Source organism: Crotalus tigris, unplaced genomic scaffold (assembly GCF_016545835.1).
Source record: "Crotalus tigris isolate CLP2741 ecotype Arizona unplaced genomic scaffold, ASM1654583v1 scf7180000024119.3904262, whole genome shotgun sequence".
Taxonomy (NCBI): Eukaryota; Metazoa; Chordata; class Lepidosauria; order Squamata; family Viperidae; genus Crotalus; species Crotalus tigris.
In genome coordinates this window covers 2973687-3217479 of record NW_024100396.1, presented here as the reverse complement: position 1 = coordinate 3217479, position 243793 = coordinate 2973687, and the positions used below count along the sequence as shown (strand labels likewise).

Sequence of the window (243793 nt, the reverse complement as noted above, 5' to 3'; positions counted from 1 at the left end):
GGTTGTTTTTTCCTTCTCCTTTTCCTTCTCCTTCTTCTCCTCTTCTCCCCCTCTCCCTCCCCCCTCCTCCTTCTCCTCCTCCTCCTTTCTTTTAAAATATTCATATGCTTGCTCCTGCAGGCTAATTAAATTGGCCAAGGGGTTATTGGGCTCATGGTTAAGGGAAGCCATTAATGTCTCCTTGATGTGGGATATGTACAGCCATGATAAGAAAGGATTTTATGTCCAAGCAACAGTGAGAATATGCAATGAGCTTGCTTAAATCAACTAGGCTGGCCATCTTTTCCCAGATGCTACTTGATTAATCAGCTGGGACAGTTCCTACCTCAACCTTTGCAGTCTGAGAAAATGCCATTTTCTAGGACCAGAAAGAATGGCTGCCAGTTGTTTCTGCTTCTCAGGAAACATTCTCCTGCAGTTCTTCCTTAATGATTCCTGTGATTCCTCAGTCTTTCATTGGTCCTGGATCTGAAGAGGCAACAATCTCTCTCTTTTTGGTATCAGAAGACACTTGGGGAACAATCCTGACCATGGGGTCTTTCTAGGACATCTGAAGCATTGGAACTTGAGGGCACCTTTCTTTCTCTTCCTGTTGGGCCATCGACAAATGATGATTTCGGGGATGAGAATAGTCAGTGGATCATATTGTGTTAGCGACACAACTGGCATTCCTACTGAGTCAGATTTGTCTTCCATGTGGAGACTCTGCTACAGACAGAGATCTAAAGTATCTAATGGGAGGGCAATGATGATCTTTAGTATGTGTTTAGGACCTGAGGACCTGATAGTTATATTCTGCTGTGATTCCATGCTAAATAATGAATTCTCTATGAACAAACTTATATGTTACTTTATGTTTGTGAATACCTTATGGTCATTTCCTCCCTCTTTGGGAGCTGATAAGAAAATTAGCAGAGGTAAACAGATCCTACAAATGTACTGTAATCTGTTATTTTTATATCAAGCTGAGATTCCCCCCCTGTCTTTCATGTCCTAGATGATGGATGCATAAAAATAGAATACATTCATTAATCTTATAATCTCATAGGCAGAAACTTGAGCAAGAGAATAAAGAAGACATATTGTTTGTAGCTTCCGTGTAATTTTGAGTGTATAGCTTGATTCCCAAGTATTTGTTTGATGCATTTCCATCCTCAGGGGGGATGACTCTGTCATTTGGCAGTTTGAGGCAATTGCCTCAGGCTCAGATGCTAGGAGATGGCAGCAACTGTGGTAAGAGAGAGCTAAGTGCAACAACTGTCTTGCACACTCAGCTATTTTGTTTTCTTCAAGTTCAGTGACAGATGTTATCCCATCCCAACTGTGGAAAAAAGGTTTAGTCATCAATCCACTTATAGAGTTCATTTTCACTGGAGGCATCCCAATGTCTTCATCAGGCCCTGTTTTTCAGACACATTGGTACTGTAATAGAGAAGTCAAAGAACATGAATAGCATTGTGGACCTAATTGCAGAACAATGCTGAAAAGGAAATTATTATTACCGGTTGGCAATATAATCTATAGAAGATGTTCTCCAATGTCTGGTAAAAATGGAAAAGACAGTAGCATTTATATCTTTATATTTTTCATCAAGCTGAATGTTTACTGTTGGATCAACAGCAATAAATATTGATATCAACTAAAGTTCAGGTAGTTCTCTTTTAGTGGCTGCTTGCAGTTACAACAGTGGTGAAAAGATAACTTTATGATCAATCTTCACATATACTACCTTCATAGATCTGTAAAGGAAAGCTGATATAAGATCATAAGCACATTCATGTTTTCACTTAGCAAGTTACTTGGCTTAACAACTGAGTTGCCAGTCCCAGTTGTGATTGCTAAACAAAGACTACCTGTAGAGTTGTGAGGAAAGCTTTGGAAACATTACATCTATGCAAGGATTAACACAGACTTCTCTAAACTTGTACTTCCCAAATGTGTGGGTTGTACTCAGCCTAGAATAATTATTTCTGAAAACTGTTTCTTTCCCAAAGAATAGTTTTGGTTGATTGTTTTAGTACTGTATGTTTATCCAAATTCCTCCAGTCACTAGCACTCTTTGAGTAGATATAATAAACATGGAGTTAACAATCAACACAATATTAACAATAATTTGGAAATACTTTTTTATAAGTAGCATTTGGAACCTCTCTGGATAAGGAGAGTACAGGAGATCAGTTACTTGTGCTCTGGAGACACTGTCTAAAAGATGTTATGAAAGATGATCATGTTCTACCTGAGACTGAGTTGAAAGATGTACAAATGACAGGCTATAAATATAACATGGAAAAAAATGTTACACTGGACATACAAAAGAAACCAACATACTTAATTATTAAATTAAAAGAGACATGCAAACAACAAACCAAGAGAGTCACCTGGATAATTTTCCTATATTGGATTTACAAAAGAGGCTTGCCAAGGTTTCAACAGTGTATTTTTTCTGTTGTATTTTTTTTCTTTCTTCACTTTTTAAAGCAGTTTTTATGTATTGTTTTCCTCTTTTTGAAAATACATGTATCTGCATTATAATTATTTTTGTTTTTATTCATTTTTCTGTTAGTATTTTAGAAGCAATAAAAAATAAAAAAGATTAAGATTGTTAGTAGTAAAAGAAAGGAATACAAAGTTAGTTTATCTGATCAAGATTAAAATAGATATGTTGTTATTTCTGGTAACCCTTAATGGACTTTTGCTGACATCAGAACTGAAATAATGTTTTATGGATTTATTTATAGATTAGAAATGAAATATGGAAGAAATCATTTGTTAGATTTAAAGAGAAGGCAATAAGTTACTAAAAGTATTTCTATTTGTAGTGAAGATGGAAAGTCCTTCATATATTTCTTTTCTTTTTCTTTACTATATTCTTATTTTCTTTTCTTTCACTATTTTTCCCTTTCTTTCTTTTTATTCTATATTTTTCAATTTGCATTAGTTTTTACTGTTGTAATTATAATCTTTAATAAAATTACCAAAAAGAACCATCTGATTAGCAGGTTAGTTTTACAGAGACATCTAACTTAGGTTATCAGCAGGATAAGAATGAATTTTTTCCCCCTATTTCTGTGATACTTTCTTTTATTTCTGTGATTCTTTTTTCAATAAGTTGGAGATCCTGCTGGTTCTAGTATGAGGAAGTTTGGCTGGATTAATCTATTGTGTTTAGGCTACAATTATTTATTGAATAAACATAATTGGGTGGGAACATTCAACTGAATAAAAACGAAACAAAACATAACATGTGAAGTAGTCCAGAGAGAATGAGAATCAAAATTTTACCTATGGCGAAATGTGTGATTTGGATTACAATCTTTTCTACTTGTCAGCTTAAAAAATCCCTTTTCCCCATTTTTTTCCCTGGAATATCACATTTGTTTTTGAGATAGGAAAAAGGAAGGAGCTACTTCAAAGGCAATTTCACCTGTGTTCATTTTCAAATATTTGTTTTGGCATGGGTAGGAATGTGTTTAATCTTGTTCTTTTCTGGCAGGCTACTTTGTAAAACCTGTCTGAGTAGTTCCCCCCCCCCCTCTCCTTCAGCTAAAATTATTCAATTACATCCAGCTTTACTAATGACATGGTAGCAAGTAGCAGTTTACAGTTGGCACTGGGGAAATCCAGTTTCAAGTCATGAAGCTCACAGCGTGACTTTGGGCTAGGCACATTCAATCTGCTGAAACTGGCTGTTGAGGTGGGAAAAATAAGGAGGAAGTGCTTTGTGAAATATCCTCAGTTCTTGAAAGAAAGGTGGGCTATGCATCTCTTTGTTCTTCACCAGAAACGTAAACATTATCTGTAACTTTCAAGAACTGATGATTATAACCAGCAAAATCACAGCAACCTCTGTTGATAGAAGAGTGGTAGAAGAGTGATAGAAGACTCTTGCACCATCCAAAATTGCCTGCCTCTGCACTTAAGCCATGAATCATGATTTACTAATTCCCGTGGCTGTGTTTTGGTGGCTGCTAAGAGTTACTGGTATCAAAAATGCACAAAGCCATTGCTTGGTGTATGTACCATTAATTGTTGACTACAGTTTTTGTATGTTATTTCCTAAGTAACTGCAAGCTTTCTCATTTTATGCTCCTTCCGACTCGTGCTTGGTAGAGGGAATCCAGTAACCACCACTGATTACTCGATTTCTTCATCTTTTCATTTCAACAATATTTACTCAGACTTTCCTAAGAGAATAATATCTGCATTCCCTTTGCTTTATTTGCACAGCAAAGTAGCCTATTTAATTACAAACCCTTGTATAAACTAGTCCTACAATGTATTTATTCAGTGAAAATAATAAATTCAAAAAATAGGAAAATATGCTCTGGCTTCAATGTGGTCAAATACAAATGTATAAATTCTATAAACAGAATTCTATAAATAAATATAATCTCCAATTCAAGGTGTTAGTTATTACTTTAGAGTCTGGGTCCAAATTATCAGAAGAATTTGGTTTGCCATCCCACTTGCACTGGCAGAAGGAGCATGCTGTGGACCCCATTGGCCAAGCAATTTCAGCTAACAGTGTCCAAGAAAAGCCTTTCCTGCGATGGCACCTGCCCTCTGGAACATCATACCCCCATCCTTCCTGAGTCTGCCAGATGACTTGTGGACCAGGTAGGGGAGTGTTATCCTAGTAGTGGTTACTGGATTAACTAGAAAATCTCACCTCTGCTCTATTATGTATCCCTCCTCCCAGCTATCTTGGTTATTTCTTGTTAATTTTGATATTTTGGTTTATTGCTTTACTGTTTTAATTTTTATAAGAGAGAGCATGATATCTCAGCGGCTAAAGATCCTGACTTTATCTGCTGAAAAGCTGACACCCTGAGTTTGAGACCTGAGTGCTGCACAATGGGGTGAGCTTCCGTTATCTGCCCCAGCTCCTCCCCATCTACCAGTCTGAAAGCATGCAAATGTGAGTAGATAAATAGGTATCACTTCGGTGGGAAGGTAACAGTGTTCCTTGCACCTTGGCATGTAGTCATGCTGGCCACATGACCACAGAAATGTCTTTGGACAATGCTGGCTCCCTCAGCTGAGAAATGGAGATGAGCACCACCCTCTAAAGTCAACACGACTGGAAAGGGGAACTCTTTACATCTACCTTTTTAATTTTTATACTATAGTTTTATCAGATTGTAAGTTGCCCAGAGTTATGCAACAGTGAGATGGGAGGTGAATAAATTTAACAAGTAAATGAATAAATAAGAACTGTCTGGGTTGAAAGGATTAAAAGTTTTTCTCAGTGTCTTTCTCTCACATAGACCATGAAGTCCGGGTTGTAGAACTGTGGACTGTAACATTGCATCAATAGGAATGGGTACATTCTGCAATTGAACAACCTGCTTCCTTGTAGGGATATTGCAGGTACAAACCCTTCAGAACATGGCAATCCACATGCATTCTGCAGATGAAGGATTGTGTTCTCATAGGGGATGAGCTATTAAGGTTGCTGCCTCTGTTCCCATTATGATAAGCCACTAACCTTGGCTTGTTGGCTAAGGCATAACTTCACGTATCACTCTAAGCCATAAAACAGCACTTACAAACATTCACATATACATTAAAGTCAAATCATCCAAAAGTGGGTCTAGGTCTAGGACAACTTGCCCCAGCTGCCTTGCCCCAGTCAACTCGCCATGGGACAACTCAACGCAGGATAGCTGAAGAGAGGGACAAGTGAATTGCAGTGACCTTGTCTTGATTTAGGTTTGAACCTTCTCAAGTTAGAAGTCTTTGAGGCTGTGGTGAGCTGCAATTCTACTTGAGTTTATCCTGCACTGAATTGTACCACGGCAAGTTGTCCTGTGGTGAGTTGGCCATGGCAAGTCAGCTGGGGTGAATTGGCTGGGGCGAATTGTCCCATTCCATCCAAAAGTTATGCTTAGTTTGGAGACCCCTGGAATAGACCCAATGGACATTTCCACCTCTATGATTTGATGAACCCACAACATATACATACTCATTTTAAAACATATTGAACATTTGGTATACAGGTTTTTTTTTAAAGACCTTTATTCTACTACTGGATACTATAGTACCAAATGCAGCTCTTTCTAATTCAGGGCAGAGGCAAAGGCTAATAAAATTAATGCCTTTGGAATATAGAATTTCACAACCGCTCTCTGACTACTGCATTCCTAAATTGTTATCCTAAATTGTACAGTAGATACAAAATTGGAATGGTGGGTAGAATTCTATTTTCACTAGCACTAAAATAATGTGGGTCTTTCCTTTGGTTTGAGAGGCCACCACTTTTCTTTGATTCAAGTTGCATTCTTTGTCAATTCTCTGCTCACTTTTGAAACAACTACAACCTTGGAGTAAATATCAGTCACCATCTGGCCTAGACAGCACCAATAGATTACAGTAAAAAAAAAAAAAATCCATGGCACTGTACTGAAAAAAGTGGAAATTGTTGCTTAGAAAAACAGGTGATGAATCTTCATTCACAGAATCCTAAGCTTCCCGTTTTCCACATCATTAGCAATCTACTTGATAAAAGGACCTTCACCTGCTTCTCTGATCAATGACAGGGATTTCATTCTGAGTAGCTCCGGACCTCTAGAAGAAGCAATATGCTTGCACTGTCATTATAATAAAAAGCACTGTAATATTTGCACAAATTTATGTCAAATCCAAACATTACACTTAGCATCTGTCTACTAATTGTTTCTACAATTTGATTTTATCTGTAAAAGAGGTCAGGGTTTTTTAAATCAAGGGTTGGTGTCTCATAGAATGAATCAACTGAGGACCTTTCACAATTATTAATCTAATTTTGTTGCATCATATTTTCTTTATAGTTTAAATTTGTGCTGCTCTGGTCTTTGACTGTAATAAACACACACTGACTGGGGAATTCTGGAAGTTGAAATCCACAACTCTTACAGTTGCCACATTTGGCATTCCCTAGTCTATTCTATTGCTTGGGGCAAGAATCCAAATTAAAAACTGCCATGACAGATAATTATATAGCCTCTGCTTAAGCATATCCAGGGAAAGGAAGCCTATCTCATTCTGGATAATTGCCCTATAGCAGGGGTGTCAAACTGCCAGCCTACGGGCCGGTTTCATCATACCGAAGCTGTGCCCACCCCATTGCTGGCAATGCAAAAAGAGTTGCAATACGTCGCGACACTTCACGTGACGTGGCGAGTTTGACACCCGTGCCCTATAGGAATCTGCCTTCCTATAATTGAAATGTATTATTCCATGTCCTGCACTCTGGAAATGAGAGAATTCCTATTGAAAAAAAGCAAGTATTGATCATTCTGTGTGATCTCATTTAGTTGTTTGAATAATGAGTAATATACTCCATTATTCTCTTCTCAAAGCTAAACATCCCCATTTGTTCATTTTCTTTTTAAGGTTTAATTTCTAATTCCCTAATCACCCTATTGGCTTTCTCTGAACCTATTCCAATTTATCTGGATCCTTCTCAAAACATGCCCAGCATTCTCAAAGTCAATTCTAACCGTTTCAGAACAAAACTGGCCTTGTGGCTTCTTTTGATTTATATGGTCTTACCACTTTGCCACCAAAAACAGAAAACAATGAAACAAATCAAATCAAAATGATATCTCTCAGTTCTTCAAAGCCATTCAAAAGGCAGTCACCTAGCCATGGCTGCCACCTGCTCTTTGAACAAGAGACAGGAGTCTAGGATGATGAACAAATTTCACGTTGATTGTATCTGGGGCAGTGCAAATCCCAAACCAAAATAAGGCTGGATCTCTCCCTCCTACCAACAACTGGAACAGGTCCTGGAGAAAGGAGAGCAATCTTAACACGGTGCTTCCCACTCCCGACTCCTTATGTAGAACTAGAACACTGTTTCCCAAACTTGACAATTTTAAGGCATGAGGACTTCAACTTCCAGAATTCCACAGCCAGCAACGCTGGCTGTGGAATTCTGGGAGTTGAAGTCCTCATGCCTTAAAATTGTCAAGTTTGGGAAACACTGAACTAGAAGAATGCCATGATTGATGGTATATCATGGTGTTGAAAAATTAAGGAGGGCCAGAATGGATGCACAGCTCCCATCCTGACCCTGCCATAGGATGTCACTAAGTGTGATTAACACCAGTTCAGTTAGGACACAAATGCAGCTGGACGGGATCCAAAGAATCATCTTCCTCTAGGGCCCTCTTAGTCTCCAGCCTGACTACCTTCTCAACAATCTTTTTCAGAAAGGGGAGCTTGATTAGAAATTATTCGGCTCATTCTTGGATCCAACCATGGCTTGTTGAGGAAGAGACAAACTCTGCTGGAACCATCTCACTTAAAGATGAATTCAACATTGCTTGTCCGCAATGACTCTTCATCTTCCAATGTGCCTTATCTTCCAAAAGGAACTTGAATCTAATAGTGGCTCTTTTCAGAGTCTGGGGGGGGGGGAGAGTTAATCCATTTCCCTAGGATTGATTGGCTGAAAATCCTACCTAGGCAAGCTATATCTAGGATCATTCTGAGTCTTCAGATTCAGAAGTTAAAGAGACTCCAAATTTTAGCACGCATCACAGAAATCAGTTGAAGAGAGGACAACTGAGGAGATGCAGGGGCAAGCAGAGTCACCTGATCCAGAACCTGAGCTAGGAGAGACCCCAAACACATCACCAATTGCAAATGAAGAAGGGGAGAACAAACATCTATGGAGATTCTCAGTCATCTACTGTAGTTCATGGTTGTCCCAAGGTGCTTTTTCCAAATTGAAAAAAAGCAGACTTTCTTGGCTTTTTTCTTTGAAAACGTTTTGCTTCTCATCCAAGAAGCTTCCTCTTCTGAGGAATTGAACTGAACTGAAGAAGCTTCTTGGATGAGAAGTGAAACTTCCAAAAGTCCAGTTGCCTTTTGGAAAAAAACACTTTGAGGACAAAGGAAGAAAGAGCAAGGAAATGAAGCCATCCACCACCTGATGGAAGTGTGATTCAGCTTGTTATAAGGGCTATATAAAGAAAACTGTGTCTTGATTGGTTCTTTATGGCAATAAACATTCAATTCCCTGACTGCTTGTAACTCTGTTAGTATATGTTTTGGATTTCTTAGCTTACCCTACTGAACTCTGGACTAGAATCTGGATACTCTTGGATCGTTTCTGAAATGGCGTTTTGTCTTTCTGGACTATCTGAAAAGTAAGATTTGTATTTGAATTGTCCAAGCAAAGAATATGCATTTTTAATGTTTTTATGTTATTATAGTTAAAGTTGTAAGACTATAATAAACAGAGAATATATCAGAAAATGATTGCATGTATGCTTAGTAGCATAGAAGACACCATACCTCAATCAACTCAATAGATACCTGCACAGCCAAAGTTCTATAGAAAGTAGCTATGAACACTCAGTCTTGAATAATTCTCCCAACAGACCTTCTTCTCAAATGATCCTATAATTGATCCTTCCCTTGGAGGGACTTGGGTTCTAAACAGGGCTGCCAAAGGGCAACCCATGGATGTAATCATAGAAGATAAGTAGTTACGTTTTGCTGTTATAAGCTCAGCTCATGGGCCGACATCTGGATTGTTTAATAACCGGGCTGGTTTTAAACACCAGATCTGTAATCTGATGAAATTGTGTATAAGAAGACGTGTCATGTTGAACACAAAGCCTGTTCTAAAAGAATATGTTACTTGAGAAAATAGCTGTTCAATACCATTTTCAGTATATTAGATAACGGAAACCAGAGAGTGTGTAAAATATTGTTCTAAAATTACATATATTGTCCAGTTAATTGACATGAAGTGGAGAATCTCTCCACTCCAAGACTGAATGGTGTCCACCTTCCGGAGAACTCGTCATTTTAAAGATGCATTATGTATCTTGAAGCAGTGGGGCTCAGTTGATTTTGCTTCTGCCTGGCCTTTCCCAACAGGAACTGTGAGAGGAATTACATTTCTTAGACATTTCAAGTTTCTAACAGTTCCTTGAAATGGTGGCTCTATAATACCAACTTTCCCAGTCCCTCACTTTTCCAGGTGAAAGGAAAAAAGATATAACTTCAGGAAGGATGAGGCACGTCACCTAAGACCTTTATACTCAGAGATCTTCTGTGTTTCTATACACCATTTCTGTGGTCAACTTGAACTCATGAATATGAAAAAGCAATCCTGCTTCCTGCTTCCCATGCATTCAACTGACTCTACAAAGAAGCTACAGAGTTGTCATTGTACCTAGTTAAAGTTCTCTCTCTACTTGGAAATTCTGATTTTTTTCATGATTTCCTGTCAAATAGAAAAATATAAATACATTCTTTGCTAATTTTTATACCAATGTTAGTTGTAAAAGAAAAGAGAAAAATCAATCACCTACAAGTTCAGTGTAAAACAGTGGTTCTCAACCTGTGGGTCGGGACCCCATTTGGGGTCGAACGACCATTTCACGGGAGTCGCCAAACAACGCAGTCCGCCATTTTTTTCCCCTTTTCCTTAGCTGTGCTACTCCCTTTTATTCTATTGGCTTTTGAAAGCCAATAGAATAGACTCTCTTGAATAGAGTCTAATTCTATTGGCTTTCAAAAGCCAATAGGAATTGTCCAGGCTGTCTCTGTCCTGCTGAGCCTGCCAAAAGTCCCATTCTGCAAACGGTGCTGCACCAGTTGAGTAGTCCTCGACTTACGACCGGTTGGGGGTCGCGGCATTAAAAAGGTTGAGAACCACTGGTGTAAAAGGTCTTACACATTTTGCTAGATGCTGTTATAACTCTATAGAAGTAGCTCAGACCTAGTGAACATGGTATGGGAAGCATTTAACATTTTGTTTTGTTGTAACTTGTGATTAAATAACAATTACTCTACAATACTGCTACGTGTATTCAGGAAGAATGTCCAATAAACACAGCCTATTATTAAGAAACAATAATAGAATTAGGCTGCATAAAATTAAGGTTGGGCTGTTTATATAATAGATTATATAATGTTTTGCAGATTTGCATGGTCCGTATTTATATAAATAGATGCTTTGGCGTTTGCATGCCAAAAATGATACTATCTATTGAAGTCTGATGTGTAGCAGTTCTAGGTGGTCATGTTACACTGCAGTGAAGATCTGAAAGACACTCAGTGTTGGTAAATGGATAGTTTTCCCAGTAAGGGACATCAGACTCATAATTAGAAAAAGAATATCTCAGATTTTTTAATGGCTTATCGCAAAAATCCAGTTATAAGTGACTTAGAACACACACTCCATCTTAGTGCAGTCATCTATGCTCCAATTTCTCTTTTAGCTTATGCTTTGTTTTTTTTCTTCCTGCTCTGAAACCAACTGAACAATGATCGCTAGTAAACTGCTGGAAAAGTTTAGGGTAGCTTTTGACACTTTTTCAGACTTCCAAGGCAGGACAAATTTCATGCTGATTCAAAGAGGAGAGGAGAGATGGCATGTCTGTCTGCCTGCCTGCCTGCCTGCCTGTCATCATTATATTTCTATCCTCCCTTTAATTTGTAGAACTCAAAGAGATGTAATATAATATGTCTGGGCCCTACTTTCCCCACAAAAACAGCTCTATGAGGTGAGTTGGCCTGAGAGAGGGTGCCTTGTCCAAAGTCATCCAGTCAGATTTCATGCCTAAGGGAGAACTCAAACTCAGTCTCCCAGTTTCTAATTCAGCATCTTAACCACCTCACCAATTTAATGTTGCTTTTGTGTATTACATTCAGTGAAGTTTCTCTACAATGCCTAAACCAGGGGTAGTCAACCTTGGCTCTTTTATGACTCGTGGACTTTAATTCCCAGAATTCCTGAGCCAGCTTAGCTGGCTCAGGAATTCTGGGAGTTGAAGTCCACGAGTCATAAAAGAGCCAAGGTTGACTATCCCTGGCCTAAACTTTGAGGTGCTGTGTAAGACAACAGAAGACTGAATTCTGAACAGCGTAACACACACATACATTGGCTGTCCCATTAATAAATATGTATAACGTAAAGAAATTCAGTGGATGCAGCCCTTATGATACCCTTTGTTGTGTTTCTGCTTCTCTCACAACAGTTAAAGACCAAGAAGTCTGGAGGAAATAAAAAGCAGCAGCTCAAATCAAAAGCTTATGATGCTTTTGTCTGTCTGTGTGTGTGTGTGTGTGTGTGTGTGTGTGTGTGCGCGCTCCGAATCAATTGTGATCCAGCTCTTTAATTACAGCCTGAACAGAATGTTTTGATAGCTTTCCTGGACTACCCAGTTGGAATTCAGGAAGAATTTGTTCTTCATTAAATAAAAAATAAAAAAAGCAAGTTAGGCATCAGCCAGCCTCTGGGAGGGTTAAAAATAATCACCTGCAGTTGAAATGGGACTTGGGAACTAGGAAGTGCTGTGGCTCGAGTTTCCTGTATAAATAAGTACAGCTTTCACACAGCTCTTGCATATGTGTGGTGACATGTGCTTTAAGAGATAATGATAACATACTTCTAATAGCAGGGAGGAGATTATTTCTCGTAGTGACGGGAGGGAGGGAGATGAGTGCACTTTCAAGCCTATAACATGTAAAGCTTTCCCATGCAGCAAGGAAGAAAGACGGAAAGGGGGAAATTGTTTTATTTTTCAGTCTCTGAGCTCTTGCTGGCTGTAACATGTCTTGGAATTACTGAAATGTGAGTGAAGCTGTTGAAAAGTCCAGCAATGAAGAGGGAATTCTCCTCTCCGTTTGTGAGGTATGTCAGAAAGATCTGCATTTCTTAAGAGCAAGGACTGTGGATTCAGGGGGCTATGTAGTTCTTTCATTTTCAGATGTGGGGGATCTTAAACAGAAATCATGCTTGCTATCTAATTTAACTTAAACTGTTGGTAGTGCAATTCTAAGAAAACTGAGGCAAAAAATTACTGTTTTTAGATGCTCAGTGCCAGGGCTCAAACTATAAACACAGCCGTGTGTCTGTAAATGTATGTGTGTTTTGTGCATGGGTATCTCTCTCAAAAAATGATGCTGACTTGATCAGTGCAGCACTTAAAAAGAGTAATTTTATCTGTAGGGAAGATGAAACTCAAATGGCTAAGGTTACAGGCTCATCCATTTGAAATGGAAACTTAACAGCTTATCAAAAAGATAATATAAAAGGGACGAAATGAGAGAGTCTGTCTGAAAACATACCCATTTATTGTAGATTGTGGATATAATTGGCAGTACAGTTTATCTGTAACTTGTATGTGAAAAAAACACCAGGTTATAAGGATATTTTATTTGTTCAGTAATTTAGAAAGTACAGTGGCAGATAGGCTGGCAAATATTGAAAGAGTAATATATGGAAGTCTGTCTTTTAACACAGATTACCATTTTCTAAGCAGAAAATGAAATGTGTGTTTACATATTTATAGACCTCTTGGAAACCAAATCCTTGTGTAGTGGTCTTAGTACAAAGCAGTTGTTTCTGCCTTTGAAATATTATTGTGTGTCACAAAGGAGCTAATAAACCCCCAGAATTTGAATTCCAGTTAAATACTTTGAATTATTTTTTTTAAAAAAAGTACTTGTATAAAATGTGTTTTCTGCAACATACATTGGTTTGCAATTGTGGTGAATATCTGTAGCTCGAGTGTAGGATGAGGGCAAAGGTTTGTCCTCCGAGCTTGTGGGCTGGTTTCCGAGTTTCAACTTCAATTCCGCTGAAGATGTTGCCTAGCCTGGTAACGAAATGTTCAGAAACCAACCCCCAAGCTTGGAGAACAAACCTTTACCCTCATATATTGGTTTACTTCTGGAAACATGGTTCCAGAGACTTCGAACAGCCTCTGCTTGTGGAATTTTGGTTCTCTCACTTTTATCTTAACCTTGTTGAGATGATCCAAACTGGATTTATGCACAAGTCAGAGGGATTTAGTATCATACCTTCTGGCATTTTCACAACCTTCAGGCATTAATTGTAACCCTTGCTACCTGCCGTTTCTGCACAGTGTACAATCTGTATTCAGTGTTTATCTTCATGGGATGAATGTTTGCATAGACTACTGTAATACTGGGAGAAACTGAGGGTCAGAGGTAGGGTTTCAGGTAAGGTCCTCACCCCACTATAGTGTCCTCACCCACTATTGTACAGAATAACAGAAATGAAAGGGATCTTGGAGGTCTTCTAGTCCAACCTCATGCTCAAGCAGGAAACATTTCAGACAAATGTTTGTCCAGTCTCTTTTTAAAAACCGCCAATGATGGAGCATCCACAAATACTGAAGGCAAGCTCTTCAACCCATTGATTATTCTAACTGTCAGGAAATTTCTCCATAGTACTAGGTTGATTCTCTCTTTGATTAGTTTCCATCCATCGCTTCTTGCCCTGCCTTTAGGTACTTTGGAGAATAGGGTTGACGCCCCCCTCTTCTTTGTGGCAGCTCCTTAGATATTGAAACACTACTAACATGTCACCCCTAGTCTTTCTTATTTTTTCTTGAAAATCAGCAATGCGGTTAAAGCTTAATTTATATCCATTTTTCCTCCGCAAGCAGCCGTAAGAATATAGTAGGATAGGACAGGTCTCATTATTCGGCAAATAAGAGGACTGGAGAGGCAAAAAACTACATTGTATTAAAACCACTGGAGTTAGAAAAAGGTGAAATGGATGGCTAGAAGGACTAGTTCTACCTGGCAGTTCAGTCAAGGTTCATGATATTCTCCCAATAAAACCTTGTTTCTCATCTTTTTTTTTTCTGCTTTGAAAGCAGCTGAATGTCCATCACTGGTAAATAGCTGGAAGAGTTAATGTAGTTTCTGGCATTTCTTCAGGTTTCCAAGGCAAGCTGAATATTTAAGTTCTATCTGAGAACCCTTTGTAAATATTACTATTAACCTTGAAACTTGGAACTTTCTTGACTCCTATCTTCCTCACCCAGGCAGAGCTGGATTTTTTTTTTTTTTTTGAGCTTTCCTATTAATCCATTGCTTTCAGTAGAGGTATGCTAACATGAGTAAGTTCCACATTGCATAGTAATGACCAAAGATAAAATTACACAGTGGAGTCATTAATTCAGTCTGCACACATGTTAAGGACTTTGGAATATTGAGATATGAAGAGCACAGACTTTTTCTGTTAAATTGTGGCTAATAGCCTGCAATCAGTAAACTCGACTGAGCTCATTTTCATTCAGGTGCAACGCTGAAAACTGGATCAGCTTTGCCAATTGTTTTGAATAACAGATGGAGTCTTTTTTCTTTCTTTCATTTTGCATGTGATTCAGATCTTTGTTTATTTTGGTAATGCTAAGGGAAGAAAGCCTGAACTGGAAGAAGACTAAAGCCTGCATGAACTAAGGGAGACATTGTTACGGATGATAATAGAATCATTAAAAGAGGCTAACAACTCCAGTATCGGAATACAAATTAAAGCATTCCCAGCAAATTATTGTTTAGTCTCTGCTTCAACACATCCATAACGGACTACAGAAAAACCTTTTGCCTTTGAATAAGCCAAAAAACAGCCTGGAATTTTCTCAAAAAGGATTCCCCCCCCCCCCAGCCATGTGAATTAGAAATTATCATAGCTGACTTTTCTCAATGTGCTAGGCTAGAATGCTTCAGGTCCCTAATTTATTGATTATAAACAAGAATTCCAGTGCACACTGCCTTATCACTACCACTTGCCTCCTCCTCCAAGTGGGAGGCACTAAATTAATTAGGACTTCAGGTCTTAAAAAGCCATAATTCTATGGCTCAAATCTGGACATTGGCTACATTCTCCTTAAGATTTGGTGAGTAGAAACAACAGTCCTTAACTGACTGAAATAAGATACAAAATATCTAACTGAGGCAAAGGCAAATATTCCTAAACAATAAACCCAGGAGTAATATGATATTTATTTTATTCTCTGCTGACATTTCTGAACATAAAAGTTTGGGGATCCCCTGTACTTTCAGTCTCATTAAGAGACAATTCTGCGTATTGTTCAGTAGTAGGTAAAATTAGCAAGATTCCAAATATTGACTTAGTTGTCTGTGTCAAATTACTCTGTGCTCAGAATTTGCTGTCTTTGTTTTTTTTATAGAAAAGGGTCTTTCAGGAGGGACCTAACTGGTCTTTATTATATAGTAACAAGAAAGTATGAAACTAAATTTTAATTTGAAAATGATATGGCCAAGTGTAGTGGTGAAGTTCCTGTCTTGATACACTCATTTGTTTGAATGCCAAAGCATAAAATGTATGATTAAACTGGCTTAGCTGTGATACTTCCAAATTCTCATATGATGAATAATAGGCTAAATTTTCCATTGGTGTTGTGAAAGCAGCCTATAGCTGAGTAGTGTAGGAAATACTATGTGACCAGAAAAGGTTTTAAGCTACAGACCAAGCTTTAGCAACTTTTGGGCTAAATGTATCTTCCTACAGTTTCAGGACCCCCCCCCCTCTTCATTTTATTGTGAAAATTGGTGAAAATAAAGTTTGTCCCTGATTTTTAGTGGGAAGCTACATCATCATCATCTAATTATTCTGCACGTTTAGTCTGGTCGATTTCATTCTAATGCTAACGAAAGGGATGGGACTAGAGTGTTTTGATCTTATCGGTTTTTCTTTTGTTTTTCTTTGTCTTTAGTTGATTTATATTAATCTACCAAGCCCACTTTCACTGTTGGGGAATTTAATTAGGGTTTTACCTCTCATCGATGTACTGTGGAATGGGACAGGATAAAACTTCGGTGTAATTTGAATAAATGAGTGATTAATCAGCTAGAAAAATTAGCACTGGGGGATATTTGTGCCCCTATTACCTCTTTCTCTTTGGGCCCTGCCCACTCTTTGACATTCCGTACAAGACTGAATGTGCCTCTTGGCACAAAGGAGCCTTGCAGTTTCTGCTTTGATAAATGCTGTTCTTTTGTTCCATGAGTTTCGATTCTGGAAATCAGTTAGTGAACCTTAACAGTGTTGTTGACCTTTATCTGGAGACACTAGCATTTATGATATCCACAAGACTTGGCAGAGATAATGCCACATTCCTTTTCAATACCACAGTGCCCTGACTTTCTTACAAAGATTTTCAAGGTTTGGTCACAGACTGGGTGCAATATTTTTGTTGCCTACCTTGGTTTTCCTCCACTTGTTACCACACTAAAAACTAATGGAAATGCTTCCACTGAATTTTGTGAGAAGAAAATTAAGCCATAGCAGCCTCGGACATGGATTCTGGGAGGACCAGGACCTCTGCTCTTGCTTCCTGCTGATGCTTTACAAAAGTAAAACTATGTGGCTCATTGAACCAAGCTTTTCATTTACTGCAAGGATCCTTGTAGAAGTAGCCCTCCCCTTACGATTATAAGCGAACCAAAAATGTGTATTTCTCAGTTGATAAGTGAGTTTTGCCCCCTTTTTAGGACCTTTCTTGCCAGCGTTGTTAAATGAAGCACTGCAGTTGTTAGGTTGTTAAGTGAATCTGGCTTCCCCATTGATTTTGCTTGTCAGAAGGTCTCAGAAGGTGATCACGTGACCCTGGGGCACACTGCAACCATCATCAATATGAACCAATTGCCAAACGTCCAAAATTTGATCACGTGACCATTGGGGGACGCTGCAGTGGTTGTAAGTATGGAAAATGGTTGTAAGTTCGAACAGTCCCTAAATGAATGATTGCAAGTCGAGGACTACCTGTATTGTTTTTGGAGCTGTTATGGTTACTTATTGGGCCTCGAGGAAAAAGGGGAAGACTATCACAAGGAGGCATGATGGGATGGTAGCCTTATTTTTATAAGTTTTTTGACTTTTGGACCCAAGCTTACTCCCACTTATAAATATTGACATTTCAATATTGGAAAGGTGAGGAATGATCTATTGTTTTGTCTCTCTTCCTCTACTGTAATCGTGGAGTTTGTGAGGCAGCATTTAGAAATATACAAGTGTGAGTCATCCATTAAGAAGATTGTTCTTCCTGGGAAGCAGCGGCAGAATGTTGCTTGAGTACATGGACAATGTATTATTCCCACTTTAGGAAGACGTTAGTGACTTGAGACTGCTTTTGGTATCCAGCGCCTGCTCTTTTGAAGTTAATTTAACAGCTTTTATGTATAGCTGCTTTTATCCTGTCAGACTAATATAATTTCATTTCCTTGAATGGAGCAAAACAGTGTTAGACCATCTGTAAAACCTGCATTACTTGGTCGCCTTGAAGATGTAGTTACAATTGTATGCTTATATTTTATTTCATTTGAAATGGAATTCATTTATTTTATTAACCTGCCGATTCCGGCCCATAGGTATAATAAAAAAAACCTATACTTCTGCTCTTGGCTAGGCTGAACCAGGTGGCAATGGTGGCTGGAAATACTTTTTTTTCCAACATATGTTAGTGTACCAGTTGCATCTTTTTATGAACAGGAGTGATCTTTGTATTGTCAGTCTTGCCCTATTTACCTTCAGACGAATGGATTTTCACTGCAATGACACAGTGCCTTTGAAAAGAACTTGGAGGCCTCTACACTCCGGGAGAGAAAATTTCAGGAGGCATAGGATACGTGCACATCCATTTTTCTTTATCCCCAAATCAGATAACTGCTGATACAATTCAAAGGGAAGAATGTATGAAAGGCTGTTCTCCAGCGTGGTTGGATGGAGAATCCACGGATGGGTTGTCTTAATCTATCTGCTCCAATTAGACTAAGTCTGAATCTTAGTACCGCCCCCGCTGTGCCAATTGCACCCCAGTTTTAGACTTAGTCTCTTTGCTCTAAAGACGCGTATTTTCTTCGCTCCTGGAGCAGAAGACTGCAGTAATTTCTCATTCACTTTGATTTAGACTAATTATTTCATTATTGATTATTTTATATATTTAACCTTTTTTCCAATTATCTGGAGTTCACTCCTCCTCAAGCCTGGCTGCCCGGCTGGGCTGACAGGCTCGGCACCTTCCTGCATGCCCTTCTCTTTCAACTCATTTCAGAGAACTTTCACTTCGTGAATTAAACAGCTTTAAACAGCCGTTTTCATGATCCCCACCATGAAAGGCTGTTTTTGACTAGAAATTCTAACTATGAACTTGTCGGATCTGATTTAGTTTTAAATCCAGTTCTAAATTCTGAAACAGGCCTCCGGTGCTGAATTATTGCTTCAGTAAAATTGTATTGAAGACTGCTAACTTCCCTTTAAACCAGTGGTTCTCAACCTTTCTAATGCCGCGACCCCATAATACAGTTCCACCTGTTGTGGTGACCACCAACCACTTATACATCACCAGGTGCCAGGGACATGGCCAAAGAAAAGGGGGAAAAAATGGCGTACAGCCTTGTTTGGTGACCCCCGTGAAATGGTCGTTCGATCCCAAATGGGGTCCCGACCCACAGGTTGAGAACCACTGCTTTAAACTTTTCCAGGCCTCTGAATAATCCTGGAGAACTTGTTTCATCTATTTTCATCACTCTGGGAAACTGAGAAGTTGTGAAATGTTATTTCTAGGGAAATTGATTTCTTCATTTACAGTGTAAAGGACGAGCCTATCAATTATAGACTAATTAGCCTCCTCAACACAATCAGCAAACTTTATGCAGGACACTACAATTGAAATTCCAGTACTGTCTGGAACTAACAACAACAACAACAGCAACAACAATAATAATAAAGTTGGAAGGGACCTTGGAGGTCCAACTCCCTGCTCAGGCAGGAAATCCAATACCATTTCAGACAAATGGTTGTCCAGTTTCTTCTTTAAAACTTCTAGTGTTGGAGCATTCACAACTTCTGGAAGCAGGTTGTTCCACTGCTTAATTGTTCTAACTGTCAGGAAAATTTTCCTTAGATCTGGGATGCTTCTCTATTTGGTTAGTTTCCATCCATTGCTTCTTGTCCTGCCTTCAGGTATTTTGAAGAATAGCTTGACTCACTCTTCTTTGTGGCAACCCCTGAGATATCAGAACACTGCTATCGTATCACCCCTAGTCCTTCTCTTCATTAAACTAGACATAGCCAATTCCAGCAACCATTGTTTATATATTTTAGCCTCCAGTCCTCTAATCATCTCTGTTGCTCTTCTCTGTACTTTTTCTAGAGTCTCAACATCTTTTTTACATCATGGTGACCAAAACTGGATGCAGTATTCCATGTATGGCCTTACCAAAGCATTATAAAGTGGTATTAACACTTCACATGATCTTGATTCTATTCCTCTGTTAATGTAGCCCAGCACTGTGTTGGCTTTTTTGGCAGCTGCAGCACACTGCTGACTCATATTTAAGTGATTGTCCACTAGGACTCCAAAGTACCTCTCACAGTTATTACTATTGAGTAAGGTACCCCCTATGCTATACCTATACATTTGGTTTTTCTTGCCTAAATGTAGAACCTTACTTTTTTCACCATTGAATTTCATTTTGTTATATAGCGCCCAGTGTTCAAGTCTGTCCAGATCCTCCTGTATCCTAAGCCTGTCTTCTGGAGTGTTGGCTATTCCTGCCAACTTGGTGTTGTTTGCAAATTTGAGAAGCAGTCTGCTTTAGGAAAGGCTGATTTACTATTGATCAATGCCTCGTATTACATCATCTCATTGAAAAATGCTTCTTCCCTCAACACAACTTCCCTACATGCTGCTTTCATAGACTTCAAAGCAACTTTTGATTCAATATCCCAAGCTAAATTGTGAGAAAAACTAGAAGCCTCCTTGATTGATCTACTTCTATTTCATTTAATACGTGTGTACATGAAGGGACTTCACTCAAAATAAGATGTAACTCCAAGGAGCACCTCACCAGTGCCATTGGAACTGAGTAAGGCATAAAGCAAGGCTATACTGACCCCACTGTTATTCAATTTCTGTATTAACTCCATGGTGGGCCATCTTCTCAACACGAACTTTCACACCTTCCCAAACCAACACTCAAAACTTGCTGGAAGACATACATCTCTGTTTTAATCTATACAGATGATGTAGTAACATTTTCAAGAGCCTCTATTGGCCTTAAAAAAATCTTGAGAGAACTAACACAGTAATGCAAGGATGCCAGTTGTTGTTGTTAATTGCGAAGTCGTGTCCAACCATCGCGACCCCATGGACAACCTTCCACCAGGCCTTCCTGTCCTCTACCATCTTCTGTAGTCCATTTAGGTTCACGCCTACAGCTTCAGTGACTCCATCCAGCCACCTCATTCTCTGTCATCCCATTCTTCTATTGCCCTCAATTTTTTCCAGCATTAGGCCCTTCTCCAGTGAGTCCTTCCTTCTCATTAGGTGGCCAAAGTATTTGAGTTTCAACTTCAGGATCTGGCCTTCTAAAGAGCAGTCAGGGTTGATCTCTTCTAGGACTGACTGGTTTGAATGCCTTGCAGTCCAAGTTAGTACTCAAATATCAGAAAACCAAAATCGTAACATTTGCCAAAAGATCCAAGAGCCATTCCTGGAGGATAGTGACAAGGTTGAGCAGATCACCTGTTTCAATACCTTCATTCTGGTAACCATAGGGATCTCCATGGAGACTACACTGCTGAAAATGTTATCCTCAAACAAGAGGTGGCTACTATAACCTGCTGCACTCAAACTATTTGAAGCTAAGCCAATAACACAACTACTTTATGGTGCTCTTGAGCCTCTTCCCCAATTTTGTGTCAATACAACTTGTTCAATCTAAATTTCGAAGATCAGCCTTTCTTTCAAGTCCCAAAATGGGTCTCTAATGCCATCCTGAGACTGGAGACAGGCCTCATGAAAGTGGCATCTAGAGTGAGGGTGACATACTCAACTATTAGCTCAGACTATCCTTTTTGTCACAAATGAAGGCAAATATATGTATCCCAGGATAATGTTGCAGGATCCAATCTGGGTCAATCACTGAGACCAGTGGCTTTATCTTCTAAGTTTTTGGACTTGTACTGGAGCCCATCTTCAGGGAACGTCTCTCTAGCAGAGTGTGTTCACTGAAGATGGGCTCTAGTCCAAAAGCTCAGAAGACAAAACCATTGGTCCTGGTGACCGAGCCAAACTGGATCCTATCTTTTTCCCCCCCTTTTGGTCTTGCCTCACTAACTATGATGGATGACTTTTAGTCCACTGTGAAAAAAACAGTGGCAACTAAAATCTCATCCTTGGGCTTCTCTCCAGGTTTTCCATTCAGCATGGGTTGTGATGCTCAGGCCAAGGCTCCCGTTAAACAGTGTGTAACAGACACAGAGCACTAATTGGAGCTAGCCAGGTCCCTAAACTTTATTGCCAATGAATCCAATAGATACTCTGCCTCCCCTGTGACATATTTGACTAAAAATACCTAACCACCAGAGGCCTTTACTCTGATACAATGTCATGTCCTCAGCTGTCCTTGAGGGCCGATAACAGGAAAATTCCTTACCCAGAGAGACAATGCCCTTGTGACTTTGGACACATAGAAGCAACATAGCATGTACTTTTCCAGTGCCTGTATTACAGAGAGGTTCATAATAGTTGTCATCTCGCCATTACAATATAAATACCTAGAGTGCATAGGACAATTCCACACCTTCCTGTTGTTTGCAGATACTAATCTTGTTACAACATATAATGTTTCCAGGTTCTGGACAGCAGTTCTTAAAATCAGTTGTGGTATTCAAATATGTGAACAACCGGTTCTCTGTGTGGATGCTGCTTCCGGAAGTCCATTCTGGGCCTGGGCAACTAAAAATTAGCTACCAGTTCTGCCGAAGTGGTATGAACTGGCTGAATCCCACCACTGCTTAAAATCCATCATTGAGGACCAGTGTCATAAACTAATCTTAACGAGCATCTAATTGGTTATTTGCAAATTCCTTGCATTGTGATAGATTTAGTCTGCCATATACTGGTTTTTAAGTTCCCCTATATCCATCTAATGTTCTTACCTCTCCCTTTAGATTTTTAAAGACTCTTTTTAAAACATTTTTTTTTTTTAAATTAGACTTTTATCTTTTATACTTCTTCAATCCTGTGAACACCACCCTCCTTATGCTGGTGTGTGTGGGTGCTTGCGTAGGTATATAATATTTTTAGCCTTTTAAAATTTATTGTTTATATTCCACTCTTCTCATGCTGGCCTGTGACCTTAATAAAGGTCTGATTGGTATCTACAACAAGAAAAGGGAGTTAGCCTTGAATCTATTGCTGCTCTGAGTCAGGATTGTATGAGCTCTTTGACAACAACAACCGCCACATGACCATTCCAGGAATTTGCAGGGCAAAGCAAGGGGCCTGAAGGGAAACAACTGAAAGCTAGGATAGACAAAATAGGGTTTCTGTGGCTAAAGCTAGATGTATCTGCCCTTCAGATGTACTTTCAGACTCAAAAGGCTGACAAATAGCCTTCTCCAATCCCAGAACATTTCAAACTGCTGCCACTTCAATTCCTTGAATTTTTTCACCTAATATAGTCTGGGAATTCTGGAAAATATTGTTATAATGCATGTGGAAGGCTGACCTCAGAGAGGTGGTGTCAGTTACAACTTGGAGAAAATGAGTAAAGAAATAATGGATAGGTAATGCAGGTAGCCCTCAAGTTTCCATAGTTCATTTAGTGACCATTCAAAGTTACACTGAAAAAATTGACTTAGGACTGTTTTCACACTTAAGACCACTGCAGCATCCCCATGGTCATTTGATCAAAATTCAAAGGCTTGGCAACTGGTTCATATTTATGAGGGTTGCAGTGTCCCAGGGTTACGTGATCACCTTTTGTGACCTTCTTACAAACAAGGTCAATAGGGAAGCCTGATTCACTTAAACAACCATGTCACTAACTTAACAATTGCAGCGATTCACTGAACAACTGTGGCAAGAAAGGTGGGTAAAGTGAGGACAACATTTACTTAGCTAATGTTTCGCTTAGCAACAGAAATTTTGGGCTCAGTTGTGATTGTAAGTCGGGGACCTGTAATGGGGTTGAAATTGCAGCAAACTAAAACAAAATAGCTTTCTAAAAATTTTGCTTTCCATACGGCATGGGCTTTGTGTATACAGTTAGCCCTCGACTTACGACCAAAATTTTGAAGCCAAAATTTCTGTTGCTAAGCGAGACAGTTGTGAAGTGAGTTTTGTCCCATTTTACAACCTTTTCTTGCCACAAGTTAGTAACACAGTTATAAAGTAGAACTGGGTTCCCCATTGGCTTTGCTTGTCGGAAGGTCGCAAAAGGTGACCCCGGGACACTGCAACCGTCATAAATACATGCCAGTTGCCAAGCGGCCAAATTTTGATTACGTGACCATGGGGATGCTGCAACGGTTCTGAGTGGGAAAACAGCCATAAGTCACTTTTTCAGTGCCATTTTAACTTCAAATAGTTACTAAACGAATGGTTGTAAGTCAAGGACTACCTGTAGATAGTAATGATTCCCCCCCCCCCCCGTAGTCCTGTTATTCAATATGGTGGAGAAGAGTTTGCTTTAATTTTTCTCCCAAATTCTATCTTCCTTCATTACCGCTGTTACAAGATTGTCAAGGCATGTAAGGGTCCTGACTCCACACAATCATTTTTAACTGGTAGGCAGGCTCCACTTCTTCGCATAAACCTCAGTATAAAACTTTCTCCTGGAATGTCTCCCAAGGATCTTTTGCTGGCAAAGAAAGTAGGGTCACCGTCAGCCAAGGAAGTCATACAATAATGAAGAGCTGGGCAAAGGAAGCAAAATTGACATCCTCTGCTATTTGCAACCATAAAATATGCCAAATAACATTAACTATTTCTTTAGTAAAGTACATTTGACAGCAAGGGAGAAAATGGGAGCTTTTTCACACAGGAAAAAGATGATTTGGGAAAATGGGCAGCAGGTTTCAGCCCAATAGGGCTTTTGGATGTAGATCTAAGTGTTGGCAATGCTGTGATGTATTTACCGCCTGACATATTTTCTTTATTTTCAGTAGCTGTGGGCGTGGCATATAACTCCTGCTTCTGCCAACCTTCATTAGATCTGTAAATATCTCAACATTGCTTGTGCAAAACTGGCCTCCTTACTTTAAAAAAAAAAAAGTGTGTCATTTGGAAAATTGTACACAGTTTTGGGACTGTCATGAGTTTAGGATGCTATTTGTTTTGGGTTTGCGTTAGTTTATGTTACTGTTGGTGGCCAGAGTCAGTTGGAGTCAGGCACTGTCCAAGTTGAATTAAATAATAAATAAATAATAAAATGGGATTAAAAATTATAAAGAAATAATGAAAGAAATGACAACACTTGACTTTAGGGGTTTGGTTTCCTTCCTTCCTTCCTTCCTTCCTTCCTTCCTTCCTTCCTTCCTTCCTTCCTTCCTTCCTTCCTTCCTTCCTGTCTTTCTGTCTTTTGTGTATGTAGGATGATTTCAATCAAAGACATTACTTTTGTCTAATACAATCTTTCTCAACTCTGGAACTTTAGGTTGTGTGGTCTTCAGCTCCCAGACTACTACAGGATCATCTTCCTTTCTGCCATCCTCAAAAGCATGTTTCTTAACCTTGTCAACTTAACCATATGTGGACTTGAACTCACAGGATTCCTCAGCCAGCCATGCTACCTGAGGAATTCTGGGAATTGAAGTCCACACATCTTAAACCTGCCAAGGTTGAGAAACCCTGTTTAAATGAAAAGCAAAATGAGAAGTTCATATGTGGGATCAGAATTAGTGCTTGTCAAAGGTTGGATCATTATTACATAATCGGACAAATGCTTATTCAAGTTTTTGTTTAGTGTTGGAAAATCAATTAAACTGAATACAAGTCGGGATAATAGATTTTGTTTAATTCCTTTTTCATAGTTGGTGCTGTAGACCTCTCAAACAAAAATTCTTTTTTGTTTGAGGGGTCTACACTTTGTTTCACTTTTTTATATCATTTCTTAACTATGCATTTGATTCCATTGTGCATCTATTATGATACAGTTATTATGATGTTCTAAAATCTTTTTTCGACTTATTTATTCTTAGTTGGTAAGGGAAGCTGACATCTTTGATAGATTGTTTTCTGCTTTCATTGTAGCTAATGTATATAAAATTCATGAATGTAGCTAGTACCCAGTAAAGAAATCAGGGAATATACAATTAAAGAACTGTATCAGCTCTTAACGTTGTCTTATATTTTAATTGCTCAGCTTTGAAATGTCATACAGCATTCTCTTACATGGTGCCCTAAAATGTTTGGCATTTTAATCTGCATTATCTCTCCAGAGGGTGAACCAATACTTCTGTGGGACAACCAAGTTGAGAAAAGCTGCTTTAATAAAGTGTTGGCCTTTGGAAAGTAACACATTTTGTGCATAACAAGGGTCTTGATGGTATTTTGAATACCTGCACCATAGCTACCACTCAATGTTTTTCCTTTTTCCTGTTAGTGGGTTTTATTGCTTCCAAGCAACATAAAATATTCTGCACATTGGGTGCTTTTAAATGGATGAAGTATTAGCATTTGCTTATCTCTTCTAGTCTTTCCCAATATTCTGTGGGGAAATTAATTTTTAAATAGACTTTGTTATAATCTATACACATAATGTTCTTGAAAGATTAGAAACAAAAACACTGTGTTGCAGTGTTGAAGATAAAACTTCCCGAAGCCAATAAAAAAAATGATTGCTTTAGCATACATTAAGGACTCAGATTTTTAGACTAACAGGTTTCAAATTAAGTGTAAGTTCTTAATAAAACTTTGATTTTCTCAAAACGTAGGCTGCTGTTTTAACCTTAAGAGTTGTAGTACTTAGAATCCCACTCAGTGTGCTGAGTATTTTTATACACTTTAGTTGTGAAGTTGAGCAGGTTTGATTCTGGCCAATCCCTGGGAGAAAATCATAAAAGAGAATTCCCATGGGCATATGGAGAAAGAATATACAATAATGTTCCAAATAAAGAATTTCAGTGGACAATTCTAATTTAATTCTATTTTCTGAGGAAAAATCTACTATTTTCAACCATGAATGCCATGATTAGCTAATAAAAAACTCAGTGACAGTCAACTAGTTAATCCTGGCAAATCTATTTTATATATGACTGCATCAAGTCATGTCATTCTGCTGATGGAACAGCAATTACCAGCAAAACAAAGACACATTGTATACATTGATGCGTACCAGATATCTAAGGACATTCAACAACACCAGAGATCAACAGGATAAATAGCTTTCTGCTAAGCAGAAAGAAATGCTGATGCTATTGTAGATAAGTGCTGAGAGTCTATGAAATGAAGCGATGGCAACTCTCCTACTGGAAGCTGACGCCATGCTCTCTTTGAAAGTATTTTTACACTGATTAAGATTTCCGGGACACAAATGTGTCTTATGTCATATGGTCCCTCTTACTACAATAATACTGGAAATAGAATTTCACAATGTTCCGATTTTAACTTGCTGCTTATTGTAGGTTAGGAAGAACAAACTTCATGTAGCGAAGCATGGACTAGGATTGCTGGTTCAATAATTTCATCCAGATCATTCTGTTCTCCCTTACTCATGAGCCTATGGGTTATCTCTGTAGGGTTGCCAATCCCCCCCCCCCCCGTATAGACTTGCTCTTGATGTCATCAGGAGTCATGGCTGACTTAAGGGAAATGTTACTTTTATCTGTATATTAATAAAACATTAGCAAATATGCACATGTTTTTACAAGGCATAGAATAAGGGAGGCACAGCCAGGAAGAGAGTCCAAAGAAGGCAGGAGGAATATGTATGGATGGATCAAATGGAAAATAAATTGTCAACCCAAATAAATGAAACCTTTGATGTATTGTTGTTTCACTGATACGAATAGCTGCAGCAGCTATAGAACAGTAGCTTGGGGATTGTGAGTTTGCTAAAAAATGTTGCCAAAACTTCTGACAATGTTTGAAAGGGAATAGTTTGTTGTATAAAAGAGTTGTTATTATATGCAGTTAGAGGAAGACAATTACTTTTATAGAAAAGGATTCTGTAATTCAATGAGCCTTCATTGTGTAATTTCATTTGAAAGTAGGCACAATTATTAGTTTTTTTTGTGTGCAGAAAGATGAATATCTGGTAGTACATACATATACAAAATTTAAGTAGCTGACTGATGCAACACAAACAGCAATTACTCTTTGGTACTTTGATGAATAGTGAGAGACCTGTGACACAGATTGCATGTTGTTAATATGAAAAAGCCTGTATGTAGGAAGAACACATTCAGACAAATATAATTTGCAGGTCAAGTTCTTACTTTGCACAAAGTTTAAAAGCAATATATATTCTAGCTTCCAGTGTTCATGAACAAAGAATATAATAGGTGAAAACAAACCAGCTAAACTATTGGATAAAACTCATTTACTCAAAGTGTCTGTATAGCAGAAATCATTAAATGATTCTGCTTTATAGTAGCATTATTCTGTCTGGGTACTTTCCTAGACTCTTGCCTGTAACTAGCAGGCTTGTAAAACCTTGATGAACTTCAAAGTTGGTTTGCTATTAACAGTACACAAGTTTGCTGGCAAGTCAGACCTATGAATTATTTAATTTGATTAGGTTTGCAAATGCTTATGAGGTCTTTAGGCCACCATAAAATCTATGGTTCTAGAAACTCACCATGTACAGAGTATAAAGCAGCAGCATTAATAGATTTCAAACCAAGGTACCAGCTTTTCAGTAAATCAGGCTTTCTCATTCTGGCACTTGGCAAACCATTTGGATTCGCAGTCCTCCAAAACTCCCAACCAGGATTGCCAAAATATTTGCTGTGTATTATTTATGTGTTTATGCTTCTTTATAATTTTGATTTATAAGGCTGCCCCAACTCGAAACTGATTAGGAGGAGTGGGAATTAAAAACTCAAGATGTTTTTATGCTAAAAAAGCAAACAAAATGAACCCAAAGTAAACTCAAGTATCAGGAAACACATAACACAAAACAATTAATATGTAACAGATTGACCTATTGTGACCTGCTCCAGTGTTTGTGGGAAAAGAGGTTTTTACAGGCCTTCTGATGGCTGGCAGGTTTGATATAGTCTGAACTCTGGGGAAAGCTATTTTAAAGGGCAGGAGCCCTGATAGAATAAACTGTTTACCTCAACAGATGACATTGCTTAATTGTCAGGATATAAAGACACCCACTCTGTCAGATTTTACCGGCCTGGCAGAAATGTCAGAAGAAAAATCCTGACCCTCAGAATGTGAGGGTCTTTGCCATGAAGAGATATATAGGTGATCCCCTAGGACTTAGAACATATTGGTAACCAATGCAGTTTGTGTAACAGAGATGTTACATGAGTGCACCAAGATGCAAGCACAACTGCTTGCGCCACTTCATTTTGACCAGCCTTACTTCCAAATGGTCTTCAAGAACAGACCTAGGTACAGCGTACTGCACTAGTCCACACATGAAACAGGGCCTCTACTCAGAAGTCTGCAGATACAATCGGCATGGAGAAGAACGGACATTTTGCCATTCTTATCACCAATGTGTAGGCTGAGACTTGTGCTCTTAACAGTACTTGGTGGTGTCCACTTTGAGTTTTATGTCAACATCTCTTCAGGCACTTTGTTTCCCTCAAATTTCCTCAGGCATATAGACCAGGCATTTCTTTTTTATTAGTGACTGGAGAGAAGTTGCGCTGGGGCAATTTTATCAAATGCTCTGTCCATATTACATAGGTCAACCAAACATAAGGTGAACGGTCTACCAGACTGGGTAAGCTGGATCTTTCTGGGAAATGCTTCACTAGATATACAGGTTGAAGTTGTTGGTTCCTTAGGGGTATACAATCTGGGATGGATGCCAGTTGGACAGAGTCCATAGCAGATCTGCAGAATTAGTACACAGGAAAGTGTCACATTGATAAATTAAAAATCATTGGAGGCCACAAAGGAATACCTGATATATCTTGCAGCTAACAGAATTGCAGCATTGTTGGAGCTGGTGGTGGCAATGTGGCCTGGGAAGTTTTGTAGGTTCTTGACAGTGCATCTTTTGGGGGCAACAATGGTGAATTTATTAACTTTTAAAAAACATCTGTGGGCTGCGCAGGTCTGCTTGGAAAGCTACATATTGGCAGGGTTGGTCTAAAGTGATAAGCAGGGCAAAGTTTTGTGGAATCATCAGGAATTATTTTGAGTTTGTAGAATCTGAGGAAGTGGCTCATTTTGTCTAGTTGTGGACCAAACCATAGCTTTTATGGCATATTATGAACATTTCTGATAGAAAATATTTCTGGTAAGCTTATATTGTTGATTTATCTGACTGTGTTTCCTCTACCTGAATTGATGAAGGCTGCTGTAGAATTAGGTTAGCCTAATCCGTGTATTTGACAGTCTATATTGATGAGTAAAAGAACAGTTAAAAAATGGAGCTGTAGAAGATGTCACCTATACATTGCTTAAAATTCCGTTATGTTAAATTTTAGCTTGCAAAATAATTCTCATTGGCACATTCTGATTTATATCTTGCAGAATTGCTGGGTGTGTTTAAACTGATGTCCTCTGCTACTAAAAACTGCTTCAGCACCATGACAACCAGAGTAGCAGAAGTCGGGGAATTACCCTTGGAGTCTTTGGTGACTTGCAAAATGTGCTTATATGAATATTCACTGGATAAGATGACTGCTCTTCAGGACTGCAATTGCATCTTTTGTACCTCAGTAAGTATGGACAGCAATGTATCTATCGTTGAAAGAAAAGAATGAGCTAAAAAACATCTTTGTAACATTAACTAATAGATTAATGCAATAATTAAGAATTATATTTTCAATATTATATTCTAGAGTAGGGTAGACAACATAATATTCATGGTCATTTATGCACCAGGTTCTAAACATCTTATTTTATTTTTTTAGATACTTTTTTTCCCCAGATACTTTAATTTAAAAAAAAAAAGAGGAAGAAAACTAGCATCTGCAAAGCCCTGACCTTTCCCATCAGTAATAAATATACAGCTTGTATTCTTCTGATTGTTATAATGCTTTATTACATTGAACATTTTAGGCTCAGGGTTGTCTATTATACTTGAGTAGCAGCACTGCAGTGCCTCTATAACCGAGCATCCCTTATCCGTTGCTGACATTTTGTAGATGCGAGAGATTACACCTAAAATACAGCCATACAGATCATGTCCTTGTCTGCCAAGCTATGGGTCCTCTTTTTATTCCTACTAACCCAGCAAAATGATGGGTAAAAATCATGTAAAGGAGTGCAAAACTATCTGTCCCTCTATCTGTCACTAGGACAATTGTCTGAAAATAGAACAGGTCCAAATGTGGTGTGGCAGAAGAAATCAATGAAAAAAAAAAAGATTGACTTTGAAAATGGGCAAAATTTGGACTGAGGTGAAAAAAAGTATAGAAGTATAGAAAAAAAATCCTTATGGGATGGGCAGTGATGGAAGTGACTCAGAATGGTAGCTCCTGCTCCATTCTAAACCCTATTCTAAAGCCTATCCAACTCCCTCCTCATTCGTGCTTCTTAGTGTACATACTCGCACAAAAGCACACAGATGGAAGTGGAATAGAGAGACATAGATGAGGTGCAATGCATTGTTTTGTTACACATAAGAAAATACAGGGTTCCTATGGCAGGTGTTGACAAAAAAATTAGAAAGAGCTCCAGAAATTATACTCTTCATGCTTTCCTTAACTAATTTTGGAATTTAGTTCTTTAATTAAAATTCTGCAATAGTGATAGAGGTAAGGAATTAATAGTGTTCAGGTCTGTATTTTGTCAGATGTGAAAAAGATTTACCACTCAGCTAACATATCAATTGTAATAGTAAATATATAAGGAAATATAAGTGATTTTTAGAAACCTTTTTTTTTCTATCAGTTGTTAAGGATTTAAATGGAAGCTGCTAGAGTCCTTCTTGTGAGCTTGTGATGGGCTACTTTCTGCTTGTGAACTTGTGATGGGCCTTGTGATGGGCTACTTTCTGCTTGTGAACTGGTGATGGGCCTTGTGATGGGCTACTCCCTGCCTCCATGATCATTTATTTGATCCATCACTGCTTTATTTAATGTTTTTCTACTAGCTGTACGTATACAGAGCTTTTCATAACCTGTATTAGGTTGGTTTCCCATATGAAAATAAAAGTATCAACATAACCCCAGTGTTCCTAATGCTTCAAGTTTTTGGTTTAGGAACTTTCAGATCCAAAAACTTTTTCAATAAAGTAAAATCCATATTCCAATATTCCATCAAAGGACTCAAACAGATGAATGAAGAGTGCAGTTTAATGGAACTAGTAAACTGAAGATTCCTGACATATTTCTACAGACAGCCACAACTAAGAAGATACTCTGGTTATTGTCCAGAGATCGTGAGATATTAAGGTCTAGACGTGTCGCGACGTGTCTTGACTTTTTTTCCATTGCCGGCAATGGGATGGGCACGGTTTCGCCCTGATGCATCCGGCCCGCAGGCCAGCAGTTTGACACCCCTGGTCTAGACAATCCTAGACCAGAAAGAGCATCTCAATAGTTATTGATATACACCTGCCCATGTATGTATGTATGTATGTATGTATGTCATTTAAAAAATACTAAGTTTCAGTATTCACACAGATATAATAGGTTCCTTTTAAGTACGGGTCTTAATATCAGTAGCAATTTGTAACAAATATATTCCTGTTGCTCTCCAGGCCTATATTATCTATTTCTTATGCAGTAAAATATCTCAAAAAGCTATATGTGTATGGTTTTATATTTATTTTGCATGCATATGTATAAATATATATGTGCATGTGACTGGAACAGCACATACATCTGAATGAATACGTAAATAAAAAATAATTTGCGTGCTGAAGCTCCTAGTAATCTTATTTGCTAGGAATAGGAATGGGGGCATAGACTTCGTATTTCACAAAATGCTTGCTTACATGACCTCTTACAACATTTGTGTGAACTCTTAACAAGTTCATTGGGGTGAGTTTGATAATGTATGCTTTATTTTGAAACCTGAGTAGTATTTCAGCATTTTGTTCATGTAAATTAGAATTCAAGAGAAGATCTTGGGTGTTGTCTCAGTGTCTTTTAGTCTTAATAGCTGTTCTTACAACATCTAATCTTACAATTGAGTTGATAATATCTATAGATTGTTAATTATATTTTTGTAAGTTTCATTTCAAGAGAAGTATTTTCATTACAATCATAGAATGTAGAGGTTAGGATTACTTTTATTGTAACAGCTATGGCAGCAGAACTTTAGAAGTCTGAATAAGCATTTCCCTCCCCCATTTTATATTTCTGTGCACAAGGGAGGGGCCTATTTGAGATGTTTATTGAAACTAATTTTTTGGCCCAGGTTAAAGCCCCACTTAATATGATTATTGCCCTGGTAGTGCTTCATTTTCCTGTCCTATAAAATCATTCCATAGGTTCTCTATACCTAGTGATATATCAGACATTGACAACCACAAGACAGTGTAATAGTTGTAATAACTGGTGTATGATTTTCCTGGTATTCTTAAAAAAGAATCTGTCTGAACCAGTTGTGGACCTATTTTGTCTAATATACTGTAAGACAGAGATCTAGACCCTGTATTTGTTTGAGGCTGCACATATTAAACAATTTACCTGTGTAACACGTCCAATATATTAAACAACCCACACAAATAACTGTTAGGATACAGATAATCCTTGATTTATGACCACAACTGAGCCCAAAATTTCTGTTGCTAAGCGAAAATGAAGGAAAAGAAGAGTCAAATATGATCAGACACCATATGTTTAATAAACCATGTTTTGCTCTCCATATTAACAAGAGATATGTCTAATAACAAGGGCAATATAATGTACTGGGACTGGCAACACATTTTTCATATCCAAGAGATTTTCTATACTAAATTAGCTGTCTATAGAAGATCTAGTAATTTCAAGAGCCACCACTGATTTCTCAAAACTCTGCTATAATATTTGAAAAAGCAATTTGGGGCTCACAAGGACCCAATTTGTTTTTATTAAAATTCCATGATTCAGATGTAAGATAGGATCCTCTATTGAAACTAAATAGATGGTGATTTAGTACAAAATATACTTAACTGCTGAACTCACCGCCATCAGCCTATGGTGACATTCACCAATACAGATAGTTTTAAAAGAGTACAAAATAAACTCAAGCAATAGAGAACTTCCATAGTCATGAGTCTTGAAGTAGTGTACTACCTTCTGAATTACAGACAGCATATGGAGTATTATTATCGTCACATCTGACTTTGGATAGTTATCTAGCCGGCTTCTGTACATATTGATTTAATAGGCTTTTGGTCTGATTCAAAAGAACTGTTTTTAAGCAGGGATAAAGTTAGTTACTTGAAATTTCAGTGCTTTTTGTTTTGGGATGGCTTGAAGAAAAACACAAATTTACATTTGATTTGCTATAAATTAGCAATACTAACATTTTTAAAATGTTATATACAATGTGAAGTATTATACTATATCTCTGACTATAGAGAATTCTGCATTGGTATGAGAAGTTCATCCACACTAAGACTAGTTCTATTATAATGTTTTAAATTAGAACAATGGCTACAAATTTGTCTTTAATAAAAGTATTGTAAGTGACCTTTGCCACTTCCCCTCTCTTGTGGGAGAATGTGGCCTCCACAAAAGGTTAACAACATTATAAACCTACTTTATCTTGTATACTGTATAGTACAGTGAAGATTTGTATCCAGTTTCTGTTTTGAATATGTCTCTTGAAAACTGGCAGGTAAACTCATTTGTCGCTTCCTTTCTTTGTTTTAGGTTAAATTCTTTTGCAGAAGTAGATATATGCAGCAACATGTGGTTTCAGTTGTTTATCCTGTTTCTCAGTGCCCTATTCTTGAGACCTATGCAGAGAAGAAGAATACGAATTAAGGATGAATGGATTTTTTGTGGAATTTGGTTTTGTGCTTCTAGAAATGGTATTCTGAGAGATCTATTTCAGTTAGATGCACATCTCATTCTATTCCTATTTGATCCCTTTGAACCGAGCCCTGTCATTTAAAATGCTTGTATTCACTTTTCATTTAACAGCCAACCCTTTTTGAAACAGTACCTCAATTTCTGTATTGTCAGATAACTGACAGTTGATCTCAGAAAGCTAAGCAAGATCAGACTTGGTTAGCACCTGGATGGGAGAGCACCCAGAACTGTCAAGACTAGAGGTGAGACTGGGAAGCTGAAAAAAAATGTTGAAAAACGGCAATAGCAAACATTTATCTATTTTTCTTAAGAAAATAACTTGCTTGTATCCATGACATCAGAAGAAGCTGGGCTTGATTTGAAAGATACGTTATTTTTTTATTTGTGTTTTATTCCTAAAATTGTTGAAAAGAGCCAGGAAATATGCTACTCTGCTGAATAGCAGATCAAGTGTAATGGATTTTGTGCATCACACACTAATTACTGCTTAACATGCAGTACATGAGCCTGCTTTAAAAGGGGATTGATTATGGGAACCACACTGAGAACCATTTTAAAGTTGTATGTTGGCAACTCCCTTTATAGCAGTGGTTCTCAACCTGTGGGTCGGGACCCCATTTGGGGTCGAACGACCATTTCACGGGAGTCGCCAAACAACGCAGTCTGCCATTTTTTCCCCCTTTTCCTTAGCTGTGCTACTCCCTTTTATTCTATTGGCTTTTGAAAGCCATTAGAATAGACTCTCTTGAATAGAGTCTAATTCTATTGGCTTTCAAAAGCCAATAGGAATTGTCCAGGCTGTCTCTGCCCTGCTGAGCCCGCCAAAAGCCCCATTCTGCAAATGGTGCTGCACCAGTTGAGTAGTCCTCAACTTATGACCGATTGAGTAGTCCTCGATTTATGACCGGTTGGGGGTCGCGGCATTAAAAAGGTTGAGAACCACTGCTTTATAGAATTACATCAAGATCCTAATGCCAATTGTAAGGGTACTTTTTACAGTTGTTAGGCTCCAGATCTCTACATGTATAGTATTTTATTTAAAAATAAAACAGCAAAACATATTACAAATTTAGTCAGATCATTAAAATGGAATAAGAGAATCTGGTGTTTTACCACCTTTAGCTGTATAAAGAGCAAATAGTATGATTGCTGAAACCCAAGTGGGGTTGGTGGTTGTGATTATTTGGATGCAGCTTCTCTGCAAATATAGCTCTAAGACAGCATGCCAAGACAGATTTGCGGAAGATGCAAAATAATTGCAGTGGAAAATATAGCAAAGGAGCGGTAAGGTCGAATTAGTGGATATATACATCTAGATAAATAAATGGGACTTTTCTAGTTTTGAGAGGTTGATAAATTAAGTCTGCCTTCCTATGAGTTTATCTAGAAGTAAACACCATTGCCAGAAGGTCTGACTTATATGTGCATTTTTATTAAAATGTTTTAAGTTTAATATATCATATGGAGAAATGAAGAAGGGTGCCTGAACGGAGTAGTATAACCGAATTTGGTTGAATCTTGTAAGTTATTAGTGAAAATCTGTAAATGAATATTATAAGCTGCTATAAATTACTGGACAAAAAACTAAATATAGCTAGAGAATGTTGCATAGCCTTACTTTACAAATAGCAATTGCAAGTTTTTATTTGCCTTAGCTGCGACCTTCATCCAAATTGAGAAATCAGTTACCATTAAAAAGCTCGTGGCAATAATCCTACCAGACTAATCCTTTTGCTAGGAAAATTACCATGTAAAGGGTCAATGGCCGGGAAAATGTTTTTATGAGGGAGCTAAAGTTTGCTTGATATAGTCATCATGCTCTACCACGATTGTCTGTATCATAAGGCACACTAGGCCAAAGCCCAGAAAATGTACGCTGTAGCTTAGCCTGCTTGGAGAATAAGTTTACATGAGAAATAAAAGCTCTATTTCCAGTTGCTGCTAAAATATAGAACATAATAAGAATAATTTATTCAATGTATATGCTACCAGACTCTCTGTGACTGGGCCGTTTACAATTTGCCAAAATATTTAAAAGCAACTTTCTTCCTGTTAATTATTTTATTATTAATATAGCATATAGAGACAGATCATTAATTTGCAAATAGATTTACTAGTTGTTTTTTTAAAAAAATGGGGGGGATGTTTTACAATTACAATATTAATTTACAATTAATATTGTAGTGATGTATTGTTCAGTATTCAATTAGGGGGGATAACATGTATATATGGGTTGGTTTTTTAATGCACCTTTTTCATGTCTTAAATGTTTTGTGTTTAGTGTTCATTTTTTATTCTTTTGGGGGGATTTTTTTAGAGTTTTGTATTTTAACTTACTTTTGAATAAAATAAAAATTTTGAAGAAAAAAAAAACATTTAAAAGCAAGTAACATTACAAGAAACACAAAGCCAAGGAACAAAGATGGCAGAAAAAGCAAATCTTGGTGTATTTGTGTTTGGGGAACCTCATTCCAGAGCACACATGCTACCACAGGGAAGATATACTTCCTAGGACTTGATACATGGCATTGTTTGGTCAAGGGAACCCAGAGCGTGCCAACCTTGCCAGATTGAACCAAGTAGACAGATGTTATGGGAGAGAGGTGATATCTCAAGTAATACGATCTGATGCCACATAAGGCTTTATACGTAAATGTCTGTGGAGATTCTCAGTCATCTCTAGGTCATAGTTGACTCTGCTTTTTCAAAAGGCGACCGGACTGTTTTTTCCTTAAGGAGGAAGAAAATGTTTCATTTCACTCCAAGAGACTTCATTTCTTCATCATTTCTGATGATCAATCAGAACTGATAAAGCTTCTTGGATGAGAAGTGAAACGTTTTCTTCTTCCTCAAGGAAAAAACAGTCCAGTGCCTTTTGAAAAAGCTCCTCTGAGGCTTTATATAGGGAGTGACCAGCAACTTGAATCATACCTGGAACCAAAAATGACAGTTAGTGCAGTTTGTGAAGCAGAGTGTTACATGGACATAACATGCATGTCTCTTACTGCCTACATTCTGGAATAGATGAAGCTTCCAAGAGGTCTTCAAGGACAGCTCCATGTACTGTGCATTACAGTAGTCAAGCTCTATAAGTAATACTAACAGAAGCCAGTTTGGAGACTGTAAAGTGCAGAAATGCTGGCTTAGTGTATGGAATGAGAAACAACATCCAAGAGCCGTTTGGAAGCAGCCTGCAAATGTCCTTATAATTGAAGTGTCAGAAATGCTATAAATAAGGAGCAATTAAAGCTCTCTGGCACCTGTGCAGGTGGCTCTTCTATTGACAAGGAGGAGGAAAGTTCACAGAGTGTTGTCAATTTTCTTTGGTTATTTTGCCTGGCTTTTAGAGGGGCTTGCAAATGTTTGCATTTTCTTGAGCAAACCCAGAAACCCAGCATAAAAGCTTTCCAAAGAAAAAAGGCTATCTTGCAAATAAGAAAGATCATGGCAAAAATATTTCCTTTTTAAAAACAATGTGACAAAAAGCCTAAGTACAAAAAAAGTGTTTGACAGACAGAGAACATAAACTTTAATGTTTGGTTGGTAATAATCATTTAGAGAATTTTAAATAATTTTAATAATATCTTACGTAAGATAAGAAAGTGATCTGGTTTATATGTTAATGCTTGAACAAAATTAGAGACTAGATTGTATTGCAGAAAAAATGGTCCAAGAAAGAAAGATTACCTCAGGGTTATCTTTATAAAAATCCAAAATGGTGAGTAAAATGTCACTATCTGAGGGAATATCTTCATCTTCTTAGTGGAGTCAGACTGTTATTTTGTCCAATGATGTGATATTTTCCATAAATGATATCAAAGATTTAGCCAACAAATTAGAAGCTCACTTATTTGTTAGGTGACTTAATTAACAAATCTGTACTTTAATTATACAAGATATAACAGGTCTAAGTGAACAAATTGTTGTACAATGAAATTTAAGATTTGCATACATTTTCACAGTATTGTTAAAATCAGTAAAACTCACCCTGCATCTCCATCAAGTAAAAAGTAAAAGGACTGTTTTGTAATGAAGCGTGGAGAAGTTATGCAGGTAGTCCTTGGCTTAAGACTACAACTAAGCCTTTAAGCGAGACAGTTGTTAAATGAATTTTGCCCCATTTTATGACCTTTCTTGCCACAGTTGTTAAGCAAATCACTGTATTTGTTAAGTTAGTAACATGGTTGTTAAGTGAATCTGGCTTCCTCATTGATTTGCTTGTCGGAGGATCGCAAAAGGTGATCACATGATCCTGGGACACTGCAACCATGGTAAATATGAACCAGTTGCTAAGCAACTGAATTGTGAGCACATGACCTTGGGGGTGCTGCAATGGTTGTAACTTTGAAAAAAAAATCACGTCACTTTTTTCAGTACTGTTGTAACTCCGAATGCTCACTAAATGAATGGCTGTAAGGGCCAAGGTGGCGCAGCAGTTAGGGTGCAGTACTGCAGGCCACTTTAGCTGACTGTGTTCAGCAGGTCAGCGGTTCAAATCTCACCGGCTCAAGGTTGACTCAGCCTTCCATCCTTCCGGGGTAGGTAAAATGAGGACCCAGATTGTTGGGGGCAATGTAAATATATATATATACATTGCTTACTGGTGTACACCGCTTAGAGAGTGCTTGCACTTAAAGCGGTATATAAGTCTCATAAATAAATAAATAATAATAAATACCTGTATGGCCCTCACCAGATTACATGGGTAGCTTCTTGCCCCGAATAGACTAAGTATGTTTGTTTATACAGGCATATAGTCCTATGTTCTGTATAAACTTCATCTTCCATACTAACATTTGCCATATTGCTATAGCATTTTTCCTTTTTCCATTTGCTTTCTGAAAATTTGTAAGAGTTGAAGTTAATCAGCTGGAAGCCTTTTAAAGTGTTGAATCACAGGGATAGTTAATGTAACAGGCTAAAATGGCAACCTGAAAAAGCCAGCCCTTTGTTTGTGAATGCCGAGGAAGATTATCTAAAAGTGGCCTTGATGGATTTGAGGTGAGAGGAAGTACAAAATGCCTTCTTAAGCCATTAGTTAGCACTATGAGATCTGAACACATTGCCTGATGGGTTGAGCTACATACTGAGTGCAAATAAATCCCTAAAGGTTTTTGAAATGAAAATTTTGAGCAGACGCTTGGCAGCAAATGGTGCACTTAAATCTTTCCTCATCGTCATCAAATGCAAGTTATTTGTGCTTCTCCCGTCACTTGTCCCATGGATGTCAGTTTCTTTATAGACATGGTGGACAAGGCACTCAGAACTCTCGGGCGGGGGTGGGGGTTAGAAAAAAGCACAGGTTTGAACAGACCAACATGGAAAGGGTGAAGCCAAAACTGTGTGGAATGACCATTGGATGTTAGGCAGCTAGAAAGATAGAGAACTCCTTTGTGAGGCACAGAGGAGAACCTTCCTTCATACATTATACCTTTGTCTGCAATGCAATTCCTAGTTCCCTACACAGAACAGAACAGAATTCTTTATTGACCAAATATGATTGGACACGCAAGGAGTATGATTGAGTTACTGCTTAAACTCGGCTGAATTAAACATGACTTCTCCCTTCTCTCCCATTCCTTCACTCGGACTGGGAGGATGTCAAAGAGCAACTTTGCCAGATTACCTTCTAGTTAACAGATTTTTTCTGATGGGCCACTTCTAACAGCCATTTTGTGAATAGGCAACAAGTCCTAAACCTTGGCAACCCTGACCTGTTTTCAAAGTGTTCTTTTGTGCACAACAGTTGCCTGCCTCTTGCCTAGACTATTTCTGATCGGGATGGGCTGCCAAGTGATATTGATTATTTAGTATTTAGCTGAAAAAGACAATTTGTGGTAGAGATGCTGCTTAAATTTCCTGTGAAATTCTGGAAATGTGGGAAGTCCCTGATGTGTCCCTTTTACTCCAGAAGATTAAAATCCTAGTTTGCAGTAGCACTTCTGTGGGAGGATATACCGTAATGTTTAGAAGTCTTTTGTATGGTAGCATTTGTGATACTTGATGAAGCAGTTTTTAGTCAGGTTATAAGATCAGAACACCTTATGTGAGGGAGATTGGCAGTTCTTAACCATGACAAAATAAGTAAATAACATTTCATAACACCACCTATTGTAGTAATACAAAATACTTAACATTGAATATGTACTTAATACAATGGATTAGGTGTAATTTCCACAAAATAGGGATGGACTTGTGGGATATAAATTCCCCAGCTCACATTTACCAGCTCATCTTAAACCTCAACCTACATTTATATCTCTGATAGTCATAATTATATTGCAAGAGAATGTTTAAATGCTTTAGAAAGCTTTAAAAAAATTAGAATTCAGTTCATTTACTTATGGGAATCCAGAACCCTTATTCAGAGAATTATCTAACTTTAATTAAAAATTGCAAGCATGGCACTTCCTTGACATGAATGCATTAACAAATTAGCATTAACGTATGTGAATGATTTTTTTAAAGGGAAATTATCAAAAGGGTAAATAAAACATGAGAAACCCTTTTCTTTTCAACGTTATAGACCAGTTTTCCCAATCTTGACAACTTAACCAAGATTAATGCTAAGTGGGGAATTCTGGGAGATGAAGTGCGCATGTCTTAAAGTTGCCAAGATAGGGAACCCCTGCATAGACCTTCATCTTTAATTTCATGTGTTTGCTTCAGAGTTATTACTAAATAACGTTTTTATACTGCTAAGTATATCCATGCATCAATTCATGCAAATTATATCCATGCCATTAAAGGAAAACTACCACAAATGAAAACTAAGAAAATACATCCTGCCCTGGGCCACCTGAACCTCCAGGGTCATGTTCCACCAAGCAGGCCCAGCAACAGGTGAACTATAGTAGCTGGCTGGGGAAATCTGGGCATTGAAGTCCACAAATCTTAAAGTTGCCAGGTTTGGAGACCTCTGACCTAGACTATGCAAAGCCCTAAAATAACTAATCTGTGCCTAGATTAATACGTGTAATTGAACTGAATTGAACTGAAAGTATAACTTAAATGATTTAGCTCTTGGGTAGTGAGAATTGCCTTATCAGTGGATGTTTCCAGAGAAGTCCTGGGTCTCAATTCCATTCCTCATGTAATGTTATTAGGGAAGTCTAGAGCTCCCATCCAATCTTAACAATATAGTCCAGTGATGGTGAACGTTTTAGAGACTGAGTGCCCAAACTGCAACCCAAAATCCACTTATGCATCGTCGAGTGCCAGGTGGGTGTGGCCCATTGGATGGGTGTGGCCCAGACTGGGTGGGACTAAAAAGTTTAATCAATCACTTCCAACTCTGCAAGATCTTTTTTTCCCCATGAGAAGTTGAAATTGACTGATTGAATCTTTTTTTTTTTGCACATGGCAGTGGAGGCCTAAAGCGAAAAGGTTTTATAAAACCCAGCTGAAGGCCTAGGACTGGGGTGACGGCGCGCGTGCCCACAGAGAGGGCTCTGAGTGCCACCTCTGGCACCCGTGCCATAGGTTCGCCACCACTGATATAGTCGTTTTCTGATGTTTCAGTTTGTCAGCTATGCAGTCCTTATCTATAGCTTGATTATATGAATTTGTATGACCATTAGATGGCAACCAATAAATATAAAGTCTAATTTTGTCCTCCTCTAAAGTCTAACTCTTTGTGTGATTAATCAAAAAGTCTAACAATCCTCCCATAGTAACCCAGAGAAAGTTCCTGACTTATGACTATTTGATTAACGACAGTTCAAAGTTACAATGATGCTGAAAAAGGTGAGTTAGCTCCAATACTAGTTTAGGTGCCTTTTGCCATTTTATGGCAAACTTAGAATACAGAATATAGAATAAAAGAGTTGGAAGGGACTTCAGAAGTCATCTAGTCCAACTCCCTGCACGAGCAGGAGAGTCTATACCATTTCAGACAGATGACTGTCTAGTGTCTTCTTGAAAGCCTACAGTGATGGGGCACCCACAACCTCTGAAGGCAAGCCATTCCACTGGTTGATTGTTCTCACTGCTAGGAAATTTCTCCTTAGTTCTAGGTTGCTTCTTCCCTTGATTAGTTTCCATCCACTGGAATATAATGCTTATTATAATTTACATATGATTTATAACTTACATATTTCTTCTTCCTTAGTGTCTAAAACAATACATACAATTGGCCATCCGTGAAGGGTGTGGTTCTCCCATCACTTGTCCAGACATGGTCTGTTTAGGCCATGGGATGCTACAAGAAACAGAGGTATTTATATTTAGTCCTCTCTCATTGCTTTTAATCTTTGTCATTCATTTACATAATGAATATATTAGATTGTTTTCCCCCTTAATTACCCTAATGACTACTTGGCAGAAAGCCACTTCAAGGAGAAATTAGAAACAAGCAGATGGTTTTTCTCTTGTTTTCCCTTTCCTGGGGAAATGTTTACTTGGCATCCAGACAGTCTCAGAATTGCTTGCTTGCAACAAGAACATTCTCAATTTGAATATCCCTAGTTCTTTGTTAGTGATGGATTCTGGAAGATGTACTATGGCATTCAGAATTGTAAAACACAAATGGTAGAAATGTTACATGTCGCTTGAGAAGGATTTTTTTTTTTTGGGATGGAGAAAATGGTGCTTGTACAGTATATACTTGGAAGGATATATATGAACCCCAAGTGCAATTCATTGGATGTCCGAAGTGTTATGTATACCCCAACTATGCAGTTCTTTCTAATAAAAACTCAGGATAAAAAAATATCACATGGCCAATTTATATTAAATCTCTTCATGGAACATTAATGTCCATGGTTCTTATCATATCTATTGTCATTATACGAATTACTTGTATGTTGCCATTCCAAACAGAATTTTCTTAGGATAACTTACCACAGGGGTGTCAAACTGCCAGCCCACGGGCCGGATACGTCACGAAACCACACCCACCCCATTGCCGGCAATGGGGAAAAAGTTCCAATACGTCGTGCAACGTCACTTGACGTCGCAAGTTTGACATGTCTGACTTACCAGATGGCAAAATTTGCTAATTTTAAATTAAGATGATATATAATAGGATTAAAAATGTCCAAGGATTATCAGTTGGTTAAAAGGTTAGGAGCAGTCTAAACATTTCATGTTAATATAATTCATTAAAAGGTTTGATAAAATAATGCAAATGAGATATCCTTTCTTGGAAGGTGTTGCAATGGAATATGTGGATGACCTTGGGGAACAAAGAGAACAAAGACCTAAAATAATAATAAGCTTTCGGCATTTTGAATGTAGAGAAAATGCAGTGCTAAAGTATGCATGAAATCATAGTAGAGTGTTCCAAGATTATTGTTTGTAAAGCTCCTGAAATCTAAGCTTCATTTCAGTTAGCCAGGCAAGAGGGCACTTGAGGGTGTACAACTAATGGGCCATTAATGTTTTCTTTTGTATGCAACCCTAAATATTGAATGAATAAACAATGAGAAAGACATTTAATGGGCCATGCATGATGGGAAATGCTGGAGTTTGTTATGGGTTTTGTTCTTTATGTATCTACACTGATATATTATAGTGACGAGTAATCATTCTGACCAGAATAGATGCTCTTAAAAGCAGCGAATGATCTATGCTGGGCCAAAGCTTTAGTAAGCTTTTACCTCTTTTAATGAATAAACAGTATGGGTATATTACTCTTTGCTACTATAGAGTACTTCATATGCTGTTCTGATTATATCTCTATCTCAGCTATATCTCAGCTTTATCTTGTTGCCCACCAAACATGTTACATTGATAGCCTTGATGGCTTTTGATCATAGCTGCTCGGAAATACTATATGTTATTTGTTAAACAGGTTTGTTTATTACATCACCATCAAAGCTGACACCAGCCAGAGCATAGAACAACTGAAAGAAATAATGCAAGATCAGAACTGACATGGAGAGACGTGGTCCATACAATTTCCAAGAGTTTGACACAACTGAATGGATAATATCATCACAATCATATATGAGAGAGAGAGAAAGACATTATAACACATGGCGTGGGCAAGGAGGTATTCTAGGGTGCAGAGGTTTAAGAGGGAAGGACATCCACTCTTGTCCCTGTCCTTTTGGTATAAAATGTTCAAGATCTGAAAAAGGCCTGTTAGAATAATTAGCAGGACTTTCAAGATACTTTCTTGTCAGGGTCCTCAATTAAAGGCAGATGCTAAGCATACTCACTTGAATGTACACTTCATTTCAGATTTTCATGCTAAGAACCTGAAGATCTCCAAGAAAACCTGTCAAATAAAGATATTTGGAGTGGATACATACATGGTACCCATATCTCTTCCCTAGAGGTCTTGACCTATCTTTAAAAGTTTGCCTCAAACTGTTCTCCTTTTTAATAGTCAGGGGCTTGCCACCTAGAAATTATCCAAGTCTTTATACGCTGATACATGCAGTTACATGTTTATGTTATTTGGCCATTAGACTAATAAGGTGCACTGAAATTCAGTAGTATTTCTTGGCTTAGAAATCAGGGGTCTTCAAACCTGGCCCTTTTATGACTTGTGGACCAACTCCCAGAATTCCTCAGCCAGGCATGCTGGCTGAGGAATTCTGGGAGTTGCACAAGTCATAAAAGGGCCAAGTTTGAAGACTCCTTGCTTAGATGGTAAAACCAATTTTTTACTTTAAAAGATCTAGATTAAAACAGCCTAGAGATCAACAAAAAGAGGTACAGTCTGATGACTTGCATTAGAACTAAGAAGAATGAGACTGCTATGAAAACTTTAGTTGACAAAGACCTCTTTTTATTGCATATGTGAATGTACTATAACGGTGGCTCAGTGACTGAGAGAATATAAACCATTTAATTTACTTTCTAGTTAACTCCAGAAAGAATAGCCCAAGACTGTAAATGACTAGGAATGATGGAAGCGGTCAAACTAGTTGTAGCTTCTAATCTGTTGTATGGTTATTATCCTTAGGGTCTTTTAATGATATATTTTTTTAAAAAGTCATCTCTGCATATTCCACTAAAAAGGCACTATGCAGTGCCCAAATGATAAATACAAATTACTATGGGAAAGTATGCAGTGCAGCTTTATGGTGTGGGTCTTCAAACCCCAGATTTCCACTTGAAAATCTAAGCTTTTAAAATTCCTTCTTTGCTGACGTAATTTGTTGGCTGCAGAGACCTACAAGAAGTTCTAATATATGCACTCCAACTATTGTGAGGAGTCAATTGGAAGTAGTCCATTTGAAGTACATCTACAAGCCCCATTTAATGTCCTAGAGTAAGTTGGTCAACAAGAATAACATTGTTTTGAGTGTCTTTCCAAAGTCTACATTACCCACTAGAGCAGAAAAATAATTTCCACTCCATATCCATTTTCCTGAAACTTGAAATAGCATTAATTGGTTACATAGGTTTTCTTGAAATAAATTCTGTTCAAAAACAACTATAATAAGCCTTTGGAACACTTCCATGGCAACTGAACAGGATTTGGGTGCCTAAAAATAGTAACATAACTCCTATTTAGTTTGCTTATCCTGTCTTTTCATAGAATATAGCCGGGTGATTAAGGCTCCTCCTGAGCGCTATTCATTTTCTTTTAAATTTGAGGGGAATAATAGGAATTTGAAGTAGATGGAGGATAATTGTTTGGAGGGGAAATGAGACAGCAAGTGAATGATGAGTGACATTTAAAAGACAAGCCAGATTGTTTTTTTCTACCTTTATTTTTGAGTACATTTTTAAAAAATTTGTTGGCAGTGCTAGGAAGGGATAAAGTATCTTTGTGATGACGCTGCAATACCTCCTGAGCATTTATTTTGGTGCTGCCTCACTTGAGCAGCAGGCAAAGAGGTGGCAGCTGTAAGGACAGGTAGTCCTCTACTTGCGACCACAATTGAGTCCAAAATTTATGTTGCTAAGTGAAACATTTGTTAAGTGAGTTTTGCCCCATTTTACAACTTTTCTTGCCACAGTTGTTAAGTGAATCATTTAGTGGTTAAGTTAGCAAAGCAGTTGTTAGATGAATTTGGCTTCCCCATCAACTTTGCTTGTCAAAAGTTTGCAAAAGGGGATCACATGACCTAGGACACTGCAGCCATCATAATTATGAACCAATTGCCAAGCCTCTGAATTTTGATCATGTGACATGGGGTTGCTGCAACAGTCACAAGTGTGAAAAACAGTCATAAGTCACATTTTTTAGTGCAGCTGTAACTTTGAAAAATCACTAAATGACCTGTTGCAAATCAAGGATTACCTGTATAAAACAGGGGCGCTGGTTCTCACAGGACTTGTTGCCTTCAACCCATCTGAATACAACTTTATTTGGCAAGTTGCATTGCACTGATAGGTATGTGAATCGGTGTGAAGCAACAGAAAAGTTAAGGTTGAACTATTCAAATAATTCAAGGAACCTGCTGAAGAAAGAAAAAAAAACAGGATGAAAATTATTTTGTTTATATATTCTGGTAAACCAGAACTGGCTTCATCATGATTTGAAGAAGACCCCCTGATTGGCTTGGTTCTCACATTGTACTAATCCCTAAAACCAAGGTATATAAACCACAATAGCTGAGTTCACAAAACATGCTGAGCTGAAAATCTGCCAATTTATCAGATGCCACCTGCCTTCTCCTCTAGCATCTTATCTTATCTCTAACCTTTTTCTGAGCCAGTCTATATATTTTGGGGAAGAACAGGACTACAGGTGCACATTATTTCTATTTTCTATGAAAACCTTATGGGTACATTTTTGGAAATAAAGCTGATGAAGGAGACTGGGACTTTGCTTTGCAGGCAAGGACCATGGCAAGTATCAAGGGACAATATTAGTACAGCAACAGATCACTTTGGAGAACCCAGCCTTAGAGGAACATATGAATCCAACTATGATATTGATTGAAGTGTGTAACATTTAGCAAATATGGACAACCAATTACTAAATACTAATACATATAATTAAGAGATAGGCCCAATCAATAATATAAAGCCTAATGGACATCTAGATTCCATGATATAAATCCAGAATAATAGTGTAGTAGTGCATATTTTATGAAGAATTGCTACAAAGCTATCACACAACCGTTTGTATTTCAAGTACAAAGATACTGCTGCTGTTTTTCTAGCAAATATACAAATCATTTAAACATTCACTAAGGAACTTTTTCTTTTCCTGTCCGTGTATATGCTCCTTTGCCAGATAGAACTCATTTGCACCATACCAAAGGTGTGGAATGGCAGTCAGGAATGGATATCTTTTATCATCATTTCAGTGTCATGTATAAAAGTGTTGACCTAGAGAAAACAACATTAGCCACCTATCTTTATTTTAAAACATTAAACACTTAAAAAAAACCCCTTCATTCAGAAACTGATTCTAGCCTTGCCAATGTTTCATAATGTTTCTAAAACAGAAATCTATCTTCAAATTACAGTTGTTCCATATCCTCTGTTTGTATTGAGTAAAAGCAGAAATAGTAGATGCACTGCAAAACTAATGCTTCTGTAGAAAAATCACGATAATTTATAATGGAACTTTGATGGATGCTGAAATTGAAAGATGAAAATCTTACAGAAAACTCTCTATGGGTTGCCAGATAGGTATCATTCAGCACATTTTGCTGCCTGAAGTATAACAAATAGTATTTAACTTCCTAAGTCAGATTTTGAATATCTAACATGGACAACCAGGAAAAATGTCTTCATGGTGCTTAACCCAAATGTTATGCTATTGCCTAACTTGATTTGAATGTGTGCTTCTTTTTTCAAGAGTTCTGTAATTCAAAGGAAACACAAAATGCATATTTGTGGAAACAAAATATTTGACTTGAATTTATTAGATAACAGTTGTTGCCATCACAGAAGGAAACTGAAGGCAATGAAACAACTACCTCCTAATGAGAATGAACATAAGTAATTTAAAATAGTATTTCCCTGAAATCTTATTCAGTGAGCTTGGTGCTTGATGAATATAGGGTCATTTTAAACTGGGGAAAAACTGCTTTTGTCAGATGTGTGGTATAGATTTTGCCCCAAATTAGGATATTGCAGTACAAGTTTTCCGCTACTTCAGCCAACAAGGGCTTTTGTATAGCTATACTTTATCCTGTTTTTATTGTTTGCAGGTGGGGAGAACTTCATTTTAGTTAAGGCACCAGGCTAGAAAGCAGGAGACTGTGAGTTCTAGTCCTACCTTAGCCATGAAAGCTGGCTAAGTGACCGTGGACCACTCATTCTCAACCCAGCTCACCTCACAGGGTTGTTGCTGTGGGGAAAATAAAAGGAAGGTGTATTGTATATGTTTGCTGCCTTGAGTTATCTGTGAAAATAATAAAGGTGGAATAAAAAATAGACAAATAAATCAATTTGGCCATTCCATTTTACATACTGTCTTACACCCATACATTTTACATTCTTCATAGGATACTTCGAGATGCTGCCTTCTACAACTATTCATTTCCCTTAGTGCCTTTGGAACACTGGGAAGTTGGGATTAACTGTGGGGGTCCTTGGTTCTGAGACCAAAGTTGGCAAACTTGGAAACAAGCAGCAGTTAGGTTTCTGGAAAGATGTGTATTGCTAGTAAGATAATATAACAGGATCTTGAAAGCCTGTCAAAGCAATTCTCTTGCTTAGGTTATACCCAGCATAATTAAGCCAGAGTTACTCTGTGTCTGTTTCTCACGCTTTCCCCTCCCCTTGCTATGGTGTCCCTTGTGCAAAGTCCTGTTTCCTCTTCCGCTTTCCCAGGGTCAGTTAGCCATGCCCTCACAGCCTGTGACCTATTATTCAGGCTATTACTGAAAGGAAAGTATCTTCTCTGGAAGATTGGTAAAATTCTGTCAAAAATTAGTCCATCTGATAAGAGGAAAGGGGCAGAGGAAAAGGAGACAGACCCAGGGTGAAGCATGAGAAGCACTCTTAATGTGCTGGGTGAATTTTCTCCAGTTTTAGAATTGTTCTTTGCCCCACCAACCTATCAGTTGGGTTATTTTTGGAGATAGGTTGACTGGTTTTCCAGAAGACCAGTAGACCCCTGTTTACAAAACAGTTCAAGCGTTAATTATTTCATGAAACAGTTTTGCTGTGACAACTTCTCTCACAGGCAGCTTGAAAGGTGGCTGGGATGAAAACTACTACTTGTTGAGAAACTCCACTGTTTCTCAACAAGCTGGCTGGAGAATCCTGGGAGTTGAGAAACATTGACTTAATCATTCTGCTCAGACCTGCCTCTGACTTCAATTGCTGATGGTTTTTTTTTTCCTGTCAGCTTGTGATGTTGGGTGAGAAAGCAATTGAAGCTTGGGAAGTTTACCCATCATTTCCCTTGAATTGTCCTGCAGTAAACGTCTAAAAGAGAACAATTCACAAGCTTTGTTAGCAAGTAAAATTTGTGCTCATCAGTTGGAGCAGTGCAGATTGTGCTGGGATTTATTTATTTATTTTTTATTTGGCTGATTCAAGGACTGGAGAAATGTACATTAGCAAAGTTGTGAGACAGAGCCCTAAAAGTGCAAGTAATTCTTTAGTGCAGATTCAAGAGGGAAGCTTGAGACAATGAAAAGCTTTTGTCCTAGGATAGCAAGGAAATACCATCTTAATTTAGTTATATATTTACTTTATTCCACACAGGCTGTTTTGCTGTGCTTAAATCCATGTCTCTTATTTGTTGCCTTCTGCTTCTCCATGACCTGTCATTAGCTGTCTTTTTTCTGAGATCCCTTCTTAATGGTATCTTAACAAGAGAGCGTTGGGAGATAAATGGCTTTGTTTGGGAGAGTTGTGCATTTATTTTCTATCACAACAAATATGATCTGATAATAAACATCTGCTTTCCATTGACTGCTATAAAATTTTGCATTATATAATCTCATTGTCTAGGGAAGACAAATCTCTGTCTCTGGGTACGTACTTCACCAAACTCTTTATTATTAATAACAACACAACGCTGTCTTGTGTAATAGCTTTTCACTATTCCATTGTTTTAATATGGGCCTGTTTTATTTTTATATTCCATAGCAAAAAGGAGAAACACTGCCCAAAGGTGTTTGCTTTCCTATATCCAATTATTTCATTTTCTTTCTGCTGCTCCTAACAAATCCTCAGTCTTGTTTGCGATGGCGAGGGAGGTATTTAATGAACAGAAATGAATATTTTATGATAGGAGTAATGTGCACTCTCTTGCTAGAGTAGGGATAGCAACAAACTGACATCCATTGGAAATCTAAAATAGGAATGATGAAAGAAAGAGTAAGAGAAAAAGCACATTAAATCTTATCATTTGTAGAAATACGATTCTGAAATCACAGTGTCAATAGCATTCATTACCTTGCATCCATTACTTATTACTGGCATTTAAATAAGGATTGCTCTAGGTGACTTACTGGTAGACAGTTATGTTGTCTACTATATATTAACATTAAAGAGAAACTGAATGCCCCTGAGAAATTATTTTGAAGTTGCTTCTGTAATAAAACAGTAAAAGAGTAAGATAATAATATTACTATTTATCATTATTTGCTGGAGAGAAGCAATTTGATGAGGCACTTTTATTAGCTGCAGAGCTAGAATTTCTGAAACAGCAAGAATTTACACATTAGCTATTCTTGTGAGAGTCAAAGAAGTTAATGGCATGTATATGTGGGTAGGGGTTGAGGCAGTTTTAGCATATCCTGTTCCCTTTTGAAGTATATGGTGGCAGATAACAGCAGGGTTTCTACCACAATAGTATCTTGTAATTGAAGGAGGAGAGGGGGTGAGTGAAGAAAAAGAGGGAAAGAAGTAAGTTGGTTTGAGGTGGGATGCGGTTTGGGGGGAAATGGGCGGGCAAGACCGAATGTGGTGTGTATCAATTTGTTTTATTTTTTATCTGAAGTATTTGTAAGATTGTTATGTATTGTAAACTTGAAAATAAAAATTTTTACAAAAAAAAAATAGTATCTTGTAATCTTTGTCCCATTTCCTTCTCTGGTTTGGTTTTTTTTTTTTTGGATCTGTGTATGTATAGATATGTTTTTATTGTTACATCAAATTATTCACATGAAGTAATTCTAACTATCGGATTCTTAAATTATACCCACTTTGTGACTGCACCACTACAATATATATATTTAATTTAAAAGGGCGGAATCCTTTGTTTGAACATATGCTTCTTCTCATAATGGGCAGTATAGAAATAAATAAAATAAATAAAATTCCTGATTCTCAGATGTCAGAATCAAAGGGTATATTTTAGAACAGTGTTTCAATTTAGGATAATCACAGATGTTACATTACTGCTGCCATGGAAAGCAGAATAGAATCCAAATGATTAATATCAGTGGGAGATGCTAACAGGGCCCTTTCTGTCTGATAATAAATCCATTTTGTCTAGGGATGCATTTGCTCCGGTAGGAAGTGAGCTGAGGGATGGAATGATTATAATGTTGCACAGGGGAATAATCTGAGTATATTCAGCAAGTGATGCTTTAGTTATTATGATCATTATCATGTGACAGTTCTGGTCATTTGAATCTTCCATACTGGCACACAGTCAATCATCATCTTAGAGGTGTTACTGTCGCCAGTAAAAAACAACAACCCCAAAGCCATGAAAAACATGGCTCATCCTTAAAAGCCTTCATTTAGAGATTGTACATAGCTAGACCTGAAGTAGTTGTTTTAATATTATTTAAATGTGAATGACCTAGAGATTTGTTTGCATTTCCATACACATTTTGAGATATATAATTCCTTCAGATATTATGGTCTTTCTACTTTTTGATTGCAGGTTGATATCGAATGGTTAATCTCTCTTCCAGTGTTCCCAAATCGTCAGTCGCACATGTTTTATTAAAGCAAACTAATGAAAAAAAATTATTGACTTAATTATCCCTAGACTTTGCAATCAGTGTCCATAATACATAAACATGATAATGTGGCATGATTATATAACAATGTGTGATGAAAATACCTAAACTGGATCCTCCTCTCTCCCCATCTGGATTATAGATCAAATTCCTAGTGTTACCATTTTTGGCTTAATATAGATAGCAGCGTCTGGCTGACTGAATATCTTTAAAAAGCAAAATCTGGTTAGTTTTTGGATAATCATTAAAAATACCCAATCATGGCAGGAGACTAGATGTGAAAGTCAAATATTTCCATATTTTGGCTAAGAAAACAATATAATAAATCCATGTGGTCCTCGGAAGTGAGTTTAACAAAGAGAAACTTTTTAAAAATATATTATTTACAGAGATTTTGAGAATATTTACTAATAATTGCATTCAGACAATTTTCTTTTTTAAATTCACCTCAATCACTAGTGTTGCAATTTCTCTGTGAGTGAATGGGGGGGGGGAATCTTGACTGAGCTATTTTTAGAAAAGAATGATTATAATCCACATTTTCTTTTTAACATCTTGTTATTGTGTTCTTCATTCCAGATAGCCAGCTTGGTTTCTGCGGACCAATTTCAATTGTACCAGAAGTTGAAATTTGAAAGAGGTGAATTTTTTTACCTTAAGACTGCATTGTTAAATTCACAAAATAGCAAAGAAGTTGTAGGAAAAGTTACTTGACTGATTGTACAGTCTTACTAATGTCTACTCAAAAATAAGTCTCATTTAATTCAGTGACACTTAACCTCAGGTAAATAGCTAAAGAATTGTAGCCTAATATATTATAAAAACAAGCAAACACGAACACCAGGAAAAACGTTTAATCTAGTGCCAAGCTTTCGTCAGCCAACTGCCGACATCATCAGGGCTTAAAACCAGTCGATGGGAGTCTCCTTTATAGTGCTAGTCAGTTTGTGCACACGGCTCCTGGACCTCAATCCTACTTGATTTGGTTGCGTGTTGATTATATTCTTGATGCTGATTGATGCTACCACTCCGTTACTTGCTCTACTTCCTCCACGCTCCTTCTTTGTGCATGTGTTGTTATCTATCTCCTTACTACAGGCTCCTGAGTTCGGCGTATCCCTTCCCCCCCCTTTTTTGGCTATTCGTTTCCTCTGTGTTTTCCCAGTTACTCCTTCTCGCTCCATTGGGGCGTGCGCTGGGTATTCTCCTCTCATCTTTCCCTGGTGTTTTCTGGTGTTCATGTTTGCTTGTTTTTATAATATGACTATACTCAGGAGTCATGTTTTTAACGAAATTAGCAATATATATATGGGTATAGGTATGCAGGGGTGTATTCAGGTCTTTTCCTGTGTAAGATTGAGAGTATCTTGGTGATGTTTCGATGAGGTCCCACTCATCATCTTCAGGCTGGGTCTTCGGCTTGCTCACACAAGCACGAAGCCGAAGACCTGAGCCTGAAGATGATGAGTGGGACCTCGTCAAAATGTTGCCAAGATACTCTCTATCTTACACGGGAAAAGACCCAAATACACCAAGACCTGCATATATATAGATGAGGCACGACCACGAACGCGAAGCCAAACAATAGCAATGCAGCTCACCATCTCACATTCCTGTGCAACTCAGACTAACCTGAGCACAACAAAGCCCCCACCCAAACAGAACACTCCCCCAACCAATCAGAGCACAGCCAACCTCCCATCCAATCAGAGCACAGCAAACCTCCATCCAATCAGAACACAGCCAAGCTCTCATCCAATCAGTTCATATCCCCACTGGCAGTTAAAAGGAAGAAACAGCTACAATCACACATTGCTCCTAGAAGCACGAAGCCGAAAACACCAACCTGAAGATGACGAATGAGATTTCATCGAAACGTCACCAAGACACTTCCAATTTGACACGGGAGAAAACCCAAATAACCAAAGACCTACATACAAATACCCGCGAAAACCTCAGAAAACACACACACACACACACACACACACACACACACACACACAAATGTAATAATAAATTGCTAGCAGAGAAAATCAGAGAAAAGGGGGAAGAAAAAGAGAAAAAAGTCAGCTGATCCCCCGAGCTCAGAATCTCCGAACTTAACATAGTCCAGATCTCAGCCCTAAACCAAAGAGTCTTTACTGGTATAAATTTACAATTATAAAGATTTTTTAAATAATTTATAATATAATTTATATACTTTACTGGTATAGATTTATAATTATAAAGTTTTACAATCCTTAATGAACCAATGGGACTCATTCTGAGAAAAGGTTTTTAGTGCACACAGTTTGCAGGTCAGGCTACGGAAGGTGGTTGCCACTTATCTTCTGATCAGAAACCACACTTCCTACTTACACGTGTGTGGTTTTTTTTGCCATAGGAAAAAATTAACCCTTGTTGTCCGTTCTTCATGGTATTCTTTCATTGTCCGGTGTCCATTGGAGGTGGGAGGCAATACATTTAAATAAATTAATAACAATAAGCCATTTGAAAAATTAAGGCATAAACTGGCAGTGGTGGTCCCAGTGGTTATCAGCATACCAGATGCCATACAAAAGGTCTTGGACGACACTTAGAAAATCTGCACCTTGACAAAATTACAAAAGGCCATACTGCTTGAATTTGTGCGTGTACTACACCAATTCATTAGGCTCTTGGGAAGATGAAGGCCAACACTGGCTAAAGAACTGGCAATAGTGACTTCATTTTGTTGTGTTTATAATAATAACCTTTTACTGTAAATGTTTAAAAATCAGAAAATTGCATTCTTTCCTTTCTTGGTCAAATTGGGCTAGAAGTAGAATTTCCTGTTGCAGGTTTTACCAAGCTAGAATAACTATGATGCTCTAGTTCTTCTTCATGTAAAATGAATTATATTATTAGGTTTTTTTTAGGATTCTTGCAAGATTCAGACAACAGGTGGGTGGGTTCTGATGTAATGAAAGAACAATCCCTTTTGCATAATGATTGGTTCTCTGTAGGGTGCTGGATGTTCATTTACTTTTCAGAAGCGATCTCACATTTCCTAACGTACTGTACAATAAGGAAACTCATGCTAGGGAAATCATCCATTTTTCATCTTGCACTGAGAGTATGCTGGTATATGATATAAACCATATCATATCCTATGTTTATAACTTTGGTTTCTCTTCTGATTGTATAAACCTTTCACCTTTTTCTTAACTTACGTTTTGATCTGTAACATTCTCAGAAGTGCATTTGGATCCATTGAGGACCTGGTGTCCCTCTGCTAATTGTCAGACTGTGTGCCAAATTGAACCAAGTGACTCTGGATTACCAGTGTCTATAAAATGTCAGAAGTGTTACTTGACATTCTGTTCATCATGCAAAGAGCCTTGGCATGTGGAGGGATCATGTTTGGAAAGCCATATCATGGGGCTTGCAAGTGAGCAAGGGTAAGAAAAGAAATTTGTCTAGCTGTTGCAAAATCTTTATATTATTCAAGTTGCTATAAATACTATATTTCTTTATCTAGAAAAAAAACATTTCTGACACTGGTTAAATAATATAATTAATTGTTTGATAGCTGAAGGGAAGACATTCTGGACTTTGATTGAGGCACCTCAGGTATTTGATGTGCTGCTTCAGCATTCTTGATTCTGGAAGGTCAGTTCCCTTCAGCTAGACTGACTTTTTGTCAGCCCAAATGGCAGATTTGGGGATCAGGATTAGTAGACAATATGACAATTTCTCTGTGGATAAGTGCAATGGAACCTGTTGCCTGGGTATAACTTCAACAGAGTAAATAAAGGGAATTAGTTAAGGGCTGTTTTGTACATTAAGAGGAAGCATGGAAGGAGAGATGCATTTTACTTTCATATCAACTTGTTAAGGCAGAATACTAAAGCAGAAATAAGATGAACTTACCTGCTCATTTTCCCAATGGAAAAAAATATTTGAATGCCAACATTGTCCAACCATTAAAAACATCAACAGAGCACCTGGGTGACCATCTGTTATTTTTGTATGTGTTTGCAAAGGTTGCAGTAAATAACTGTTGCATAAGGGAAGTACTTTTCTCCAGTTGAAGCACATTTACGGGGTCAATATTCTTGTAGGCAACTGAAGTCTGGATGATTAGAGAAATAACCATGGTATCCTTAAGACTGTTTCAGAGTTTTTCCTCCCTTTCTTTCCCCTAGAACACTTATTAAAAGCAACTCAGAAGCTCCAATTAAGCAGTGTCCAGTTTGTCGGATCCATATTGAGCGGAATGAAGGCTGTGCTCAAATGATGTGTAAAAATTGCAAGCACACATTTTGCTGGTACTGCCTACAAAATCTGGATGTAAGTAGACTCTGGCAAAAAGGTTTTTCTCTATAGTTGTTTAACACTTCTAGCTAGGAAGACTTATGCATAAAAGATTAACATTCCATGATTGCATCTCATGATTTTCCTTCTGTTTCCTTTCAAGTTCTGCATCCAAATCCTATGGTAGCAGATCTCTGACATATAACACTTGATGAGATTAAATGGAGTTTTGCAAATGATACATCTCCCTTTTTGTTCAGCTTTACTAGATCTTGCTCCTCATTTACCAGTGATTTTTTTCCTGCTTCTGCTGTATGCTTTATAAAGCCTAACTTTATAAAACATGCAGTAAGTAATTACTTCACAGAAGGTTAATTGGTGTCAAAGTGTGGGTGACACTAATTTTTGTGAAATTCCAAGTTTATAAAATAGAGCTGGAGGAAGCCTAAAGCCTCCTGTTACCACTTTGTTATCCAAGAAGGTTGAACCTATTCATGACGGAGTACTATTTTGCCTTTCAGAATGACATCTTCTTAAGGCATTATGACAAAGGTCCCTGTCGAAATAAACTGGGCCATTCACGAGCCTCAGTTATGTGGAACAGAACACAGGTATGTCAATAACATGGATTTGTGTTTATTCTAAGGCAGTTTGGTCTAGAATAGAATAGACTTAAAGGGCTAATCAGCCTTCCCCTATGGTTCTTTCTAGTGGCTTTAAAGCACCAGGCCGGAAATTGGGAGACTGTGAGTTCTAGTCCCACCTTAGGCATGAAAACTGGCTGGTTGACTTTGGGCCAGTCACTCTCTCTCTCAGCCCAATTCACCTCACAAGATTGTGTGGAAAATAGGCGGAGGAAGGAGTATTAGATATGTTTACTACCTTGAGTTATTTATAAAAGTAATAAAGGCAGGATAAAAATAATCTAAAAATAAGCTTTGATGGTGTACAGCTTCATATATATATAAGGTTTTCCTTCTTATTTCTTCTTTTCAACTTCCAGGTTGTTGGCATCCTAGTGGGCCTGGGAATCGTCGCATTGGTAACATCTCCATTACTGCTCTTAGCTTCGCCATGCATCATTTGTTGTGTCTGCAAATCCTGCCAAAGCAAGAAAAAGAAACATGGCCCACCACCAACATAAAAATTTCTGCCTATTTTGGATGTGAATGTGTTTATCGTCTTTGTCAGGGAGAAGACTAATGGTGGACGTCTTTCACTGTGCTTTACTAACCAATTCTCCTTTGTTTTGCCAACTTCTGTAAAAAGTGCCTACTGGTTCACAGGTTGCCACTTTTATTTACAAGCTGCAGTTCAGGGGGATGGAGTTGGGAGGGCTATTTGTTGTGATCTGGGTAAACTCTGGTTTTTTTTTCCATTTTTTTTTAATGGAGCCGGACTTGTAAGATATTTTAAGTTGTTTCAAAATGACTGCTTTGTTGAAATAGGCAGATGAAACTGCAATTATGCACCAGATTCTGAATGACTATTGATTTTCAGAGCACCTTGATGCTGTATTTCCTGAAGTTATACAGTTGAGTAAGAAAATAAAATGTGTAATTCAGCACTTTTTAAAGAAAATATTGGTTACTTTAAATTTTACATTTCTAGTGCAGACTTAGTGACAGTTGAAAAAAAAACAATTCTCTAAGTTATCACTTTTTAATATTTTTTTAAAAAATCCATAGCTGAAAAGGGGGAAACAAGAAAACTCAAGTATTGAACATAATTGATAGATCATCTTGCCAATCTACATTTTCTTCAAAGGCAAGTCAGGTCAAATAAATTATTTAAAATATATTCTACCTTACTATGGCAGCAAAGCAAATAATATGAGTCTTCCCTTACATAGTAAGCATAAAATGCTGAGCAGATCACCCTATTTGTATCACCCTGGCCTATACATTAATTATTTCCAAGCAGTCGATAAATCCTGAGTGCTAATTGAGATACTAACTTTGGTCTAGAAATTGGACGTACAGCATAACTGACCTGAATATGACATAACTGGGGCTTTATTTATTTTTCTCTAGATTTCATTATTACTATCTTATTCCTCATGGTTGAAGTTTAGCAGGAGAGTGAAAATGATATTGAGACATAAGGAGTTTGTCATCAGTGGAAACAACTGAACTTGCCAAACGATTTGCTTTTGTAGATATACTATTCAGTAAACAATAGAAAATATTTTAAAAACCAAGAACATGATCTTAATAAATATTGTTGCAATAAATAACAGCCATTTTGTCGAGCTAGGGAGAAGCTGTGAAAATAACACAGTTATCTAAACAAATGTTTGTAAGTTGTGGACTACCTGTATATCTACAACAAAACTGGGAAGATAACACATAGCAGCAACCTCAAAACAAGTTCCATGTGTAAGCATAGTTAATAAATCTAGTTTTCAGATTAAATAACTACTTACCTGTGTTGGAGTATCTACTGTCTCAAAACAGATCCTCAGCTAGTGTGAAATCAAAAGAAGAAACACCTTGAAAATATTGGAAAAGAACAAAGGATGATGAAGAATGTACAGTGCTGCAATCTTGGTTACAAGAAAACCATTCTCTATTCGGATCATGTCTTCATCTACACCACCCCATTCTATAGGTGACGTTACATAAACAAGACACTCAACCGTTTCTTGAACAATTAAGTTTATGTATGTATGTATGTAGTCTAATACATCGAAGAAAGCCATGTATGTTTCATAATGCTCAAAATGTAGTCTAATGTGATAAAATTGTCTGGACTTCTACAAGTAAATGCTTTTAATAAGCTTAAATTATTGGATCATTTGCTGTAGAAATAAATTGCCATATTATCAAGGAATGTTTTAGTTAACAGAATACTTTGTGATTATATTATCTTACATATTCTTTATGAAACAGCAATATTCTATCTATCTAGCATGATGGCTGGGGAATTCTGGGAGTTGATATCCACATATCTTAAGGCTGAGGTTGAGAAACACTGAACTAGGACTGCCTGATTTATATGCATCTAATTTTCTGTTATCTAGCTTGATAGTAAAATATAAACCTTAGGAACCTTGGCCAGTGTAAAAATTTAATGAGTAATAATTAGGAATCTTTAGTACAATATCAGAATGAAAAGGGGGAGGGCGTAAGAACCACAATGAAGGACCAGTTCTCCTACTGTAAATTTCACTACTCCCCCCCCAAAAAAACTCTCCACGTCCCCAGTTCTTTTTAGAATTAAAATTGATGAAATTTATAGGAAATTTATAAGACAGAATGTTTAGCAGAAAATGGTAGCCCATCAGATTAAGGATGTATATTTCTTTTTTTTTCTTTTTGCAAAACTTGTTAACATGAATAAATAAAACTTACTTTGACAAAAAGCTCTTGACTTGCTACAGGAAAGGGGTTTTTAATGTTTTAAAGTCTACTGCTATTTTCAATAGACGTCTCAATAATTTTTCTATACGTTCAACATTAAGTGGAAAAGAGCAGGAAACAATGGGCAAAAGTGTGTGCTTTCATTTCTACCATGCATTCTCTCGGGTGAATGGCAAATGGATATTATAGAAAATATATTTAGGTTTAGAAAAAAAAAATAGACATCCTGTGTGGTTCACAGAAGTTATCATGCTAATCAAGGATTTCAAAAAGAAGGTACCATAATTATTCAATGTTTGTTTAAGCTAGTACAATTTTATTACTCTCTCAGTGTAATGAAGGTGCAAGGCTATAATTTTTTAAATTCATTAATTTTCATTAGAAAATTAGAGACTGTGCGGGAAGAAAGTGCAAATGTTCTCTCTAAGTTACTTAATGATTCGGCATTAGGAGCTTTTAAAAATAGAAATGTTCAGTCTTCATTTTCTTTCTTTCCCCCTGCAATATGTGCAAAATCAGAAATTCAGCAAAGCTCATCTTCAGCAAGCTGCTTTTAAAAGAGACTGCAAATATTTAATTTTGTTACTAGAAGACATTTCAGTATGGTCACATATAAGTATTGCCAAGAGAGGAATACAGAAAAGATGGAAAGTAACATTTGTCTTGCTGTGGATTTAACAGCATACTTCAATACTTCAAAAAGCATTGAGACCCAACTCTATAATCTCTAGTCAAGTCAACCAGCAAAAGGAACCTATTTATGGTTTCTTGACTGAGTAATCATCTCCATTGGTGGAATGAAAGACAGCTATCTGATGTGCTTTAGGCACAGAGAGTCCTTGACTTAAGACCTTTTGTTACGTTCAAACTTAAGAGTGGCACTTAAAAAAGTTATTTATGGTCAGTCCTTGCACTTACAACTGTTGCAGCATCCCTATGGTCACGCGATCACAATTTGGATGCTTTGGTAATTGGCACATATTTGTGATGGTTGCAGAATCCTGGGGTCATGTGATTGCCATTTGCCACCTTCCCAATGGGCTTCCAACAAGCCAGGTCAATTGTGGAATCCAGATTCGCTTAACAGCTGTGCAATGCTCTTAACAACTGCAGTGATTCACTTAACACCAGAAGCAAAAATTGGGTGTGACTCACTTAAGAACCACCATGTATAGCAACAGAAATTCTGGTCTCAATTGTGGTTGTAAGTTGAGGACTACCTTTTGACAACTGTCCTATTTTAGGAAACGGAGCTAACATGTTACCACCATTACGTCCTTCTTGTCTTAGTTGATTTTCCATTCCAAAGAAACTAAATATGCTGTCACTGGTCTTTATTACTGGCGAAAGAGAATGCATTCCTACACCGTATAGGTAATTTTCTATTTACCACCACAACAGAGCCCTAAATTTCTGTTGTTAAACAAGACAGTTGCTGAGTTTTGCTCCATTTTACAATCTTTCTCGTCACAGTTGTTAAGTGAACCATTGCAATTGTTAAGTGAATCTGGCTTCCCCAATGACTTTGCTTGTCAGAAGGTCACAAAAGGTAATTACATGACCCCAGGACACTGCAACTGTCATAATATGAACCAGCCTAGAACTAAGGAGAAACTTCCTGACAGTTAGAACAATTAACTAGTGGAACAACCTGCCTCCAGAAATGGTGAATGCTCCAACACTGGAAGTTTTTAAGAAGAGACTGGACAGCAATTTCTCCGAAATGGTATAGGGTTTCCTGCCTGAGCAGGGGGATGGACTAGATGACCTCCAAGGTCCCTTCCAACTTTTTTTAATTATTATTATTATTATTTTTCAGTGCCGTTGTAACTTCAGTCACTAAACAAATGTTTGTAAGCTGAGGACTACCTGTACAACAAAACATGTCCAATACTGTCCACCCTGTGTAACATCTGCTGACTCAGCAGTGGGTATGGTTGTGAGGTATCTACATTCGTGATAGAATACCCATTTTTCTAACTTTGTATTGCTGACAAGTTGAATTACAATTCACAGCCAACATATTTAGCTGATATATGGGTACAAAATGAAAAAAACAACAACAACCCGAAACACTTCATACCATATTGAGAAACGCAGGCCCAGTTTTTCTATCCCTTTGTGCATGCAGTACAAAGTCCAAATTATTTCAAAAACAGAATTTTAATTTATGTTTTAAGATAATTAAAACCTGTCACTAATATTAATGGTTGGCACTTCTAGTTCAAGTGAAACAAGCAATGTAGTTCTGTCTCCTGAGAGAGGTGACAGATTCAAAATACAGATCAAAAGCCAAGCTATAAAATGGAAAGAAAATGTGATGTTGGGCTAATTATGCATCTGATCCTTTTAAAATATTTCCTCCATCAAGGAAAGATGTTTGAATCCAAGGTCACTGAAGCTTTGATTTGTTTTATTATTGGCATACAAACTCCAAACAATATGGCCATTAGCTTTAAGTTGTGGTCATCTCAACACAGCTGTATAAGCTAGATTATCTTTTTAAAAATAATGTTGATGAGTAACCCTCTAACTCAAGTTCTTTCTCCCTGAGAATGTTGAATTGTTGGGAAACTCTACTTTGAGAACAAGGGTTCTTACCTTTTCCCGAATAAGTCTTTCCTGCCTTTAGAAACTGTGCTCCCAGAAAAGATCCCGTGTCTTCACCCCTCCCCAATTATAAACTTATCAATCAATCAGACTAGAGCTGGAAGGGAACTTGGGGATCTTCTAGTTCAGGGTAGGCAACCTTGGCTCTTTTATCACTCGTGGACTTCAACTCCCAGAATTCCTGAGCCAGCCATGCTGGCTCAGGAATTCTGGGAGTTGAAGTCCATGGGTCATAAAAGAGCCTAGATTGCCTACCACTGTTTTAGTTCAACCCTCTGCTCAAGTAGGAGAACCTATACTATTTCAGATGGGTCAGATCCAGTCTTTTCTTAAAAACTTCCAGTGATGAAGAACCTACAACTTTTGAAGGCAAGCTGTTCCACTGGTTAATTGTCCTCACTGTTAGGAAGTTTCTCCTTAGTTCTAGGTTGCTTCTCTTCTTATTGTTCTTCATGTTTTTGTCTCCAGGCCCTTAATCATCTTAGTTGCTCTTCTTTGCACTTTTTCCTCAAAGCCTCAACATCTTTTTTGTAATGTGGTGACCAAAACTGGGTGCAGTATTCCAGGTGTGGCCTTATTAAGGATTTATAAAGCAGTACTAACACTTCACGTGATTTTGATTCTGTGCCTCTGTTTATACAACCAAGGATTGTATTAGCTTTTTTGGCTGCTGCTGCACACTGTTTGCTCATGTTTAAGTGATCATCCACTTAAAGATGCCTCTCACAGTTACTGTACTTGTACCTTTGGTTTTTCCTGCCTATGTGTAAAACCTTGCTTTTCTCCACATTAAATTTCACGTTGTTGGATAGGGCTTCCTATCAAATGCTTATAATGCTTTCCACAAATGCTTATAAGTGTATAGGGCTTCTGCCAGGAGAAAACATTGAGTAGCTAACTGCTATTGCTTAGTAAGAAAAAAGTCATACGAACCATGTATTTTAATATTTTTTTTAATATAGCATTCCTTATTTCTATTTGCAAATAGATGAGTAAAAAAAAAAAGGATTGAGAAAAAAGTATGTATGCCAAATCCCCCAGCCAGTAATATAACTTTCCTCCTCTAAAGCAAACAAGCAAAACTTGTAATTCTTTTCCTTTTGGAAATGGCCATGGAATCCATTTGGACTCTCCAGCCACAGAACACAATAGAGTCTAGAACACGGGTGTCAAACTTGATCATGTCAGGTGACATATTGTGACATGTCACAACGTTTTTGCATTTGCAGAGCTGGGGTACGCATGGCCTCCATGTGATGCATCTGGTCCGCAGGCAACCAGTTTGATGCCCCTGATCTAGAAACTACTAGGTCAGGGGTAGGCAGCCTTGGCTCTTTTATGACTCGTGGACTTCAACTCCCAGAATTCCTGAGCCAGCACAGGTAATCACAGGTAGTCCTGTAAATTGTGAGCCCAAAATTTATGTTGCTAAGTGAGAAATTGAGTTTTGCCCCATTTTATGACTTTTTTTGCCACATTTGTTAAGTGAATCACTGCAGTTGTTAAATGTAACACGATTGTTAAGTAAATCTGGTTTCCCAATTGACTTTGCTTGTCAGAAGGTTGCAAAAGGTGATCACATGGTCCTGGGACACCTGCAACCATCATAAATGTGAGTCGGTTGTCAAGCATCCAAATGTAAATCGGGTGACCATAGGGATGCTGTAAGGGTGAAAAGTATAAAAAATTGTCATAAATCTAAACTCTTTTTTAATAAACTTTTTTTTCAATGCCATTGCAACTTTGAACGGTCACTAAGCGAACTGTTGTTAAGTCGAGGATTACCTGTATACTGGGGAGTGGAAATGACTGAGGAATGAATCTGTACCAAACCTTTCACCACTGCTGCTAGATTTTTTTTTTTTTTTTAGTTTACAAATTTTGTATTTTTACCTTTATTTTCCCCATTTTGGCTGCCTGGCAAACGTGTGCATGAATTTCATTATTCAGTATTCTGGGAGATGAAATCCATACGTGTGAAGGATATCCATCCTGGGGAAGATTTTATACCAGGGGTGTCAAACTGCTGGCCCGTGGGCTGGATGCATCATAGCAAAACCGTGCCCAGCCCATTGCCAGCAATGGCAAAAAAGTCACGATACGTCATGACATGTCACGTGATGTTGTGAGTTTGACACCCCTATTTTATACGGTTTCCAATTCCCCTGGTCATTTTGTGTCTTATCAAACTTCCTGCACAAGTGGATTATCTTTGTTGAGAATTATTATGGAATTATAGGAATAATCCATTAGGATATCTGAGGTTCCCCTGCAATTATATGAGGGAGAAGAAAGATAATTTAACTTTCTTTGAGCGATGATGTAGATCAGTGGTTCTCAACCTGTGGGTCGGGACCCCATTTGGGGTCAAATGACCATTTCACGGGGGTCACCAAACCATGCTGTCCGCCATTTTTTTCCCTTTTCCCTAGCTGTCCTACTCCCTCTTATTGGTGGCCACACCCACTTGGGGGTCACCGCAACATGGGGAACTGTATTATGGGGTCACGGCATTAGAAAGGTTGAGAATCACTGATGTAGATAGAGACAGAGGGCAGAAGTGCATTCATTTTTTTATTATTATGTAGCCTTTGCAATTTTACTGAAAAATCATGCCTCGTGACCTAAAAAAATTGCCCTTCTCTAGATTAGTGAATGAAAAGTACACAGCGCAAAACCTCTAAATTTGAGAAATGGGCATAAAAATGCTAATGAAGCACACTGATTCTCAGTATTAGAGCTGATACTTTATGCACCAGCATTGCAGGCCAGTATTGATGATATATACTATATGCTATATTCTTCCTGTATAACTATTACAATCTTAACTTACAAATATTAGCAGTTTTCTATCAGATGAAATCAATTTATGCTTCGTAAGTTAATGCATATAGAAATTTATTGTTAATTATGAGCACAACAAGCTTCTAATGGTGTGAACAGTATCTTGGTTGATTTTAAAATATGCCAGAAGCGTGAACATTCAGCTGAACAATCTGGCTATTCTGACTCACAACAAACCAGTTATGGAATATTTTTGCAAATTCTATTTGCGCAAGGTGATCATTTTCTTGATTTATAGAAGTGGAACAGCTACAACAGGCTGTAAGGGCAGTATTTGTGCACCACCTAGTGGTACTATGGTCTCAGTAATTTTGCTTTGTGTTTTGTATTTTATAAATATAAATAAATATAAATAATATATGTATAATATATGTATGAAACATATATGTTTTTTCTTGTAAGCATATAATTAGTAGCAATTAGTAATAAGTTTATAGTTAAGCTATAAAACTTTTATAACTATATGGATAAAATAAACTATACAAAACTAACTAAAAAAATCAAATCAGAGAAAGAAAAAATATTAAAAAAACAAAAAGAAAATAACATCAAAAAGAAAAAGTCCAATAATATAACACAAAATTTTAAATTTTGCTACTGTGTATTTTGAAATTTCAATTTTATATTTAAACAAATCATTGCAATTCAGTTTTTAAACAGCAAACTGTCCACCTGCCATATAACCAATTTTACCTATCCATCTAAATTTACCTAATTTTAAAGTTTAAATTTAAAACTGTGCCAGTTTTCAGAGTCTGGATACATAAATGTCTTTTCAGGAATGCACAATCATGCTCTTCACCATAATGCAGGCATAAAAGATCTTAAGTTCTTATAAATTGATCAGTTTCATGTTTTTGTAGTGTATGTTAATGGCACATTGGATCTTTAATCTTCAAGAACCTGGTTTACCATAGCAGTAATATTTAACTGATAGGAAACTAGAAATGGACATTTTTCTTAGCATGTCACTAAAGAGCCCTCAAACTTTAAATGAGAGCCAGTCACATGCTTTTAGGTGCCCAATTAACACAAATACAATTTTTTATTTTTGTTAGATTAACTCTGTTTTAAACATAACAAAACTCACTTTACATTTCTTAAAAGCTGAAATCATTGGCTTTGCAATGTACTCTAACTGCAGGATCCAATCTGGGTTGGTTGGTGGAATCAGAGATTTAATCTTCTGGGAATTTGGACTTGGGCTGGGGCCCATCCTCAGGGAACTTCTCTCTCACCAGAATGTGGTCACAGAGAAATTCACCAGCCTTCAAACTTTCCTCAACGGAGCTTTGCCATGTCCCTGCTCTTGGTACTCTCACCACATTCTGATGAGAGAGACGTTCCCTGAGGATGGGCTTTAGCATGAATCTGAAAGCTCGGAAGGCTAAATCTGTGATCCCGGTGACTGACCCAGATTAGATCCTGCAACATTATCCTGGGACTCATATATTTGCCTTCATGCATGAATATTCTCATGTTCTGTTCCAAATTCCCAATATATTATCTAAATTTATTCTCTTAATTTTTAATTTTTTAATATAGCATGAGCACTTAGACTTGTATACTGCTTCATAGCACTCTACTGAGTGGTTTACAAATGTCAGCATCTGGGTCTGGGTCCTCATTTTATCAACTTCAGAAGGACAGAAGGCTGAGTCGACCTTGAGCAGGACAGGATTGAACTCCTAGCAGTGGGCAGAGTTAGCCTGAAATACTGCATTCGAACCACTGTGCCCCATGACTGTTATATTATATACAATAACAGATTCTTGGTTTAGTCTCTGTCTGATAGCCTTCACCAATAAATTCAATGTTTCCAGAATTTTGATGACTGCTAGGATATCAGGGTCAAACACTGAACTTACCAGACGTTTTCAGTGCATGTATCGCTGTTCAGTGTTTTAGCTAAGGTATACTTCTTTTTTATATTTAAGAAAGTTTAATGAGGGGCACTAATATGCTAAGAGTAACTCTATCACAGAATGTTATTACTTAAATATTAGTATTCAAGAGGATTCATATTGTTTGGTGAAGATTAAAAATTATCATGTACATGCAGTTACATATACCCATTAGAGTTTAGTGTATTGAAATATACAGTCACTGACCAAACACTCAGAAGTTTAAAAAAATACATTGTGTGATGATCCAATAAAATCCTATTTATGCTTGAGAAACTGCTGGGAAGCAATCAGATCCAGGGCCTGCTAATTATGATGTAATGATGATTTTATCCATTTAGTTGTGTCAGACTCTTGGTGATTCTATGGACCAGATCTCTCCACATCTTCCAATTTTGTACTACTACTTTGAATTTTTCTATGCTCTTCCTGGTGTCAGCTTTGGTGGAGGCCTGGTTTCCTCTTACCGCTAACTCTTTCCAACATAAATGCTTTCTCCAGTGAATTCCTCCCCATAATATATGAGACACAGTTTTGTGATTTTACACTAAAGTTACATTTGGCTCAATTCTAGAGATTTTACATAAAAGCATTCTGAATAGTCTGTAATTAGAAGGGAGATTAACTCTGCCCTCCAAAACTGATAAATAGAAGTGTAAAAAGAGGATACACGAACTCATTGTAGCATAGATAAATTTTGGTTCCATCTCTTTATAAATAATAACTAAATGTCTCTACTTGAACTCTTTTCTGGTTTTACCCAACCCTAGCAAAGATATAGACTGGCAGGTGATCCCACATTAGCCAAACCATCCATTCCAAGAAGAGTGGTATCTGTTAAAACTAGTTCAGCCAAAAATGTAATTCCTGCCCCTCCCAACCTTTCTGAGCCAATACCGGTACTTCCACTGGCAGAATTGTAATTAAGCTTTGACTGAAATACAGCCAAATTCTAGATGGAGAAATGCATTAGTGACAGAGCAGGAAACTTGAAGGACTCAGAAATTTAGATTGTACAGCTTCTAATGCATGAGTGCTCTTGTAAGTGGAACATTAAGTGCCATGCATTAAAACACTTAGCATTTTGGCTTTAAAATCTTTAATTGAGCATGTGGGCATGTATTTTTTACTCCTATGGGTTGAATCTCTAATGAGTGCATTAGAGGCTCTTTGGGCTCACAAAGAAAGATTTGAAGAGTAAAGCTTTCGGGAAGATGATGATTGGACATAGATGCCAAGGTATTTGAAAGTCTTCTCTTGCTCAGGTTGATAGTTATCCATATTCCTAATGTGGGGGATGATTACTGCTTGGTGAATATGCCTACCTTGGTTTTGTGCAATTGATTTCTAGCATTACCAATTGACAGCCGGATGCTAAAGCATGAAGGAATTGCAGTCCTGCTTGAGAAAGAGGCAAGATTAAGCATGTCACCAGAATACATGGAGATTGGTTTACTGACCAGAGAAGGGGGATGAAATTCAGCGCTGATGTAAAAATTGAATAATAAAGGGGTCCCTATAACATAATCTTATTTAATTATTATGCAACTATCAAATTTCATAGCTAATCCAAAATGTGTATATATTATTAATAAAATATATATCAAAACCCCAAAACATTCATATACCACAAAATAAATGATGGCAAGTGTTTTATCAGGTGTGGGTTATTGACCTTGTAGGGCAGAAAACTCATCCTCAGCAATGCATCAAATGGAACATGTCCAGGTCAATGTTTCATGGCCAATGAATTCCTTGGTCATATATGTGAACCTCAACCATAGTTCCATAATCTGATCTAGCCTCCCCCTTACTATCTGCCAGTTTAGTAAAAAGCAGGGCAGCACTTTGCTATTAAATTGCTGCCTATAAATTACTTCTGCTATCAAGGCAGCCACCTGCAACCAGGTGTTTTGGCTGGGGTAGTTGGAGATGTTTTGCCACCTCTGGTGTCTCCTCTCCTGTGGCTCTAACAAGCAAAGACACAATTCTAACCTGGGTTTCTTGACTCTGGAAATACTGATGTTGTAAAGATTTTTGGAAAGGCAGCAGTACTGAAATTCCTTCCTTCCTGCCTTCCTTCCTTTCTCCCTCCCTCCCTCCTTCCCTCTCTCCCTAGAAATTGGCCATTTGAAAAGGGAAAGGTAAAATTTAGAGGAAACCTGACTTATAAAAACTGACCTTGTACAAACTTCTAATTTTTGTGAAATTTACAGAAAATGTACTAAGGTTCATTTTTATCCTATACTTCATATTCATTGAAACAGCTGCAGAGAACAAATCCCTTAAAAACAATTATTAACAAATATACAAATAAAACGTATATATCTATTTGTCTGAAATGTGATTGTCTTCATCTCACCATATTCTTTATTATTGCTATAAAAAAAGAACATGAAATTATAAAGATTACTTACAGGTATTCATTTACTATAATAAATAGAGGTGATGTCCAAAGTTCAGAAAACAATGTATGCTACACTCCCGTTTAAAGATGAAGCCAACTGTTATTCTTAGTCCAGACAATAAAATATCTAAGAGGCCAAGATGCATCAGAGATTTTTTTAAAAGTATTATTATTTTAATCTATCGTTAAAACCCTTGTAATACAATCAACAAAAAGTATCAAGATAATATGCTAGGAGGCCTATTACTGAAATGGGATCTAGATTTGCTGAGAAGGTCATGTAATCTGTTGGGCAAATTATCCTTGTATCCCATAAGCAGGCTTCAGGATCTTATATGATAAAGATGATCATACAAGCTCTTTTGAGAGAAATTAATTCTACAGAACCTAGTTCTATAGAACTAGTTTAAAACCAGTCATCTAAAAATCAAGACTTTCTATCAGCTTAAAAACAAAGAGTTGAACATCAAGTCAAACATTTTATCATAAAAAAAACCTCATAGTTTTTTTTATGGAATGTGCACTCATTTGTGTTATTAACTTACTTATTTATCCAAATACAACTGCTAGATGCTATTAATCCAATCTTCTATTTTAGAAAGGTAATTGTTCTAAGTGACACTAAATCTTGTGTTTGGATCTCCCCCTATGTAGACAAGTGTACGCCCCCCATTTTGGATCTTCTTACCCAGTTCAGTCCTACCTCTTTAATTTAACCGGAGTGATTACAGGAAGCTGCATTGCAGTATTTTGCTATCATATTGAAACAAGGTCATAGAACTTGCTTTAAAACAATATGCAGGATTTTAATTTTTTTTTAAAAAAAGCATTATTGCCAGATCAACATTAGTCCCTTCGGAGAACTGGGCACTAGGGGGTATTTTTTCACATATGCTAGACACATGCCTGTTTCTTGAGGGAATTTATAAGACACTTCAGTGGATTTGAGAGTCATGAATCAGGAATATTCTTTGAGTGAATAACTTCAAAACAAGACATTAAAAGCATTTCTGAGGGTCTCTAAAGGTGTATCCATCTTCTTCATGAGGGATTTCTAGAAGAATTTGGATCCTGGGAATATGCAACACTTTTAATATATTCTCAAAGTCAAACTTTTCTGTACAATTTTCAAATTCCCCTAGGTGGTTAAAGCAGAGTTGGTTGACATGCACAATCCCTAAAGTCTAATATGGCTCCCTCATGGTTATTATCATTTATATTATTCTTCATTCTGGATCTATTTGCTTTTTGTTAGGTAGAGTCAATGTGTCCTTGTTCTCTCCTGTGGATGATATCCATCCAGTCAAAGCAAAATACAAGTAGGCAAGGATGTTCTCGATGAATTCTCACATTGCTCTGGTCTGTCCACCTTTCTGAGAAACAAAGCAGGACATGATAACCAGTCCCTCCTTTTCATGTAGTCAATAACATTAAAATCAGTAATCATTTGGGACAGCCATTTGGCAAAGAATCTGCAGTCTCCTCTTCATGCATCACTTAAAAGGCATGTTGTGCTTGTTGAGAATTTTGGGAGATGGCAATATACTGCTGGAGAAACCATATTGAAAAAAGGCTTTTTAAAAATGTTTTGGAGAGAGATACTATCTATTCTGTATTTACTTTAAAGCAGAAGTGTGCAGCCAGAAGGCTCTGGGCTGCATAGAGCCCTTAAGCCCCTTTTCACAGACAATAAAAGTTCTGCTAACTATTACTGCTGAGAATCAGTGCCATTTTTTGCTGTATATGGACAAGCTATTATGTATGCGATAAAATATGCCTAACACATTTTGAAAAGTACAATTGGTCCTCGGCTTATGACCACAATTGAGCCCAACATTTCTGTTGCTAAGCGAGACAGTTGATAAGTGAGTTTTGCCCCACTTTGCAACTTTTCTTGCCACAATTGCTAAGTGAATCACTGCAGTTGCTACATTAGTAACACGGTTGTAAAGTGAATCTGACTTCGCTTGTCAGAAGGCCGCAAAAGATGATCGCATGACCCCAGGACACTGCAACCATCATAAATACATGCCAAGTGGGGATAAGATGGCTTAGTGGCTTAATGACGCTGGAACTGCCAGCCAAAAATGGTCTGCACTGCAGCGGTTCAAACCCCTGCTCCATGAGATGGAGTGAGTTCCCCAATCTCAATCTCTAGCTCCTGCTCACCCAGAAGTTCGAAAGCATTCAGTGTTGTGAGTAGATAAATGGGTACTACTTCTGTGGGAAAAACCTAGCTGCGTTTGTGTGCATGTAGAGGGAAGCCAATGCTAGACCTGGCTGGATGTGAGGCATTGCGACACGAGGTGAGGTGAGAGCACCAAAGGAGCCTGGATGAGCCAGCAACCCAAGCACTGCTAGCTAATGTAAGGCTAGTTTACTCCCCCATGATGCACCAAGGATTGGCATGCAAGTGCTGAACAGAACGAACTAGCAATCTAGGCTGTGAGGGCTGCATTGTGTCTAGTATGTGTAGATTTCCCTGACATTGTATGCCATATGATAAGTAAGTAAGTAAGTAAGTAAGTAAGTAAGTAAGTAAGTAAGTAAGTAAGTAAGTAAGTAAGTAAGCAAGCAAGCAAGCGTCTGAATTTTGATCACATGACTGCAGGAATGCTGCAATAGCTGTAAGTTTGAAAAATGGTCATAAGTCACTTTTTTCAGTGCTGTTGTAACCTTGAACGGTTGCTAAATGAATTATTGGATGTTGAGGGACTACCTGTAAAGGAATCACCAATCACCCCACACTAAAGAATCAGAAGGGGGAAAAATCATAATCTTGGACCCATTCACGTATAGAGTACAGTTCTGCCCATGCTGCATCCTTGCTCAGTCATCTAAATATGAGCTCCATCTCTCCTTAAAGGAATGCTAATTTTACCAAGCATGGCTGTATAAAAGCCAATCTTATTAGATCAGATTTATCACAGTCAAACTTCTGTCCTGAATAAAACAGCACATCTAAGTAAATCAGTTCCTCGCTTCCAGCTGTTAATTCAGACAATTATGAAATGGTTAAAATAAGTGTAAATCAGTGAACGATGGACACTCTTCTCCTCTTCTCTCCCTATCCTCAACAAGAGCAAAATATATTTTAACCCTCAAATTAAACCCTGGAAAAGGAAAGGGCATCCCTGGGATAATTTAATGAGCTATCCATCTGGATTAAATAAGCCTGATTTGGCTGCTGAGCAGCTCTGAAAACCTACGAACATGTTAGATGTTGATGAGGAAAGAATGCCCAGGAATTCTTTCTGGCACAAAGCCTAATGACTTCGAAAACAAGGACTTGACAGCTGTAACAACATTAATACACTCCACAGTAATGAAGGTGACTTATTTGGACTAAGAGATAGTTCAGCTCAGAATGACTATGCCTGATGAGCCTAAACCCTCATGATCAGTGAGTTATGGTGCTGACATGTTAGTTGACTCATATATTCTCAGAGCCCCTTCTGACAAAGGGAAAACAGACGTATTTTTAATGGAAGGCTGTCTTTCTTGGTTCCGACAAGCCTTGAACATTAAGTGCTTTGCCAAGCACAGTTGATTGAACGTGTATGGTGTCCCCAAAGGGGCCCAATTAAGCAAGTAGAATCTGAATGTTGCCATTTGGAGATGGCTGAGAAAGACGAGAGATGGGTACGAGGAGAAAGGACACTGGGAGGAGAGTGCAATAACAGTAATTCTCTCTGCTGGATTTAGACATTCCGATCTAAAAGGCAGTTGTTACCGTACAGCCTGCAAGCTGTATGTATTTTGAGAACATTACAATCCTGTAATAGTGTGTCTAGCAAAGGAGTGGGCAATAAGGGAACTGTAGAGGGGTCGTTGAGCGATGTTGAAAAAGTACTACAGGTAGTCCTTGACTTAGGACAGGGGTGTCAAATTCGCAACGTCACATGACGTGTCGTGATATATTGGGACTTTTTTTGCCATTGCCAGTAATGGGATGGGCGCGGTTTTGCTGTGATGCATCCAGCCCGCAGGCCAGCAGTTTGACACCCCTGACTTAGGACCACAACTGAGCCCAAAATTCCTGTTGTTAAGCAAGATATTTGTTAAGTGAATGTTGCCCCCATTTTACGACCTTTCTTGCCACAGTGGTTAAGTGAACCACTGTAGTTGTTAAGTTAGTTACACTGTTGTTAAATGCATCTGGCTTCCCCATTGACTTTGCTTGTCATAAGGTTGCAAAAGGTGATCACGTCACCCTGGATCATTGCAACTGTCATAAATACATGCCATTTGCCAAGCGCCCAAAGTTTGTTCCCATGACCATGGGGATGCTGCAATAGTCGTGTAAAAAACGGACATAAGTCACTTTTTTCAGTGCCGTTGTAACTTTGAACAGTCATTAAATGAACTGTTGTAAATCGAGGACTAGCTGTACTGCACTTGTTCTCTGGGTGGATTAGCAAAGCCTAGAGGATGCCATGATTTCTTAGAAAATATTAACCATCTCTTGAGCACATCACTAGTTCCTGGACTGTCACTCCCCAACTCTCATTCTTGTTTTTGATATAACTTTGTAGAGTCCTTCTAGGATCCACAAAGCCAAATGTTTTCTTCCAGCTACTGGTGCTGAGCAGGGCTAAGCAATCAAGCAAGTTCTTGAAGCAAGGACTAGTTTTTAGGCATTCTTTCTCCTTCAAGAAGGACAAGACAGAGCCAGATTACTTGGAAATCTGGGACAAATTCTATTGTTGGTGTGAATCAAGGAGAACTGTTCGGTTTTTAAGTTAGTGTTAAGATAGAGATATATAAAACTGTATGTTAGTATATAGAGAAACAAATTAGAGACTGTATTGTATAGAAAAAAATATATATAGAGAGATTAAGAATTATATCTATGACGAGGAACAAATTGTTAGGAATATATACACTGGAATGTTACGTTATGTCCATCTTTGTTTTAACTGTTTTATAAATAAAAAACTTTTTTAAAAAAGGAGTCCCACGGTGTCTTATAACAAAAACTGACAGGAAACTGCAGCCTTATGATTTGTTGGAAACGTGCCTAAAGAAAGAGTAAAACTGGTGTGGCAGACAGCCACCTGGGAACCTCAAGCAAGATGTAATCTCACCAGTTTGTTTACTGGTAAATATGGTTGTTGACTGGCTTTGTTTACTCTGGAAGTAATACAGTAATTCCTTAAGCCCCCAATGTTTTGTTTTGGTTTTTTTTGTAAGCTGCCACTATATATTCTCCAAAGTTCAAAGGTGACGGTCATCAGCTCTAAAATATTTTCAGCTCTAGTAATGTGAGTTGAAAATCTGAAAAAGGTGATTTAAAAACATTTGAAAGATTAGTCTTGGTATAAGATTAAATTCTACAACAGTACAAATATATATCTTGTGTATCACCCAACAGTAAAGGAAGAAAGCAGGGATAAAATCTGTCATGATTGAACTATTCATCCTTATATAACAAGACATCTTCAAAAAACACTTTAAATCGTTGCGGTACTTGATGCAAAAAGAGGTACTGTATATGTTTGCATGGTTTATCTATTAGTGTATGAGAGAGACTAATTTATGGTTGCTTTTCCATACAAAAATGATTTTTTTTCTAGAGGAAAAAAACAAACAAAAATATATTCAGTGTGGAATTTATTGTACATTTCCAAATTTGTTCATTAGTTGATCAAATAAGAGGGCAAGGATTTTACTATTTGGTTTTATGATAGCACAAATTCCTGCTGTTTTCTCAATAAATTTTAGGTTTGCCAGTGGCTTCTTCCGAGGGTTGAAAGAGAGTGACTGGTTCAAGGTCACCCAGCTGCCTTTGGGTCCAAGGCAGGACCAGAACTCACCATCTCCCAGTTTCTAGCCTGGTATCTTTATCAACATCCCTCTCATGATCTTTCTGGTAACCCTAAAAATATGAGGATGAGAGGCCCAAAGCTCTGAGATTTAAATGCCAGCCCAGAATATACTGTTTGCTTATTTTGTAATGGAATAAAATAGTAGAATTCCTTAAAGAACATTTTTTAACATTAAAGATTCTTAGAAGGCAGAGACAGATCAATGCATGAAATCAATTTCAGGGTTGCGGTCAGTGATTATATTGATTTGTATCACTTTATTAATTTGTATAGCTCAAAAGGGCTGGCTGTGTGCTATATCACTGAGATATTATTTTCTAGTTCAGAATACCAGGTGAGATTCTATTTGTGTATGATTAGTTTTCAACAAAAAAAGTACCTAAAGTCTGTTGCTTTTATGGACACTGTGCACAATGTGTGAAATTGGGTTATCGGTTGTGGTGGTTGAGGAATTAGAGTAATCCCAGAGAAATCTAGAAAGTGTGTTGGGTTATTATGGGCCAAACACTATTTCTTTGTCTAGTCTACTGATGGATTATTGGAGCAGAGCATTTCATATAGAAATGCTTTTGAAAAAAAGTTGGGGATATAAATTAGCAAATAAATAATCTATGTTGAAATTCAGGGGATTTATTCTTCAGTGATTCTTACCATCTAACAATACATCTATAGAATATCTTTCTTGTAACAATATTGATGCCCTTGAAACTCTTCACCTGCTCAGCCTCAGAATGATCAGTATATCAATTTTATTTGGAGCAGTTCATTCTTGGTAAAAATTATGTTATTGATCCCAGGGCCAATATTTGATAAGAACAATCTTTCCCAAGCCTGATTGGGTAGAACAACCATTTCTACAGTTGACTGGGAATTATTTTCTTTCATCCCCCTTGCAAGATATCTGGATGGCATGGGATTTTGGAAAGTCATGATGGATATTTTGCACCTTGAACAGTCTTTGCAAGCCAACTGTGCAGGCCACATGAAACTCAAGGGTTAGACAAGGACCTTGATAGACTGTATCACATGCTGACTTAAAACTATAGCCTTTCCTGCTACAACATTTTCCATACAATGTTGTACTTTTCAACTACAAGATTTTCCTCTTTACCTGGCTGTATTATTCTCTTCTTATCTTTTGCTGTTTTGTAATATGCCATTGCCAGGGGTGGTACTTTAAATTCAAAATAGTAGTAGTAATAATCAGATGAGTATAAGAAACAAAAAAAAATATCTTGCTTAAGTAGTGATAACTCTGAACTCTCATTCAACATACATTCTGCATCCCTTTGTGGAGCTTCTGCAATGGCCTCTGCAGAGGAAGAATATGCCTTTTCTACCTTGTACAGGAAAGAGCTCATTATTTCTTATTAATTAGGCTTTCAGTCCCTAATCTGTTTATGTGTATCTCCAACAACTGTTTACAGATAACTGTTGTAGGATCTAATTGATGAGAGATAATTAGCTCCTCCCTAATTAGAGTGAAATATGTTCTCTTCACTCTGTGGATTATCACTTACGGATGAAGGGCCATGGAGGGAAAGCCAAAGAGATGCTATCTCTTTGCATCATTTGTTTCAGCTATGTCCAAAAGCCATATTAAATGATTAATCCAATACCAAGCTTTTCATGGGGTCCCGTCCCCTCTCTCTGCTTGCTATGAGTCAGAACCAATGACTGATGTTGCAGATTATTCTATGGTATTATTGCACCTTGCATTTGTTTCCTCAAACTATTTTGCAGCTTATTTACATTAAAAGGTATGGTTGCTAGATTAAAAACAGTTTGGGATAGAATGGAGGCATTCATGTTATAGAGAATCTATCCCTTCTCCAAAATCTGATCTATACTTCCTTTTCAACATTGTCTCTACCCCCTCAAAACAGTACACAACAATTATGACCTTTTTAAATAAGGAAGGCTGCATGCTGGTTCAATTCTGGGAGCTGAAATCCTCAGATTGTAAAGGGACCATAGTTGCCTACCCCTGGGTTATGGTCAAAGGTGGGATACAGCCGGTTTGAACCACTTTGGCAGAACCGGTAGCTACTTTTTTGTTGCCCAGGCCCAGAATGGACTTCCGGAAGCAGCATCCACACAGAGAACCGGTTGTTCACATATTTGAATCCCGCCACTGCTTACAGCCTCTTTTTTATATACAAACAACACCATATATAAAAGGATTTTAGCAGGATTTAAAGATGCTAAAAGTAGTTGTGCTTTTTTTTTGCTCATTTGTAGATCCTGGTTAAAAAGGGGCAGGCCTCACAGCCACCATCTTTACTTTTTTTTAAAACCTCCTCTGTGGACACAAGTTTGATTTCTACTGGGAATACAGTAATCAACACCCCTTTAAGGTTTTTTTTGGGGGGGGGGTGTTGCTAAAAAAGAACTTGGGGAAAGAAAGGTTTGGATTGACAAAAGAGGGTTTCTGAAGCCTTGAAGAAATGTTTGAAATGGAAGAAAGAAAGTCTGAATGGAGATTTACTCCTGTGACAGCAATTTGATGAATTAAACATTCAGACTGTCAGAAGCATAAGAAAGGAAAGTTGATTTTTTAAAAGTTTTTTTTATCCCTCCCTTATTATTTTTATAAATAACTTCAGGTGGCAAACATATCTTATACATTTTCCTCTTTCTATTTTCACCATAATGAAAACTCTGTGAGGTGGGTTGGACAAGAGACAGTGACTGGCCCAAAGTCACCCGATTGACTTTTATTTTTAAAATAAGACTAGAATTCAAGGTCTCCTGGTTTCTAGCCACTCCTGCCAATTTTGTTTGATCAGGGCTAAAATAAGAAATATTTTTATAAAATTCTGGAAATCCTTTATGGACATTTTGCTGACTCTTGGACAAAAATGGCAATGGTTGTTGGGTTTGCGAATGGATAAATGTGTGTGTGGGGGCTGGGTTCTATAGGAAGAAATGTCATCGATGGCAGGGAACTATTAATTTTCCTGTACTTGTTGCAAGGAAGATTGAAAGTTGCTTTAAATATTCTTTTTTTCCCCTACTGTGTTTCCCCCAAAATAAGGCCTGGTCTTGTTTATTTATTTATTTTTGCCTCCAAAAGAGGCACCAGGTCTTATTTTTGGAAGGGCGTCTTTTCTACTCAGCTCGTGGCAGCGACACTGACAGTCCCACCAAGCCGGCCCATTTTTTCTGAAGCCGAAGCTGCAGCTGAGAATGGAGCTCCGGCTTGCATTTTGCAGTCAGAGGCTTTTCCCGAAGGCCTCTGCAGTCGAAAATCGAGCTACAGATTGAATCCATAGCTCAGTTCTCAGCTGCAGGGGCCTTCTGGAAAGGCCTCTGACTGTGAAATGCAGGCTGGAGTTCCATACTCAGTTGCAAAATGAAGCTGCTCCTTTGGCCGGCGAGTCAAGTGTCAATCCATGGGAGGCCTGGCTACAATGATAAGCTCCACCCCTCCACTCCTGCCCTAGCTTAATTTTTAGGCATGCACCTCGCCCCAAAACTAGGGCTTATTTTTGGAGTAGGGCTTATATTAGGCCCACCCCCCAAAAATCAAACTAGGGCTTATTTTCAGGGTAGGTCTTACTTTTTGGGAAACACGGTGCCTGCTTTCATTTTTTTATTTTTCTTCTGATTTTAGTCTGTATTATCTTTTAGTTTTGTAAAACTCTTTAATAAAAAGTATTTTTTTTAAAAAAGATATAACTTTGTTAGGACAAAGGTGCTTTTTCAAAGAGCAATTGAACTTAGTTTTTTCCTTAAAGATGTTTCACTTCACGTCTAAAAAGCTTCTTCAGTTCTGACTGAATGATGTTTGTATGTGTGTGTGGAAATGGAAGGATTTATATTTCTTGCAGTCATCTGATTGTTAGCATTCTCTCTGAGAATCACTGAGGCCACTTGGGGGTTTATCTGTGTTCTCAGGATCACCTGAACCAGAATGCAAATGGGTGTGGAATCTTCTTGGAACTGGACTGCAACGACTAGATGACTGCAAGGAATATAAGTCCTTCCATCCCCCCCCCCCACCGCCACCATTCAGTCAGAACTGAAGAAGCTTCTTGGATGAGAAGCAAAATGTCTTCAAGTAAAAAAAAAAACAAAGTCCAGTTGCCTTTTGAAAAGCATCTTTGGGACAACCATGACCTCTAGGACTGAAAATCTCCATAGAAACTTTATTAGGATTTTCAAAAAAATTACAAAATTAAATGATAAACAGAAAAAGAAGAAAAAGAATGACTTCTAATTTTCTTTAGTACAGATAACATGTGAAACCATTACTCTAAGATGAATATTTCTCTACATTATTTCCATAATAAAAAATAGGACTAGGAGTTCCTTAAAAGAAGGAGTATCCATAATATATGCTGAAAATCTCAAAGGATACACCTTGAACCAAACCTCTTGATGATGTGGTTTGGAAGGAATATTTATACAGTCCATCACCTAAACAAATCTTTTTAAATATGCTCTCTGTGCTTTCTTCCTGAATGTAGCAATTTTAGAAGCGGCAAACATTTAAGATGCTTCCTGGGTCCCAATCACTCAGCTCTCTCATTTTGATTTCTGACCTAACATTTCCTTGTACTCTCTTCAATCTCTGCTCTGTGACACAGAGTTCTGTTAATAAGTTACAGCATGCAAGTTTCTGGTAACAAGATATGCCATCGGGGAGATAACATAAATTTCCTGTCTCCTTCATGCCATTAAAAAGAGGAACATTTTCCCCTGACAGGTTACTCTTGGCTTGTGGACACAAATCTTGCCAGTAGCAAGAGGAAAATCCAAGTGAGAATTCCAGATTTTTCCCCTTTCTCTCCTTTTGTAGTATTAAACAACTTCACGCTCTTTAAAGAACCTTTGGGAGTCTCTGAAGTGAAAGATAACACATCCAGGTACTTTATTCATTCCTTGTCAGTGAAAAGAACACATTTTTTTTAAAGCCTTCCATCTTAGTTATCCATGTAACTTTATTAATTGGTAAGGATTTTGAATTCAGCAATTGTTGAAGAGGCTACTAATGTCACAGATTTCCTCTAGAGCAAAGGAATTTAATTCACAGGATATAATTATCTGGATTAAATTAGGGTACCTTTTTTCTTTAATAACAGTGAAAAATAGTTTTAAGTCTGAAATTATCAGGGCATGCATGGAGGAACAAAATTTCTCTAAATGCAGCAGAACTTGTTAAATAAGCATGCATTATTTAGGAAAAAAACCCTAGCTTGTAGTTTTTTGTGGTCATTCATAGGCTTTATATGATAAGATTTTGGGATCAATTCTTCCTGATGGCCTCCAATTGTGTTAGGCATTAATATTCCTAATTTCCTAGCCAACATGTCTGAAAATGCCTTTTTCATTATATTTTGTAGGATTCTACAAAAGAGGGAGGGAAGGAGGGGGGAGGGGAGAGAGAGAGAGAGAAATAGAGAGAGAGAGAGAGTTAGTTCTCAGTGTTTTGCAATAACTCAATAAGCAGAAATTTAGCAGATGGAGTTCTAACTACAGATGGAGTGATGTTAAGTTTCGCCAGGGGAGTTTTCCAATTCACATAGATAATAAATTCTCAGAAGCGTTGCAAAAAAAGAAAGAAAGATAGGTGGGGAATATCAGCCTTGAATACCATGTTTTGCAGACGTAGGATTGGAAATGAAAATTGAATAAAAAAATGGTTGACTATGAAAGACATTTCCACGGGCATGTGACTATATGACTATATGCTGAGGCACACGGAATGCTGTTACTTCCCACCAAAGTGGAACCTATTTATCTACTCGCATTTGCATGCTTTCGAACTGCTAGGTGGGCTGGAGCTGGGGCACGGATGGAAGTTCATCATCACATGGTACTTGGGTCTCAAACCTGGGCAGTTGGAGCCACTTTCCCAGCTCAGGAGTCAGTCCCAAGTGCTCCTATCGCCACCGGTACCACTTTGGCCTGTACTTTCCATATATATGATTTTTTAAATCCCACTTTTATTATTTTTATAATAACTCAAGGCAGCAAATATATATTTTCCCCACAACATCCTGGACACTTCTGCTCAGAAGCAAACCCAACACACAAGTTTATGCCAAGACAATTAGCGCTAAATTCACATACTGTGCTTAAATAAAATACAGTTTATTTGGTGTTGCCTCAGTGTATTGTGGGAAGCCGGCATATGGTGACTTATTCATTTGACTCTTTGCAGTTTAGCATATTCTATGACCCCAATCTGGATATTCTGAACAGGCTTCAATATGAGTTTTATATTTTGAGGTAGACCTTTCCAAGATCCATTTTACGGTTGAAGTTCAAACATATTCTGATAGCAAAACAAATCAGTGAGGTCTGAGCCACAGTGATTTTTAATAAGTTAATTCTTTCAGGATTATACAGTTAAATACCTCTCCTGGGTGTTGGGCAAGTTAATTGACTCCTGTTTCTTTGTCTCTAAACTTTTCAATACTGTAATTCAGAATGGCATCTTTAATGGAAGACAAAGTCAGTGGGTAGGTGTTGCCATCTGGGATAATTAGCAGATGGAATTCCCTGGCTGGCTCTGGGAACAAGAGTGATGGGGACACTGCCAGGTGGGTTGCCTCACCAGAACAGGAAAAACAAGATGGCTGCAGTGACGGGATCTATTGAACCACAAAGTTGTCAAACTTATTTTGTCTTAACGTGTTATGTGGACACAGTCCCACATCTGGGCTATTGATTTAGTGGAAACCACAGGTTATTTCATTGCAGTGGTAAGCTCAAACATAATCTTAAGATTGCAGTGGCTGGAGTGTGTGTGTGTGTGTGTGTGTGATTTTATTTTACATTTTAAAAAGAAGCCAATATGTGGGTTTCAACATGCATAAACCACATACAGTCTTCGTCTTACAACCACAATTGAGCCCCAAATTTCTACTGTTAAGCAAGACAGTTGTTAACTGAGTTTTGACCCATTTTATGACTTTTTTTTGCCACAGATATTAAGTGAATCACTACAGTTGTTAAATGAGCCATGCAAGTGTTAAGCGAATTTGACTTCCCCTTTCGATTTTGCTTGTCAGAAGCCAGCTGGGAAGATTACAAATGTGATTATATGACATGGAGACAGTGCACCTGTCATAAGTACATGCCAGTTTTGATCATGTGATGGGGATGCTGCAATGGTCATAAGTGTGAAAACTGGCCAAAAGTCACTTTTATCAGTGCCTTTGTAACTTTAAATGGTCAGTAAATGAATTGTTGTAAGTCAAGGACTTCCTGTACTTTGCAGTCCAAAAATTACATTCATTAGCTGAAAGTGCAAAGGACAGTTAGCTGTCACAAGCCATGCAAGTGGTCTGCCGCCACAATCTATTTCTTTAAACCATGGGGTATCATTTTTATTAGCTTTAACGTAAAGGTTATCTGGAAGCTTGCCCCGGCATTTGTTAATGGCTGCTGCATGCTGATGCAAAGCCTCTTTGGAAGACCTGGCTCCTCTGATTGTGCATTTGTTGCTTTATTATCATCATTTCTTAAAATGAATAAATATATGTGTTTGTGTGTGTAGGATTTTATTCCCCCCCCCCGCCCCGGGGACAGAGGAATTTCCCTGCCCAAGCACGCAACAAGAATCCCCATAACTGCTTGCCCTTCAATAGTTAAAGAGACAGATGTGCCCCTTTTCTCTCTCTCTAACCCAATGTCACATTGAGTTTGAAACAGGGAACTTTTTATATCTCCCCTCCCCAATTGTGTTGGCACCTGGCAGATGCCTATTTACCAGAGGCATCAATACACATAGTAATCAAAGGAAATCAGAGGCACAGATTAGCAACAGCTGCAAGTCATTAGTGGCAGACATGGGAAAGCACAGCTCTGCACCCAACTTTGAAATAACTAATATGAGCATTTCGGAGCACAAGGGTTACCGCAGGGCACATCTGAACACGTGGGGAAACAATTGCTTAGCTTGTCTGTAAGAGATCTTTCCCTCCCTTCTTAAAAAATAAAAATAAAAAAATAACATCAGAAAACCATCCCAGAGCGATTTGCCGTCTATTGTGGGGGATGCCAAACTGACTAAAAAGAATAAAGATTTAAAAGGGTGTACTGTGCAACTGATGATCAGATGCTTGGATATCAGGATAGCACAACACAGAAGCCTTGGAAGTTTGTTAAGCATGTTGTCCTACACATTTCTAACTGCGTTGGTTAAAGAAGACCTTGGGAGGATGTTATCAGAGGTTAACAGGAGGGAAAAGCCCTTATCCTGCAGTTTGGCTGAACTTCTATCGTATCTTTAAAGCAGTGGTTCTCAACCTTTTTAATGCCGCGACCCCAACCGGTCGTAAGTCGAGGACTACCCAACCAGTCGTAAGTCGAGGACTACCCAACCGGTCATAAGTCAAGGTCTTTCCCTGCCCGGGAGCCCTGTGCATGCGTGGTGCCACCCCCTGTGCTGGCCAAGGCGTAGCTGGCAAGGGGCAGCGATGGCGCAGGGCGACCACCGGCTGGGCCACCAGCTGGCCCAGCCCAAGGGAGGTAAGGCACCTGCTGGGCCCCACGCACATCAGCAACCCTCCCTGCACCCGCCAGCCTCCCACCTCCCACCCCTGGCCCTCTTTTACTTACATTTTTATTGGTTGCTCAGCAGGGAGGGGTGGAAGCTTCCAGACAGCTCTCTTTCGCTGCAGGCAATTTGTAGCACCGTTTGCAGAATGGGACTTTTGGTGGGCTCAGCAGGGCAGAGACAGCCTGGACAATTCCTATTGGCTTTTGAAAGCCAATAGAATTAGATTCTATTCAAGAGAGTCTATTCTATTGGCTTTCAAAAGCCAATAGAATAAAAGGGAGTAGCACAGCTAAGGAAAAGGGGAAAAAAATGGTGGACTGCGTTGTTTGGCGACCCCCGTGAAATGGTCGTTCGATCCCAAATGGGGTCCTGACCCACAGGTTGAGAACCGCTGCTTTAAAGCTTCAGAAATGCCTTCTTTAAAAAGAAACTCCCTCAAAGCCATCCTTGAAGGCATGAAGAAGTTGAAACTGAACCTTAACTCTCAGAATGCAGTCGTACTGTGTTTGTATCTAAGATTTATATTTTGTTCCTTCTAAGTCTGAAGTTATGGGACAGAAATGGTATGGGCATTTCTTCCAAGGTCTTTGAGTTGCTCCTGCCTAGCTTAGCATCAAACGTCAAGATCACCTTGCTTCACAAAGGACGAGTTCGCCAAACATCCAAGCTAAAGCCAAGCATTCATACTTAGTTTTAGTGCAGTTACGTGAATCCAACCATTAGAAACCATCATGGTTTAGATAACCAATTACAATTTAAAGTATTGTCTGGAGACAATTGATGGTGGTGGTGGTGGGGTGGACACAAAAGCTTGTTACAGTGAATCTGTGATGTTTTTAAGTTGCAATTCCCAGTTATTTTCACAGGGACTAGGCTCTTTCACATACAGGATTCGTACCATTAATGAAGATGCTGTAGTCATATTATCCCAAGTACAATGTAACTTACCCATCCCTAGTGTAAATGTCTTCCAGGTGTGTTGGCTTTAGTCTCCAAGTTCCCAAGCCAGTATGGCATCACTGAGACTTTGGGGATTAGGGAAGGCCGGCATTGTTCTTTCCTGCCAAGTTGTTGCTGTTATTATTATTAGATTCTATCTTATATAATATTCCTGACTTCTATTTTCCTCACAACAAGAATTCTTTAAGGTGGGTTGGGCTGAATGAGTGAGTGAGTCAAAATCACCCAGACTATGTCCATGCCTAAGAGAGGACTAGAAATTCCAGTTTCTAGTCCAACCCATCATTTACTACACCAAATTGGCTGCTTGTTTCCTAAATGGTAGCCTGATTTTATGCTACCACATGAAATGGAGATGGTTGCTTTCCCTCATGAGTTATTCCAGTGTAGAAGAATCTCTTTGCAGGTCTAGGGCACTACAGGTTTGGTTTGCGAGATCAGCAGCTCCATCATAATTTTTCTGAATCCAAGGCTGTGCTTGCTTCATAAGCCATACTCTATTCAAAGTGTGTAGACCCTTAAAAAGAGGCCCTCAAGAGACCTCATTAAATTATGAAGTGTAGTGTCAGTTTTCAAGCCTTGGCAGGTTTCTGTTGTCCTTGTTTAGACCATATACATTTGCCTTAAATAGGCCCTGAGAACTTTTTTTTTGACATTTTTGGAATGCATCTAAATCATCAACCATTATCAAATAATGTTATGATTATAGTATATTCTGTTTAGCTGGATACATGCTTTATTTCCCCTCCACCAATCCATTTATGTATTTGTACATTAAGAAGAAAAATAAATCTGGTGTCAACAAGGAGTGCTGTTAATAAGTAATAATGCCTTATCTTCAACATTTTATTTATATCAGCCATCAAAAAGGAAGAATACTTTGTGTCATTATGATTCTGTTGTGAATACTCTCTAAAGCACCTGAAGGCAGGACAAGAAGCAATGGATGGAAACTAATCAAAGAGAGAAGCAACCTAGAATTAAGGAGAAATTTCCTGACAGTCAGAACAATGAATCAGTGGAGCAACCTGCCTCCAGAAGCTATGAATGCTCCAACACTGGAAGTTTTTAAGAAGAGACTGGACAATCATTTGTCTGAAATGGTATAGGATTTCCTGCCTGAGCAGGGGGTTGGACTAGAAGACCTCCAAGGCCCCTTCCAACTCTTTTATCATCATCATCATCATCATCATCATCATCATCATCAGACTTAATATTGAGAGAATAATAATATAATAAGAATGAATTATGGACTACATTGTCTATTGCAGTACAGCGAACTATGGTTATGATTTATTAAAACAGCTCATATATGCATATATCTCCATCCTTGTATCACACACACATAAATGTGTGACTCCTTCCTTCCTCCCTCCCTCCCTCCCTCCCTCCCTCCCTCCCTCCCTCCCTCCCTCCCTTCCTCTGCCCCTTCCTCTCTCTCTTTCTCCCTCTTTTTCTCTCTTTCTCCCTCTCTTTCCCTCTGTTCTGTATTAAATCAAAAATGCCTTCTAATACCTCTGTCCTTTCAAAGTCCCAATTGCACTTAGAGCAAGATGGCTATTCCATTATATACAGTACCAGAGCTCTAAAGTGCTGTCTTGAAGATTTATGAGCAATCTCAAGTCCTCTCCTTGTCTGAATGATCAAAGAGCTGGTCTTTGCTGGCTCTTCATTGCACCACAGTCATTGGCTTTTTTGCAGAGCTATCCACAGTCCACTATTTATTTCCCAGAATTGTGAATTTGAGGAAGAGGATGGAAAGGATGCAACACTTGTGATCCTGTCCCTAAGGCTCAATCCATAGGAATGGCTCATATATTTTGCTGTGACTGAGAACATCAAGGTTGAGAAGCAAACTGGATACATGATGGTATTGTCTCTCAGCTGCAAACAACTGGCCTTTATTTCTTTTAAAGATTCCTTTTTAAAACTCCTATATGTGAGCAATTCCACATTCATTAGATCTGAGAGAGGATAAATACTGTATTGAAGCGATTTCTTCAACTATGTCAGTACCTGCTGAAAGGCTATTATCTGAGGTTTGGGCCTTGGACTGGTACACTCTAAATTCTGTTTCTAATTATACCTGAAGTCTGAGCAGCTCCTTCTTTTACTTTCTGGCTAGGGAATTCTGGGAATTGAAGTTCATCTCAAAGTTGCCAAGGTTGAGAGATACTGTACTGGTTTAGTGGGATATGTGAATCCAGGGTAGATGGTTCTATTCTTTAATCAAAGTAAACATTTTAGTATTTTATTGGAACGTCAGACAGAGCAAGATAATTAAGTCAGTTATAATTAAGTTCCTGCCATGCCAAACATGTATTTGGAATACTGTTTTTAATGGTTTGGTTTTTGTTTTTTTGTCACATTCATGTATGCTGTTAATTTTAAATTTACTGACAAAAAATTAAAGGGATACTGGTATAGCTATTTCGAGCTATTTAGCTCTCATCAGCCAAAGTCAAAGTCAAAAGCGGAAGCAGTATGCTCTGTACCATATTTGGGGTAGACTAGGTGGCCCTGATAGAACGGTCTCACTGGAAAACATTTATTCAGGTATGTTCTTTCTAAAAAAAAAAAAAGTTTTTTTTTTTAAAAAAAGAAAGTTATTGGACCCCCAGTTTGGCCACCATGCAGCAATTTTTGCAAGCCTGTGTCTTTCAAAAGTGTTAAGTATTTCTAAATTATAAACAATATTTTCCTATTTCTTTTTTAATTTAAATTTTACTGGAGAGAAAACGTCTGTTTTCTCCAGGATAATCTTGCTGTGAAGAGACTGCTAAATTTGAGTTCTGTTTTTCTCATTAGTCAACACTTTCTCCAGCTCTTGAGAATCACTGCTAATTGATACTTTTTTCCATTTTAATTACATATAATTTTTCTGTTTTGCTATTCAGGGAACAAGGAGGAGAAAACAATACTCTGCATGCAAATACTCCAATCAACAGTTTAAAACCTTTTTGCTCTTGAATTTGCTCTTTTTATTTTTCGGAAAGAATAAATTGTTTATACACGCCCTTTACAACTTTTCCACATTTAGGATTATTTTTATTTTGTTGGTTTTTGCTTTGTCTTCACAGGCAAAATGAATGTTAAAATGTGTAGGTAAGGATAACTGCTGTTCTCTGTTTAATGGGGAAAATCCATTACAAAAATGCATGCTTCTTTCAACAATTTACTATGTTTTCTTCAGGAAGCAGGACATTTTCATGAAATTGGCCTTACATCCTTTGTAGAATTAATTAACTGGCTTCTGCTGTGGAATCTATTTGAAGTATAATTATTTCTTAGCATATTAGAGCAGCAATCACCAACCTTTCTCGCCTTGCAGACTGGTGGAGCGGGGATGGTTCTGTGGGAGTGGTGGGTGAGTGCACATGCGCAGCTCCACTTGTGCAAGCGGCTGGCATTTGCCCGCAAATGGAGCTGTGCACGCACGCACGCTCACCCATTGCTTCTGTGGCTCCATTCTGGATGGGCTGTGACCCAATAGTGGGTCGCGGCCTGGGGTTTGAGGACCCCTGTATTAGAGCCCTTTCTATGACCGATCAGGCAATCAAAAGGCACATATAGGATAGGCAAAGTAGTTGACTCTGTGTATGATATGTCCCTGCATAGGTTTTTTTTTGGGGGGTGGGGGTGTAAAATGGATGAATTCATACTACAATGACATAAATCCACAAATGTATGAAAGCATTTTCTTTTTCTGTTCTCAGTTAAGAACAAAACATTCCTACTCTGTTCAGATGGCCAGTGCAGATGGCCAGTTGACTGAAGCTAAAATGTCAGTGTCAGTGATCTGGTGATGAGTCACTGTCTACAACTTATTTAGGACTCTTCTAATTCTGTCACTAACTAACCTTTTGTACTTCTCTGTCATGCACAACGTGAGCACAGAGATGCGGTCAGTAGAGGGAGCAAGTGGTCGGGGAATCCAAATACACATAGCAAATATAACATTAATTAAAATACTATTCTATAAAATAATTAAGCTTAACATTAACCAATTGCATTAATCAATTGGGAGGAATTTTTGAAGCCAACATGCACAGTTTTGTCTACACTGGCTATGAAGTTAATGCTATTTAATTTTTTTAAAGAAGCGGAAGCAGATAAAGGATGTTGAATCATAGCGGAATGCAAAATCAATTTATATTTACAAGAAGCCTGAAGGCTTTTTTGAATACATTTTGGGTACATTTTTGTGTATGGGCTACAGGTGCATCATATTTAATGGTTTGTTAGTGTATTTACTGATTCAGTCCTTTCTAAACCAAAGGTATGCGAATCTGGGTGGAAAGGAAAATAGAGCAAATATATTACTACCTGGAAGGGTTCTTTAAGTGTCTGGCTGGGTAGAAACAAGTTGAGATTCAACCCTACCAAAATGAAGGGGCTACAGGTTCAGAAACCAAATGATTCTGGGATGATACCAACTTTAGTTGTGGATGGGGTTGTGCTCTGTGAGAAAGAGCTGGTGCACACTCTAGTGATGCTTCTGTATTCTCATCTCAAAGCAGGTGGGAACTGTGGCCAGCAAAGCCATCCCCCAGCTTTGGCTGCTAGTCAGGTGCAACCTTTTCTGGAATAGAAGGCAACGGCAAAATTACTACTGCCCTTGTTGCCTCATGGATGGACTACTATAAATTTCTCCATTGGGAAGAACACCCAGATGCAACAAATACATGCAATAGCCTACATGTTAAGCAAGACAAATCAGTACTGACATATAACATTAACATGATGGGAATTGCATAAGTTGCTGATTTGTTTTTGGGTGCAGTTGAAGGTGCTATTGATCAGGATTATTTATTATTATTTATTATTTAGATTTTATGAAGGCTTTCTATCCCACTTCTCTAATGCTGTAATGCAGGGGCCTCCAACCACCAGTCCGTGGACCAGTACCGGTCCATGGCATGCCAGCAACTAGTCTGCACAAACAAAGAAAACCCCATCCACAGGATGCAGGCAGCACACAAGGCCACGCCCCCTCCAGTCCATGGTACTCAAAGGTTGGGGACCTTTGCCGTAGTGTCTCTCAAATAAAAAAAGGTATATAACCAGCAGTATTCTCTCTATTGTTTAAATACATGCCACACCACTGGATATTGGATATGTATCTTTGGCTATTTCATTTTAGAAAGACTAAAATGTATGGTGGCACTGATCTTTTTGACAATTTTTCCTTTCAAATATTAGTTTAAATCTCCTACTCCAAAATAATCTACACTATAATCAATAGGAGTGATTCTCAGGTCAGTGTTGATGTTATCGTTTCCTGATCTGATGTTTTCCAGAAATCTTGTTGAATAACTCCATAATTACAGACTTAACCATAGTTTCAACAGTGAAACTGTCACCATCCTAAACCAATCAAAGTCCAAAAAGCTAGGGAATTTCTAGAAGCCTGGCATTCTGACAAATTAGTCATCAGTAGACACATAGACAAACAATTTCTACATGCTAGGCAAAAGGGACAAGCCAAAAAGGGAACAAAAGCACCTCCCCACCAGAAATCAGTGCCCAGATGAGCATAGATTAATTCCAAGATTAAAATCAGACCAACAATCAAGAATTAAACAATATCCCAATCAAGGAACTGCCAAGCAAGCCAACAGTAAACAGTAAACAACTAAAGAACCTCTAAGACCACCCCTACCAACACTGACAGGGCAAGCCAGTAGAATATAAATTGAGAGCACACCCCACTCCTTAACTAGTACTGATGGATGTTACTAGTTTGGATAATGAAACGTCGGCAAGAAAACAATCAAGCTGGCAGAGCACCTAGGACCCCTCAACTCTATAATTTTCACCTTGCGTGGCCAGTGGACAAAGGAACTGACAATTAGAAAGTTGTTCTCCAACATCTTGAGAGGTGCTAAGTTAGAAAAGCTTGGTGAATCAATGTCTGCCTTAATCCAATCTTGTCACCAGTTTCATTGAACAGATAATTCTTTTTCTACTTTCCCACCTCCCAATTTCTGTATATTTTCTTTCAGCTTGGAAATTCTGAAAAACGAACAATTTCTCACTAAACTCTTGCAGAGCATTGGTTCCTATCCAGAATCCCTTTGATTACCAAAATGAGCTTCTCTGAACATTCTTGTATTCTTCCAGGGAAACCAAACACAGGCTGATAAACCTAAAGATGAAATAATAACATTATAAACTTCAGAGATGAGGAAGGTATTTTTCTGTCAGATATGGAGGGGTTTTTTTTTTTGACAAGCATATTAAAGAGCATCCTTGAAAAGACAGCTAGATTGTCCTTGAAAAACAAATTGAGGCACAATTCTGCCAGTTTTAGTCCAAGCTTGCTGGGGTGATAAACATATCACATTATAGTTGTCTTGGTGCTATAAGAATGAGGTGGAGTGAACATATTTGGCACTGGTTTTCTTCTACTCTTGCTGAGAAGCACTACCCCAACCCCATTTTCCCAGTCCAGCCATCTTTTTCAGCTTATTCAGGGACACGCTTTCTCTGAAGGTCTATCTCAGGGCTTTTCAATCTTTTCACCCATTGTACCACTTTTAGAATATGGCAATATCCGAGTACCACCAGTTGCCTAGCAAGGTGTCAAAAACTTGATGACCAAAAAATAAATAAAAAGGAAAAAAGTGATAAAGTACAGGTAGTCCTTGACTTACAACAGTTCGCTTAATGACTGTTCGCAATTACAATGACACTAAAAAAGTGCCCCCCCCAAGCCACAGCCGAGCAAGACACCTGCCTGCCCACCCAGCAGCGCTCTTCCTCCTGTTCAAGGTTTTCATTGTTGTGAGCATTTCTGTTGGGGATTGGCAGCGGGGGTGAGGTGGGGTGGGGGGTGTTTGGTTTTTATTCCACCCATCTGCTGGGTGGTTGCAGCAGGTTTTGGTCACTTCACATGACCTGGGACACTATGACCATCATAAATATGAATCAGTTGCCAAACATCTGAATGTAAATCACAAGACCCTGGAGATGCTGCAACATTCCAGCTGATCCGCGCTTCTTCTCAGCTCACTGGAAGTGCCAGGATCAGCGCCGAGCTCCAGTTGGAGTTTGGTGCTTCCACTGAGCCCTGACAGCCCCGAAGAAGCACCGATCAGCTGGAAAGCACCACTGATCCTGGTGCTTCTGCTGAACCCTGACAGCCCTGCAACTCTAGCCATCTCTCGCTCAGGCTTGTGCAGTGCTGTCATTGGTTCAGCTCATTCCCCTCCCCCTCTACCACTTTTCTAGGATGGTTGCGTACCACCTGCCAGGTGCCAGTGTACCACAGGTGGTACCCGTACCACTGGTTGAAAAGCCCTAGTCTATCTAGTCTGAGATTTTTGAAATATAATGCTGAGAGTGGAGAACCCATTAACTGTCTATCTCTGAACAGGACAGTATAGACACACAGGTCACAAATCACAGGAAAACTTACTGCCAATACCTTATTGGGGAGATGGTGACATAGGAATGTAACAAACAAATAAACAAAAAATATATGTAGCTCAGAGTTGAACTGCTGGGTCCTTGGTGCTCTCTGAGCTTGGTTGTTTTCTTGCAGACATTTCATTACCAAACTAGGTAAGATCATCAGTGTTAGTAGGGAGTGGGCTTTACTCTCATTTTCTATACTAGTGGCTTGCCCTGTCAGTGTTGATAGAACCACAAGATCACTCCCACTAACACTGATAGGGAGCCACTAGTATATAAAATAAGAGAAAACCTCACTCCCCACTAGCACTGATAATCTTACCTAGTTTGTTAATGAAACATCTTCAAGAAAACAATAAGCCCAGGGAGCATTGAGGATGCCACAAGTTTAAATCAGTATTTCTACATATTAATTATGATATGCTGATTTTATTACATTATATCCTTTTTGTAATGCCTTCTGCTTTTTTTGGCAAAAGACACAACAATACTAGATCAATTTCTTGATTTATTTGTTTTGATCCTTTCCAAGAACTTGCACTTATTGAATACTTGGCAGACATCTTGTACTTTTTTCCTTTTAATGACTACAACACCAACCTGCTTCATTGCTGGAGCTTTGCCTTCAAACAAACAAACAAACAAAATGCTGAATCTATTCTATTCCCTTATTTTTGTATTTTAGGAGCTAAGTTGGCTGTATGTCAAAATATTAATGCTTTCCCTACAGACATGGATATCTCTGGAATCAGGTACGTAAGTGAAATATGCAGGTTCAGTATTATTTCAGACAAAACAGAAGCCAAAATGAGTCTGGAATTCTGGAAAAGAGAAAAAAATAATCAGAATTTAGGATTACAAGGGAAGGAAATGAGTGCTGATCTCATTTTGTGAGTTCTTATCAGACTTTCACTATGCTATTTTCCTGGATTAAAATTGGAGGGGAAAAAAATAACATGTGGTGATCTGCCTAAAGAAACCCCCAAAAATATAGAAAAATAAAAATAAATCAAGCTTAGCATACAGCTTTCATCAGAGTTTGACAGCAGTAGGATGTATTTCAGAGTATAATGTATCAGTTATATCTTTTTTTTACATGTGTAAAATTGTATAAAATCACAGAATATGCAATAGCTGGTGTTTGTTCCAGCAAACAGTAGAATAGGCAAAAGAAACTGAACCTCTAGTATTTTCTAAGGAAACATGCATTACTGCATTGTTATAGATTCTATATATATCATTATTTAAAAAAAAAAAAACTTTTGACTTCCTGAGACAGAGAATTAGCCTGGTTGGTACCTGCACTGGTGAGAGATAGAAAATCCCTAAACTTGCATATTTAAGCAATGACATGAAGCACATTATAAATAGTTTTTAATCATTTTTATCAGCCTATTCAGAAAAGAGACATGCAATACTGGTTTTGTCAAACAACAACTGCAGCAACAGCAATATTAAGGTTAGCCTGATTCATTTTGCTGCTTTAATCAGGACAGAATAGGGCATTTCCTCTCAAATTCAGTGTATAATATCAAAGAGCAGCCAAGTTATCTGAGCATCAGGCGAAAACCCCAAAGCATATCTTCTTCCAGAGAAGATACAACAATATCTGAATGGGCTTTTGCCCTTTAAAGACACTTTAAAGATTTCTGTCTATCGGACCAGATCTTACAGTGTTGGTCCCCTCTATTAAACAATGAAGAGTTGTGTTTTCTCAGTTGTGACCTTTGCTTCTGAGATCTGGAGGGCCTTGTGAAGAGGCTGTGAAGAGTCAGGATGCTAGATGAGCCCATTATCAGTTTGGTTTGTTTGTTGAGTCTGTTTATATAGCGCCTTGACCGTGGAAAGGTCTTTGGACAACAGTGGCTCCCTCAGCTAGGATCCAGAGATGAGAATCAGACACGATTGGAAGGGGAAACCTTTATCTTTTACTTTTATTTTTGGCTATTGTATTGTGATTATTTTGATCCCTGTTTTTTAGCTTGATTTCTGGAGGTTTTATTATTCTGTTGATTTTGTCAACTGTTGTTAGCCAACCAGAATTCATACGGAAGAATATGCAGCCATATCAAATTTCATAAATAAAAAAAAATGACAGGTCTCTTTGATGCACTCTTCACATGTCTGGACCTTCCTCTGTTTTTGTTTTGAACAAGTGTGTTTGCTCTTTTCCCCATTCTCTGCTTATCGTGTCTACTCAAATGTAACCTCCTTATTTAATCTACTGATGTTTCTTGTATTCTAACAAGATGGTTAGTTTTGTGTATGGAACTGGAACATTGCATTCTAGATTAGGGCAATAGTAGGTTTGGATGCAAAAGCAAGCAGACAAATCTAATGGTAAATACAGTTATTGTTCCAAGGCTTCGGTCTATCGCCGCAGGCAAAAAGGGGATATATGCCCCAATGAGCTATAGTTAAATATAATTTACTTACATATCTTTGAAAATCCTTATCATTAAGTCTCCTTCGAGTTAAAGCTGATTCCTGGTGACTTAATGGACATGTGCACTTAGATTTTGTGGTGACAACATAAAAGTAGATTGTGATATCTTCTTCTAGACTTTTTAAAAACTTCCCAGTCTAACCTGTATTAGAGTTCTTTCTTAGCTTTCGACCCCAAACAAGGACATCCAGATGATATTATTTCTTGAGGTCCTTCTTACAGTATCCAATCCCAAAGAAGAATATATAGCAGGATATCAGTGGGCAAATTTGTTCACATCTGAACTGAGCTCCCTTTCCTTGGAAGCAATATAATAAATATAAATAGGATCCACAAGCAGATGAATATTTTCACATGCATTGGGCCTTTGAGTAGCTCAGTCCTAGTACTAGCCTCAACCTTGGAATAAAAATATAAAATGCTTTCATTTACTGTAATGTTCACATCTGTCGCTAGAGGGAGGGCAACTACATAGAATTAAGAATTTATCTTCTATGTAAAGCAAAATCACGGAAGACTTTTTATTCTTGTCTTGTCTGAATGCTGTACAAAAAGCAGAGTTTAGTAGCTGAGCAACACCCTATTATAAAAGGGAAATTCCTGCTTCTAACTTGGAATGTGATGGGAAATTTAAACTCATTTAGGGTTAAATGCTTTCAGCTATATAGCTCCCCCACACTGTCAATCAAAAGTTATTAGTGTGATTATCCTAGCTTCCCTTCCTTAAATGAAAAAAAAAAAATAGTAGAGACTGAAGAAAACAAAAGAAACATTTCATTTTTCTGCACCACCCATAGAATTCCATCAATGAGATGAGATAATAAGAATTTTATCTGGAAACATCTAAGACGATCATAACTGGTCTTTGAAGGAGGACAGACTTTTAAACTCCTTTTCAAGCATGGAGAAACGGTCATGTCAGATTGTACATGATGGCATTCCTAAGGAGGCTAAAAAATATCTCATTGTATAAAGCACTGCAAGTTATCAAATATACCTTAATTTGAAACACCAATATTCACAATGAGAAAAGGTTCATGAGAAGAATTGAATAAAATCATCTGTGCTCTGATAGTATTTCCTAGAGCAGCTTCTACTTGTTCTTCCGCTTGGTGGTCATTTCTTAAGTTTTATCTTCAGATGCAAATTTCATAATTTAAATATGTGCCATAGGAAAAAATACTTCTTTTCATCTGTCCTGAATTTCTCAGCAACATACTTACTCTGATCAATAAGCCATTAAAAAAAACATTGGTATGCTAATACCATGCAAATATCAGTTACTACAATTAAAAAAGAGCTTATTTCTTGGAAGATTTGCATTTTAAATACTTATATCAAGGAAATTTACAGTTCTAAGAATAAGAGCAGAGAGTTAATGCATTTTAAATGTAAAGGGAAAGATGATTAGAAAATCTCCATTATATTGCAAAATATAAATAATATTTTTTCTGCAATTGCTAGCAAACTGGAATATTGCTCTAAAAATATAGCAGTATAGAAGACAGGATATTTAGTGATTCATATGTATAAGACTATCAGCTCACTGATTTAAATGGTAAGTTGCTATTATTTTAATCTTAAGTATGTTATTTTACATGACACTTGCTTACATTTTAATGTCACTGTTCTTGTTTAGGTAGATCATTTCTAAAGCTTTCCTTTTTTAGTTTTTAACCATTCTAAACAGTGTAGCATTCTTATCAAATGTAGTTCTTTCGTTCCAAGGATTGTTCATTTAATATTTCTTTTTTGTTCAGTTACTGAGGTATAAGGAAACTTCTCTTATCTTATGATTACCAAATTTTCTGGGCACTTTGACAAATTATTTTATCAAAAGCTTTTCAGAATGTTTGCTGGATTATTCCTAAAACTGGCTTATTTGTTGTCTACTTCTACTACCGCTAAATGTTTCAGAGAAATAAAACTTAGTTTTGATGAAGTTGTGATTATTCATTTCTATATCTGATGGTTTTATTTAAAACAGCACTCTTCCTATATTTATCTCTAGATAGAACATATGCTGAACAAGTTGATCTTTAATTTTCTAAAAATCCCTATTTCAGAATTAATGCGATGTGCTTTGGTTATAGAGGACGATGCTAAAGATATGTTGCAGAAGGATTTTTAAAAAAACCCACAGAAACGATACAAGCTTATTTATGTTTGTCTGAAACTTATTATGGAGTCATATCCAGGAAGACAGAAGGCTGCAAATCTCAGTATACCTATTAGAGTATAAGTGATGTAGAACTCAATAAACAAACATGCCTAGCACTGCAGTAATGCTATGCTTGGATTATATATTGAAGCCATCTACTTTCTCATGCTTGGAAGTAAATTATCTAATAAAGTAAACAGAGCAAGACAGGAACTGTGCTACATTCATGCTGCCATTCACCTCGTGTGCAACTCCTGAAAGAGCTTACATATCAGTAATCCGCTCTATGATAAAAGGTATATACTGTAGGACTTGCAGGCTTTTTCACAGTTAAGTAAATGGGCACTTCTTCTATTAGTGAGACGTATAAAGTGAGAATTGGCTTTGGGACTGGTGTTTTTTTAATTTGTATCAATGGACTCTGGACAGATGAGTGAAGGGATGTTGATGATTTAAAGCCTGTCAGGGTGGTAAAGTCACAAAGTTCTAGAAGGACCTCTCCAAACTTGAAGAAGAACACCCTTATACAAATCTGTGGTAAGACCTCACCAGAAGGAATGCCGACAGTATTTGTTTTCAGATTCTTCAAAAGAATACTGCAAGCTTGACAAGATGCCACGACAAAGTGGTGGTGAGGGGGGACAACCAATGGTTAGAGACCTACCATAGAACATTCTCCTGTGGCATGCCAGCTGGATAATTCTAGGAGTCCACACATCTTAAAGCTGCTGAAGTTGAGAAACTGCCCTATGGAATAAAAAAAAGAAGAACCTGAAATGAAGAAGGATAACTAGAGTAAGGTGAAGCAGCAGATTCCCAGGAAAGAGAGAGCATATAATAAGGAGAAGGGTAAGATAAGAGGCAATACAGCCCACAGCTAAGATAGCAACTCCCTAGAATGTCCCAGGGTAGAGTAGTATTAGTTTAGTCTTGCAAGTTTCTGTCTATTGGGTATGAGCAAATAAAGAAATGAACTTTGGCTGTGGCTGCCAGCAAGGAGAGACATAGTAGAAGTATATAAAATCATGTGTATGGAGATTCTCAGTCATCCAGGTCATGGTTGTCCCAAAGGTGCTTTTTCAAGAGGCAACTGGAGTTTCTTGTTTTTCTTTGAAGATGTTTCGCTTCTCATCTATATATAAAATCATGCATAACCTGGAGAGAGAAGCTTCCCCACAATGGCAAATGTCTCAGAAGGGACCCTCATTAGTTTCTTGCATTGTAAAGGTGAGGGTGGGAGAGAGATGTACTTTTAGACTTGCAAGATTCTGTTAATGTCACACTACCATAAAATTAGTACTAGTACTTTTGGATGTGGTTCTTGTCTGGTTGTCTGGCCACAAAGTGGAAGGACTGGACAGTCTCACTGAAGATCAGGTCAGCTAGGGCTACTAATACTGACAACTCTTTTCTACTTACTGTATCAAAGGCAGCAGGCCTTAAATACTGATGGACTGAGATGTGCTAATGGAAGGGACTATTGCTTTCTAATCCCAGAAGGTGAGGTTTTTTTAAAAATGCTTTCAGCTTTAGATAATGCAGAATGCAGGATTAGATGGTCCTACAACCTTGGGCTCTACTTATAATCTTACATTCCTATGTTCAAAGTTCTGTATTGCCTAGACCACTGGTTCTCAACCTTTTTAATGCTGCGACCCTCAACCGGTCGTAAGTCGAGGACTACTCAACTGGTGCAGCACTGTTTGCAGAATGGGACTTTTGGCGGGCTCAGCAGGGCAGAGACAGACTGGACAATTCCTATTGGCTTTTGAAAGCCAATAGAATTAGACTCTATTCAAGAGAGTCTATTCTATTGGCTTTCAAAAGCCAATAGAATAAAAGGGAGTAGCACAGCTAAGGAAAAGGGGGGAAAATGGCGGACTGTGTTGTTTGGCGACCCCCGTGAAATAGCCATTCGACCCCAAATGGGGTCCCGACCCACAGGTTGAGAACCACTGGCCTAGACACAGGTATTATTTGTATTTGTACATATCTACTCAGAAGTTATGTATAAGGTAAGAGACACCCCAAACAAGACTGCAGGTCTTCCTGGATAAGCATTCAATCAACATAGTTAGGTTGTCTAAACAGGCCTAATGTGTGTTTCACAGTTTCAAAATTAAAATGGAAAGTTTTATGTTTTCAATTTTCTTCAGATATATTTTTATATTTTCATCCTTAGCACAAATGAAGCAATTAATTTTTTTTTAAAAAAATCAAAATGCACATGTAAGATTGTTTCCAAACATGATGTAGTAATAAATCCATAATAGAAAATATAGCAGATTCCTTCATGATTTAAAAAAAAAATAAAGAAAACTGTCCACAGGCTTGAATTTGATAATAAGATGATGCATGGATTAATTTCCAAGAGAAAATGGAACAATAAGCAGAGAATCTGAAGAATATGTATCATCTATATGAAGATGAAGGTTAACACAAGAAGAGCTTAGATGGAGCCTAAAGGATGGTACATTCCCCATGGAAGCTCGTAAACAGCTGTTTCCTCAGAGACAACAGGAGGGAAAGAAAAACTAACAGTGAGGATGCTTGGAGGATGAATTTCCATTTTCAGAGCCTGAAGTACAGGCTGTGGTCCGAATCACAGGTGGCACTTAAAAAGAATTGCTTGAGTGAATCAAGTCTGTAGTTGGGAAAGGTGGTGTAGCTGGCCAGAGGCTTAGAGGAATAAAGGCAGTGGTCTGGAAAAGGAGATGGATTCCAGGAAGGACAAGTGCCTCCAAGGAAGGTATGCCAAGATGTTTCTGGCTATGGAGCAGCTGGCATCAAGGGCTGATACAGACTGGGCAGCCCATGAGGATCCTAATTGCAGGACAACTGCTGCCTTCATAATCACTGCGACAGAAGCAGTGCAGACCAGAAGGCACGGAGAGGGCCTGGCTGAGGCTTCTGCGGATATTGGATCCACTGCAGTTTGGCTTTTAAGAAGTATATAAGCTGACAGATGCAAGGATGAAGGACGCCTTCATAAGCAAGAAAGGACAGAAGTTAGACTGATTCAGGCAGAGCAATGGCACTGGAGGGGCAGAATTCATACTGGCAGATAAAGGTGTGTAACAAAGGCTGATGGAATGTCATAATTTACAGGTGGCTTTCTATATTGTTTATGGTCTCTATAGCCAGTTATATGCAAAAAGCGTATTCAAATAAGAATGGGAACAAGACTTGAATGTCCATGCATATAGACCTTTCAGCCATGTAGGAATCAATGAAACCAATATGACCAGAACTATTAGTAGGCAATAGCCAGGATCTTCAAATGCTAACTTAAAAGCAAAATCCCTGTTAAACATTGTGGCCAACGTGACAGCTGAGATCTTTAGAATTATAACATCATTAGTGGGTTTTTTTTTGGCAGAACATGTACATCATAGATCAATAAGATGACAAGGATGCTAAATTTTGGGGTAAAGGGTATGTGAAGACTTGCTTGGCACAAAGATTGGCATTGCTCCTATTACTTTTGATTATTGTAACTTTTACTACATACATACATATATACAGTGCTTTTTTTGTAAAGAAGAAAGGTGCCAGAACTCACACACTTCATACAACCCACCTTGCCTACTTTACAAGGTTCCATCCAAAAAAGGTTCTGGAACTCCATTCTGGGCGTTCTATGACAAAAAAGCCCTGCATATATAATATTGCTATTTGTTAGCATAATGTCATGTGACAGGTGGCACTGTGACAGATGGCAATGCCAACCATCTCCATTGTTGGGGTAATCTCAGGAGCACACGGATGGTTGAGAAGAAAGAGGCAGGAGTTCCAGGGAAGGAGTGTGGTGGGAAACTATGGGCAAGCGCTTGGAAACATGGGAAGCTGGCAAGGGCAGTGCTGGGAAACTTGGTGGGTGAGAGGGATTCTTCGGAATATTAGATCCCTGGGACCTCATACTCCATAATCGGGTTTCTTGGGAGAAAAAAACGGCGAGAGTGACTTATGAGTCAGTTACAATTACAAATGCGTTTTGGGACCTTCCATGCTGGCTTCTTCATTGATTTTGCTTGTAGGAAGCTGGCAGGGAAGGTCGCAAAAGGAATCATGTGACTGTGGGGATGCTATAGCGGCCTCAACTTCGTACACCAGTTGCAAGTCCATTTCCTTTGATGTTATTGCAATTTAGAATGATTGCTGACTATGTGGTTGTAAGTCAAGGACTACCTGTAAAAAGCATATCTATAGCATGATCATTAGCAGATTTTTTTTTACAAAAGTTAACAAAATAAATAGGTAGATAGTAAAAGTTTTTTTTTTAAAAAAAGTTAAACTGGTAGATTTATCTATGAGTACATTACTGTCATCCCCTTTCCTAAATTGCCTTTTTCCCCCTTGGAAGCCTGATTCAAGGAGTGAAATTCTAATAAATCATTGATTATGTTACTGTGGGAAAAAATATTGGAACTTATGTGAACACAACCACATGACTTCTTTACTATCTTTGCTTCAAAGAAGTAGCATCCATTTCAGCTCCCAAGGAAACCTGAAAAGGGATATGGCTGCTTTAATGAACAGTTGAGAAATGTACATTTTCCAGGTAATTTTTGAAAAAGTACATAATTCATTGTACATAATTCATTGCGTGCTCCTGATAATAAGAATGCTTCCAGGTTTCAGCACTAGGAGTCATCATCAAAAGGCATTTCAGAACTATTCTGTTTCCCCCCCCTTTGAAAGTTTTTTCTAAAAAGGTCAGAACAGTGGAAAAACCTGAGAGAGTTACAAATAGAAGATAAGGCCATTTGCATTGTGATGAATAAAGCAGGGTGCTTGTTTGATAACAGCTTCAACTGAAGAGTTCCCTAAGATTAAAAACAAGGTTTATGATGTACAATTACAATTCATATAAATATGAAATTAAACTGCATATTAAGTGATTATGTTTGTCTCTTTCTTTTTAAATTAAGAGTCCCATCAGGACAACCGCCCCCCTCTACTTTCCTGTAAATTGCCAGATCCCATAAGAATCTCTCAACAGGCAAGAGTGTGATACTCTTTCTTTCTAGTAGACCTTCATAGCTAAAAATATCTTCCATTTGATTGGTAAAAGCCCCCTTCAATCTGCCTCATATATCAAAGTACGTGAAATCATCCAATAGCATTCACACTAACAACAGCGTATGGTGCAACCCTATTGTACACAATAGGGTTTGGAAATCTCATGAGATTTTCAAGTCTTGAGTAATGTTGGTGATATTTCCCATATTAAATCAGATTTTGAAATTTACATATGAAATTGAATGCAAAGCTGCTGAAATCAGATTTGGTACTCTCATCAAATCTGAGGCATTTAATTAAAAAGATACCCATTTTCAATAACATTGTAATGCTGGATGCCAACAACTGTTATTGTAGATGTCCTGGTGCCCATAGGGATTATTTTGCCAGTCCTGCATTAAAAAAAATCATATTTTTTTTCCAGAGAAAGACAAGCCTATATGATGCATGTACTGTTTGGAAACTACTTAAAGTATATTAAATCACACTGTTCTAAAAACTGTATTGGTTATGTCTACTACTCATGTTTCTTCTGGTATTTTTGCATTTCATGAATATCCAGAAATAAATAAACCACTTGTAAAATTGAAGATATCTAATGGAGCTGAACATTGATTCACCCATTCTTCTGAATTCCTGATTTCTTTCTTCTTGGTGGTTGCACAGATGAAGATGACAAATGAGATGTTTCCATTGACTCAAAGCAAATCTGAATTTGAGAAGATATGACCATTTCGTGTAAAGCAACCTTTCCCCAACCTGATACCTTCCAGATACATTAGGACTTCAATTCCCAGAATTCTTCAACTCAACTCCCCCAAAAGGTGTTGCATCACTGGAGGCTTTTAAGAAGAGATTGGGCATCTATTTGTCTGAAATGGTATAGAGCACAGCTGTCAAACTCAATTGCGTCACATGACATATCGTGACGTATCATGAGGGGTTTTTGCCTTTGTGGAGCTGGGGTGGGCGTGGCCTGCATGTGACACATCTGCCCTGTGGGCCGCCAGTTTGATGCCCCTGGTATAGAATTTCCTGCTTGAGCAGGGGGTTGGACTAGAAGACCTCCAATGTTCCTTCCAATTCTGATGATGATGATGAATTCCCAGGGTGTGTCCTGATTCTGGAAGTTTAAATCCCAACAACAATAGCTGCAGATCAGTACATCCCTATGTGGATATAGCCACTCTTTTGTAGAAGAAAGAAATCGTACTTCATATTGCTGCAATGTGTTTGTCCTTTGATGTTCATGTTCTTTTATAAGAAAACCGTTCTGTCAGGAGCACATGCAGTTTACCACTTGCTTTTTTGACAAGACTGACTTATCTTGTGGCACTGACTTTGCTCTTAATCAAGATATTCCCCTGTGGTGTAGCCTGTCTGATAGCCGGGCCAATAATATTGATTTTTAAGTACTGCAGCATGGCTAACATTTTGCTTTATGTCGACATTTTCTCACTGTTGAGGCTTTCTTTGCCAGAGAAAGCAGGCAGAGATTCATAAAAAAGAAAATGCATGGTAATATGCCAAGATAGCGAGCTTTTTGGCATTTCCATTCGATGCTGTTGAGGTATAATGACACATATTAGTAGGTCTCCTTTTGTAATGCGGTTCTCATATTTCATAAACTGGGGCATATAATTTATGTAAGGATTACAACCAAATCTATTTAAGGCACTTCTGGTTTCTGACCCAGGGCAGCTCTGGAATCAGCATGGATCTATTCTTGCTGCTTAATCTCTGAGACCACCAATTTAAAGGCAGAGGGGTTCCACCACCCCCACCCCTGGCTTTTATCTATTCCAAAGATATTTGTGGTTCATTCTCTCACCCCATCCCTTTTCTTTCTTCCCAAGGAAAATGGTAAAGTCTGTGCCTATATGCATGTGTGTGTGTGTGTGTGTGTGTGTGTGTGTGTGTGGCATATATATGGAAATATGCAGGTAGTCCTTGCCTTACGACCATAATTGAGCTCAAAATTTATCTTGTTATGTGAGACATTTGTTAAATGAGTTTTGCCTTATTTTACACAGTTGTTAAGAGAATCATTGCAGTGGTTAATAACTCAGTTGTTACGTGAATCTGGCTTGTCTCTTGACTTTGCTTGTCAGAAGGTGCAAAATGACTTTGGGACCCAGCAACGGTCATAAATATGAACCAGTTGCCAAGCTGTCTGAATTTGGATTATGTGACCATGAGGATGTTGCAATGGTCTTAAGTGTGAAAAATTGTCGTAAGTCACTTTTTTCAGTGACATTGTAACAACGAACGGTCACTAAATGAACTGTCGTAAATCAAAGACTACCTGTAGTGACAACATTGCACAAAGCCAGAGAGAGACCTGATTGGGCAACTAGTTGAGGGCAGTAGATTTGCAGAACTAATGAATAGTTTAACATGCTAGGAGTAACATTTTAAAACGAATGTGCCTTGAACTTATTTGAAGATAACTCCCACTGACTTCAATATGGTAAACGGAAGGATTGCAAGAACCTTACTTTCAAATCTGTCAGTGTCCATTCCATAAATTGAATCTCTTTGTATTATTTCTGTTTGTATTATTACCTGTTTCATTAGGGAACAGTTAAACCTCTACAGTGTATAAGGATATTGCAAGTAGTTGCATGTTTCATTCGGAGAAAGAATGACCCATTTCTTAGTCAGGGCGATTGCAGGTGCAAGATTTTCAAAGCTCTTTTTTGAAACATTGAATTTTTAAACATTTCTTAAATATCTAAACATTTAAAGATCTGAATTCTGCTGAAAGAAGATTCTTTTTTCAAATGTACAATTGTGCTGAAGTTCTGAAATGCGGATACAGGTTTTCAAAATATGCATTTTCAACCGTGTTACAGCTGTGATAGCTTTCCCCTTCACAACATTCAAATATATCCTGAAATTTTGCTGAATGTTACAATAATGTTTTTGTTATTGATCAGTTGCTAAGTTATGTCCGATTCTTTGTAACCCCATGGACCACAGCATGCCAGGCTCCCCTATCCTCTATTGTCTCCCAGAGACAATGTCTGCCAAAATTCATGTTGGTTGCATTGATGACACTATCTAACCATCTCATCCTCTGCCATTTCCTTCTCCTTTTGCCTTCAGTCTTTCCCAACATCAGGGTCTTTTCCAATGAATCCTCTCTTCACATTTGGTGGCCAAAGTATTTAGCTTCAACTTCAGAATGTTTCTATCAAGACCATTTATTTCCCAGTCCACTTAGACAATTCACTCCTCAGATTTTTTTAATGTAGTCATAAGGAACGGAAAAGACGTGTGTGAGAGAGCAGCGCTGTTTATGAAATTCTAATTTCTACTGAAACATAATTGGGGAAAACTATGCATACATAAAAAAGATCAGCTCTGAGCAGAAATGATTGTAGATATTTAAAAATAGTATTTTTTTTCTGCAGAAACCTTTTTGGAATTTGGCCAATTGGTTAGGATGTGTGAGAAAGGTATAGATGCATTCACACACAAAGACATGGAGCATATAAAGCAGCTTTCATCTATAGGCTCCTCATTTAGTATGTGTTCCTACATACACTACCAAATCACCACTGATAAGTTTACTTTGCCAAAGTTCATAAGTAGATATCAGTTTGAATTAGCTTCGGTTTTCCTCGGAGATATGATAAATAGCAAAATTAGTAGTTTAGTAATACATTAACTTTTAATGAGAAAAACAAGTGCAAAGAATGTCTGTACTAAAAAGATTTTTAAAAAGGAGATAAGGTTTTTCATCCTTCCTCAAAAGCTTCTTTCCAGTTTTGAACTTGGAGAAAATTCCCCTGGATACTAATGAAGTTACTGCTTAAGCAGCCTTAATACTACCTAGTGCATGCTACAAAGCAGCTGAGTGAACATATGAAAACCTATGGGATTTCTTTTTCTAGAGGTAAGCAATGAAAATGACACTCAAAACCTAACTAGGAAAAATTCAAATAAATGTGTATGATGCTTTTTCTAAGTAAGGTAAATGATGAAAGGTGGGAAATTACGTTTGAAGAAGACAAGTCTTTTTGCAAGAGTGTGAGAAACAAGGCCCACACTAAATTGTTGGAAATAACAAAGTTTATATTAACAAAGCATTTGCAAAGGCTGGTGGACCTCAAAGATACAAGCAAGAGACCACATTATATCTCACAAGAGGAACACAACCTGCCGCCAGCAGTTCGTACAGGTCATAAAAATTTAAGAGCAAAAAAGTCCTTCATGAGCACAAACTTTACTAAGGAGGAAAAATCTTAGGATATTAGTCAATATTTTTGTTCCCCTGCCAAAACCAAAAACTTTTGCAGTATCTAATTAGCTCCAACTCTACTCGTGAAGTTGCCCTATGATTTCTGCTTGATGTCCAAATGTTGTGGTCAACTATTGAGTCCTTCAGTTAAAATGGTTTGTTCATTTGTTTAAAGCACACATTTAAATGTATTTTAATTTTCCTGAAATCTAAAGTGATTCCTCTCTTACTGATATTTGTGCTTGTAGCCTTTGCTGGAGAAATCACTGTATTTCTCAGATTCAGAACCAAGCCAGGGTTATCTAGGGCCAAAATGTTTGTAGTGGCAAGCAATGACTATGTCAGTGATGGTGAACCTTTTAGAGACCGAGTGCCCAAACTGCAACCCCAAACCCACATGTATCGTCGAGTGCCGGGTGGGTGTGGCCAATTGGGAGGGCATGGCCTGTTGGGTGGGCATGGCTGCAGTGGTAACAGCAGACTGGGTGGGACTAAAAATTTCAATCAATCAATTCCAACTTTGCAAGATCTTTTTTTTCCTGCGAGAAGTTGAAATTGATTGATTGATTGAATTTATTTTTTTTTTGCACACGGCGGCAGAGGCCTAAAGTGAAAAGGTTTTATAAAACCCAGCTGAAGGCCTAGAACTGGGGCGACAGCGCGCATGCCTACAGAAAGGGCTCTGAGTGCCGCCTCTGGCACACGTGCCATAGATTCGCCACCACGGGAGTATGTAAATTAACAGCAGTGAAAGGGAGTGGGGGGGGAAATAGACCTTTAATTTGTTCAGCATACCATTTTTAGGTACAAATTAGTTAGCCACATTTTAGCTTAGGGCTGTATCACTCTAGCCCAGGTGGTTCACTGGTTCATGCAAAGACAGAAGATTTGATCTATTCAAAAAAATACCCTGGTTCAGGAAAGGAGGCAGAAGTAAAACTTTCCCAGATTTCTCTTTGTCCAACCTCTTTATTTTTTGACTAATTGGATTCCATAATTAGATGCCCTTCTGTTCATCAGAAGACCTCACTAGCTCTACTACCTCCCAGTTTCTCACAATGCTGGGATTAGGCTTAACCAAAAGCCTGCCCATGTTTATTTATTTATTACATTTCTTACTTACCATAATCAAAAGACTTTTGGCAGCTTTCCATAGCTCCCAAAGCATGCCATTAAAACATTAATAAAAGTAAAATAAAAATAAAGATGCATATAACCAAATTCAGAACAAGTTCTATAAAGTAAAAATAAATAAATAAAACCCATTAAATACAATAAAGAAATGGATGTTGACTGTCACAATTCAAATGTTCTGTTAATAATAATTCTGTTTAAAGAAGTTTGCAAAATGCAGCTAAAATAGGAGATGAACACATCTTAGGAAAGACATATAGCAAGTGCTGCAACAGAAAAACAGCCTGCAAATTTTGATCTCCTTTACATAAATAACCAACCAACCAACCAACCAAATAAACAAATAAATAGGACTAACTAACTAACTAAATAAATAAGACTAACTAACTAAATAAATAGGACTAAATAAATAAATAAGACCACCAGAAGGATTTTCCGGGATGTCGACAGTGGGCAGGTTGAAGTTGCTTGGAAAACAGGAACTTGGACAGACCTTGCAAGCAAGCCATACAATGCTTTAAAATTAAAAGCAGTTCTTGGAATTCTACTTGGCAGCTGATAAGAAGGAGTGCAGGATTAGAAGGATAAGGGTAATGTGTTCATGTCAGAGTACACCAGTCAGCAGCCTGACTGTTGTATTCTGAACTAAGTGAAACTTGCAGGTATTTTGTAAGGCATGTGATAGTCCAGACAATTGATGGTAAGGATATAAGTCACTGTTACAAGTCCTCACATTCCAGGTGAAATTGCAACTGATGTACCTGCCAAAGGCGGGCAAAGCTCCCCTGGCCACAGTCTCTACCTGGCTCTCTACTCCATCCAGAGACAACACTGGAGAGATCAGAAACCTGTGATGAACAACGGTAATGCTTGCTTGGGTTCAGCTTGTTTCATCTGATCCAAATTCTCACAGTCTCACTGGACCAAGATATTGGTAGCATCATCTGCGTGGCCTGGGCAGTGATTACCTGTAGCTATCATCATTATATTGAACAACTAATGAAGCTTCTTAGATGAGAAGCAACACATTTTCTTCTTCCTCAAGGAAAAAAAACCAGTCCAGTTGCCTTTTGAAAAAGCACCTTTGAGACCACTATACTGAAGGTATTGCATCCTAAACTGATACCCCAAACTGCACTTCCCCAGTGGCTTTATAGAGATATTAAAAGGTAGAAGAGAGAATGCCAAGCTCTGTGCCATTTCACAAAGTGACCCCTTGGCTGGCGTCTTCTTTGCAAAACAACCATACAAAAAAGGAGCAGAACTATTACAAAAAGCGTGCCTCCAATCCAGTGGTGGGATTCAGCCAGTTCGCACAGGTTCAGCAGAACCGATAGCTAATTTTTTGTTGTCCAGGCCCAGAATGGACTTCCAGAACTGGCAGAGAACCGGTTGTTCACGTATTTGAATCCCACCATTGCTCCAATCCCCAACTCCTGCAAGTGGTCCAGAAATATACCACGTTTGACGGTACTGAAGGCCACTGAGAAAATCCGAAAGAACTCGGAAAGGCACATTTCCTCCATCCAAGCTACAACATAGGTCATCCAAAAGACTTAGCAATGTATTTTTCTATTTTTCGTCAACTTCTTTCTTTTCTTGCACTTTTTGCTTGCTTTCTTTTTCTTGTTTCTTCTTTACTTTATATTAGTTTGTATTAGTTTTGATCTTTTTTAAAAAACAAAAATAATGCAGCCTTGGTTCCATGCCCAGACCTGAATTCTTATGGAAAAGGGTTGAGGAAGTCTAGAATGCTCTAGAGCTTAACATATTGTGTTGGGATTAGTCTTGACTCAAATTCTGCCTTTTGACCTTTCAAGGTTGATGGCAGAAATCTCACTGGTTATACCTGTTTATAAATGAAGACAGGTATACCTGAAGAAGGGGCATGGTAAAGACAAGAACAGTTTCTTGTTCTGTTACGTTCAGAATCATCTTCTCCCATGTCTTACTGTCTGTGGATTAAGCAGAACCTAGATTGGAATACACAATATGACACTACAAAATAAAAACAAAATCCCTATGGCTGCAGTCAAAATGAGATTTAAATGAATCATAGCAGACGTTTGCAAAGGATATAACAGACGGCTGCATCACCAAGCAGAACAAGAGTTACTAAAATAACTATGGCACCACATGGTTACACAAAATAGCCACATGCATAAGCGGCAGGTTTCAAAAGGAGTGCTTTCTATTGTAATGAATAAATGAAATTTAATGAATATTTAACAAGCCACCTGCTTAGCTATGGTAATTAAGTAGTTTATTGTAGGCACGATGGTACAGCTGGATCGTGAAAGGTGACCAGGTAGTGATACTACATCTTGAAATGGGTATACAGGGTGCTATTATACTGAAATCTGAATCAAGAACTGCAGAACAGCATTTGGGGGTAGGAAACACTTTGGGAACTAAGTTTAAGAAGAATATGATGTGATACCCTCAACTTGAATCCTCTTGAGTAAAGTCTAAGATTCTATTTATGTCGTCAAATAAAATGGATGGTTTTTAGACACGGTACTCCCAAATACCTAATCTTATTACTTGTAATAAGTTTATAAGTTTGTGTTGTGTGCAAATATGTCTGATACACACCTGTATCTGTAAAACACAATTTGGGATCTCCTTCTGTCCTAAAGCATTTCTTTTCAGCATTTCTATGAGGCTTTTTAGTCCAAAATAATCATGCTATTAATGCAGGACACTGGCAGGAACTAATCTACATTAAGAGAATGCAGGTCTGATAGGATACATTTGATTTCTTTAAAAGTTCAAAAAAAAAAAGACTTTTCTGGAATGTAAGTAAATAGAGCCCTGTTTCATATCTTTATTAGAAAGGGGAAAAATAGAAATAAAATTTTCTTTTGAGATCCATGCAATGCATTTATTTTTAAAGCACTGTATAAGTTAAACTATTTTATATTTAAATCAGTGTGTGCAAAGTAACTAATCTTGTACAGTTGGATATGATGCTTGGTTGTATTCATTGTATTGAGCTGCAGTTCTACAAACAGTGTGTGTGTATGTATGTATGTATGTATGTATGTATGTATGTATAGATAAATATATATAAATATATAGATGTGTATATGTAAATATACACTCTTACTTATCCTTACACACCACAGAAATATGTATGCCATCTCACACCTAACAACAGAGACTATCTGTTGTGCTCAGGGATGAATTGTAAAGTTCTTGGGTTCTCTGACTTAACTGGTTTGCTTGTAGACTTTTCATGATCCAACCAGGTCATTACTAGGTATTTTATTGACTCTCATCAAAGGCCTGGGAGAAAAACCAGGACATCCAGCTCTTCTGAAACACCAGTAGGATGAGGGCCATCTTGATCTTGGGAAGAATCTCATTCCTCATTTTCAGCTATTAATCAGAATAACTACTGTGACTGCAATGAACAGATGTATGCAGATGCACCTACTATTTCTCTACAATTTCATTCAAAAATTCACCTTGCGGATCAAACATTCCATAATTTTTGACACCTGATAAAGTTCTACTAATGTTTTAGATTCAAGCACAGCGCATAAGAATGTGTTTTATAGTAAACATTATCCATCCCTTCCCTTCCCTTCATCCTCAAAAGAGTAATTTTGATGTGATTATTTCATGCAAATAAAAATGATAAATTCTTTCTTGTGTCAAGCTCAAATGTTGTGACTAAATAGAGCTGCTTATAGTTTTCTTGGCAGCAGTGTTGAAACAGTTGGCCATTGTCTTCTTTCAGAATTTTTTTTTTTTAAATTTCCTAGTCTTGCCTATAACCACACTGCTGCTATTTTTTCCTAGGATAGTAAAAATATTTTTAACTTACTAAACCAAAAATATGAATAAGATAGTGTCCTGAGCTTTGTGCTATATGGCTAATCAATTTCGCCACACAATTGCTTAAGGCAGTTCAAAGTGAGTAGATTTTACTGGATTACATAGATCCTTATTTTCATAGATATAACTCATATAAATTTATTTTTCCTGAATTAATTAAATGGATCCAATGAGTCAGTAATTACACAGTGAGTTGAACATCATAACAGCATAGACAAAGAAGTACAGTTAAGAGTGTGAATAATTTATGCAAAAATGAATATTTATGCTGTGGTCCACCCAGATTATTTTTCTATATAGTTTTTTCCAGGAAAGAAATTGTGTCTCTATGGATATTTGGACCTTGTGACAGAACTGACTTACAAACATAGTTTATGAATTATCAATGCTCAGTGGGAAGACAATTTTAACAGCATTATGAAAAGAATTAATTTGATTATAAATAAATTTTAAAAAATCGCCAGGAAGCTTATGGGTTTGGAAAAAGCAGAATATGAGTTGCTTACTCTGTGGATTGATGTATTATCATTCTACATTGTCTGTATTTATGACTGTTGGACTGTTACGATGTAGCATATTTGAAAGTACATCAAAGAGAAAGCCATAGTGGTGTCATGGAGAGAGATAGATCTTGTTCTTAAAATATGGTAAACCCATTTACCTGTTTTTATTAGTTTTTTTTTTGGAGGGGCAGGATGATGTTTCTATTTGACCTTAATGAATGAAACTAGAACTGGAACCAATACAACTAGGAAAAGTAACATTTAGAGTTTATTGAGTTTATGGTAAAGGAAAACTATTAAAACATTAATTTCTTCTCCATGTGCCTTATAACTCTAACCAGGATTCTCCCCTTCTCCTCCCAGTGTGGCTTCTGGATGACTCAGTGTGGAACAGAGCCTTCTCTGGAGATCCAAAAGACTGAGGATAAATATATTCCTTATAGCAGAGTATTTAGGGGAAAAAAGAGAACCCCAAAGTTGTGAAAATGAAGAGTTTGAATCAATAATGATTTGTGCAATGCTGCTTAATGACATGGGGAACAATTGTGGAAGAAAGCAAAATTAAATGGTTGGATGGATGGATAGATGATAGCTAGCTAGCTAGCTAGATAACAATGGGCACAGTTTTAGTGAAAAAATTATAAAACATTTGGCATAAATTTTGTATAGGACAGAGATTTATTAACAAATCATCCCTCCTGCTGGCTGATCCTTCCCTATGTCTCTACAGTATAATTTGGGAGATTTTGTGTCTTTTTGAACATAAATGAATCACACATTTCTATCTTTGTTCCACTATGCAGCTTATTTCTTGAGATCCAAAATGGGCTGGAGTCTTAAGATCCCATTCATGTCTTTTATGGGATCTCCTGTTCTTGAATTGATCAGCTGTTGTTACACTGTCAAAACTGATTGGCCTTAAAACAGATTTTAAGAAAACATGACACAATTTTTCTTCTTCTTTTTAAAGAAGCTTCAATATTTTTTTTAGAGATTCGTAAACAGATAAAGCTAGCTCTAATTAAATATACATATATATGCCCTACCTATCTGGGATTCAGAGCAATATTCAGAAAAACACATTCAATCTTGTGCCAATTTCAACCTATTACTGGAAAACTCATTTTGGTATCTAAGCAATTGTTATTTGGGATCTTGACTTCTCACTGTAATTGGAAATGGATGAAGAAAAAGAAATTAAGCTAAACATAAGTGGAGAATCTAGAACAAACTTGTGGTACGACCAGAGATCAGTCTGTTTAAGAATAAGACTTCAGTGTTTTTAAGTTTTATTCTGGAGAAGATTGTGTTTTTAGTTTTGCATCTTCCTTTGATACCTTTATTTATTTATTTACCTAATTGTTGCTATGGTAATTCAATATTTAAAGAGTTAATTATTGCTGATCTTGTTGCATGTGTCCATTGCTGATGTCCAGCTGTTAGCTCTTTAGCTCTAGTCTAGCAGATTAATTACTGCTATTGATTACTTTGAGCTACTCTCTTCACACCTGCAGTTTGTGTAATTAGCCAGTGGCCTCCTTTGAAAATTAGGAGCAGTTTTATTCTGGCACTATGCCATTTCCCAGCCATGTGCTCTGTTCTCATGAACAAAAGCAAATCTCTTTTAAATAAAGATATCTAGATTCTAGGGGATGAACTCTTTGGTGTTATACTTGTAGAGTGCAGATCCTCACATTTTATAAAACATCTTTTACTTCCAAATTCCTAAGATCTGATCCTCCAGGATCTTACATATTCAAAGCATGTTTTTAACTTTTAAAATATTAATTATGCCTTTAAGATTACATTTACCCCCCATAGTGATTATGAGGGACTTCTATCCAACTGCATGAATGACAAATTCTGTTTCTTTACCATAAATATTTTTTTTGTGCCAATCCAAAGTTGCATTTTTGACAGCTTATTTACAAAACTGAATGTAAATATGCATTCCCCTATATAACATACTTCTTTCAGTCAGCTCAAGTTAGATTTCTTTCAAAATCACCTCTGAGATATCCTAGCTTCCAGGATGAAGGAATTCCCTAAAGTTCAGGATTGGGTTTGGAGAACTTGAGCAGACACTCTCTTTTCTTTAAAAAAGGGGATGATATCTGCAGAAAAAAATAAGATTTGTCAACAAATGTTTACATTGCAACTGACAACAGATTCTTTAAATAAAAAAACCCTGTTTTAGATTTCCCAGAAGGTATTTACTAGGTCAGAATTTAAAGGAGAAGCAAAATCTCAGCTCTTGCCAGAAGAGGCAGCTGAAATATATCCTCAGTAGGAATTGGAGCTACCATGGAGGATTTTTCAAGAATGCTGTGCTTTTGTTGCCACTTCTTGCAGCCAAAGATTGCCCTATGTTGTCTTTGACACATGGTGGTTAGTATTTTGATTTGTCATATCCAACCAAAATATGTGATTTTGACCCCTTATCTCTGCACACTTCCATGCTATTGCAGTCTCTGGGGTTACTGCTTATGATTTCTTTCTTTCTTTCTTTCTTTCTTTCTTTCTTTCTTTCTTTCTTTCTTTCTTTCTTTCTTTCTTTCTTTCTTTCTTTCTTTCTTTCTTTCTTTCTCAATCAATATTATTTATTTGATTTATAAAGCCACCAATCTTATATGTAACTCTGGGCAGCTTCCTATAAAATAGATACCAGTAAAAACCCAATAAAATACATAATATAAAATCAAACACATAGCAGTCGAACATCGTACAATAACGGTCAATGATAACTTACTTTTAAAAAAATTAGAAAATGATCTGTTTCAGCAATGCAGATATTAAGGATCCTCTATTTCACTGCATAGCTCTGACTGGTTAATTCTGAGAGTTGAAGTTCGCAAGGCTTAAAGTTGCCAATTTTGGAGATCCTTGATCTACAGCAGGGGTCTTCAAGCTTGGCCTTTTTATGACTTGTGGACTTCAACTCCCAGAATTCCTCAGCCAGGCATGCTGGCTGAGGAATTCTGGGAACTGAAGTCCACAAGTCATAAAAGGGCCAAGTTTGAAGACCCCTGATCTACAGGAAAAAGCAGAGCTGAAGGTAGCCTCTATTTTAGGGGCTCTGTGGGATCTGACTTACAGAAGTGGATTCGTCACCATTTACTTAAATCTTCCTATCTGAGAAGCAGTAGAGATACAAGGCCCCCATTTGCTGTCTATTTACGAGTAGGTGAATATCAATATGTTGAAGGAATGAAAAAATTAGCAAGGAGGAATCAGAAAGAATTTGTTTTAAACATAATAAAGTTAGAGAAGAGATAAATGGAGTTTGGTGTGTGTGTGTGGGGGAACAGAGGTAGGTTTGATTACTCAGATGATGGTTGTGACAAACTTTTATCTTTAGGAGTTTTATTAATTTATGATGTTTTTTTCCCTGAAGAATGGAGAGTTGGACTGAGTTGCTTGAACTGAATTATCACAATGTTTGGGGGATGTCTTTAAAGATTAGTATGAAATATAGCATCTGAATAATAATCTGGACTAAAGTATCAAGCAATTGTACTTTGAGTTTAACTTTTGTTCACTTTTGTTCTATTTTTGGAATCCTAGAAAGCTTTCACTACCTCATGCTTTTGATCCTACCTAATATGTGATGTGATGGTTTATTAAAGCTATATAGTGGTGATACTAATATTTAGAAAAATCTGAGGACTCTCTCTTAGAAATATAGAATATCTTTCTTCTTGCCTTCCCCCTCTGATGCAATTTTGTTCTGTCAATCAACTGTCAATCTCTTTTGAATCTCATTTTTTTTGTAAATGAACTGCTTTGATACTTCCATTCTTCTTTCTCTTCACTTTCTGTTTATTTCTTCATTTCAATCATTTTGATCTTTATAAAGTCACACTTTGCCTAACTGAGAATAAATTGAGAATGATAATAGATTAAATATTATTTTTATTTATTAGTAATAACACTCCTAATTAGATATTTTTCTTATGGCTAAATACTATATTTTGTTTAACACTGATACTTATGAGGACCAAATCTGAGACAAGATTTTCTGGTACTAAATCTGTAGTTTTATTAATGTGCACTCAGATCCATAAAAACATGTTTCCTTGTCTATTTGCCTACATGTTTGATGCACAACCCACAGCTCCAATGCCTGATGCAGCTGTCAAATGTTTTTATATTATCTGCTGCCTCCTCTTCAGCTGCTATGAATTTTCAGCAACTTAAAATTAAAGCTGTTTTGAGGTAGAAGAAAATGGCAGGATGTGGAGTTGGAGGAAATCAACATATAGATTCGGAGGGGAGTGGGGTTAATGGGATTCTTCTCTGGGACAGATTCATTTTTTGATTGCCTCCCCTCCCAATGTGTTCTTGAAGATTTCCATGTTGCTCTCAATCTGATAAAATATGTAGACCCTGGCTTATATAATATGTAGAAGGTCTTAAAGTCAGCAAGGTTGGACATCTCTGATGTAGAACCTGGCCTATATAATTCTGCACATAGATAAGCACAACACATCTAGCACTGATTCATAGTTGAGAACATTCTTTACCAACTTAATTAATCCTGTTTTATATCTGATAGATAAAACAGTCCAGTGTATTACTATTTTATAGATTTTAACACTTACTAAAGTGGCATTCACAATTTTGGATTTTAAATAGTCTATACCATTCTTCATCTGCTTTGAAGCAAAACTTATATCCATTGAGATCATCCAGTTTCGTTCCTTGGTGTCTTCATGGATCAGGCCACAACCAGAGGTGCAGTAAGAGTTAGAAATCTAATAAAGAAGAATATTTGTATCTCAGGGTTGAAATGAGGGCTCTTTGGTGCTCTTTGAGCTTGGGTGTTTTCTTGCAGACATTTCATTACCTAAACTAGGTAACATCATGCTAGTTTTGATTCTGGGATTGAGTTTGAAGAGTTTGGTTTGAAGTTTAGTTTTTTTTTTCCCCTGGCATGTCTCTGGAAAGTATTCATGACAATGGTGGCCAACCTCTCCTAGCACTAGCACTGATTATGTTATCTAGTTTGGGTAATGAAACTTCTGCAAGAAAACAACCAAGCTCAGAGAGTACCAAGGACCCTTCAATTAGACATCTAGACACTAATATAGGGCCCTATGATCCGAGTGGAGCTCTCTAGTGATCCCCAATTCTAAGAGAAGCAGTGCATACCATGAAAGTATTGTTTAGCTAGCCAATGCACAACATTTTAAAATAAGAATTTTATGAGGAGTAGATCAATCAGAGGTCACCATTCTGGGTATAGAATTCAGGAAGACTTTGAAGCAACAATAATCCCACTCCTAATGATTGCTTCAGTTCTTACAATTTACTCTTCTAAAATTCTGCTTTACAAAATATTGTGCATTGGTGGCATAATCCTCTCCTTGAATTGAAGAGGAATAAGGAAATAAAAGAAGCAGACTTGATCCTACGAGAATAGTGCTGTGATAATCTGAATCAGTGGTCAGCAAAACAAGACACCTTTCTTCAGGCTCCTTAAGATCTGAACTACCGATTATGATAACTTTTACCATCATCCTGAAAATTAGCTGACAATTTTATACACCATGGTTGCCCCCAAATCTAGTGCTGAAGAAGGTTGCCAGATAATCAAGACATAAACGTTTTCCTCATGAAGAAAAATGGGCCGAGTTTTTCTACTCTCTCTCTCTCTCTCTCTCTCTCTCTCTCTCTCTCTCTCTCTCTCTCTCTCTCTCTCTCTCTCTCTCTCTCTCTCACACACACACACACACACACACACACACATAAAATGTAATAATCTACATAGAATCAGAAGCTTCAGTCAAGCTCCCAAGGATATGAGCACTATTTAGATATGTCTATTCTATTTTGTTTTTGTGTTAGTTTGAGTGTACATTTTAAAAAATGCTCTCTTTATTGTGTAGGAAGATATTTCTCTTTGTAACCCTCAATCAATCAATCAATCAATCAATCAATTTTATTATGACCTTTATCAACAAATAAAAAGCCACAAAAACTAGAGGTTTTCTGCAGGCATATGAAACTTTTTGGGCGCTTCCATTATTGACTTTAAATGCACCTGCTTTTTTAAAAAAATATTGTTTTACTGGTTTTAAAATACAGGTAGTCCTCAACTTACGATCACAGTCGAGCCCAAAATTTTCTAATGCTAAGCAAGGCAGTGGTTAAATGAGTTGTGCCCCATTTTGCAATCTTTCTTGCCACAGTTGTTAAGCAAATCACTGGTGTTGTTGTTAAATGAATCATGTGGTCGTTAAGCAAATCTGGCTTTGACATTGACTCCATTGACTTTGCTTGTAGGAAACCTGCTGAGAAGGTGATCAGTGGTGATGACATGATCATAAATACATGCCATTTGCCCCGTGCCCAAATTTTAATCACGTGACGACAGGGACGCTGCTACTGTCCTAAGTGTGAAAAATGATCATAAGACATTTTTGTCAGTGCCATTGTAACTTTGAACAGTTATTAAACAGATGGTTGTAATGCTACCTGTAGAGACAGAAAAATGGAAAACAGTCACATGAAGTCATGGGCATCGCATTGTCAAAGGAAAAAAAACCCAAACACCAAGAAATGCTTTGAATGCACCTATTTAAATATCTTTGTAGTTTATTAAGTAGAAACATATTTTATGCCCAGGACCGAGAAGAAGAAAGCAATTCAAGGTTTTTTCCAAATAGAGAAAATGAGCAGAATCTCTCTCTTTTACTGACTCATGGATATAGGAAAGTAGCACCTTTATCCCAACTGGAATTGTATCAGTGTCGGTATTTCCAAATTAAATTCTAAATTGTGCACAGTTGTTTGGAGACTTTTGATGACTTGTATTATAGCAATTTCAAGAGCTATTTGAACAGAAGCCCAATGTGACTCTGGTTTCCAAGTCCCATTAGCCATTATTGCCACTCTGTGAATAAGAGAGCTAAACCCATGTTGCTTTTACAGAGAGATTCAGGTCCTCATAGCAGCTAGAGGAGCTGAATTGTATAGTTTTGTTTTACAAAACATTCAGTGTTGACCTTTTCTTAAAGAACAGCTCTGTCTATATTTGAAAACAATTATTCTGTGCTGCTTAGACAAGAGGAAAAAAAAAACCCCAAAGTGAAATGTGATTTAACATAATTAGAATTAATGAGGAATGTAAGAAAAATGTATTGCATTTTCTTGGCTCCAGTACAGTGTATTTCAAAGATCAATGTATCAGCCCAGAGGTCCCCAACCCCTGGTCCGTGGACCAGTCCCAGGCTGCATGCCAGCAACTGGGCCTCACAAACAGGCAAGGCCCCATCCGCGGGATGCAGGCAGCACACAAAACCACACACCCTCCCGTCCGTGGAAAATCCTCTCTCCACAAAACTGGTCTCTGGTGCCCAAAAGGTTGGGGACCTCTATATTAACCCACCAGAGAACCTCAGCCCTCAGGAAAAAAAATGGAAGGATTAAACAGCATCTACTAGAAGAGGTATATTTCCATTTATGGAGCAAATGTTTCAAGAAGGTTTGGTAAACTGATGATAAGTAAGTGATAAGTGTTCAAACATAGGATATCCTCAGTTATCTAGGTACTGGGAAAAGGGACAGCTACTGACTTTTCTGAAAGGATTTAACTAGTTTCTGTTGGCAATGGGCAGGTGGATTAAACAGAAATTTCCACTAATTGCTTCACCACAGACATATATGTGATGCTTTTCCTAGTAACAGACTGGTTAGTGGAATGGAGATGATTATCAGAAGCACCCACTAAATGCCATTTTATTAAAATTAGCAACATTAATGGGATTTATTTTCTGAAAGTACCATTATACTGTGCTTGATTTCCTAACCAAAACTGAAATACATTTTAGCACATGTCCTTACAGATTTTGCAGAAAGGAATTTGATCTTTAAAAAACAAAACAAAAAAACAGATGTTTTTCTAACAGTACAAACCATTGCATTTCTATTCAGAAATACCTTGAGATTTAATGGACCCAAGCCATTGTGTATCAGAATGTAGCCTTAAGAAAACTGCAATTTCTCCAGTGAGTTTGGTAAATTCTACGTGCATAATATGTCTACCTAATTTTAAAATCCAATTTTGTTTTCTCCCCCCCCTCTCTCCCTCCCTCCCTCCCTCCCTCCCTCCCTCTCTCTCTCTCTCTCTCCCTCTCTCTCTCTCTCTTTCTCTCTCTGTAAAAGTACTATCATTTTTATTGTGCTTGTATAATCCAGCATAATTGAAAACTGGTTTTGCCACATTGCCAAAATCTTAGGCATAGGAATTGACTACAGATGTGGCTTGTTGATCCTACTAAGAACAGATTCAGTTAATTCTATTTGCTACAATTCTATTTATGAATAAGAGATTACTAAAAAGAAAAACACTGAATACACAAACCAGTGGGAGATCAAGGTAATGAATAATACTGTTGTCTTATCTTGTGCTATACTAAAATGAGACTGGCACAGAGAATATGAAAGGAGTGACTTTTTGATGTATGAAATGTGGGTATTTCCTCAAACCAAGCAGGGCTTGATTCAGATAAACACATAATCAAACCCACTAGGAAGTGTGTAATTAGTGAAATAAATACTAGTTTATTAACTGTTGTTACCTTTGTTCTTATTTTCTACATGAAAACTGGACTGATTCTAGATTTTAGAAGTTTAATTTCTGTTTGCAACATCTCATGGAAATGCGTCTGATAAAAATCAAAGGATTTTAGGAGAAGCTTGTGCATTATTTTGTAACTGAGTTTTACTAAGAATGAATGTACTAGAAAAGCATCAGTTTAAAGGCAAACAAATCCAGTCTGGTTAGATTGGGGCCATTGTGTTCAGTTGAATTAATCTATTTTGGGCCAGTAAAGTGATAGAAACAAAAGCATTGTTGAGAAGAAGCTATAACCTAGCAATTTCCTTTTTCTACTTTCCTGTTTTCTTACTACAAAATCAATACCATCACTTTCCTGTATCTAAATTTGACCTATAATGATCCTCTTTTCTATTGCCTGTGAAGATGTAGATCTATGGCAATAATAATAAAAGTTTAACCCTGTTGCTTATCTGTGTTGGTTGGATGGGAAAAACACAAGCAAGCAGAGATGCTCTCGGAGTAGAAGTAAAACAGCCTGAAGATATTTTTTGTTTCTAATTAAGACCTGTACTTTAAGAGAGTGCTTACCTGTGCATCTAAAGGAATACGGATGTTGTTTAGTTCTCACGTGTGTGGTATGATACTAACTTTATCACCAATTTGCATTTATGACTTTTGCAGGTGTCTAAAGGAAAGCTGAAATAAAATCATAAGCAGAGGTGTATGTCCACTCAGTGACTGCTTCATTTAATTGGCTTGTACGCTTAAAAATATGACCCTAGACTGGTATAAAATATTGTGATTATTGACATATGCCCAATTTTGTTCTTGCCTTTGTTTCCATCTTGAAGTGCAACTGATGAAAGTCATTTCAAGGCCGTATTGCTGCACATTGTAACAATATATATACTACTGATTAACCATCTTGATATAACTGAGTCACAGCCTTATGGTTTCAGAATGGTGCCTTGTATGTAGAAGTCCCTTATGTCTAAGAACAATATATTATAAAAAAAGGTTTTCAAATAGTATTACCAAGTGTATGTACTATGTACATTGCTATTTCAGTATAAGGAAGCCATAATAAGCCCCAAAAGAAGTAAATGAAACATTTGCCCTGGCTGGAATGCCTTGATTATTTCTACAAAGGTTCTGGTATTCCATTCGGTTTGAACTCATTTGCTGTAGATCAGATGTTTACAGACTTGATTCCATGTCAGTATATATGGGCTTAAGGCAGCGGTTCTCAACATTTGTGTGACGGCGACCCCTGTCACACAAACGTTATGCGCATGCGCGCCTCCGCCCCCGGAGGCGCGGCGGTGCCCCCATGCGTGGCGCGCATGCGCGGCGGCGCGGATCGCCGCCTTTGGCGACCCCCGAAAAATGGTCGATCGATCCCAAATGGGGTCGCGACCCATAGGTTGAGAACCGCTGGTTTAAGGGATTATTTTTGAGTCAAGCAGTAGGCATAGGCAATACAAGAAGCTCTAACAATAGTATTAGTACATTTGTATGGTTATTTTGTTGTTATTAAAAGTTTTAATTTTCAATTTACAACTGCATATTGTAATGGCTTATTTGCTAGTCACACTCAGATTTTTATACATTTGTGTGTGGTCCAGGCTGGTAACTTACCTTAATTCTCACTAATTTGTTTTTGGATATGTTCAGGTTACTGGCTGGGTGTGATTCAGGGTACTGATCTATTCAGCATACGGCCTGATTACTTGAAAGACCCCTATTTCGCTTAGAATCTGCCTGGCCGATTTGATCCTGCAGGATGCTCTGGGTTCTTTCAATTAAGCAATGCCATCTGTCAGGACCCCAGAATTATGCCTTCTCTATTGCTGCACCTGCCCTCTGCAAGAAGGCTTCACCTGAGATCTGGATGACTCCCACTCTGCTGTTATTAAGAAGAGCTATGAAGACCAAAGGAGAGTGATACCCCTTGCTTCATCATGCTGACCATCTTTTTATCTTTATCTTTTATTGGTTTTAGTGTAATTTATTTGTTTGATTGTTGTGAGCCACCCAAAAGTCATTGAGAAACCGGGGTGAGGGGGGCATACAAATGTAATAATTTAGCATTAGAGCTATCCTCTCATCAGATATTGGTTTAGTGGCTCAAATCTAGTGATGAGGAAAGCTGCCAGAAGATCAGGACAAGCAATGTTTTCCTCATGTAGAAAAATAGGCTCAATTTTTGGTATTTGTATTTTGGGTTTGATGTTGCAATAGCCTTTTCCCATGACTAAGAAAGGAACATTTTAATTCCTGGATTCCATTCCTGGAGTGAGGAGTTGCAGGCGATCTTCTGCCAGGAGTTTGAGGTATACAAATGTGACGGATAGACAGATAAATAGAACAGAAATATTTGGCCTTTTCATCTTTGTTTTACAATAGAACAGCCTCTGAAGCTAGACAAGGCTGAGAAAATTATCGTGGCTGACAGCATTTGTGACCCAAGAGAGCATGAATCCCTGTCATTGGAGACAAAGCTACATATATACTACCTGCCCCAAGGAAAAAAACAAGGATGGGAGATTGGTCATAAGTCATATGTTAGAATAGCCATATAAATGCACTCCAATTTTCATGCCTCATTGCTGACATTTTTTCACCTTTGCTCTCTGACAATATATTTCTTGCCATGGGGGTCTTAGTTTTGTTTAGTGATGTACTAGGAGACCACTAAGAATGGTACATGATTTCCTTCTTGGGGATCTCAGGCAATGCAAATAAACCCATCTGAGAGATTATCACTGGTATGAATGACAAGTCCTGTCTTTATTTGAAGGATGTATATTACTCATTTGTTTATGTACGAAATCTGGAATCCAGCCCAAGGACTGATTTATTGAGGCACGGCAGATTGACAGTATCCATCAGTAGAAACAGCAAGTACATTTTCATTACATTTTCCTATTATGCTTCCTTCATACTGCATTATTAGGAAAATAATTTGATTGATGGGGATGAGGTTGTCTTATGACCAGACACTTAGCAGCCATTCAAAATTACAACACACCTCTTCAGGGCTACTTATAACCTGGAGTCAATGTTCCAATAGCTACGTCCATCTTGGACCATATGATTGCATTTTGGGCATTTTAGATGCCCTTCTCAATGCTACTCTCTCAATACCAGTTCCCTCTCACTGGACTGGCAGAGTGCACACACATCTAGCAACCAAGTTTTGTTTTTCTTTATCTCTGAATTCACTTCTTTTTGTTTTTTCCCTCAATTCAATATTGTATGCATGTCTTCTAACATCACTATATATGATATGTGCTCTCAATTGATATAAATTGATTAGGGGACTGAAAGCTAAAACATATGAAGACGATTGCAGGAACTGGGTATGTCTAGTCCAATGAAGAGAAGGACTCAGGGTTACATGATAACAGTCTTCCGATATTTAAGGGGTTGCCATAAAGAAGAGGGCGTGTGTGTGTCAACCTATTCTCCAAAGTGCCTGAAGGCAAAACAAGAAGCAACAAAGGGAAAATTATTAAAGAGAGATCCAGCGTAGAACTAAAGAGAAATTTCCTGACAATGAGGAGAACAATTAATCAGTGGAATGGTTTGCTTTCAGAAGTTGTGGATGCCCCAACACTGGAGGTTTTTAAGAAGAGACTGGACAGCCATTTGTCTGACATGGTATAGAGCTGTAGTGGCGAACCTATGGCACGCGTGTCACAGGTGGCACGCAGAGCCCTCTCTGTGAGCACGCGCGCCATCGCCACAGTCCTAGGCCTTCAGCTGGGTTTTATAAAACCTTTTCACTTTAGGCCGCCGCCGTGTGCAAAAAAAAAAAAAGGTTCAATCAATCAATCAATTTCAACTTCTTGTGGGGAAAAAAAAGATCTCGCAAAGTTGGAACTGATTGATTGAACTTTTTAGTCCCACCCAGGCTGCTGTTACCACCGCAGCCATGCCCACCCAATGGGCCACACCCACCCGGTACCCGACAATACATAAGTGGATTTTGGCTTGCAGTTTGGGCACTCGGTCTCTAAAAGGTTTGCCATCCTTTGGAAGAGTTCTCCAGGGGCGAAAAGGAGTGAGGCCTCTTTAAGGAAAAGGTGGAAGAGACAAGGTCAGAAAAAAGAAAAGGAGGTGAGGTTGTCGTGCAGGAATACAAGCTAATTTGAGGGATAATCCACATGGAGCTCCATTTCCATCTGTCCTGTTTGCCATCATTCACTCCCTAGAGACTAAAATGGAAATCTGTAACTTGAGCTGGCCACGAACAAGGAGTGTATATCGGAGGTGGTGACCCTTTGAGAGCTGTATGCAATGAAATTTCATTTTGATGTATGCTGATTGGTGTACTTTCAAAGTGACAATAAAATTATCATCATCATCATCATCATCATCATCATCATCATCATCATCATCATCATCATCATCATCGGTATAGTTTCCTGCTTAGTCCCTTCCAACTCTGTTATTCCGTTACTCTGTTAAATATAATCTTCCTTCCTTCCTTCCTTCCTTCCTTCCTTCCTTCCTTCCTTCCTTCCTTCCTTCCTTCCTTCCTTCCTTCCTTCCTTCCTTCTTTTTCTTACCATTTAAAGGAGATGGAGCAACATCCATGCTTTCACATTTATTGGTTTGTGCTGCATTTTGCTGCAGAAATATAGCATTGGGTAGATTTTAAGCTTTTGTACATGACTGTAAAACCGAAAAAGGAAAAGAGCACGTCTTAAGAGACCTACTCTATCTATGCAAAATCCATTTGAATGACTTGTCCCTTATTTAACTGGGTGGGCTCTGTGTTTTCCATCTGCGGACGGAGTGATTACGCCATTTCAGGCCTCCTGACTCCTATGAAGCCATCTGTGGTATGCTAATGTGCTCAAAAAGGTGAGTAGGATTTCTGCTCCACAGCAGTTTCCACTGAATGACATCCTTGGTATTTAACACTTGGTTTCATATCTGTATGGAGACATAGAACAAAGCCCCAACCCTTCCAAATTATGATGTAAATGAAAATTCATTTGTTTTGGAAAAACAGATGGAATAAAAGAATAATACTAATTCAGTAGCATGAGGCAACCCCCCCCCCCAAACAAACCATTCACCACATTGTTATTTAAAGCTATTCACCAGTACCAGCAATTTCAGTGTGATTATGATGCTGTGAAATTAATTTATCTGCATCTTTCTCAGGGACAGGAGTATGGTTTTTGTGCTGATCTGGTAAGAAAGCATTTGGCAGGTCTGGTCTCTATAAATAATCCAACTTAGATTGACATACATAGGTACGTACAGTTTGGAATCTTTGTTTCTTTATTGTGGGATTCAATTTTTGGAGTCTTAAAGTACTCATTTTGCCTTGTATTTGGCTAGCAGCTTATGGAGAGATGATACGGGGTTGCTTGCCCATCTCTGATTCTTTGGGAGGACAGAAGTCTAAATATTGATTTCAAACTTCCTGTATGAAGAATCAGTTTAACTTGCAGCAAGAGTGATTTGTTTGCCCAGTGGGGAGAAAAGGAGAGGAAAAAGCGATGGGGAGGGGAGAGAGAGAGAGCAGGTAAAAGGTGTGTTTCTATTCCTTTTGCCTTTGGCCACCATTTACAGGTAGTCTTTAGTGGCCATACAAAGTTAGAATGGCACATGGCACAATGATGTATGACCATTTTTCACACTTAAAACCTTTGCAATTTGTCCAAAATTCGGACATTGGGCAATTGGCTCATATTTACGACAGCTGCAGTGTCCTGGGGTCAATTGGTCAACTTTTGTGACCTTCTAACAATGGGGAAGCCAGATTCATTTAACAGTTGCAGTGACTTACTTAACAACTGGGGTAAGAAAAGTCATAAAATGGGGCAAAACTCACTTAACAACTGTCTTGCTTAACAGAAATGTTAGGCTCAATTGTGGTCATAGGTTGAGGACTACCTGTATGTGGTCCTTGGTAGAGAGAAGAATGGGTCATTATTTTTTAGGTGATATCCCTTCATCTCCAGTAATGTGACGTCTTATGGTACTAAAAACTGTTGCTTGAAAAATTAAAATGTTTTAACTCTCATTAAAGCATTTTGGAAATGATGCTTTGAAATAATTTTCTAAACGATCCAGGAATGAGCATTAAGCACTAGTAATTCATAATGTAAGTTATAATTTACACTGTTTGCTGTTACTGCATTTGTGCACACTGTGGGAATGTGCGCTGTGCCACTTTATTTTTTAGATACAATAGATTATTGGTTGTAGCAAAGAAGAATCTCTTATAACATTAGGAACAGCTGAAATAAATTGAAAGCAGTTCATTTGGTCTGGTTGGGACTTTTTGCTTAAGAGAAATGCTGGTGGCATCTGATTTACTAGCTGAAACAGGCTAATGGCCCTGCAATTTGGGGGCTGAGGGCCTTGATTGTGGATTGTATATACAGACTATATGTTCTTAATAGATCCCTTTGTCTTGAAGGACCGCAAGGGTATTTTCAGACTGTGATGCAGTCCAGTATATATCACAGACAAGCTTAGGCTGAAATACCAATTTTTTTGAAGCTAGAACCATGAAATGCAACACTGTTGATTTAGCTGGGGCAGCAAAACTTGCAATATTAATGGGGTCTGAGAGATACAAAGATTTAAGTTCAGACATCACCAGAAGGGCGTTTGATTAATGTGGTCCAAATCTATTTCTGAAGCCTGGGAAGATTCCCTATGTGTTGAACAATCTTGACAATTTCCAGGACACTAGATAATGGAATCCTGTGAAGCTTGGAGCTACATCCTGTTTGAGGGCAGCAGAGAACATTTAAATCCAAAGGTGCTCATATGAAAAGGCGTTAATTTTCATATAAAATTGTTGTTTTTCAAATAGCATACTGACTGAGGCTTTCTAGGAGTTTAAGTCCACACATCTTAAAGTTGCCAAGTTTGAAACATACTAACTTCGGTTCCGCACACATGGAGTGCTGAATGGTGCTGGAGGCAATGGGTGCTATTGCTCCGGGTACTTTTTATGAATGGGAAATAATCTAGTGTATGATGCAGTGTTGGAAATGATTAAATGATCAATAGTTTTATAACATAAATGATAAAATTAATAAACTTTATAAATTTATAAATTAATACATTTTAATTCAAGGCAATTCAACTAATGGGTAAAAGTACGTTTCCAGGAGCTCTTAGAAGATGAACCTTCCTCACAGACTTCAATTTTTGGACTATTGGATTCAGTGAACTAAAACAATATAAAAAAATAGAGTGCAGTTAAAGTACAAAGAGAAGCAATGAGTGAGGGCTTAATTATAAATTCAGTTAATTATTGCCTGGGCATCCTGTCTTAAATAGGTTTTATATAACAAAAATAATCTAAGGTCTTTTAGATGAGAGCCTCGTTCTGCTGGCCTCTTTAGGTACAAAATGTGAGAGAAAATGAATAAAGATCACCCTGGCTGTCTCTGTTCCTAGCCTCCATGTGTTAATCTACACCTTCTTAATTCTGAAATTAAATATTGTTGTGGATATAAAAGATCAAGTGCAACTATGTGGAGGAACATAATACTTTATTGAAAAAAGATAATTGGGTTCCACTTCCAAAGGAAGATGAATATGGAACAACAGGAAGGAGCACCTTTTATAAGGATATTGAATTTTAGGGTGGGAAATTTTAAAGTTCTGATTTTCTGTTAGGATCTTGGGACCCTATAGGGAAAAAAAGGGTAAGTTTGATTGGGTAAAGAGAGATGTTTTATTGTTAAGAAGCACTATACTTTTAAGAGGCAGCAGGGGTGATGGAAACAGCCATTCTTTCTTGTTAGCAAATAGAGAAATGTTGATGAGATTAGGTGCCTATCACCCCATTATTTTGGGCAATGTCCTTATTAAGGTTGCCTTAGTCCAGCGGTTCTCAACCTGTGGGTCGCGACCCCATTTGGGGTCGAACGACCATTTTACGGGGGTCGCCAAACAACGCGATCCGCCATTTTTCCCCCTCAGGGGGCGCCACCGCGCATGCGCGCTGTGCATGGGGGTGGCGGTGCGCATGGGGGTGGCGCGTCCATGTGACCGGGGGTCGCCGTATAAAAAGGTTGAAAACCGCTGCCTTAGTCAATCACAGAAGGCTGGATCTTTGCTGCCCTTAGTCAATTTCATTCTGCCTTTCTTAATGGGGAGCAATACTCCTTTCCTTTCCACAAGGAAAGGATTAGTGGGTGGTAGGGAGCTTTGTTTAGGGGCAGGAATAGTACATTTGGGTCTGGCAGGATTACTTAAAATGGGAAACTGAATCTGGTTCCTGTCACGTTTGCATGAACCAGGAAATGTCTCCTGGAAATAAACTCTTATTTCAGTCATAATAGCATAATTCCAACGCTGGAAAAATAGTGTGGATCAAGCATAAAAGCAACAATGTGCATGTTGTTATACATACAAATGGACTATGTAATTAGGGCATTGAAAGGAGACAGTAATTTAATTTAAGGCATCCATATACTGCCCTTTAAAAATATATCCCAGGGTGTTCACATTATACTAAATACATAATAAAGTAGTTAAAATCAGCAATCAATCTATTTAATTTTAGAACAGAAAACAATATTGCCAGTAGTTAAAACTTCAATTAATTAAAATGCTTGAGATAACAAAAACACTTTAACCTGATGCCTAAAGCATAACCATGTGGGTGAATAGACAGATTTCTCGTGGAAATCTCTTCCATAAAGAAGCAAGTTTGAAAAAGATTTCTTTGTTACTTATCTCCAAACAAAGGTAGAATTCTGAAAAGGTGCTCAGTAAAACTCTTGTCTGTTTGTAAGCTTCAATTAGCCAAAATGGTTCATCATAGGGCACAAATTTTTGAATCAAGGCACTTCAAATCCACTAAAGTAAAGAATGCATAGAATATTCGAGATCCATTACTTCCATATAATTGAAATTTCAAGGATCTTCACACCAGTTGTATTTGCAAACTTGTGGCTGCTGCAGTGTTGTGTGGTCAGCCATGGTCACATGATTGTGATTTCTGACATTCTCTGCCAGCTTCTCACAAGCAAGGTCAATGGGGAAGCTGGCAGGAAATTGCAAGTTGCTCCTGTTCCCACTGCTTTTTTACCCGCCTGATTATCTGTTTAAGTAAGTAAATATTGATAAAGGAAAACCCAAAAGATTATAGGCTTTCCAGTTCTTTGACAAATTGTTATCAAAGATAGTGGACTTAAAAATAAATGATCATCAGACACAAGGTAAATAAAAAGCATTTTTAGCTGGCTTCACAAGTACACGAATAGCTTGTGTATAATGCGAATCTTAAAAGTGGCAATATATCTTCCTAACTAAGAAAGTCATATTAAAAACTTGATCTGAATCATCTGCAGCCTTATATAAGATGCATTACAGTAATCTAAATGGAAAGTTACCACAACAGGAGTACAAATCCATAATATATTGGCTTCCTATTATTCTAATATATTTAAATTTGTGTTGAAGGACTAGGCACATCTCTGCAGTTTACAAAACCCATATTTTTCCTACTTATTTTTTAAAAATATTTTTATATTTTGCTTTTTATGCAAAACCTATTTTTAAAAAGCAGTAGCAGTTGAAAGAAAAAAGCAAGCTAGAACAGTAGATGAACAATTGACAATATTTTACAGTAGTACCTCAGTATTCAACTGCTTCAAGACTCATCAGATTTGGTCTTCGACACATTTTGATGCAAAAATGTTGTCCCTGTACTCATAGTTTCTTTGGTATTCAGCACACTACAAAAGGAAGATGGGGACGGCCGCTGAGGTGGGAAGGTCGGCCATGTTGGGAAGGTCACTGATAGAGGAAAAAGGATGGACAGAAAGTTTTTCCTGTCACATTCCTGTTTCCAGGTCACCTGGTTTGTTTGGAACTTGTAATTTTTAGTACCTGTCATGCCTCCCAGAACCAATTAACATCAAGTACCAAGGTACTATAATGCCACAGAATGTTATTCAGCTCAATATTATCCTCCAGTTGTCCAACCATTGCATTTCTTCATAGCCTGTATGTGTATACTTTGGTGAGCATAGATACACTCTCTTTTTATCAATATCATTTTACAGAGCTCTTCATTTTGCCTCTGTGTATTTTCTTGTTCATTGGAACCACTTGGAAAATTTTCTCTGCACCCTCCACTTTATTGCAGAGTAAAAAAACCAATGCCCCAAAATATCCCAGGTTATTGTGTCATGGGTATTGTGCCAGATCATCTCCTAACTGAAACTAGGATTTAGCATTGCTCTTATGCCAGTATAATGCATTGGTTAAAATGGCAGATTAGGGCTAGAAGATTCAGATTCTAGTTTAACCTCAGTTACAAAAACCCATTGGGTGACTTTGGAGTCATTATGTTTCAGATGAATCTACCCCACAGGATTGTTTTTGGGGGGGGGGGAGCGAAATGGAGGAATGAATTGTCTATGCTGCCTTGAGCTCTTGAATGAAAGTTGAGATATGCAATAAATCTAGTTCAGACATAAGTAAATAAAGATGCATTCTTCTATAACCTCAGTCTGTTTTTTTTTTCCAAATTTAGACTTAAATTTTACTTTTAGGTGAGATCAGCGCTTTAAGTATTTTCTATAAAAATTTACAAAATAAGTTTTTCAGTGAAATGGTTGAATGTTAATTGTTTGCTTTCTTTGCAAATCTAAGCTTGTATTTTCTGCATAATGGCAGTTTGTCTCCTTCCCCAAAATCTTGTGAGGTTTGAAACAGCCTTTCTCGTTTCAAACACTGCAAGGTTTGATGTACGTATTTCTTTGGTTGCACTTCTATGTCAAAACAATGCTAATCAGAATGCATGGCATTAAGTCTAATAATATTAAACTAAATGGAAAAATTCTGTTTAACAAAAGCTAGCTTGAGTTTCCTATATAATGCAGAAAATAGAAGTTGAAAACTCTTTTCCTCATAACATTCTGCTCCTACTGTGAGAAAAAAAGTGACTTATGACCATTTTTCACACTTATGACCATTGCAGCATCCCCATGGTCATGTGATCAAAATTTGGATGCTTAGTAACTGGCACATATTTATGACAATCTCAGTGTCCCGGGGTCATGTGATCACCTTTCGCCACCTTCCAAGAGGCAAAGTCAATGGGAAAGTCAGATTCATTTAATTACCATGTTACCTACAACTGCAGTGATTCATTTAACAACGGTGGCAAGAAAAGTCATAAAATGGGAAAAAAGGTATTTAACAAATGTTTCACTTACCACCAGAAATGTTGGACTCAATTGTGGCTGTAAGTCAAGGACTACCAGTTCTGCTCTTGTCTACTTTTTTGGCCCATGGAAGTGAACTAGAAGGGGCAAAAAGTCAATTGTTAATGAACATCTGGTTACAGATGTGATGTAAAGGTATGTTTCATCAGGAGGGCTCCTACAGAGACAAATCAAGTTGAAATCCCTATATTGTATGGCTCAAAATGGAAGTGACAAAGAAACTAACTATGTAATTCTTGTACAAAGTTGAAGAATAGTGTATAATTTAATGAATTAAATTAATGAATTAATTTAATTTAATGAATTAATAATTTAATGAATTAAATTATACCACAGTGCTGAACAAGTGGTAGTTACAATCAGTCCTCAAAATTGATCATGTAGCTCCTCATGGTCACATGATTGAAATCCAAGCACCAAGTATCTGGATCACAATTACATGGCAGCAAGTTGCAGTCATCTGATTGCAATTTCCAATGTTCCCTGCTGACTTCCCACAAGCAAAATCAATGGGGAATCTGGCAGGAAATTGGAAGTCATAGTCACGTGAGGTCCTTGCTTAATGACCCTCAGTTTACACTGGCAACTGGAAATGTCATCACTAATCAACATGGTCATGTGACACTGCATAGCAAAGGTTAGCATAAGACACTAATAAGAAAGTATGTTCAAGGCAGGTGGAAATTTCTGAGAGAAGAGATAAAAGTCAGGTGATGTGCTCTATGATTAATTAGAAGCCATTGAGTTGAGTCCAATTTCTTTTGATTGCATAGACACAGTCTCATCAGTGTGACCAATTTCTCACCAATGTGATCAACAACAATGTGAATAATAACTCACCAACAATTTGTATTTCTCCCAAAGATGTCACAGTAATTTCTTTGAAACCATACATCTACTTTACCCATAATCTCTCCCTTTCGCTCTCTTCAGCCTTGCCAAACATATTGTAAGGAGTCAAATGTTGTCTACAGCTGTGCAAAGCTGAAAGGATTCTTTGCTTCCTGGAGGCTTTGATTGAAGCACCTCTTTGAAAGGAAAGCCAAAAAGTGAAGTGGTGCTTCACTTCTCTTTGTTAAAATGGAGCAACCCACTTCATTTTATCTGATTAGTGGCTTCTGCTGCTAATGAACCAGACTGGCTGATTGAAGCAGAGTAGCTCTGCTTTGGTTTTTAATAGGAGTTGATCAACATGCGTTGGTAGAATGCCTACACAAAGCAAATGGTGGGTAATTGTAATGGAATGTGTGGGTTACCTTGGGGAATAAGGGGGAAGAGATGCTGCCTAGGAAACAATCGGGAGAGGGAGGAGCCTCCCAGGTTTTAATGGTCGGAGAAATAAATTTAGGAAGGCCCTGTCCTATGTGACCAGTCAGTTAAAAATGGTGGTGAGTTGTTTGTTCTTCAGACTTGCGAGATTCTGTTACTGTAGCCTTACAAGAATGTAGAATTAGATCATCTAGTCTTGTTTCCTGATGTCTTTCTGGTTTACCTGGGAGGGCTGACAGTAATCTGAAAACTATTAATTTTTTTCTTCAGAAAGGAAAAAAGAATATCAGTATTTGAGAAGATTTCAGAACATATTTGAACCTATAAGAACCTTGAAAACAAAGTAACAATTACTAGAACTCACAATGAATTTACCCAGAACAAATATTTTTAGTTATTTTTTTCAGTTAACTTTCTTCCTGGACTATGGGAATGCTCTGGACATAATATATCTTGATTCCATTAAAATATTGGAAAGGTATTCCATGTTGTTTTAATTTACAGGTTATCTAATTGTGGGCTGGATGGCATATCTGTTAGGTACTGTACTTAAAATGTGCCTGCAGTGTTTTCTTCAAGGAACTGACGAAAAATGAGCAAGGTACTACAATCCTGGGGTTAATTTTGGAGTTTCTTTAAGACTTGGGTGAATAGGTAAAATGAAGATTTAGGAAATGTACAGATGATACAAAAATGAGAGATTGCAAAACTGAAACAAATCCAAATACCTTTTGGAGGTCATTTTTGCTGGGTGCATTCAAGCAGAGGTATGATAGTCATTTGTTAGTGATAATTTAATTTGGATTTTTCTACTAATTGGGGGGATAAATGTGTTACTATAAAGGCCCCTTCCACTGCTATGAAACTCCAATTCTATAATATGATACAGAAGGCTGGTCTTAAATAGGAGAGTAATTCTCTACTCTCATATAACCATGTTTTAATTGTGCTGTAATATTATTGAATTGGAATAATAGTTATTTTTCAAAACAGTAACAAGCAGTTCCACGATAAGGACAATTTTAAGAAATGTGTAGTCTCTGTAGTAACATGCATGTAGCTTGACTCTTCTAATCCTGCAGTTTCTTTATATTGCTATAATCAAGAAAAATAGTTTTTTTTTCTCTGCCTAGATCACATTATATGCAGCTCAGAATATTTTGTTGTTCAGCATTATTAGGTACCTTATAAAATGTTATCAAGAGTAGGCTTAATAGGCTGCTTCTAAGTGACTAATAAATCTGATTCACCCTCACTCCCTACAGGGAACCCCCCCATTAATGTTTGACATTTTACATTTTAATTAAGAACACCCTCCAAGCAGAGAATCACTAAGAAAATGCCAGGATATTTTTTTTCTAGATTACGATTTTAACAAAAAGGCATTTCACCATCCAGCTACCGGTACAATATATTTGTGAGATACATTGCTTCCCTTTTATGCAGGGGTCTCCAAACCTGGCAACTTTAAGACTTGTGAACTTTAACTCCCAGAATTCCCCAGCCAGTAAGTGAAGAGGAATCAACATGTACAGGTAGTCCTTGATTTACAACCATTCATTTAGTGACTGTTTGAAGTTACAATGGACTGACAATAGTGACTTATAACCATTTTTCACACTTACAACTTGCCGTGTCCCCACAGACATGTGATCAAAATTTGGACACTTGGCAACTGGCATATATTTATGTCTAAATCTAAATATACAATCATTCAGAGGAAGTGATTGTCTACATTTATCAGAGCAAAATGGAAACATACAGACACATACCAGAGGATATGCTGGGTGCTGGGATATATGCATTATTGCCCCTAGTCTATGGGTAATAATCATTCATTCTTCTGATTAACTTGGCCTAGGGATTCATGAAGATGGCATCCACCTCTGCCTTCTTCTTTTTTTTCTAATCCCAAACTGTGAAACGAGAGAACATTAAAACACACATACAAACCTCAGCTAATTAGAGAGAAACCAGGAGAAAAGTAACAGTGAGAGACAGTCCTGAGCATTAATGAGACTTGTTTGGAGAGAGGATATGACAAGCACTTCAAAAGCATTATTGTCAAATGTGTCACTGTTTCATAGATGGCTAGAACTATCTTTTAAGCTTCATGCTGATAGCTAATGATTTAAAAAATATAAAAAGATTGAAAAAGGAAAATGTCAGCCTCAAATGGATTTTAATGAGGGCGTCCCCCACTCTCGTGCCAATCTTGGAAAGTCTTAGTAGCAAAAGTTCATTTTCGTTTTCTTTAACTTTCACCCACTGCTTTTTCTCACCACATTGGTCTCCTTATAACAGTTTACAAAGGAGCGGTAGGAGAAAAAGCAAATCAAAGCTCCATCTTGTCTGAACTGCTGGAAGAAAGCCTTCAGCCCTGTTGATTTTACTTTTGTGAGGATGCTTTGGTGGCGAGTGAGGGGCAGGGAGATGTCACTGACAAAAATCAGCCAAGATGGATGGGGGAAGCAGCAATCGTTCATGTTTGTTGGCGTATGTCATGCTGAGCGAACGCCATCTTCCCACTGTGAAATGTAACAAAGAAAGCTAAAGTGATTACACAGGTTCATTTGTCAGTATCGCTGCTCCAGCTATTGCTGTGCGCAGCAATGAGATGACAAGGCATTTATTGCTGATGGTGGTTATTAGTTGTGTTATAGTCAACATTAACACAGTCTAGGATACGTAAACCAAAGAGACAATAGCTTTCTTGGCTCCAAACACAGCGGGAGAGCCTTTTCATTAAATTTGGTGCAGTCAATTTAATTTTTAAATAAATAAATAAAGCGGAAGCAAATAAATAAAGCCGAAACTTGGAGGCAGACTCTGTCTTCCGCCCCTCTTTAACTTAAGAGTGATCAGAGATTTCTAAGACATTTCAGAAAACAAAGTGTGTAAGAATGGATAGGCATAGCTCCAATTCATTTTGCAGTTTTTCCTTCCCTCCCACGTTCTTATTTCTTTGTTACTGCCAGTATGTCAAAAGAGTCAAGATGGCAGCTACAACCAGTCATCGGTCCTCTCTTTATTTGCATTGCAACGCACATAAAAAAAGGAGTAGAGCTTTGACAGCATTCTTGTGGCTGTTATCTTAATTTTTTGCCCCCTCCCTCTGTAGACCCCCCCTGTCATCAAATGCGAATTGGTACTGAATGTCTGGTAGAAAGCCTTTATTTTAGGCTCTTTGTCTTCAGCTACCGTATAAATAGGATCATAGCTATAGATAGAGTCCATATGTTTTTTGGCGTATGTACACTAAACTTGATTCCTATACAGGAACCATAATAATGTGATCAATTTTTGGCTTTGTATAAAACACCAACTCATCCTTTATGGCGTAATATAGATTTTTTTTCAGTCTGCTGTTTATCAGAGGCTTTGAAATTACAATACCCCTAGACTTGCTACTGCAATGAAAAAGAGCAAGGCACTAAAAGCTATAACAATTTCAGTTGGGAGGACTAATATAAACAAGTAACCATTTGCAATATTCTTGCACTGTTATTGAAATAGTTAAACCTCATTTTAAAACAATTTTGCTTACCAGTTTTGTTTCCAGACCAGTCTGGTTACATGTTTACATGATTACAGAACCAAGCATGCTGTAAATGCTGGCTTTTCCCTTAAATCCCTAAATGATTAAGCCTCAATTTTCTCAACATGAAATATATCTATTTCAGAAAATTAGGGCATGTTCCTTAGGCTGAATTGTCCACATCTTATGCATGTGTAATGATAAGCCATGGTTTGGTGTTGTAGCAACTTGCATGGTCCTGGATATTTTTTGCTTTCTGTTCTAGCCACAGAAGAGCCAACTGTTCCCAGAATTCAGATTTTTTTTACTAGCTGGATTGGAAATTTGTCATGTTTCAGCTCTGGAAATTTACCATGTTTTTGAGATGTATGTGCTTAAGGTAATGCCAGAATAAAAATGCATATAAACATATAAACTTCAATAATGAAGTCATACAACAAATGTTTGAGCTTTCTATACATTTCTCTGGGTGAGTAGAATGTCTGGTGGGTGAATATTATGATAAACATAGACAAATCAGCACCGCCAATGGATTATTTAAATAATTCCCTGGCAGAGGAGAGGAGCGTGCTTTTTAATATACAGCACATCTTTCTTTAAGTTAGCGGGACTTCTATAATTGCAATTAAAATCTTAAATAAGATAAAGTGAAAACTGTGAACATGTTTTTTTTTAAAAAAATCAGTAGCAAAATTCAAAGAAGCAAAGGCCTGTAATACATCTGGCTATCTTGAAGACTACATACTACATTTGTTCAGCTTGTCTAGAAACCTGAATTATACATGTATGACTGTGAATAAATAATGTATACGGCTCTGACTACATAGAAGATACGGTTTGTCTGTCTCTTAATAATTAATATTTGAGAGTGAAATGTGAAAGGCTCACTGACTTGCACTGATGATGTTACCTAGGTGGGTAATGAAATGTCTGCAAACAAAAAACCAAGCTCAAGGAGCACTGAGGACTCTACAATTCAACCGTATGTTAGAGATATTCTCTTCTAGAGAAATTTAAATGAGGTTTGGTGAGGGGAGAGTGGTAAAGACTAGCAGAAGCCAAGCTTGCTCTAGAGTTGCTGTAGACATAGTGATAAACACTGTAGGGGCAGTGAAGTGTGCAGCTGTCAATGACCTAGTGATCTGTCACAGTTGCTGATGTCACTGGGGGCATGTCACATGGACCATCACTGCTGCTGCTGTACTGCGGCAACTACAAAAGTCCAGGAAGCTGCAACTGTGTTGTTCACTGAAAATAGTCTGTGCAGTTTACAACATAGGTAATATTAATTTTCTTCTACACATTACAGTGGAGGATTGGAAAAAGCTGTGTTTCTGGGAAAAAATGATCTAACACTACCAATTTTTCTACTGATTTCTAATATGCTTTTCAAGGATCTCTAGTGTTACACAGTTTGACCACCAGTGATTTAATCAAACACACATCTGTTGCTTGATTAGGGATCCTAAGTATTGAGGGAGCAAATGAAGGGTAGGAAGAGTAAAATCTTACATACAGTATGCAGTATATCTGGATTGTTTCATTAACCTAAGGTGACTGTTCCTCCTTCTCTTAGGAGACAGGTCCACATTTGTGTGTTTTTGGTGACAAGCAAAGGCATTTTCCTTCAAAGTCTTTCTATAGCAGCGTTTCTCAACCTTGACAATTTTAAGGCATGTGGACTTCAATTCCCAGAATTCCACAGCCAGCAACGCTGGCTGTGGAATTCTGGGAGTTGAAGTCAACATGCCTTAAAATTGTCAAGGTTGAGAAACACTGTTCTATAGTTTTGATCTCAGGCAGATGGATTTATTTGAAACAGTGGATTTCATGCATTTCATATATTCCTTGAGTGGCTTATTTCTTATTTGTTTATATACTATTAGATCTTCACATTCCTTAAAAAGGGTTGTTGAAAAAGTAATTATCCAGACAGCATTGGCTATTGAGCAGCTCAGAAATATAATAAATAAATGCTGATGTCCATATTCTGTTCCTGTGTATGGAATCCATTCTTAACTGGCACGTTCTGTTTGCAATATTATTAAATGTATACTTCCCCTTTTTCAAAAATTGATTCCATCAAATCTCTTCTTTAGCGTTATTCACAAAAGTACCCTTTTGTGGCTAGTATTTCTTCCAGCCTGACATTTCTCAAATGTTTCACTCATGTTTGACCCTTTATCATTCTTTTAGTTTTGTCCACGGCTTTCTTCCACTGAGTTCCTTTCTCCATCTTTGTTATGCCATTTCATCCATCCTTGATGTATTGAATTGTCATCAATACTGACTATCCATTATCCCGATATTCTAAAGTAAGACTTAGTAGGCATAACCTTTCACAAACTTCTGTTCTAAGGCAACCCTGCTACCTTACAGTACGTGGAAGCCTCTATGAAGCTGGTCCAGTGGTGTGTGCAATGCATTGAATTGCTACCACTTCCTGCTGTTCGTGTGATAGATCATACCATGAAATGGATGTGATGTGGTTATTAGGCCGTGATTCGATTCATACTGAGCTGTATTGATTGGAGTTGGTTCAGTGCTTGCTACACACATTTTATCAATTGACCTTCCAAACTGTATTCCTGCTTGGCTTCTTATAGCTCTAATTCTGCTTTATTGTCACTTTCTCAGCAATTCTTTTTGTCTAGTTGATTCTTATAGTGGTTGTTAGGGATATCCTTCTCTTGCTGCACACAATTCCCCCCCCCACAAGATCAATCTCTAGAAAAAAGTATTTCCAATCCTGTGCACAAATGCTAGCATATGTACCTTACTTCCCCCATGTCTTTATTTTGTTAAGCATTCATTCATTTCTAGCTCTTAGCTTTTCTGACTCTCATTACTAAAAGCATTTCAGGTCCCATTAAAAAATTGTTCGGATGTGCTTGTGTGCACATTTAATTTTGCCATAACCTTAGCACTAAACAGCATCTCTTGCAGCAAAGCTTACATTACATGGGGGATGTTTATGAGGGCCACTGTGAGCTTTCAACTTGGGTTGTAAATAATGGTCTTACTTCAAAAGTTATGCTGCGGCGCCTTTCCACACCGCTGATATGGAAGCACATTTAATAATTGATAAGCATTTTCTGTTTTTATTGCTTTGTCATTTGTGGGACAGTGAGGAGACGCAGGGATGCAAAACATTTTCCTAGCAACCTATTTTGACTTTAGAGCGGGCATCGTTATTCTTCTGTTACTCTTTTTTTTTTCCAAGCGGAGACGCAAATGGCATAATCATTTCTTTTTAGTAGAACCCTGGGTGACAGGGACCAAATGTCACTGCTACACTTTGGCTGGCCAAAAACAAAATCCGTTCTCAATCCAATGTATGAAGGTCATAAAAACCTCTCAGCAACAGTTGAATAGTTTGGCAACTGATAAAGCTGTTTGTGGATGCAGGGGTTGAAGTTCTCATACATTCCTTGTATGTTTTGATTAGCTAGAACTGTGAGTCAGAGGTTCTTGTGAATTATGGATGTTTGCAAAATTCTTCCCAAGCATATTTCTTAAAAGATCTTGGAGTGCTATGTTACACATCCTTGTTTGGAAGAATAACTTGTCTTACTTATTTCTTTCTTCTGTATTTTTAAAAAGATTTCTAAATTGCAGTACATGTAGGCATACAATAAGGAGTGCACATAATGTGCAAGGTTTTCAATTGCTTTTAGTTGCCTCAGTTTATTTGTTTCTCTTCAGTGAAGTATTTAAGCAGTATTTATCAAAGTATGCATTGATAAATGCATTGATAAATCTGCATAAAACAATCTTAATGCAATCATATGTATGATTGCTTTGACATTCCTATTGCATTGTTTTTCATTAATGCACATGTTTAATAAGCTGTTTCAAATAAGCATTCTTGGTATGAGAGAGTAAGTGTGATTGCATCAATATTGTATTTCCATGATGTATCACTAATGCATAGTGAGCAAATGAATAAAACTCTGCCCTATGATCATTTAGTTCACCTTTTGCAGTGATTTATTCATGCTTTTATGGGCATAATTTACATTAATGGTTTAAAAAAAATGAATGTAAATTCACAGAAGGCTAAACCATATTCTTAAATTGAGTAATGCTAATTTTTTATTATTATAACAAATAATATTATTTGGATAATGCATTGAAGTCCTTGCATACTCTAGAAGGCTTTAAATGTTATTAATGAAAAGGTTTTTTGTTATTAATAGAAGAATAAATTTTAAAAATGATGTCATAAACAGAAATGATGAACAATGCAAACAGCCTGGCATTTTTTCTTTCTCCTTTAATTTAATAAAATATTTCTCTGGACCTAATACAGGTTTATTTCCAGTGGTAGATCTAGATTTGGCCTTGAAATCCTTTCAAAATGAAGAGGAAATTCTTACATTTTTTTTCCTCCACAAAGAACAGCAGCATTGCTAAATGAGGAAACAGCTTTGTTTGTTTATCGTTTAGCAGATATGCTGTGAAGTGAACTATGTAATCTGATTTACAAAACCAAACAAACCCAAAAGTAAACCACCACCAACAAATCCCAGCCACTGAAACGATTGTAAATGCACTAAAAATGGAAGTACAACAGGTGGGTAAAAATGTCTGGCTCACTACCATTGCTTGTACTTCTGTTGATTTGGTGGAAAGTGTCATTTGGGCTGGATGGGAAGGTAAAAATAATATATTTTTGTTAGAATTATATCTTGCCATTCTTTTTGAAGCTCAAAGAAGGATAGATAGATGTTATTACTTTTCTCACAGTAATAACCCTGTGAGATTGGATGGGCTGAGAATATTTGGCCAAAAGTCACCAATTTTTTATCCTGAAATCATCAGATTGTTTTTTTTCTTGTCAGCAAGGTCATATTATGATTTCTAGCCTTTGACAAAGTCTTAAATATTCTGAAAAACCAGTCAATATTTGATTTTATGGTTATGTTGGCTAGCTTGTAGGAGTAACAGAACCTGGGGACAGAGTTAAAAGAGGGATAGCCTAGAATCTCTACATAGTCACAAGTGGACTAAGTACACCCTCCCCTTGAATTCAGTGGACCTTTGTCTAACTCCAGGCAGATGTGTATAGACTATTTCCCAATTAATCTGTTTAATTGGACCTTCATGTGTGGACTTGGTCTTTTGTGCCTGATATAGATGGAGATCTGGGGACAAAAAGAAATACATATCTTCTTTTTGCTGGATGTCTGGTAACTCTTCCCAAAATTCTTCTATGACTGAGGGTATATTTCAACCTTCCTTTAACCAATGCACTACAGTAATTGAGGATTAGTGCTATGCTGTAATGTAATGTAGTGCTTAGCACAATGTCCTCCTTCTTGAGCAGCTGCTATAAAATGACATTTAGTTATAAGTGTTTAAAGGGATCCTATCATGAAAAGCAAGGCATAAAAGAGCAAGATATTCTACTTCAATAAATCTCAGGATTCTGTTACACTGATAAATGAATAAATGAAGTTTTCTTGCACCTTGAGTTCTTTCTACTCTTCTCTCATGTTGCCTAAAATTTTGTGAATGTCTAACCCAGTGGTGGCGAACCTATGGCACGGGCGCCAGCGGCGGCGCTCAGAGCCCTCTCTGTGGGCACACACTTGCTGTTGCCCCAGTCTTGCCTCCCCCTGCAACCCCTCCTCTCCAGCAGCCCCCCTGAAGGAGAGTCGCCCCTGAGCGGGGCCCACATGGAGCAGCACAGCCAAGGACATGGCAGCCAGGCAGCATAGACAAGACTCTGCCCTCACACCCCATCATGCAGTTGATACTGCAGGGCGTGGACAGAGGGTGTGGCCACCATAGCGCTGCTGGATTGCCTGGGCGATCTGCGGCGGGTCCTGGAGGCGGTGAGTGGTTCTATGGGCAGGGGATGGGGGGCAGAGCGGGGGTGGGGTCAGTTTTTGGGCACTCGGTCTCTAAAAGGTTCACCATCACTGGTCTAACCTTTCAACTTAATCAAATAAAAATTGCCAGAATTAGTAGAAAGAAGGCCAACAAACCTGTTTATTTACACAACTTGCACGGTATCTGATCATGTTTCTTCTAGAACCAAATCCCTAATAAAGTGCCCAGGGCAGGAAAACACTCACATTTTATTCTGGGCTTTTGAGGAAAATGATTTTGGGCCAGATATTCTCTCTGAGCCCAGCTTACCTCATAGGATTGTTATTGTGGGGAAAATAGGAGGATGAAGGCATATGATCTATGTTCACTACCTTGAGTATTTATTAAAAAGACAATAAAGGGATATAAATAAAAATAAAATAAATAAAAGTGTGCAACATCTTTATTGATTGTGGGTTTATTTGCCAAGATCAACACTAGAAGTTTTTAAGAAGAGATTGGACAGACATTTGTCTGAAATGGTATAGGGTTTCCTGCCTGAGCAGGGGTTGGACTAGATGGCTTCCAAGATCTCTTCCAACTTTATTATTATTATTATTATTATTATTATTATTATTATTATTATTATTATTATTATTATTATTATTATTATTATCTGAGTGATCTGTTTCATGGCTCTTGTGACCCTTGAGTTAACCTGAGGAAGTTTTAAATATGTTCATAAAAGGTACAATATTTATGTTAAAAATAGGATCTTTCTGTTTCAAACAACACAGTGGACACTGTTGATAAATTGTTTTTTTTATTTATATGCAATAGAAAAGTGGATTCTGCTGCAGATCAGAGATAAGGATTGAGGTGATTCGTGGTAGATAAGAGATTGCGGTAGACTTTTTGCAAGTAAATTACAATAATAGATTGCTAATAAAGAACCTTGAACTTTAATTTGGCAGATATTTAACCTATTAACTATTTTTTCTTCATGTATACAATATACAGTAGGTCAAATTGGGTTGCAAATAGGTGTAGAAGTTTATGCATTTTGGACCTGTCTTGCAAGGGGGGGGGAAACTATTAACAGAGGGATAGAATCAAGATCACGTGAAGTATTAATACCACTCTTCAATGCCTTGGTAAGGCCACACTTGGAATACTGCATCCAGTTTTGGTCACCACGATGTAAAAAAGATGTTGAGACTCTAGAAAGAGTACAGAGAAGAGCAACAAAGATGATTAGGGGACTGGAGGCTAAAACATATAAGGAACGGTTGCGAGAATTGGGTATTTCTAGTTTAACGAAGAGAAGGACAAGGGGGGACATGATAGCAGTATTCCAATATCTCAGGGGCTGCCATAAAGAAGAGGAATTAAGCTATTTTCCAAAGCACCTGAAGGCAGGACAAGAAGCAACGGGTGGAAACTAATCAAGGAGAGAAGCAACCTAGAACTAAGGAGAAACTTCCTGACAGTGAGAACAATTAATCAGTGGAACAGCTTGCCTCCAAAAGCAGTAAATGCTCCAACACTGGAAGTTTTTAAGAAGAGACTGGACAGCCATTTGTCCGAAATGGTGTAGGGTTTCCTGCCCGAGCAGGGGGTTGGACTAGATGACCTCCAAGGTCCCTTCCAACTTTACTACTACTACTACTATTACTATTACAATATATCTGTCAGTGTCCAACAGAGGGGATAAATATGTGTTTTTGTTTTTTGTCCTTTTAATTCACATTTCTAATGTTTTTGTCTAGCTTTGTTTTGTCTTTGTTTAATTTTTTTCTTTTGGATTTTGTACTTTAATCTTTTGAATAAAATAAAATTTGAAAAAGGGGGGGGAAAGAAAAATGGATTCTGCTATGGCCAAAGCACTCCTAGTCTGCTTCTGTACCCAAGAAGAACCAAAGAGGGATTTTTGATACCTCACAAGAGATCCTGGCAGAGTTTTTGCTGCTTTTCCTTAACAATTTATTAGAGGTAGACTGCCTTTGTATGTGGAAGTTCCTTTAGCTAGCTGTTTCATAATTGCCTTACCACAGAGGAGATTTTAGACTTGGGTAATCATGAAAAAAAAAGGTGCTTATTGAACTGAGAAAGAGGCTCAATTGACTTTTGTGCAATTTTTTTCTTCAAAGAATTGTAGGAGGGCAGGTGCACCCTTGACTTTCGAATGGCAAGCCTGGGGCTATTGTGAATGCGCTTCAGACAGCGAATGCCAGAGGTATATTGTTTAACACAGTCAGATATAAAAGCTTTTTCCTGATTTTTTTTCCCTGACCGTAGAAATCATTCAAATAAAAATCTGTTTTAAGAGAAAATGGAGCACTATCAAATGAAGCCCAATTAACTTCTTCTTTATAATAATGAAAGAGAAAGAAATTTGTTCAGTCAGTCAGTCTGCTTTTTTTTTTGTTGTTGTTATATAAGTCTTTACCCTCAATATTACCAATGTGTGCACAAGATCTGGAAAATAGGCTTTGGTGATGAATGATCAAATTTTCAAAAAACATCTCACTTCATTCCATTTGTTCATAGACATTGTTCTGAGAACAAACAGCATTTTCCCACCTCAGGCGTTCTGTAGTTTTTGGTCACAGGATAATGATTTTCCACAATATCTCTAACAGAGAATTTAAAGAAAAGAAGAAGAAGAACCCCCTCCCCCGTAATTGAACAAATAGCCTGACCGGCGAGAAGCACTGCAAAAGGGAAGGCAAGATGTTGAAGAGGAGGCGAAAATGAAATGAATATAGCACCAGTGAGAAGTTCATTGCATTATTCTATACTCAGCAGTTACATTCAGGTCAATAATTCATATAAAGAAGTACCGCTCTGTGCTGACCTAACGAGAATAATGTATTTGATAAGAAATAAAAGAAAAAGGAAGGGGGAGGGAGAGAGGGAGGGAGGGAAGGGGAGGGAGAACACAAGCATGGACACACATCATGTACATTCAGGAAGAAATGGATTATTTCTATTCATTTCATTTTCTTGGACAAAAACTAAAAGAATTGCTTTCCATCAGTGTTTTCCAACAAATGGCTCTTGCAGCAAGGGATGGTTGGTTATATACACTGTAGTAGAAATTCCTATGTCTTTAAAAGCTTGACCAGGAGAGGAGCTGACCTGGGTTGAATCGGACTGTTCATCTAACCAGTGTGGTCAGCAATGATTGACAGGGATCTCTCTCAGATTTCACTCAAATTGTTTGTGCCCTTCCTGGAGATCCCAGGGGTTGAACTCAAGGCTTTCTTCTTACCAAGCAGATCTTGTACAAATGGATCGTATCTTTTCTTTCCTGGCATGTGGATCTCAGCCTCTCTAAAATTTGTTACCTACGTAAAGGGTGACAAGACCTTTAGCTGCTGAATTGGTCTTTGCAGGATTGCTGTTAAGAATGTAGGATATTTTTATGGGAGACAGGTAGGCAATTAAAGCCACGTGTGGCCTGCTGAACTCTTTTTGGAAGTGTGCAGGCTACTATAGCTCCCCACTAATAGGTTACCTATGTCTTTGCTTGGTGCTTTTTGATAGTGTGTGGATGCTGTTATGCACAAGTTCTAACCCAAGATTAGTTTGCTCACCTGAGAGCAAACAGAAAATGATGCTTCAGACCTAGGCCCCTCAGAATGTTAGAGGAACAGGGTTAAAACAAAAAGGCTAGAGAAAGCAGGCCTTCTCTGAGATTGCTCCATCATGCTGGAATAATCTATCCCTGAGGACCAGGTGGACCTACCCTTTCTAAATGTGGGAAGGTGATGAAGATGATGGGTTTTTTTTTAGATTTGAAGGTTTGTTCTGCTGTAATGATCTCTGTTGCTTTAAGATAACTTTATTTTGTGAAAACAGACAGGTCTGGCCCTCAGTCCAAATAGTTGCATGTGTCCTGTGAAAAGAAGTTACAAAATTTTATGATGCTTCCCAAACAGCAAACTAGAACAGTAAAGCCCTGTTTTCTTTGAAGATATCTTTTTTTTAAACTTAGCAATGAGCTTGACTAGTGATGTAATTTCTGTTACTCCATAGTTTTTGGTGTTGATGGACTACATAACAGCATTCCCAGATAAAGTTCATAATATATTGTTGCTTGTTGTTTTTAAACTGTTAGAACAGTTTTCCACGATTTGAAAGGAACAGTTGTATGAACCCATGCCATAATTAAAAACAAAAGTTAAAAATTTTCTCCCAACTTTTGTAGCTCAGTTATTCAGTTGTCGGCTTACTGAATATAATACAGAACTCGTCCTCCTTAGTATTCTCTATTTATGGTCACCAGGGCGTTCACTAACAAACCTGAATCTCATCAATTGTACAAGAATAAGCAAAAAGCCCACTTGGTAGCTAATTATATTTTTTTGCTTTTTTAATATGGAATAATAATAATAATAATAATAATAATAATAATAATAATAATAATAATAATAAAGTTGGAAGGGACCTTGGAGGTCATTGAGTCCAACCCCCTGCTCAGGCAGGAAACCCTACACCATTTCGGACAGATGGCTGTCCAGTCTCTTCTTAAAAACTTCCAGTGTTGGAACATTCACCATTTCTGGAGGCAGGTTGTTCCACTGATTAATTGTTCTAACTGTCAGGAAGTTTCTCCTCAGTTCTAGGTTGCTTCTCTCCTTGATTAGTTTCCATCCATTGCTTCTTGTCCTGCCTTCAGGCACTTTGGAGAATAGCTTGACTCCCTCTTCTTTGTGGCAATTCCTGAGATATTGGAACACTGCTATTAAGTCACCCCTAGTCCTTCTCTTCGTTAAACTAGACATACCCATTCCTTATATGTTTTAGCCTTCAGTCCCCTGATCATCTTTGTTGCTCTTCTCTGTACTCTTTTTAGAGTCTCAGCATCTTTTTTACATCGTGGTGACCAAAACTGGATGCAGTATTCCAAGTGTGGCCTTACCAATGAAACGATAGGTGTGGATAAATTGGGGAAGGGATGTATGGAATTCTGATTATTATAAGAGGAAAAATGACCAGAAGCCAAATCATAACATAAACAATGTATGACAGTTTTCATCAGTTTGATATTTGTCATTACTGTATATCCTTTCTGAAACAATGCTAGTCTTGAATAAGTTAAAGTGAAATTTATAGTCCTCATATTTGCTGCAATGATTCCTTCCCTCATCAGAAGAATGAAAAGGATTTTGGTCCTGATTTCCCAAAGATTATAGAAATCCACCTAGATAGAATAAAATAAAATAAAATAAAATATTGCCAGTAGAAGAGACCAACACAATAGGGCCTTCTCCCATTCTTACTTCTGCCTGAGAGAATTATTAGGGTCATGGTTTTCATCCTCTAGATCAGAGGTTCCCAACTCCCAGTCCGTGGACTGGTACCGGGCCACGGCATGCCAGCAACTGGTCTGCACAAACAAGCAAAGCCTCATCCATGTGATGCAGGTAGCACACAAAACCATGCACTCTCCGGTCCATGGAAAAACTTTTCTCCGCGGAACCGATCCTTGGTGCCCAAAAGTTTGGGGACCTCTGCTCTAGATTACCTATTCTCTAACAGCTTTCACCATGTTATTATTTAGGCTCTGCAAAGGTGCAACTTAAAATTATTGCTAGACTACCTAGGAAGAATTCAGCCTTGAATCAATTGTATCAATTTCAGTACCTTTTGTATGTTCGCTTACGACCACAACTGAGCTCAAAATTTCTGTTGTTAAGTGAGACATTTGTTAAGTGAGTTTTGCCCTATTTTACGACTTTTTTCGCCACCAATGTTAAGTGAATCACTCCAGTTGATAAGTTAGTAACACGGATGTTAAGTGAATCTGGCTTCTCCATTGACTTTGCTTGTCAGAAGGTCGCAAAAGGGGATCACATGATCCTGCGACACAGCAATGGTCATAAATATGAACCAGTTGCCAAGTGTCTGAATTTTGATTACATGATCAGGGGGACGCTGCAATGATCATAACTGTGAAAAACGGTCACATTTTTCAATGCCGTTGTAACTTTGAATGGTCACTAAATGAACGTAAATCGAGGACTATATGTATAAGTGTACAATGTATTTATCGCTAAGCTGGCTTCCATGCTGAAGAGAGATTAGAAGCTGGATCTCTTTTGACTCCTAGTCTAACACCTTAACCTGTATACCTTACTGGCTCTCCTATGTGAGTGTGTGCATACTCATACACAAAATAGTATCCATAGTCAGATGTTTGTCCTCTGCTACAGAGTAATCTTTTTTATTGCCAGACATCTAAGGCTAATTCTAAACAGTATAAAAGAAAACAGATATATCAAGTACATACCTCATTTTGTTGTGCTTTGCTTTATTGTGCTTTGCAAATATTATATATTTTTTTACAAGACTTTCACCAACAACAAAAATAGCAACTTGCTGAACGCTCAGATGAAGATTAGCATTTTTAACAATAAAGTATTTTTAATTAAAGTGTATACATTATTTCAAACATAATGCCATTGCATACTTAAAAGACTAGAGTATAGTGTAAATGTAACTTTCAGATGCACTGGTAAGCACCAAAATTTGTGCAATGCACTTTATTTACAATATTAATTTTATTGCGATATTCACTTATTTTTTTTTTATTGAAAATTTTTAGATATTTTTACAAAAAGCAAAAAAAAAAACAAAAAAAAAACAACCCTAACCCACCCACCCCAACCCTCCCTCTCCATTCCCCCCAACCTTCCCAGAGCTGAATATAGGCTTAATTAAAATTTTTAAAAATCTTAAAAAAATTGAAAAAGTATAAATCATAAATATATCTAAATACCTTACATAAACAATTTATAAAATAATTAACAATAAAATATATGTAAAAAAGGCATATGTATTAAAAAGAAAAAGTACTTGAAAGAAAAAGAGATAATAAAAAAAAGAAAAGAGAAAGAAGAAAAGAGATATAAAAAAGTACAATCTATAAAATATTAAAGTTTATATACAAGTTATTAGAAAGCTAAATAATATTTTTATATCCAGTTTATATTGTATAAAATTTATCCATTTTTCCCATACCGCAAAAAATTTCTCTTGCGATTGCTCCTTTAAGGAAGCCGAAATCTTTGCCATTTCCGCCAAATAAGAAACTTTAAAAAACCACTCTTGCAAGGTAGGCAAAGATTCCTTCTTCCAATATTGCCCTACTAACAGCCTAGCGGCCGTAATCAAATTTAACATCAATATAACTTCCTTAGCATCACAATCAGTAACAATACCTAACAAAAACAATTGTGGGGTAAATTTTACCCTCTTTCTAAAAATTCTTTGAATATTCCACCATATCTTAATCCAAAAAACTTTTATATTTTTACACGACCACCAAATATGATAATAAGTAGCATCCAAACAACCACATCTCCAACATTTAGGCTGTAAGTCAGGATACATACGAGACATTTTTTGTGGATCAAGGTGCCATCTGTAAAACATTTTGTAAAAATTCTCCCTTAAGTTCTGGGCTTGTGTAAATTTAACATTCCTCACCCAGATGGTTTCCCAGGTATCTAGTAGAACTGGTTCACCAAAATTTTGTGCCCATTTAATCATACATTCTTTAATTAGTTCTGGTTCTGAGTCCAGTTCTACTAGCACCCCATAAATTCTCTTAATGTGAGTTCGCCTTTGATCTTTTACTTGTTTAAAGAGATTTTCATCTTCTCTGAGCAGACCCACATTACGATCTATCTTCCATCTATCAGCTATTTGTCTATACTGAAACCATGAATATATAATATTTTCATGTGCTAAATCTTCCAAAGATTTTAACTGCCAATTTTTACCATCCCACCTGAGTAATTGCGCATAAGAAACACTATCCATCTTAACTCCTCTTCTTATCCCCTCTATCGCATGCCAAGGTATAGCCCATAATGGTATTTTAAACTCACTTTTATAATATTTCCTCCAAACCTGAAGTAAAGAGATCCTTATAATATGAGATTTAAAAACCCGATCCACTTTTTTATTAAAAATTAGATAGGCATGCCATCCAAAAAGTAAATCCCAACCCTCCAAATGGAGTATTTCTACATTTGTTAAATTAACCCAATCACTAATTAGTGTTAAAGCCACAGCATCATAATATAATTTCAGATTTGGTACCTTGAGTCCACCTCTCTCACGGAAGTCTTGCATAATTTTAAGCTTTACCCTTGGTTTTTTCCCTGCCCAAATAAATTTGTTAATACCTTTCTGCCATTCATTTAAATTAACCTCATTCTTTAAAATAGGTAACATTTGAAATAAAAAGAGAAATTTTGGCAGGACATTCATTTTAATCACTGCAATTCTTCCCATAAGAGATAACTGTAACTTCTCCCAATTTTTCAAATCTTTTTGTACCCTGACCCACAGCCTTTCATAATTGTTTTTATACAATTTTACATTAGAAACAGATAGGGTAACCCCCAGATATTTTATCTTATCAACAACTTCAAAGTCTGTCAGATTAACCAAAATCTGCTTATCCAAATTAGTCATGTTTTTAGATAATATTTTAGTCTTATTGTTATTAATTTTAAAACCCAAAACCCGTCCATATTCGTAAATCAGTTGTAATAAATTTACTACAGAATAGGTAGGTTGAGACAAAGTAACCACCAAGTCATCTGCAAAAGCTCTTAATTTATATTCTTTTTTGTTAACTTCTATTCCTTTTATTTCCTGCGACTCTCGAATTTTGATCAGCAAAATTTCCAGAGTTAAAACAAACAGTAACGGTGACAATGGACATCCCTGTCTTGTACCTTTTTCTATTGTAAAAACCTCTGACAAACCCCCATTAACAATAAGTTGTGCCGTTTGTTTTTGATATATAGCACCAAAAGCTTGTGATATTTTTTCTCCAAAATTCATTTCCTCAATTAATCTTAACATAAACTGCCAATTCAATTGATCAAAAGCTTTTTCAGCATCTAAAAATATCAGCCATGCGGAGATTTGGTTATTCTTATCTAAATATTCTAATAAATTAATAATTTGTCTGACATTATTCTTCATATACCTACCAGTTATAAAACCCGATTGGTCCTTATGTATAAGCTGATGCAAAACCCTCATAAGCCTATTGGCTAAAATTTTTGCAAAAATCTTATAATCTACATTTAAAAGAGATATGGGCCTATAATTCTTTGGTAAAGTGAGATCTTGATCCTCTTTTGGAATCAAAGATATAAAAGCTCTACGCCATGACAGAGGAATCTCTGAGCCCTGTAGTATATTATTAAAAAGCTCACATAAAGGTTGAATCATCTCTTCTACCAAGGTTTTATAATAAATGGATGTCAAACCATCCGTACCCGGTGCTTTACCTAATTTTAATTGCTTAATAACTGTCACAATTTCCTCATTGGTGATTAAACCATTAATTTCTTGTTTCTGATCTTCTGTTAATTTAGGGAAATTGGCCTCACTTAAATAATTATTTATATCTAAAGTTTGTACATTAGTACTCTTATATAATTTTTGATAGTAAGCTAAAAAAGATTTCTTGATCAACTCCTTCTGATACACTAATTTACCATTATAATTTATTTTATCTATAATTCTCTGTCTCTGTTTCTTTCTTAATTGGTAAGCCAACCATCTCCCTAGTTTATTAGCATTGCAAAATGTATTTTGTTTCATAAACAATAAATTAGTTGCGGTTTGATCCGCCATCAACATATTAAATTGTGTTTTTAACAACTTTATAGATTCTTTAACCTTTTCATCTGTAGGATTTAAAATCAAAGACTTTTCTTTTAATTTAATCTCATCTTCCAGTTCCTTACGTTTCTGAATCTGCTTTTGTCTATAAACATTATTCATTTTTATCAAAATCCCACACATGAAAGCTTTACCTGCATCCCATACCATTGATATTGAAGTTCCCTTATGCATATTTAAAGCAAAATAATCCTTTAAATGCTCCTTTAATTTTTGAACATTCTTTTCTTGTTTAAATAAGTTCTCATTCACCCTCCACGATCTCCTCTCCTCTTTTTCATCAGCCAACTCCATCCAAACTGGACTATGATCCGTCAATGACCTAGGAAAATTTTTTACATTCTCTACCCTGAAATATAAGTCAGTTGTAATCAGGAAAAAGTCAATTCTTGAGAAGGATTGATGTCTATCTGAAAAGAAGGTGAAGTCTTTCTCCTCTTGGTTACGTTCAGCTCCCAGTCCTCTTTCAAATAAAAAAAAACTTTGGGTAATTTAGCCTGTTTGAAAAAAGTAGAAAATCCTTTTTTTATCCCTTTGTGTATCTAAAACACCATTCCAATCTCCCATTAATATCACAGATCTATAGTCCAATGAACTTAGTTTCTGATGTAGCAATCTATAAAATTGTTCCTGTTGTTGGTTTGGTGCGTACAATCCCACTATAAGTATTTTCTTACCATATAAACCAAGTTCAATCATAACATATCTTCCTTGAGGATCTGATTCTACCAAACAGACTGGTAAGTTTTGCTTTACATAGATAACTACTCCCCCTTTTTTCCCAGGAGCAGAAGATACAAAATGAGATCCCAAACGAACATTGACTAAGTATTTTTGATCTTTAGGTAAAATATGTGTTTCCTGCAAACAAATAATATCATTGTTATGTTGCTTTAAGTAATGAAAGATTTTCTTTCTCTTCTGAGGGGAGTTGAGGCCGTTAACATTCCAGGTCAGGAACTTTACTATCTCCCTTAACCAGAAGCCTGGAGAAGACTACCTGAAGGTCTGCCATTGAAGAATGTGTTGCAGAACTCTTGGGTCTTGCTCCTCCCACCGGCAACGAGACACTTTCTTGAGAAGATTCTTTGAGTTCTTTCTTTTGTTGTTCCTTTTCCTTGCATCTATGTGCAGCACGAGTCATTCTTTGCTCTTTGATCTCTGTTTGTCGAGACCATTCAACCTGTGACTTTCCAGCAACCATCAGACCTAATCCTTCAGACTGCTGTTCCACCTCTTTGCCATCCAAAACTTTCTGAATCATGAATGAAGATGAGCCTGTTCCCAGGACCGAGTTATAAAACTCTTTTGCTTTAGTAACAGTGTTAAGTCTGTAGCGTGTCCCCGCATGGCTCAAAACAATATTCACGTATTGTGGTGCTCTGGAACCAAACTCACAATATCTTTCAAGTACTTTGTACATTTCAAGCAGGAGCCTCCACGATTATCCTGATGTTTTCAGTAGGAAGATACTCAAAGTTGCCATGGGCTCCCTTTGGCTCTGACTCAGTTGTGATTTTGTACTTATTTGTAAAATTTATTAGTCGTTCATCTTACCATGCTGTAACTCTGAGCGGCTTACAATATTAAAGGATAAAACTATATAAAACCTAATAATACAAATACAATACTATAAAAATCAGCCTAACTAAAAGATGGGGAGGGAGAGGATATGATGAGAAGAGGGGGTGGGATTTGTAACTCTATCTACCACCCCAAAAGTGATACCCCTCGGCTGGAGCCCTAAGCCAACAGCAGACCCTGGTTTTTAAGCTTTTAAGGGAGGGTTGAAGCTGACTTATACTTTATTTATCCTTATACTTTATTTATTTGGCCAAGTGTGGTTAGACACACTAGGAATTTGTCTCCAGTACAGGAACACTCAGTGTACTTGCAAAATCACAGAATATAATACTACCAATAATAAGACTAAAATGTTCAGCCAATAAAAAGGGGAAAGTAAAAAATAATAAAAGAGATAAATAATAATGCAGCCACACCTCATAGGTTAATATATATACAGACCTTAGACCAGTAGTGGCGAACCTATGGCACGTGTGCCACAGGCAGCACTCAGAGCCCTCTCTGTGGGCACGCATGCTGCTGCTGCTGCCAGTAGCTTACGCAGGTCCATTAGGCCGCCGCTGCTCAGAGTGGCTGCCCCACCCAGCACAAAGGAGGTGAAGCGGCCAGCTAGCAAGCTCAAGTAGAGGTGGTAGAGCACGCCCACAGCCAGCAAGCCAAAGGCCACCCCAAGCAGGGAAAGCCAGATCCCCATCGGCACCATGGCCCCGCAGTCCCAGCTAGGATTGCGTGCCTACCCCCATCTATGCTGGGCCTCCTGCCCACCGCCCCACCTGCCAGAGACCCCCTGGATCTCCCCCAACCCTGCCCGGCCCCTACAGGTGCCCCCCATGAGCAAGATCGAGGTGGCCATGCCCACCCCAGCCATGCCCACCCAGTCTGCCATGACAACTAGAGCTATGCCCACCCAGTGGGCCACATCCCCATGACCCCCTGAGGGCACTACAATGCTGATGCGTCCCTAGCACTTTGTGATAAATAAGTGAGTTTTGGGATGTTGTTTGGGCACTCAGTCTCTAAAAGGTTCGCCAACACTGCCTTAGACAAAAAATATACAGTAGGTGTTCAGCAGAATGATGGCACGAGGGAAGAAACTGTCCCTGTGTCTAGTTGTCTTGGCAGGCAATGCCATATAGCGCCGTCCCAAGGGAAGGAGTTGAAACAGTTTATGTCCAAGATGTGAGGGATCTGCAGAGATCTTCTCAGCCCTCCTTCTGATCTGCACAATACACAGGTCTTCTGTGGAAGGCAGGCTGTTTGCAATTTTCACAGCAAAGGAAGCAGTTCGGATCTTGGCTACGAGGCCAGCAGCGATCCTTTATCCCGTCTATCTTAAGGATAGAGATCAATTCACTAATTCATGTGCAGGTTAAGACAAATGCCAAAATTAGAATGCTACAAAGAGAAGCTCCACCAACAGCTGTCATCTTGATAAAAGCACCCTCATCCGCTGACCTTTGCCAGTTCAAGGCCAATAATGAGGCAAGCCAGCCAAGGAGAGCCTGTTTGCCTCGGCTCCATTAATGTTAACTGTGTGCGCACTCCGAAGGGCTGCCATGTCTCCTGTCAATTAGTGTGGATAAAGCAGGGACTGCTGATTACGAGAGAGACGTGGCATGGCAAGCCGCAGCTACCTTGACTTCCACACCCTGCTGCATTTTAATTAGCTGCAGTCCCCTGACTATTTCTGGAAGCTTCATTACTGCTATCTTGAAGAAATTCAAGGCAGGCATTGAAAAGGAAGAAGATTTCACATCATTAATGAGTGGAAAAAATTGGACACATAACAATGGAGTTTGATAATGTTGCATCCTGGGTGTTTGATGGGAGGGGAGACAGAGGAGAGGTGGTGGAGAGAGAAAGAGAGAGAGAGAGAGATAGAGAGAGAGAGAGATTCCAGCAATTTCTGCATTTTCTAGACTATGTTCAAGATGACTGATGTGAAAATAGAAATGGCGTAACTTGTGCTGCAGCAGCATTGGGGGGGGGTGCAGTGGAAAGTGTTGGAATGCAGATGGGACTAAAACATGCAAGAAATGTTTTTTGATTGTGGGGGAGAGAGAGAGAGATGAGAGGCAGGGCAAGCAAGCAAGAGGAAATGAGGTCTGAAGATCTGGAGAAAAGAAGGAATAAGAAAGAGAAGCAAAGTGAAAATGCGAACAAAGAGGATGGTTTTGCAAGTATTCTGCAGTTAGAAAGCTTTTAGCATTATTTCAGTTTATCTAGAATTAAGGTTTTTTTTTTTTTAAAAAAAGACCTGTTTTTAGATTATAGGACTTGGTTTGTCTATTCCAGGGGTCTTCAAACTTGGCCCTTTTATGACCTGTGGACTTCAGCTCCCAGAATTCCTCAGCCAGGCATGCTGGCTGAGAAATTCTGGGAGTTGAAGTCCACAGGTCATAAAAGGGCCAAGTTTGAAGACCCCTGGTCTACTCTGTCATGTGGTGACTGGAAAAAAAGGATCTTCATGCCAATCTTAGAGAGAATTTAAGAGGATACTGAACAGATACACAAATTAAATGACCAAATGGTGTTAGAAACATCTGATAATAAATAGCTTTGCTTTCTAGTTGAATAAAGTAGTAAAGAAAGAGGAGGAAAACAGCTAAGAAGCCACCAGGGCTGCTTACTGTAGGATTCCAAATACCATGCCCACCTCATTGCCGGCAATGGAAAAAAAATACGATACATCGCAACATGTCATGTGACTTTGTGAGTTTGACACCCCTGCTCTACAACGACAACCCTGTGAGGTGAGTTGGGCTGAGAGAGAATGACTGGCTAAGAGTCACCTAGCCTGCAGGTACATAGAAGCATAGCACTGTCGAGTCCAAAACTTATCCCAACCCAGGTAATCGGTTTCTAGACAAATCACAAGAAATTAACGTACTTGCTAATTTCAGCAGAATATCATTGTGCCCTGTAGTCTTTTCTGTTTAAATCAGTAGGATTTAAGTGTTTTTTTGTTCAGCACATCTTCTCCTTTTGACTTTACAAAATATTTACAGGTAATCCTTGTTTAGCGACTACCTCATCCTTTTGCAGTTATGACAGTGATGAAAAAGTTACTTTGCAACCAGTCTTCGCATTTACAATCTTTGCAGGTCTGTCAAGCAAGGAAAAGCTGAAGTAAGTTCATAAGCACAGTTGCAGTTTGACTTAGCAACTGCTTCGCCTAATGATTGACAGTCTTGATTGTGGTCCCCAAACTAGGACTAACTATATTCCACATGTTTCTTTTCTCTGAGACTCAAATAAAAATGGCCATGAGTCTAATCTATTTTCATATGTGGAGAAGTTGAGACCTTTGACAACGTCCCTTGAAATGGATGGATAGAATGAAGGATTGAGCAATTTGAAATATAGCTAAACATGCAGTCACCAGATCGATCATTCTTGTTTAGCTGCTGTGTTTTAACTCATAGAATCATTGGCCTGCTTTTTAAAAAATAAAAATAAAAGATATTTTCCTCCAAAGGCTGTTGCTGTTACTTTGTTTTTGCTTCTTAGTCTTAAGATGCTTTTTTTTTCAGAGTTCAAACCATTCCTTATATTTCATTTTGGGGGAAAGATTTTTCACTTCATAGACTTAATGGTGTAATTATACATCAGTCCAAAACCTGTTTCAAAGCAGCCATTTTAGTCTATTGGGTACCTAAAACAGTCTTTAAAAATCCGCTAATTGCATAATTACAATGCCTGATAGACCCAAATAACAAGCACAGAGAGCAACTTTGGGGTTGGAAGCAAAGCTCTGTGGTCTTTTGAGTATATGATACCTGTTAGAAAAATAGCTTTGCCATTATGTAGTTAAATGGTATTTTGTATTGCAAAGGAGCAATTACTGACAATGTGATAAAGACTCCCTTTTCTCGTTTTCTAAAATTAAAGACATTTATAAGCAATTCTTCAGCACTCTGAATTGAAATATATGTTTGATGTGTATTAAGGGAAGACAGACTTTCTTAAGCTGTGTGAAATCATAGACAAGCATAGCAAAATATATAGATACGTATAGTAGAAAAATATGGTAGAATATCAAACGATGTTTGATTAATTGGAGACGTCTCAGATAAGAATCTTGTTAAATGCATAGACACTTACACGGTCTATATAGGCTCCAATGTATCTTGAATATTTGTAAATAGTGAGGTTTTACCTGGTGTTTGGGTTCACTTTGAATATCTGGGAATTATAATTGCAAAAGAATTTTCTTGGTATCTGATTGTCAGTGTACCGATTGGTTTATATCAGATTCCACATTGCATATGAGGGAAGATAAATGTTGTAAAAGTGAATAATATTTCTATTGTATGTACTTAAAGGCATTTCTGTTTATATCTTTTATGTATTTTAAACAGATAAATGTCATAGTGATTTTTTTATGGTGAAAAATCAAATTATATGATGATGTGCTTTTACCATTTTTGATTTTCAGTTTTATAACTGGGCATTTGTTGTTTCTTGTGGAATTCAATCACAATCCTGGCACAATTAGAACGTTATTAGGTAAATTTTTCAGGATTATGGCAGGGCCTTGCTTCTCTTTTTAGTCATTATATTATTCAAGGCAACAGAACATACTTGGAAATTGTTGGGATGAAAACATAAATATTTGTATCATAAATTCAACACTTTTGAATATGTAATCCCAATTTGAAAACTGTTGGTAAATCTTTGGACTGGGGAAAATATTCATAAATGAAACTAACAGGAAGACAATATTAACACTTTAAACCAACTTATTGCTATCAACTTTTTAAACCATTTGAATTATCTCAAGAGAAATTTAGATTGTGCAGAATTGCTTTACTACTCAATTGATTGATTTCCCAATCTATTGCAGAGTTACACACACTCTGAATGGTGCAGGAAGCATAATTTTATAGGTTTATGACACAAAGTGTACTTAACCCAAGGCATGCTTCCTGCTCAACAGTCTCTATTTACAGCACATAATAACCAATCTAACACATGCAAATTCTGTGATGGTTGATCGTTGTTTGTACTAGAGATGTAAATAATTTTCTTCCAATCAACATAGAATCCGATATCCTACCAGTGATGAGATTTAAATAGATCTTTAGGTGACCTTTTCATCATGAATGATACGTACATATATAATCACTAATTATGTTTGTCTTCTGGATAAAATCCATGCAGCTACATCTTCTATTTGTCTGGATTCTTTTTACTGTTTTTATTTTAAAAAAATAACAATACCCTTAAAATGTTCACAGATAACCTCATATCTGTTATTTTTTTCATGTTGTTGTTGAGAACAGGGACTACATTCCAGTAAATCCAAGGTTCATATTTTCATCTCCTCCATGAATTCATTAGGTGATTTTAATGGGGCTACTCTCTCTGCTTTATCACCCCCCCTCTCCCCAGTCTGCTGGTTATTAAGTTATTGAACATAATAAGTTTGAAAGAGTTGGAACCTGCCTACAATTTTTTTTAAGGAAAATAAATAAATGTAGGCCAGTTGGAAAAAAGGTTGGATTTGGAATATTTGTTAGTGGAATGAATAAAGAATAAATAAGGCTGAACAGAAGGATTGGAATTGAAAAAAAAAGACTCAGATCATTCAAATCCAAACTAAGAAGAACAAAGGAAATATATCAGTACAACTAGAAATGGAAAATGAGCTAACAAATTAAGATGTAAAGAAATAGAATAAAAAAAACACTTCAAAAACAGAACTTTAGTTTCTAAAGATTATACAGCAGCTTGTTTCAGAACTTTTATTCATAACATTGAAATTGTCATATGCTCTCCATCAAATATTTTTTCACTCTGCAAACTCATTTGTGATTTCCCAATATGGCTATAAATATATATGCACACACTCTCATATACACCACCCAATCTGTCCTAGAGAGAAACCCATATTGACAACATCCAACTTTATAACTGTTTTAAAAATACAAAGAAATCTATTTAGTTAGTTGATTGTATAGCCACTCTTATTATCATGGCTCCCCTCCCTGGAAAGAAGGACAATACCTACTCTTCTAGGATTCCAGAAAGCTCAATACCTGGCTTTGATCCCAGACCTGGGCTAAAGCATTATTGGGTTTTTTGTGATCCGTTAAGGGCTGAATAGCTAGTTAATTTTTAAAAAAGCAATCCTAATAATTTTGGTAATGTACTGTCATCTAAATAATGTGTTGTCTGGGAATATGAAACCATTCTCTTATCACTTTTAATAACAGTTTTTCTCTTAATTGGCATTATTTGAAATTTCCATACATTTATTCACACTATAATTGCTTTCCTACCTAATTACCTAATTGGCAGCCAAAATATTTGAAGTTTGCTCAATGATTTCACATAATTTATTTTTTTAAAAAAGTCTTATTTTAAAGAATCACTCATATACATTTGTTATGTTTTTTCTGTTACAGCCATCTTAATAGGATGATCATAAAAATACAAATAATGTGATAAATAGTTTCAAGAGGATAAAAGTACACTCAGAAATGCTATTTATATGTTTGTAATGTTATATTCAGTACCATTAACCATTATATCATTTTTGTTAGATGTTTAGTTGCCATGGGGAACCATACTGGAACATAAAAAATCGACAATAATCACCTGTCTTCTTTTCTGCTGTAGTTACTAGCAGGAGAGTCACCTTGCACTATACTATCACCTGAATGACAGGACAATGGCAGACACCCAGTTGAGGGAAGATGATATTTGATTGAGAGCCAGTGGGAGGGTAGGGGAGTTGTAAAAGGACCTTATAGCAATAGCACTTAGACTTATATACCGCTTCACAGTGCTTTACAGCCCTCTCTAAGTGGTTTACAGAGTCAGTGTATTGCCCTCAATAATTTGGGTCCTCGTTTTACTGGCCTCAGAAGGATGGCTGGAAGGCTGAGTCAACCTTGAGACAGTGAGAATTGAACTGCTGGCAGTAGGCAGAACTAACCTGCAATACTGCATTCTAACCACTTCACCACCATGGTTTATCCTGGAGAGATGAGGAGATAGATGGAGGCAAAGGGACAACAAAACCCAGAATCAGTGAATAGAAGGAAAAAATACACCAGGATGGGGCAGATGCCAAAGTAACTTAAGGCAGTGGTGGGATTCAAATACGTGAACAACCAGTTCTCTGTGTGGATGCCGCTTCCAGAAGTCCATTCTGGGCCTGGGCAACAAAATATTAGCTACCGGTTCTGCTGAAGTGGTGCAAACCGGCTGAATCCCACCACTGACCTAGGGCCAAGTGCATGAGACAAGTGCATATCTGTTTACTCTCCAACTAAAATTAATACATCAGCAGTGACTGAGAAGATCTCATAGTGCTGTATTTTTGATATGGACAGAACACAACCTAGATCTTTCTCAACTCAGATCTTTATTTGGTCATAGACCAGCATTTAGAATACAGAAATTGCAGTTAATTAGAATAAATATACTTCTATTTATGTAGAGTCAATCCTATGGCGTAAAGTGCAGACTCCTGAGCAGTACTTGACTGGAAACAGAGAGATGAAGTTGAACTGATCTGATAATTGTATTTTAAGGTAAAATGAATTGGAGTGGCCAGGGTGTTTAATAAAAAGTTGAGTCAGCCTAGAAACTTTTTGACACTGTCTCCTTGACTCTCCTTCATCCTTAACTCTAGCTAAACAGTATGTGCTTGTTTCTATGTATTACAGGAGATACCTGTAATACAAAAAACACATTTTTTTTCCTTGGGAATTAGAAAATAACACTATATTCTGATTTCCCCCCAAAGTATAGAATTTTACAGACTTTGCCCACCATCAGATCTGGCCCTGCTCTTCCCCAGCATGTGCTCTTTGAGTGGCAGTCCTGTTATATTATCTTTGGTAAAGTCATTTAAGCTCAGATATTTTTTTTAAAAAAAAAATCCCATAAACTTCTTGTATACATATTGCATTACAAAAGTAGCTTATTTTGTTGCAATTTCAGTTTCCTCACTTTTCCATGAACCTGCTGCCAGCTAAAGGACACTTTCCCCCTAATAGCATTTCCTACTCCACTGGTTATGTGGTTCTAATGTCTGTTAAGAGCATCTCAGAGTTGTGTTCTACATAGTTTGCTGCGTTCCGTGCAAATTTAGATGAAGACTGCATTTCTTAAAACAGAGGGAAGGTTGGGAGGTTTATGATCAATTTTTCTTCTTTAGTCCTGATTGTCTGTGTTTGTTTATGACTGCCACTAATTTGCTCATTTGCTTGCTGGAAAATAGCTAATTAAAACCCACTTCAGCTAACAAGCTGACTGGGACCATACAAATGTCACTCTTTGCTGTCTGCTATTTCCATTTATACTTTACATTATTAGTGCTGGGCTTTCTCCATCGATAGTAATAAATGCAAGGAGAGATTTAGTGCCCTCTTCACAGGTGTGTGCTTTGCACATCAGTGTATCATCCGCAGAAAAGTGCTGCTGTTTTACTGCACTTCAGTATTTTGAGTGTTATTACCCCTGACAGTTAATGGTTTCAGACTGCATTGCTTGTTAGTGCTTGATTTTGAACAGCTTCATCTATCTTTTTGTTTTTACAGTGACTGGTCACATTAAGAATATGTGTGTGAGCTATTAGTCCCGTCTGTTCAGTTGCATGGATTTCATTTGGCATGGGCTCCTCCCCCACTTTTCTTTGCTAAAATTAGTATGTATTGTCATCTGTATACTTCAACACACAGACTTTTGTTATAATTATGCTGTCATCACTGTGCCTCCACACACTTGTTAATTTATTGTAACTAAATTAGACCTAATATTAGCAATTTTGCAGCTGTTCCCATAGACCCGTGCACAGCTATATATTTATATGCTGTGGGTAATTGGATTTCAAGGCCAATTAATGGACAACAGTGCTCCAAGGTAGAAAAGAGGACAGTGGAAACATTTTGGGGGGATTTGAGGAGGGTGAGGTCACTTCTCAAAGGGTGGAATCTCAGGATGATCATTGCCAGAACAAAGCAAGTTGAAGTGGAACTGAACTTTCTCAAAGATTATGACCAGCCTGGATAGATTGTTGGGTTGCTTAAGTCATGAGTCAGGCAAAAGTTATTTCAAGAAACTGAAGATGATCAGGAAAATGATTCACGTTATTTTGCAATAGTTCAGAGCATTAATGGGCAATTTCAAATGCTGCAGTGTGCTTTGTATAATATGTGCAGAAGAAGAGTAGTACAGTTTTTCTCTTCCTGACACTCTTCAGATTGATTTTATATGTAGAGCTATATATAATCTTATGCTTATTAATTACCCCTCACATCCCTGCAATCCTCTTTTGCCATTCTGGTTGACAATCTTATTGGGTGTAACATTTAGGGAATTAAAACTAACATGTGACTTGTTTGAATGCATTGATTCTAAATTGCTAGAAAGCTAAAAAGACTTGTGCCTGTAACATTGTAAGCCCTGCTGATGGGCTGATATCAATGAGATCTGTTTCTTAATAAGGGCATATGAATATACATATAAATATGTATGTACAATAATAGAAAATCCTTGAACTCTGGGAAGGGTATAAACCAACTGTTTATTGTTAAAAACCAAAACAATAAAAACAACTATTTACAATACTAAAAACAACCTAAGCTTTCGCTGGTCCACTGCCAGCATCATCAGAGTGAGTGTCGGGGGTGGGGAGTTTTCCTTATAAACCTTGCTAACTCAGTTTCATTGACCTTGTGATAAGGCCGTCTGTCCTATTCGAGGAGTTTCTATTATTGTACAGATATGCTTGGGATTCATATTTTTATAGTTATTATATATATATATATATATATATATATATATATATATATATATATGTGTGTGTGTGTGTGTGTGTGTGTGTGTGTGTGTGTGTGTGTGTATGTATGTATGTATGTATATATGTATGTATGTATGTATGTATGTATGTATGTATTGGCTACCCATCTTACCATAGGGTAGCTCTGGGAGACTTGCAGTCATAAAAATACGTCCATACATGTACAATTAAAAACATAAATAATTAAAATCAACATTAAAACTCAAGGATACATGGAGAGGGTTGGGGGGCAGAGTGGGGGGAGGTGGGATCTGTTGTTACTCAATCAACTGCCTCCACTGAGCTCTTCCCCCACTGAGGCCCCAAGCCAACTGGCACAGCCACGTCGTTAGGCCCTTACCAAAGGATAAGAGTGCAGGGGCCAACCTCACATCAGGGATCAAGATGTTCCAGAGGGCAGAGAAAGCCCCCCCCTCCTGGAACCCACCAGCAAGAATACTCGGGTTGACGGGACCCACAGCATGCCTCCTCTGTCAGCACAGGTGGGCGGACCAATCCTAGTGGGGTGAGACAATCCCTCAAGTAACCTGGACCCAAGCCATGAAGAGCTTTAAAGGTAATCACCAACACCTCGTATTGCACCCAGAAGCAGACTGGGCTCAGCTTATGGAGCAGTGATATTATTGGAGCCATTCTAGGCCCCCCCAAAACTGGGTGCACTACTGCACTCTGCGTGTCTCTTCCTTCTGGAAACAGCAAAGATGACCAATTTGGTCAGGAAAAAAAACCAATGAAAACATTTTTGAAGGACTGGAAACCTTATGTGGATTTTTTTGTTGAAAGAAGAAAAGATTCAATTGACGATTTATAGATTTGAGAATCAAAAAGGATTAAAGAGGAAGGTAAAAGACTAGGATGGCAACTATATTACATTTCTATATTTCCCTTTTTTTGCACTTTTTCTTGTTTTTCCTTTATTTTTTTTATACTTTTACTGCATTCAAAACTTTTAATTAAAAAAAGGAAGTAAGTTCTATCGTATCTATAATCTTTACTACCAGCTAAGAGTTTTTCTTTAAAATGTTTCTTCTAATAAGCATTTGCAGAAACTAATAAAAGTAATTACAAATGCTATTAAAAATACAGTATCATAAAATCAAGATTAAATATAGCTTTGGTTCTACCAGAATATAACAAAGAACTTGTTGGATTGTAAAAATGGATATTAGAATCTACTTTTTGGGGGGAAGTTCTACTGAAAATATCTATGACCTGTGACTTTAGTTTTTCCAGTGTATATAGCGATGTTACTGCAAAGAGACATGTTTTCTCATATTTTACAGTACTTTTACACATCAAAAACTTTACATCCCTTTTAAAAAGCAAAAAATTCAAAAAAGGCTGTATTTTATTATTATTAGCTTTCCTATTCCTAATCTAGCATTTCAACTACTGCAGGTAATTCTCAATTTACAAACATTCTGTCTACTGTCCAGTTGGCTGATCCAGAAAAATAAATTCCTGGGATAATTTTTTTATCAAGAGTATAAACGTTACTGAATTAATCATATTGGCACAGACGAAGCAAAACCAGCTCTAGGTTTTCTGTGCAAAAGCTAGCACAGTTAATTCCCCCCCCCTTTCCCTGTGGGCCACCCATAGTCCATTATGTCCACCAATCACTTCTGTTCATTTTGTTATGGGAACCACCGAGCCACGCTGGATGTGTCCTTGGGTTGGGCTTTCTCTCACGGGAACAGACGATGCTCAGACGTAATGGCCCCCACCTTTGCATTCCATCACCACTTCTCCCTTTTCTTTGTCAAGCTGTGAACGAAGTGGAATATAGATGAAAGTGCAAATCAGTCTTGACGCATTCATTGATTGATCATTCAAAGTCACAACAGCATTGAAAAAAAAAGTGAGTTATGATCGTTTTTCACCCTTGCGACCATTGTAGCTTCCTCATAGACATTGTGATCAAAACTTGGGCGCTTGGCAATTTGCCTGTACTTATGACGGTCGCAGTGTCCTGGGTTCATGTGATCCCCTTTGGTGACCTTCTGACAAGCAAAGTCAATGGGGAAACCAGATTCACTTAACAATCATGCTACTAACTTAACAACCGCCATGATTCACTTAACATTGGGAAAAAGAAAGGTCATAAAGTGGAGCAAAACTCACTATTGTCTTGCTTAGCAACTGAAATTGTGGCTGTAAGCCAAGGACTTACCTGATATACACGGATGTCTCTTGGCCAATCTATCAGGGGGGGGGAGTCTTCTATATCTTCTTTCTGGAAATTCTTTACATATGCCACACATATTTTATTTCATTAAAATGTGCTATTTTTATATGCTGCCTTTGTGGACAAAATTCTCAAAATAGTTAACATAAAAAATAATGAACTATACTGTAAAAGGAATCACTTAAGAAGAGATTGGACGATTGGACAACCATTTGTCCAAAATGTCATAGGGTTTCCTGCCTGAGCAGAGGGTTGGACTTGATGACCTCCAAGGTTCCTTCCAACTCTGTTACTCTGAATAATAATCTTTGCTTTGACTGGCAACATCAAAGCAGTGCTGCCTCCAGCTCTCCATTCTGAGAACTATTGATTGGAACTGACAGAAATTAAGACTGTGCTCTTATGCATGCATAACATAGGCATTACCTCTGGACTATGGAATCATTTTTTGGGGTAGAATCTAGGCAGATGAGGATAGATGAGGGTTGCAGGGAACAGTGGCAGCTTCCAATGCTGTTCTGCTTGGGCCAAGGTTGATTCCATCTGTCTGGGGACAGAATTATGGGAATCATGCAACCAATCTTCAGTTACTAAAGCAAACACTATTTTGTGGCAGTACAGTAGTCCTGGATTAGTCACTATTCACAGTTACAATGGTGATGACATTTACAACCTTCACAAGTCTGTAAAGAAAACGAAAGCTGAAGTAAAATTGTAAGCACAGTCGCGGTTTCACATAGCAACCAAGTTGACAAATCTAATTCTGGTTGCTAAATGAGGACCACACTTTCATTTGTAAGTCCTGTTGCAAGTCTGTGTAAAATGGAAATGTACTCTTATTTAGCTCAATGAACGATGTCTTGGTCTATTCTACCCTCAAGCATGGCAAAGCACCAGATGTTACTGTACCTGCTTCAATTTTTTTGTTCTGTGAATTTATTTTGCTTCCAGTCAGCAAGGAATGGAGTACTAGTGTGATACAATTGCACCTGTTTTGGTTCTGGCCCAGGAATAATGACCTTGTATCAAGAATAAAACTATACTTCATGTTTCGTACTGTATTTGTTAACATGGTCATCTTTGTCCTCATTGCAGAGAACGGGATACTTGGACTTTTATAGTATATTTAATTGTGCAATGAAAAAATACACTAAGTGTTAAAAGAAAATTTATACAGGTAGTCCTCGACTTACAACAGTTCATTTAGTGACTGTTTGAAGTTACAGCAGCATTGAAAAAAGTGACTTATGACATTCACAGTTATGACCATTGCAGCATCCCCATGGTCACATGATCAGAATCTGGATATTTGGCAACTGATTCATATTTATGATGGTTGCAGTGTCCTGGGGTCACGTGATCCCCTTTTGCGACCTTCTGACAATCAAAGTCAATGGGGAAGCCAGATTCATTTAACAACCATGTTACTAACTTAACAACCACAATGATTCACTTAACAACCATGGCAGGAAAGGTCGTAAAATGGCACAAAGTTCACTTAACCAATGTCTCACTTACAGTAGCAACATAAATTTTGGGCTCAATTGTGGTCGTAAGTCGAGGACTACCTTCATAGTGATATCGGTATGGCTGCATGATGTTCCTTTAAAATAAATTCTATCCAAATGCTTAAGCCAGTATACTTAATTAGAATTGATCTAACTTTTTAGCATCAGGAAGTGTATAATGGAATATAAGATTAATTGTAATGTTGTATTATTTGATTTAAAGGCTGCTGATAAGAAAAAATGACAAAAGCAATGTAGAATTATAATTTTAGAATCAACATGCTTTACAACTGTGTCAGATGTGGAAAAAAAGTCATCCAAGTTTATGCGCTGAAGGCAGCAGATCCTTTCTAGCCAATATAATCAAGGAAAACATTTAGTGATATTAATTTCAATTGTGTATGTAGAAATAAGCTATTCCACACTGAATTGATAGCATAAAAGATATGCTTTTATGATTTCTTCCTTATTCAGTTAGGGAAGCAAATCAAGCAATTAGTGTTTCAACTAAGCGTGGTTCCAGATGAAGCTTTTATTGTACAATCGTCTTGCTTCATCCACAGAATTTTATGGGGGTATCCAAATGATGCCTTCAGAATATTATTAATTAGTATTGATATACCACTTTTCCTCCCAAAGGGTTCTCCTTTCTGTATTTTGTCACTGCTTCTTCCTTTTTTTCTTAGAGCAGAAAATCTATTTGGTTGGAAAAAACAGAATAGCTTCACCATGTCTCACAGCAGGTTTTTGGAAATAAGCTGTATTTCTAAGTCATTCTAAATTTCTTGAAACTCAATCTGCAAATTATTACCCTTTCCAGGTGTGGGACCATGGGAATCTGGTTGTGTTTTGGTCTCTTTTGACCATCCCCTGGCCTTCATAGCTCACATGAAGATACAGACTTTGAATATTATGAGCTGTCTATACTCCTCTGATAAGTCTATGATGTTGACCAAATGGACCTGTTTATAGAAATTTGCCAGCAACCATAATTATATCCATTAATTCTATTTAATACCTATAATTTCTACTTCAAGATAAACTTTTTTTTGTCTCTACATGTTAATGTTGTTGGCATATACTGCATTAACTGCATAATGATTTTTAATTGGCAGAGTAAAAGCAGTCCATGGATGCACTCCTAAAATGAAATGTATTAATTTTGAAATTAGGTAAATGTGTACTAACTGCTTTTGCCCAGAACTGCAATCAATTTTGTTAGACTGGGGACAATGAAGCTTTTTGCTAATTATACTCTGCTCTACTGAAGAAGCAAAGTAGGGCATTCACTGACTAGGACCTAGTTTATGATCATACCAGTCATCTAGTATTAATTTAATCATTCATTTTATAAACCATTTCAATCATCACAGAAACTCCATGCAATGTACAATAATGTAATGAATATAGTTTAAAACAACAACAAAGAGAGAACAGTAATAACACTAAGTGAATGATCCATGTTGGGGAAATAACACAACAATTGTACATCAATACACATTGGTCCATTGTGGTTAAGCCACTTTCCGAATCACCATGACCCTGGGTCTGTTGAAAGAGTAAGGTCTCCAAGACTTTCCTAAAGGGCAATATGTTTAGGGAGATTTCGGTGCAGAATTTGTTCCATAGGCATGTCCAGCCACAGAGAAAGCCTAACTCCAACATCTTATGGGATGGCATTGCTTTAATAATGGCACCTGGAGTTTGTCAAATCTTACTGGATATCAGAGACAATTGGAAAAAGATAGCTCCTTTTATCAAAAAGCCTTGAGTCATGGGGGCAGTTGGTACCTTGAACTGTATTTGGAAGCTTACTGGTAATCACAGCAGTTGCATCAATTAGAGGTGTCACATGGATGAAATAAAATGAACTTGTAGGAGATGAGCAGGCTGAGCCCAAGGAAGGGGTCAAGTGCATCTTTGGTTTGGAATCCCTTTGCGCCCACAAGAGATCTTAGTCCACCCCCCTTAAATTCCGTGGATTCTTATCTACCGCTAATTTGCCTTGCCTATTAGTAGTTCAGATTTTTGTAGATTGCTGGCATGGAATAAATGTATACTCATTTGAACAACCTTGGTTCCTGATTTCTTGACTCACTTTACTGTATTCTGGACTAACTCTAGCTTTTAAGAAGTCTTCAAGGACAGCTGTAAGTAAAGCACATTGTGCTGGCCCAACGAGAGCTGACTAATGCACAAATGATGGTGAGAAGAACCTTCCAAACCAGGAACGAGTGTAATTGGTCTACCATATGAATATGTGCAATGATTCTCCTGGTAACATCCATCACTTTCTAACTGAGCAAGTACTGTAAATCCAGAAGGACCCCCCAAATGTCAAATAGATGAACTGCTTTATATCTTTGGTCCAGTGCCTAGATGCAATCTCACCAGTTTAGCATTATATAAAAGAAGAACAACTGTATAATAACTAAACCACTGCTTTTCCAATGAAATTGTTGCATGTACAGACTGAAACCTAGACGTCACACAGGACAGGACATCCTGCAGGTGCTAGGCTGAAGTTAGCTGCTGCCAATCAAGAGGGTTTATAGGACTTCAAGGCCTTTGGGTTTTACAAAGATATTGAATTAATTTTTTGTTTGTATCTCAAATGGAATTCCTGTTTTAAGATAGTAGCAGGTTATGAATTCAAAAAGCCGATTCCCTTGCAGGTTTCCCAGCAGTTTAATTCAGATTTATCTGTTTTCCAACTCTACTGCAACTTTCTGGGTTATGGTACTTATTAAAAAAAAAATCACTGACAGAGAGGTAAATGTAAGAAATAAAAAAGCAAGTGATAGAGGCCCTATTTTTCCCTCTCAGTTTTCATGATGTTCGGTCAAGACTTTAAAACGCAAACATAGTGGCAACATGGATTTACTACCAGTTCATCTCTAGAAAACTATGTGAATTTTACCACTTTAACTCCTATTAACACAAAATGGATAGCCCCAAAGTGGGAGAAATTCTAAAGGCATTACTTGTTGAATTTAATACATTTAATTACATTTCTGTAAATCAGGATTTCCCCCCCCCCTTTTTTTCTAAAAAAACAACCCTTACAAACTATACAAACTGTGTGCAGACAAAATCATTTACTGCTGCTGTTCCAAAAGCATCAATTCCAGTGTTAATCCATGTCACATCTCACTGAGCTTACTTGAGCTCAGAATAATTCTTTTTCTTTCCTTGAATTTCTGAATCAAACTGTAATGTTTAATGTTCTTATTTAGAAGTGGAATATATTTGGTAGTAAAAGGCCACCCAGTGGTCTGTAAGTAGGATGTTAATGATGCTATTTCAAACACAAAGGAGGGATCCAAGATGTTACATTTTTTCTCAGCTTCATGAGAATTGTGATTTTGTACCATGTATTTATCCTAATATTATTTTAAAGCTTACACTACATTTTTGTTTACAATTTTACTAAATAATCTTAATTTATAGAAGGAGAAACCCAGTCTGTATCTTAATAAGGACATCTGTCTACTACCATTGAGGTATTTAAGACTATAGTTCTTATAGTCCCATAAACATTTACCACTTAACTTTTAAAGTAACTTACATCCTAATAATCATGTTCAGGTTAAATCAGTTTTTCCCACACTCAGTAGTTACAAAAACTATACTAGAAAGACCTACTTGTTGTGAACCATCAATAGTAAACATTATCCTTCAGTATATGAACCTCTTGAGACCAACTGTCTTTACTAGTATTGTCTCTTTTAAGGGTCAGAGGTTCCTCTTATTCTTTCATTCATTTCTTTCTCTTTTGATACCACAAATAATATAATTTACTGGTCAATAAAGAGGGTGAGATGGCAAAAATCCTCTTTTGTTTTGCTTTTGATCTGGCAAACCTCAGACCCTTGGCCAAGTAAGTGAGAACACTTCCATTTAATTGCATATAATAAATATTTATTTTCCTAATTTAAGCCCCTCAAAGAGGTATTTTGAACTCTCTCCATCCCCATAGATGGGAAACGCTGGCAAATAAGTAAAAAAAAAAAAAAAAACTCTCTTGCCATCTAGTGGTCATCCAGAGTTTTGCAGCCCAGGTATGGTAAGCCTAATGTGAATTGATGTGTGGCATTTGAAAGCATTGAGATGGGCTGGTAATGCTTTATTGGTATGTCAACCGCTCATGTTACTCTGTCACTTTTTAGTGAGAAAAACATTACTCAGGGAAGAAACCCCAAAGAACATTTCGAAGTGCTTTGTATGTCATGGATATTTAATGTACTGTAATATGATTTGACACAGAGAAGTTGGGGAATACGAGAGAAAGGCAGAAAAAAGTAATGATCTGAGGCAGAGGAAAAGAGAACAGAACTTTAAACTGGGGGGGGGGACAAGAGACAAGAACACTTTTTTATTTGTTTGAAGGACAAATAAGAGATAAGGAAAAGACTATTTGTGGAGACATAAATCAAAGAATCATTGAAAAGGAATTTTCTTTCTTTTGTACTGCTGCTTTTTTATATTTGAAACTTTCCTTAGATTTATAATGAGGAAAGGAGAGAAGAATTTTAGATCCAGAATCTTAAGCAACTCAAAAGTCTGAAGTAAAACATGAAAAAGAATAGGGAAGAATGAAATTTAACAGCAAGAAGGGAAAAAAAACTACTGGCTTTGCTGTGACTGTTGAGTCCACAAAGGCAGGCCTGGGGTCTCAGTCAAATGGCAAACAAGAAAAGAAATCTTTCTTGTTCTGTAATGATACCATTCACTGTTTCAGGTGCCAGCTCTGCCATAAATGAAAGAAACAACAAGAAACCCACGCTGGCTTTTCTGTTTTAATTAAACCCAGACTAGGAAAACATGAAGTTGGCTTTGTAGTAATCTCTTAAAATAAGGAGTATATTTTTTTTTACAGCCATAGGTTGAACTTCATCTGTTACCTTCACAGAGCAAGATTAGCTTGATTTATGGACAATATTAGACTGAAGCTATGTAACTGCTAATGGCTCTTGCTGGGCCAAGGAGATAGAAGAATGACTCATCATACTGAAATCTTAACAATAGTGGAGTGTCATGTTTTATCGAACTAATAAGTTTCAAAGGTAATTCTCTAGCCAGGCCTAGCTACAGCACTGTTATAGAATCCCAAACACTATATATTGGTTTATAGAAAAACCCGTAAGTTTAGTTTTCTTTTTCTTCTGATGCTGGCTTGGAATTTGATGCATGAGATTTCTCAGACAAAGGACTTTCATATTGCTATCATAAAGACACCTGTCATGGAGATGGATAGGTATGGAGTGTGTTCTTTGGAGAGCAAAGCCCAGGGCTGGACTGCTAATAAAACAGTTGAGCTATATGTTCAAGCACACCCTAGCACAACTGTACGCATCTATTTCCAAGTCCCCATCACCATTATTAAGGAAACTGTAGGCCTCTAGGTTTATTATGATTATCTACCCTGTGGGTTCTCTAAAGCCTGTAAGGGTTGCAAAAATCTGGATCAGGTGTCTTCAAACTTGGCCCTTTTATGACTTGTGGACTTCAACTCCCAGAACTCCTCAGCCAGCATGCCTGGTTGAGGAATTCTGGGAGTTGAAGTCCACAAGTCATAAAAGGGCCAAGTTTGAAGACACCTGATCTAGATGATAAGTAGATAGTAACCAGAGAATGTTAATGACTATACTTCTTTGTTGCTATTGTTCACCCAGACTGCTGCATTCTACATCTGGTAACCCTAAATTCTTTGCAAACTTCCTAAAGTGAAGTTAGGTGCTTTGGGACATTGCCTGAAATTTAATATGGTAGCCTGAAAGTAGAGAATGGATGCCTCAATGGTCATAAATGTGGTTGCCAAGTGCCCAAATCAGTCATGTTTTAATGGACCTTTGGAAAGATGTCTAGGATGGGGCCAATCTCACTCAGAGGGTTGATGTTCTACAGGGCAGATGACGCAGTAGACAAGGCCCACCTCCTAGGTCCCACCATATGAGACTTTTTCACAGATGGGACCCACAGCATACCTCTTCTGCCAGAACTCCTACCTGACTTTACAACTGCTTTCTACTTTCTAATTAATTGTTCTTATTAATTGTCCTCATACAAATTAAAATGTTAAACAATTGACATAAAGACCCACTTATATTATTAGGGGCGGAATAAGAGGATTTCCAGAATCATTTCCAGAGCGGAAGTTTTATGGTTTGGTCAGATTAGTTGAATTTAGTGCAATTTGGACCTCGACTCTCAGAATTTCTCAGCCGGCCACGCATGGCTAAGGATGTGAAACACTATTTTAGTTCATTGTTATGGTATAACAATCAGCATGTGAAATATTAAAAACACATCAAGTATAAATATATTCAGATTCAAACAATCTTTGTACATCTTAAAACAAGGACTAGGAAGAGGCATAAAACCTTTCCAGGCTTAATCATACTAATTAGCAGGCAATGTAGGAAATAAGTGATGGAATAAACTTTTGTTATACTGAAATACTGTATGCTGTATATAACTTGTTATACTGAAGTGTCTAGCTTTTTCCATATATCTTGAATATGTTCATAAAATAGGTAGTATAGATGTATTTACTAGCTTTATTTAGGATCATATATATTGCCATGTAAACTCGAACTGCCGATTATTCTTAAATGTTTTGAACCTTACACAATGCTTCTCTTAAAGATCCCAGTAGAACATATAAGCAGGCTTTGGCATTGAGCGTAAAACAGCAGAGGAAAAAAACAAAACACCCCAAACACCTAAATGACTGCAAAATCACAAACTATTAGGGCTAGTGAAAATTAGAGTGGATATCAAACATGCGTTTGAAAGATCTGGAGAAATAAGTTTTTATTTACCTGGTACTTAAAAGTTGATGCCAGAATAATTGAAAACAGTACTAATAGAAGGCCCTTTGAAGTATCTGAACAATTAAATATAGTAAATGTAATTATTCTCCAATTTTAGAAATATTTTTCATTCTGTTAAAAAAATATAGTTTAATAACAACTTATAGAGTGGTTTTTCTGAGCATCAACCAAAAATGTGGTGGGATTTAAACAAAAAGCTGACAATGGTTGGTAGCATTTAGCAATTTCATTCACATGTTCCTTTGGAGAAACTCTCAGATGAATGCCATCTGGTCCTGAGATTTGTTGCTCTTCAATTTGTGAATTTGCTGCCTCACTCCCAGTCATTAAAGCCCATTTCTCTCTACTCAGGAAAGACAGATGAGAGTTTTCCCTCTACAAATTAGAACAAGTAGAACTGAGGCAACCAGACTTTCTAAAGCAGAATCCTGGCAGGCAGCTCTGCTTCCTCACAGTCCTGTTGAGGTACACATCACTGTTAAAGTGGCTGCTTCCACTTTTCATCTTCTCTTCGTGGTCTTCAGCTGTGTGGTTGAGGATCTCTGCCCACACATGGGCTGCTTTCTGACGGCAGTTGGCTGGGATAAAGCTGAAGACTGGAGAAACTAGGAAACAGAGATTAATAGGAAGAGAGAAGAGGAAGCAGGATGGAAAAGCAGAGTGGGAAAAAAACAGTCATCTCTTCTATTTTTCTTGGTCACCAACATCATCCCATGCACTGCCAAACTTGTAGAGAGGAGTAGGTTGGGCAGCAGGAAGAGTTGATAAGTTTGAGATCCTTCCCCATTTCTAAACCCAGCAGCGTGCAACTAACTCACTTAACTGGTGGGTGAGATGAAAGACCTGGCTGGACGTAGAGGAGTCCAGCTGCCATTCTTTTTCTTTCATTTGGCATTACCAGGAGAAACAAAAGTGATGGTAGGCTGGCTGGTAAAGCCTTTTCCTTTCTCCCCATCTCTGCCATGAAATGTTGCAGATGCTTCTGCAAATGTGTAGTTCATTCATGAGCACCTTCACTGACACCATATCATGAGTCTGTCTATCCTACTGTCAACTTTAGAATGAGCATGGCTGCAGCCATTTTTTCCTTCTCATTTCTAGTTGACACATAGCCAGGTGTTCCGCTAGACAAAACAGACTTTCTCTTTCAGACTTTCTCTCATGGGAACCAAGGTGATTGGCTGCTCCCGAGACTGCGGGCTGGTCATTTCATGAAAAGCCCGCCAACAAGCAGTTATGGGGAAACGTAGTTGCTTGCATAGCCTTAGGGGTGGGATTTTTTAAACTTTGTATTGGGGAATTGTTATGCATCTCTTCAGACTTGGTTTCACTTTTGAAGTGTCGATACTTTGTATCGATAAACATGTTCTTTGAGGAATTTCAGGCCTTGGACTTCTGCTTTACTTGTCTCTGTCTATTGGAACCTTGACACCCTTTCCTTTGTTGGCCAAATCTGCCAGCTGCCACAAAAGGCAGGCAAGGAAAGCCTTCTGGAGGCTTCCTGGCCTCCTGGAGTGGGGGAACAAAAAGGATCAGCCTGACAGCATGTACCTATGGATGAAGTTTAGGAATTAGCAGGCATAGCTTGGAGAGAGCCTCTCATGACCCAGGCGGATTCCTCCAACCTATTCTCAAAGTATCCTTCGTAGAGGTTGGGAATGTCAATGTGATGGTCAGTCTACATCTGGTCTTCATGAAGTCAATATTCTTATGAAAACATAACAAAAAAGGAAAGGAGGTAGCTATCCACAAGAGGAATCCATACACTCTGTCAACCATAGCACAAATGTCCACAAAAGCCTGGAACTCTGCAGCTGGATGGGAGGAATAATTCTGGAGGGGGTCAATTGGAGCACAGCAGATTGCCAAATGTCTGAAGACTCCTCCATCAAGTGATATTTCTTCCACTTTCCTATGAAAAATATCTTTCTTTCAGGACAGATTGCCTTGCTCTGCCTTTGGATAGTATCATCAATGGACTGCCCCCAAGGAAGAGGCTCCATTGTGACGACATGTCCTCAGTCTCCAATAAGAAGGCCATTCTGGATGCAGGGTAAGGACACTAGTAATAAGTATTTAATTCAGTGTTTCTCAACCTTGACAACTTTTAAGTTGTGTGGATTTAAGTTGTGAGTTCCCAGAATTCTGGGAGTTGAGGTCCACACACCTTAAATCTACCAAGGTTGAGAAGCACTGTTCTAGATGAAGTAGTGGAAATATATTTGATTTTAGACTGAGTAGTTGGAGACAACCTAATGCAGTATTTTCCAGCATAGATGGGCTTTGTCACTTTGAATTCCCCAAGTGATAGGGTCACTCCTGAAAATTTGGGGACCAACTCCACACATTGGGCACTGAGGAATGGGAACACTGATCTAATAAGTAGTTTAGTCCAATCTCTAGGAGAGCTTTCTGACATCCTTAAGCATGACAGAAAAGGAATTAGTGAGCACAGGAGCAAAGCACAGAAGGGATTTCTGGTTAGCAACTGCAGCAATTTAAAGTTCATCTTCCTTGTTTCATTACACCAGTGTAGGGACAGGCAAAGTGACAAATTTCTGACAAAGTGTGAGTGGAAAGCCTCTGATGTGTACAATGGGATTTAATTTTATTTTAATGAAAAAATATACATATAAAACTATCCATTAAATATAAAACAGCAAAGTAATTTGCAAATTTTCCTACAGCATAATAAATTAAGCATGGAGAGCACTAGGAATGCAATTTGCAGTCATTTATAATGCAGTATTTTATGTTAATAATTCAAAAATCACATGCTATTTGCAGATACTTCTAATTAATGTATTTATGAAATAGTGAACTGTGACTGTTTTGGTTCCATTTAGCTAAACATTTCAACAGAATGTGCGTGTTGTTGATTTGTGTTTGCTTGATGGCACCAGTAAGCTTCAAATGTACAACAGGGGAAGTTGTGGGTTGTGAAGTTTTTTTTTTTAAAAAAATATAAGCACACTATTACAGAATACTGGTGGTGTGAAAAGTAGATGGGATAGAAGAAAGAAAGAAACCTTTGAGAATTTACTTGGAATAATGTGAAGCAGGAAACTTTTGTGAATGAATAATTAACTGAGAGAAAAGTTCGGAGCCTTGTTAGAAGCCCTCTCAAATATAAGTAGTTTTTGCATGACGCTCCTCCAGAACTGTTCAGACACGGCATATAGAATAGTCAGATTTGATTTCTTATTTCCATTTAGATTCTCTTGTCACACAAACAATAAACTAAATATTTCTTAGGTTCCTCAGGAAAAGAAAATTTAGGATTCTATTTTGTTTTGTATGTGCCTGTGCATGCACATGCACATAGGAGAGCCAGTGTGATGTAATGGTGAAGTTGTTAGGCTAGAAATGGAGACACAAGGTCCTAGTCTTCAGGCATTGAGCCCTACTGGGTGACTTGGGTGATACTTCTCTCTGTCCTAGACTGGGAAATTAAAAAAAAAAAATCTACTAACCTAACTGACCAGTGTTACAGACTACATTCATAATTTTTATTGAAGAGACAGTGGATTGATCTGGGATGATAATGATATTTCATCATATACTAGGTTAGAAATGTTGTCTTCCTATCAGAGTTTTATTTAATTGTATGCCCCTTTTACCTCTGATTTTAACTTTTAAGAAAATTGTTTTAAATTATACAATGGACAATGTTCCCAAGTTTCACTGATTGATCGAATATGAGCCACCTAATAGGAAAGGCAAGTTGTGATCTCTTCCAACAGCAGCAATAACCATTGGCTTGAACATACCCAGAGAACTTTTAATTAGTTCATTTTTTCATTGAATTTTTGTGCGTTTTCTTTCTTTTTAGGAAAATTCCATTGGTGCTGTTGAATAATTATTTATTCCATCTTTTCTTTATGTTGCTCACTGAGGATTTAACATTCATAGTGAAGGAAATTGTGCTGATTCAATGGATTGTGATCACAATTTTTAGTGGGAATGACTTAAGAACAGTCTCTTTATATGTTCTATTCTCATGGATATATGAAGCAACCATGTACAGTAGATGATGATATAGTCTTGAGTATTGATACAGTGTGTTGTGTTGTATTCTTTCCCACTTGTTGCCCTCACTTCTTTTGGCTACCACTTTCAGCAGCCGCAAAAACTGGGATTGTTAATAGTTCTAACATAAAGCAGGCAGAGATCATCAAGCTGGGGGAAATTATGTATCAGCTGGAATCTGGATGAAACAAAAATAACAGATGTTTTCCTAACTTAGTGTCTTCCAGTTCTGTTGTGTTAGAAACTTCTAAAATTGTAACCGCAATATCTCTACATCATGGAAGCTGTGCAGATAAACTGTTCTGAAACCTACTTGTAAGATGTCCTTCAGTCAAGAGCATTTCATGCTGAACTTTCACATTGTGAACCACTCTTACCACATGTCTGCAGATGAAATGATGGTGGCTATAATTAAAGGCTCATGTGTTGTGACAGAGTGCTGGTGAGACTATTATTGCACCAAAATATTAAGTTTAAAGAAGTGCCCTATATTACTGAAGACTCATGTATTCTAATGACTATATTCATCGCATAAATAAAACATTTTAGACGAGTAATGGGCAATGCAAGAGCAGCTGAGCACATTCTTCACAATCTTGATAGAACTACTTAAGCTTATACTTTACAAAAATGGCTACTGCCAACAGTGCTGAAATAAGATTTTCAGTTAAATAATGTCATTTCTGTTTTTACTCTGGAATACCTTGATAAATAGTCTTGCCTCTTTTTGAGGGGACTGTGATATATCAATACACTTTGTCTGTTGACCCAGAAGGGCACAGTTGATGATACTTAGACTATTGCAAATCCTCTGCCATATGCATGTTGTCTAGCCTGGACTTCAACCCTATCACTTTTGAACAGATTGTTTTAGACAACAGATCTCAAGGGCAGAGAATCTGCAATGCATATATGTTTCCTTGCTCATTTAATTCAAAGGAGTCCTCAACATTGACCTTGTCTCTGGAATCCAGCTTGGCAGGGAGGTAACACAGTGAAGACCTGCAAAATCCCTTCTTAAAAGGCGCACCTGACCCCCCAAAAAAAAGGCCAAATCCAAATGAATGAAAATGTAAAAGCATCTAGTTACTTTGCTGTTGTTAAACAAGAGACTAAGAGAAAAGCCCTAAATGAATAGCTATATACATCTAGCAGATCCTACTAATCCTACAATATTACTTATTTCAGAATAAGGCATATTTTTTTCTTTTTTTCAGACCAACAATCTTTACAAAAGTTGTTTGGATACCTTAACAACAGCAAGGATTTTTCAAGTTTTCTGCCTTTTGGATTGTATTGACAACTCGGTGTATCAGACAACACCCGACTTCGGCGCCAATTTGCATGCCTAGAAAGTCATCTTATACGCCGGAAAATATGGTATTTCTTTGTTTACTTTCATTTCTCACAAATGGTGTGCTACCAAGATGCCAAGGCTCTGTATGTTTCTTTTTTTTAACCTTAAGAGACTTCCATAGACAGTGTTTCTTTCAAATCCCCTTTGTTTACCTGTACTTGTCATTTTCCAGCCAGACTGGGTTGAATCTCCCTCTTTTCTTCTGACAAATCCCTAATTTATTCCCACCAGTTTGTGCCCTAGTACGCCTGAAAATAAAAGATTCCATGCATATGTAACCCTGGTCAGTAACCAATGTTCTAACAATGGCTGTATTTTGAATTCAGCAAAAGCTGAGCACCAAGCACAGAAGGCCTTTTAACTGAAAAGCACCAGATGTTTTGGGAGAAGTTGTCATGAGCTTCAGCTGACCACTTCTCTTAGCTTGTGTCTTGGTCACACATGGAAGAGTTGGAACTGTGGTGAACAAGGAGAGATCCTGTAGGCTCTTTAGACATTAGGTAGAAAATCAAAGAGCTTTTGTCTCTGAAAAGCAAAAGTAGCTATGGTGAATAGAGCTTCCAAAACTAAACAGAGGCTCCAGGGGCTCTATACCAGGCTATAGTTGATTGCAAATATAGAAGGACAATCGTCATTTCTAATTCCTTATTTCTCTCCAAATGCATATCCTTAATGATGCTCTTTCAAGAGCAGGGGAGTACTTAGAGATGGTCCTAATCTGAACAAAGATGAGGCAAACGATTCAGACAGCAGATGTTGCAAGAGGCAGATGTTATGAAAGTCAGATACTTCTAGCTCTGGTTCTCATGTTTGGTTGGAAGGCAAAGAGATGTGTATCATACAGTCTGCTCTGATTCTATCAACCCCACAAGGTAGATCAGATCAGGGAACAAACTCCACATGAAGGCCAAAATTACATTTGTTGAAACTCACTATAATAACAAAATCTCGCAAGTCTGTTGGTGCTGCAATCCTCCTCCTTGTTATATTCCAACAAATCAGGGGGGCACCTGCCTCAACTATTTCTGAACATTATTTTGTTTCACTGGGGTTAAAAAAAATGTTGCAATCTCCTTTGCTTAGGTGGGAGTTGAAGCCCACAAGTCTTAAAGTTGCCAAGGTTGGATACCCCTGATTTAGATAATAATTCCTCTACATTTCCATCAGGGTTAAGCTTCCTGGCTTTGTACAAATCCTTATTCAGGCCTGTAATCCACTTGCATCACGGAGAATGTTATCACTGATACCGATTCAACTTTTTTGCAAAAAATATATTTTATTTTTTTAAAAAATGTCTTTTAAAACGCCTTTTTACGTAGCCTTTATATATAAAAACGAATCATCTTCTTTTTTGAAGTATCAATGCAGAATGCCTTGGACAACAAGAGTGGAGTCTTATTTTTCTTTTGATGTTAATTAGAATGTCACCTTTTCTGCTCAGTGTATCCCTTTCTCCATTTTTAAAGAAGTGCCTTATGGAAGAAAGGCTATAAATTGTAAAACAAGCAAATCAATTAAAATCTCCTTTTTAAAACTGAGCCAGTAGATACAAGAGATGCTCATTTAGGTTTGTATGCCAAGAGTTCATTCAGATTCAGAGATTTTTCCTCCTAGAAATTTATGAGTTTCTTTTCCCTATTGTAGGTAAGCACTTACATGATTGTAGATGATGATAATATTTGGTTTGCATCTCCAGTTGTCCTTACCATAATTTTTCGATAATCGGTTACGTTCATAGAGTAAAGTAAATACGAACTTATCCTGTATGGGCTAAACTATATAAACTGTCAAGAAAAGTGATCAAATTTGACCTTACCGAAAACTATAGGATAGAGAATTGATTATATAGTAACAATAACCAGGAAAAAAAATCAAAAGTAAAAGTGAATTACTACAGTTTAGAATAGAATAGAATAACAAAGTTGGAAGTGACCTTGGAGGTCTTCTAGTCCAACCCCCTGCTCGGGCAGGAAACCCTATACCATTCCAGACAAATGGTTGTCCAATCTCTTCTTACAAACTTCCAGTGTTGGAGCATTCACAACTTCTGGAGGCAGGTTGTTCCATTGATTAATTGTTCTCACTGTCAGGGAATCGCTTCTTAGTTCCAGGTTGCTTCTCTCCTTGACTAGTTTCTATCCATTGCTTTTTGCCCTGCTTTTTGATGCTTTGAAAATAGGTTGACTGCCTCTTCTTTCAATCCCTGAGATATTGGCACACTGCTATCCTGTCACCCCTAGTTACTTATGCAGATTACTTATTTCGATGGCCACTTGACAACATAACTGTAATGTTAAAAATAATCAAATGCACCATTTCTTTAGAAGCCCAAATCCACCATTGTTATACCAAATACGAAGGTGACACAAACTGACCAAGACATATAGTATCCATAGGGCTGAGAAGGGTTATTTTTTTATAATCTTGCTACTGGCATACATAACTACACATGCAAAGATGTACTGCATATTATATACATATACATTTAAGAATGCCTAGTTTCATACAGTCTGATGGAAAATATTGATGGGTATATTATGGTTTGAACTGATACATTTTCCCTATAAAAATAACTCAGTTTTGCATTTGTATTTTTTTTTTTTTTGCATCTCTTTCTTGGTAACTGTCCTATCAAACCACAGAGAATTCTATCACAATTCAGTGAATGTGCCATCTACTTTACATTATCTCAGCCAATAATTTGGTTACAACCATTTGCAGGCAAACATTACATCTGGATGATGCAAAATTGAACATAGAACAATTGAAAAAAGCTGTGCTTGACAGGGTAGCATGGAAAGCACCTGCCTATAATGTCACCAAGAGTTGGACATGACTAAATGGTTAAAAACAACAGCAATAATACATTTGTAAACTTATGATCTTCACTTATTTATCTTGTTTGGTGTATGGGGCAGGGGGAATGCCACAGTGTTTCCTTTTAACTGGAAAAAGTGCAGGCTATTTGGAAGGCAGAACCACCATTTTTTTTAGGTTTTGCAAAGGTTTTTTTTTAAAGAAACATCTGTATAGAAATTATTGGCTATGTTGGGTTTTGTTTGTCTGTTTGTTTTTAGGACAAATACTGCATCCTTTTAAAAAAAGATGAAATGCATCCCACTTTTAATCATGTTAACATGGCACTTGGCGTGAGGGCTAAATTTCAGTTCTGTTTATTATGGTTATTTTAGATCCCAAAGCATTCTGATGTGTATATAATTCCTGAGAAAATTGTTCTTCTGGCAGATTAAGGAAACAATTTGCTTTTGCTTCAGGCCATTAACATTTTAATGTAATGGTTGTCGGGTGATAACAAATCATCTTTAGGCAACATTATCTATTATTAACCTTATTAAGTAGCACAATTTTTTTTTTTACTGGCAAACTGATTTTCCACCCTCAACAACAATGTTTCTCTTTTATTGTTCCATTCTTTTTCTGTCTTCGCTCCTCTTTCTCTTCTTCTTCTTCTTCCTCTTCCTTGACTGTTTCACATTTCATTCCTTTACTAAACTGTTTTCAGGGTCCTCTTTTTTCTTCCAAGCATATATAATTTGTCAATAATTCATCCATGTGATTTGCAAAAAGTGGTTCTGGAGAAAAGAAAAGGAAGATGGTATTATCTCTGTGGAATATTGAACATGTGCTTGCTCATCTTTGGCTATGTCCAGATGGACCTTTTAATATGCAACACCAAGAGTTAATTGTGCAGATTTTGCCTCCAGATGATGCAACCTTTATTTGGGGAATAGATCATATTTTACTTTCCTTCCATCTGTCTTTTCTGTTTGTAGGAATAATCCATTTAGGTAAAAGTAGAGAAACTCAAGGTCTTTTGTTCTTGTGAATGTTGTGTGCTATTAAATTCTACCTTATTCTGAGAGGTTGGTTACTACATCAGCAGTGACTGTTATTGCTGCTCAGTTTTTTCCATATTGTTCCCTCTCATTGCCCAACACACATACTATTATACTATTATAATGACCTCTGGGCATTTTTAAATTGTTTTGTTTCTTGTTCCAGAATTTCAGAATGCTTGGGAGATTCTGCAGTAGCTACGGTATAACGCAGGGCAATCTTCAAACTGGAAATGCAAAAGGCATGCTTTTAAAAAGATTGGTATATGTCTTTCACATTTCTGCAGTTCAGGTAAAAAAACATGTGCAAAAGTTAGGTGTGCAAATCTCCTCGTACAAGCTTTGTTGATATAACTGTGTACTATCCAAATGTACGCCAAGAAATAAATGAATGCAAAATCATCCAACCCAAGATGAGTGGCATATTATTTCTCTTGAGTTCTAGTTTTCTATAAGTTCAACTGCAAACCAATTTTTAAAAAGGAAAGGTGCAAGCAGTAAGTGTTTGTTAATTCTGCAAACCAGGGAGAAGAACACGAGAGTGAAAATTAATCTTAAGCAGGCAGGATAATATTAAGACGATAAATACCCCAAAATGATCTGTATGAGGTACAATACAATGACTCTTTTCAATAGGTTATGAAACAGTAATGAAACTTGTAAACTATCCTGTGGTTCTAACAATAAGAAAGAATGAGAAAGTGATATTCTGTGAAAAATAGCTTGCATCTGGGCACAGTATCTAATTTTTCTTTCCCAAATTTAAAAGCCAACAACAGTGCACATGATAAAAGAAATGCCATGTAATAAAATCACGTGTTGATTTTAAATCATCTACACATCTGTTGCATCCACAGTATTTATCATACTATCATACAATTGAAAACCTACAGTCCAGGGCAAGTCCAGGGCATATATTCTGTGAAATGAGACTATTAGGGAAAACCTTATGTGTATAGAGATCAAGTCACTGTACCAGCTAGCTGTGTTAGATCCAAAGCTTAGGCCATTTCCCCATTAGTGACTTATAGCATCTTTATAGTATCACCCCACCATAGTCAAAGTGATACAAAGTCTGTTCTCATTACTGGTTTTTTTTTTTTTTTTTGGAGGGACAATGATGGTTGGAGAGCTCTAGAAAGTGTTATAAATCACAAGTGGGACAATGACCGTAATGACCTCCTCCATAGTGACACCTGCTTCCAGTTCCTTTTTCGCTGGGCATAATGTGCAAGGAGTAGTAAATCAAGAGAAAACTTGGGCTATGGAAATAATGAAGAAAACGGGACAAAAGAACCCAGCTTCCTTTGTGAGGCATTCTCAGCACTAAATGAAAAAAAAATAATGCATCCTTTTTGAAAAGGAATAAGGCTTTTAGGGCTTTGTCATCATAATAATTCAATTAGTATCCTCTCTTCTCTGGAAGAGCTGTCCCTTCAAGCACAGGCTACTTACAGGACAGAGGAGGAAGTCAGACATAGCTACTATTACCTTTTCCCAGGTGTTAACCAGTCAGAATGGTTTAATCCCCTAATCACGTTCTGGAAAGAGTCTCGGCAGCTACAGCAACCCTACTGACATTGTATTTGTAGTTGTCAGCCTTTGCCTGATCCAAAACACAGCATACAGTAATACAGTATATTTGTAATTCATAACAGGTGTACGATGCCTTGTTGAAAACATAATGAGAAATCCAGATAGTAAGTACAATTTCATCTAGAGATATATACACTACAATCAGTGATATACCACGCAATGGCATAATTCTGCATTTATCAATGCATGTCAGCTCTTCCGAATCTTATCCTGAGCAAAGAAAACAAACTTTCCTATGAAAGCTTTACAGTTTCTAATTAATGGACAACCGTCATTGGCTTGGTTATCTTATCAAGACTAATACTTTCAAATGATCGTTTTAATACAGCTTGTCATTTTTACTTCTGGATGTTATTAGAAAACCCAAAAAGACAGGAAAGGAAAAGTCAAAATTGACCCTAATATATCTCAAGGAATTCCACATTAGGGAATTGGCACTTTTTACTTTGAACGTTTGAATCTTAGCTTTTAATATAAACATTAAATTGTTTCCACACCAGGATTTATTTGTGGGAGAAAATTGCATTATTCTAGGGCTGTGGTAGTGAACCTATGGCACATGTGCCACAGGTGGCACGCAGAGCCCTCTCTATGGGTACGTGCGCCATCACCCCAGTCCTAGGCCTTCAGCTGGGTTTTATAAAACCTTTTCGCTTTAGACCTTCACCGCCGTGTGCAAAAAAAAAAAAAAAAGTTTCAATCAATCAATCAATTTCAATTCGCGGGAAAAAAAGATCTCTTAAAGTTGGAATTGATTAATTGAACTTTTTAGTCCCACCCAGTCTGCCGTTACCACCACCGCTATGCCCACCCACTGGGCCATGCCCACCCAATTGGCCACACCCACCCAATGGGCCACGCCCATCCGGCACCCAATGATACATAAGTGGGTTTTGGGTTGCAGTTTGGGTACTCTAAAAGGTTTGCCATCACTGTTCTAGGGCTATCTTTTTAAGGAGAGGATATACTTGGAATTTAGACATTATTGAGGAGGGCACTGACCTTATCCACTGAGCGTGGAGTACTTTTAATATTTTCTTCAAATGTCGCTGCCGCTATCTAACATTTTATAAAGGAAAGCAGTTGGGCTCAGTTTTTCATATATTTTGCCAACTGCTTCAAAGCCAATGTGATGTGCTTACAATCCTTTAGATCAGAACATATTCATGGATTTAAATCTGGAAGGCTGTGCATTGGTGAGAAATAATGGGCAAACTAATGATCAATTGTGCACCGAAGTGCAAATACAAATACAAGCATATAAACTGATTTCCCTTTATATTGTTATTCTTTTTTTTTTTTTTTATTAAAAGTTTTATAAATTTTACAAGAAAAACAAGAACAATACAAAACAAAAAACAACATATACAGAAGAAAAAAAAATTAAACAATACATATAAAAAAAAACCCCCACCCCACACCCCTCCCAAAAACCCTCCCTTCCCCCCCCCTGAGCTTCCCAGAGCAGAATATAGGCTTAAGCAATAAAAAAAAATAAAAATTAAATTAAAAACTTTATATTTATATATACAAAAAAGATATCTATAATATATATAAAAATAAAACTTATGAAAAAGCTATATGATATTTTTGTATACCCAATCTAAATTGTATAAATTTTATCCATTTGTCCCAGATAGCAAAAAACTTCTCTTGCGTTTGTTGCTTTAAGAAAGCCGAAATCTTTGCCATTTCCGCCAGATAAGCTACTTTAAAAAACCATTCCTGCAATGTAGGCAAAGATTCCTTCTTCCAATATTGTCCAACTAACAGCCTCGCGGCTGTGATCAAATTTAACATCAATACAACCTCCTTTGTATCACAATCTGTAACAATACCTAACAAAAATAATTGCGGAGTAAATTTTACCCTCCTTCTAAAAATTCTCTGGATATTCCACCATATTTTGATCCAAAATGCTTTTATCTCTCTGCATGACCACCAAATATGATAATAGGAAGCCTCCTTATAACCACATCTCCAGCATTTAGGTTGCACGTCAGGGTACATGTAAGACATTTTTTGTGGATCAAGGTGCCATCTATAAAACATTTTATAAAAATTCTCCCTTAAATTCTGTGCTTGAGTAAATTTGACATTTCTCACCCAAATAGTTTCCCAGGTGTCCAATGAAACTGGCTCACCAAAGTTCTGCGCCCATCTAATCATACAATCTTTAATTAGTTCCGTTTCTGAGTCCAATTCAACTAAAACCCCATAAATTCTCTTAATGTGGGTTTGTCTTTGATCCTTCAGTTGCTTAATAAGATTTTCATCTTCTCTAAGAAAACCCACCTTACAATCCATCTTCCATCTATCTAGTAGTTGCCTATATTGGAACCAAGAATAAGTAAAATTTTCTTGTGCTAATTCTTCCCGTGATTTTAATTGCCAGTTTTGTCCATCCCATTTAAGTAACTGTCTATAAGACACCATATCCATTTTAACCCCTCTTTTTATTCCTTCTATCGCATGCCAAGGTATAGCCCATAATGGTACTTTAAAATCACTTTTATAATATTTTCTCCAGATCCTAAGTAAAGAAATTCTTAAAATATGAGATTTAAAAGCCCAATCTATTTTTTTATTAAATATTAAATAGGCATGCCACCCATAAAGTAAATCCCATCCCTCTAAATAAAGTATCTCAGAGTTTGTCAAATTTACCCAGTCACTAATTAATGTTAAAACCACCGCATCATAATATAATTTCAAATTTGGTACCTTGAGTCCACCCCTCTCACGGAAGTCTTGCATAATTTTGAACTTAACCCTTGGTTTTTTCCCTGCCCAAATAAATTTATTGAGACCCTTCTGCCACTCATTTAAATTAATCTCATTTTTCAAAATTGGTAACATTTGAAACAAAAAAAGAAACTTGGGTAGAATATTCATTTTTATCACTGCAATTCTTCCCATGAGGGATAATTGCAGCTTTTCCCAGTTCTTCAAGTCTTTCTGTACCCTGACCCACAACCTTTCATAATTATTTTTAAATAATTTTGCATTAGAAACAGACAGCATCACCCCCAAATATTTTACCTTATTAACAATCTCAAAACCCGTCGAGTTAACCAAAATCTGCTTCTCCTGACTCGACATATTTTTAGGTAAAATTTTAGTCTTATTTACATTAATCTTAAAACCCGAGACCAAACCATAATGGTGAATCAACTGTAATAAGTTTACTACAGAATAATCAGGTTGCGACAAAGTAACAACCAAGTCATCCGCAAAAGCTCTCAACTTATATTCTTTTTTATTAACATATATTCCTTTAATTTCCTGAGACTCTCGAATTTTGATCAATAATATTTCCAATGTTAAAACAAACAACAATGGCGATAAAGGACACCCCTGTCTAGTACCTTTCTCTATTGTGAAAACCTCCGACAAACCTCCATTAACAATAAGTTGTGCTGTTTGTTTTTGATATATTACCTTAAGGGCTTGTAATATGTTTTCACCAAAATTCATTTCTTCCATTACTCTTAGCATAAAATGCCAATTCAGTTGGTCAAATGCTTTTTCAGCATCTAAAAATATGAGCCCTGCAGGAACTTGGTTGTTCTTATCTAAGTATTCTAATAAATTAATAATTTGTCTAACATTGTTTTTCATATACCTTCCTGTTATAAACCCTGATTGATCTTTATGCACAAGATGATGCACCACCCTCATAAGCCTATTTACCAAAATTTTTACAAATATCTTATAATCCACGTTTAAAAGAGATATAGGCCTATAATTTTTTGGTAAAGTAAGATCTTGATCCTCCTTTGGAATCAATGATATAAAAGCACTACGCCATGAAGGAGGAATCTCTAAACCCTGTAAGATACCATTAAAAAGATCATTTAATGGTTGGATCATCTCCTCCATTAAGGCTTTATAATAAACAGCTGTTAACCCATCCGTACCCGGTGCTTTCCCTAATTTCAATTGTTGAATTGCTGAGGCAATTTCCTCCTTAGTAATTAAACCATTAATTTCATATTTCTGATCCTCAGTCAGTTTAGGAAAACTTGCCTCAGCTAAATATTTATTTATATCTAACAGTTGTACATTAGTAGATTTATATAGGTTTTGATAATAATCCAAAAAAGATTTTTTAATTAATTCCTTCTGAGAAACTCCTTTATATTGTTATTCTTGCTGGAAAATCTATGTAGGTCATTTAGTTTGCACCCAGCACATTTCTAATCAATCTCTGGATATAGATCTGAGGAAGCACATGGATCACTCAGTTTAGCTAACGAAAAATCAAAACTTTCCTTTGAAGATGGTAAGAATACTATGGACATAATTAGGCAATTTTTTTCAAACATGATATGACAACGGGGTGGATCCTTGTGTTCAGCTGTTTTTATTTCTTTCTTATCTGGTGGATAATTTATTTACTTATTTAGCATATGGCATACAAGGCCAGGGATGTACCAATATTATGCATACAATAAAAGTCCTGGCAGCCGTTTGTTGCACTGGTGCTCCATAAGAGAGTTTCACACTGGCTGGCCTGCAGTGTTCTCAGAGGACGTCAGCTCATCTAAGATTTTCTTCCACCTCTCCTCCACCAGTTGCATCTGGGCAGATCCAGTACCAATTCCAGCTCCCTGCACAGAAGGCAGCCAGCAGTTTCCCACCACCGAAATGGCGATATCTATCCATCAACTTGCAAATTATGCTTTCAAAATGCTAGGTGGGCAGGAGCTAGGGACAAGAGCTCACCCTGTCCCATGGAGCTAGACTCAAACCACGGGAGTACTGGCCATTGTTCAGCACCTCAAGTGTCATTGAGCCTCTGTGCCCCTGCGTCCCCTGATGGATAATAGTTCACCAGGATTGTGTGTCCATTACTGCTTCTTTGAGTTCTTATAAGCCCATGTTTGTGACATCAGTGAAAGCATCTAATTACTTTGTCTTTTGCCACCTTCTTTTTTGTTGTTGTTGCCTTCAATTTTTGCAAACATCAGATGTTCTCTGAAGATTCTTGCTTCTGCATTATGCATCTAAAATAGTTAAGTTTTAGCTTCACTGTTAATGCTTTCAGTGACCTGTCTGGTTTTACTTCATTTACTGTAGTATTAAATGATTCGTTTTTCTTGTAATCCAAAGTACTTTCAACAATTTTCTCCAGTGTTTCATTTCAAACAAAGAAATTGATTTTTCTTTGTTCACTCTTTTCACAGCCATTTGTTAAACTAGAGAGTCCATGGCCTTGACAATAGGTATCTTTTTTGTTAGGCACATGCCTCTCCACTTCAGTATTGTCTTTGGATTTGTTAAAGTCTTTCTACAGAATAGTAAATGTCCCTGTATTTCATAGTTACATATAATCTCAGTGGATTCTTAGCCCAGAATGATGAAATCTATTAAAGCTTCTACGTCTTCACCTGTTTATATTGGTTAGACTCCAGCATTTGGCACAATCTTCCTTAAAATATATATGTGGAGTATCTGGCAAGCTTTTGCATTTGCACATTTCATTTTCAACAACAGATTTCCTTGAATCTTCCTCACCTCCAGATGACAAAGGGTATCATTACCATACTAGTGGCTGTTAATATTTCTCCTAGAAAATTTTAATTACAACTTCTTTTTCTTCCTGTATTATGCATATAAAGTAAATAGATAGGCTGGCAGCATATGAGATAGCCCTTTGCCAGTTTTGAACAAATAAAGCAACTTTGCATTCCATTCTAACTGTTGCTTCCTAGAATACACATTCTTCAATACACAGATGTGAACGGTGTGATAGATTCATGTTTTAGAGTCAAAAGTCAATAAAGTAAAAATGGGGCTTTCGGAAACTTTTCTCTTTGGAATGCTTGCAGTGCAATCTTGGCTTTTTCTGACAACACTTTGTACCCATGGCAGTTCTCACTCAATTTATTATTGAAGTGTGATTGCAATTGTCCAGAGGTTTAAGTATTTTTTTTACTGGTGCCTTTTGTTTTGGTATTGCCATATGAACTGATCTTTCCCAGTCATCTGGCTTCTGCTATACTTTCATACTGGCATACAAACTGCAAGCAGCTCTTAACAGCACTGTCTTGCTAGATGGAATTTTACCAGTCCTGTAGCCTTATTGTTAGCAGTATTTTCTACAACCCATTTTACTTCATTTTCCAAAACATCTAACTCTGGCTCATTGTTTGTATCTTCATACATATCAGGAATTTGGGGTCTTTTTTTTTTTGCACAGCTCTGTGTATTTGGTTGTTTTTATATATATATTTTTCTCCATTGTGCCCATCTCTTGAGTAAAAAAGTTCCCTTGATTTTTCTGATTTTCTTAAATCAATTTTTTTGTTCTTGTTGATTCCTGTGCTCATTTTTTTTGTTTTGCAATTTTTATTTAGATTTAGATACATATTGTTCTTGTCTGGAATTCAACATTTAATTGGGTAAGTTTTCCTCCCTGGGTGTTATCTTTTGCTTTTTGTTTTTCTTCAAGTAGGTTCATGTCTCAATAGATAGACATTTCATTGTCTTTTGTTTTATAGAAAGTAGAGTATTTTAATTGTTTCATCTTTAATGATATTATGAATTTCAATCCAGAGGTCTTCGAGACCTCTATTTATCAGAACTAACCCAATACACTTGATCTTTACTTTCACTGTGTATTCCTATGGCATCTTGCTGAGATTGTACCTTAGTGATATTAGTTGCTTTCTTCAATCTTAGTTGGAATTTTACAAAAGGTTCATCATTTCTGCCATATTCAGAACCAGATGTTATTTTTGTCAACTTCTGAAATGAACCTGGCTGCAGCCATCTTTGTTGTTCTAAATTGCCACAGGTTGGAGGGAAGGGGGGATGGAAAACAACAGCATTGCTAAACTAAACACGAAGTGGTCCTGTGGGAACCAAGGTCATTCCCACAGGAGCTGAAAGGTGAAGAGAAGAAGTTTCATGGAGCCCGCCAATTCCTTTTATTGGGTAGCATGATCAATAGCATCACAGAGGGGAGGGAATTGTTACATTTAGTTACATTGAGTCCCTAGGGGGAATGTTAGAGTTGGTTTCACTTTTGACCATGCTGATATTATGTATCCAATATACATGTTCTTTGAGGAAATTTCAAGCCTTGGAGTTCTGATTTATTTGATTTCATTAGTCGGAACCTTGACATCAACAACATTGAATAGAACTCCTTCATATTTCCTTGCAGAGCAGACAGTTAATTTGACGGTGATGTTACTTTCTGTGATGTTCATGTAGAGCTGGTTTTTAGGTTGTTGGAAAAAGTTACTTGCTGTATTCCCACAGAACTCTGTTGGTTTGTCACCTACTTTGTATATCAAGATCAACTGCTCCTATTATTCCAGATGCTACTTTTCTTTCACCTTTAGCATTCCAATTACTTATTAGGAATATGTCCTCATTTCCTGATGCTATATCTACAATGTTTGGGAAGTTGGCATAGGACTCTATGGTTGGAGCATAGTTCTGGACCACCATAATATTGAAATGCTTGCTTTGGACAAATTGAGATCAGGCTGACATTCTGGGGAGTTGAATTCAGAATTGACTTTAGCACTTTTTTTGTCAAGAATAATAATGACTATTCCATTTCTATGATCCTCTTGCCCACAGTACATCTGGTGCTCTTATGATACGAAGTGACCCATGCCAGTTGGTTGCAAATTAATGATTTCTGGAATGTCAATGTTCAGTCTCAATTTTTCTGCTCTGACAACATTTGCCTTGTGTGTGTGAGTGTGTGTGTAGCTATATCTTTATATTACCAAACTTTTATTTGGCCTCTAGGCACATTAGCAGTTAGCTGTCCAGTTTTAATCCACATTATAAACAGCAATGTTACTCATATTTGCTTTCTGCTCTTTCCCGGTGGATCATTGTGTACCTTCTGAGCTGAAGGGCTGATCTTCCAGGTTCATGTAAACATTGTCTTGATTGTGAATAGCCTTTTGGGTTTTTTGGGGGGCAGAAAACCAGATTGCCATTTCTATCTTCAATGGATTGTTTTGAATTTGATTTCTCTTCCCTAACCTATATCTTCCAGAAGTGTTCACAAGAATATAGCTTGTGATATTAATATGTAAATTCATTGTATATAGCAAAATTCATTAAGGGGAGCTAGATGCATAGTTGGCTTGGAAAACATGTTTGAAAAATGTTCACCAGGGGTTCAAGAGGAAAGTAGGTATTGTGTGGGGTGCTGCTTGGGATTCAAATTTATACCTCGCATATTTCCATGTTTTATGAATTATTTGAATGGCAAGGAGAAAAGAATTTTTTTTTGATTTGGGGATGATACAAATATTTTAGAGGACAGGAATTATATACAAAGAAAACCCACATGATGGAGTAGGAGTGAGCAGCTTGGGGATCAATGCACTGAGCAGGGAATTGGACAGTGATTGAAATGTCTGTTTCCAACATTATGATTCAATTATAAAATCAATGTTGTAATTTTAGGATTTATTTACATTTATATTGATCTGGTACAACATAGTGCGAGGAAAGTAGAGCTGGGGGGAAATAGTTTCAATTAAAGTGAGCTGCAGATCCAGGTTATTGAATGAAATGTTTGCTCTTGCTACTAATCTAAAATTTTGAAAATCTCCTAAATAACTTTTAGGCATTAAGAACTTTTTAGTTCTATTTTACAGCATAAGCTATTAGCATATTTCCATCTGCCAAAAATTTAGAAGCACACAGTTATGAATGTTGTATTGTCATTCAGATAATATAATCACTTATGGCAGTATTGTGGTTGCAGGAAACAGTACTGTTATTTTAATGCAAAAATCTGGTATGCCATAGTATTTCCTCTTTAGATATTTTAGAGCAATTATATATTTTTCCTTTTTACACTAATTAATTGTGACTTTTGTGTTTTATCTGCCAGTCTATAATGAATAAAGATTGATTTATTGCAAAAATCTAGAAAGTGCTAGTAAGATTTATCAATGAAAACAGAATTTAATGCAGCATCTATTCTGTAATCCTCTTATGAAGCTAATGGAAGAATAAGTGCTACTGCAATATTGTTGTGTTGTGATCGGGCAGCAGAGAAAAAAACAACAATACAGACACTGTTTCACATTGATTTTTCATGTACATACAACTTCTCCCCATAGTAAACTACATATTAATTAATAAGTTTCATGACTGCTATGGGAGGAAGCTAAGTCCAGAAATATTGAGTGCCCATCAATAGTGTCAGATAATCACCGTGGAACTTTATCTCCTATGTGAATAAATGAATAGTGGCATCTGGAAGTTCTTTAAATTTAACTTTCCTGCTTGAGCAAGGGGTTGGACTTGAAGACCTCCAAGGTCCCTTCCAACTTTGTCTGTTCTGTTCTGGTTGAAATGGTTCAGAAAAGTCTTGAGATGTTTCCCAATGATTCACCTTACTTAAACACAGAATAGCATGTTGAGTCATGGAGGATATTACATTTTTTTGGCTGGTCTTCTCCAACAATCTGCTTCAGGGCATCCTTTCTTAGCTGCACCATATGTTTAGCTTGGAAACTTGCTTGAGGGTGCTGAGATGAAGTTTTTGTTCAAAAATTTCTTCAATTCATTTAATGTACACATAGAATGGTAATCATCAACTATATGTCCAACAATCCATGTTTTGCAATAATTGGTGGAAGACAGTGACTAGTGTAGCAGATATTTATGACTGGAATAAGAACACTTGAAACTATGTTGAGTTAAAGCTATTTTCAGAAATTTCTTGTAGATTCTTGAACAGAGTTTCCTGGCCACTTATCATGGAAGCACAGATACTCATAATGATTTATGTGGGTAGCACTGTATTCATTGAGCATCTTTTAAGCATCACAGGCATTCCAGGCCATCAAATATTTCTATCCAACATATGTTTAATACACTTCCTCAGGTTTTCATATGAAATACTTCCAATTCATCCCAATATCTTCTGTGATTGCCTTAAATTCCTTGGTTTTTTGGCTGGTTGTTTGCAGTTGATCAATCCAAAGTATTACATATAAGATTTTTCCATTGGAGGCAGTACATCATATTCTGGAATCTGTGGTGGTAGTTCATTCAAAATGTCAATATTCTAAAATGCCTTTCCTACATAGTGTGATGACTCCCTCGTATGCTTCCCCAGATACCTCTCCAGATGTCAGTTTGGAGGAGGATGAAACAGTTTCAGGCATGTCTGGAGGGGAATTGGTCAATGGCTCCAAGCAGCTGTCTGTGAGGGAGTTGGCTGAAGCACAGCTGCAGCAGGATGGCCCTGAGGCTTCAGCTGGGGAGAGCACACAGCTGCAGCCGGTCAGTGATGGGGAAGAGGAACTGCGTTCTGCACCTGATCCAAGAACACATAGGGCAGAGAAAAGGCAGGAGCAGTGAAGGTCATTCTGATTACTCATGAGGAGGCAGCCTCGCCCTTCTTGATGGGCTGTACCAGAAACTGGCTATTTAGCACAGCAGACAGATAGAGGTGATGTTGGGAACAACATTTCCTTCCTGGTCATTGTGATACTTGCCTTGTTTTGGATTGACACAGTGCCTTGATTTGGACTATGCCTTGTGAACCCTCTTGAATTGTGGATTTAAGTTTAAGTTTAAGCCTGGTGGGAAACTTTCAAGTGCTTCGTGTACTCATTGATGAATGTCTGCTTTTGGCTAGACTTTATTGGGGCAGTTCTGGGTTTTTGGTGAAGGGAATTGCTAGGGAATATTAATAAACCCACTAAACTATTGTTGTGTATGTGAGTGAGCGGGACAGTACACATAGACATAAACACTAGCAAAAGGGTTAAGAACTGCATATCTGATGATGTGTAGAGGCTTAATTTTAGGGATGAGGAGAAAAGAAAATAAACAATTCTTCTCACTGATGAGTGCAATTCCATGTAACTAACTTTTCCATAGAAGATGCCCTATATTGCTATCTGGTGAATCTGGATCAATTCTTCCTGTGATCTCTTGCAGCATTTCCAGAAGGAGCACCTGTCTCTGCAAAACCTACCATTCCACCCCATATATTTTACCACCTTTGCATACCTTTCCAGCTATAAGCCTGATTTAACAAAATAGTTTCCAGATGCACCATCTGTATTCTTGAACAGATGAAGCTAAGAAACTGGTTAATCAGGTCATGGACAAACTTAATGGGATCTGTAACTGAAGGAGAGAAATCTTATTTCATTCTTCAGTCTAAACTAATAGACCAGTGAAATACTGGATGTAGTATACTTAGTAAGGCATTTGATAAAGTAGACTACAACCTACTCCTTGGTAAACTAGAAAAAGCTGGAATAGACAACATCACCACCAGTTGGATCTGTAGCTGGCTGGCAAACCATATTCAAAGAGTAGTCCTCAATGGCACTACATCCACATGGAGAGAAGTAAGCAGTGAGGTACCACAAGGTTCCATCTTAGGCCCAGTACTCTTCAATATCTTCATCAATGACTTAGATGAGAGAATTCAAGGGGAACTCATCAAGTTTGCAGATGACACCAAACTGGCAAGAGTAGTCAACACCCCAGAAGACAAACTCAGGATTTAAAAAGATCTTGACAAACTTGAACAATGGGCCCTATCCAACAAAATGAGTTTCAATGTGGAGAAAAGCAAAGTTTTACATTTAGGCAGGAAAAAATCAAAGGTACAAGTACAGATTGGGTAAGACCTGGTTTAAAAACAATAACGGTGAGAGGGACCTTGGAGTCCTAGTGGATGATCACTAAACCATGAACCAGCAATGTGCAACAGCAGCAGCCAAAAAAGCCAATACAATCCTGGGTTGTATAAACAGAAGTATAGAATCAAGATGACATGAGGTATTAGTTCCTCTTTATAAAACCCTAGTAAGACCACACTTGGAATACTGCAGCCAATTTTGGTCACCATATCACAAAAAAGATGTTGAGAGTTTGGAAAAAATTCAGAGAAGAGCAATTAAGATGATGAAAGGCCTGGAGACTAAAACATATGAAGAACAGCTGCAGAACTTGGGTTTGGCTAGTCTAAAGAAAAGAAGAAATAGGGGAGACATGATAGCAGTATTCCAATATTTGAGGGGCTGTCACAAAGAAGAGGTGGTCCCGTTATTCACCAAAGCACCAGAGGGCAGGACAAGAAACAATGGTTGGAAACTGATCAAAGATAGAAGCAATCTAGAAAGGAGAAAGTTCCTGACAGTGAGGACAATTAACCAGTGGAACAGCTTGCTTCCAGAAATCGTGGGTGCTCCATCACTGGAGATTTTAAAGAACAGGCTAGACAGTCACTTGTCTGAGATGATATAGGTTTTCCTGCTTGATCAGGGGCTGGACTAGAAGACCTCCAAGGTTCCTTCCAGCTCTATTCTATTCTAAATTTGTAATGAGAGTTGTTTGTTTAAACTGTGGTAGGCTTATTTTGGAAAAACATGGGAAAACTACAGTTTTAGCAATCTTGATCAAAAGGAATTCTAAAAAGTGGGAGCTGTTAATTACCTGACTTGATATAAAACAAAAAACAAAACAAAACAAAACAAAAAACTACTAATTTTTGTTCCTCATCAGACTTCTACAATAGTTTAAGTAATAAGATTCTGCATCAGCTGCATTTCGCTTTCTGACATGTTCTTGCCTTTGTAATAGAGAGAAAAAAGAATTATCTTAGGACCAAGAAGGAAGATAAATGAATAGACATACATACATATAGACAGATAGATAGATAGACAGACAGACAGATAGCTCAGCAGCACAGTGGCCTAGTGGTGAAGACCTTCATATTCCAATCAGAAGGTTGAGAATCTTAGGTAGTGGCAGATGTTTCTCTCCTAGGACGCAAAAAAAAAAAAAAAAAAAAAAAAAAATCTGCTGCAAACTCCATGTGAATCAGGAAGGGCACCCAGCCAGTAAACGCTGAGCTCCATCCAGCCGCCCCTACTCTATCCCAAATTAAGAGATTACAGAGTTGTAAAAAGGAGTTTTATAGATAGAGAGTTAATAGATACAGTAGATGGATGACATATATAATTGTGGTAGAAGACAAAAAGCCCCCTATAGAAGAGCAGTGCCCTTCCATTTTCTATAACTTTATCATCAGTCATCCTCTTTCAGAAAATGATTTACCCTTTGCCCTTTGACTACTTCATACAATTCTCTTTTTAACACACCAAGAAAAGGGAATGTGAGTCTCTTAAGGAAACATAAACACTGTGAATTTATTAGAAGGATCATTAGAAATAAAGTGCAGAGGAAGTGCCTGAAGAACAACCTCTTTTGAGGGTGTTTATTACAACAAAGAGCTTTTTTAATAGGTCAACCAAAAAGAAAAAGCACTCTGCTGTGATCTTGAGGGTGAAATGCCTTCGGATATATCTATCTATATCTATATCTATATCTATATCTATATCTATATCTATATCTATATCTATTATCTCTATCTATATCTATCTATCTATCTATCTATCTATCTATCTATCTATCTATCTATCTATCTATCTATCTATCATCTATCTATTTACAGTATCTATCTATCTATCTATCTATCTATCTATCTATCTATCTATCTATCTATCTATCTATCTATCTATCTATCTATCTAGGAACAGGCACCTCTGGAAAAATCAGTGGTGACATATGGCAAAAAATATCCCTATTTCTTATTCTAAAATTTCCATTGTAATAGACTATGAAACTTTGGTGGCAAAACCTTGAATGGTGTTTGAACATGTCAATTTATAAATGCTGTAAACATGATCTGTGAATATTCCTGTGGTGCAGTTTCAGATACGTTTGGAAAACTGTGCTTAGAAACATACTTGGAAAATAGAATGGAAGAAATGTAACTAGATTTTGGCAGAACCTAAAGTGTTTAGTGAATTATGACTTGATTTAACAGCATGATAATTATATTGTAAAACACAAGTTTAAATATCTTTGAACTGTATTTCAAGCTGCACAGTATGCGAGACATAAGAAATAACACAATAGCTCTGTTTAGTACTGTTTTGAGTTAGCTAAAAGACAATATTTTTAAAAGATACTAGCTGGGGATGATTTGAAAGAGTTGAGATTATAAAAACTGCTACCTTAAACACATAAACATTTTGTTGATAGCAATATGGACCACTTTGGTGTAGTGATTAAGGCACTAAGCTAGAAACCTGTGAGTTCTACTCCCATCTTAGACATGAAAACCGGCTGGTGACAGTCACTCCCTCTCAAGCCCAACCCACATCACAAAGTTGTTGTCCTGAGGAAAATAGAAGGAGGAAGGAATGTTGTGTTACCACCTTAAGTTACTTATAAAGTAATAAAGGCAGGAAAATAGATAGACAAATAGAGAGACAGATCCCATAGTGGGAACCAGTTTGGTGCAGAACTGGGAGACAGGGAGTTCTAGTCCTACCTTTGACATGAAGCCAGTTGGGTGACTCTAGGCAAGTCACTCTCTTTGGAAAGAGGCAATGGCAAACCACTTCTGAAAAACAAGGTGGACTTGTCTAGGGATGACACCAGAAGTCAATCTGGGATATCTAAATACAACCACTATGGATTTTTTCCCCATTGTCTTTTACATCTTTTAGGCTGTAACCCTGAAAATGGGGGTCTCTAAGTTTTGTAAATGGCACAAAGAGCCTTTTAGGGTGCTAGGTATGATTCAACAATGATAAGCAAGTAAATGCTATTGCACAGAGTCATAGCATATTTTCCTTGGAGTGAAAAGTAGGTAAGGAATGAATTGCACGGTGAAGATTTGGTACTTTTTGCAAACAGGTCAACAACAACAAAAGAGCTATAGATAACATCAGTTTTTATGCAGGGATTCCCTGAGACCTGAAAATTATTTCAAGGGCTCCTACAGGATAAAAAGATTGAGAAAGGCTGTTCTAGCCAATGTAGACGTAAGCAATATGATCATAACATTGATTAAATGCTTTAGTGGTGGGCCATAATGGTTGGACAAGCTTGATTAGTACTAAATAAGAGATGTGTGTGTGTGTGTGTGTGTGTGTGTGTGTGTGTGTACACACACACACATATACATATACATGTACATATACGTCCCTAATAACTTTAAAAATGCGAGTCCCAGGCATATTTGTGTAATGGTATAAAATCCTCAAACTCTGGGATAAGTATAAAACAGCTGTTTATTGTTGAAACAATAAAAACAATAAAAGCAACTATTTATAAAACCTAAAAATTGACTGTCTTAGCTTTCGCTGGTCCACTGCCAGTGTCATCAGAGTAAGTATTAGGGGTCGGGCGTTTGCTTATAAATCTAATTGACTCTGCGCTCTACCATTGATTGTGTGAACAACAGAAGACAAGAGCGACAAGCAGACACACCAGGGGAGGAAGGGTGGAGTGGCAATGGAAGGACACGCACATCGTCAGATTGGGATACACAGCCCATAATGGTTATGGGAGGGGGAAGATTGAAGGATGGTTCGGTAGCAATATCTCATGGCCGGGTGCAGGAAAGGAGGGCGGAGAAGGCAAAAAAAGGGGGATAGGGACCCCCAGAATCGGCACATATGCCAGGAGATGAGACACAGCGAGGAGAGGCAGGACTGACCAGAGTGGATAAAACAGAACAGACAAAGAAAGGAACGATGGGAAGAAAGAGGGCGATAGGATTAGAATGCGGACAAGGAGATGCGGGACAACTAGAGCAACTACAGTTAGTTAGAACAGGTGGGCCCATCACACAATCAATGGGTAGAGCGCGGAGTCAGTTAGATTTATAAGTAAACTCCCCACCCCTAATATTGATGACACTGACAGTGGACCAGCGAAAGCTAAGACAGTCGATTTTTAGGTTTTATAAATAGTTGCTTTTATTGTTGTTATTGTTTCAACAATAAACAGCTGTTTTATACTTATCCCAGAGTTTGAGGATTTTATACCATTACACATATACATATATATATATATAATGTTGAATTTGTTATCATGTCACCAATACTGACAATATTGTGGACAGACACCTTATTTTATTTCTGGTGCTTATCAAACAACCAGAATTAGTGTCTGAAAAGCACTTTATTTGCTTTCCTGAATAGATCTCTTTTTGAGATATAACAAAAGCCAAGGGAAAATGGCCAAGTCAATTCTTTTCACAGCTCTCCTAGGATAGAAAGGGATTGTGTTCAGCCAAAATTTCTTTCTTACCTGGATAAAAGTTAATAAGCTGAACTGAAGTGTACGTGTAATTGAGCCTGGCTTTAATAGATAATTAAATTTCTTATCATTTTGATGCAACTGCAGGTGCTTGACTACAGTACTGTACACAAAACTCTTTTAAAGGGGGAAATATAAGATGGGTGCGAAAGCAAGGGAGGAAATGATCATTTTTGTTGTATCCCTGAAAATCATTCTTAGAGGCTTTCTGGGTGACACAATTTAGAATATTAACTACTTTTTTTGATAATGGTATTGATGCAGAACTGTTAGTGGTGGGCCATAGGAGTAACTGATAATAGTCAATTGGCATTGGTTTGTGAAAGGTCCAGAACATTTTTTTGAAGACTCTTCAGATATCTTTGGGATTATGAGTCAGCACTTCTGTGGTGGCTGCTATAGCCAATGGCAAAACAATCTCCAGAGTGACCTATTGGAAGACTGGGAAGTCAAAGTGCTTGATGGCTGGAACAGGATCCAAACATAGACTAGACAGGACAGCCATTTGCAATATGTGATGAGCTGGCAATGGTGCAGTGGTAGTGTTGTCATCAATCACCTGTTTGGCATTGGCCAGTGCTGGACTGGAGGCTGCCCCTGATATTTCTATTTTTTATTTTTGGTGTAAAGAATTGGCTTGTGAGAAATGCAGGATTTGAGAAATTCAAAAGGAAAGAACTTTGATGATGAAGCTGGTGTTGGTCGGTGTCAATGTTTTTCCTCTTTCCTAAATGGGAAAAGAAATACAATTAGAAATAGTATATTTTATTACATTCTCTGAAATGCAAAAAATCAAAATCAAAATCAAAACTCCATTCAGCTCTGGATCCCTACAAACACAACCCATCTGGATGTCATCTTAACATCAGATCACTGTTTGGCCTCTGAATTTAGCAGCGTGATCTGGGAGCAGGCTGCAAGAATAGATCCAAAAGGCCATCCATTATCTGTCACTGCTCTATACAGAAATAAAACAAAATCCATTATCTATACTGTGCAAATTAGTATGTCAGGGAAAAAGTTGGATGAAGGATAGACAGATTTGAATAGCAGAACAGTCTCAGGCTTGTGCAGCTTGTTTATTACATTGTACAGAAGTTCATCCTATTGCCAAAGTCTGTGGCTTGAGTTTTCATTTTAGAAATATCAGCACAAAAAGAAATCTACCTCAATATGACATAAGAATTAGCAGTATAGATCTTAGGGAAGAGATAAACTGGAACATCCTCAAAGCAGGTTGGCCTCCTCAATAATACAAGCAATTATACATCTTTCAAAGAAATACTGGGACACAATTCATTTTAAAAATGTGCCCTTTCAGAAGTGTTAATATTATCCACAAGGCATATTATTAATACTCTTTGTTTTCCTAATATTTTAAATTAAATAGATTATATGGTCTGACCAGCCCTTTTTGGTGTCTTGTTCTGTAGGAAATTTCTGTCAAAGCTTGACCTTGATCAAGAATTGGGCTCTTTGCTCCTCTCACGATGCAAATGACACTAATTAATCCACACAAACACTAATATTTTTGCAAAGCATAACCCCAAGTGCTGTTTTATGACCATGTAATTTACAAGACCTTAAACTACATTAAAATTACCCCATACAGTGTTTACAGTTTAATTACACGGCTATTTGGCTTACCCAATCAAGTGTTATTCATATAGCCCTTATTCACTGGCCCTAATCTTACCTAAAAAGAAAAAGAAAAGAAAAGAAAAGAAACCCTCATGCCTAGAATAAGAACAACAAACATTTAGCAAGATGAATTATTTCACATTGCTTTTTGTGAATATTTAAAAAATATGAAGAATGACTTCCGGTGGTTAAAGCGGTGGAGATGGCGGCTACTTTGTAGCCGTCCTCCTGAGATGGTGTTAGATCCGCGGAGCACAGCGTTCATCAGCTGGCCCGCGGCTCGCAATCCCCTTCCCGGGCGAAGGGAAGGGGTAGAGATCGCATGAATAGAGGTAGAACCTCTTAACCCTCCCTGGATTTTTTATTTTAGGGGGGTAAAAAGAGTGCTCCCTCGGAGTTCATTGCCTTCTCCGCCTCTCAGCTGTCTTTGTTTCTTCGGAAACAAAGCGAAACGCCGCTACCATCTCCGTATTTAAAGTAACCGTGAGTAATCTTAAACCGGACAGAACTGTTTAAAGGATTTTATTTATAGTTTAGTTTTATTTTATTTTTATTTAGTTTATTTAGCATGTGTTGATTTTTTCTTATTTTTTAAACTTTCTCTTTTTCTTCCCGGGAGGAAAAGTGAGAGTGAAAGTAAAATGGCGTTTTGAAAGTTTTTTTTTCTTTTGAAAGACGGACTGGCTGAACTGTTGTTTAATACTGCTTTCCTTTTTAAGTTTTTCTTTATCTTTTGGGAGCTTTTAAATTGATTCTATTTTATTCTATTTTACCTTATTTTTAACTTTTGGACTATTTACTTTTTATTGGTATTTTTATGAAGAAAGAAAGATAAATTGAAATGGCTTCAAAACGACAACCAGCTACTACAGCTCCTAAAGTAACTTCTTCTCCTGCTACCTCTACTGTGCAACAACAACTTAAAATAATACCCTCAGTGCAGCAACCTAAAACTACCCCACCCTCACCCCCCCCATCTGGCACATCAGCACAAGACATTAAAGAAATAATGGTAAGTGCTGTGTCACAGTTTAGGGAGGAAATGAAGCAACTTTTGGAACAGAATAAATCTGAAAGCAAGGAAGAAATGAAGAAAGAGATGAAGGAGCTTTTAGAACAGAATAATACTATATTGAGGGATGATATACTTCTAGCTTTATCTGGAGTGGCCTCAGTGGTTGTGAAGCTGGACTCTAGAGTGGAGGAAATTGAAGAAACAGTAGAACTTTTGGACTATAAATTCCAAGATATGGAGAAAAAAGTGGAAACTTCACAAGATGATATTCTTATGTTCCAGTATAGACAGATGGAATATGCTTTGAGAATAAGGGGCCTGAAAGAAGATAAAACTCAAGATCTGATGGAAATGGTGATTAATGACTTGGCTGTTATTTTGAATATAGACAAAGATGAGTTACGTGGGGAAGTGGAAAGAATTTACAGAGTTAATTCTTGGATTGCAAAACAGAGGAATCTGCCTAGAGATGTGGTGATATACTTTGCTAAGAAGTCCTTGCGAAATCAGATTCTGCAAACTTTTTACAATAAAAGATTTCAGATTGCTGCTCAAGATATTATTATTTTAAAGGAAATTCCACCTAAAATTTTAAGAAGCAGAAAAGATTTTGCTTTTCTAGCAAATGAACTTAAAGCAAGACAAATGCCATTTAGATGGGAGATTCCGATGGGCATTGTTTTGAGCCATGCGGGGACACGTTATAGACTTAATACAGTTGCTAAAGCTAAGGAATTTTATAAAACGGTCCTGGGTGCAGGCTCACCTTTGCCCATGATGCACAAAGTCCTGAGTGATAAAGAGATGGAACAGAAATCTGAAGATACAGGTGCGATGACTGCTGGACAGGTGGTATGGATGTCTCAAGCAGAGGTTAAAGAACAGAGAATGACCCATGCAGCACATAAATGTAAAGAAAAAGAACAACAGAAAAAAGAAAAAGAAATCAAAGAATCTACTCAGCAAATTGTTTCAGTGCCGGTGGGAGGAGCAAGACCCAAAAGCTCTGCAACTTATTCTTCAGTAGCAGAATTTGAGGGGATCTTCTCCAGGCTTAAGGCCAAGGGAGATGGCAAAGCTCCTGACTTGGAATGTTAATGGATTAAATATTCCTCAAAAGAGAAAAAAAATTTACCATTATTTGAAACAACACAACAATGATGTTATTTGCTTGCAAGAAACTCATATTACATCTAAAGACCAAAAATACTTAAACAATCCTCGTTTGGGATCTCATTTTGTATCTCCCGCCCCTGGGAAAAAAGGGGGTGTGGTAATTTATGTTAAACAGAACTTATCTGCTACCCTGTTAGAATCAGATCCTCATGGAAGATATGTTATGCTTGAACTTGGTTTATACGGCAAGAAAATTCTTATTGTGGGGTTGTATGCACCAAACCAGCAACAGGAGCAATTCTATAGGTTGTTACATCAGAAAATAACTTTGTTGGACTATAGATCTGTGATTTTAATGGGAGACTGGAATGGTGTCTTAGACATACAAAAGGACAAAAAAGGCTCTTCTACTTTTTTTAAACAGGCTAAACTACCTAAAGCCTTCTTTGACATGAAAGAAGATTGGGAATTGAGGGACTATTGGCGTGAACGTAACCTAGAAGAAAGGGATTTTACCTTCTTCTCAGATAGACACCAATCTTTTTCAAGAATTGATTTCTTTTTGATTACAACAGACTTATACAACAGGGTGAAGAATGTAAAAATTTTTCCTAGGACATTGTCTGATCATAGTCCAGTATGGATGGAACTGTTTGCTGAGAAAGAAGACAGGAGATCCTGGAGGGTGAATGAGAATTTATTCAAACAAGAAAAAAATGTTCATAAATTAAAGGAATGTTTAAAGGAATATTTTGCTTTAAATATGAATAAGGGAACATCAATGTCAATGGTGTGGGATGCAAGTAAAGCTTTTATGCGTGGTATCTTGATAAAAATGAATAACTTGCATAGACAGAAACAGACTCAGAAACGTAAAGATTTAGAAGAGGAGATTAAATTAAAAGAGAAACTTTTAATTTCAAATCCTTTAGATGAAAAGGTGAAAGGAGCTTTAAAACTGTTAAAAACACAATTTAACATGTTGATGGCTGATCAAGCTGCAACCAATTTACTATTTATGAAACAAAATACATTTTGTAATGCTAATAAACCAGGGAGATGGTTGGCTTATCAGTTAAGAAAGAAACAGAAACAGAGGAATATAGATAAAATAAATTATAATGGTAAATTGGTCTATCAGAAAGAATTGATTAAGAAATCCTTTTTAGAATACTACCAAAAATTATACAAGAGTGCTAATATTCAAACTACAGACATAAACAATTATTTAGGTAAAGTTAACTTTCCTAAATTAACAGAAGATCAGGAAAAAGAGATTAATGGCTTAATTACTAAAGAAGAAATTGTTACAGCAATTAAACAACTGAAATTGGGCAAAGCGCCGGGTACGGATGGGTTGACATCTATCTATTATAAAACTTTAGTAGAAGAGATGACTCAACCATTGTGTGAATTGTTTAATAACTTATTACAGGGTTTAGAGATCCCTCCATCTTGGCGTAATGCATTTATATCATTGATTCCAAAAGACAATCAAGATCTTACATTGCCTAAAAATTACAGGCCTATATCTCTTTTAAACGTGGATTATAAAATCTTTGCAAAAATTTTAGCTAATAGGCTTATGGGGATCTTGCAGCAGTTTATACATAAGGATCAATCGGGTTTTATAACTGGAAGGTATATGAAAAATAATGTTAGACAAATTATTAACTTATTAGAGTATCTAGAAAAGAATAACCAAGTCTCTGCAGGCCTGATATTTTTGGATGCTGAAAAAGCCTTTGACCAAGTGAATTGGCAGTTTATGTTATGTTTAATTAAGGAGATGAATTTTGGACAAAATATATTACAAGTATTATCTAATATATATCAAAAACAGACTGCTCAACTTATTGTAAATGGGGGTTTGTCAGAGGCTTTTGTAATAGAAAAAGGAACAAGACAGGGATGCCCGTTATCTCCGTTATTGTTTGTTTTAACATTGGAAATTTTGTTGATTAAAATTCGGGAGTCTCAAGAAATAAAAGGAATAGAAATTAATAAAAAAGAATATAAATTAAGAGCCTTTGCAGATGACTTGGTTGTTACTTTGTCTCAACCTACCTGTTCGGTGGTAAAATTATTACAATTGATTCAACAATATGGATGTGTTTCTGGTTTTAAAATTAATAATAATAAGACCAAAATATTAGCTAAAAATATGACTAATGGTGATAAACAGGTTTTAGTTAACTTAACAGATTTTGAAATTGTTGATAAGGTAAAATATTTGGGGGTCACATTATCTGCTTCCAATGCAAAACTGTATAAAAATAATTATGAAAAGCTGTGGATGGAGGTACAGAAGGATTTAAAAAACTGGAACAATCTACAGTTATCCCTTATGGGTAGAATTGCAGTTATCAAGATGAATGTCCTGCCAAAGTTTATTTTTTTGTTTCAAATGTTACCTATTTTAAAGAATGAACGTAATTTAGATGAATGGCAAAAAGGTATTAATAAATTTGTTTGGGCAGGGAAAAAACCAAGGGTGAAACTTAAAATAATGCAAGATTTTCGTGAGAGAGGTGGACTCAAGGTGCCAAATATGAAATTGTATTATGATGCTGTAGTATTAACATTGATCAGCGACTGGGTGAATTTAACAAATATAGAAATACTTCATTTGGAAGGTTGGGACTTATTTTTTGGATGGCATGCCTATTTAATATTTAATAAAAAAGTGGATTGGGTTTTTAAGTCTCATATTATAAGAATCTCTTTGCTTAGAGTGTGGAGAAAGTATTATAAAAGTGACTTCAAAATACCATTATGGGCTATACCTCGGCATGCCATAGAAGGCATAAGGAAAGGGGTTAATATGGACATGGTCTCTTATGCACAGTTACTTAGATGGGATGGCCAAGATTGGCAGTTAAAATCTTTGGAAGAATTAACGCACGAAAATTTAACTTATTCATGGTTCCAATACAGACAAATAGTGGACAGATGGAAGATGGATTGTAAAATGGGCTGGCTCAGAGAAGATGAAGTTCTTTTAAAACAAGTAAGAGATCAAAGGCCAACCCATATTAAGAGAGTTTATGGGGTTTTAGTGGAATTGGACTCAGAACCTGAATTAGTTAAAGATTGTATGATTAAATGGGCACAGAATATTGGTGAAACGATTTCAATGGATACCTGGGAACTTATTTGGATAAGAAATGTTAAATTCACACAAGCGCAAAATTTAAGAGAGAATTTTTATAAGATGTTTTATAGATGGCACCTTGATCCAAAGAAAATGTCCATCATGTACCCTAATCTGCAGCCGAAATGCTGGAGATGTGGACATTTGGATGCTACTTATTATCATACTTGGTGGACGTGTAAGCATATAAAAGCTTTTTGGATTAAGATATGGTGGAATATCCAAAGAATTTTTAAACGGAGGGTAAAATTTACTCCGCAATTATTTTTATTAGGTATTGTTACTGATTGTGATGCTAAGGAGGTTATATTGATGTTAAATTTGATTACAGCCGCTAGGCTGTTAATAGGGCAATATTGGAAGAAGGAATCCTTGCCTACTTTGCAAGAGTGGTTTCACAAAGTTTCGTATCTGGCAGAAATGGCAAAGATTTCGGCTTTTTTAAAGGAGCAATCTCAAGAGAAATTCTTTGCAGTATGGGAAAAATGGATAAATTTCATACAATATAATTTGGATATGGAAAAATATCATTTAGCTTTTTTATAACTTGTAATGATTGTTTTTTCTTTTTTTCTTTCTTCCTTTTCTCTTTATGTATTATTACTTATATATATATATATATATATTTTATATATATGTTCTATTTTTCGTCTACTTTTTTCTTTTTTCTTTCTCTCTCTCTTTTCTTTTCCCTTTTTTTCTCTCTTTCTTAGTATATATTATTCATTTTAAAGTTTATGTTATGCATATTATTATTACATATATTATTATATATATTATTATTATGACCTTTATCATTTTTATTAATTATCTTATAAATTGTAAACGTTATTTTTTAAAATTTGTTAAATAATCCTATATTCAGTTCTGGGAAGTCGGGGGGGGGGAGGGTGGGGTGGTTTGGGAGGGGGGGATGTTTATTTGTAAAATTTTTGAAAAATTTCAATTAAAAAAAAAATATGAAGAATATGGTTTTGTTTTTAACTGTCAGAAAAACTGGGTCCATGCATGGATAGGATTTTCAGGCTGCCTACAGCCAGGAGTCCCATTTAACAGTAGATTGAGAAACAGTGATTCCACATAGTCACTGAGCAAAGGAGGAGATGTAGGAGATGATCAGGCTGAGCTTGAGGGATGGGTCAAATGCATCATAAGTCACGAGTCCTTGCAAGAGATCTAAGTCCACCTTGAGTGCCTCTTTTATCTCTTACTCATTTCCCTTGACTGTTAGTTGGTCAGATTCTTGTAGAGCTTAAGCTTGCAATAAATCTTTATACTCATTTGAACTGCCTGAATCTCCTGATTTCCCCGGCGCTTGACACAAACTTCACAGATATGGGCGCAGGACTTCCTGAGCTACATCACAAAGACTTGGCTTCTTGGCTTTCTATCATGTTTTCTCTGTAACTGTAGCATGTTTTCCTTTTGCTTAATTCTGTATTTGGCTTGTGAGCATAGGACACTCTCTGGAGTCTTCGCGTTCTCTTTGGGCACCTGCGATGACTTTTTGGTGCTAGACTTATGTCAATGGGCCAGGGAGAATTATGTCGTTTTAATTCCATTTCCAGTACTTCTAACAGGAGAAAATAATGAGAATCAAAGATCACATGGATAAAGTTCCCTTGAGAATGTATAATGCTTTTCTGTGTAAGTATAGCATGTAAGCAGCCTTGTTAGAATCATGGCAGGATTTAGATCAACACCATTATGCTTTTGCATTTACTGATACAATCTTAGATTACTTCAACTTTGGTATTCCCCTTTTATTTCTAAATGGATGAAAAATGCCATACGTCAATCCCATGATACCAGACAGTGCTCTGATTATACCTGCCAAACAGGAGTCTGGTCTGTAGACATTTAAGTAATAATACCGCTCTTAATCCTGGAAGCACCACAGGACTTTTTGTCATTTATAATGTAGATTATTTATGAACATGCAAATTATGCTAGGGCTCCTTGGAATACTAATGTAGAAAAGCTCATTTACATTATTTCTAACCTATATTATTATTTATTCAAAAACCAAGCCCCAGAAGAGGTAATGTAAAATAGGGCACCAGATCTGTGGCACACCAATCCAGAGATAATTTGATGGCAATAGTAAGGTTAGAAAGAAGCAGTTTGGTGTTGTGGTTAAGGCACCAGGCTGGAAATTAGGACTGAGGAATTCCCAGTGGCTGGGGAATTCTGGAAGCTGAAGTCCACAAGTCTTAAAATTGTCAAGTTGGATACCCCTGCCCAGTTCAGTTTGATTCTGAACTGAGCCCACAAGCTATCAGCCATCCTAGAGTTAAGCCAGTGAGGCTGATGTTATAGTCACAGGAGAAAATCCAAAGCACTGAAGAACATATCTAGTTCTTGAAATCAGTGCTGCTAAAGTGCACTCTGGGAAAATTAATAGTCCAATATCTTTTAATAGCAGCGAATACATTCTTGACTCTGTTCCACTGTGGAATGGATTGCTGTGTCCCAACCATCTTTAAGAAGGATCTTTTAATTCTGCTTTGCAGTAAGATTTAGAGCTGAGCAAGTTAGGATTTATATTACACCAAAGTGGCAAGCTCTTGCAAAGTGTTATTTCAGAGATTTAGTTTTCTTGCCGGCGTCTTCATTTTACATTTATGCTTTGTGTGCCATTGCTGGTCCTAATATTCTAGCTATAGTTTTGAAAAGATACTAGATCCTTGGTCAATGTAGAAGAATAGGGTATTCATAGAGCTGGTGATGGCATACCTCTGGTATGAAGTCATGAACGAGGACTCCACTGTCAGATAGCTTTCATTTGTTCACAGACTTGGGATGGTGTTTTGTCTTAAATAAAATGTGCCTTCCAAACCAGCAGTTATTTGAGGGCGTATGGCCTAATAAGCTATGCATTTGTACAATGTGCTCTTAGCTGTTACAGCAGTTTAGAAATCAGTCTGCCTCAACCATGGTGTCTTTTCCTTCAAAGTCTCTTAGAGCATAAACCCAACGATAAAACATGAGTAGTTTTTAAGAATGGCAGCCATGCATGGTACAACCTGCCAAATACAGAATGGCAAGGTTAGTAATGCTGCATACCAGAAGATGAAACATTAATTTGACGGAAAAGGCAACCACAGAAATCAAACTGTGTATCAATCTGTTTTTAGTTGACTAGAGGAAAAAGAAAAAGGTGGATGCTGATAAAAGAGCACGCCTTTCAGAGTCAGCTGCTTTTGAAATGAATGTCAGTTTCTTAAGTCATATTGAGAGGTTTCCAAAATTCCTTTCCACAAGGAGCTGATAGAAAGTGGCAGTTTCATGCAACAAGCAGCTTGTTCAGAGTTGTGAGGAGGAAGCTGTGGACACAAGGGTGTTTGAGCTGGCCATCTGGGCTAAGAGTCAGCATGGATGTCCTCATCAATGAGCCAATGACATGTTCAATAAGTGCTGGGATAGGATGACTGGCAGGGAAGAGACAAAGGGGCAAATGTATCCATGTGAATTGAGATCGCTTTTTTTTCTAACCTCCTTGGTCTCCATTTAAAATCTGTTTATGTCTGGAGGATATTTTCCCCAAGACACAGTGTGCTTAGCAAACCTTGCATGGATGTCTTTTAATAGAAGGTGGGAAATTACTTTTACAGTTTATTTCTAGGCTATCTTGAAAGAAAAAAAGATTTCCAGGGCAGCTTGTGCATGTTAAAGAAATAAAACTTGAATAAAAGCAATGGGATACAAAAGTTAAACTATCTCTCCCAAGCTGTAAAATCAACCCAGTGCAACTGGTGCCCAAATGGAATAATATTATGGATTCAGTGGAATGTGTGAATAAATGAATCATGTTTTTTTCCTCTCTCATTTTGCGTCTCTCTTAAAAGTTGGCAGTGACAGCATCTGAAGGACTTGCAGACAGACAGAAAATCACAGTAGGCCAATACTTAGCTAAAAAGATGAAATTCCTTTAAGTGCGCCAGTAAATTTTGTACAGATGAGGGAGAATGCTTTGGGAAGAAGTATATTCATGTTCATTTTTTAAATAAGTAGTATTTATCAGAAGTGGAGAAATGGTATTTGAAAAAGCAGAGGTACAGCCCAATGCAGCCTATAAATTTTAGATCATATATAGTTAGTATCAGTGCATTTTCTCATCTCAGTTTCTGGATTTTACATTCTCCTACAATACTTCTGTATTCTAGCAGGAAAAATAAAAAAGATTATATGTATAGATGATTACCTGCTCAAATGCCCATAAGGTTCAACTCATCTGTGTTGCAAAGATGAGCAGAATTTTCCATTGATTAATTCACAGGTGTTAAAAGCTCTGGATTATATTCACATCTTGCCATATTGTTTGATCAAATACCTTAGTTTCAATTTGAGAATATGCATTTTTAATTATTATTATATACACAACAATGTGAAATCACAATTGCCAGTTCTTTACCTGGTGTTGGCCTTTATATGCATTACATTCTTCTGAAGAATCTAGGATGTCGTAATGTATCTGCTTAGCATATGGGTGGATCAAGTAGTGTGGCCTTTTGTAATTAACAGATGGAAATTTCATCAGTGTACAGATTTTCTAAGTACCGTATTATTATCATTATTATTATCCATGCCGATTTAGAGAAAATAGGATATGTGGAACATGTGGATTGTATAGTCGTTACAAATAAAGGCTCCGGGCCACTTACACGATTGAGTTGGTTCTCTTTTTCTGTGACATATTGTGTTGCCTCAGGTCAGTGACTCATGGCTTGCTGCCCCTTATCATGGTCATAATTTGGCAAGTGATGATAATTATTTTCTGCCTTATGCTAGGCAAGACCTTGCTCCTTTCCATCTTCCTCTTATTCAGCAATAACCAGAATCACCCACAGAATCACCCACAGAATCACACCAGAATCACCCACAAAAAGATATTTAAAAATTTTGGCTGGTATACTAGGTGAACAGAAAAGTACAATTTCTTTCACTGTTCAAAGAAGCTGTGTCGGCACCACACTTTGGCAGCTATCTATCTAAAAGAAAATGCAAAGGCAGTGCTTAATATAAGGTCATGCTTAATAAAGGTTTAACAGGAACCATATGAGTAAAATTAAGAATCATACTCGCTATATACCACTGTTATAAGCAAATCTGCCAGCCAAGTAAAAGTGCAGCAAAGTCTTTTCCTATTTTTTTTTTAAAGAAGCTAGATTTGTTATATTTTTTACAATCCATATATAAATTGATATATATTCTTTCTGCATTGGATAACAAAAATATCAGCACTTCCCTCATTTGATGTTACTGGAAGAGTGTCCCGAAAAGCTATTGCTGCATTTTACACAGCCACCAATCATATATCTGTGTTGTCATCATCCAAAAAACAGTACCCAGAGTATCCTTCGTGTTCATCTTCAAACCATATAACCATGAAAGTACAAATATCAAAATGTGCAAAAGTTCCCCATAAGGGATGTTTGATGATTGGCAGAGAGAGTGTGATTCTGTTGTTGTTCTTCAACCTGTCTGTACCTTCCATCACCATTGACAATGAATTGCCAGAGATCTAGGAATAGGAGACACTACTTAATACTGATCTGATTCCAGTTTCTTACAGAGATTTCAGATGGTGTTGCTTGGAGACAGTTGTTCTGCTAAGTGGAAGCTGTTATATGCTCTCCTGCAGGGCTTCATTCCATTTTCAATACTCTGCAATCTCTGTAGGAAGCCTCTTGGGGGAACCACCTGGAGATCTGCAGATGGGCTTGTCAATACACGGATGCCAACCAAATCTATTTCTCGGTAACAGCTCCAAGAAAAGCATGGCTTGATGATTAACTCTCTGTAGTCATTATGGTTGGAGGAGACATAATAAATTAGGCTGAACCCAGGCAAGACAGTGATTCTTATAGGGGGATGTGTGTCATAATTTCAAATAATGACTTATCTTCTTTCTCGGTGTGGTATTACATTCCTTCAGAAAAAAAGATGTACAAGTGGCCCTTGACTTACCACCACAACTGAGCCCCAAATTTATGTTGTTAAGCGAGACAATTGTTAAATTAGTTTTGCTCTATTTAATGACCTTTCTGGCCACAGTTGTTAAGTGAATCACTGCAGTTGTTAAGTTAGTAACACGGTTGTTAAGTGAATCTGGCTTCCCCATTGACTTTGCTTGTCAGAAGTTGCAAAAGATAATCACATGACCCCGGGACACGGCAACTATCATAAATATGAACATCTGAATTTTGATCACATGACCATGGGGATGTTGCAACGATCATAAGTGTGAAAAACAATCATAAGTTACTTTTTTCAGTGCTGTTGTAACTTCAAATGGTCACTAAATGAATGATTGTAAGTTGAGGACTATCTGTTGTCTGGACTACTTCTTGATCCAGGTCATTGTCTGATTTTCTAGACTGAACAGTGAGGAACCTCTATCACTTTTGCTGAGACTGCCTGTCTGTAACTCTCAATATGAATAAAAATATGTGTTCACACCTGATCCATGACACAGAAAACATGTGTTATCAAAATATCCTTTCAAGCATCTAGTTTCAGTTTCAGGGCTTGCCATTGTATACTTCAAATATAGAAAACTTCTGGTGCTCTTATAGCCTCCTGTCCTATCTATAAAAAACAAGATTATAATCTTGGCCCTCCGAGACTAAGCCTCCTCAGCCCCCATTAAGGAGCCCATGGTTTAAGATGCTTCCTTAACATGCCTTGAAGAGTGGCTTGTCAATGAGCTAGTTCTGGAATTTGTGTGAGTGTGTAGAGGAATGCAGAGAAAATGTGTGCATTTGTGTAACTCTTGTGAGATGGCTGATCCATGTCCAGGCATTTTGTGGGAAAATTTTGTGGGAAAATGTTCCTGCCATGCAGTGTTCTTATCCTCTATTAGCACACTTTCAATGCTCTTCTTTACCTCCTAGCCAAAATAGACTAATACTTAGATTCAGGAAATGCACAATTGTGTAAAATAGAGCTTCATGTTTAACATGAGTGGAAATGATGCATTGTTTGAGCAGTTTGCTTTTAAGCAGTAGTACCTGCTGAATTTCCTAGATCGAGTTCCAATGTGGGGATAGGGGTTCTTTTTCACCAATCTTACGTCACCTTTGCCACCTGTTTTCTCCTCATCCATTCTTTGGTTTAAAGAGGTGGTTAAATGAGATGATGGTGACAACAAGAATAAGGAAGATTCATTGACTGCTCACCAGCACCAGGCCTGGCAAACAAGATGCAGGAGCAAAGCGGATGAAGTCCCATGAAGCTAAAAGTCTACACTGAAGAGCTTCCCCTAAAATCCTATTCTTCCAATAAAATCCAGTGTGGAAAGGAATCCCAAAACAGAGGCATTTAGCATGCTCATAAATACGCTGACTCTTGATAAATGGCAGTTTCTCCTCCTGCAGCAGAAGTCTCCAAACTTGGCCACCTTTTTAAGATTTGTGGATTTCAACTCGCAGAATTCCCCAGCCAGTCCACAAGTCTTAAAATGGCCAAGTTTGGAGACTCCAAGGAGCAACTTTAAGTTTCAAATGAAAAAAAAATAATAATCTCATATTTGATCGGTGATGACTTGTGTGGTGAGATGAGTAAAATTATGTGTGGAAAGCGCTTCTGCAAATTCCTCCAACTAGTAAAACTGGCTGCAAAGTCTCCATTTGTTAATCCTGACAGATCAGAAGACACCAGGTTTTGTGGGGGGAGGAAGGGGGGGAAAGACAGAAGAAGAGGAACCTGTGGCCTGGGCTTAGAGCTGCGGTTCCCCCCCCTCCCTAATCTTGGTGTAAATGGCAGAGATACCCCTCTCTAGCTTCTCATGAACACTCCATTAAGCATCTCTGGTTTTCTAAAAACAGCCCTGGAATCTGATTTCAGGCAAATGAGGAACAAATAATGAGAAACAGCTTCCGAGAGGTTGCTTGGCAGTGTGAGAACTTGGCCCCGCAGTGCAGAGCGTTCCAGGGAGAAGATATATATATATATATATATATATAACCCCACAAAAACGTCTTTTAAAGGAACCGGGATAAACTGATTAGAAGCTTCAACCCGCACAACAAAAACCCCCTCCCCCATTTTCTCCCCATTGCTTGAGTTTTCCTGCAAGAAAAAGCGGTGGGACTTGTTTCCTAGCAACGGACCCCAGCGCCTGCCCTCTTTCCGCGGAGAGACGTTCACCCCTAGGGGGAGCCCATCAGCTGTCAGCTTCCAGTAGGGAGCCAGTTTTAACTAGCTCCTACTGGGACGCCGGCAAGCTTTCGGAGGGCACAATTGGAGCGTCTCTTCTGAGAAGACGGGCTAGCACCCGGCAAGAGAAAAAATAACGCTTCCTACTTGGAGGAGGCCAGAGTCGTTTCCAGCAAAATCCATGGGAAGTGCAAAGTGGCTGGTTTGGATGATCTGCCCGTCTCACTTCTTAAATGGAACTGCGTAAACATGCACCCACTAAATCATTCTTGTGCTTTAAAGATTTCATCTTAAGGAATTCCCAGGTTATGCTAACGCCTGCAATTTTCACTTTGTGATCTTTAACAGCAGGCCTTATTTGCCTCTTTGATTAAAGTTGGGGGTGGTGGTGGTGGATCCTTGATGCATTTTCTTGCAGATGTTACATTACCCAAACTAAGTAGCAGCATCAGCACTGTTGATGTTACCTAGTATGGTAATGAAACATCTGTAAGAAAATAACCAAGCTCAGAAAGCACAAAGGAGCCCTCATTTCAACCCTGAACTACAAAATTCCTTTATCAATTAAAGTTGGGAGGTGATGAACCATGGTTGCCAGCAGACCTTCATCAACAACCTTATTAACGATGTCCCACAAACTACTATTATAGTCACCTCCTGTCAGGTGTTCCCCATGAATGGGTATTATGGGAACTAAAATCCAACATATGTGGAAGCTGCTTTCCTAGTTTTGCTCATCCCTTGTTTTATTTTTCAAGGGCAGAGTCTTTCCCACTTAATAATCACTTGATAACCTACACATTCATTTAACAACCATATCAAGGAAGAGCAGAGAGGAGGTTGTAAGTGTGACAGTCATGTTACTGCTTCACTTAATAGCCATCATAAGAAACCTTGAGAGGCCCAGGGCAGGGTCTGCAGTAGGAGCACCCATTTTCCATTTAATAACCTACACATTTATTTAACAATCATATCAAGAAAGAGCAGAGATGGAATGTTGTAAGTGTGACAATCACGTTGGTCCTTCATTTAATGACCATCATAACTTCCGACCATAATGGGCAGGCTCCATTATGGTTGTGAGTCAAGGACTACTTGTAAACCTCTATCTCCATTTCTGTGGGGCAGATATACTGTCGATATGACTATGAAGATGTAATGCATAGTGAAAGTCATTAGCTTTCTTTTCCAGTCCAAACTATCCACTGGTGTCCAGTTAATAATTCCAGCAGTGTATCATATCACAGCTATATTCATTCTATATTGGCATTGTGACCCATGCCTCAGATTGCACTGTTGTACTTAATGTTTGTTTATTCAGAATAGTTAAATGTCAAAATTTCACACCTTATTAGAAACCTTATTTCTGCTCCAGAAATAAGGCTATCCTTTAAGAAGATTTGCATTTCCAGTCATATGAAATCAGATAGAAATAAAACTAAATGCTTGAAATCACCAGGGGTGTAAAGGCAGAAAATACTCTTTTATTATTTCTATTACATTTAGTTCTGCTCCTGATTATTATATGCACTAACTATTAATTTAGTTCTATGATATTACTAATAGTAAATGGTACATTGTTGTCTTTATGGGAAGTTAGTTAATACCAGACAACAATCTTTGTTTTTCCTAATACAATGATTTCCTTGAAAGCTGATTATAACAGTGACTGGTCTGGCAATGTGTCATCATTCATATGTTTTTATATGATTTTGGAGGAATAGTTTATTCCATAATGTAGGGGACATCAATGATGTTTTATAGTGTGGGTTGGTTTTATGTTTTTGAACATTAGCCGGAGTCTGGTGATAGGGAGTGAAAAAATACAATAAATAAATAAATCTGATTGAGATAAGTATGACAGTAAATTACTATTAATGACAATTTTGATAGAATAATAAGATTCTTTCCAATAATGAGCATGCATGTATATGAATATGTGTGTACATATTTCTGTATCTTTAGTTATAACATCTATCTCTATATCTATTCATCAAGTGTACCAGAGAACTATCATGAGCTAGCATGAAAATCTGGTCTCTTAATAGTTTGAGTTGTTAGGAAGTCATATGATCAAAACTAATTAGCATCTGAAATGGCTTCCAAATTCTGAAAAGGACTTTTGTACAATACTTAAGAGTTAGATCATCTAGTAACAGGATGGATCAGTTTCTCCAAATATTTATTTGTATTCCCACGCTTACAGCTTCACTGAAACTTTTTTTTTAAAGAGTAAGAATACAGTTGCCAAGATAACAGCTAGATTTTTCTTGCTGGATGCACTTAAATTTCTAGGCAGGCATCGATGTAGATTCACACCGGTCTTTCTCTCACTGTGTAAAAAAAAATGAGTAACAATATTCTTTGTGAAAGAAATATCTCATCATGGGGTGACTGAATTGAACATTGCTATAGTCTTTCTGAAGCATATAAAACGGGAATATGTAGCCCAATGGAGAGAACGTGAAGTTCCTACATATGCAAAACAATAGGACATTAATGACATCTGCTGGAATGCTCCAAAAGTAGAGTGTTCTATGAGCATAAGTTTCAGGTTATTTGAATTAATGCAGTTTCCCCATCTGCAGAAACTAAAAGTTACGTTTTAAAAAAGAGTGGTAAGTTAACACTTTATAGATAGAAGTCATGGACTAAAAAGTGCATATCTAATACAGGTGGCTTGACAATCCTGTTCCAGGAGAAAGCGAAAAAGGTAAGTATGACAGTATAAAGAAAAGCCTTCAAAAACATCAAAGGCCATGCTCAAATGTATGGCAAGGATGGGGAAAAAAAACCCTCTCCCAATTGCTACGATATGTCACAGACTGTCAATTTATTAATAGACGCTTCTAAAATAGATTTGGGAGGGGGCATAACAACTTTGACAGTACCAGCATCAAATTCTACTCAAAAGAATGAAAGATTAAATAAAGAATATTCACTGGTGTGAAATGGAAGCTGAAACAAGGCAGATCGCAAACATCTGGTGTTGCTTTGTAATAAAACAATTCATTAATGACACTTGGGAAAAGAGAAATGAAGTGATTCTCAGACAATATTTTGTCATGGAATAGCTATCTTAGCAGGAGAAGGCAGAGTTGTTTGGATTTAGATCTTAGTTGATGGATTTAGATCTCCATCAGCCACATGCTCATTTGTGAATCTGGCTTTAGATACTTTCTGGAAAGCCACTACTAATTTGATCATTGTGATCAAATTAAATTGTAATGTTGCAAGTTCCAAATCTGCATTTTACTTAACTGAAACCTATTTTAAAACTGTTAATGTCATTGAAGTTCTCAGGACAATGGTATCAGATAGAATGCAGGTATATTTTTAAAATGTGGAAATTGCCAATGTGTAAATGAGTTTCTTATTATCTCAATTATCTCTATTGGATTATATTCAGTAGCATAACTTTTTCAGGACTGTCAGTAAATATTTGTGCCTTTGATTCCTTTAATCTTGCTTTCTGATATACAATAAAAATATTTAAGAAGCATGTTATATATGGAATTAACTTGAACTTGAACAACATTCCATTATATGATTGCTAGAGTTTGCAAACATTTTCTCTTCTTTTTCTCTTTTTTCCTTAGGTGGCCTAACAAGCTGCACACTAAATTAGTTAATCCTTAAGCATAATGTTCTTTTCCATTTTAACTGAGCATAAAATTTTATCTTTTAAGAATCTTTGAGAAGGGAGGCTTGATGCTTTTTCAGTAACTCAGTATGACATATGGTCTGCCTTTCCAAGCATCAGTTTGATTTGTCACATATAGGATCTGCAAATTTGAGTGAGTGTTGCTGTGAAAACAAATAATGATTTATGCCCCCCTTTGTTCTAAAGAAGAGAATAAAAATGATCTTTCCTCAGAATTTTGAGCAACATAACCTATGTTTGTACATGCATTTAGTGAGTGGTTATGTACTAAAGTTTACTCTAATTCAAAATCATACATGGAATTCTGGATGGGCAAGGCAGTCCAAATATCTTCATAATCAGGCAATATTTCCAATCAACATTCAACAAGTTTAGTTCTATACAGTTTTCCATACACAGATGCTTCAATCACCTCCTCTTTATCATCATCAATATCAAATTAGTAGTTAGGTGATTTTATTTAGTTACTCAACAACTGGAAAATAGCAAGTTTCTCTGAACTTTTAATAAGGGATTAGTGGGTAATAAAAGAAACAAAAGACCAGTCCGTTTAACATTTTTTTCTGGGATAAATTGTTGAAAATATAATTATTAAAAATAAAATGAGCATCCATTAAAAAAAAAACAAGCCTTGTTGAAAAGGCACAGACTTGACTTTCACAAAAGTATATCATGTCTCAGTAATCTTCCACCACACCTTTTTCTGGGGTATCAGTAAACAGATGAGGATGGCCTGTAGATCTTGCATACTAGGACCGCTGCCGCAAAATAGTACGACAAGTTGTGTAATGGATTGGGGGGTATCCATTGGGTTGATCCAAAAAGTCAAATGATGGTTGCAGCTATGTGAGTGAAGCTCTGCCTCTTCTATGGGAATGCATACAATGGGTGGGGCTTCAGTTGCAAACTTGTGGCCACCATTTTGACTTTTTTGAGCCCCCTTGTCCCCCCTGCAGCTATCCCTAGTAACTAATTATAAAAAGAAAAAAATAGTATGGCTAGATGGATAATTTTCACAATGGCAAAGTGTGGTCTCTCAGGGATTGATTCTGGGATGTATTTTTTCATTTGTATACAAATGATCTGGATTTACAGCTGAGACAGAGAAAGTCCTGAGTCATTTTATGTAATTGTTTCCAACATTTTGTTGGGTTGGAAAGAATTAAAAAGGAGATGCCATGCTTCAGTTAATTAGGAAGGGAATTGAAAAATAGAATTGCCAATATTACAATGTCAGTATATAAATCTATGGTGAGACCAATCTTGGAGTATTGCGCACTGCATATATTCAGAGTGTTGTATATGTGTGGAGAATTGAGGAGACAACCTTGAGGGTCAAGAACCATTACATAAGCCAACAGTGCTGAAACCCTGGGTAATGAAGGAGTAAAACAAATACATGAATCAAAAATCTTCAAACTAGCAAGGGCCATGAACACATCTAAGCTTCCCCAATACCTGTTTGCATATGCTGACTCATGGGTTATCTGAAATCAGCACTTGTAATTTTAAATGGGAACTACAAAATAACTAACCACAGAAACTGCCTAGTGTCAACCTCCACTTTATTATTCTGCTTATCTTATTCTAATCAGAAAATCCAAGCCATGTTCTGATTGATGTTTGGCACCCTCCTTCCATGGGCAGGACCTTGGAGTCTGTTCCTAGCACTGTTCAAATAAACATGATTCAAGGACATTGTTTGGTCTCAACTTCTGAATTGGGTCATGGGGAGTTTCTCTTCCTCAGAAACAAGCTAGAACAGGTGGTCCTCAACCTATAACCATTTGTTTAGTGACCATTTGAAATTACAACAGCCTTGAAAAAAGTGGCTTATGACTGCAAAGATTTAGAATTTTCTCTATATTTTTTGCTGAAATCTAGTGGTCAACTGGAGTTTTCTAGATCAACCTAGATTAGCCACAAGTTCTGAGACCAACAGGTTCTGAGACCAGCTGAGCAAACCGATAGCAACAGTTGTGATGACCTCAGACTCTGCAGAATGAAAAAACAAATAGGGCAGCAACAAAAGTTGTGAAAAGGATTGACAACAAATTAATTCATGAATTTCAGTGTGAGTGCAGAGGATGTGGATCTGGGTATCACAAGCCGAATAAGAGGTAATCTGGTTCTTGATTATAAATAATGCCATTTCGGTTTAATTTTATTAAGAAAATGGACTTTCCAAAAGCATCTGTTTGATTACTTTGGGAAGAGATTGCTGGATAGGTCTATGATGTTATGTTTTCTGTCTGTGATTTTTCTATGATGAATTCCTCAGACAAACCAGCTACAATAATCATACGCTGAATAGTAATAAATTGTGGATTACAAACTGTGAATTTTGATATCTGGAAGAGTTCTTAGAACCTAAATGTAGATATCTCAAAGACAAATATACACACTATCTTACATTCCAGATAATTTGTCCTTTAAAACTTCACTTGTTTTTCCCCCCAAATCATCTTCTGCCTTAAGTGATAGCTTACCTGGGCTGTACTAGATATAAAGAGAAAAAGTACCTCTTGCAAATATTTTCTTTTACTTCTTCAGTCAATTCTTTGTTCACAGGCCATTTATTAAATGAAATGCTCAAAGCAAATTTTTTACAAAGATAGCAAGCTTTCACAGGAAAGAAATTTCAGGAAAAAAATGAAGTGTATTTTAAAAAAAATGATTTAAAAAATAAGATAAGTGAATCCTCTTCTGCCAGGTTACATTATTCAGTCACCTACATGATGGGCCTGAAATGAAAGATGTAACTGTTTTCTTTTTTAAAAAAAGGCTGCACCAGGCAACAGAGAGAATTACCGTTTATTTTTGCAACAATTTTTTTCTCACCACAATGCAGCAAGTCCAGGTTCTTATGTAGCACCTCTGAAATGAACTTATAAATGAATATTTTCTCTGAACATCGTGGATAAGAATTTATTGCAATTCATAAAAACAGAAATGTGTTTCCTGCTAAAGCAAGATTTTCTACTTGGGTACCTATTTAATGAACAAAATGCTGTTAGACTTTCTATGATAGACTATGCTTACTATTGCTTTTTGCTATTTCCCATTCAAACAAATGACTGGCTTACTACAGTATGGAGCTATTGTATATCTTTTTTGTGAAATCAACTTAATTACGCAATGTTTTATACAATACCTCCTTTTCTTTTCTTGGCAGATCCTTGATAAAGGCTAGAAAATGTGTTGCATATTCAGCACAGTTATCTGCAACTACAGAATTGTAATTTCTCCTGGCCAAAAATTAAAATCATTTTTTTTTCACTTGGCATGGTCATTAAGCCACAAAAGCCCTCCCTTTGACTTTGTTATTAATTTTTACCAAGGTTTTATTATTCTTGCCTCCTTTTAAAATTTTAGTTCTAAAATTTTACTTTTAAATACTGTTTTGATATTTTGACATTTTATTATACACCACCTAGAGTCCCTCTATGAGGGAGATGGCTGATTCAGAAAGGTGAAAATAAGTAAGTAAGTTTAGGACATTTCTGAATGATAAAATATCAGGATTTAATTCAGATTCTTAGCACTGGCCTCATATAACCCCAGTAACTGCAATTGCTGAAAGGAAAAACAAAGATGTCAAAGAACAGACGACTCCTAAGTTTATTGGTTGTAGACTGCTCAGAGTTGTTTTAAAATATGTGGCTATGTACAGTTTTAAATAAACAAACAAACAACAAGTATACTTCTTGAATTTTCTGGGCTTCCTGCAATCTTAGAAGTCATGCCTTGGAATGTCCAATCTTCTGTGCTCTTTAATCCCAACCACAAACCTCTCAGAAAGTTCTTTACATACTGAGTTGGTACCACTATGCAGCTATAATCTGGACATTGTGGCTCCCATGACTTAGACAAGTTTTGTAACGTTTTATGCAAGAAAGCTGCCCTTTCTACTATTTCTTGCTCACTCGTTGGACAAGAAGACCTTTCTGGATCCTGAAACTAATCCAGAGTCATGAACACACGCAGAGTGAACCACGATAATTTTAAGCCTTTCCCAGCTAGAGGCTCCTTACCATAATGCCTTCATTTCCCTTTGTAATGTTTCTGGGGTTTTACAAGAAGTGGACCTCTACAGATGGGAATTACTGGCAGGTAGATCATTAAGGGTAGCGATTGCAGGTGAAGAATAAAATAAAATATTCTGTCTAATGTACTCTTCTATCATCTCAATGTCTATAGACAGCACTTATAGGAGAAGCTAAAGCTGTATTGAGAACAGAATCCCCATCTATTACTGTGCTATTCAAATATCTGAATAGAAATAATAAAGGCTATATTAATAAATAAAAACAAAGCATTCTGTCTCTGTCTGTCTGTCTGTCTGACTCTCTCTCTCTCTCTCTCTCTCTCCCCCCCCCCTCTCTCTCACACACACACAAAACCCTCCCTGAACATTTAATAATAAATCTCAGTATAATAAGTTGGCTGCTATTGGTTTAACAATTAGTCATTTGGTATAAGAAAGTGCAGATGTCTTCAGCACATCCTTGCTACCCAGAACTATAGTCACCTTTCATCTGTTGTTCACATTGTCTTTGGAATAAGATAGAATCTTGTTTTGTTCCCCCTTAAATGCTGCAAAGGGTGAAAAGAAACATATACACCATCAAGCTCCATAAGCCACCTCAGCTCTTCTGGAATAGCATCTTCTTCAACTAAACTAAATTGGAATGATCAAAGATCAACCAGCAAATCTACGGAGCATGATGAAGGAGAGAAGTGTAGCAGCCATATTTTAGGTCAGTGGAATAGCTCAAGCTATGACAGAGAGGCTTAGTTATAGCTTCAGTGATAACAACATTTTCACCATTGGTGTCAGCTTCATCTCACAGATTTTGGTATTACAGTACAGAGGTCCCCAACCTTTTGGGCACCAGGGACTGGTGCTGTGGAGAGAGGTTTTTCCGCGGAGCGGAGGAGGAGTGGTTTTGTGTGCTGCCTGCATCTCGCGGATGGGGCTTTGCTTGTTTGTGCGAACCTGTTGCTGGCATGCCGTGGCCCGGTACTAGTCCATGGACCAGAGGTTGGGGACCCTGGTCTATGCACCTTCTGCACTTGAACAATGCATTATGAGAGAGTTTTTTTAAAAAAATTAATCATTTTCCTAGTTCGCACCTTGTGAAGCAACATTATTCTTCAATTGTAGTACTTTTTGACAGGATATGATCCAACATTCTGAATGAAAAAAAAAACCCACATACAAATGCTTTTCATCACAAAGATTATACAGTACTCATGTCGTTGTGTCAAATAAATCGATGCAATCGATGCATACAGTTGTTGAATATAATTTCTTCTTGTACATTTGAATAAATAATGGTGATGTGCAGAAGTACAGATTTAAAGAGTAAAATGTGACTCAAAGGTTATTGTCGAGGTATATTGTATGCAACACTTGGAACCTTTTAAAACAGCTATGTTTTTTTTTTTCCTCCACTCAGACAAATGCCCTCTACCGATGAGGCACAATTCTGGGAAAAGCTGTACTTGGTTTAAAGATGTTCCCAAAGATGTTCCCAACAGATAAGTATGTGCAGGCCTATATGCACTCTGAATCACATTCTGTCTTTCAGTTTCAGCTCTTTGTACAACTCTAACGAACAATACTTTTAACCTATTTTGTTCCTGCAATTATTCCCCAATGTAGTTTTTAGCCTGGTTTTTGTAATGTTGTGAATTTATCACTTTGCTACAAATCCTTGTGCTTTGAGCTATTCTGTTGCAATACCCTGGATATTTAAGCATTGGCATTTTAAAGGATTTTTTTTTCCTGTTTTGTTTATTCTGTTTGTTATTGATTGTGCTAGGTTTTGTGCTTTCCTGTGTCGATTTTCCTTCAAGTTGTGTCTCTTTTTCTTCTCCTAGTCTCACAGGTAATGCACGTCACTTTAGTTAGTACTACTAAGCACACATATATTTCTTTCACTGCTTCAGAAAGTGATCCAATGGTCTAGTACAGGGGTCTGTAACCCCTGGTCCATGGACCGGTACTGGGCCGCAGCATGCCAGCAACTGGTCCACACAAACAAACCAAGCCTCATCCGCGAGATGCAGGCAGCACACAAACCGCACACCCCTCTGGTCCGTGGAAAAACCTCTCTCACAGAACCGATCCCTGGTGCACAAAAGGCTGGGGACCTCTGGTCTAGTATATGAGTATGAGAACTCATGGCTGGGCTAGCCAGAGTAAGTCCATGAGTTTTTGTGCACTGTGGAAACAATGAATTGGACCTTGTAGAACTGGTTGAGGAATTCTGGCAGTTGAAGTCCACATGTCTTGAAGTTGCCAAGGTTGAGGACCTCTGCTATAGAACAATTCACAAATCTAGATAGCTGAGTTCTGACTTGACAAGAGAGAGATAATTTCTTCCGAGGTCTTGGATTTGGTACTATCGTTGAACTGTATTTATTCTCATATGCTTGGAAAGAACGGCAGTTTTTAACTTACTTATTCTATTTATATAATCACCCACAGATATTGTTTGCAACCCACATGCAGTTTTCCCACTAATGCAGGGCCTCTCTTAGGGGGCAGCTCTGTCCCTCTTTATCTCCTCAGGGATCTTAGGGATCTTCCAAGCTGGTTTGGGGCGGGGAGAAAAATAGGTGGAAAGAAAATGTCCAATGCAAGGAAAATGCTAAAAAAAAAATACAAAGAAAAAAAAAACAGAAAAAGAAAGGGAAAAGGGAAACCTCATGCAAGATAGGACTTCATCCATTGTGTTATGAGCGGTTCATAAAATAAAGGGGTAAAATTATAATACTGTCACATGGGCGTGGCCACGTCACATTCAAGGAAGCACCAGTGAAAAAGCCTCTATTCTTTGATAGTACCGAGCTTCTGAAACCACACCAAGTTTTTCAGAGCTGAAGAAAGAAGAAGTTCCTCTGCCTCTTCATACTTGTTAGAAAATAATTGCAATTCCCTTCTGCTCCAAAACACAATTGTCCAGGGAAGGACGCATACTGCCTGCCTTTTGTTCTGACAGTCATTCATCTGTCATGGATCTGCCTGCAACAAAGCATCACACGTGTTCCCCAAAGAATCCACCAAGTAATTCTTTTTTATTATTATTATTCCTAAGTGGGAGTTTGCCAAGTTATACCTCCCACACAAAACTGGTAGTAGAGAACATCTTATCTATCAGGTGAGGAGAGGTGATGGGAAAGCAAGCTTCTCAGTCTGAGGAGATGGCCATTTTGCAGCGGTCAAGACATAGCAGCCCCTTTACAACAAGTTACATACCATTTGTAACATTTCTCTAGATTCCCATGGACTCCCTACACGTAGTCCTCAACTTACTACAGTTCATTTAGTGACCATTCAAAGTTACAACAGTGTTGAAAAAAGTGACTTATGACCATTTTTCACACTGAACGACCATTTCAGCATCCCCAAGGTCACGGGATCAAATTCAGACAGTTGGCAACTGACTCACATTTAGGATGGTTGCCGTGTGTCCCGGGGTCATGTGATCTACTTTTGTGACCTTCTGACAAGCAAAGTCAATGGAGAAGTCAGATTCACTTAACATCTGTGTTACTAACTTAACACCTGCAGTGATTCACTTAACAACCGTGGCAAGAAAAGCCGTAAAATGGAGCAAAACTCACTTAATAAATGTCTTACTTAGCAACAGAAATTTTGGGCTAAACTATAGTCATAAGTCGAGGACTACCTGCACTTTCTCCTCTAGACATGATTTGTTTTGAACTTCTCCTGCTGCATTTTTTTGTTTTGTCCCATTTTATGACCCATCTTGCCACAGTTGTTAAGTGAATCACTGCAGTTGATAATTTAGTAACACGGTTGTTAAGGGAATACGGCTTTCCCATTGACTTTGCTTGTCAGAAGGTCACAAAAGCTGACCATGTGACCCCAGGACACTGCATCTGTCATAAATCCGAGTGCCTGAATTTTGATCATGTGACCATGGGGATGCTGCAACTGTTATGTGAAAAATAGTCATAGGTCACTTTTTTCAGTGCCGTTGTAACTTCAAATGGTCACTAAATGAACTGTGGTAAGTTGAGGACTACCTGTATTGTAGAATTAATTGAGAACCTCACATTTCAGTGCATTCCTACCAAGGCTCTGTGATAGGAAATTCATGATTCTGTCTTTTAATGTAAAATACATTTTAAAAATCAAAACGCTTTTAGAAGACTAAAAGCTATCTAGCTTGCATTCCACCAGGCATCCATTTTGCATAATTAGATGGATGGGATTTTTTTTTCCCTCCGTCCCCCTCCAGCTGTACATTGGTTCCACACCATATCCCAGGCCTGGGAGTGAGGAACAAGAGAAGGATTCAGCATTCAGAATCAGAGCAGTGTTTTACCCAGGTTTCAGCTGTGTTGTCCTCAAAATGCAAGGGGTTCTGGAAATGTTAAATGTAAGTAAATCTCCTCCTAAATGGCCTGGAGGAGGGAGGGAGAGAGCATTTGTGTGTGCCCTCTTTCTTCTCGGAGTTTGCTCCAGGAACTGGCGAGCATCTTGTGCTCTTGTGTTTTTGTTTCCAACCTTCCCACGAATGCCTCTCATTGTCAGGTGCTAGTTACTCATAGGAAGAGGACAGTCACTTGAGCTCATTACAGCAAGAAGATCCCCGACTTCGTTCTCACATCCCTGTGGAATTCTGGGCAACAAAAGGTATCAGTTGAAAGTTCTTTTAGTGAAAAATTTGGACGAGATTAAAAAGAGGGCGAAAGTTCACATGAGAACGAACCACTGCCAAGCCTGCAAAACATCTTGGCCCAAAAGGCAGAGGCTAGTGGTGCAGAGGGGGAAGCCGTTGGTTTGAAAGGCAAGTAACCATGGCAAGCCAGGAACTCCATCCTAGAATCTGGCTAACAAGGATGGAGTTTCACAGAGCTGCAATTGTTTATTCAAGGCATGACGATACAGTTGTCTCCCGTGAGTATTCTCACAGCTCCGATCCAAAATCCTGAGTGCGGTTTCTTAGACCAGCCAACATTTCTTCACAGTCAATTTGGGGATGGATAAAAGAGAAAGAAAGTACAGAGTTTATTCTCGGTGTTCCTTAGTCTTGGAGACAGAAAGGGGGGGGCAAAATTCATGCCAGAGTACCCCCTCTTTTGCTATAATTGATGGGGCTCATTTTCTTCTTAGAGCAAAGGAAGCAACAGCTAAGGGTCATGATAGCAGCTTTCAGGAACCCTTGTGACTGTTGAAAGAAAGAATGCTGCTGTTCCTGAGTTTCCTCAACTAATTTCTCACCTTTGAGGTTGAGAAATATGCTTCCCCATCATTCAGCTGCCATATCAACGGGCTTTCGCAAAGAGAAGGGATGCCATCTTGTTCTTTACCTCAGGCTGCAAAATATCTCGCAATAGTGAGGATGTGTTCCTGGTGCCATTCAGTCCAAGTCTTCTTCCATAGGAACGGGAAGCAGAAAGTGAAAGATGAAGAGCTGTCTCTGTTTTGGAAAGGGTGTTTCTGCAATGGTCATCTTTTTGGAAAACAAAACCAACAAGTGGCTTGCAGCTGCTTATCGCTGTGGGAATTTGGAGGTTAACATGGCATGAAAATAAGGACAAATCTCATACAAAGTAATAAATCACAAAAGACGATAGGAAATATCAGCAACACCCATCTACACACCTGCACCTTTTGCACACCTGTTGTCCTACATGTGCAATGAAAACTCCCTTTGAAGGAGAATTTCCTTTGCAACTATACTGACCAAAAGATACTTGCAGCATTTGGCATAAGTTGGGAAAGAATATTTAGTTTTCTAATAAAGCAAGAGAGAGGAATTGAAAAGAATAGACACCTTTACTTCCCAAAATTAAACCACTGCAATTTCATATTCATGTTCTAATGCTGAACATGGATGTTTGCTACTCAGGATTCTTAGGCATATTTATTTATATTTCATGTTTCTAGACTACACATGTCCCTTAAGGATCATTTACCATCTGAATTCTATATTCTATTTGGATAGTATTTCCAGTATTATTAATGTTGTTGTTATTTTATTTGAATTTAATATGGCTGTTGACGCAGGGGGGGTATAAATATCAGTAAAGATATTTAATAACATAAAACAACACAGGCAGTGTTATTGTTTTTAATATCATAAAGTCAATGTCCCTGTTCATTCAAACATATAGTAATAGAGTTCTCTTAATTCTTTCTTTTATTCATTCATTCAAAACAAAGTAATAATGAATGCAACCAACAGAAACTTTATGATTACTGAAAATATGTCCTAGGATTCTAGTGATATTTTTGAGAGAATGAAGATCGGTATTGTTGCTTGCTTATGACAGTCAGAACCACATTATTCCCTTTCCTGTTTGTGTTACAATATTGTTACGGAGAAAAAAAGAGTTAAATAAAAAGTTCTTGGATGCATTGGACTAAAATTCCTCCCAAGGAAAAACATAGATCCAGACCAGGATTGGTGACTTTTTCTTCCTAACAGAATGGTGAGAGGGGAAAAAAACGCCTTTCATTTCTGGATTGACAATAGAATGGATTGACCATCATGGCTTATTTATCTCCTCTGTCCTTCTGATCTGTATTCAAGATACCTAGTAATAAAACAAGGATTCTTAATGCAAAAAGCGAGGTTACATTCAAAGGGGAAATATACCACTAGGTTGAAGGATAAAGCTGTAAAAATTAGCCACTGTATATAGTTAGGAAAAAATGGCAGTGAATTAGATAGTAAATTAATAAATTATACTGAATGTTATCATGAAAGTGTATACATCGAGTATAATCTTTTGGGTATTATTATAGTGATCATGGATCTATTTTATATAGGATGATCATGATGTTATCTATTCAATTGTGTCTGACTCTTGGCAATTCTATGGGCCAGGTCTTGCCACATGTATCTAGGACTTTTAGGCTCCCATCATTGGCTGTACCTACTTCGCCTCCAACCACCTGACTTAGCCCTTTCACAGCCAGCTTTCCTTCTCCACTGGCCCTAACCTGGCCATTCTCCACAGCCAACAGGCCCCTGGCTGGAGGCAAGTAGGCACAGCCAATAATGGGAGTCTAAATGTCCCATTCTGTCCCACATCTTCCTATCTTGCACTACTTTTATATTGGATACTCTTCTATTTCAAGATATTGTCCATCTGAATAGTTGTTCAGCTTAAGTCTGAAAACAATCAAGAATGGAGAATAGGTAGTGGGTCTTGAAGGTGCCCATCAAACAAGAGCATATGGTTAGTTTACCCTTTTTTGCAGAGATGTATAATTTTCCTGATTGAGATGTAGCAATTAGACCCAAATATGTGAGTCTTTATATAAATTAATATGTACATCATTTTCTGTTTGACATAGGTTATGTTACTGTCTTTTTTGACTGGTGGTAACATTGAAGTGGCGATCTTAGCTTTTAATTTTCTGTCTTCTAAAGATTATTGTTGAAACAAAAGCCACAAAAGACGCTTCGAAATGCAAGGTTCTGGGTAGGAAAAGCAGTGAAACTTAAACTTTGGATAAGCTGGATAGACCATGTGTTCTCACTAGAACAGTGTCGTGTGATATTTTTTTTTTAGGATTTTATTACCTTAAAACTTCATCAAGATTTTACTACTTTAAAAATTAAGAGGGTCTATGTAAAAATGATACTCTAGCACTTTTTCCTTGTTTTTCTCTCCCCCCCCCAATCTTTGCTGAATACGCCAAGATGTGAAAACAGAGAGTTCTATATGCAACATGCTAAAAAGAATTCAATTCGCTACTGATCTTTCTTTTAGCAAGCAATCCCTAGTGGGTTGACAGCATCATGTGGGAATTTTTCATTCTTCATCTGTTTTTTATTTTATTCATGCTTTGTTCTCATGGTAGCTTTTCATCTTGAATTGTCCTCTGTGTTTTAGTAAAGTCTTTCTTATCCCTAGTTATTGCACAAGTCTTTGGGAGAGGCAGCAAAATAAGGAAAATTGCCATATTTTATTACATGGTATATTCGTAAGCATATTTTTAATGTGTGAAAATGAGGAAATCAGCTGTAGTAAAATGAGATAAATGTTATCCTAGATGTATCATAGTAAAACCATTATTCATATGGATATTAACATTTTTTAAAAGGAGCAAAATGAGCATAGAAAAGATAGACTTTTGTTAAATGAAAATATTGTGTAGGTGTTTATTCTTTCCTCTTAATTGCTGAGATTTTTCCCCAAAGCATAGCCATTTTTGGAATGCTCAGCTCTTGATTATTAAAAATGGTAACATAAATGAGTTAAAGCTTATGAATAAATCTCAAAATCCATAATAAGAAATAGACCTGTTCCAAGCTGATATCTGTACAAAGCTGAATGCAACCGTCAACTAAAGTTGTTCTATTTTCATCGAATGGAGGAAATAAAAATGAGTTTCACAAAGCAAAAATATAGAATTGATGCCATGCATTCAGCTTAGGGCATTTGATTGGTAAATTCTACCAATCGACCTCATAATAAGCATAATAAAAATATGCTTCAAAACAGTTGTTAAAATGTGCACGCATGTAGTATGGCTTTGTTCACTGATAGCCCCATTATTATTCTTTTTAAAAATATTGAATCACAGTGTTCAAGAAGTGCTCATTTTTCAATCAATTTCCCACACTTTTATATGTTAATGTTCCAAAGAAGATTGGACTACAGCACTCTACATTTTTGTGGTAGAAACACTCAGTAAATTATGCTTCCTTTTCACCAATTTTGAAATGTTGGCTTGAATGGCAATAAATGAGGAGAGAGAAAAATTTAAGAGCTCTTCTCGTTCAAGGAATGAGATTTTTAACTTCTTCAATGTTGTTGCATCCTGATTGCATCACTTTTGGGTAGAAGTCTGTTCAGTTTAGGGCAGTTCCCCTTTTCTCAATAACATCTCCACCCCAGGGTTGTCCAACCGTGGCACCTTTAAGGCCAGTGGACTTCAACTTCCAGAATTCTGGGAGTTGAAGTCCACTGGCCTTAAAGTTGTCAAGGTCGGACAACTTTGCTTTACTCCATCCCATGTCATCTGAAAAAGCTATTTGGTGACATGCATTGTTTATAATAGAAGAGCTAGAAAAACCTTCCACAAATATCCTTTATTTCCCCTAGTTTAAGTTTGAACTAGTAATTTACTAGAATGCACAAATGTAATTAATATATACTTCAATAAATCCTCAAGCTCTGCTAGCAGGGCAGAAGGAGCAAAATACAGCAACTATTGGCTGTTGGTATCTTTGAAGGAATATAACCTCTTGACTATAAGCAAGGATAGGAAAATTGACTGGATCAGCTATATATGTTGCTTAAAAGAGCTTTGATTTGAGAATTTCTATCACTCAGACTTTGAATTCATCCCAACCTGCTCTAATGCAGCTCAATCTGCTATAAGTAATCGATCACAGAGACTGGCTGGGTGGGAGGTTCGAAGAAAGAACAGTGGCTTCAGAGTCTGCTGGATTATGCATTGATATTTATTTTCCTGGGTTAATGCCCTAATGCCTTCACATCTTTACTTGAGTCTTAAAAGTTGTCACATCATGATAAATGAACAGAAGATTCTCTGTAGGAATAGAATAATTTAGCAGAGTCTCTGCAGAACATCTGAACAAATGAGAGACAAACTAGTAAATGAGAGAAAACTAGTAAATATTTGGGGGAGCTGGCAAATATTGTGAATATATTCATAAGTCTGGAAATGGAATGAAAGATTATTTTTTGAAGAAAATAATTTTATCAGATCATTAGATTACACCAATATCAGAACCATTGTAAATATATGCTTTGATGGAAGTATTTATTTTTAAAAAAATTAAACTCATTCAATTACATTTTATGAGCAAAATAATTATTTATAGTCTCTCTCTCTCCCTCCCTCCATCCTTCCCTCCCTCCGTCTCTTTCTCAAAAAGCATTACTCGTTGGCAAATATATCCATGCCAATAAGAATAGATTTTTACGGAATCTTTACTGAAATCTCTTATTAATGTTTTACTAATTGAACTTCCACTAGCACACAAGAAATATGTGCCAGACGGTAATCCTGAATATTAGCTTGTATTAATTTGTACTTGATCCCATATCCCATAAGAAAATAAAAGGCAGATGTCAAACTCTGTTGAATCCTTCTAAGAATTATAAAGCTATTTCCCAAAATAGAAAGTAAGTTTGTCTGGTCTTTTGGCTTTGTTTTGGGTTCAAGAATGACCTTTCCTATTATGATAGTTGTGACTGAATTATTGTTGCAATAACAGAATAATATGGGAATACAGTATTATACTATCCTATTAGAAGCATTTTCAAGTAGCTTAGAAAGTAGGCACATTTTTAATATTTAGTTAGATTTTCTGAATTGTCCCTAGACTTAATGAATGAGTATTTTGCTTTCTGATTCAGTAGCTATTGTTTGTTCTCAGGTGATAAATGTATAGTGATTGAAATGTTCACAAGCATCTCTGCAAAAATAATAATAAAATAAATAGTTAGCATAACTAGCGATATTTAATGCAATTAAAAAAACATTTCCTGCATTTTGATTAAACAGTTCCAAATGTTGTGTATTTGCCGTTCTAAGGCTGGACTGCAGAAAAAATAGATTAGAAAGGGTGAGGAAGTCTGGTAGTTTCATGGACATTTCCATGTAGCTTTCCTGGAACAATATAGAAGTGGCATTGGCTTCTCCTGTGACTTTTTTCCACCTTCTAGTCTAAATTTCCTTTAAAATTGGTCTTCCCTAAACTGGCACCTTCCAGATATGCTGAACAGCCATTTCTATCAAAAAAGACCAAAAGGCATTTTGCTAAGGATAATGATTGTTGTAGTCTAATATATCTCATTGGCCTGTGCTGTGGGAGGTGCCTTAAATCATTAGCAAATGTATTGAATGCCTGTGTTCTTTAGTCTTCTCCTGCTGGCAAGCTTATGAGCTTCTGCTGAAACTAACCCTTAACGAAATATTTTAGATTTCTTTTTCTTACTCCCCCTCCTACTTCAATTGTTTCCAAACTAGTAATATCAGTGGGGGATCCTCATTAATATTCATTGTAATGCAGTCACATTTGTCCTCTCATCCAATCCATATATTACAAAACATACCACAACTGTTTAGCGTGGAAAAAGCTAAAAAAAAAGTTAATATTTTATTTGTAATGGTTCAAATAAAACATTCGAAAGTGCTCTTAATCATGAATGATGATAAAATAGAAATATTTTTTATTTTTTAGTTAATACACCTCTTAGATTCTACCTTGTGCTCTGTCAAAATAATACTTCACATTCACTTACAGAAGCATCTGGCTGAACAATAGATTCAACGTTTGATTCAAACAAATTGTTTGCATCAGTAGATAATATAATGCATTACCACAAAAGACAGAGAGGAGTAATTTATTAGCCTAATGTAAAATAGTTTTCAGCCCAAACTTCATCTGGAGAGGGAGGGAGGGAAACTATCTTCATTTTTGAACTAGAAACTATGCCATCTTTTCTTAATAATGTATTTAAGATTTTGGGCTATGAAACAATTATTTGCTAAAGCCATTCTTTTTCTCTTTAAAAATCCTTTTAAATATGGAATGTCAGAAGAGAGAGAGAGAGAGAGAGAGAGAGAGAGAGAGAGAGAGAGAGAGAGAGAGAGAGAGAGAGAGAGAGAGAGAATCAGCTCAGATGCAGCTGCAATGATACAAAAGAAGAGATTATACAAAAGGGAACAGGTTAAAAATGTGGAATATAAGGTGTGTCCTTTATTCTTCCTTAGAATTGTGATTGAAATGAAAAGGTTAATAAAAAATTCCTTGCAAAGATTTGGGAGAGCACTTCTAAAATATGCTTTCGATGTTTCCTTTCTCTTATTAATTTCAAAAAGAACTATTCAGATGAGGTGGAATAAAGAATTTTAAAAAAATAACTCATCCCCCTTCCCGCTTCTTTAAATATTTATACATCAATATGTTTGGATTTGTTTTTTTCAAATAAAAAAGTAACAAATGTAATGGAGGAGTTTGTAGGACCACATGTCCGCATGCTTGTGTGTCCACACACACACAAGGCATATACAATTAACAGAATTGAGTCCTGGAATATGTCTTATTTATATGTGGATTCTGATAAAATATTTACTGCAAGTTTAAGTCGAACTTGCAAGATGAAATCTTGAATTACAATACTGTTATGGAATCAAGTATTGAATTGAATTCAATTGAATTGAGAACTGAACTATGTCTAAGTCCTTTGATCATTTGTTTTCAACACAGAGAAAATAAATGTTTAGATATGCACTAAAAGAACATAGCTAGTTTCTCAAATTTTCAGTAATGATTGGATAAAGATCATTGCTGGTCTTTCAGAAAAAAAATGGCTTTAACTATTGAACATTTTTACAAACATATGTACTGTAATTATTGTGCTATTTCTATATAGTTCTCAGAGAAATTCTGCAGCATTCTGATAAACTTGTTATACATCACAGCCCAACAGTGATAATATTGCATGAAGCTTATATTTTAAAAGTTAGAGATCAGTGGAACAGGAAATAAACCTATTCATATTCCTTTTTTGGCATAATTCAGTACTACAAAATTTCCTTTTTATCTTTTTTTCTTAGATATTAACTTTTATAGTATGTGTTTCAATTCTCTTCTTGACATATTATTACCATTCCTATACAAATCACCAAAATATTATTTCCAGTATTCCCTTATTTCAGTTTCATCTTAAATTATGTCAACACTTTTATTTTTAATTCTATTTACTCTCCTGGAGGTTCTTTCTTTAGACCTTTTCACCCACTTCAAAATTATTTTATTTCTTTCAAAATTACTTTGTCTATTCATGTCATCTGACTGAATAATATTTTCCTTGATCTTATTCAGTGTCGCACACAATTTTCCCCCCGAACTCTTGTCTGGAATGTAAAATATAAAATGTGATCAGCCTATGAATTCTTACTTTTCTATACAACAGTGTTCCTTAAAGTATGAACCCCTGGGGATCCCCCATCAGCCTCTCAGGGATCCACAAAATCAAAATTATTCGCCAAGCTATATGGAAAAATAACACAATATTAAAATCCCATTAAATGATGATGAGACATGGTAGCAGCAGATCTGTCAATTTTAATTTCTGCTATGGTAACTATCAATAAAAATAGTTCATACAGACAAAAGCTCTTTTGGGGTCATCCATAATTTTTAAAAGTGGGAGAGGGTCCTGAGAGAAAAAAAGTTTAAGAAACATTGCTATACATTGATAAGGGTGTCAAGAAGTCCCAAGGTTGCTGGTAGGGCAATATTGGAAGAAGGAAAGTTTGCCTACTATAGAAGAATGGACACTTAACGTGTCAAACTTAGCAGAAATGGCTAAGATTTCTGCTTATTTGAAGGATTATTCACAAGAAAGATACATTTCGGTTTGGAGAAAATGGATAGATTATATTCAGAATAAATATGGGACTAAAAAGTTCCATTTATTTTATGAATAAATTTTAGAATATTATTATTGTTATTATTACTATTATTAATAATAATTTAGTATAGTGGAAATTTTATGTAAAAGAGAGTTAAAGTGCATTATATTTGTTTATCTATATAGTTGGTTAATGTTAGCTAGATTATGATTATTATATTTATTACCCTATATTCAGCTCTGGGAAGTGGAGGAGGGGGGCGGGGGGGTAGGGGGGGTTGGGATATATTTTGTAATTTTTTGTAAAACTTTTCAATAAAAAAAAGAATTCCCAAGGTATGGTCAAAAAGTCAACAGTCAAAGCAATGTTATCCAAACTTTCCCTGTGGGTTGCATGTGTGGTGCACATAAAAAACAGGTAGAACTTCAATTGTACTATTATGTCTGCCATCTTGACTTTTTAATCATACACTGTTGATAATCTTGTACCTTAATAGCAATTCAGATATATAGCTTGTCCAGAATCTTTTGAAGTGGGTTGGCTGTAACAAATAAAAACAATAACACAGGGAAAAATAGTGAAAACTGAAGGAATCAAGGTCTCTATGGAAATAACATCAAGAGCCTGGATGAAGACGTTCACTGCAAATATCTGGGCATTTTTTAAGCTGACAACATTGAGCACACTGAAATCAAAAAGAAGGTTAGAAGTGACTGCATCATGAGAGTAAAGATCTTAAAGTCTAAACTCAAAAGAGGAATTACCCTCAAGTCAATAACACCTAGGCAATTCCAGTCATTAGCTGGAATAGTGGAGTGGACTGAACCAGAACTAAAAGCATTCATCCATGCATAGATATTGACAAACAAAGTCTACTTATCAAGGAGCATAGGTGAGCATGAAATGTTGGAAGTACACTAGACAGTTGAACAAGAGAAAAATGACAGCGGAAGAATATCTAAAGCATAGTGAATAAGGTACACTAAGCTAGTACAACATGAAGACTTACTGAATACCAAAGAATCCTACTGGCCTATAAGGAAGACTAAATGAAGAACAGAAAAGAGACATGGCAAGGCAAGGTAGTACATGGTTACTACATTAAAAAAAAAACTAGCAGCCAAGCAAATAACAAGATCTGACAATAGCTAAGAGCAGAGCAAATCCGAAGAATGATACAGATGGGCTAATTCTGAATCCACCAAAGCAAGTCTTTAGATCAAATGCATAGAACACTAGAACTGAGAAGACAGCGACTGACAGCAAATACTGCCTCTGCAAAGAAGTGGAAGAAACTGTCTTTACACAAAGGGAAAAAACAGACCAACCTATCAAAAATAGTGCCATAAAAAACAAAACAGAAACACAAGTTAAGATAGGCAAGAAAATGGTTAGTGAGCACCTGTCCAGCCTAGATGAGTTCAAATCGCCAGGACCAGATGGATTACACCCCAGAGTTCTCAAGGAACTGGCAGATGTGATATCGGAGCCACTGAACTATATTTTTCAAAGATCCTGGAACACAGGGGAACTACCAGAGGACTGGAAAAGAGCTGATGTAGTTCCCATCCTCAAAAAAGGAAAAAAATGGATCCAGGAAATTACAGACCTATCAGCCTGACCTCAATACCTGGAAGATCCTGGAAAAGATAATCAAACAACGAATCAACGAACGCCTAGAGGCAAACAAGGTCATTACTAAAAGCCAACATGGGTTTGTCAAAAATAGATCATGCCAGACAAATCTTATTGCATTCTTTGACCAAGTGACAAAATTAGTGGATCAGAGGAATGCTGTGGACATAATTTACTTGGACTTCAGTAAGGCATTTGATAAAGTAGATCACAACCTACTACTTGACAAGATAGAAAAATGTGGGGTAGACAGAACCACCACCAGATGGATCCGTAGCTGGCTGACCGGCCGTACTCAGCGAGTGGTCCTCAATGGAACTGCATCTATATGGAGGGAATTGTGTAGTGGGGTGCCCCAGGGCTCTGTTCTGGGCCCAGTACTCTTCAACATCTTCATCAACGATTTGGATGAAGGGATAGATGGGGAACTCATCAAATTTGCAGATGACACCAAGCTGGCAGGAATAGCCAACACTCCAGAAGACAGGCTTAAGATACAGAAGGATCTGGACAGACTTGAACACTGGGCACTAACTAACAAAATGAAATTCAATGGTGAAAAAAGCAAGGTTCTACATTTAGGCAAGAAAACCAAATGCACAAGTACAGCATAGGTGGCACCATGCTCAATAGTAGTAACTGTGAGAGGGACCTCGGAGTCCTAGTAGACAATCAACTAAATATGAGCCAGCAGTGTGCTGCAGCTGCCAAAAAGGCCAACACAGTGCTAGGCTGCATTAACAGAGGGATAGAATCAAGATCACGTGAAGTATTAATACCACTCTTCAATGCCTTGGTAAGGCCACACTTGGAATACTGCATCCAGTTTTGGTCACCACGATGTAAAAAAGATGTTGAGACTCTAGAAAGAGTACAGAGAAGAGCAACAAAGATGATTAGGGGACTGGAGGCTAAAACATATAAGGAACGGTTGCTAGAATTGGGTATGTCTAGTTTAACGAAGAGAAGGACAAGGGGGGACATGATAGCAGTATTCCAATATCTCAGGGGCTGCCATAAAGAAGAGGGAATTAAGCTATTTTCCAAAGCACCTGAAGGCAGGACAAGAAGCAACGGGTGGAAACTAATCAAGGAGAGAAGCAACCTAGAACTAAGGAGAAACTTCCTGACAGTGAGAACAATTAATCAGTGGAACAGCTTGCCTCCAGAAGCAGTAAATGCTCCAACACTGGAAGTTTTTAAGAAGAGACTGGACAGCCATTTGTCCGAAATGGTGTAGGTTTTCCTGCCCGAGCAGGGGGTTGGACTAGATGACCTCCAAGGTCCCTTCCAACTTTACTACTATTACTATTACTAAACAGTGGGTCACCTAGTTACTGCTCTAGGAAGATCATGCAGATTAACAAATAGCAGCATGACAAAGTAGCAGTGATGGTACATTTGGAATGTATGGAAGAAGTATCATTTGCCTGCGAGCCACAAAATAGACAAAGTAATAGAAAATGAAGAAACTAAAGTGCTCCTGGATTTTAGAATGCAAACAGACAAGCTCCTGCCACCTAACATCCCAGACTGAACATCTGTCAATAAGAGACAAAAAAAAAGTCTGGACAGTGGACATTACAGTACCTGGAAACAGCAGAATAAAAGAGAAAGAGCTAAAGAAAATCAGAAAATACCAAGAACTGCAAATAGAATGACTGTGTCAGAATAAAGCAAAGATAGTATCGATAATGATAAGCACCTTGGGTACAATTCTAAAAATCTGGAGTATCACCTGAACACTATCAGCATTGACAAAATCACCACTAGCCAATTGCAAAAGTAGCTTTATACATCCTATGAAGATACCATTAACACCAACCAACAACAACATCTGCCTATCTCAGGTCCTAGGTAGGTGGCTAGAATGCCAAATCCAGTCTGAAAATCTGATTGACTGTGCGACCAACCATAACAATAACAATTCACACTTTTTAACATATCTGTAGCTCTTTCATGCATACATAAATAACCTAATCTTTACCTTTCTGCATGTATTCAGCTCCATAAGATTAGGCCAACTTCACTGAGATTGCCCCTTTTCTCTTTGTTGCACAAATATACTACATATCTAGTTTTCTTTCTTTTTTTCCATTTCATCTGTTAATTCATGCACTTCATCATTTATTCTTTCTGATTTCCAGAACTCAGTCCTTCACCTGCAGTTGCTTTCTTCAAATGGGCCTGGATGTATTGATCTCTCCTTTTCTCCAGTCAAAGTTTCCTATAATTAAGGTGACCAACCATCCTCCTTTTGGGAGGACAGTCCTCCTTTTTTGAGTTCTGTCCTCCCTCAAAAAGTGTCCTCCTAAATGTCCTCCTTTTCCATATACCGTCCTCCTTTTGGGAGGACAGTCCTCCTTTTGGGAGTTCTGTCCTCCCTCAAAAATGTCCTCCTAAATGTCCTCTTTTTCTATATTTGAAGACTTATCTTCAGGGCTTTTTTTCCTCATAGAATGCTCAGAAAGCGTTCTGGGACCTTTTTTTGATGGTTTTTTTCAACTTTTGCCTGAGCTGTGCTATTCCCCCTATTGGCTTTCGAAAGCCAATAGGAATTGCTGCTGAGCGCGCCAAAACACCCGGGCAGCAAACTTTGCACGTGCAAGTTGCAGGAATTTTGCACCCCTCACTGCTACCCAACTACACCATCTCCTACTTAGTTCCGCAGATAGCTGGAGGAGACTGGAGCAGTAAGTTTCTCTTGATCTTCCCTGTACGGTTCTACACAGGGATGCACAGGGTAGGCGGTGGTGCTGGGGGGCGACTGGGAGGTGGCTGCAGGGCCAGAGCTGGCACGGCTGGTGCTTTGCGAGCTGCAGGGCCGGCTCTACAGGGATACGCAGGGTGGGCAGTGGTGCTGGGGGGTGGCTGGGGGGGGCAGTTGCAGGGCCAGAGCCGGGGCAGCTGGTGCTTTGCCTTTGCGAGCTGCAGGGCTGGCTCTACAGGGATGTGCAGGGTGGGTGGTGGTACTGGGGGGCAGCTGCAGGGCCAGAGCCGGCACGGCTGGTGCTTTGCCTTTGCAAGCCGCGGGGCTGGCTCTACGGGGATGCGCAGGGTGAGCGGTGGTGCTGGGGGGCAGCTGAGGGGCGGCTGCAGGGCCGGAGCTGGCTCAGCTGGTGCTTTGCGAGCCACGGGGCTGGCTCTCCATGGCAGGGCAGTGGTGCTGGTGGGGCAGCTGTGGGCGAGGGCGTGGCAGGCAGTTGACTTTCCATGGGCCGCGCCAGCTGGTGGTCTACACAGTGCTGACCTGCGCTGCCACTTCACCCTGTGCACCTACGTGGTCATCCTGGAGCGCCTGGCTCACAACACCTGCCTCCACCGCCCACCCCCGCGCAGTCCAGCCATGTAGATTTTTGGACAAGTGAGAAATCGAGATTGAATGTTGATACATGTTGATACTCTAGCTGAAGCACTTGCCGTAAAATTCAATATGAAGGATATTTCTTGTTCAGATATTTCCAATATATTGTTAGAAGATGATACATTGACAAAAAATATTCATTCAATGGAAAAGTACTCATTTAAATAATTAATAGGCATGTAAGCATAATTACAATATAAAATGTTATTTGTTACAAATGTTTTTATTATGCATTTATCATATTATAGTGTATTCTGTATTATTGTTGCAATAAATACAATGTTTCTTTTATTTACGATATTTTTTTCTTCAATTTATTCGTGTCCTCCTTTTTGTTGTAAAAAAGTTGGTCACCTTACTATAATGCTTTTTGGTAATACAAAAAGTTATAGACTAGACTACTAGCCTTAATTGCATCCATGCTAATGCAGCATTCTCCGTCAATGATAAGGACAGCGCCAGCCGGTTTGAATATTGTTTGGGTTTTGTGACACAAGAATGACCAAAGCCAATTTTACCTTAACCATTCTCTGTGGAAGCTAGGATCAGTAATGTAGAGCCAACATAATTTTGTCTGTATCCAGCTAACTAGGATGTACTTACAGAATCTAAAAATTCTACTATCAACCTTTACTATTCTAGAACTTCAAGTGGGCTTGTTGTTTTTCAGAGTTCAATATTCTTAAAGGAGGATGACTTACCTTCCCCCCCTCTGCTGCTGCTTCTGTACATTTCTCTTACTGGCAATTTCTACCTACCATTCTCCGCTGCCTGGTACCTTCCTTACTGAAACTATTCCTAACTGACTGAAGTTGTATTTAATGGTTGCAGCACCTGAGAACACAAATGGATTTCAGGGGAAGTTAATCTTCAGTCCATGCATGGTTGGGCTGCTGGGTCTTTCAGAAACTCTAAGATTAGGTGAATTGGCTGAGAAAGTTTTCTTGCTTTCAAAGCAGACAGTGCATCTTTAGCAAACCATGATTCCCAACCTGTTGGAGTACAACTTTCTTAATTCCCAGCCAGCTAGCAACACATTTGGTGGGCAGCCATAAGGGAGGGCTAGAGTAAGATGATTACTACTGCATTTGTTATTTTAAAAACAAAAACAAGCCAAAATGTTAGAAAGTTGGAAATTTAAAATAAATATAAAACCGAAATCAATGTGTTGAAAGAAAAATCTTCATCAGGGTCCAGTCCAAGCTGGGAATAAACAAAATGGAGACTGCTTTAGAAAGAAGGTTGTAGTTTATTAGAGAGGAGAGCCAGACAGAAAGCTGACCACATGTAGCAGGGAGTGGTGGGCTTTTATACCTCCTTTGGGCTTTCTATTTGGAGTTCTTCTTGTTTGGGGCTTTGTATTTCCTGTGTCATATACTTTGACTTGAGTCTGAGTGTGTCCTTTTGGTTTTGGTATTCCTGGCCTTAGAATTTGGGTGGGGTATGTAGATTTTAGGTGTCTTTGTCTTCCTAATCTCTTCAGTTTCTAGTTGGAAGGCTCCAATCTTTCTGAAAGGATTATTGAATTTGCATTTCTAAAAGCTGGCCTCTGTTGAGTTTTCTACTTGGGGGAGAGGAGCTGGGGCTGGTTTCTGTCTTTTAAAAAAGATCTTCTCCATTATTCCTTTGGGGAAATATATTCTGCCTTTTTAA

The 243793-nt window shown here is 37.5% G+C and overlaps 1 protein-coding gene and 1 long non-coding RNA gene across 2 annotated transcripts; both read left to right on the top strand.

Annotated features, from left to right (window-relative positions):
• The first annotated feature begins 12309 nt into the window (after window positions 1–12309).
• RNF144B (ring finger protein 144B) lies at window positions 12310–60112 on the top strand. Its single transcript, XM_039322634.1, has 8 exons — window positions 12310–12640; window positions 30240–30427; window positions 42792–42896; window positions 53053–53113; window positions 55688–55892; window positions 56640–56784; window positions 57270–57359; window positions 57752–60112. Exons 2-8 carry the CDS (start codon window positions 30263–30265, stop codon window positions 57890–57892), a joined length of 912 nt encoding a protein of 303 aa, XP_039178568.1. The 5' UTR covers window positions 12310–12640; window positions 30240–30262; the 3' UTR covers window positions 57893–60112.
• A 3291-nt stretch (window positions 60113–63403) lies between these two features.
• On the top strand, window positions 63404–176070 carry LOC120298696. The gene is made up of 3 exons (XR_005554176.1): window positions 63404–64102; window positions 93280–93346; window positions 175954–176070. It is a non-coding gene; the product is annotated as an uncharacterized LOC120298696 (long non-coding RNA).
• The last annotated feature ends 67723 nt before the right edge of the window (window positions 176071–243793 follow it).

Excerpts from the sequence above, each read along its gene's own strand:
- RNF144B (XM_039322634.1), top strand. The coding sequence starts at position 30,263 with ATGTCCTCTGCTACTAAAAACTGCTTCAGCACCATGACAACCAGAGTA. Across the intron at positions 42,897-53,052 it reads GGATGCTACAAGAAACAGAG|ATAGCCAGCTTGGTTTCTGC; the intron begins GTATTTATATTT and ends TCTTCATTCCAG. Across the intron at positions 55,893-56,639 it reads GGGCTTGCAAGTGAGCAAGG|AACACTTATTAAAAGCAACT; the intron begins GTAAGAAAAGAA and ends TCTTTCCCCTAG.